The sequence below is a fragment of the Pleurodeles waltl genome, chromosome 2_2 (assembly GCF_031143425.1).
Source record: "Pleurodeles waltl isolate 20211129_DDA chromosome 2_2, aPleWal1.hap1.20221129, whole genome shotgun sequence".
Lineage (NCBI taxonomy): Eukaryota > Metazoa > Chordata > Amphibia > Caudata > Salamandridae > Pleurodeles > Pleurodeles waltl.
The window spans coordinates 843,454,326-843,742,683 of record NC_090439.1 but is presented as its reverse complement, the minus strand read 5'-3'; the positions used below and the strand labels follow the sequence as shown (position 1 = coordinate 843,742,683).

Below are 288,358 nucleotides of genomic sequence, written 5' to 3'. Positions count from 1 at the left end.
AGGATTATCACCTGCTGAAAGTCATTGCAGATAGTGTGTGGCATCTACTAAAAAAATAGTAAAGCATATACAGACTTTAAACTCACAACAGAGAACTCACCCCATGAACTTTCAAACTGTGATCCTCTGAAAGTAAAATTCCCACGATTTACTATTGTCTCAAAACATATATTACACTGATGCATCTTTTGGGAGTCTTAAATCTTTGAACACTGCACATTTGAGCAAACATGCCTTATAGAGAGAAAAGTCAGTCAAAACAGCAGATAAGTGCAAGCATGTGGAACCAAGAGAAACAAAGAGGAATTTCTAATTAATCCATCCCCGCAATCACACCTGTCACTCTGTCACTTTACTACTATTTCTAGAAAGTGGCTCATGCTCCAGTCAGATGTTGTAGCAGGCACTAGGATACACAGAAACCTGGAGGGGAGCTGATGCAATTTTTATCTTCTGATGCAATTTTCATCTTCTATTGGCATCTAGAATTAGCCACATGGTAGGTCATATACGTAAAACAAGAAACTCTTTGTTCAAAAATCCTGAGTGAGTGTTCTTGTGAGCTGGTTAGGGTATTCCCATAGTCTAGTCTGTTGGTACTGAGGGCTAGGGTGATAATTTTACTGGTGTGGTCTGGTAGCCACTTGAAGATTTTTCTCCGCATCCTTACGGTGTTGAAGCAGTACAAGACCACTATGTTGACTTGGACATCAATGTTCAGTTTCTTGTCTATGATGATTCTAAAGTTTATTACCTGTGAACACAGCATGGGTGTGGGTCCATGGTCTGTGGGACCAGGTGGAGTCTCATGGCGAGTGTTAGACCTGGCATCCTTGGATGGTCTCCCCTAACTTTTTGCTTCTACTTCCCAGGTTGTTGCTGTGTGGCGGACTCTGGTTTTGCTGTTTTTATTACTCTGTGCACTTTACCACTGCTGACCTGTGCTAAAGTGCAAGTGCTCCCTATGTGAAGTTGTATGCGTAATTTGCATATTTGATTTGCTAGTAAGTCCCTAGTAAAGTGCACTAGAAGTGACTATGGGCCGGTAAAGCAAATGCTACTATTGGGTCTACAGCACTGATTGTGTCACCCACTTACGTAGCCATGTAAACATGGCTCAGACCTGCCACTTCAGTGCCTGTGTGTGCAGTTCTAAACTGCCAATTCGACCTGGCAAGTGTCCCCACTTGCCAGGCCCAAACCTTATGCTTTTCTACATGTAAGGCACCCCTAAGGTAGGTCCTACATATCTCCTTGGGCAGGGTACAGTGTATGTTAAAGGTGTGACATGTACTGATGTGTTTTACATGTCCTAACAGTGAAATACTGCCAAATTTAGTTTTCAATGTTGCAAGGCCTATCTCTCTCATAGGTTAACATTGGGCCTGCCAATAAATATTCTTAAAGTGCAGTTTCCCTTTGAGAGCTTTGAGAGCAGATTGAAATCTGAAGTTTGGGGTCTCTGAACTCACAATTTAAAAATACATCTTTCGGTGAAATTGGTTTTTAGATTGTTAGTTTGAAAATGTCAGTTTTAGAAAGTAGACATTTTCTTGCTTAAACCATTCTGTGACTCTGCCTGTTTGTGGATTCCCTGTCTGGGTCAAACTGACAGTTGGGCTGTTTGTGAATCTCCTCTAGAGAGTGAAACAAAGGGAGCTGGGGTGTAGGAAGGAGGGGTCACTTACACCGGAATGATCTGTGCCTGCCCTCACTCAATGCAGTCTCCAACCCCCTGGGGTGTGTCTGGGGCTTGGCCTCGGCAAGGCAGGATTCTGTAAACAACAGACTTTCCTTTAAAGTTTGCCTTCTTTAAAGGCAGAAAGGGTTATAAGTATTGGACCCAAAACCTCAGATTTTTAGACCACGTCTGGATTCAAGAGGAACCTCTGCCAAGGAGAAGAGCTGAGGAGAAGTGCTGCCCTGCCTGTGACTGTGCTTTGTTCAGCTATTCTGCAGTTGCTGCTTCTGCCTGTGAAAGGGGACAAAGACTGAACTTTGTTGTGCATTCCTGCTTGAGAAAAATCTCCAAGGGCTTGGACTGAGCTTGCCTCCTATTTTCAAGTCTCAGTGCCATCAAATACTTCTCTTCCAGACTCTCTGCTGAGATTCCTGACCTGCCAAGTGTTGCCCCATCCAGTCCCTGAGTCCTTGAAAGGTGAAGTTGGCAGAACAAGGACTGAAATCCATGCACAGAACACCGTGCAGGAATTTTTCAAGACACCACTTGCAATGTGGCTGAAAAATGACGCGCCTCCCACTTCACGGCTAGAATCGACACTCTGCATCGCAGCCGGGATATATACGCATCGCGGCTGGAGAAACGATGCAACACCCACTTGCGGCTGCTGATAATGATGCAAACCCCACGTAGCGCGGTTTTCTAACACCGTGCAACCAGACTTCTCACGCATCGTCTCTGGGCGGCAAAGTCAACGTGAACCTGCGTGGATCAGAGTTGCTCTGTCTGGAAATTGAAGCATCGCTCTCTTGTGAGGGAGAAAAACAATGCAACGCCTAGCCGACAGGATAAGAAACAACGCACTGCCTCACTTGCGAGTAAGGAATCGATGTATCGCTGATTTTTCCGACACGCTCGCCTATGCAGCTTTATTTTCTGATGCAAACCAGGTACTTTGTGTAAAATCAACATCTCTATTGTTTTAAATGGAGTAAGGCTCTTTTTACTTTGAAAATTCATAACTATGTTGGATTTTTGTCGTTTTGGTCTTGTTTGATTTAGATAAATATTATCTATCTAAACTGGTGTGGTGTCCATTTTGTAGTGGTTTCACTGTATTACTGTGTGTGTTGGTACAAATACTTTACACATTGCCTTTGAGATAAGCCTGACTGCTTGTGCCAAGCTTCCAAGGGGGTAAGCAGGGGTTATCTAAGTGTGTATCTCCATTGCCCTGTCTAGAGCCCCTGCTTGGACAGATTGCAAACTGACTGCCAACCAGAGAACCCATTTCTAACAGAGAGGTACCTTTCAGCTTGAGGCAGTTGGATTTCATCCAGGTGGCCACTTTGATAATGCATGTGGTGAACTTGTTCCTGGTGTTTGGTGTTTTATACGACTGATGCAGACTGAGTTGAGTGTCATTGGCATATATGAGGCTGTTTATATTGTGAGCCCATATGACGTTGACTAGAGGACTCATACAGATATTGAAGACCGCCAGGCTGAGGAAGGAGACCTGTGAAACTCCTCAGATTATTTCTCATGCTTCTGAGGAGAGAGTAAGGGGACACATTGATTAGTTGGAATCTTTCAGTGTGAAGGAGCATTCACATTTCAGGGCGTTTCCCTGGATGCCTGCTTCGTGAAGTCGTCGGATTAGAATGGGATGAGAGATGGTGTCAAAGGGTGCTGATATAATTTGTTGCTGTTTGAGGGTGGTTTATGTGCTGTGGTGGGATCTAAATCCTGACTGTGTGGCATTAAGAAGCTGGGGTTTGGCGAGGTGGCCAGAGAGGCAATTGTTGATGTCCTTTTTTCAAAGGCATTTGCTTGGCAGGGAAGGAGGGCTATCGGTCATTAGTTGGCAAGTTCGGTCAGGTCGGTCAAGTGTTTCTTTAGGAGGGTGTGGATGGCTGTGTGTTTCCATGGTTCCAGTATAATGGTTGTACTAATGGAGGTGCTGAAGATGGGGCAAGGGCCACGCTGATAGGGATCGCTCCTTTGTCAAATACGTGATGGGAGCAGGGGTCCATCGGGGCCAGGGTCTATGGTCTTCTTGATTGTTGTGGTTTTCTTCTGAACTAATGGTGTCATATTGGTGGTTGTTTTGTCTTCGTTCGTAACTGAGAGACTGCTGGAGTGAATCAGGGGGTCCGGTTGTGGGGCAAAGTTTCTGCATATGTTTATGATCTTGCAGCAAAATAATTTTTAAATGTTGTTACACAGACCTCTTGATGGGTTGATGTACCCAGTGGCAGCTGTTTGTGTAGTGAAGTCCTTGACAATTGTGAAGATTTCTTTGCTGTTGTTGCAGCTGGTGCTTATTCGTTCAACTAAGGCCTTCCTCTTAGTTCCTCGGATTAGCTGCTGGTATCTTCTCTACATGCCTTTGACAGCATTTTTTCCACTTCCCCTTTGCTGGTTCTCCATTTCCGTTCCTGTAGTATGCAGTATCACTTGGCCATACTGTGGTCTGCTATGTACTAGCTGGCTTGTGTTCTAGTTTTTGCTGTGTGACTTTGTCTCTTTCGGGGCAAGAGAGTAGCACAGTTGGTGATCCACTGGTTGAAGTTTTCAATGTTGCATGCCAGGACGACTGTAGGTTCTGGTTTGCTCTTGTAGAGGGCTGTAGTCCAATCAACCTCTGTTAGGTCGTTTCAAGATAGCCAGCCCACCCCTCTTGTCATGGGCAGGCCATGACAGACTGAGTGAACAGGCTCAGTACCAATTTGAATGCCCTCCCAACATCCAGTCAATATACTGTAACCAGAGCAGCCTATTCTGATTGGTTACAGAATGTGAAACATAGTTGCTGAAAAAACCTACTGGCGTTCAAAACATACATTACATGGGCACGATGACAGGTATGGGACAGACAGCTATACAAGTCTGGTATAATTTTAAGGATTTGGGCCAACAAGTAAATTGGCATGCTTGTTTTAGTTCTTTTTTTTTTTTAATCGTTTTATGGCAGGTATATAAAGCAAAGAAAAACGAACTTGCGTAGCATCGCAACTCTACCACAAAGCATGCTTCCCACTCTTCCCTCTCATGCCTCCCCCACACCAACACCTCATGATGTTTCTGACAATGGTAAAGGTTTGTGGAACCAGGAAGTCCCACTGGTGCTCTTCAGATGGGCACAGATACCCCCTGATAGGCATTCCATCTACTCTATATTTTACCCCACTTTCTGGGACATCCTCTAACCTCATAAACCACCCTCTCCGCCACCAAACGCCAGTCAATATCTTTTTTCGAATCACTCAATTGTGGTGTTCGTTCAGCCATCCAAAGATGTGCTATGTTACGTTTAGCAACTGTTAGTCCCAGAGTTACCCAGATCTGGATTCTGCGGGAAAGGTCAGTCGCACCCCAACTATTCAAGAAGCACCACTTGGTCGAGGCCTGCCTGGTATCTCCACTTATTGTGTTGTGGCAAGTCACTACTGCCTCCCAATATTGCTGGATGAAAGGGCAACTCCAGAGTATGTGAAAGAAGGTTCCCATCTAATGACAGATTCTATGACACAGCGCAGTCTGCATCTTCCCCATCTTTTCCAATGTGGTGCATGCGTAGTAGCTCCTATTCAAGAGTTTTAGTTTTATTAATCTGAATATCTATATCTTATGGCTACTTCTTGTGGGAAGCCAATGCCGACTGGCACTCCTCGTCCTCCAGATGCCCAAGGTCCTGCTCCCATCGAAGTCTCAGCACTGTTAAGGGATAGGGTAAGTTATTTTGCAGTTTACGGTATGTAAGGGAGATTGCCTTTTTCGGCATTGGTTCATTGAGGAGTCTGTCCGCCAGTGGGGAGGCCTCGGGAAGAACTACACCCCTTGGTACAGCTTGCTGCAATGCATGACGTATTTGCAAATATCTGTATGTCTCAGTAGGTGCTAACTGATATTCCTGTTGCAAGTCCCTAAACAGGATCCCCACACTCTCTCTCCAGAGGTCCCCAAATCTGGAAATGCCGATGAGGTCCCACTTATCAAAACCCTTCTGGTCCCCCAGGGTACCGATGCTTGTTGAGTCCCTGAGGGGAGTAGTCTCTATGATTTTACCTCTCCAACCCAACGCTCTTGATGCGTCCTGTCATATCGCTAGTATGACTGCTGTGGGGTGTGGAAAAAGTCTAATGTGAGTAGTGCCTAATAGAGCCCTAAGATATCTCCAGGGTCGCATAACATATCTGTCCATCCAATAGACTGGCTCCTCCACATATGCATGTGCCCACTGGAAAAAGACCACCAGTTACACTGCCCAGTAATATTTCTGCCCGTCACGGAGGGATTTCTGGTTAGCAGAGCCTCAGTGAGACAGTTAGGCATCACACAGGGAACACATACATATAGGTCACAAACTTATGAGCACTGGGGTCCTGGCTAGCAGGATCCCAGTGAGACAGTGAAAACACCCTGACATATACTCACAAACAGGCCAAAAGTGGGGGTAACAAGGCTAGAAAGAGGCTACTTTCTCACACCTAGTACAACAGACCATGGGACAGCTGTGACAAAAGGCCTCAATACCAATTTTGTGTCAGTTTTGTGAGGGACATTCTAGGTGTCTCCCTATCTCACAGTAAGGTACAAAGTTCGCTGTCAATGGTCTTGAAGTAGGACGTCGGGACAGGGTACATTGTATTCTGGAGACCATATACAAAGTGGGGTAAGCCCCGTCATCTTGAATAGGGCGGCTTTCCCAAGGAGTGACAGTGGGAGAGACCTCTAGTAGTAGACGTCTCTTCCCAGACGTGTGATCGGAGGCTCTATGTTCTTTGTGTAGAAGGTCCCCGGGTCCGTTGTGACGTAGATGCCCAAGTAGCAAAACCCTGCTGCTTTACAGTCTCGAGGGAGCCTAGGTTTCTGAACACTTACCAGGTAGATTACGGATTTGTTCCACTTAATTGTATATCCTGAATGTTGCCTGTAGAGTGTAAAGATATGCATTATTCTATTTAATGTGGTGTTTGGGTCAGCAACATACAGTAGGATTTCATCCACATATATGGATATTCTATCCTCTCATTCTGCTGTCCATCTGGGTCCACTAATCAACAGATCACCTCTGGTCCATGCCGCAAGTGGCTCTAGTGCCATTGCAAATAGCATGGGGAATGCGGACAGCCCTGTTTCATGCCCCTGTGCAGGCGTAAAGTGGAGGATACACCACCATTAACTACCACTTGTGCTAGCGGTTCCGCATAGAGGAGCCTTATCTATTTCGAAAAGTTTGGGCCAAAGCCTAATTTAGTCAACACCGTGAATACGAATGGCCATTCGATCATGTAGAAAGCATACGGGCATCAAGTGACATAATACGGATGCCCGCCGCCCTTCCTAGTACTCCATGCAGGCAACGCAGATTAAGTGCAGTATTAGGTCCTGGCATAAAGCCAGACTGGTCCGAATGGACCAATGATATTATCACCTGGGTCAGGTGTATTGCTCATAATTTAGCTAGAATCTTACATTCCACATTTAATAGGGATATCGGTCTATACGAAGTACATTCATCTGCCAGCTTTCCCTTCTTGTGTATGACCTCTACACTGGCCAATTGCTGATCGTATGGTAGGGATCCCTTCTCACAGCTCTCATTGAACATGTCAAGTATGTGTGGGGCAATTTTAGTCACCATGAGTTTGTGGAGCTGGGTATGGGTAATCCCTTTAGCTTCACTGCCTTCCCCGAGTTAAAACTATGGATAGCTTGTATGATTTCAGTCTCTGTTAGTTCCTGTTCAAAGAGTGCTCTGTCTGATGTATACAATCCAGGGAGTTGAATATTTGCCAAAAAAGCCAATGCCTCCTCCGACGTTGTCATTCCAGCCGGGGAGCAGATGCGTGCAAAGTAAGTTGTGAAAGCCTCTGCAATATCCTGACAACTTTTTACACAGTTCCCCACCTCAGTTCGTAAGGTCACTACCCGCCGATCAGCTCCATACCTCTTATCAAGCCAGGCCAGAAGTTTCCCAGCCTTTTCGCCCACCTCAAAGGGCAGTGCTGTGTTGCTTGCTGGTGAGCTCTAGATTCATCTCTCCCTATGTCAGTATATTATTTTTGTTTAAGTGTCAGGTGATGCTGTGTGTGTCGGGGTTGTCTGTCTCTATGAGGTTGGACTCAAGGTCCAGAACCTCTGCTTCACGTTTATCTGGCCAGAATCTTTTTTCTTTTTTTTGTCCTACCATCAAGGATAGGCCTTGGACCCTTACAACTCAACTTATATGCCTCCCACATGCTCTGTGCTGAGGCAACCCACCCTTCATTCTCTGCAAAGTACCTGTCTGTCGTTTTGTATAGATTAGTCTTGATCTGTGGGTGTTGTAGATACCAGAGGCTCAAAACTACGTGCCTGTGCTTGTGACTTCTATATATAGCCCTTACCAGGAAATGGTCCGATATACCCCTTTCCAAGTGGAGAAGGTCTTGGAAGCAGGGAAGTTGGTGTCTAGGTGCGACAGACTACCATGCATGCCAGAGAAGAAGGTAAACTGCTGCATCATGGGGTTCAGTGCCTTCCAGGTAACCACCAGCCCCAGTGCCGACATAGATTCTGCCAAAGGACTACATGTGGAGTAAGCCTGTCTGGATGGCCAGCGGTCACCTTTGTCATAAAGGGTGGCATTAAAATCTCCCCCCATTATCTGCCCTCCCACTGGGAGTTTAAGTAGCAACATGCTCAAATCTGCAAACATTTTGTCATGTAGTCTTGGGGGAATATATACTGAAACAACATTCAAAGAGTTTCCCTTCCATGTTCCTGAAACAGCTGCATATCTTCCAGGCTCATTGTATTTAATGCATGTGATGGTATAGGATAAGATACGCCCCACCAGGATACCAACCCCTCTAGAGCCTGAAGTATAGCCTGCATGGGTGTTTTGCTTTCACTTATCTTATGACCGAGCTAACAAAAGTTCTCTGGAATGCACTTCTTAGTTTAAAGAAGACATTTATTATTACTTCACCACGAGGTTCCTGAGAGACGAGATTAGTAGGTTGGAAGCACACGTTTAAAAGTAGTCACAGCAATGAAAGGAAAATATATCAAAGTACTTCTCAATTGCAATGTACACAGCAAATATATGTGATTATATTATAGCATAACTTCAAAGCAAAGAATAAAAGTCAAAATTCATCACTGTAGGGCCTATCACTCCTCTTCATCTTTCTTATGCCTGCAAGTTGATGACTCCTGTTCAACTGCGAGAAAAAGATTTTCCACCCATACGGGAGGTCAGCAGCTGACATCCGCTCCTGACTGAAGTCTTGGAAAATTCCCCCTTGCTGCTGCCCAGGGACACCGTTTATAGCAAAAATGCTGGCTTGTTTAGGTAAACCTTTACAGGAATGTGTCAAAAGTTGGCCACCGTTTTGAGACACACCCCTCAAGGTCAGACTGTTTTCTGCACTAAAGAAAAACACCAAAATATGCGGTCTCTTATCACGCTAGGGCTCGATGAGAACAGAATACAAAAAACACAGCTTGGTCTACCATGTGGAAAAACACAGCTCATCTGCAATGTCTCAACTGCAATGTCGAACTCCACGATAAAGCCCATAGGCAGCTAAACTGAATACAAAATGTAATGTCTAATGCCACGTGAAAGCCAATACGCAGCTAAACTGAATACAACATGTAATGTGCTACTGGTGAACATTGAACAATTAATATGTGCAGTGGTGAAACACAAAGTCAGTGGTCAAACACAATTAATGGCATAACAATGGGCCACCATTCTGCAGCCCCACATATCTAAAGCCCGGTATGTGTAAGCCCTGAGATGCGTCTCTTAGAGGAGCACAAAATCAGTTGAATGTTGCTTAATGATTTGGAGCACCACTCCTCTTTTAATCCTATCTCCCAGACCTTTGAGGCTCTAGGAGAGAACCTTAAAGTGTATTTCTGCAGATCTTGTGGCCAAGATCATTTTAGGTCAAGTAATACCCTCAGGTGCCCGAGTTTAGATGTGGGGGAGAGTTGCTCGATGCCGGGCCCAGAAGAAGGAGAACACACATCTTGTGCAGTGCCACACATACAAACTTTCAAAAAATACATGCAGAAAACAATGTTTAAACCTGTGAATGGCCCCTTCCGTGCCTGCCTCCCTGCATCACAGACTAGAACTCATCATCTTCCCCAACCATGCAGAGCGTCTGTCGCCCTTACTAAGCATTAATCAACTATGCGTAGTAAGGAAACTCGCCGATCATCATACCACAGTGTCCCGCTCCCCCCAACAAATCCTAAATGTTACCAATGTTGTTCAACATTTCTTACTATCAAACGCCAGCGATCTCTACCAAATCCCCACATTCTGCTCATGGTAAAATCGGAGTGAGGGAGGTCCGGGTCTGGTGCAATTCTCTTTTTATGTTGTGTCCACTGGTATTCACTTGGAAAGGATATGTCCCCAGTTGTTCCTGGAGTACACTTCATGACTGTCTTTTATCCCGGGGATCATTGTTTCTTCGCAGGTCGTCCGCCACCCCCTGAGTTTTGGGTGTGTTGTGTACATGTCCCCCTTTCTCAGTGTTCGAGTTTTAGAACCCGACACCTGCCTTTATCCATCTACCCAGGTCCATGCTTCTTCAGGCGTAGTAAAGTGCCAGGTTTTTCCCTCAGCTGCCACTCGTGACTTTGCATAGAAGAACATTGCATATTTGGTCTCCCACTCCCTCTAAGCCCTTTTAACATCCAGGAAGGTATGTCGCTGTCTTTGGATCTTTAGTGTAAAATCAGGAAAAAACATAATGGTAGCATTTTCATAAACAAGGGGCGGACAGCACATGCCATTTGCAGTATGAGATCTCGATCCTTGAAATTGAAAATACGAGCGATAATAGGGCGAGGTGGTGCTCCCGGTCTTGGTGGATTGCCAGGCACCCTGTGTGCTTATTCCACTGAGAAATATTTAGATAGGCCACATGGTTGCATCAGGTCAGATATTAGATTCTCAATGAATAAGTCTACTGCTGGGTCTTCTGAGCGCTCTGGCACTACGATTATTCAACTATTACTTCTTCTGGAACTGCTTTCATAGTCCTCAAGTCGCAACTCCATATTTTTGGTTGTGGCCTGTAAGTCCCGGATCTGGGCCTGCATCTCCTTCATGTTGGTCTTAAGTGCTGTCATAGCCTCTTCTACCTCCTTCATCCTTGTGCCTGACCTGGGTGACCTCTACTGAAATCGAGTCCATTTTAGTCTCCAAGGCAGTTTTTACACCCTGTATTGCCGCCATAATGTTGCTGAGTGTGAGAGAAGGGCCCTTTGTACATGCATTTGTGGTCTCTGTCTGAGAGAGTGCAGCATCGTCTCCCGAAAGAGGGTCTCTTGCAAGGACATATTTCTCCAGTTTAGTTTGGTGTGTACCTTTCGCGCCTTTCATTCCTGTTGTTTTGCTGGTGGCCATATTTCCTACCGGCCCCCCTAGAAGACTGACACTGTTGCGTATCCTGAGGGGGAGTGTGACCCCACAATACTCACCGCTGCCTATCCAGGGTCACTGAGCACTCCCCCAGTAGCCTTTCCGGTTTCTTGTTAGACTCCTCCCCAACCCCTGTCATTGCAAGTGTCTCACAGGCTCTTAATGTTCCTCTTTGGGGTATCTCAGCTGTTGCTGTCGGGTGTCACCAATAGGTCATATTACGGGGCAGAGCTGATGCTGTGTTGTGGTAACCCCTCCTGTGAACCCAATGCAATTGCCTCCTTTTTTACATAGGCTACAAACAGTAGTATCTGTAGGGCCAGAGTTAGTGATCTCTCATTTGTGATTCAGCCGGTTCATTTGCACACAACCGCCCAGCCCCATCAAGGGTTCCTCCTGAAGGAGAAGTGGGTGCCCCTTTGCCGGCCCAATGTGGTATTCCTTTGTCTTTCCTTCCACTCTTTCTCCCACAGTTTACTCTCAATCCAGTCAGAGGGAAACACTAAGGATTTGTAGTAGATAATGGAGGTAAGTCTCATCAACCTTGCGTGGCAATGTGTGAGGCAGCATCAATCAGAGTTTGCGATCAGTGCCCCAGGCAAAAGTTATATCAATGTTTAATTCTCAGTGTATGTCAATGATGTGGCGGGCAAGCCAGTCAAGCTACACATGTGCTTTAGAGTCAGCGGGGGCCTTTTGGAGGCGCCCGAGCACAGGAACAGTAAAAATGGCTGCCACTATGGCCCCAGGGCGAATCTCCAAGTGCCTCACCGGGTCAGGAGGCCACTCTTCCCTCAATGCCACCGCAGTACTTAAAGGTTTTGCATAGGCTCTATTCCTTTGTCACCTGCCATGGCCTCTGCTCTGCGTCTCTCCAATGTGCATGCATCGAGGCTCGCAGCTTCTTAGACCTGTGCGCTGCTTTTCAGATTGCCAGTCACCAATTCTGGGGGGGTTCTTATGTGTCCGTTTGTGGCTCCTCCCACTTGTACATCATCGGAACCCACCAGTTCATTAGGTCGGTCCAGCGCCCACACTGCTTCTGCTGCCATCCTGGATGCTCCGGCTACGCAAGGCTGGTGTCATGTCACGTTGTATAGGCTGAACCACGCACATCGCGGTTGTTCCATCAGGACACTGATTTTTCAGTGCAGTGGCATTCCTTCAGCCAACAAAGCACCTAACTATCCTCATCAGCTCAAAGGACGGATATTAGGGAGATTGCACTGTTGGACTGTCAAAGCCCCTCTAACAAGTGGCCATCTTGTCAGGCGGTTGGACACTTCCCCGTTTTAGATCTTTTCTTGAGCTGGTTGAGGGAAAAAGACTGAATGTCAAGAATGCGACTTCCAAAATCAGGAAGGATTCCTCATGAGTGCTCACTTCGCACATATCACCCAAAGGCACCTCTGTGTGAGACTGTCCCAACTTCATGCACTCAGGGGAGAGAAAGCGGTAGCACAGTAAATACAAGGTGGAAGCTCTAACATGCGACACATATGCAGCAAGAATTTTTTTAACAGTGCAACACCAGTATGCAATAATAAATTGGGGTTTTCTCAATATTGATTACATTTGCCATGGAGATGAGGCCAGGATTTCCTCATACAACTTGCAATAACAAAGTCTTTGGGAGTCCTTTGGAGATGACATTTAGACTGGCAATTGTTTTTTACTTTCTGGAGTTCCCTTTAGCCAGTAATTATTTCCTTGGTGTATTCGAGAGTGCTGGGTTTTATTTTATGTTTTTTTCTTAAAAGGTCTATATAGATCGGAGGGCAGATATTTGGCTCTGATTGATAGAATTTGTAGATTAAATATTGTGCAGATACAATTGCACAGCTCATTGCCACGAGACTTTGTTATTTTGTTTTGGAGGACTAATAAAGCTAAGATACTCCAACAAACAAACTTAGTTTGCACAACCTTATGAAAAGGTAAATCACTGGATTTACTAAATCATGAACTAACTTTCTCATGGCAATAGATAGGGTAGTTGATTGGTGCATTATACAGTTTACTTTGCCTTTATGCCTATATTACCCACCAATTGTTCCATTGTTATTCCTAAATAGTTATAGGAAGGAACAGATTCAAGTATCTCTATACCCAGAAACCATTCAAAATTATTCATTGTAATCTTCAACTTTTTAGAAACATAAAACCTTGACTTTGGTGGTATTTATTGTTACATAATTTGTATACTTATAAAATGCCAAAGTCTTTACGATGCACTGAAGCAGTAAAGGGATTTTTAAATAATGGTGGCTGGCTCTCCCTGACCTCAGGTCTGCTACCGGGTCACCGTTGTGGCAGATATTGAAAGTAACTGGCCTTGAGGATACTGACTGGCCCCTGCATTATTTTTACACTGGAAGCATGGACACTTGTGGCATTGTTTGATTCTCCACAATTATTCCAAGAACGTTTTCTCGTAGTTTGACTCTTGCTCTAGGCAAGACTGCTGGTTTAAAGATGACAGTACTTATGTTTGTAGGCGACTATGCCAGTCCTACAAGTTGCAGCTGTCGTCCCAACAGTCCCGGCTCACAAGCAGCACCTCACCAAAAACCCAGACAGTAAAAGGTGATTTGTGGCAGCCTTTACACATGGACTCAAGAGTGTGACATCTCATGGAGTGTCGTGGTTAAACGGAGATTACCCCTTTCTCACATAAACACCATGTCTCAATCAAACACAGGCAATGAAGAAGATGCAGTAAAGTTTCAATAGGTTTTATTTAGCAAAACTGCTATCTGCGATACGTTTTATGGGCTGCAATGATTAGGATAATGTACAATGCAAGAAACAGAATGGTAAAGGCAAGAGTCATTAATACAAAGACCCCCCACCATCTTGCAATAACATGTAATGACATAAAGTATGAGATATGTCCTAATATCCTAGCATAATGAGCCTAACCTCTAACCTAAAAGAGAACTAGGTATGTTAAACCTAATCTGCCAATGCCATGTCCATGAGAAGAGCCCCCAACCCTTGTTGCCTTGGAATGAGGTCTCTAGCTCAGACTCCGTAGGGACACGAAGACTCTAGGCGTCAAGGCGACGTGCAGCATTGATAGCAGCGGTGACATATGGTCGGAATCCCTCTATCTGTTTAAGTCAGGAGTATTTATACAGATCTGCTTGGACCCCAGTCTGTTCCCAAACAATAAATAACAAGACATGCTTGGGATGGTAATTTATATAAACAATTCCCTCGAAAGCGTGAAGAGGGACAGTACCTAATGTGAACACCTAAAGTTTGTCTATCTTTGTCGCTTGATATTGACGCCCTAGCGCCGTGGCACTGATAACGCAAAACTAAAACATGGGCCTAACTAAAAACAAGGCAGCCATCTTAAGAGATTTAATTAAATAAATGTGCTAAAACAGTGCATGCTAAGTAGGGTAAAAATCACTAGGTGACGGGGGCACAAGTCTGGAAGCCAAAGGCAAAGCTAACTCCTGTATCCCATTAAAACAAACTAGGATTCACTACAGTTTGGTTCAAGATGTTGAATATGTTTCCTTGCACATGGAAACAATGACTAAAGTATTTCAGTATCCCCACATTCACCAGGCCTATATTTGTCAGACCCTGTTGGAGGAGTACTGGTTGGGGGGGGGGGAGAGTGAGAAGCACAGAGTAGCAGGAGCGACTAGGCCTAACCCTGGTGGTTGAAGTTGTTTGCCATGGATATGCTGAGGTCTGACCTGGTAAGGCTCTACAAACTGGCCCAGGTGTACCCTTCCAACACCTGACTCTCAGGATTGCAAGAGCAAGCAGTTAAAGGCTTCAAAGGGAGGTAGTGTGATGGATAAGAGTTCAGAACTCAACAGTCAGCCTACAAAGAGAATAATGTATTGCCCAGCACAGTGCTTATCTTTTTTAATAAAATAAAACACTTTAATTACAAAGGAAAATGAAATACTGTACAATTCAACAGAAATGACAATTTCACCGCTTCTCTTCGTTCCAGGAGATCTCTAATCTATGCTGTCATCCCAGCATAATGCGAGCATACAAATTAATCAGGCACAGCTGCAGATTACCTGTACTTACGCTACTTCTTAGATGCACAACAAGTTCAACAGTTTTCTCCTCAGATATGCACTTGCACAAAAAAGTATTATGTTATTATGGAAGATTCTGCTTTGTTCTTTTACTCCTTTGTTCTACTGCTTTATCTGGTCAGTGGTTGTTGCTGATTTTGTGAAACTGCGAATGCAGCTCACATCCCCACTCTTCACAGAGGCAGCTTCTCACAGCAGGGCCTTAAGAAGTGCTGGTGCATGTTCGCCCTTCGCAAAAATCAATGTTCTTCAAAGTGGAAAAATCTTTGGACCCTGTGACAGGGTGTGGTAGAACCATTAACAAAATTTCAATAAAAACCTAATTATGTTAGACACCATGACCAATGTGGCCACGGAAGAAAAACTCCAGTCAGGAATAGAGTTAAGGCATTTATTACAAACTCAATGTCATGTAGATAATTCACAAGACCAGATTATAAACATACACAATCACCAAGGGTTGCCCAAGGTGACAAAATACGGTCAGGTGAACTAACATAAACAAAACTAAGCATACAAGAAGAATAATACATATCATTAAAAGAAATATCTGCGATACAGAAATTAAGGGGGTCATTCCGAGATTGGCGGGCGGCGGGCGCCGCCCGCCAAGCAGAAACCGCCAATTGGCCGCTCCGCGGTCAAAAGACCGCGGAGGCCATTCTGGCTTTCCCGCTGGGCCAGCGGGCGCCCGCCAAGGGACCGCCCGCCGGCCCAGCGGGAAAGGCCCTGTAGCCCAGAAGCCGGCTCCGAATGGAGCCTGCGGTGTTGCAGGGGTGCGACGGGTGCAGTTGCACCCGTCGCGATTTTCACTGTCTGCTAAGCAGACAGTGAAAATCATGTTGGGGCCCTGTTAAGGTGCCCCTGCACTGCCCATGCCAGTGGCATGGGCAGTGCAGGGGCCCCCAGGGGCCCCACGACACCCGTTCCCGCCATCCTGTTCCTGGCGGTAAAAACCGCCAGAAACAGGGTGGCGGGAAGGGGGTCGGAATCGCCATGGAGATTCACCCCAGACAGGGGAAATCCGGCGGGAAACCGCCGGATCCCCTTTTCTGACCGCGGCTTTACCGCCGCGGTCAGAATGGGCAGGGAAGCACCGCCAGCCTGTTGGCGGTGCTTCCGTGGTCATCCACCCTGGCGGTCGATGACCGCCAGGGTTGGAATGACCCCCTAAGTGTTGTTCAGGTTTACCAATCATCAATCAATTCAATTTAGCAGAGTCATAATTTAGCTATTTAGCTTGACACAGGGAAAACCCTACAGTTGGCTAAATCAGGGAAATACATGTGTGGGGCATGTGGGCAAAGGACCAAAAGTACAAAAAGGATAATAATTTGACAAAAAGATAATCTTGGACTGCAAGCTACTTGCTAAGGTGGACAAAAGATGAGTGAAAAGGGAAAGCCTCAGCGTATCAGAAGCTCAATCAAGAGTCTTATGAAGGGGTTAAGCAAGATTCTCTAAGTCTCAGTGGGCCATGTCAAAGGGGCAAACAGAGAGGAAGATACCTCTCCAAGGGGCTTAGCATACGGGGTTCTTCTTCAGCAAGGGTTCTGGTCGAAAGGCATCTGGAAACCTTACCAAAGTCCAACTGGTCATCAGTATTTTAAAGTTCATAAACCAATTTGATTTACCAAAGGTATCAGTCCATGTTACATTGAAGGGGCATCATCCAATAGTAATCCATCACACTACTTCAAACTGAAACAGCCATGTCTTTTCCCAAGTCTGTCATGAAAACATCTTCCATCTATCTTTGTGGCTCCATGTGAGTGTGAAACAACTGCATACCATGGCAGCCCACGTTCCGCGATTTTCTGTGCCAAAGGACACTATGACACATTCTCTATATGTCTAAACAATAGGGGCCTTATACCAAAAGCTAGTCTTCTCATGGGAACGAAATTTGAAATAAATCTCACGTTAAGGAATAAATCAGCTTTTCAAAAGGCAAGCTTAACAGGACTCACTTAGGCTAATGCGAGAGAATTACAGCAATACATTCAAATAATATGTTTTAATAAACCATTTTATATGCAAACTTATAAACTCGACATTAATAATACTTCATTAAAATGTGTGTTACATTCACTTTAAATGAGCAAAACTTTGTTAATGCATTTCATTCTATATAATGGGGAAGTACATGCCATCCATTTTTGTACACATATTTAAATCATTAATAATTAGAAATGCAATATTGTTTCAATACATTCTATTAATCTAAAGTTTAATTCAGTTTAATTCATATAACATTTGAGTTATTTCAAATATTACCTATTTCGAACTCTACAGTGTAAATGAATGCACATTAACAAAGACGTGACCGTGCAGCTTCTACATTCAAACCATTAGTGCTATGATTAACTTAATGCATAAACTGTCACATATTGATGATTTTTGTGTCTACTATAAGTGAGACTACATCATTCTTCCCTTTGATGGTGAATTAAGCCAACACAAAGTACTCCAACTCCCATTTTCAATGAGGCAGCTCAAAATGTCAGAGGTTTCAAAGGTTTATTTCAAATAAGGTCTTCTGCAATCCTCTAACTGCATGATGTTACTATAATATAGAGTTTGAGTTAATTTTTTTATAAAGTACAAATAAATGCCTGAAGGCATCTCAGCACTGCAACATAGCAAAAGCTGAGAATGGAAAAAACGTCAGAGGAAGAAATATACGGTGACCAGTAAACTGCACGAAAAAAGGGAAAAAAGGAAACGCCTAGCATGAATCCTAAGGAAGCAACTAAGGCGACTAAACAGCCAGGTTTTTAGCATTTTTCTGAAAGTTGTGAAATTAGGCTGACTTCTAAGGTGACCAGGCATGGAGTTCCACAAATGAGCAGTAAAATCTGTGAAACGTCTCCCAACTCATTAGGTTTTGAAGATTATGAGGGTAGCTAGCAAATGCACCATGAAAGATCTAAGAGACCACATAGGAACAAAAGCAACAGTTTTATTTTTCAAAGGAATTGGACTAACTGAATAAAGAAGTTTGTGAGCGATACAAACTTCTCCTAGTCTGCATTTCAATCTCTTCTCTTCTGTCTACTCTATGCTCTTTTCTCTTTCAGTTTCTTATATAACTTGTAAAATCCAAGGCAATTAGGGCACACAGAACCACAAGCAATAGAGTTCTCAAAATGGTTTCCACAATACCTCTTCCTAGATTTCCAAACCATCTTCCTATGGCTGAAAAACCACTACCTATTGCTTCACAGGCACCTGTTGCCATCTATTCTTTCTAATCGTTTTCAGGTCAGTCATGTTTGAAATGTACTTACGTAGCCCCTTACTACTGTCAGGTATGTAAGTGCAACATTGTTGAGCATGTAACATTTTGCAAAGTCCACCTTTTTTTGCAAGGGTAATGTCTAATGCAAGGCAATTTTGCAAAACCATTGATCTCATAGCAACCATTTCAGTGTCCATTAACAGTATGGCACTTGCAGTAGAAAATGTATCTACTATTGTTGACAGCTTTCTAATCTTGATATCTTTCTAGATAATGCCTACTGATGGAATTACGGCACAAAACAAATCTCCTACAATCTCTGAAGTACTAGTTCCTCTTTTGCTGACTCTGAAGTTTGATTTCTCACTCCATACTGGATCATTAAAATGTTCCATATGATAAATCTTTGGAAAAACTACTCCCAGGTAACATGCCCCATACCAGTTTTTCAACAGCTTGCAATAGGCATTTTTCCCACATATGAAATAAACAATTGGTATGGCGGGATCTCGGCCATTTCACTGAAAAGGTCTAACACTCTTAAACAAAAATGCATGTCTACATTCACTAGTTCCTACAAATTGTGTGTCAGTCTTTGATCTACGTATATATGTATATATATATATATATATATACACACATAAACTACATGTTGACAGTCTACAGCCAGGAATCCTTGATTTCCAGCTGCCGAACGTTTTGCATCTTTTTCCCAATTCTGTAAAACTACTCAATTTTCTATCTTTACTTTCATTGCTTTTCTCCGGTACTCAACTTGTCCAAAGAAATATTTTTCTACTGGGCTGAGAATGCAGGTCAAAAATATATACTGTAACAAATGTCAATGTAGACTCAAAGAATCCTCCCACAGTGCCAATGCTCTTTGTGTTTTGTAATGTTACTCAAATGTTTCATGTTGGGGACAATTGATAACACCAGCTCATAATTAGGATAAAAGCATTAATAATACTACTGTTGATAAAACAGTGTTAATAACAAGCTACAGGAAATTCCATACATTAGGGGCAAACTATGATATGTGATTCCCACACTTACTGATGAAGGCAACTTTGTGCACACGTAACAGTCTCTAGCATCCATGATGTCACCATATTTGTAAAGCAACTTGTAATCACTTGTGCTGATAAATCACTTCTAGAAAAATCAGTGCACAAATATTTCTCATCATTGTAAAGTGGATTTTGATTTGCAATGGGACTTGCTAAATTTGGGACAAGTGTGGGTGTAATCTTTCTGAATCATTTGCTATAGGCAAACACATTCCAAAGACAATTATAAACATAATAACTATCACCACTGCTAAACCTATGCATATATATCTACACAAACTACTTTGATTTCGATTTGACCTCATGTGTGCCCTAAGTCCAAACCAAAAGTCTAAATTCAAAAACAAAAATCTACATCAGAAATACAAAACTGCTTTAAACATATCACTGTCTCTTTTAAGTCCTTTTTATTTGTGAGCAAAGCAAAAATAAATAAAAAAATCTCTTTAGTTTGCAGTTATTCACAAAGTTCTGTCATCTTCTAGAAAGTTCATCAAGAGTTTTTCTTTACTTGCGAATGTTCAAAAAGCTTTTACAAAAAGTTAAAATGTAGCTAATAAAGGCACTGTTCGTATTAACTAATAACGTCTGGAAATGTCTTCGTTCATCAAGTGGCAACATGATTTCAAAGTTCAGCTCCAATGCAATTTCAATTTCAAGAATACTGAACTGAATTTGAATTGTTAGCACAAAAGGTAACAAACTCCTGCTCCCAGTCACTGGCAGCAAAATATGTCCATTCAGGTGTTGAGTACTTTCAGCTTGGCATTCTTTTTCTCTTTTATCTTCTGTTTACTCCACTCTCAGCATCACTGTCACTTTGACTCAACTCTTCAGTTTTTTTTAGCAATAGTCGAAGGCACTTGTACAGCTGGCACAGTTTGCTCTTTACACTAATTGTCTCCTGGTACAGCTCAATCACTAACAGCAATTTGTCCTTTATCAGCATTCGACCTAGCATGAGTCAACTGATTCTGTCTCAACATGTCTGCACCATTCACTGTTGTTGAGTCACTCAGAACCCCATCAAACCTTACTGAAGCAGCCACTTGTCTAGCACCGACAGCTGGACTAACCTGATCCCTCTCACTCACTGTAACTGACCCTTCTGGAATAGGTGCTGTTTCATCTAGGAGACCAGGATCTTTGCAAGTGTGGCTCATGTGTAGGCAGTTCAGGAGACCAGCATGCTTCACAGCTTTTGTGGTTACCAGGACCACTTGATGAGGATCTTTCCAACGCAGTTCAAAGCACGTTTTCCTTATGTGCTTCTTGATCATGACCCAGTTGCCAGGGCAGAAGTCATGACACAGTTCCTGCTGCAGCTGTACAGTAGCCCCTCCAATCTGATGATGCAAAGAACACATCACATCAGCCAGTCCTTTACAATAATCCAGCACCAAGTCATCCGTAATGTTCACAAGCTCATTTGCAGACACTGTTGGCAATCTCATGGCTCTCCCAACAATAATCTCATGAGGGGATAACTCTGTCTTTCTGTTGGGTGTACTGCTCATACTCATCAAGACAAGAGGCAATGCATCTGGCCATTTCAGCATTGTGGATGCACATACTTTTGCCAATCTGGACTTCAACGTTCCATTAATCTGTTCTACAGGTCCTGAAGCCTCAGGTCTGTAGCTGCACTGCAATCTATGCTCAACTTGTAATGTTACACATAACATTTTTAGGACCTCACTGTTAAAATGAGTTCCTCGGTCAGATTCTAGAGAAGTTGGAAATCCGAAACAAAGTATCGATTCCCTAAGTAACAGTTTTGCTACTGTAAGACTATCATTTCTCCTATTGGGGCAGACTTTTATGTAGTGCGAGAAAATGCATACAATGACTAAGACATATCTCAGTCCATTGCATGCTGGCGGCTCGATAAAATCCAGCTGCATTCTGTTGAATGGTCCTCCTGATCTACCAATATGATTCAGTGTGACAACTGTGTGTTTTCCTACATTCATCTGTTGACATGTGATACATCTGTGGCCTGTGGCGTTTGCATTTACTATGAATCTAGGGTTAAACCATGTTTGTCTGAATGTTCTGATCTTTGCATCTCTACCTATGTGCACTTGTCCATGGTAATGTCTTGCTATAGGGGACAGTAAGCTATTTGGAAAAACTACTTTTTCATCACTTGAAACCCAAACTTCATCTTCATTTCTTGTAATAAATCCTGCTCTAACCAACTTTGCTGCGCTTTCTCTAACACTTCTTCCTACAATCTATTCACTTCTTTCCATGTATCAACAGTAGGACATTTAGACTTGTCTCATCTTGTGTATCACTGATCCACTCTCCATTTAAGGAGATACATCTAAGGACACAATATATGAAAACTTCATCAGCATAAGTATTCCCTAAGGTTACATAATCAATAGATGTCCAATGAGTCGTACATTTCACAACAACAATTTTTGAAGGAAACTGTAATGCATTCAACAGATTGCAAATCTTGTCACTGTTTTGCAAGGGGATCCAAAAGAGGTCATAAAACCTCTCTGGGACCACAACTGTCTGAAATCATGACCAACACCAAAAACATACTGACTTGCAGTGAAAATTGTCACTTTAAGCTGTTCAGAAACACAGCATGCTCTGGCAAGAGTGACCAATTTGGCTACTTCGGCTAAAAAGACTCCTTGAAGCCAGGAGGTTTCTATCACACCTGAGACTGTGCAAACTGCTTAACCTGCTCTCAGGGTACCATCTTCATCTTCATCTTTAAAACAGGAGCTATCAACAAACATGACATAGTAATTTCCATCTAAAGGGACATCTTGAACGTCAGGTCTTGGTTTGGTGCGCAATTCAGTTACATCAAGACAGTCATGCTCAATCTTATCCTTGCGGCCACTTGCATTTTCAACAGGGTTAGGCATCAGTGTAGCAGGGTTCAGGACAGTACAATGTCTGATATTCACATTTGAGGTGCAAAGATAGGCTGCTCATAATCGGTTAAACATGCACTTGTAAGATGTGGTGTCTTTGTACGGGTCAACAAAATTTCCATTGAGGGGGGGACAAAATTGCTCAGTGGGTGGCCAATAACAATGCTGTTGCGCTGTTCGATGCTGATGCTGAGTGCAGCTACGACCTATAAGCAACCAGGCAGCGCTGATGCTACAGGATCAAGCATAGCAGAAAATTAAGCCACAGGCTCGTTCACATTTCCATGCAGCTGTGTCAAAACTGAGAGAGCACATCCATGCCTCTCCCAACAAAACAAAGCATTATAATTAGGCATTCCCAGAGCTGGGGCTCGGACATAGACTTTCTCTCAGCTCTCTGAAGGCATGCATGTAGGTATCATCCAATGGTACTGTATCAGACACATCCTTCTGTGTCAACCTCTGTAAAGGCTTGGCCAAAAGAGAAAAGTTTAGAATCCACTGACAGTAGCCAACGATTCCCAGAAACATTCAGACTTCTTTTTGCGAGGCAGGGGGATTAATTTTCCAATTTTCTCTTGTAACACTTTCCTCACATCTTTCTCAATGTGGTGACCTCAATACAGAACTTCTTTCTTGCAAAACTGTAATTTTGCAGGGGAAACTTTATAATAATTTTCTGCTACATGGCTCAAGAGACCAATTGTATCCCTTGTGCATGCTTCTCTGGTGTTTGACGCAACAAGCAGATCTTCTATATATTGCACTAAGACTGAATGATAGAGCATTTTAAGGTACTCCAGATTCTTTTTCAGTACTTGGTCTGGTTGAAAATGGATGGTGACTCAGTGTACCCTTGTGGCGTTCAGCACCATGCCAAAACAGAACTGCTGAATTTGAACTCAAAGAAGAGTTGCCTTTCCTTGTAAAGGGGAATAAAAAGAAGGTTTGGTAAAGATCAAACACAGTAAACTATTCTGCTTCACAGGGGAATTTGGAATACAATCACTGCTGGATTCAGTAGCACAGGACAACATGGAACAATAATCTTGTTCACTTTTCTCAGGTCCTGAACCATGCAGTACTTTCCACTGGGCTTCCACAATCCTATAATGGGTGAGTTACATGGACTTCTCTATATCTCCTTCAGGATATTGCTCCATCAGACAGTGAATCAAAGGGGCAATTCCACCAATTGTCTCTGGTGACATTTTATAAAGGGGTGTTTTGGGATACACTGCATTTGGGTTCACTGTTATTTAAATAGGCTCAACTTCTTTGATGAGTCCTATTTCTTTTCCTGAAAAATCATAAACCTCAGGTTTCACTTTTTGTTTTAATTTTAGGGCAATTCATTACATGTCATTATTGGGTACAATGTGACACTCGGTATTCCTCTACAATTTTACAGAGCACATCTTCCTCATTTGTTTGAATTGTAATTCCTCATTGTGTGCAGCTAATGGAACAGTTTAGTTTACATAGTAGATCACGTCCTGGTAAGCTTACGGGCCTTGAGTCACAGACCACAAATTGGTGCTCATCTTCAAATGAACTTATTTTTTACAGAGACATCCTCTGATACAGGGTTGGTCAATTGCTCATTTGCAACTCCTACAAACTGATTTTTTTTTTCCTGAAAGGGGCAAATTTGGCACCTCAGCTGTTCTGACTGTGGAACATGTGGCTCCTGTATCAATAAAGAATGGCGCATCCTGACTAAAATCTTTGGCATTTACATAGGGACTACATTGATCTACTTCTAAAGATGCACCTAACATGCAATCCTCATCATTAGAGCTATCATCTTGGAGAATTTCTGAAAGGTCCTAATCAATCAGGTCTATTAGGTGAAACTGTGATGCTACTTGATTAAACATTTGCAATTTGATTCATATTCTGTTGAGGAACGATCGTTTGCTGTGTGTCATCAGGTTTTATGGAACCTGCATCTGCTCTCCTGGGAACTCATTCACATTCAGTACTCCGGGTCTTTGTACTTGAATATTGCCTTGCACTTGGGCAACTCCAGCATTTTGCACTGATTATTCACATTATTATATGATACTCGAATTGCCAATTACCACAATTTCTGCAGACGTGACACAGATTAGTTTTCTTCAAAGCCTGGCCATCAAGAACACCTCCACTTTGATCTACCTGAACACCACACCCTCTACCTCTAGGCTGAACAACATCTGTCATCATACTAGTGTTCACCATCATCTGCAGACTCTGATTAGCTTTTTTGTGCGGCTTTCAATTGCATAACCATTACCCTTTCCTTCAATTTCTTCTGCTTCAAATACAATTCATCACTGCAGTACTTTGCATAATGCAGGATTTCATAAATCGGTTTATTCTGCCAACAAATTAGGTCCTGCTGAATCATTTCAATTGTATGGCTTAAATCCCACAAATATGTCCCATATCTTTAGTTTCTATAGTCTCCGCACCACTGTCCTGTCATAATAAGCATGAATCAACTCTGTGGACTCCTGGGCCGTCCTGTCAATCTTCTGCCAATCAATATATTTCAGGGACACTTTCTTTTTCAGGAATTCAATCATCTTGTAATACTTTTCCATCACCTCTTCAGATGGTGCACCCATCACCAGATCTCTTCAAGGATGATCACCTTGAGACCCCACAGGTGATTTGCCAAGCTACAGAAATATAGATCGATTGATTGATTGGTTCACTATCAGGCAATCAATATGCACTTTGCATGCATTACATAAATCAGTTGGAACCACAATGTCAAACAACCTATTTACATTTTCCCACAGGCATTTTGAAAGTTTCACAAATCTGCCTGTTTACTTATAGCATTTCAATCTCTGGTAATGATTTGTAATTGACAATATATCACTCCTACTCCAGGGTACACGGACATAACCTTCACCTGATGACCGCATAGCCTACCGAAACGTAGTTATCACACACCACCAGAACATCAGAGCAGCCAAAAAAACACCATTCAAGCATGCATCAGCACCAGTGCTCACAACAGCAAGGAGCTCTTCGCCATAGTCAAAGAGTTTACAAACCATGGGACAGATACCTTATCCATACCTCCCTCTCAAAACCTCTGTGACAACCTCGCCACCATCTTCCACCAGAAAATCCAGGACATACAGGAAGGCTTCAAGAACCAAAACCTGCCTGCACTGACCACAAACACCACAGACCCGCACCACACCAAATCCTGAACTCTTGGACCTCCATCACCACAGAGGACACCCAAAACTCATGAACTCCATCCACTCGGGAGCATGCTCTGATCGGGCCCTCATCAAATCTTGAACCTAGCCAGCACCACAATAGCATCTGAGCTCTGCTGGACCATCAACCGATCCTTCCAGACTGCCACCTTCCCATCAGACTGGAAGCACACTGAGATCAACCCCTTACTCAAGAAACCCACTGCTGAACCAAAAATACTACAGACCCATCTCTCTGCTCCCATTCCCAGCCACAGTAACAGAAAAGGCCGTAACCAGCAACTCACCAAATTCCTTGGGATACACCAGATCCTAGACCCATCCCAATCCGGATTGAGGAGCAACCACAGCACCAAAACAGCACTCCTAGCAGCCAACAATGACATATGCACCATTCTAAACCATGGAGACACGGCTGCACTCATCCTCCTCGACCTTTACACTGCATTTGACACTGTCTTCCACTCCACCCACTGCGCCAGACTCCACCACATCGGCAGCCGCAATGAAGCACTATAATGGATCAGATCCTTCCTCACCAGAAGAACACAGAGGCCCTTATTATGACATTGGCAGTAAATCCTGCTTAACGCCGTGGTGACGGCCGCAAACATACTACCACGGAGTCGAACATCCTTTCGCCAAATTATGACACACACACACACCAATATGACAGATTACTGCCACATACACAAATCCGCCAGCCCAAAGGTCAGTACTAAAGTGGCAGTATGAACACCCATACCGTTACGCTAACAAAACAACGCCCACCACATCATGACCCACGAATCACTAAAGCGGACATTCAATGTCGGTAAACCATTGGCGGTACACACCAGCGTGCTCAGAATGGATGCCAAAATATTAAACTACACAACATTGGCCAATACCAAAAACACACACCTGACACTAATACACACACCACACCCACAGCACTATAAAACACACATCCACATTACCCACAACCCCTTACGAATACAAATTATTGCCACAAGACTGACACCAAGACCACTGCAACAACTAGACACACACACCACATATACCCATACATCCCTCACGCACCCCACTTCACACACCCAACCACACTATCCAACACCCACACACCTACACACAACACCCATGCCCCCACAAAGGCACCCCTGTTTCACAGATGAGGAGTTGCGGGTCATGGTGGAGGAAATAGTCAGGTAGAGCCATAGCTGTTTGGAGCACAGGTACAGCAGATATCCATTGAAAGGAAGATGGATCTATGGCAGAGAATCATAGACAGGTTGAATGCTGTAGGACAGCATTCAAGAACAAGGGACGACATCAGGAAGAGGTGGAACAACCTACGGGAGAAGGTACGTTCCGTGGCATCAGGGCACCAGCTCGCCATTCAGAGGACTGGAGGTAGACCCCCACCTCCTCCCCTACAGCTCACAGCATGGGAGGAGCAAGTCTTTGCAATACTGCATCCTGAGGGACTCACTGGAGTAGCCGGAGGACTGGACACTGGTGTGTCAATATCTACTTCTTATCACACCCATACTTGCATCCCATCTCACCCCTTTACCCTCACTCGTATCACTCAACTCCATCCCACACACTGCACCTACACATATGACTAACCCCAATGCCAAGCCCTGCACGCTATACCAATGCATGGACATCCATCACAAAAGCATGCACAGCATAGGGGAACTGACAATCCCACAATACATCACCATACACAAACAAAGGTGGTAGGGCAACGATAGAGAGAAAGCTATGGATGTACAATATGTCACAGACATGAAGCATAATACATCACTTACATCCCCACAGGTGCCCCAGCCAATGTCATCGGAGAGGAGGTGCCACGACAAACCAGTCCCCCAACAGAAGATGCCCCCAGTGATGACAGTAACTCTGGACTTCTGGATCAGGATGAACTACCTGGCCCATCAGGGACCACTGGTCAGTCGGTCACCCCAGGCCACTCCCAGTCAACCACAGCCTCCCCCATTAGTATCCAACACCACAGCACCCACCCAGCGCGCCCCCACCTCTGTCCCCAGGACACTTCAATCAGCAGTGTGCCCACCTGTACAGGGACCCCTGTGCACACCTCACCCCCAAGACAATCAGGTACCTGGGGTCAGTGGACACACAGGCACAGGGCAACAAGGTCACTGGGACGACCACTGTGCGCCAGGGGGAGGAAATGCCCAGGGAACGACTCTCCAAGAGGCACTCACCAAGATCCTGGGGGCATACCAACAATCCCAGGACATGATGGGCCAGATCCTTACCAACATGCAGGAGAACAAGCGGCTGCAGGAGGAACATCATCAGGAGATCAGGGACGACTTGCAGGCTCTCAACACCACCATGATCTCCACAGCAGGGGTGCTGGCAGAAATGGCCAATATCATGAGAGAATGGACAGCACACCAGCGGGCCCCTACCACTAGCCAGTCTATTGACCGGCCCTCTACTTCTGCTGCAGCTAGTGGGCAGGAGGCCCCACCACAAGACCAACAGGCCCCCAGCACCCCTCCCCCTGTAGAAGGTAAACCACCTTGCAAATGTTTCCTTCGACCCAGACAGAAGCCATAGACACTTGACAAGACAAAGACCACTGCCAGGAAATGAGACTCTCCTGATTGTCCCCCTGGTGTCCCACCCTGTCACCCCTTCCTATGGCCCCTTGGACACTGGACCTGTGCTACAAACAGACTGGAACAATACCCTGGACTTTCCTTTACCATCACCCCATTCCATTGCACTTTTCCGCCAATTATTTGCACTACAATAAACATCCTTGAACACAACTTGAGTGACACTGTTTTATGTGTTGAAAATGTGCATTTATGGGAACAGTCACATCTAGTGCACATGATCTGAACTGTGTAACAGCATACACATAATGACCTGTAGCTGTGTGTGGTAAACACATCAGGACCCTGTTGTCATATCACCAACATCAGTAAAATGACAAGCCACAGGTGAAAGTAAGTTGAGATGCAAAGGAAGTGAATGCCTTCATGATACAGCCACACAGATAAATCAATAGTCAGAGTAATGGTCATTCCCACTGTCTCACCTGTGTGTCATTGGAAGTATTGATGTATAACTGATGTTCTGTTGTCCACATCCACATCCTCTGCCTCCTCATTCTCACTGTCCACAGGGTCTACTGCTGCCACAGGGTCATCTGCAGTCTCCTCCTCCTGCAGAAAAGGCACATGTTGTCTGAGGGCCAGGTTATGCAACATGCAGCATGCCACTACTATCTGGCAGACCTTCTCGGGTGAGTAGCACAGGGATCCACCTGTAAGATGCAGTCATCTGAACCTGGCCTTCGGGAGGCCGAAGGTCCGTTAGATTATTCTCCTGGTTCGCCCATGTGCATCATTATAACAGTTCTCAGACCCTGTCCTGGCATTCCTCACAGGGGTCAGGTGCCACAATAGGTTTGGGTAGCCAGAGTCACCTGCAAGTATTGAGGGACAAACATTAGCCTTACACAATGCTATGGGGATAACACCTGAAGGCATACACTGACATATAGTGGGTGGGGACTCTGGCTCACTTATTAGCCACACCCTGTGCCTCTGTAGTTGGGCCATCACATTTGGGATACTGCTAATACTCAGAACGAAGGCGTCATGCACCGACCCAAGATACTTGGCAGTGACGTAGGAGATGTACTGGTCCACCAGGCACACTGTTGGCACAATATGTGTACCGTCAATCGCCCCAATAATATCAGAATCCTGCCTTCACAGTGGCCAAATCTTCCACCTGGGGGAAAGCAAAGTATCTGCACATGTGTTTCACCAAGGCAGACAATACCCTTGCCAGCACGATTGAGAACATTGGCTGTGACATTCCTGCTGCCAAGCCCACTGTCATTTGGAAAGAACCAGTTGCCAGGAAATAGAGCATTGTTAGAATCTGCAAAAGAGGGGGGAATTCCAGTGGGATGACAGATAGCTGATATCAGGACAGGCTCCATTTGGGCACACAGCTCTGTGATCGTGGCCCTGTCCAGTCTATAGGTGAGTATTAAGTGCCTGGCCTCGAGTGTAGATAGTCCACAAGGGGTCTGTACATGGGGATTTGTCTCATCTTCCTATTCATCCGCAATGGTAGGTATGTAAGGGACACAAGAGTGAGTAGGCTGTCACAATTTGAACAATGGAACCACCACCTCAGTGTGCATACAGCATTAATGCGATAAGACAGTGGAAATGGCAATGTATGTGCAATTTTCTGCAATGACGCAGACATGGAAGATCTGAATGTAGTCCACCACCATGAAATGGCGACCGCCTGTCCTGTATCAAGGGACAGGTGGAAGTGAGGTAACTCCGCCGACGTTGGGTGTCGTGGCGGAAGGCGGTCTTGCACTGCCATGCAATTCCTCATTGGCTAATATGGGGCTCTATGGAGTACAGTGGCCAATGGGGATCAGCGGTGGCGGTGTCGGTGTACACCGCCGCGGACATGACCGGTATTTTCTGGCTATGACCTCACTTGATTCCTGACTTTACACAGGACACCTACACTGTGTGTGCTGCTGTGACCTGTGTCTGGAACCTACCATGGCCAGTGTGACCTGGGAAAGGGCCCCTGCGTTCACTTCGATGGAGTTTGAGCGCTTGGTGGATTGGGTCCTACCCCATTATGGACAACTGTAGTGTCCTCCAGACCAACAGGTGAGTACACCTTAGGCAAGATTCATGTGGGAAGGTTGCATGAAGATGTGTGTGCAGGCATTGTGTCATTTGTAGGGGGGATGTCTGGTGGTAGTGTACATGGTGTGCGCCGGGTGATGTTTATGCCAATGGAGTTGGAAATGGGATTTGTGGGCCATATGTGTGACAGGCTGGATTGTATGTGTAATGCTGTCCTCCTGTCGGGGGCGTGGCCAAGCTGCCAAACATGGCGGACGCGAGCTTTTAGAGCTCCGCACCGCGTCCGGATAATCCGACTCAAATTGGGGTGAGCGGGGAGGCATCCCACTCCCCCGAGACTCGAAACGAAGCAGGTGAGGCTTGATGAACCGAAAGTGCCGTGAACGGACCCTCGGCGCCCCACAGAGGTGAATCGGCGCTGCGGCCATGAAGGCCGCACTGGAAACTGGAGCCCTGGGCCATGGGTCTCGGCGCTAGAGGAGCTAGGAACTCCTTAAATATGTACAGAAGTGGCCTTGCGACTCTGCGAGTCACACCCAGCCCCTGAGCCACGAATTGGAGCGGCTGCGAGAAGGAGGTGACGCGTGCCACGGGACTCCTCTGGCTGCACAGACTCCGTCCGGAGCCTGGGAGTAAGATCGGGCACTGGGGACCTGGGGTGCTGGACTTGCCGGCGGTGGATTCCCTGGCGCTCTACAGCAAGTGGGTAGCGCTACGCCCTCGCGGGTCAGAAGAATAAGAAGAAACCGAAGCAGCCCTTTACCTACGCGGGCCGCGTCCGGACTCAAGCCGCAAGTCGAAGCGGCCCCCGATCGCGAGGACAACGCTCGAGGGCCCGAGATCGGAGCGGAGCGACAAGGTGATAAAGAACGGAAACCTGAGGGCCTGCAGCAGGGCAACGACATCCCGTCCCCGAGGACCGCACTGGAGGCGAGTGATTCGAATGCTTGAGGAACCGGTGGCCCCCTGGGATAAAGAGGCACCCAGGCAACTTTGCGACCGCGTGGGCCATGACCGGTCCACGAGACACAGTGGTTTCCAGGTGAGAAGCGGCTCGCGCCGAGTGAATGAACGTGTCCGCACGGGCTGCGGTCTGATGTTGGGAGTCGGAACGGGGCACTCGGGGAAGAGGGGACACTTGAGGCGGCCTAGACGTCCTGGGGGATGTGCTTGGGCTGAGGACCCCCCCGAACTGCGTATGAGAGGCAGATACAAGTTTGGACAACCCGTGGAGACCACCACAAAACCACCATATAAAAGGACCAGACCGTGAAGCAAGCCAAGCCAAAAGGCGAAAACAAGCAATGCAGTCTTAGGCCAAAATATGGGCCTAAACCTCACCGGGAAACCCCCCATGGAGACCAGTGAAATTGACCTAGAGGAGAGAGGCAACACCCACCTGGCAATCAAGTAAGAAAAAGAACAAGCGGCCTACCTGTGTCCTATGCTGCCAACACCTCGCACAAAAGAAGACCCCACCCGGGCACCCAAACACCTCAAAGTGATAAACAAGCAAAACCTCCTGCGAACTCAAGGGAGTCATTCAACCTCAACCCGCATTAACACTAAAACGCAGCCGCCTTATTCAGACCACGCAACCACATAAAACACCAACTGCAAACAACCGGGTCCCAGGTGATCGTACAGAGTGAACCACCTAACCGGGCTGCTCGGGCTGTCGCAGGGGGGCTGTCGCCCCCTAGACAAGTGGGCCCGTCCATGCCCTTCCAGCATCCGGTGAACAGAAACTCCATCAAAGATCACAGTGCAAACTAATGAACATGGACGCGCAAACCTTTACGCTGGAAATGTCACAAACTGCGACTCCTTACTAGGTAAGCCACCAGGGGAGAATATTATCACGGATCGGTGGTGAGCACGGGAGGCGTGACTTGGAACAGAACTGTGTGAACCCGTTGGTAAACTACTTACCTAACCCCCCCTTGCCAGCCCAGATGAAACTAAACTAGAGCGCAAAGCGTATACGGTATCCGACAAAACGGTCATCAACGACCTGAGACTAAGCAGAACCTCCCTCCTCAAATAAACGGGACCATGGCCGGAACGGGCCGACTGCGCTCGGGAGCAGGAACTGGGAAAATACAAGACTCACCAAACCAAGACAGCCAAAAACTTGGCGCAGTCCTGGCAGCAGTGGAACGCATCGGAGACTCACTGGAACGCGCCGGCACGTCACTGGAAGCCAAAATTGATAAAGTAGCGGGCGACCTTGTCCTTCTCCACACGGACCATCGCAATCTCACAGATAAAACCAAAGAGATTGAGGCCACAGTAAACGAACTAATGCCCACGACTGCCCAATTGTAGCAGGACTGGAAGACATGCAGGCCAGGGTCACAGCACTAGAACGCCGAGTCGAAGACGCAGAAGGCTGCTCTAGAAGAAACAACATCCGGGTAGTGAATCTATCAGAAGGCATTGAAGACCGTGACCCTGTGACCTACTCGGAGAGCTGGCTGCGGGGATTGGTACCGGAGGGCGAACTAACTCCTTTCTTCTCTGGGGAACGCGCACATCGCATCCCGGCCCGGCCAAGACCACCGGGCAACACTCCACGCCCATTCATCATTCGCCTACTCCACTACGCAGATAGGGACATTATACTAAGAGCGGTGAGAGCCGGCCCACCCCCCCAAATAGACAACGTGCAGATTTTGCTATTTCCTGATTACACCTTGGCGGTACAAAGAGATAGAGCCTCCTACTTGCCCTTGAAGCGCAAGCTGCGCTCCCTAGACCTGACTTACTCTCTGTTATTTCCCGCCAAGCTACGTGTTGTGACAGGAGGAAAAACACACTTCTTCTCCACCCCGGAGGCAGCATGGGAATGGCTTGAGACATCTGGGCTGTCACCTGGTGAAGCGTCAGAACGAGCAGGACCACCACCTAGACCCAGGCGCAGCCGCATCAGGAGGGATCGGAGGAGAAACTCGATCCGCACTGACTTAACGAAATGTGCTCCAGACTTAGAACAACTAATTCAGGAGAGAAGAGAAGCGATTCACACAGCAGCAACGATAAGTGCATCACCCCTACCTTCGGGATCCGACACAGAACTTTCTCAACCAAACAGTGACCGCCCCCTCACGCCGGATCAGCTATTGGAGCCAAATCATGCGGGAGGCCCCTCCGTGACACCGGCAACTGCTGACGAAGTTTAAAAAAAAAAAACAGAAACTTAGAACAATGCTTAGAAATTATGCACAGCAGGAGTCAACAAGCCAATGATATTCGTACTGGCCTAATCTAAGAGATGGGAGACATTTGGCCTACTCCCTGAGCACACACAATAGCCAACAACCAGTAATATTAGCATCGGGTCCCTGGCCTCCAACCCCTGGACACTAGACCCGGGGGATGGGGAGCCCCCCCTTACACACCCCCTATCTTCCCACTTTTTTATCTGCCACATCCAGACCAGATAAGGTGCACGTCTGAGACACTCCCCCCTCTCCTCTTTTTGGTCTAATATTGACCTACCCCCAAGCTCCTACCAGTGGAGTCAAATAATGTTCAGGTGTGTGTTGACACGTTGTCGTTTCTGTTGGTTAGTTTGGGCGGTGACCTGTTGTCTATCTGCTCCAGTGGCATTAGTTATGTTTTGGTCTTGCCGGCCGACACTTACTGAATCCTTTACACCTAGCGGAAAAAGGGAAAATAATGACGAGTTCCGACTCGAAAGGACACGGCAGTGAGTTATATCAGACAGTCCAGAGTTTCCAGTATGGCCACATACACAACAATCACCTGGAACGTGAGAGGTATTCACACCCCCAAACGGCAATACGCTATTTACTCCTATCTCAAACGTCACTCTGTTCACATAGCTCTCCTACAGGAGACACATATAACGAGCCTCGAGGTCCCCCGACTGCGCCGGCGCTGGAGAGGACAATTATATGCGACAGGACACTCAGCATACGCTAAAGGTGCGCTAATTTGGATTAGAGCCGGTACCCCCTTTAAGGTAGAGGAGCAGGTCGTAGTCCCACAGGGCAGATTTGTGCTAGTTAGAGGAAAACTTGCAGGTCATATGGTTGTACTGGGATCAATATACGCCCCAAACACAGACCAAACCGCTTTCCTTCACGGGCTTTCCCACCAATTGGCGGGTTGGAGTGGCCTTCCATGGCTTCTCGGGGGGGACTACAATAGTGTAATTGATGTGACAATGGACCGCTCCTACCCCCCGCTGCCTACATCGCCAGTGGTGGAGGCCTCAAAGGGCCTGGTGAACTGGACCCAACAATGGCAACTGGTAGATGTGTGGAGAGAGCAACATAAGATGGACAGGGTTTACTCCTTTTACTCTGCAACACACTCCCTGCACGTACGCCTAGACAGAATACTTTGCACCATGAATCTCGCCATGGTAGTGATAGATTTGGAATACCTAGGGCGCACGCACTCTGATCACAATCCCCTAATTGCACGTTTGTGCTGGGGTTCCCCCCACGCGGCTATTCCTACATGGAGGTTGAGGCTGGAGTTGCTGGAAGATTCCGCTTTCCGAGCATCGTTAAGCGTTGAAATCCCAGAATTTTTCGAACAAAATGACGCCACGGGCTCATCGGGTTTGATAGAATGGGAAGCATTTAAGGTCTTCATACGAGGACACTGTCTGGGCACTCAATGCAGCCTGCGCCGCTCTGTTGAACGGGAACTGACCAAAATAGAGCGGGATCTAATACAACCAGAGAGGGAAGCAACCAACAACCAGCCTTATCACTTGAGACTGCCAGCAACACGCGCTGAGCATCTATCACTACTAGAGCGTCTGCGTTGCTTGAATTACTCCGCACACTCTGCAAGAACTCACACATCTGCTGATAAGGCAGGCAAGCTCCTGGCCTGGCTGATTCGACAGGACTACGAGAGGAAACCAATATTGGAAATCCTCTCACAAACAGGGGAACTACTATACACGCCACAGGAGATACAAACTGAATTCGCAAGGCACTATGAGGCACTTTATGCCTCGAGGCCAACCCCTGACAACAACTCCAGCTTAGAATTCCTCACCGGAGTAGTACTACCACACATAGATTATGAACAAGCCGAAGCCCTTGAGGTGCCCCTAGACCTCGAAGAAATTCGATTTAGTATCCGCGAGCTCGCATCTGGCAAAACACCAGGCCCAGACGGACTCCCGGTTGACTTTTATAAAGCCTTCGCAGTGCATCTGGCGCCCAAACTACTCGAACTCTACAAGACAGCTGAGCGAGAAGGCCATCTTTCAGCCACTCAGAGAGAGGCAATGCTGGTCTCCCTTCCTAAACCTGGAGGTAACCCGGTAGACATGGGTTCATATAGACCATTGGCAATGTTGAATACCGATTATAAAATATTAGCCAAATTACTGGCGACGCGCCTTGCACCGGCTGTACCAGGCCTGATATACTCGGACCAGAATGGATTCGTCCCAGCCAGAGATACCTCCCATAACATTAGAAGGTTATTCCGAGTTATGCAATATGCGAAACGGGACTGGCCACGTGCGGGCTGTCTCGTTTTAGACCTGGAAAAGGCCTTTGACTCTTTGGAATGGTCCTATCTGTTCGGAGTCCTTCGGCAATTCGGTGCGGGACCATTCTTCACTCGCCTGACTAAGTTACTATATACCAGACCATTAATCCGAGTGAAACTGGGGTCTGAAATATCGGAACCAATTCGAGTGGGCAGGGGTACGAGACAGGGTTTCCCCCTTTCACCACTGCTGTTCTCACTCGCTATGGAGCCCCTGGCAATAGCCATGTGCAGAGCGGGGATGGCTGGGGTATTCCGTTAGGAGATGATACTCACATAATCTCACTATATGCTGATGACCTTTTTTTATACTTCCGAGACATTACGCAAATCCCTCCTGAGGCTGGTTTACTTCTACAACAATTCGCCCTTTCAGCTGGCCTGAGAGTCAACTGGTCTAAATCCTGCCTCTTCCCATTCGACCCGGGACTCCCTGACCCGGGGCTTATTATTGCCGGAAATCCCGTCCCATGGCAACCCCATACATTCATATACTTGGGTATTCGAATATACCACCGTGAGGAAGACATATTTGAGGGCAACCTTGTAAGAGCCGTGTCCTCGGTTAAATCCCAAATGGTCTTCTGGAAAACACTACCGCTGTCAGTAGCAGGCAGGATAGCACTCCTGAAAATGGTGGTCCTGCCCCGACTTCTATACTTCTTCACTAATCTTCCGAACTATGTTCCTCCTGGTTTCTTCAGGGCTCTGGAGACAGGACTGAGGGAATTCATTTGGAACGATGGCCGCTGTAGGGTTGCCTTAAAGAAACTGTACCTGCCACCAGATAAGGGCGGACTAGCAGTTCCTAACCTGGAACAATACTACCTAGCGGCTCAACTTCAATGGATAGCCAGATGGTTGGCAGATCTTCAGCGTGTAGACACGGCATCAGAGAGCAGACCCTGGACACTCCCACAGATACAACATTTATTTCACCCACTCAGGCAGACACAAACACCCCGGCAACTCTTTCTTAGGGTGGCTCACAAATGCTTTCGTCGCTCACTTCGCCTTACAAATACGCAGCTTCCCTTTGCACCGGCCTTAGCTTTATTAGGCACACCAAGAGGTTCCCGAATCACGTCAGAATCCGAACTGCACGCATGGCACGAAATAGAAATAGACACACTGGGAGACCTGTACGAAGAGTCCCAACTGCTCTCCTTTGCCAGGCTTCAAGAGATGGGGCTACCACCAGGCCAATTTTTATTGCACCGCTCCCTGATAGAGGCACTGAGATCCAAATGGGGCGACATCTCTGTGGCTCCTCCCACTCACTTACTGATTCAATACTTACAGGTGGTGGGCCGAGGGCATCATTTAATTAGCTGGCTAGCAGATGCTTTGAGATCCCAAACCGCTCTTGACAACGAAGCGCTACGTATGGCATGGGAAACAGACTCAGGCGTGTCAATCACAATACCACGATGGAAAGCTGCCCTTTCAGGCTACCTTAACGTGCCTCGCAATTCCCGATTCCGCTTAATCCAATACTACATAGTGAATAGAGCATACCTCACACCGGCTCGAGTGAATAGACACTTTGCTCGCACAGAGGCAGCCTGCCCCAGATGCCATGAGATCGGAGCAGACCTGCTACACATGCTCTGGTCTTGTCCTACCTTGAGCTCCTACTGGAGAGCAGTAAAGGAAAGCCTATCCGACTGTAAAGCACTACAAATACCCTTTACATGGGAAGCGTGTATATTAGGTTTATTTCCCAGAAGCAAGCAACATAGAGCAGAAGTACGCTTCGCAGACCTGGGACTCATAGTAGCAAAACGATTAGTGACCCACAGATGGAAATCACCTGACCCGCCACCGACACAGGCCTGGAAACGATCTCTCGAGGTGTGGGCGGGAGCTGAAGGCACGGCACTGGCACGGGAGGAGGTTTTGGGGTTGAGACAGTTTCCATTGTCTGCTAGCTGGGAGGGAATGTTACTGCGGCTGCGTGATGAGGGAATGCACCCATCAGAAGAGGGAGTGGAGTAATGTAGGTGGACGCCCCCTGACAAGAAAACACAATGCATGGGGGAACTGAATAAGAAAAGTTAGCCAGATATACCCTGATACTGGAATTAAAAATGACAATGCCTGCTTAACCTGATACCTGACCCAAGCCTCCTATTAATAAACTGTTCTGCAACAATGTAATCCCATTCCGACTGGAAATAATCACATAAGTGTATTCTACATAAGTGTCCATTGCCGGCAACTGTTGAATGTTAATCTTTTTCTCCCTTATTGTTCTGCCCCTTCCCCCTTACACTCAAATTAGCATATATACAAAGCTCATGATCGCTTTCCTTTTCTCCTCTTTTTACCTAATCAGACTACTCCAATTGAACACACATACTAGAAATAACTTTAAACCAGCATACACTGTTGTACGAGCATGCTGATAAACATCAGCAACCCTATGGGGCTCTCACTCCTGCAAATCTATAAAGGGTTGACAAAGTTAAAGCACAACAAGTAGCAGGCACAACATGGTACGATAACTTTGGATGTTATAACAATGGAAATGTATAACTGAATAACTGCAAATGTATATCAAGTGATATGTTGAAGCAATGCATAATATATACAATTCCAGCTATGTAACGATATAAGAACACATACCATAATGTATGAAACGTAAACAAATGTAGAAACATGAAGCAAAGTAAAGATGAAAATACCAATAAACAAATTTGTGGAAAAAAAAATGCTGTCCTCCTGTCTGTATTACCTCTGCAGGTCAGCGCCCATCAAAAGAAGGGACTGTGGCATGCCATTGCCAAGGACGTGCGGACCCTGGGGGTCTACAGTAGGCAGAGCAACCACTGCAGGAAACAGTGGGAGGACCTGAGATGCTGGGCATGGAAGACCGGGGAGGCCCAGCTGGAGATGGCCTCCCAATGAGGAAGGGGTGCAAGTCAGAACCTGAACCCTGATGGCTCGCATACTGGCGATGGCCTACCCAGAGCTGGATGGGCACTTGAGGGCATCACAGCAGCCACAAGGGGGTGAGTACAATGGGCATTACTATAATAATTGGTAGGTGGCATGGGATCCGGGTGGTGGGTGTGAGTTAGTGGGTGCTCCTTAACGCCAGGACAGACAATGCAGCGTGATCCAGCTCAAAGGTAATGGGTGTATGGCAAATGCAAGTAACCTAGCAAGGTTGCATTCCATGTCAGTCAGGGCTTTGTGGGTCCCAGGAGGGGTGCAATTGGTGGTGTTTGGCCCTCATCTTGCTGTGGCATATAGCCAATTGAATGCCAGTGCAATGCATAGTGCTGACGTCTGATCCCTGTGTGTGACGGTGCTGTGTATGCCAACTGTGGTCTTGGTGCTGTAAGTGACCCAGTGCTCCCTTTCTCTCCCTCCCTCCTTTCTCCTTCTGTCATCCTGTTCATGTGTGCATTAGCATCATCTGGTGGAGGAGCAGGGGCACCAGCGACAGAGGGAGCTGCATCCCACAGGACCCAGAAGGCAGAGTCCACCGGAGCCGAAGGAACCAGTGGGACGGAGGGCGAGGCGAGCACCACGGCAGAGACAGGAGGTGACAACACAGACTCTGATTCCTCCTCCGATGGAAGCTCCCTGATGGTGACGGACATCTCTGTGACCACCCCAGCTGCAGGTACAGCCGCCACCCCAATACCAGCACTGCCCTCCCAGCAGCCCCTCAGCGAGTTGCCTGTGCCCACTCACCTAGGAGGATGGGCATCTCCCGCGCCCTAGGCACCTCAGGCCCTGCCCCAGTGAGCCCTGCTGCCCTGAGTGACCTCCTGAGATCCACCTCTGTAGGGCAGTCACCCATTGTGAATGCCATCCAGGGGCTGGCATTCCAGATGCAGCAATGCAATGCAATGCATTCCTGGAGGGCATCCACAGTGGAATAGCGGCCCAACAGAGATCAAGTCAGGCTCTGGCCTCCTCTCTGATGGCAGCCATTGACCCTGTTCCTACCTTTCCCCATCCAACTACCACTTCCCAGTCCCAGTCTCCTCAACCCCAACCCATCCCATGCACACATACAGACGTGCATGCACACAAGACATCACACAAGAGTGGCACAGGAAAACATAGGCACCACACTTCAGTCCACAAACACTCATGCAAACAACAGACAGTTGCAGTCACATCCTCAGTCTCCCCCTTTTCCTCCTCCTCCCTCACAGTCATGTCCTCACTCACACCTGCATGCAATGCTTCAACAGCCACCACCAGTATCACCACACCAAGCAGCACACACACCTCACTAGCAGACACCTCCACAATATCCATCTACGCATCCCCTGTGTCCTCTCCCACCCTGTCTGTCCCCCCTCCTAAAGGACACAGGCACTCAGACACCCAACAGCCATCCACCTCACATCAGCCCACTGCCCATGCACCTGCATCCAAGTCCAGAAGGTGTACTCCTCCAACAACCACTCCCTCAACCTCCACTCCCATTCCACCCAACCGTCCCTAAGAAGTTTTTCCTTGCCCAACTTGACCTCTTCCCTCCCCTTCCCCTCCGTCCTGCCCGTAAGAATAGGGTCCCAACGACCCCACCTAGCACCTCAGCCAAACAGTCCATGGGGACAGCGGAGGCACCTCCTAGTCGTGGAGGCAAGACAGTGAAGGATCCCACTCCACCAGCCAGGAGGGTTAAGGTTGCCACTCAACCACCAATGACAGCAATGGTTACCACTCAACCACCAATGAAAGGCAAGAAGCCCTCACCTCCAGCAGAGACTGCCCAGGAGACACCTCCCCCAGCAGAGACAATGCAGCCCTCACCTCCAGCAGAGGTTGCCCAGGAGACACCTCCCCCAGCAGAGACAATACAGCCCTCACCTCCAGGGGAGGCTGCCTAAGCGACACCTCCCCCAGCAGAGACAATACAACCCTCACCTCCAGGAGAGGCTGCCCATGGGACACCTTCCCCAGTAGAGACAATGCAGCCCTCACCTCAAGCAGAGGCTGCCCAGGCGGCACCTCCCCCAGCAGAGGCAATGCAGCCCTCACCTCCAGCAGAGGGCATGGAGGCCACCCTCCAGGGACTGTTGTACTAGAAGCCCCCTCCAGACGCAGAGGGAAAGTTCCCCACCTCAGATACTTCGACCTTGCACTCCCCAGCAACTTGAAATGGGCATGGAGCCCCATCCAGAACCAGTGGGCAAGTTCCCGACTTCAGCTGAGGTGCCCCCCACCCACCTTCCCCCTCCGGTGCCTGTCCACTTCTGTGATGTTGCCCCTGCACAGTTTTGTGCGGAGTTAGTCAGGATCAAGTTGGGGCTTGGACTGTGCCCTGTGGCCATGTGGGCCTTAAGTACTTTGGACTGGGCATTGGCCCTTTCTGGACAATGGCTCATATATCTTTGTTCTCCAATTGGTTCATATAGTGGCTGTTGCCATGCAATTACAATCTCAGTACTGCCGACCTGTAGTCCTTGTATTATTACGCTGTGTGTCCTGTGCCATTGGTTTTCCTCTGCAGCTGGTTGTGTGTATGGTGTGTGTTACTGTCCTTTTCCTCCCTCTCTCCTTTGTGTGGTAGGCGGCTGTACTCACCGTCGTCGTCTTCGTCGGCGCTGGTGTTCCAGTTGGAGCATGGCGTAGAAGAGCATCAGAAACAAACATGCAGTTCGGGCTCCATGGCGGCGTCGTTCTACCCTGTTTCTCCAAAGGTGAGTCCTTTGACTTTTGAGCTCAGTTTCTGCCAGGATTTTGATGTTGCTGGTACCGCCCCAGAAAAGGTGGTGGATTGTGTTGTCATGATATGGTGGGAGGAACTTTGACATCCACCTGGGTGTAGGCGGCTACCGCCGTGGTGCCTGTTTCCGCTCGTGCACTGTGTGGCTGAGGTGCTTGGCTGGGTTCGTGATCCCCTGGCCATATGTGCAGGATGGGCGGAGGGGTAGGAAAGAGGTCAATGGTGGATAGGAACAGTTTTTAAGGGACACTGGGGCAGGAAGAGGGAGAAGGAATGGGAATGGAGGATGAGGGAGTGGTTGTTGGCGGTGTCTGCCTGCTGGATTTGAATGTAGGTGCATGGGCTGTATGCTGTTGTGAGGTGGATGGCTGTTGGGTGTCTGAGTGCTTGCATTTGTGTACTTTAGGAGGGGGGAACAGACACAGTGGGAGAGGACACAGGGGATGTGTGTATGGATGTTGTGGAGGTGTCTGCCAGTGAGGTGTGTGTTCTGCTTGGTGTGGTGATGATGCTGGTAGTGGATGATGAAATAGTGCATGCAGGTGTGAGTGTTGACGTAACTAGGTGGGAGGTGGAGGAGGAAGAAGAGGGGGAGATGGAAATAGTGGATGCTGTTGTGTCTGCAACTGGATGGTGTTTGTGTGAGTGCCTGTGGGATGAAGTGTGGTGCTTGTGTTTGCCTGTAACACTCTTGGGTGTTTTCTTGTGTGCATGCTTGTCTGTTTTGTGCTTGGGATCGGTTGGGGCTGAGGAGAATGGGACTGGGAAGTGGAAGTTGGAGGGGGGATAGTAGTAACAAGGACAATAGCTGCCATCAGAGAGGAGGCCAGAGCCTGGATCGATCTGTTGGGCCACCAATCCAGTGTGAATGCCCTCCAGGAATGCATTAGATTGTTGCATCTGGGCTGCCAGACCATGGATGACATTCACAATGGTTGACTGCCCTACAGAGATGAATCCCAGGAGGTCAATATCCTCCTGACTCAGGGCAGCAGGGCTTACTGGGGCAGGGCCTGAGGTGCCTGGGCCAAAGGAGATGCCCCCCCTCCTGGGTGACCGGGCACGGGCATCTCGATTAGGGGCTGCTGGGAGGGCGGTGCTGGTACGGGTGGTGGCGGCTGTACCTATAGCTGGGGTGGTCACAGAAGTGTCTGCCACCACCAGGGAGCTTCCATCGGAGGAGGTATCTGTGTCTGAAGTGTCCCCTCCACTCTCAGCCGTGGTGCTATCTTCGCCCTCCGTCCCACTGGTGCCCTCACCATTGGTGGACTCTGCCTCCTGGGTCCTGTGGGATGCAGCTCCCTCCATCGCCGGTGCCTCTGCTCCTCTGCCAGATGATGCTAATGCACATAAGGACAGGATGACAAAACAAGAAAGGGGGGGAGAGAGACAAAGGATACACTGGGCCAATAGCTGCACAACACCACTATTGGTGCACACAGCACCCTCACACACAGGGAACAGGCCTATGCACTATGCATTGCACCACCACTGATATTGCTGGCCACCAAGGCATAAGGAGGGGCACACACCGCCAACGGCAGCACACCAGGGACCCAAGCAGTCCTGGCCAGTAGTGGATGCCTAGGAGCTAGGTAGCAGGATTATCCCTTCAGAACCCTAGCCACCAGGGAACCTATGCTGCAATGTCAGGCCTGGCCTAGGGGCACCCACTGACACACATCCACCACCTGTATACCACCCTACCATGCGTAAGTTGTAATGATGGGCACTGTACTCACGCCCTTGTGGCTGCTGTGATGCCCTCAAGCGCTCACCCAGCTCTGGATAGGCCACTGCCAGTATGCGGGCCATCAGGGGGGGTCAGGGTTCACCGGGCACCCCTTCCTCATTGGGAGGCCATCCCCAGCTGGGCCTCCGGCATCTTCCGTGCCCAGCGTCTCAGGTCCTTCCACCGTTTGTGGCAGTGGGTGCCCTGCCTGCCATAGACCCACAGGGTCCGCACCTTCTTGGCGATGGCACGCCATATACCCTTCTTTTGATGGGCGCTGACCTGCAGAGGCAATACACACAGGGAAATACCATTAGACAACGAGTCCAGCCTGTTACACATATGGCCCACCATACCCGTTTCCATCACCATTGGCACACACATAGCCCATCACACAACCTGTACGCCGCCAAGAGGACTTCCACCCACCCACCCCCCTTATATGAGGCCCTCACGCACACAACTCCATGCATTCATGCCACATGCATCATGCCCACAGTGTACTCACCATTTGGTCTGGAGGCCCATACAGCAGTCCGTACTGGGATAGGACCCCATCCACCAGTCTCTCCAACTCCTCCGAAGTGAAGGCTGGGGCCCTTTCCCCGGTCACATGGGCCATGGTAGGTTCCAGACACTGGTCACAGCATCACATGCAGTGTAGGTCCTCTCATATGGAAGGTCAAGTAGCAAGTGAAGAACCAGATAGAAAATGGCAGTCACGTCCGCGGTGGTGCATACCGTCACCTCCGGCGTAGATCACCATTGGCCACTGTACCCCATAGGGCCCAATGTTAACCAATGAGGAGTTGCACGGTGGTTCCCGACATTCTCCCGCAATGGCGCACGTCAGCAGAAATACCTCACTTGCACCTATCCCTTCACATAGGACAGGTGGACGCCATTTCAGGTGGGGTGGGCAGGCCTCTGGAATAATGTTGTGTCACAAGAGGTATTGGCACATACTGGACCAATCACACTGACCCATTACATGTTTACAGAATGCAAACTACTGTTGTAGCTCCATTGTTCAGGTTGTGACCGGCTCCTCACTCTTGCGTCCCTTAGATTCCTACTGCTGCAGATGAATAGTAGATGGAGACATACCCCCATGTACAGACCCCTGGTGGATTTGGCAACACTGGAGGACAGTCACATTATCCTCACCTATAGACTTGACAGGGCCACAATCACAGAGTTGTGTGCCCAACTGGAGCCTGACCTGATATCTGCTATCCGTCACTCCACTGGGATCCCCCCTCTTGTGCAAGTGCTATTAGTACTCCATTTCATGGCAAGTGGTTCTTTCCAAGTGGCAGTGTGCTTGGCAGCAGGAATGTCACAGCCAATGTTCTCAAACGTGCTGACAAGAGTGTTGTCTGCCCTGATAAAACACGTGCAGCTACATTGTTTTCCCCCAGGTTGAGGATTTGGCCACAGTCAAGGCTGAGTTTTATGCAATGGGACATATCCCCAACATAATTGGGGCGATTGATGGAACACATTGCATTTGATCCCCTCTCCCCCTGGCAGAATGAACAGGTGTTCATGAATCGTAAGAGTTTTCACTCCATGAATGTTTAGATGCTGTGCTTGGCAGACCAGTACATCTCCCCCGGCAATGCTAAGTATCCTGGGTCGGTGCATGATGCCTTAGTCCTGAGGAATAGCAGCATCCCAAATGTGGTGGCCCAACTACAGGGGCACAGGGTATGGCTAATAGGTGAGCCCTGGTTCCCACCCAGTATATGTTGGTGTATGGGTATGGTGTGGGCCATATAGGATAGTGTGTGGCTAAATGTTGTCCCTCAGTATTTGCAGGTGACTCTGGTTACCCAAACCTATCATGGCTGCTGACCTCTGTGAGGAATGCCAGTACAAGGGCAGAAGAATATTATAATGAGGCACATTGGCGAACCAGAAGGATAATTGAAAGGACCTTTGGGCTCCTGAAGGCCAGGTTTCGGTGCCTCCATCTAACAGGTAGATCCCTGTGCTACTCACCCAAGAAGGTTCGCCAGACAGTAGTGGCATGCTGCATGTTGCATAACCTGGCCCTCAGATGCCATGTCCCTTTTCTGCACGAGGAGGAGACTGGAGATGCCCGTGTGCCAATTTGATCCAAAGGTGTTTATTGAAGTGCTAACATATAGGGGGAACGTGCAGTGGGATAGGGTGATGATGGAGGAAAGTCCATGGTATTGTTTCAGTCTGTTTGTAGCACAGGTGCAGTGTCCATGGGACATAGGAAGGGGAGCAATGGCAGTTCAAGGTGGACAGAGTGACAGAGTGGGACACAAGGGGGACAATCAGGAGAGTCTCATTTCCTGGCCGGGGTCTTGGCAAGTGTCTCTGGCTTCTGTCTGGATCACAGGGACGTTTGTGGGGTGGTTCACCTTCTACTGCGGGAGGGGTGCTGGTGGCCTGTAAGTCTTGTGGCGGGGTCTCCTGGCCACTAGCGGCCGCAGAGGTGGAAGGCTGTTCAGATGTCTGGCTAGTGGCAGGGGCCCGCTGGTGTAAGACTGCCTCCCTCATAATGTTGGTCATGTCTGCCAGCACCCCTGCTATGGAGATCAGGGTGTTGTTGATGGCCTGCAAGTCCTCCCTGATCCCCTGCTACTGTCCCTCCTGGAGCCGCCTGTTCTCCTGCATGTTGTCCAGGATCTGGCCCATTGTATCCTGGGAATGTTGGTAGGCTCCCAGGATCTCGGAGAGTGCCTCCTGGATAGTCAGTTCCCTGGGCCTGTCCTCCCAATGGCGCACAGCAGTCCTCCCAGTGTCCCTGTTAGACTTTACCTCTGTCCCCGAACCGTGTGCCCACTGCCACTGACCCCAGGTCCCTGATTGTCTTGGGGGCAAGGTGTGGCCTGGGGTCCCTGTAGAGGTGGACACACTGCTGATTGACATGTCCTGGGGGCAGAGGTGTGGGTATTCTGGGTGGGTGGTGAGGTGGTGTTTCCTAATGGGGAAGGCTCTGTGGTGGTGTGTGACTGGGCCTTGGTAACCGGCTGTCCAGTGGTCACTGATGGGCCAGGTAGGTCATCCAGATCCTGAAGACCAGAGTTGCTGTCATCACTGTGGGCCTCTTCAGTTGGGGAACTGGATAGTGCTGGCACCTCCTCTCCGGTGACATTGGCTGGGATACCTGTGGGGATGTAAATGATGTGTTATGGTTTCTGTGTCTGACATATTGTACATCTGTGGCTTCCCCTCTGTGGTTGGATTTGTCCTGCCAGCTTTCACTTGTGTATGTTAGCATATGGTGGGATTGTTAGTTCTCTCTGCTATGCATGCTTTAGTGATGATTGTCCATGCAGGGCTGTAAGGGGTGTCCATGCATTGGTACAGCATGCAGGGCTTGGCATTGGAATGAGTGAGATGTGATGGTGGGGTTTGTGGGATGGAGTAGAGGGATGGGAGTGAGGGTGAGGGTATGTGTTGGCATGCAGGTAGGGGGGTGAAAATAGTAGAGAGATGACTTACCAGAGTCCAGTCCTCCTCCGACTCCGGCCAGGCCCTCAGGATGCAGTATTGCAAAGACTTGCTCCTCCCATGCTGTGAGTTGTGGGGGAGGAGGTGGGGATCCACCGTCAGTCCTCTGTATAGCGAGCTGGTGTCTTGCTGCTATGGAACACCTCTTCCTGATGTCATCCCTAGTTCTTGGGTGCTGTCCCACGGCATTGAACCTGTCCACGATTCTCCGCCATAGGTCCATCTTCCTAGCTATAGATATCTGCTGCACCTGTGCTCCAAATAGCTGTGGCTCTACCCTGACAATGTCCTCCACTGTGACCCATAGCTCCTCCTCTGTGAGGCGGGGCGGTCTTTCTAGTGCCATGGGTGTTCTATGAGGGGTGTTGGTGAGGGTGTGTTGGATAATGTGTTGGGGTGTGTGATGTGGAGTGCGTGAGTGGTGTATAGGTGTGAGTAGTGTGTGGCTCTAGTTGTGTTAGTGGTCTTGGTGTCTCTCTGGTGGCAATGGTTTGTAGTCGTAAAGGGTTGTGGGTACAGTGGGGGTGTGTTTTATAGTGGTGTTGGTGTGGTGTGTGTATGGGTGTCAGATGTGTGTTGTTTGAATTGTCCAATGTGGTGTTGTTTTGTTTGAGGGTGTCCATAATAAGGCGCAGGGTATGTAATGCCAATGGTTTATCCGCCGTTGAATGTCCACTGTGGTTATTCGCGGGTCATAATGTGGTGGGCGTTGTTCTGTTGGCGTAACGGTGTGGGTTTTGATATTGCCACTTTATCACTGACCTTTGGGCTGGCGGATTTGTGTGTGTGGCTGAATTCTGTCGGATTGGTGTGTGTGTGTCATAAATTGGTGAATGGATTTCCGCCGCAGCGGCGGTACGTTTGCAGCCGTCAGTGTGGCAGTAACTGGGATTTACCGCCAATGTCATAATGAGGGCCTTAATATGAAAACCTATGAACTCGACATTAATAGTACTTCATTAATATGTGTGTTACATTCACTTTAAAATGGGCAAACCTTTGTTAAATGCACTTCATTCAGTATGATGAGGAAGTACATTTCTTCCATTTGTGCACGCATATTTAAATCATTAATCATTACAAATTTGATATTGTTTCAATACATTCTATTAGTATAGAGAGTCTAAATTACACTATAATATTAGTTTAATCCATCTAACATTTGATTTAATTCAAATACCATCTCTGTCGAACTGTACAGTGTAAACAAATGCACATTATTAAATACATGTCAGTGCAGCTTCCACATTCAAACCATTAGTGCTATGATTAACTTGAGGCATGTACTGTCACATATTTATGATTTTTGTGACACGAGGGACACTACTAAAAGTTAGATTGCATCAGCAGTGTACCTCCTATTGGAACAGAACACACTGCACGGAGTCAACGCAGCAGGTTTTGCACAGCAGCATCTTTGGCAAATGCAGCACTCCTGGACAGAGTTCAGACAAGTACCCAGGCATGGCACTAGCAGCCTCTAAGTCTGCTTATTAGCGGTGATGTTTCTTCAGCTATTGAGGTCTTCCAGGCTGATGAAGCTCATGCTTCAGTAGTGACCCAGCTCCTTTTATTCAGCATCAGCGCCAGTTCTCGACCTATGGTGGGCTAGCAGATGATAAGTTGGTGCATGTACTTGCAGCGTATTGGTGCAGTTCACACAGGAACCACTCAGACAGACCAGGGGGCACCCTTGGTGCACAGGTCCCTCCTAGATTTGATCTCCAGCGGAGTCAGCTTTCTCTGTGTGTTCCTTATGTCGAGAACATGCTGAGTTTCTCCTCCTGGATAGTCTTTCTCCTGTAGGTCCAAGTGCTCTACTACACTCTCAGCAAGCCGGCAGGCTTCTGGACACTAGGCAGGCCTCAGTACCACTAGTAAGAAGTGCAGACTTCAGGTGATGTTCCCATGTCTTAAGAGAGACTAGCTATCATGCACACACCATCCCTGGCCACACTGTTGTCCTTCTAGTACTCCTGTCCTTAGTGTTGAGGAACATGACACTGGAATGGACTGCTTTGGATCACACTTTTATACACATTTTCAAGACAAGGGATGTGAACCCGCTGTCTAAGATTTCAGAACTGGCCCTCTTTCAAATGTCATTTGCTTTCTGTTCCTAAGCTACCGCCTTTGTGCAAGAAGATAGCCCACGCAGCAGGAAGGAATGGAACTGGCTCCAAGCAGGAGTATACAAAACAAGCGCACAGTGACTTGTGAGATCTCTGCATCTATCTGTCAGCCTTGCTCAAGCAGTAGTCACCAACAGACAAAAGGGCAGGCCCTGCTTGGAAAGTCCTCACCTTAAACAACAGAAAATAAAATCCCACCCTTGAGACCCCACCATCTTCCAAATGACAGTTCTCAGAAAGAACTAATCAGCTATCCATTGCTAACGGTGTCCTCAATAAGTTTATAATGGTGCCCCCGTCTCTATCCGCCTCACTTCTGAGTGTAGCTCTCCACCATCCAGCCACAGAAATGCATAAGAAATTCCACTGTTGTGGGAAATAACGCCCATCTTCCATCCTGTGCCATGCTGAACAAGAGACATACAAAATGGATTGAACTGTCCTTCTTACTTTCACAACACAGAGCCCTACTACATCACATGTGCTACACACTCATTGCAAATAGAAGCACTTGACAAGCACACAGAATGTCAGCATCAGGTTCTGTGTGTCACTTAACAATAAGCTTAACATGAGATGAATCAGTAGGCTTGCCTCTCCTTGACACATGACATGGGTAGTAGTCCAAAGCCCACTAAGAGGGCACATTTGGTGCATCCCTCCATATCACAGGGCAGGTCTTGGACCTTGCATTACCTAAAGACAGGCCTAGCCTTCTGCATACACTAGATAAGGCAAACAAAAAGCTGAGACTGATGCAGGTTTTGCAAGCAGCCAGGCATTCAGAGCAGGGCTACATGCACATTTACCATACATGGGGCATTCCCAACTAAATAATACTAGTCTGGGAAGATGATGTCACCCTTCCATAGATTTTTAGGGATTCTTTTTTTTCTTTTTAATCTGTTTATTAAATTGATCAAATTGCTTACAGTAATCTGGATATATGGCCGAATTATTATACCAAATTGCCTTACATTTAGAACATCCCGTCATACATCGCAGTTCAACAACAGATCTCTTGATCAACACTTGAAAGGAAAGAGGAAACAATGAAACGCCATTTGACAGAAAGAGAGGATTGCTCGCCAAAGGCCCAAGCACATGTCTGGGCGATTGTGGGAAGAGAGGGGGGAGAGGGGAAGACATGCCATGGGTGCAACAGGGAAGGAAGAGGGGGTGCGTCGCCGCGCAAAAAGAGGGTGTGAACAGCAGGTAATGGGGACCGCTCCAACGGGGACGCCCAGCAGTGCCCTCAAATACGTGTGGGGATCCAGTAGCTGCCACCGCTGGAATTGTGTGTGTGGGGTCTGACAGTGGGGCCCCCCTACAGAGCGGTCCCGGTGCCCAGAGCACACAACCTCAACTACACCCCGTGCCTCTGGCACCATGCATCAGGACAGGTTTAGGCAGCATTTAATCAAGTGAGCAAGCATTCCAGCCCAATGCTTGGGGCCCCCGGTCATCCCCCACCTGCGCCAGCTCGCGCTGATGCAGCAACCTCGAATCAGGGAGGACGGGTGTAATCTTTTTTTTTCCAGCTCATCCATGAAGGAATCCCATATGTCCGCCCCCGACCACCATCCCGGAGTCACGAAGTGTGTGTAGTACCTGCGCCTCTGCTCTGGCCCAGTGCAACAGTTCAGATGACCAGCGGTGTATGTCTGGAGCACTGGGTGACTTCCACTGGATCGCTATGAGGCGTTTAAATAGGACAAACGCGAGGTCCGCGCATCGGTGCCTCTGCTTCTCCTTCCTGCGTCACTGGCGCACCCCTTGCAGACAGGATTCAGGAGTAGGGGATAAGGGTAATCCCGACCAGACAGCCGTCTGCGCCATGACATCATGCCATGTACGGAGTACCGATGGGCAGCTCCACATCATGTGGAGAAAGTCAGCTTCTGATTTCCCACATCTTGGGCAATCTGGGTTAGATTGTGGGAACATGCGCTTTATCCTGGCTGGGGTTAGATATGTCTGGTGTAAGTAATTAAACTGAGTACACCGGAAACAAGCATTTTGCGATACCTCTCATGTAGATGTGAGTGCTGTAGTCCATGCTCGTGTATTTAAGGGTGAGAGCAAGGCCGCCTTCCACCTAGTCTTTGCCTGTGTCTGCACCTCCTCAGGACAAGCCTGTAAACTTTTGTATATCCAGGATATATCGGATTGTGTGCCCGATCCTAACAACAGCTCATGTAGAACCGATGATGTTTGTGGTTCATTGTTGCTGTTCCCCCATGTGTTGCGCCCCAGCCGCTGCAATGCCCCATGCGCAATAAATCCACAATGTCCTAGATTATGTGCACTCGCTAATGCCTCGTACAGTAAAAGGCATCCCTCCCCGAAAATGTCTCCAATAGTATGTATACCCTTTGCGGTCCAGGCGGCCAGTCTGTGCTGTCCGCTTATTCTGTATATTCTGGGAATGGCTAGTAGGGGGATCTTAGGTGAGTACGGCGGGGACCGCCCTCTCGCCATTACGTACCAGTGCCAGACCCGGTCAGCTACTCTCATCAGGGTATTACTGTGGTGCGGCAAGCCTTCTCAACCAATGAGCCATCTCAATACATCTGAGTGTCCCAATGAGGCACCCACCGCACAGCCCTCCGGGCCGAGGGGGTCACACAGCCAGCCCATAATCCAATGTATCTGTGCCGCTGCATAGTATAGTTCAATCTGCAGCGCACCCATCCCCCCCTCCAACGGCAAATAAGTCTTGGCTAGGGCCACTTGACGGCGTCCCCCGCCCCATATCAGTTCGGTCAACAGGCTAGTTAAGGGTTCAAAGAAATTCTTTGGAATCATTAGCGGCAAAGCTGAGAAATAATACAGTACGCGGGGAGGACAATCATTGTAGCGATTGCTGCTCTCCCTAAGGATGAAAGTGGAAGTGAGCACCAGAAGGGCAACTTATTGACCTAATCGTCCGGTCCAGATTCCCTTCCCTGAGATCCAAGTCATTGTGATATATGTGCACCCCTAAGTATATGAAAGTGGTATAACACCACTGCAGGTCGTGCGTGGAGATCGCATCTCTCTGCGGTCCCGGGATCGGCCGCATCGGGAACAAACATGATTTCAACCAATTTACCAGTAGGCCGGACTGGTCGCCAAAGGAGTCCAGCAATCATAATAAATCCGGCAGGGATTCGGAGCAGTTACGAAGATATATTGGTGCATCGTCCGAAATTATTCGATGTTCGCTTCCATCTAGGATGCCCCAGTGTGAAGCCGCATTACGCAGCTGTGCTGCTAGTGGCTCAATTGCCAGTGCAAACAGGAGTGGTGACAGGGGACAACCCTGTCTCGTGCCTCTACCTATTGCAAACTCCTCGGATATGATTCCGCCAGTCTTAACCCTTGCTTTCGGGTCTGCATATAGTTGATACCCAGAGCATGGATGTGTTGCCGGATCCCATGTGTTTCAGTACCTCCATCAGGAATGGCCAACCTAGTGTGTCGAATGCCTTTTGTACATCCAGAGAGACCGCTATGCGTGCATGCAACCAGACTGATCCGGGTGAACCAGGATTGGCATCAGTGGTAGGAGGCGATTCGCCAGCACCTTTCCCAGCAATTTGCAGTCTGAGTTCAGCAGTGAGAGGAGTCGGTAGGACCGAACGTCCAGGGGATCACAGCCTTTTTTGTGAAGGACCACTATTTTTGCTTCTCGCTGTGACTCTGGAAGGCGACCCAGTTCATACGCCTCCGTTAGCATTTCTAAGTAAGGTGTAAGCGTCTGCGCTGAGAAAGTTTGATAGTACTCAGCTGGCAGTCCGTCCCCCCAGGAGCTTTATTATGGCCAATTGTCGGAAAGCTTTATTATGGGCCAGTTGTTGGAAAGCTTGCTGGATCTCGTCCATTTCTATGGGTTTCTCCAATTCGACTAACTGTGACTCTGTCAGGCGAGTTAGCTGAGATGCCTGGAAAAATTCCTTCATCTGCTCCAAGGGTGGAGGGGGTCCAGCCGTGTACAGAGTGCTATAGTATTGTCCAAAAGCCTTGTTTATCTCTAACTGTATATTAACTATGGCTTCTGTGTCTAGGCGGATGGCACTTATGGGGGGTATGTTGTTGTTCGCCTTTCACTAGCCAGGCCAGTAGCCTGCTGGAGCGGTCCCCCTCGGCATGCAACGAGCTATGTGATGTCGATGGTCAAATTTTCTTAATCGCGCTTCAGTCTCGGCCCATTGTTTTTTTAGCCCAGCCATACCGCCATGGTCTCCCTCGCCCGACGCCACCCTACGCTCCGCCCGCCCCGCGCAGCTCCTCCTCAATATTGTGTAGCTCTAGAGTTAATGTGCGACGAACCTCCCCGGCCACCGACATGCTCATGCCCCTTACCACCACCTTATGTCCATCCCACTCAACCGCCCACAATGATGCTGACTGGGTATTTATTTTAAAGTATGAGTCTATGCTGTCCGCCAACACCTCTCGGAAGGGGGATCATGCAACAGGGAAAGTTGCAAGCGCCAGGTGGAAATGCTGTGATCGCCTTGCCCCATCGTACCGCGGCAACCAGGGGACAATGATCCGATAAAGTCTTAGCTAGATACGATGCACTATACAGGAGATGAGTAAGCTCACCTGAGCACAGCAATAAGTCTATCCGAGTGTGAAGGCGATGTACCGGGGAGAAAAAGGAGTATTCCCTGTCCATGGGATGTACGCCCCTCCAAACATCATGAATTCTCCTCTCTAGCTTCCAGGTCCGCAGCGCCTGAGAGAGTCTCCTGCTATGAGCGCCCTTGAGCGGAGGGTGGGATCTATCCATGGCTACGTCTGGCACACAATTGAAGTCCTCTCCCCAGATGTTGGGCATTGACGGGTCCTGTGACAGTAGCACAGAAGTGGACAACAGAAAATCTCCCTGCTTGGTGTTGGGTGCATATATACCCGTTATAGCCAGCTGTTTACCATCCAGTTCCCCTGTTAAGTGGACATATCTGCCGTCCACATCTATTTGTGTGTGCTTAACCGGGTAGGGGACTCCGGGGGCGATCCATACCATCACCCCTCTCGCATATGCAGATGTTTTAGTGCCATATATCGATCCCAACCACTTCTTGCCAATATTGCTCAGTTTGTGAGCCGTAAGGTGGGTCACTTGAAGTATAGCTATATGTATTTTATGGCGTTTAAGATAAGCGTATATTCTGCAGCTTTTGGGGATATTAGCCATACCTCTCACATTCCAAGGTAAAATGTTATATGTAGCCATGGCTTTGTGATTGTGTTGTGCCGCAGCACCCCCTATCGAGCCAGGAGTCTGCTGCACCTCGGGAACCATCCTCCCATTCCCTCCCCACCCCGCGAGCGTGAAAGAAATGGCGTACAGAAAAGAGAAAGAGAGATGTAGTAAAACTTACAGTAATCAGAGCAACATTAAACTGTGTGGCACAACCAGTGCCAACAGAGGCACTAGTCCAATCAAGTTCCATTCAGTAACCCATATGGGTGCAGGGGTGCAGAGGAGCTAGGGTACGGCTCGGCTCGTGCCCTTGGCCCATACGGATGTTCTTACTTCCCTTGCGGTCTCGGACGCTCCACCCCTCGGCCGCATTCCTCCCAGTAAAGCAAGAGCTGACGCGGCAGCCAGTTCCAACCTCATCTCAGCCAGGGGGGTACGTGCATGCTTGGGTCGTGGACTCTGGCTAGCCATGGCAGGAGGGACTCCGAGCGGGCCACAAGTGTCTTATAATGTACCTTTGTGTTAAAGAGGGCTCAGATCTCCGGCTCGCCTAAGCTTATGTGCATTGTCTCAGATATCATCGGCCGTGCGTGGTGTAAGATCAGGGCCAAATATTAGTGGCGATGAAGGGGGACTAAGTTGGCTCTGTGATGAGCCCGAGTCTGTGTTTCTGATCTCGCTTCTGAGCAGTGTTTGCGCGGTTGCAAACATGTTGGCCTCTTTTAAGGCTTGTGTCTGTTCATCCGCCGCCTGTGACTTGGACGGGTGCGCCTTAACCCCAGTGCCCGTTTTTTTTCCTTCCTCCGAGGGAGCTGGGTGACCCAGTCCCCATGCCCATCATTCTCCCCTTCTGGGTCCTCCAGGCCCTTAGCATGTAGCCACGTCCATGCATCTTCCGATGTCGGGAAAATGAGGGTTCTGTCGCCATCCACCACTCGCAATCGGGCCGGAAACATGAAGGAGTAAGTAATATGCTTATGTCGTAGCACTTGCTTCACTTTGGCGAAATTGGCGCGCCTGCGCTGGACTTCCGATGTGTAATCTGGGTAGGCCGTGACCACTGTGTTCTCCATACGGACAGGGCCCAGAGTCTAAAAAGCCTTGTAGGACCTGGTCCCTATCACGGTATTTTAGGAATCTTGCAATCAACGGTTGGGGAGGAGCACCGGGGCGAGGCGGCCCACCTGGGATCCGGTGGGCGCGTTCCACCACTAGCTGAGGCGATACATTCTGTAGCAGCACAGTATCCTGCAGCCAGTGCTCCAAGAAGAGTTCCGCGTTGGGGAGCTCCGTACGTTCCGGGATACCCAAGAACCTGACATTGTTCCTGCGTGAGCGGCCCTCTGCGTCCTCGGCCCTTCGTTGCAGTAGTTTTATTTCAGCGTCCATGCGTCTGATTTGAGCTTTCATGTCAGAGATATCAGGCTGGGCCGTTTCGAGTGCTGATTCAGTGATGGTGACTCTGTCCACCAATTTGCGGTGGTCCGTACGGAGGAGATTAACTTCCAGCACTACCGAATCAATTTGAGGTTTTAGTGTCCAGCACCGCTTGCAGTACCTTGTCAAACTGCGCTGAATGAGTGGCCAGGGTTTCGGACATCCTGTGTAAGGTGTCAGCTTGAGTACCCATGCCCTGCTCTGAGGGTGAGGCTCCAGCCTCTGCGCTGGGGTGTGCCTTCGAGGGGTTCGATTTGACCATAGTGGCTCGAGGTGCAGCCGTGTTGTCCACTGATTATTGTACTGGATTACCAACCCCGCTGTGTGGCGCGGTCCTCTCAAATTCCACAACAGGGCTCAATTCCGACCCCAGACACTCTCAGCCATGCCCGCCACGGAGGAGCCAGGCCCCCCCACCGCCTCCGCCTCAGAGGATCACTTCACGTACAGACCACCGTATGCAGCAACCCCAGGGGAGATCACAGGGGCAGCTTTTCCAGAGTTTTCAGGCGGCAGGACCCGGAAAAGCTACAAGTCGTGCCGTAATGTAAGTATGGTGTCACCTTGGCCGACCCGCAATGGGCCTGCTATCCTCCACCATCACCACGGGGCCCGAAGCAAGACGCACAGTCCGGAACCAGCGCCATCGGTCCCCCAGCCAAGGCAGCAGGAGAGAGGAGGAGGTAGATGGGGGGCGGGAGCAGGCAATCCCCAGGCGGGGCCGCAGCGCCGCCTGGGCCGCCGGGTCAGAAGGGGGGGAGATCACGACCACCCCGCGCCACCGGGGAGGGTTTCATTCTCAGGGAACATATCGGCGCTCCTCACGCCCCACAACGAATCCAGCCGGCTCCGCCGAGCCCTCCCGGGACGGGCCCAAGGCCCCGCGACCCCCGCAGCCACGACTCACCCGCAAGGCCGCGCCCCTGCTCCTCCTCGAGGTCGGGTGGTCCAGCCTCGAGCGTTCTCGAAGGCTCCGCCGCACCGATGCGCGGTAGCCGTCTCTGTCGGGCCCTTCCCGGCTCAAGCTGCGTTCCGGCAGCGATCCGTCATCTCCTTTTTCTTTCTTGTGCTGCTGCGTCCGGGCACCTCAGTTTCTATAGCAGCGGGATTCTGCGGCCACGGACGGAAGGCCGCGCCACCGCTCTCCACGCATGGCCCTGGCGAGGGCCCAGCACCCTCCGCCGAAGCCGATCGTCCGTCTTGAATTATATACTGGCAGCAAGGAAGGACGCCGAGAAGCTCTGCGATGCCGAGGCAGATGCTGGGAGACCTCAGGGACTGAGAATTTCACAAATTATTGGTGGCCCGCGAGCTGAGCTCTAACTAAGTGTCCGCTCCGGCCGCCATCTTGCCCACGTCCCCTCAATTTTTAGGGATTCGAATACACTAGTTTGGTAGCAAATAGAGCTGCTGAATAGGGCAGCTTGATAAGGCAAATTCCCATCTTTTCTGGTGATTCAAATTGACTGTGAGATCACTTGAACTGGATTTTACAAGTTTTTGTAACATTACTTTCTGGCGAGGTTAGCATTGGGCAATATGTGTAAATCTATCTTTTAACTTCAAGCGTTATCTATTACACATAAGCAGGACTTGTCTAGAGGTTTGTATATGTAGTTTACCACCAAGCAAGAGGGTACTCTGCTGCATTTGGCTGACAGGCGGATGGAGAAAATTGTGGAGGGGTCTCCATTGAAGAGCTGGTTGATAATATAACTTGTGTCTATAGGTTAGTCAACACTAGCTACTTATGACTCAACATTTCAAAACAATTCACAACCTGTACTATATCACCAAGAAGAAGAATCAACCAGGCTGTAAAAAGGACTCTTACTGTTTTTGATCTGAAGATGATGATGGCAGATCTTGTCCACTTATTGGTTCTTTGTAGCAAGGTACAGAAGTATTGAGGCCATATCTTTAATGAAATTAGCACATGTATGGGTAGGGTGGCACCCAAACATAAAGGGGTGTTTTTTACTTCTATACTAATTGACAGATTAGGTATTGCTAATTAATGCCTTGAAAGTGAATACCCATAATGATATTACTGGTGGTTTTAGTTCCTTTGTTATTGTGTGTTGAAACTGGCTATCTTGGACACTGGACAAAACAGGAGTCAATTACCCGTCATATTACGGATGGACCTACTGTGAATTACCTGTCTAGCGAATGGAAACAATGAACAATTTCAGCAGATGTTCCCTGTTCAGGATAACTTGTGGTCCTTGAGATAACTATTTAGGGGAAAGGAGGGTAATTGTTTCATCATTCTCAAAACAATTCAAATATGCTCTGATGGAGGAGTCAGTGGTACTGGTGGAGGAATACTATAGCTGTCCCATAGATTTGTAACCCAAGTTATAATGCAATAATACCACTGGGTATGGATTTTATGACCTCTGGAAATTGGACTTCTTTTTAGGGGTGGGTCATCTACTGTGCCCTTGGACCTCACTATGCTGGAAGCAGAGTTTTGTGAATTTGTCAGGCAAAACCTTCTTTTCTTGTTCTCTTCCACCATTCCCATGTTCTGTCTCTCCCTCTCGCTTCTCACCATTAGTTCTCTCTGCATTTCACATCTTTGTCTTACTTGCTTACTTTGTCTTCGTTGCCTCACACACTCTTTCTGGGCCCTTCCACCACTTTTGTTCAGTTTTCTCTCTGTATTAGGATGCTCTCGACCCACCCAGTCACAGGTGTTAGGAGCAGTAGACATAGCTGCTGGTGATGGTAAAATGCCCTCAGAACCCTTGTGTCCTTCAGCTCTTCATCTCTCACTAACCTCTTCACACATCCAACTTTGGATCTACCAACAATTCATCCATTTAATCGAGGCACTCATTTCTGTAAATACTGAATTTCGGCCTTCTACATCAGCAGGCTGGATGTAAGTAAGATTAAGTGTGTTCCTAAGTTGCACTTGCAAGGGCTCTAAGGGCCTCATTTAAACCCTGGCAGATGGCCCATGGATCCACCAGGGCAATGGACTACATTACTTTGTTTGCCTGGTGGAAGGACCACTCTCAAGATTTATAAATGACCGCCTAGCTGGCGGTCATTAATAAAGGCATTTGAAGGAACCTGTCAATGCATTTTACTGTTTACTGCTGTAGCAAACAGTATTTTGTTTTCTAAAACGAAAATTCCAGAACGGGATTTTCTTTTTGAAAAAATATATAATGTTTCCCTTGCCATGGAAGTCTTCTCTGCGCCCAAACTTCAGGTCCACCTGCAATTAAATTTGGTGGACGGACCACTATATTGGTGGGGAGGAAACTCTGTCACTAATTCTTTGGAGTACCCTCTCGGCCACTATATAAATAGGGCCCTAAGTCTCCAAGCACTCTTGCAGAGTACACACTCAAACCTGAACTCTTACACCCAAAATGCTCTCACAGGTAGTGGTGGTGAAAGACAATCTGGTTATTAAAGCTGTAAATGTTGGCTCTTGAAATGATCAATCTCAAACCCAACACTGTCACACTCAGTGCTCTCTTACTACTAGTGAACTTACAACAAAAGCATTCTCAGACATCCTTTAATTTCACAGCATTAGCGTAAACAGGCACTCAACACTGTCATCACACCATCACTCTCCAACACCTGCACTCTCTCACATCAACAAGCTCACAACCATACTACGTCACACCAACACTCTCACAATACTTACCCTCTATGACACCCAACACTTTCTCACAAAACCTGTATTTTGTGGTGCCTAATAGTCTTATTACACTTGTACTCTCTGGCACCCAGCATTTTCTCAAAAAGCCTATACCATGTTGCACCCACTGTTCTTACACCACCACCACTCTGGCACCCAGCACTTTTACAACAACTGCACTCTCTGGCACCCGATACTTTTGCAGTACCTGCCCTCACTGCCACCCAATACTTCACAATGTCTGGAATCTTTGGCACCCAATACTCTCACAATACCAGCACTCCCAGGAGCCCAATAGTCTCACATCACTTGCTCACTTCCAACACCCTCACCACCAGACCTATCTCTCTCTCTCTGTCTCCACAACATGTCTCAGTGTTCAAGTGTTCACTTTCCACTTTAGCTCTAGCGTTCTCATGAATAGTGTCACGAGGTGACATTAGGAAACAAGGCAGGCACAGGTGAAGGGAGAGGCATGAGAGAAATGAGGGTACATAGAGGTAGCAGATATGCATGCTCATGTTAGCTCTCATACATGCCACATGGAACAGAATACATATAGTTATCTGAGGCTCTGGGTCAGTATTAGAGTTTCAACCCTTTCACCCACCCACTCCATCCCCCTAAGGATGCTTCACAGAATTTGTATTGCACTGTCCCTAGCATCTATAACCCCTTGTAGAAAGCAAGGTAACTCAGTGGGTTAAAGCATCTTCCGCATAACTGTAGCTGATTTCCTGCCCATTTGCCATTGAATAGAGCAATATGCCTCTAATGTGCCTAGAGACATTACAGTTTGTGTAGCTCGCTATGGTAAAACAACTCAGTTGCCTAATTACTCTCTGTCAAGATCCCTGTATAAATTGCAAGTCATTGCCTGGAAATACTTGAATTGTCGACTTAGCCTGCAATCCTGGTAGGACTGCCTCTGCCTGACACCCTTTCAAATTGAAGATAAAGTTAGTTAATAGCTGTTGTGATGTTTTATTGGAAGAGGTGTCATGTTATAAAATATTTAACGTAACATGATTTTATGTTATGATATCATGGAATTTTATCAAAGTACATATTCACCAGTTACTTGGTTTCTTAGCGCTCTCTTGCTGTCTGTCTGAGGTTGTGGGTGTGCTCACAAGGCGAGGGCAATGTGCCCTGATCCAGTGAGCAAATATGATGTTGAGTGTAGGGATTTTCCTGTGAATGGGATCCAGACAATGGTGGTTGTGGAGATTGGGTTGGGGACCTTGAGACCTGCCTTTTAAAGCATGTAAAATAGATACATGTTTGTTATCTCGGCGGATTATGCAATAATGTAACTATGGTTTACTGTTTCCAGTCTTTATTTACTGTGAATGGAGATGCTGTTTTTCCAGTGTTTTCCTAACCTTTGCAAATCATTTTTTACATTGCATGTATTCTTTCAGTTACTGTACAACACCAAACATACAAGAAAGGAGAAACAAAAAGGTGCTGGGTTTGCGAAGAGGTGTTCTTGTGAGGGTACTAGTTTGGGGCTCTCATGAGTGTCTGTGTCAAGGTGGACTGTAAAGCTAAAATATATTCTTAAAATCCTTCAAATCTATTGCACTGTGGAGGACTCTTCGGGCCAGATGTATGAAACTTGTTTGCACTCGCAAACGGTGCGAATCGCAAAATTCGGCCGTTTGCGAGTGCAAAAACGTGGTCTGCGATGCATGAAAGGCATTCGCAGACCAAAAATAAGAAATCGCAAAAATTTTGATTTTTTGCTTTGCGACCTGGTTTTGCGAGTCGCATTTTGCGATTCGGTATTTCCAGTAGGAAATTGCGAGTCGCAAAATTGCGAGTCGCAAAGAGATGCATAAAAAAATCGCAAATTGCGATTTTTCGCAGAATGGCATTTTGTACATGCACAATACCACGAAGTGAAACCAGGTGGTAACCAGGTGCAACCTATATAAAGAGGCCCAGAATGCCTCAGACTCTTTTCCACAATGGCTGCACTCTACGTCATGGCGAGGAGGATGAGGATCTTGGCAGGTTTGAGGAGAGGGAGGAGGAGACAGGAACGCATTTTCAGAGTGCGCATTACACTTTTTAACCTGACAGAGAAGGAAATAAATGAGAGGTATAGGTTGAACTCAGCCATGATACTTGATCTGATAGCTGAGCTACAACCCATACTGCAGCGCAGAACACTAAGGACTCACAGCATTCACACCCATGTGCAGGTATTATGCTCCCTCCACCTACTCGCCTCAGGAAGCTATAAAGGGGTCATAGCAGCAGCTGGAGGGGGTATCACAGAGTACCCTCTCCAGATTTTTCAATGCATTTATCAACGCCATGCTGAGCAAACTACACCAGTACATCAGATTCCCCCACACCCCACAGGAAATACAGCAGACAAAATTTGAATTTTACCAGATAGCACAGTTCCCCCACGTCCTAGGTGCCATAGATGGGACACATGTGGCAATCTGTCCACCAGCAGCCACAGAGTATGTGTACCGCAACCGGAAATACCAACATTCAAGAAATATATAGGTGATTTGCAATGCTTCCTACATCATAACTGATCTCTTGGCCAGGTACCCAGGGAGCACACATGATTCGTACATCTTTCGCCACAGCGGCATACACACAAGACTGCGAGCTGGGGAGTTTGGAGAAGGATATCTACTAGGTATTGTCCCTCTATACAATGGCACATTGATGGCGTGCTGATGTCAGATGGCTCACTTACTCATCATACCCTCTGTCCCTTCCAGGAGACAGTGCCTACACAGTGCGCACCTACATGATGACGCCCTACCTCAATCCTGCAACACCTGCTGAACGGAGATACAATCCAGCACACAGGGCAACCCGCAACGTAGTGGAGCGCACATCTGGACTGCTGAAGAGCAGCTTCCGGTGCCTCCACAAAAGTGGAGGGGCACTACAGTACAGTCCAGACACCACATGCAGAATAGTGGCTACTTGTGCTATCTTGCACAATATAGCTACCACCAGGGGCATACCTGTAGAAATATGTGATACTGAATCTGATGAGGATGATGATCCCATACCACCCCTACAGCCAGCAGACAGGACCAGTGCAGCAGAGGGAAGGCAAAGGCGTGCTGACATCACACACAACCGTTTCAGACGTAAGTATGAATGACACAAATCCACTGACAACTGTACCTGTAGTGAAAGAAATGTATTACCTTAAGTCAGGTAATATGCGTTTGACGAATTGCAAAAAAAGATTAAGTGAAAAACTAGAAACAATGAAGGAACTGAGTAATGCACTATTACGTCATAGTGCTAACAAAACTCCACTGGCAGCCACAGTCATTTTTTGCAGCCACGCACACCACTCGGGTGCCCAGTTACCTCACTAGCACCTCTATTGTCCGCCTCAGTGGCAGTGCTGTGCCTGGCACTGCGCCGTCTGGTGTCCAATGCTGGTACAGCGACACTGCTGAGGCTAGAACTGTCCTCTGTGTCCCCCAGTGCAAGCTCACTAGGTGTGGCTGACCTCTGTCCCATTATGTTGTTGATCACATTGGTGATCTGTACCAGTCCGTTCGCAACATCCCTGCTGCTGTGTGCTGCCTCCACTTGTGCAGCCACTGCACGACGGGCAATCAGTGACGTTGCATTTGCCACCCTGTTCACAGAACGACAGAAGCCGCCAAACATGCTCATAAATCTGCGCTCCTGTCTGCTGTGGCTCACCCTCTCATGGCTCAGCTCCTGGTATAGTTCACGGACAGCACTTGTGAGCTCTCTGGTGTCCTGTGATCCCTGCACCTGTCCCTCATGCAGCAGTTTTATGTTAGAATTGAGGGACTCAAGCTGGCGATGCAGGCCCCCCATGTTGGTGTTATGTTGGCGCAAATTCTTTTGTAATCCCAGGATCCTTTTATTTTGTAGGCGCTGCTGCTGCAACATAGCAGCTTCCAGCCCACCAAAGAAGGAGGGACCCTCACCTGCCTCATGCTGCTGTGCCCCGGAATTTGTCGCCGTCCTGCGGGGTGCTGTGGTCTGCTGACAACTGCCCTCCTACATATGGCTGCGCCTGCCTGTTGGTGATGGGGAAATTGGCCCTTCCTGCTGCTCATCTGAGTCTTGGCTGAGCTCTGGCAGTGGCAGTGCCCTGGGCCTGCGTCGGACATGCGCAATGGTGATAGACCCACTGGTGTTGGAATCAGAGGCCGGATGGGTGTCAGTCTCGCCTACGCTTGCTGATGCTGTGGCTGCTGGGGCTGGCCCACCTGCAATGACAATATGCAGCATGTCAGTTATGTTTGTAACAATTACGGTCTCACAATGGTTATAAAGGTACAGGTAATTCTCTACACTGTGTTGTGTTCCTCTGGGTGTCGCTCTACTTAAATACATTGTATGTGCTACTTTCACCTCTGGGTTGTGGACTGCCACTCCCATAATGCATTGTTGTGCTACTTCTAAGATGTGGACTGGACTACTCACAATGTTTAACATTACTTGCTAATTCCTAAGAGGATTTTGTGCATACACATATGGGGTTACAAATCAATATTGCACTTACCTTGGCTGGTACTTGGTGTGCCGGAGGTGTCTATCTCTGTGACCCCTGTCACAGCTTCAGGGAGGAGTGTCGACTCGACTAGGTCCTCTAATGGGGTGGATGGTGCCTCTGTGGGTGGACCGCCTCCTGTGCCCCTGGCCTCCTGCAGTCTCCTTGCCACCCTCTCCTTCGCAAGGGACCGCAGGTCATACCACCTCTTCTTAATTTCTTCTACGGAGCGCTGTGCCACTCCAATTGCGCAGATTTTTGATTGGATATCTGCCCATAGTCTCCTTTTCTCACTCTCAGGCACCTGGAGTGAGCTTTTGCCAAAAAGGCGGTCATGGCTCCTGACCACCTCCTCTGTCAGTACCTGAAGCTCTTGCTCGCTGAATTTGAGCTTCCTCTTTCTCTCTCCCTTCTCCTGTCTTTGGGCTGAGGTGTCCACCCTTGCTCAGGTGTGCTGCCTCCTTCAGAGTGCTGCTCTGTGTGGCTGGGCTGCTCTCTCTCTGGATGCTGGTTTGGGTGTGGCACCTGAAACTGCCTGGGCTGACTCACTTCCTGCTTGTGATGTCATCAAGCTCCTCCAGGTGTGCTTTCTCGGAACTTCTCGCAATTTGCGATTTTTTACCGAATCAGTAAAAAATTGCAATTTGCGAAAATGCAAATTGCGATTCGGTAAATGGGCCTCGCAAACCACAAATAGCGATTTTTAAGAAATCGCTAATTCCGAATCGCAATTTTGTTACATGGCCAATTGCGACTCGGAAATAGCGATTTCTTAAAAATCGCTATTTGTGGTTTGCGAGGCCCATTTACCGAATCGCAGTTTGCATTTTCGTAAATTGCAATTTTTTTACCGATTTTCATCCTTCTACATCAGCAGGCTGGATGTAAGTAAGATTGAGTGTGTTTCTATGTGCACTTGCAAGGGGTCTAAGGGCCTCATTTAAACCCTGGCAGATGGCCCATGGATCCATCAGGGCAACTGACTACATTACTTTGTTTGCCTGGTAGAAGGACCACTCTCCAGATTTATAAATGACCGCCTAGCTGGCAGTCATTAATAGAGGCATTTGAAGGAAGCTGTCAATGCATTTTACTGTTTGCTGCTGTAGCAAACAGTATTTTGTTTTCTAAAACGAAAATTCCAAAACGGGATTTTCTTTTTGAAAAAATACATAATGTTTCCCTTGCCATGGGAGACTTCTCTGCGCCCAAACTTCAGGTCCACCTGCAATTAAATTTGGTGGACGGACCACTATATTGGTGGGGAGGAAACTCTGTCACTAATTCTTTGGAGTACCCTCTCGGCCACTATATAAATAGGGGCCCTAATTCTCCAAGCACTCTTGCAGAGTACACACAAACCTGCACTCTAGCCCCCCCAAAATGCTCTCACAGGTAGTGGTGGTGAAAGACAATCTGGTTGTTAAAGCTGTAAATGTTGGCTCTTGAAATGATCAATCTCAAACCCAACACTGTCACACTTAGTGCTCTCTTACTACTAGTGAACTTACAACAAAAGCATTTTCAGACATCCTTTAATTTCACAGCATTAGGGTAAACTGGCACTCAACACTGTCATCACACCATCACTCTCCAACACCTGCACTCTCTCACATCAACAAGCTCACAACCATACTATGTCACAGCAACACTCTCACAATACTTACACTCTATGACACGCAACACTTTCTCACAAAACCTGTATTTTGTGGGGCCTAATAGTCTCATTACACTTGTACTCTCTGGCACCCAGCATTTTCTCAAAAAGCCTATACCATGTTGCACCCACTATTCTTACACCACCACCACTCTGGCACCCAGCACTTTTACAACAACTGCACTCTCTGGCACCCGATACTTTTGCAGCACCTGCCCTCACTGCCACCCAATACTTCACAACGTCTAGAATCTTTGGCACCCAATACTCTCACAATACCAGCACTCCCAGGAGCCCAATAGTCTCACATCACTTGCTCACTTCCAACACCCTCACCACCAGACCTATCTCTCTCTGTCTCCACAACATGTATCAGTGTTCAAGTGTTCACTTTCCACTTTAGCTCTAGCGTTCTCATGAATAGTGTCACGAGGTGACATTAGGAAACAAGGCAGGCACAGGTGAAGGGAGAGGCATGAGAGAAATGAGGGTACATAGAGGTAGCAGATATGCATGCTCATGTTAGCTCTCATACATGCCGAATGGAACAGAATACATATAGTTCTCTGAGGCACTGGGTCAGTATTAGAGTTTCAACCCTTTCACCCACCCACTTCATCCCCCTAAGGATGCTTCACAGAATTTGTATTGCACTGTCCCTAGCATCTATAACCCCTTGTAGAAAGCAAGGTAACTCAGTGGGTTAAAGCATCTTCCGCATAACTGTCGCTGATTTCCTGCCCATTTGCCATTGAATAGAGCAATATGCCTCTAATGTGCCTAGAGACATTACAGTTTGTGTAGCTCGCTATGGTAAAACAACTCAGTTGCCTAATTACTCTCTGTCAAGATCCCTGTATAAATTGCAAGTCATTGCCTGGAAATACTTGAATTGTCGACTTAGCCGGCAATCCTGGTAGGACTGCCTCAGCCTGACACCCTTTCAAATTGGAGATAAAGTTAGTTAATAGCTGTTGTGATGTTTCATTGGAAGAGGTGTCATGTTACAAAATATTTAATGTAATATGATTTTATGTTATGATATTATGGAATTTTATCAAAGTACATATTCACCAGTTACTTGGTTTCTTAGCACTTTCTTGCTGTCTGTTTGAGGTTGTGGGTGTGCTCACAAGGCGAGGGCAATGTGCCCTGATCCAGTGAGCAAATATGATGTTGAGTGTAGGGATTTTCCTGTGAATGGGATCCAGGCAATGGTGGTTGTGGAGATTGGGTTGGGGAACTTGAGACCTGCCTTTTAAAGAATGTAAAATAGATACATGTTTGTTATCTCGGCGGTTTATGCAATAATGTAACTATGGTTTACTGTTTCCAGTCTTTATTTACTGTGAATGGAGATGCTGTTTTTCCAGTGTTTTTCTAACCTTTGCAAATCAGTTTTTACATTGCATGTATTCTTTCAGTTACTGTACAACACCAAACATAGAAGAAGGGAGAAACAAAAAGGTGTTGGGTTTGCGAAGAGGTGTTCTTGTGAGGGTACTAGTTTGGGGCTCTCATGAGTGATTGTGTCAAGGTGGACTGTAAAGCTAAAATATATTCTTAAAATCCTTCAAATCTATTGCACTGTGGAGGACTCTTCGTGTTTTATAAACGAGCCTCAGAAATGTTGTTAATAAACAGAAAGGTTAGTTGAGCGTTCCAAAGAGATTGTTACCAACAAGATACCCATCCCAATGCCACTGAAAGAGGTCAAGAAGTTAAGTGCCTGCTCTAGTGGCCTTTAGGTAACATGCAGATAATCTGCTCCAAAGTCAATGAGAAAGCTTGGGTGGTGCTGAATAGGTGTGTGTGTGTTGGGGAAACATTACTAAACTGCACATGTTATTTTTAAAGGTTTCAAAAGGCTGAAAGTGAAAAGAGCACTTAACCACAGGGCTGAACACATAGACCTAAATGCTGAAAGAGACAGGCAACGAACAGACGCCCTGCGTGCAAGAAATGGGTATACAACTTCAGCAACTCTGCAAAGCTGCTAATGTGGTTAAGCTTATTTTTCATCGGCAACTCAAATGCTTTAAATGCTCCTTGTTAGAAATGGGGTCTCTGGTTGGCAGTCAGTTTGCACTCTGTTCAAGCAGGGACTGTTAGGAAACTATTTTTCAACCCTCCTCAGAGTGACACAAAGTAAACACAAACACCAGGCAAGGCTCCGGAACAGATGAAATGCTTTCATGAGGTACCAAGGTTTATTGGCAGGCCAAGGCAGAAGGCAGACGCGCATCCCAGTGTAACGTCTTACAAGCTGGCATCTTCTGCCCTGAAGCATATAAGTCAGGCACTTATATATGTTAATAAGTGCTGTCACAGCACAACCCCAAAAGGGGACACAGTCCAAACATGGGCACGCACATACAAAAGAAATGCTGCACATACAAAACTAGAAGTCCATAGTGTAAAAATATACATAATGCAGTGTGAGTATGAGCACGTGAACAGACAACAGGTGGTCCCTAAAGAAATGGGGGCTGGGTTGCTGGCTGAACTTAAAGTGTGAGACAGAGCTAAACTTACCAACGTGGCTTGGAGAGGTTTGTTTGTACAACTGGCATAGGTGTCAGAGAGGTCAGTAGGGAAGTCTTATTGGGATTCAGATAAGGGAGGAGAGAATTGGAACTAAAGTATCATATCTATAGGTACATACATGTGAATATATATTTTTCCCAACAGGGACCATCACTCTAGTCAGGGTAATGGAGATACACACTAAGGGTAACCCCTTTTCACTCCCTTGGTAGTTTGGCACAAGCAGTCAGGCTTATCTGATAGGCAATGTGTAACCTATTTGTAACAACACACACAGTAGTACAGTGAAAACCACTACAAATGGACACCACACCAGTTTAGAAAAATAGCCAATATTTATCGACATCAAACAAGACCAAAATGACAAAAATCCAACATACACAAGTAAAGTTATGGATTTTTGAAATAATAGATTCTTACTCCATAGAAAACAATGAAAACGTTGTTGTTACACAAAGTACCTGGTTTGCGTCAAAAATAAAACCGCCCAGGGGAGCGATGCATCATTTTCTCACTCACAAGTGAGGCCATGCGTCATTTTCCAGACGGGTCACCTCGGGTCCGCAAAGGTTCATGATGAGTTTGACGCCTAACGATGATGTGCACAGTGATGAAAAAACACGCTATGTGGAGTTTGAGTCGTCTTCAGCAGCCGCAAGCGGGTGTTGCATTGTTTCTCCAGCCCCGATGCAGGTGATGCATCGATTTCCCAGCCGCGATGCAGGTGGTGCGCCGATTTCAGCCGTGAGGAGGGTGGCACGCTGTTTTTACAGCTGCGGTGCTGGTGGTGTATGGAAATTTTCCCCGCACTGCGTCCTGTGCGTGGATTTCAGTCCTTGTTCTACCAGCTTCACCTCTCAAGGGCCTAGGGACTGGAGAGGGCACCACTTGGCAGGGTAAGAGTCTCAGCACAGAGTCCAAGTGCTGGCAGAGGAAGTCTTTGATGGGCCTGAGACTTCAAAACAGGAGGCAAGCTCAGTCCAAGCCCTTGGAGATTCTTCACAAGCAGGAATAGACCACAAAGTCTAGTCTTTGTCCTCTTTCAGGCAGAAGCAGCAACTTTAGGACAACTCAGACAAGCACAGTCACAGGCAAAGGAGCAGTACTCCACCTCCAACTCTTCAGCTCATCTCCTTGGCAGAGGTTCCTCTTGAATCGCAAAGTGATATGAAAATCTGGGGTTTTGGGTCCACTACGTATACTCCTTTCTGCCTTTGAAGTTGGCAAACTGCCCAGGCCTGGCTCTAGACTCACACCAGGGGGTTGGAGACTGCATTGTGTGAGGTCAGGCACAGCCCATTCAGGTGTACGTGACCACTCCTCCCTCCACTCTAGCCCAGATGGCCCATCAGGATATGCAGGCTATACCCCAGCTCCCTTTGTGTCACTGTCTAGAGGGGATTCACAAAAAGCCCAACTGTCAGTCTGACCCAGACATGGAATACACAAGCAGGCAGAGTCAGAGAATAGTTTAAGCAAGGAAATGCTCATTTACTAAAAGTGGCATTTTCAAACTGACAATTTAAAAACCAACTTTACTAAAAGATGTATTTTTAAATTGTGAGTTTAGAGACTCCAAACTCCACATCTCTACCTGCTCCCAAAGGGAAACTGCACTTAAAAGTTATTTAAAGGCAGCCCCCATGTTAACCTATGAGAGAGATAGGCCTTGCAACAGTGAAAACTGTGTTAGGTGGTATTTCACTGTTAGGACAGGTAAAACACATCAGTGCGTGTCCCACCTTTAACATACATTGGACTCTGCCCATGGGGCTACCTAGGGCCAATCTTATAGGTACCTTACATGTACAAAAAGGGAAAGTTTGGGCCTGGCAAGTGGATACACTTGCCAGGTCAAATTGGCAGTTTCAAACTACAGACACTGCAGTGGCAGATCTGGGCCATGTTTATAGGGCTACTCATGTGGGTGGCACAACCAGTGCTGCAGACCCACTAGTAGCATTTGATTTACAGGCCCTGGGCACCTGTAATGCACTTTACTAGGAACTTACTAGTAAATAAAATATGCCAACCAGGGATAAGCCAATTACACATACAATTTACACAGGAAGCACTTGCACTTTAGCACTGGTCAGCAGTGGTAAAGTGCCCAAAGTACCAGAAACAGCAAAAACAGAGCCCAGCACACAGTCAAGACATGGGAAGCAGAGGCATAAAAGACAGGGAAGACCACACCAAGGTCTAACAGTCCTGCTTTGTGAGCCGTCACAGGCAACAATCAATCCTATGAGCAGAAATTGCTAACTGCTTGTTTTTCAAAGTTGCTTGGTTAAGTTCCCAATGTAAAAAAAACTGGTGTCATTAAAACTGCTCATGCCTGGCAACAATGCAGCAACTGAAAGGATGTTTTCTCAAATGAAATTCACCTTGACTAACAACCAAAATAGGTTTGATATAGAGCTTGTTGAAAAAGAACCTCAGATCCAGACAAATTTGAAATGTCCCTGCACAGATTTCTAGTTATTTTCTTTTGGGAGCAAGGAGCTTCGTAAATCTACCAGCTAACATAAAAAGTACATCTGCAAAAAGAGAAGGACACCAGTAGTTCTACTGCGGATGAACTCTTAAGTCTACTTTCAGTAACACAATTAGGGTTATGACACTATCAGTTATGGTAAGGCGGTAGAATTGTTACTACTGACCCTGATGTTGACTGTCAAATTCTGCTTGTAGGGTATATGTTTGCTAGTTTTTGCATCTTTATGAGATAAATTTGTCTAGTATCAAATAATTTGTCAAATTAGCGGATTCAATACTGCAGCACACTGCTAATTGATGCAAAAACTATATATTTACCACTATATTGCATTTAGGTGTAAACACCAGGTGAATGGAAACTTCTCCCCTCTCTCAAGTAGTTTACTATGTATTGTTTAACCACATGCTTACTAGCAGTTTTTACACTGAATTTACATACTCCTGGTCTTGCCAAAAAGAGAGCAGAGGAATACATTCAGAAAAGGGAATGCCCAATAGCAAACAACCTGGTGAAGTGGAGGCTGGGATGAAGACATGTCTCCTGGGTCCACATTTTAAACTAGTCTACTAGACGTCCCCTGGGCTTCGCAGAGCTGGATCATAGTGTGGGACCCAGAGGAAAACCCTTACTTCCTTGGGCCTTCCACTGGTCAAGAGCTGCAAGGCTTGAGGGAAGGCCATATTCTGGACACACAGGGCTGGACAATGGGTGTAAGCAAATGGGCGATATTCCCAGGTCCCAAACCACCTGTGTGCAAAATCCATTTAACAGTTTGTTGCCTAGTGACTTTTTAGACTGCACATAGCCCTGCCCATAAAACTAAATTCTGTTTTGTTTCTTTGAAAAAAGTAAGAAATCTTTTATGTTATGCTTAAAGACAATCCACATACTTTTCAAGAAATGACAGATTGAAGTTGTGCAATATATAACTAATTTACCAAGCAACTGACCTGGGTTTTAGTAAATGGTGTACACTGAACAGTGTAATATCCAGTCTTCCAGTTTCCCACATTCTTGATATACTTAGTGTACATAGTTTTCAGTTGTACCCTTGCTTTCTTACATTTGATGCACACTGACCTGGAGATACAGCAGATGCTACACGGGTGGAACATTTATTTGTAAAGCACAGTTACACTAAGGTGCTTAGCAATCAAGTAGTAACAACTAGTCTAAAAAGTTAGAAATAGAGGTTGTTGGTGAAAAATGCACGTTTTCATTGCTTTCCTGAATTTAATTACAATAGGTTCTTATTGAATGGCAACTGGGAGAGAGTTATACAGTTTGATAGCTACAGTGGAGAAGCATCTGTCCCCATATGTAATCATTCTCGTGGCACAGTTAATAAGAACATATTGCTTGAGCCTACATTTTTTCGCTGAAAAATTAAAAATTAGGGTAATAGAAAAGCAGAACAGTGGGGATGTACGATCTTATAAACAATCAAAAGAGATCTGAAGGCAACTCTAGATCCATTGGTAGCTAATGCAAGTTTTTTTTAGGCATGGTGATATCCTGTCATATCTTAAGGAGCTGAGTATAAGGCAGGCACTGAATTTTGCCTGAGTTGAAGTTTCTAGATGGGTTTTTGCAGGAATGGATAAATAAGTGGTCATAGTGAAATTCAACCTAGAATGAAGACATTGACTACTGTTATGTGAGAGTTGCTGTGGATGTAAGGTAAACGTTTCTGCAAGATAGTGAGTTGGCCAAAGCACATACCGGATACTTTTAACACTTGTGTTTTGAGTGATAGGTTGCTGTTGAGATGGGTGCTTAAATTGTGTATGTTCTTAGAAGGGGATATAGGAGATTGCATAAACTGGCTAGCAGGCCAAGAGCCAGGAATAAGATGCTCTGGGGTGTCAGCAGCACCTCGGTATGATTTATCTGCAGGAAGTCAGAAAACATCCATTAAGGTGTTAAATTGAGGCAGTTGGTCAAAGTTTTCACATCTTGAGCGAGGTTCATATTTGCACTCAAAATAAGGAAGCTACAAATGATGTGTTATCCACATATATATCGAAACAGATCTCTAAGTGTCATAGGAAAGTGGATTAAAAAGCAGTGGATAAAGGACTGAGCACTGCGGGACACCACAGTTCGATTGCTTAGGTGTGGATTGAAAAAGTGGTAACTTAGCAAATTGCTGATGGTCAAATAGAATTGATGTCATTTGTTTGATGACTTGGCAGCCCAGCCTCAACCCCAACCCCAATCCATCTAGGGAGAATGACTTATGATATTGAAGGCTGTGGCATGTCTAAATATATCAGTGTCCCAATGCCCCAAAGTAGACAAGGCATCAAAGATCGTCCAAAACTATTAGGATACCAGTTCTGTACTATGGTCTGTCCAAACACCATCTTGAAAGGCATCCAAAAGAATTCTGTATTCGACAGACTGTTGTAGTTTTTTGAAAAACAGTTTTGCAAATGTGGGACAAGATTGGATAGAAAAAAAATTGATCAAAGGTTTTCGAGATGTTGTGAGTGAATGTGCGTGTTTTTTTTTATGTATATCACAATGGCATTTTTCCACCCGAGTGGGAAAATACGTTGTCATAACGAATAGTTAAACAAGTCCAGAAGTTGAGTTTTGAGCAAAAGGAATACAGCTGGGCATATATTGCCCTGACCGCAGCATGTAACAGCAGCATCAAAATTAGCCCCACTAATTGCTGTAAAAGAGTTTAAAGTAATCACAGTTTGGATGTTGTGAGTTGCCAGAGAAAGGTTATCTGGTGCAGGATTTCTTTTCTACCTCGATGTGGTCACGTATCAGTTTAATCTTGTTGAAGAAAAATTTTGAAAGATTACATTGGTGAAAGGAAGAATGCTTGAAATAATTTCAGGTCCTGGTAATAAGCATTCAAGGATATTGCTGTTTTACCTAGTGTGCTACAGAGGATGTTTAACGATACGCAAATCAGCCATTTTCCTCTAACAGAAAGCATGGAAAAATATCAACTTTTGTTCCTTTATACATTTTTTCTTCCAGTTTACACATGAAAATATTGGCCGTCCTGGTTAAATACTGGCCAGGTACTACCCTGGGCCTTACAGCTGTAGTCCAGCACCGTGAGGCTCAAGGAAATGGTTTGGTTACTGACACAGGCTTACAACATAATTTAATTGCATTTGGACGGGTGTGTTGCAGGTGTGCTGCAAAATTGGGCAAAATTATCGCATGCAGGTGAAAGAAGATATAGCTCACAAATATTAACTGAATCTGCGTTTTACTAATTTACAAAATGAAATGCACTCTGAAATCACCTAAAGTTATAGTAATAATTAGTCATGTATCTTTTAAAGGTCGCAGGGGGAGTTAATAAGGGTCTTTTAGCCATAGCTCAGGGAATATGCCATTAAATCTTTTTAGCCTACATATCATTGCACTATGGTAGTTTTTTATATTTTTAGTGACTTGACAGATGCCATTAAAAGAAGACAAACTATTTCCAACTGTCTTGTTTGGTTTCATATCTTTCTTGCTCAAATATATTCAGTGCCACACATTATCTTGCAATAAGTATGTGGGTAATCAATCAATCAATCAAACAAATTTGTAGAGCGCGCTACTCACCCGTGAGGGTCTCAAGGCGCTGGGTGGATGGGGGGTGCGAGTCAGGGGGGGCAGGGAGGGTCACTGATCGAACAACCATGTCTTGAGGTTCTTTCTGAAGACCAGGAGGTCTTTGGTTTTGCGAAGGTCGGTGGGGAGGGAGTTCCAGGTTTTTGGGGCGAGGTAGGAGAAAGACCTGCCTCCTGTGGTGGTGCGTTGGATGCGGGGGACTGTGGCTAGGGCGAGGTCGGCTGATCGGAGGTTGCGTGTGGGAGTGTGGAAGTTAACTCTTTCGTTGAGGTAGGTTGGGCCGGGTGTTGTGGAGGGATTTGCGTGCGTGGATGAGGATCTTGAATGTGATTCTCTTTTCTATGGGGAGCCAGTGAAGGGATTTGAGGTGTGGTGAGATTCGTTCGTGGCGGGGGAGGCCAAGGACGAGGCGTGCGGCTGTGTTCTGGATTCTCTGGAGTTTGTGTTTGAGTTTGAGTGTGGCGCCGGCGTAGAGGGCATTACCGTAGTCCAGTCTGCTGCTGATGAGTGCGTGGGTGACTGTCTTTCTGGTTTCTGGGGGAATCGATTTGAAGGATTTTTTTAGAGAGCGGAGTGTGTGGAAGCAGGAGGAGGTTAGAGCATTGATTTGCTGTGTCATGGAGAGGGAGGGGTCAAGGATGATGCTGAGGTTGCGTGCGTGGTTTGCGGGGGTGGGTGCGGGGCCTAGGGCGGTGGGCCACCAGGAGTCGTCCCATGTGGTTTTGTTGGGACCGAAGATGATGATCTCGGTTTTCTTTGAGTTGAGCTTGAGGTGGTTAGTGGTCATCCAGTTGGCGGTGTCGAGGAGAGCGGCATGTAGGTTGGTTTTGGCGGTGGTGGGGTTGCGGGTAAGGGAGAGGATGAGTTGGGTGTCACCTGCATAGGAGAGGATAGTGATCCCGTGTGCTCGGAGGATGTTGGCTAGGGGGATCATGTAGATGTTGAAGAGTGTGGGGCTGAGGGAGGACCCTTGGGGGACTCCGCAGGTGATCTTGGTAGTGTTGGAGTGGAAGGGTGGAAGGCGGACTCTCTGGGTCCGGTCAGTGAGGAAGGAGGTGAGCCAGTCTAAGTCTTTGTGGCGAAATTCCTATGTTGTGGAGGCGTGTGTGGAGTGTGTGGTGGCAGACGGTGTCAAAGGCTGCGGAGAGGTCTAGGAGGATGAGTGCGACAGTCTCGCCTTTGTCGACTTTGGTCCTGATGTCGTCAGTAAATGCGATGAGGGCGGTTTCCGTGCTGTGGTTTTTGCGGAACCCGGATTGTGAGGGGTCAAGAGCGTTGTTTGCTTCAAGGCAGTGGGACAGGCGGGCGATGACTAATTTCTCTGCAACCTTGGCGGGGAAAGGGAGGAGGGAGATGGGGCGGTAGTTGGACAGGATCTCCGGGTCGGCTTGTTTTTTTTTTAGGAGAGCAGTGATTTCTGCATGCTTCTAGGGGTCTGGGTAGGTGGCGGAGTCGAAAGAGGCGTTGATTATGTTGTAGAGTATGGGGGCGATGGTTGGGCTAGCTTTGTTGTAGATGCGGTGTGGGCAGGGGTCGGAGGTTTTTTTTTCGGTTTCTTCGCATGTGGTGGGGGTCCATGTGGAGAGTGTGGTGGGGGTTGGGTTGGCTGGGTGAGGGTTGTGTGTGGTGTGAAGTTGTTGTGGATGTCCAGGATTTTGTGGAGGAAGTGGTTGGAAAGGGCATCACATAGGGGCTGTGTATGTGTAGGGTCTATGTTGCTGGCTTTGGGTTTTGCAAGTTCATTGATGATGGTGAAGAGTTCATTGCTGTTTTGAGAGTTGTTGTCAAGGCGTGTCTTGTAGTGATCTCTTTTGGCGGTGCGTATGAGTTGGTGATGGGTGCGAATGGTGGTTTTGAGGGTGGAGAAGTTGGTTGTGGAAGGTTCTAGTCGCCATATTTTTTCAGCTTGGCGGCATTTACGCTTGGAGTTCAGGGGTGAACCATGGAGCGTTTTTGATGTTGCGGGTGGCGATGTGTTTTTTGAGGGGGGCTAGTGTGTCTGCGCAGGTAGTGATCCATTTGGAGAGGTTGTGTGCTCCTGTGTTGGGGTCATTGGTGTGGGGTGGGGGGTTATGGGCCAGTTGGGAGCTTAGTCGTTCTGTGGGGATCTTGTCCCACATGCGGTAGGGTGTGGTGTGTTGATGGTAGTGTGTGGGGGGTTTGGTGAAGGAGAAGTGGACGCAGTGGTGGTCAGTCCAAAGGAGTTCGGTGGTGTGGGTGTAGGCTATGTGTTGGCTTGCGGTGAAAATTGCGTCAAGCGTGTGTCCTGTTGAGTGGGTGGGTGCGGTGACCAGTTGTTTGAGTCCGAGGTTGGTGAGGTTGTCTATGAGGGAGGTAGTGTTGTGGTCTTGTAGGTTTTCTAAGTGAAAGTTGAAATCACCGAGGATGATTTAGTCTGTGGAGGTGAGGGCGAGCGAGCTGATGCTGTCGGCGATGGTGTCGCAGAAGGCGGGGCGTGGTCCGGGTGGTCTGTAGATTAGTGTACCTCTGAGGGTGGAGTTGTTGTTAATGTGGATGAGGAAGTGCATGTGCTCAGTGTTGTCGATAGTGTCTTGGGAGCTGGTGGTGACTTTGACGGTGTCTCTGTGTAGGATGGCGATGCCACCGCCTGGCCTGTTGAGGCGGTCTTTGTGTTGGAGTTTGTATCCCTTGGGGGTGGCTATGGCTATGTCGGGTTCTGAGGAGGGGTTGGTCCAGGTTTCTGTGAGGAAGGCGATGTCAGGTGAGCGTGATGTGATGAGGTCCCAGAGTTCTATGGCATGTTTGTGAAGGGAGCGGATGTTGAGGAGCAGGCAGTTGAGGTGGTTGTGGTGGGTGGCGTTGGTGTGGTGCGTGAGGGTGTTGTTGCGGGGTGTGTGCTGGTTGTGGGCTGGTGTGCTGCGGGGTTGGTTGGTAGGGGCAGGGTGGTTGAGACTTGTGTTGGGGGTGTTGTGTTTGTTGAGGGTGGGGTCGCTATGGTTGGTGTGTGGTGTGAGGGATGAGGAACAGGAGAAGTGACAGGTGTGGCAGGTGAAGGGGCCATGAGTGTGTGTGGGGCTAGAAGGGGTGCATGTGGGGTGGGGGCCTGGGTTGAGAGAGTGGAGGGTGAGGGGGTAGTAGGTGTGTCTGAGAGGGCCAGGGGGACTGGCGCTGTTTTGGCGCGGACGGGCGCAGACGGGCTTGCCTTTGGCGCGCCCGCATCACGGCTGCCATAAGAGGAGGGAAGGGTGGGAGTGGTAGCTGGGAGGAGGGAGGAGGGAGGGCTTGACGAATGAGAGGGCTGGGGGGGTGGTACCGCAGGGGACGCAGCAGCGGGAAACTGGCAAAAAAGGACAGTGAGGAGGAAGGGAGAGGCGGGAGGGGCTGCAGGGGGCGCAGCGGTGGGAAACTGGCAAAAAAGGACGGTGAGGAGGAAGGGGGAGGCGGGAGGGGCCGCAGCGGCGGGAAATTGGCAAAAAAGGACGGTGAGGAGGAAGGGGGAGGCGGGAGGGGCCGCAGGTGGCGCAGCAGCGGGGATAAAAGGAGAGAAAAAAGGGTGTGGAGGTGGCACGGATGGCTAAGTGGGGAGCGACCATCTGAGACTTTTTCCACACTAGGGCCAGAAGAAATATGTCAACATCACTCCATCATGATGGAATTACACATGCTTCCCTTGCCAGTCGCCTCACCTTCAAAACCAGCTGCATCATAAACAATGCCATCAAGAATGGCCATCACAATGTATTAACAGTTCACAAACCAGCTACCTCTCCTATTGCTCACTGACTTTCTGCTTGTCTTTGACCCTGTAGAGTGATCCACTGACATTTGTCTAGGTTTGCACTATAGAAATACAATGCACATATGACTGCCACCGCTGCCTACTTGGGAGACAAACTCACTAGCTCAGTGGCTCTCTGCACACTAGCAGCAAGGACATCTTCAGACAGAAGATAAAAAAGTGCAAAAAATAGAAAAAACAAGGCAAAAGACAGTTCACATCTATGCACCAAAGATCTGTAACAATATCCTCATATCCATATGGACAGGCCCAACCCAGATCACAAAAAAGATAGGAAACAAATAGGTACTTAATTCTCTAAAGAACACTATCTGTGATGTAGTAACAGTGGACAAACCAGTTGTGCCTTTTGCGTTAACCCTGTACAGCTCTCTTCTACATTTCAAATAGGTTGTGCTCTATAAATACCACATACATACATAATAATGCACTAATTTCTAAACAAATTGTTGACATTTGATTAAATATATACTTTTGGAGAGCCCAAAGCCAAACCTTTCCACCCAGTGTGACTAATATTAAGTATTTATGCTAGGTAGAACTTTAAAATGAATCCATTTATTTTAATGAGATTACTGCTTACGTTTTTAATGTTTTATTGATATCCACACCATGAGAGTTGATCGTGCAAAACAGCTTCAACGAGACCAGAGAATTAATAGTCAAATGAAGAGGATACGTTGTATGCTAATCAGAGGGGCATCACACATTCCCTTTCATCCACGGCTCCACAAATCCTAGAAACATCTCCAGATACTTCATTCCAAATGAGCCCCATTCATAACTAAAAGAAACAAACCATGAATCCAAGACAATAGAAGCATGTCTCAAAACCCTAAAAACCTTACCTCAAAAACATTCAGCATGCCAATAAATATATCTGGTTACCAAGGTCACAAATGAATGAACCCAGATGCATGTTACACAACTGTAGATCAGCAGTGGGCATGGCTTCTTCCATCACAACAGTCGCAGCAGACCAAAACCTGACATTCACAGTTCTCAGCTCCTCTAACTATCCAAGTACCTCCTTATTGCAACATGCTCCAAAGTGACCAGTGACAAAGAAAATAAGAGAACCAGAGCAATGAAAACCGTCACTCCCACATTTAAATGCATACACATCAGTATCCTTCTCTACTCTTCAAATATCTTAACTCTCTAACAGATTTAGCACTCAACAAATAACTGTGCATTAATTAAACATTCGATCTTGTACATGACACTCTGCTTCTAACATCAAAAGAATGCATGGTATTAGGTGACAAACCTACACCAGAATGACAGCTTTCACCAGGAGGTTATGCCGCGTGGCTCCTTCCTTCTTGAGAACTTACGTCAATCGTGCTATAAATCTGAACTTAATTGAAAGGCCGTATTTCATCTATTCAACGGCACCCCTTAATTCAGCAAATGGAGTGCGACTTTCAAACCCACTTCCTCTTAACATCTTCCAATACCAGGCACAAGACTCCACATCTCTACCACGAACACCACTCTCCCTTTGGTGCTCTTGGTGACCACTTTCCCTCCCTTCTCTGATCCTGGCCTGCTTTTCCACGTTGTCTTGGGTGGCATTTCACCCTGGCTACCCCTTTGTCTCCTTATGTTCCTTCCACCCTCCTTCCTCGTGGTGAAGCTGGCAGTGAGAAAGGAACAAAGAGGAGCAGGTGCAAAAACTAGAAGAGAGACACAATGGATGAAAGGGTCAAGTCTCACTTAAGGTAATGCTTTCACTCTGCAATCGCAGGAGTCAGACAATTCAGTCCAACACTAAGGCCCTCATTACAACATTGGCGGTAAAAGCCGCTTACCGCCGTGCAGAAGACCGCCAACACACCGCCGCGGAAAACCGCCACAGCTATTATGACCCACATTTCGGAATCCGCCAAAATTCAGACACCCACACAAGTCCGCCACACCAAAGGACTGTGATCAACTGGCAAAAATAAAACCGACACCGTCACGCCAACAGAAACACGCCCACACTATCACAACACACGAATCCACGTGGCGGTCTTTCAACCGCGGTATTCCATTGGCGGTACACACCGCCGTGCTCAAAATACACACACTCTTACAAAACACAGCCACATTGGACAATTCAAAATACACACACCTGATACACATACACACACCACTCCCACACACCCATTACAATATAAAACACACACCCACATCACCCACAAACCCCTATGACAACAAATCTTGAAAGAAGGCCAGAGAGAGACACCACCAGCAAGAACAACAGCATCCACAGGCACACAACACCATCACCCACAGAACTTCCACGCACCTCACACAACACACCACTACATATCAGCGCACTTATCACCACACAATCCACCCCACACATCACCTACACCACCCCATGGCACGGCAAAGACACCCAGGTTCTCAGAGGAGGAGCTGAGGGTCATGGTGGAGGAAATCGTCCGGGTAGAGCCACAGCTATTCGGATCACAGGTGCAGCACACCTCAATAGCAAAGAAGATGGAGCTATGGCGAAGAATAGTGGACAGGGTCAACGCAGTGGGACAGCACCCAAGAAATCGGGAGGACACCAAGAAGAGGTGGAACGACCTACGGGGGAAGGTGCGTTCCGTGGTCTCAAGACACCACCAGGTGGTTCAGCGGACTGGCGGCGGACCCCCACCTCCTCACCCACAACTAACAACATGGGAGGAGCAGGTCTTGGTGATTCTGCATCCTGAGGGCCTCGCAGAAGTAGGCGGAGGAATGGACTCTGGTAAGTCAAATCTTAACTATTACATCCCCCACCCTACCTGCATGCTATCACATACCCCCACCCTCACCCCCAGCACCCCAACTCCTCACATATGTCCCAACATCACAAACCACCCATCCCAACACCAAGCCCTGCATGCAACAACAGGGCATGGACACCCATCACTAAAGCATGCACACTGCACATACCCATACAACCCCCTAAACCACCATCACACAAGCTCTCACACAGGAATGCAAGCACTGGGGTACACGCTCACCCACCCATTTCACACCATGACACATACAGATGTAATAACCATCCTTTTACACCCCTACAGGACCCCTACCCAACGTCACCGGACAGGAGGGTCCACACATGTCCACACCACCAACAGAAGAGGCCCACAGTGATGACAGCACCTCTGTCCAACTGGATCTAGATGACCAGCCCGGCCCGTCGGGGACCTCTGGACAGTCGGTTCCCCTCACACTGGCACAGGCCATCACAGACCTTCCCCCCTCTGGAAACACCAGCACAGCACCCACCTAGCGGGCCCATACCTCCGTCCCCAGGACACGTCAATCAGCTGTGTGTCCACCACTACAGGGAACCCAGGCTAACCCACAACCCCAACAACAACAGGGACCTGGTGGCAGTGGTAGTGGGCACACGGTCCAGGGGACGGAGGCCCAGGAACACAGGGGAACTGGGAGGGCTGCTGTGCGACAGGGGGCAGACAGGCCAAGGGAACCCACTCTCCACAAGGCCCTCTCCTCCATCATGGGAGCCTACCACCACTCCCAGGAGACGATGGCAACGGTACTGGCCAAGTTTCAGGAGACCCAGCGCCTGCAGGAGGGACAGTATATGAGCTTCAGAGAGGAACTCAGAACCATCAGCTCCACCCTGGGCACCATAGTAGGGGTGCTGAAGGAACTCGTCAACACCAGGAGGGACACTGTAGCACTACAAGGGGCCCCTGACACTAGAATGGACGATGAACTGCCCACCACCTCCGCCGGCGCTAGTGAACAGGACACCCCGCCACAGGACCACCACACCAGCACCCCACCCCCCTGCAGAGGGAGAACCACCCCGCAAACGGTCCATGAGATCCAGGACAAAGACAGAGTACGATGCCAAGACCCCCGCCAAGAAATGAGACCACCCTGATTGTCATCCTACTGTCCCACTTTGTCACCCTGTCCATACTTAAACTGCCCAAACTCCACTTCCTATGCCCATTTGGGCAATGCACCTGTGAGACTAATAGCTTGGACTCTGCCATGGACATTCCTCCGCCATCACCCCTCACCATTTCACTACCCCCTCCAATATGGAGCACTTAAATAAATACACTTAAAACACAAAACAATCTGCAGTCTGTCTGTTATTTCGAAATAGTGTATTAGCAATTACAGTGACAAAATGCTCTTTCAATTGTAATGTCAACATACCTATGTCACACAGCTCAAGTCCATGAGAAATCAAAGCAGATGTCACACAGTGGGACCCACATCTGTGAAATCGTAGGGGAAAGTGACAACTCAGTGACCATACACTGGGGGAAAACGACAGACAGTAGAGAGGTAGTAGTGTTTAAGTACATGTAGTAGGCAGGTCTGTACTCTCACTGGAAATATTGCTGGATCACTGAGTCCTTGTTGTTCATGTCTTCTTCCTCTGCTTCCTCGTCTTCACTATCCACAGGCTCCACAGCTGCCACAACACCGCCATCTGGACCATCCTCCTGCAGAAAAGGCACCTGTAGTCGCAATGCCAAGTTATGAAGCATACAGCAGGCCACGATGATTTGGCACACCTTCTTTGGTGAGTAGAATAGGGATCCACCTGTCATATGGAGGCACCGGAACCTGGCCTTCAGGAGGCCGAAGGTCCGCTCGATCACCCTCCTAGTTCGCCCATGGGCCTCATTGTAGCGTTCCTCTGCCCTTGTCCTGGGATTCCGCACTGGGGTCAGTAGCCATGACAGGTTGGGGTAACCAGAGTCACCTGCAAATGGCGAGGGACAAGTATTAGACACACACTAACCTGTATGGTAACCCCAGACCCAGACAACCATTCCCACTGTCTTGCTTCCAGGTGCTCACCTAATAGCCACACACGATGCCTCTGGAGTTGACCCATCACATAAGGGATGCTGCTATTCCGCAGGATGTAGGCGTCATGCACTGAGCCAGGGAACTTGGCATTCACATGGGAGATGTACTGGTCTGCCAAACATACCATCTGTACATTCATAGAATGATAACTCTTCCGATTTCTGTACACCTGTTCACTCCTGTGGGGGGGGGGACCAAAGCCACATGGGTCCCATCAATGGCACCTATAATGTTGGGGATATGTCCCAGGGCATAGAAATCACCTTTCATTGTAGGCAAATCTGAGGAAACACGATGTAGCTCCGCATGTGTTTCAGAAGGGCAGACAACACTCTGGACAATACATTGGAAAACATAGGCTGGGACATCCCTGATGCTATGGCCACTGTTGTTTGAAATGACCCACTTGCTAGGAAATGGAGCACTGACAGCACCTGCACTTGAAGGGGGATTCCTGTGGGATGGCGGATTGCTGACATCAGGTCAGGCTCCAACTGGGTACACAGTTCCTGGATTGTGGCACGGTCAAGCCTGTATGTGATTATGACATGTCGCTCCTCCATTGTCGACAGGTCCACCAACGGTCGGTACACCGGAGGATGCCGCCATCTCCTCACATGTCCCAGCGGACGGTGCCTATGAAGGACAACAGCGAGCACAGAGTCGAACAACTCAGAGGTACGTAAACACAGTTTACACAGAACACCAATCATACACAAAAGGTGGCCTGTGTGTGTGTTGAGTCTAAGCCTAGGTAGGTGTGACGCAGTTGGAAATGAAGCCATGTGGGCCCCTGAAATGGCGGCTGCCTGACCTATAAAGTGGGACAATGGGATGTGAGGTAACTGCGCTGGCGTTGTACACCGTTGCAGTAGGCGGTCGAAGACCGTGGGGCAATGCTGCATTGGTTAACATTAACATTAACATTAACATTAACGTGACTGCCATTTTCCATCTGTTCAATCACTCGATACCTGATCTTCGACAGGAGAGGACCTACACTGCAAGTGCTGCTGTGACCTCGGTCTGGAAGAGACAATGGCTCGAGTGTCTGGGGAAAGGGCCCCTGCCTTCACATCGGAGGAGTTGGAGAAGCTTGTGAATGGGGTCCTCCCCCAGTATACGCTACTCTACGGACCTCCAGACAAACAGGTAAATACACTGTGAGCATGCTGTATGGGCTATGACTGTGTGGAGTGGGGTGGATGAAAGATGGGGGGGGGGAAGATTGAGGCATGCATGAAACGACGGTGAGTGCATGTGCATCATGGCAAGGGTAGGGATGGGGGCCAATCACTTTGACGGTGCAGTAGGTAATAACTACTCTTTTTCCCCTGTAAATTTCATGTAGGTCAGCGCCCACCAGAAAAAAGATATTTGGCGTGCCATTGCCAAGGACGAACGGACCCTGGGGGTCTACCACAGACGGAGCACCCACTGCCGTAAAAGATGGGAGGACATTCGCCGCTGGAGCAAGAAGACGGCGAAGGCTCAGCTGGGGATGGCCAACGTGGGAGGGGTGCCCGTCGCACCATGACCCCCCTGATGTTCCGGATCCTGGCTGTGGCGTACCCGGAGTTGGATGGGCGCTTGAGGGCATCACAGCAGACACAAGGGGGTGAATACACTCTCATTCTGCTGACTTTGCGCGCAGTGGAGTTGTCTGGGTGGGGGAGGTGGGCTGTGGGTTTCCCTAGGCCAGGTTGAGTTCCGTAGGCAAGGCCCCTCCGTAAAGCAGGCCATGTGGCACCCCAGCCCACCTCTGTAGAGTGCCAAGTACACCTAGTCATGCCCCTGTGTCATCTATGTGTGCAGATGTCGTCCATAGCCTTGTAGGCCACTTCCCAGCAATTGAACAGTGGAGCCCAAGAGCGCGGCGTAGTGCAGGGGGCTTCTGTGTCTGTCGTGTCCGCCAACGGTAGCGGTAATGCATGCACTCAACATGTCTCTCTTCTGTCTTCCCCCCCTTTTTGTGGTCTCCCTGTTCTTGCGTGCATTAGCATCATCAGGCGGAGGAGCAGTGGCACCGGAGCAGGAGGGAGCTGCATCCCACATGGCCCTGGAGGGCGACACTACGGAGTCTGAATTCACCAGTGGGACGGAGGGCGAGGGGAGCTCCACGGCGGGGACAGGAGCTGAGACCAGCGACACGGACTCGTCCTCTGATGGGAGCTCCCTTGTGGTGGTGGCAACATCTGTGCCCCCCGCATCTACAGGTACAGCCGCCACCCCCCTACCAGCACCGCCCTCCCAGCAGCCCCTCAGGCTTTGCACCGTGCCCGCTCACCCAGGAGGGTGGGCATCACCTTCGCCCCAGGCACCTCAGGCCCTGCCCCAGTCACCCCTGCTGTCCTCAGTGAGGAGGCCATTGACCTCCTCAGGTCCCTCACTGTTGGGCAGTCTACCATTTTGAATGCCATCCAGGGTGTAGAAAGGCAGTTGCAACAAACTAATGCATTCCTGGAGGGCATTCATTCTGGTTAGGTGGCCCTTCACCGAGCTTTTCAGACTGTGGCCTCAGCACTGATGGCAGTCATTGTCCCTGTCTCTAGCCTCCCCCCTCCAACTTCCTCCACCCAGACCCAATCCCCTCTACCTCAGCCCATCCCAAGCACACCTACAGACCAACATGCACACACGTCAACACCCAAGGGTAGTTCAGGCAAACATAAGCACCACACATCCCACAGGCATTCATGCAAGCATCACACACATGCAGACACACCAACATCCACTGCCTCCACTGTGTCCCTCTCCTGCTCGTCTCCCTCCTCCCTCCCAGTGACGTCTACACTCACACCTGCATGCACTACCTCTACAGCCACTACGTCCCTCTCCAGCACACCCACCACCACACCCCGCTCACGTGCAGTCACCACCCCTACTACCATTCACACGTCCCCTGTGTCCTCTCCCAGTGTGTCTGTGACGCCCCCTCCCAAGATACACAAACGCAGGCACACACCCACCCAACAGCCATCCACCTCACAACAGCCTCCAGCGCATGCACCTTCACCCAAAGTCACCAAACGTACACCTCCTACAACCACCACCTCTTCCTCCACTCCCAACCCCCCTCCAGCTACCCGTCCCAGTGTGTCCAAAAAACTTTTCCTGTCCACCCTTGAACGCTTTCCCACACCTCCCCCACCCCGTCCATCTCATAGGTCCAGAACTAGCACCTCAGCCACAACATCTCCAGCCACCAAAGCCGCTCCCAGGGGTCCCGGTGGGAGTGTGGAGTCAGCTGTGACACCTTCCAAGGTGGGGAAGGGACACAAGAAACCTGGCAAGTCTGGGAAGAGCAGCACGGCGGACAAGACCGCCATCATCCCCGCTGCCCAGGAGGCCACCGCCAGCACCAGCCCAGCTGCCCAGGAGGCCACCGCCAGCACCAGCCCAGCTGCCCAGGAGGCCACTGCCAGCACCAGCCCTGCTGCCGAGGAGGCCACCGCCAGCACCAGCCCAGCTGCCCAGGAGGCCACCGCCAGCACCAGCCCTGCTGCACAGGAGGCCACCGCCAGCAAAAGCCCCGTTGGGCCATGAAGGACCGCCAGCAAAAGCCCTGTTGGGCCATGAAGGACCGCCAGCAAAAGCCCCATTGGGCCATGAAGGACCGCCAGCAAAAGCCACGTTGGGCCATGAAGGACCGCCAGCAAAAGCCCTGTTGGGCCATGAAGGACCGCCAGCAAAAGCTCAGTTGGGCCATGAAGGACCGCCAGCAGCTGAGACCCTGTAATGGAGACCGCCATCTCAAACACCGCTGAACAGGGCACCGCTGTCTCAAGCACCGCTGCACAGGGCACCGCTGTCTCATGCACCGCTGCACAGGGCACCGCCATCTCAAGCACCGCTGAACAGGGCACCGCCGTCTCAAGCACCGCTGCACAGGGCACCTGGTCTTACCGCCGCTTTAACACCGACCGCCAGGGTTGTAATGACCACCTAAGATTCTTAATGACTGACCACTGTCTTTCCTCTCTAACACTGCAGCTTTCCTAATATGCTCCCTAGTGATCCTGCTCATTGCCTCATGTTAGAAACACACTGTTGATTGCCTCATGCTAGGCCCTGAACCCTTTTGCCTACATTCACTAGCCCATGTAGCAGTACCAAAACTGTCCATGTAGACCTGACCTTGCAGTTCCCCTGCCCTCACTACCCTTGTGGTGAACTGACTTAGGTGGTGTTTGAGTGGTTGCATACTTCATCCCCATTCCTCTGAAACAATATGAGCTTCACCATTAGGATGAGGCAGGATTAGTGTGTGAGGGCCATGATCACCACTTCATAAATTGGAGCAGCATCACTCCCTTTCCCTCAACGCTGAATTAAGATGTAGCTTGGAGGAGGTTCTCCTGCTTCTTCCCTCGCATCTGAAACATGGAAGCAACACTGCACATATGCAGTCGGGCATGGTGCACAGCGAGTTCTGCATGCCCATGTGGGGAGGCGAATTCAGGGCTGTAGGAAATACAATGGCAAAAGTCAGATGAGCCATGCTGGGTGGGCAGACAGCAGTCGATGTGCATTAAAAAATATAGAAGCTTTGATCTAGAGTATGGGAGCAGGGTCAATGTGTGTGGGTGATGTCAGACATGTGGGCCTCAAAAAAGAAAAGTCTAAATTTAGTTGCCCCTTTACCTAGATTTAACTGCATTTAAAATAACATCCACACACCTAAAAAGAAACATATATGCAAGGTTATCTAATCTGGGAAAAATGTATTATTCTGGTAGGAAAGTTCACTTTGTTGACATGATCTTTTCGGATATCTGTATGTGCAACCGGAGGGTCATTGATTTGTATCTTGGCTTGTTGACATATATTTATAGTGATATGAGGTCCCAGCCTAAACGCCCTACGAATATGTAAATTATCAGATTAAAAACATTATTGCGCCCAGTGTAAAATAGGCTGTCGAAATTTAAAAATACATATTTTATGCACAGTTTTAGAAGGCTGCCACAAAATTTGCAAAATATTCAAGATTTTTATGGTAAAGTTTTTGGAACCACTCTGCTGAAATGGCTCTGAAGTTCGGGCTGTTAGTCTTCATTAAGGTGGATTATAATGAGAATTATTCTTAAATTGTTTCCTGAAGGCTATTTTTTGTGTTTTTTTGAGAGTTGTAACTCTTGGCTGAAACTGGGATGGTATTGGTATGTGCTGGGCTGAATTTGGGCTTGTACTTGAATAGCTTGAGCTTGGGATGGGTATCAAAATCTGGCAAAACTGGGTACACAGGTCAAAAAGGAAGATCATCCTGGAGTCATTCTGAAGTAATTGATGACTTCAGCTGGACTGTTCACGTAAGGAAGCCATCCTGAAATATGAGTATAGGACAAAATATCTGAATGAGATGACTCAAGAGTCATCAAAGAAACTACTCTAAGATAGGTTCCTGATTACTTCAATGAAAACATGTGATAATAATTTAGTACCACAGGATGATCTCATGATGATTTCAGGGTTAAACTGTACTACTCCAGGATGATACTAGGTGTATTTCAGGATGGGCTGTGCTATTACAGAATGATCTTGCAATTACTTCAGAATGATGCTGTGAGACGATCCCAGAATAACTTTCGTATGGGCTGTACAAGACAATGATGATGTTATGATGGGGACGTTTTACCCCAAGATGGCATCTGGCTGTATCACTGCATGATGACTTCAAGATAAACATGTATTACTCTAAGATGATCTTGAGTAGTAATGGGTAAATCTTGTTTGTCATACTGTGAAAGTTAAGAATTTCACCTTGTTAAAGTTTGTCTGCAGAGCAGATCTCGGCTACGGAAAACACACAAATAACTGCTTCATGGGCTGTCTCCAAAAAAAGTGGATTCCTTGTGTGAACAGAAGAACGCCACTCACAAACTGTTCTATGGAAGCATGAGTACCCAGCATATAATCAGTAGGGTCTCAGGAAGCTATTATAATTGTCTGAAAGGAACAATTCCTAATTTAAGAGAAGGCTGTGCTTAGATGCTTCTGAATGGCTTGTAAGAAGTCATTAACCCTAGCACTGTCATTGCTCGACCTGTCATAGATTGTGGTTAGTGGGATGGGCTGGTATTCCCTTAGAAGTTCATGGATCACCATAGGATACGTTTAGCTGTTCACTATTTTAAGTGTGCACATAATACAGAAAAGTAAACCTGAAAAGGCAGACTTGGCTTTGAATTCAATTCAGCTTACCACAAAAAATGTACCCAGCCTTACCTGTGAGGACTTTGGAATATACTTAAGTTACTCAAGGGAACTAAACTTTACCACATTACTACTTTACAGGTTTCCTATGATCATCACTTCTGCTATTACAACTTAATAGCATAGGTTTGTTAAGTTATTACACAAAGCAGAGAACCATTAATAACATTATTGCACTCGTTTTAATTCTAACTCAGCTCTATTCTTTCATTTGATCTGTTTCACTCCAATCAAGAACTTTTGATGACAGCATAAGTAAGTGTGGGGGTTAACACCATCAGTGCAGAATTGGTGTTGACTGAGTTACTATGCAAGCACGAGACAGGCTCAAGATGTTGTGGTTGAGTGTAAGTAAGCCTCCAAGTGGTTTTCTGAGTGGTCAGGTGGGTGCTGCAGTTCAGTGGTGATGTGAATGAGGCATGATAGCTACAGAAAGTGGCAGTGGTGGATGACTGATCTTGTGATTGTGAGCTGTATACGTAGCTGATTGAGTATGGTTTGATCAAATGATGTGAGCAGCCACGGATTTTGTGAGAGATGAAAGAAAGAGTTTTTTGTGGCTCAGGAGCATTTTGAGAGGTTTTAGTATGTAGTGCCAGAGAGGTCTGAAACCTGGGGAGGTTCTGGATGTATGTGAATGATAGCTGTGACTCAAATAGGCTGAGAATGACTATATGATATATATAGGCGAAGTTACGGCTTTTTTCGTGGTCAATTATGTTCTGAGTGGATGTTGTGAATGACTTCAGGTGCCTAGTGCAACTTGGTTACATTATAAAATTGGATGAATAGTGAAGTGAGTGTGGTGTAGAGGGTTTGGAGTGTCTTGTGAACGTTTGCAAAAATGTAAAAAGGAAAATGGCAACTGACAGTGAAGAACATTGCTGGGGTGGTGTGAGAGGATATGGGACGGACCAGTGTTGCTGGGGGATCAGTTTTGAGTCGTGTTCTGAAGGACTTTGGTAAGTAATTAGTGGTGTGGGCTGCGACTGATGTGAAGTAGTGAATGAGTGTTGCAAGTTGTAGAGTTGTGAGTGATTGCAGGTTGGGATGTGAGATGTGAAAGAAACGTTGTGAGTGGCTCAGTCAGGCTCTGTGGGTGAGTAAATGGCTCATGTGAATGAGTGGTGTTTAATATAGCTGAGGAGGGTGATTAACCTGAGAGTGTTGGACAGTGTGTGAGTGGATGAAGCTCATTGCTGGAGTGAGTGAAGGATGTCACTGTGCTGATGTTTCTGGGCGGAGGTGTAGATGGCTGGTATTGCTCAATAGCTGAAAATCAATGATGCGTGTACCTGAAGGGGAGTGATTTGATTAAAAGGTGTTAACAGCTGTTCCAATTGAGGTTGCAATCAAGTGATAACAAGAGTTTTTCTGAGGAGTAGTGTAGTTGCAGAGTTGTAAAATGACAAAGTAAGAGGCTATTTCAGATCGGTCTAGTGAAAGTGATTTTGTGATTGATCAGGGATACAAATGAGATTGTAATGTGGCATAGGGTAAAGCTAATGGCTGAGTTGAGAAATATCTATGTGGCAAGTTAGCCTGTGTTTGTGTAACATTGTAAGTGATTGGTGCCGAAAGTAAGGGCTTTTGCAACAGCCAGAAGGCGAGTGAACGGAGTAAGTGACTGATGCAGTAAGTGGTGCTGTCAGCATGTATCATAGTGGTGTTCTGAAGGTAAGACTGGTGTGTGCGACTGATTGTGTGCTGTGAGGTATCAGTGAAAGGGCGAGGAAGGCAAATGATATTGCGTCTTTTATGTGGTTAGTGTGTCGACTTTTACGTATGGAAAATGTGCTGCATTTAGAGGTTACTTAATTGAAAGGTGGTCAAAGACAATGTAGCCTTCTGACCCCAGGAGGCCACCATCCAAGTAACGGCCACCAATCGAAGTGAGTCACAATTTATGACTTAGCTTATGAATAGTAATGCTGTAGATTGGATTGTGACCCTCTCTGAATTTTCTGAATCAATTTATTTCTACATAGGTCCAATCAAACAAATTATTTATTAGTCGGAAGCATATTGGTTGCAATTTGTGACCATTGTTCTGTGAGCAGTACATAATACATGTTGCACCTACTAATTTAAGTGGTAGGCTACTGCTTTTCATTTTTCTCTACTGCATAAAGAATTTACCCTTCAACCCTAAAGCTTTTCGTGAGAACAGAGCAGGCCTTGCCAATCCCGGCTCTCTGGTAGTTAAAAAATGGAAACTAGGTCTATCACAGCCCAAATATAAAGGCTACTTAAGACTGATAACAGTTTTAGTAGCTAATCAGCTACCAAATCAGTGTGTCAAGCAAAGTTGGCATCTAAACCCGCCTTCTCCTGAGCCCTGTGACCAGGTGCAATAGTCAACAAATCTAGCTACTGCCACTGGTGACTATACCCAGGCAATAGCTAATTTGGTGGGGAGCTGCTTGATATGACTTGGAAAAAGCATACAGAACTTATCATATAAAAAGTCAACAACTGTGCATGTCTTAAGGCTGCAGAATAAGGTATGGTAGCACTTGTTCACAGAAAAGGCCCAGGCGAGTGGCATGCACGCTGTACCATACTAATGACAAGACACAGGACATGTCATGTAGCCACATGGTAACTCGTTTGCTCCCACATGAAGCAGCCCCGGGACTCTTCATTTACACACCTCAGCTCTCCATCTTTGAATGTTCCAATGGAAGGCTTCACTTATTTTGAAATACTGCTTCAACTTTGTATTAAAATGTATGGGTGGTGGATTTTTTTTTCATCACAGATGGCAATTAGATTATTTTCAACAAATGAGCATAAGAACCCTCCAGAAGTTGTCAAGGCTTCACTAAACTCCAAGGAGCTGATGACAGGCCAAAGACCTGGTGCAAAACACTGCTCCATCTGAATTGTAAGTATTTCTGAGAATCTACTTCCATAGGGACTGTGAGGTAGGTATCCTTCAGATATAACTTGACTAACCAGACTTTTTCCTGTAAGACATCCTGTAAAAGATGTATTCCTTCCATCTTGAAATGCCTGTAAACTAAAAATGTGTTTAGTTCCTTCAAGTTTATTACTGGTCGCCAAACTTTGTCTTTTTTCTTGACCAAGAAGACAGTACTTACAAATCCCTTTTCTGAATCCATAACTTCTGAAATTGTCACTTTGTCTATCATTTGAGTAACCTCCAAGTCCACCAACTCCATCTGATCATGGTCTAAAGCTAACTCCGTTGGCTGACTGTCTTTGTAAAGAATTTCCAAAAAGTCTATGTTGAAACCTTTCACAGTTTGAATAACCTATGGATTTTTTGTTATCATTAACTAATTTTTTTTTTGGGGGGGGGGGGCTTAACATTTCTCCTAACTTTGTATGGGAAGAACCAAGCAGAGGGCTGAGACTTACCTTGATCTCCTGGACCTTAAAATCTATCCCTGTTTCTATGGGAACAGGAAGTACACCCTCTGTGCTGGAAGAAACCCAGGTTAAAACAGTAGTTCTGCTCGTAGCCTCAGGGGTTTTATAGAAGAACTGGGACCTTGGTGATCCCTGGCTGACAGCCAGTCCCCTCCTGTTAGCCCTCCCAAAAACTCTTGGGTTAAAAACATGATGCCTAGTGGTTTGAGCTTTGCTAAAAGCAGTAAATGTGGACAAGTACTTGCCCAGGGTTTCATGAATCCTTTGCCAAAAAGCAAGCCATGTGGATCAACTGGAGCCTCCCTGTTAGCTAGATCTGCCAATTTAGGATTCATCCTCATGAGGATGGCCTTCCTCCTCTCTGCTATTAAACCAACATTGGCATTACCTAGCAGGCAAAAGACCTGTTTGCTCTACCAACTGAGTAAATCCACGTCCACAGGCATATCTTTATAGATTGCCTCTTAAGCCATGCCAAGAATTCTGGCTAATGGACCTAGCATATCCAATAACTTGCCTTGACACTGCTTAAGGCAGCGCTCAAGATCATTTCTAGGGTCCTTCCCTGATTAAAAAAGGAAAGTTATTAATTTGGGGGTCCAGATTAGGTGTAACTCCTGGTTTGTTATCAAGAAACGGTCTTGGACATTTGGCCCTCATCAGATTTTGAGTTTTCTTGTGAGGAGATTTGTGTATTTAGTACTTAATAAAAGGTAGCCAAGTGATCCATAGGCCACCAATGTGAGCCTCTTCAATGTGTAGTGATATCAGGGTTAAACATATCTCCCTCTTTAATAGCCTTCGAAGTTGACGGTTTTTCAAGGTCTTCATCTAAACCACTGGTACTCAAAGTACAGCCCGGGGGCCGCATGCGGCCCTCCTGACCTTTACATGCGGCCCCTGGTCAAAAGCAGCAATGGGCTGCTATTTACCCAACTCAGCACTAGCATACAAAGATGTTACATAAACAGGCAATCATTTATTTAAAGGTTAATGAAGTAAAAGAAAGGAACACCTTCATTTTAAAGACATCATGCAGCAAAAATCACTTAAAAATTCAAAACGTGTTCTTTTATTTACAAGCAGAACCGTTTCACCTTAGTACATCGGATTATATATGTGCATTCAGAAGTATTTCTTTTTTAAAGTGATAGTTTCAAAAATGGATTTAGGAGCATTCACCCCCCACAATGAGACCAGTGAACTAAGACGCAAGCCAGTTGTTATGTGCATTCTTTGGGTGGCATGGGTTCTTATTATACGTGAACACCATTATAATTTATTAAACCAAACACAGGACAACGTTCTGTATGGTGCACATCCTGAAGTCGTGTATTTTTTTTTTATAAAGACAATTTTCATTGATTTTGCAAAATAAAACAGTGATACATACATGTAACTAGGCGCCAACGGGCACCGAACAAGGTCAATCCTGAGTCCTGGACACCACCCTGAGTGAAAAGATTATGCACCTCCCTGCAAAATTGTCTCGTGAAAATTTTCACCCAATAGAAGGGGGAGAAGGAAGGGCTTGTTCAGGCTCTTCCGGTGTTAAGCCGGTCGATAGTGCCGGGAGGTTGATTGTTGTGGCCTCCCATTTCCCCCATAACTTATTATATTTATTCGGGCACCCTCTAGCCTCGTAGACAAGTTTTTCACGTTGAGCACACCAATCCACACCTCGCCTCCATTTAGTCAAAGTTGGTGCGCTTTTGGTTTTCCAGTCTGCCATTATATCTCTTTTAGCCACTAAGCATGCTACCCCGAGAAAGGTCCGTTCCGCCCTCCCCAGTCCAGTATCACCCATTATCCCCAGTAGGAGCGGCTTTGGTGTCAACCCCATGTCCGTCTGTAAGGCCGTTGAGATCTCCCTTGTAACAGCCTTCCAGTAAGCTTTAATGATTGGGCAGGACCATACCATGTGGAAAAGGTCTGCGTCTGGGTCCTTACAACGTGGACAGTCGGCTGCAGTACGGAGACCTGCCCTGTACAACCTGACGGGTGTTAAGTAGGCCGCATGGAGATAGTAAGACTGTATTAGTCGGAGACGAGTCGTCATCGTTAGGGTGTGTGGAGCTGCTAATGCTTCATTCCAGTCTATCTCTTCCATAGGACCCACCCACCCCTCCCATCTCTGACAGAGTCCCACTAGGGAGTCGGTAGTGGTGGCGATTAACGAGCGATATATCTGAGAGACACCTCCCCTACCCAGGTTCCCCATCAGAGCTTTCGCCTCCATAGGGCTGTGTTCTGGTATGTCATCCCCTATTTGGATTTCTGTCAGTAAGGCGTGACGGATCTGGAGGTACCTATGGAATTGTGTCTTGTTTAGTGAAAACATTTTCTGGAGGTCTTCAAAGGAGCGCATGTGTGAGCCTTCCCATACGTCACCCAGTGTAGAAATACCTATTGTGTCCCACTTCTGAAATCCTTCCAGACCTGCTACCTCCCTTAAATGTGTTCCCCTCCATAATGGGGTTTGATGGGTGTGGCGCCCCCACCACCCTGTCACCTTTTGGGCCGTCCGCCAACCCCGCAGCACCACCCCGGTCACCTCCGGTGTCCCACGTGAGATCGGGCCTCCGTACAGGGCATCAAAGATCTTTGGGTAACTCATGGTCTGGAGTTCTAGCCGATACGCCGGATCTGTCCATCCACCCCCCACCCAATCATTGATCACTAGTAGTTGCATTGCTAGGTGGTAGTAATGGATGTTGGACATTCCCAGTCCCCCCTCATAAACATCTCTCTGACAGATTTTAAGCGCCAATCGAGGACGGGCGCCGTTCCATAAAAATTGGCGTGCCTGTGAGTCCCTCTCTCTGAACCATCTCATGGGGATAGGATGAGGGAAATTCTGGAGGAGATAAAGAAGTCTGGGGAGAACCATCATCTTGTAGAGAGCGATTCTCCCATGTAGATTGAGGGGGAGGTCTCTCCATCGTTGGAGGTCGGTCTGTATTCTCTTGGTTAATGGTGTGATGTTAAGCTCCCATGCTAGCTCAGGGAGCAAGGAGACGTGCACACCCAGGTATTTAAAGCTATTTCTTCGTATTGGAATGTTTTGCTGCCAGTCTATACAGTCTCGGGATTGATGGAGTGGAATCAGCAAGGATTTACTCGGGTTTAGGGTCAATCCTGAGGCTTCCGAGAAGAGACCTAAAATTTGTAGAATGCGGGGGCCACTCTTAGCCGGGTTTGAGATGTACAACAGGACATCATCCGCATACAATGCCACGCGATCCTCTTGGCAGACGGGCCAGCGCCAGCCCTCAATCAGCGGGTCTTCCCGTAACAACTTCGCCAGAGGCTCTATTATTAGTGCGAAAAGCAGGGGGGATAGTGGGCAACCCTGCCGGGTGCCACGGCCGATAGGGAATGGGTCCGAGATTACTCCATTCACTTGGACATGGGCCGTTGGATTAGAATAAAGTAGTCTCACTAGACCCCGGAATCTAGGCCCAAGTCCGTTTCTTTGTAGGACTTTTTCGAGATAGGACCAGTCTACTGTGTCAAAGACTTTCTCGAAATCGAGTAAAAGCAAAGCCAGGGGGGTATGAGACAAGGTCCTTTGATGCGCCAAGGCTAGGTGCAACCGCCTAATACAATGCCTAGTGCTACGGGCAGGCATGAAGCCACATTGGTCAGGATGCACCAACGTGGGCATTACATCTCTTAGCCTTGAGGCCAGGATTGAGGCTAGTACTTTAACTTCAGTGTTGAGGAGTGAGATGGGTCGATATGCCGAACAGTACTGCGACGGGGGTTGGGTCTTGGGGATCACTACTATTGTCGCTAGGTCAATCCCAGGAGGGAAGTGGCCCTTCCGTTCAGCCTCTTCATACATATTGAGTAGGTGTGGAGCCAGAATATCACTACATTTCTTGTATATCTCTGGCGGGAATCCATCGGGACCTGGGGTCCTTCCTGATGCCAGGCTGGCAATCGCACTAGTTATTTCTGGGAGGCTAATTTCCTCATCCATCCTACTCCTGGCCGTCTGAGAGACTCTAGAAAGAGTTATGTCGTTCAGGAGGGGGGATTCCCTTTCAATGGTGGGTCGAGGGTGTTCTGTGTACAGGCGTGCATAGTAAGAGGCAAAGCTCCGTGCAATCTCAATGGGCACTTTAGAGAGTACCCGAGTCATCTCTGATCTCAGGTATGATTCTATTGGCCAAGGGGCGGGTGGCCAGCCAATGCAAAAGTTTCCCATTCTTGTCCCCCCAGCCATATACTCGTGCAGCCGAGGCTCTCCATAAGTGTTTTGCCGACTCAAGCACTAAGTGCTTGATTTCCTCTCGGACCCTAGTGAGTTGCCTCAGAGTGGAAGCCGATGATAAGGTTGTTTGTTGGCGCTCCAAGTTTAGCACCTCAGCCTCCAACTCAGACACTCGTGAAGAAGACACTTGGCATGCCCTCTTAGCGTGACTTTGCAAGCGGCCCATATTATACCTGGGGACTGGACCGTTCCCAAGTTCTGATCAAAATACTGGGCGAGGCGGTCTCTTATTTCAAGGGCATATTCGTTGTCTTGCAAATACCATGTGTTCAGTCTCCATACCGGGCGGCTGGTGGGGTCTGTTCCACCCAATCGAACCCGCACGGGTGCGTGGTCTGAGACCCCTCGTGGCAATATATCAGCTCCCTTGGCACCGGTAATGTCTATAGCAGGCATAAATATTAAGTCAATTCTGGAATGTGTCCTGTGGGCGGCTGATGTGTGTGTGTATTGACGTTCTTTAGGGTGCCAGGTTCGCCACACCTCGCAGAGACCAAGGCTCTCCATCCATCCGGTCAGACTCGTAGCCCAGAAGGACCTACCAGTGGTGATGCCACCAGACACATCCAGTCTGGGGTCCAGAACAGCATTAAAATCCCCTCCTATCAACGTGGTTCCCTGGGGGAGTCCCGCCACCACCCGGTGGAGTGAGATTAGGAAGGCATCGAATCCCGCTGGAGGGGCGTATGCACATACAAGGTTAAGCGGTGAGCCGTGCAGCACCCCTGAGGCTACCACGAACCTGCCCTGTGGGTCAGACAGTGTCGATGTAATCACCATAGGTAATGAGCGACTAAGTAAGATGGCCACTCCCCTGGATCCCCTGGAGAAACCTGCATGATAAACCCTGTCAAATCCTCCCCGTGAGAGCATAGGGCATTTAGTTCCCAGGAGATGGGTTTCCTGCAGTAGGACCACTGAGGGGGAGTATCTGCGGAGGGTGTTGAAAACTGCGGATCTTTTGATCTTATCTAGGAGCCCGTTTACATTCCAGGAGATGATTTGTGTCAGTGAGGACCTGTCGTGGGCTGCGTGGGTGCCGTATCTTGTCGGGTGTCCGTCAGTGGAAACAAGGATGACCTCTTAAAACTTAACATTGAAATACTAAACCTATAGTGATTAAGTGACTGAGTGTTACTATTTAAACCCAACTCAAACTTCTCACCCCCCAACTGCCCCCCACCCCATACTCCCATCCCGGAAGCATCTGTCGCCCATGTGCCCAACCAGAACAAAACAGCCAGTGAGACTGTCGTGGGAGTAGAGTGATGGACCCCTCCATTCAGTCGGATCATTCTGCAATCATCTATGAAAAGTCGTTAAGTCGTATTTGGCGAACCCCAGGGAGCCGCCAGGTTATCCGAAGGCACGTCCCGGAGGGCCCCATGAGGGCGATCCGGTCCCCTCAGTATCCTCCATGGAAGTCGTGTATTTTAAGGCCCTCTTATATGTGAAAATGAAGAAAAAGGTGGGCTATAGAAATAAAACAATTGACTAGAATCACACAATCTGGTTAAGTGGGGAAGCTGGGATTAATCCTAAGTTTTCTGGTTACACATTGTGCAGTTCAGCCACTAAATGTTTATGCTTTGCTTCCCCTACACCCTCCTCATCGACAACCCCCCTCTTCCTCCCACGCCGCCCCCAAGCCGCTCACTGCTGGCGTTAATGCGGCACTCGGTCACATCGAAGACCAAAGATTTTGGCCCCTGGGAATATGTATGTGAGTACCAATGATCTAAACAAATCAGTCTCTAAGGTCCCTTGGGGATCGAATTTATATGCAGCCAAGTGATCCATATCATCATCATCAAACATAGCATCCTTACCATAAGTATTGTGGGAGTTAACATTGCCTTGTGGACCATGAAGGTCACTCATTCTACTTGTGCTGCGATGGACACCTATCCCTTTTGCGCCAAAATGGTCACTACTGCTAGTTGTGGCACTATGAACACCACTGTCTGTTGTAGTGCCCCTTGTCTTAAGTCTCTATCGACTCCTTCCTTGTAATATGTTTCAATTTTTTGAGACCTAACCTCCCTTTTTTGATAATGACTGAAGAATCCTCCTCAGATAGAGAAAAAACCTATTTCAGAGGGAGAAGTCCTCTACCTTTTGGCAAAAACAGCTTCCACTGCCTCTTTTAGGAAAGACCTAAACTCCCTATCAAAGTATTTTTTAAACATATCCTCATTAAGATATGAGGAAGGGGGACCCTGTGAAACAGAGTCATTTATCATAGTAACAGGTAAACAATGATCCTCTTTAAAAAGAATAACTAAATTATTAAACAGAGTAATGATTCTAGTAGAATTAAACAACCTCCTGTTCTTTTTCAAATAATAGCCCAGAAAGCAAGAGAAACCTGGTAAAAAAATGCCAACAACTTCAATGGTAACAGTTGCAGGCACGTGTTGTCATAGCAAGTCAGTGCATGCAGAAACGTGCTGAAGTTACCAATGAAAACAAAAGAAGGCAAAACACAGCCCAATTTAAAATGGCGCCCAAATGCTTAGTCCTCTTTCTATCACAAACTAGGACTCAGCGGATGAGGACGACTGAAGGCTTCCGCAGAAGCAGGTTACTAACGGGAGCTAGATTCCTCCTAGCTCTAAGTTTAATTGGAAGAGTGCACCGTTCATTCCCCTGATGATTCAGCAGGAGAAAACAGCCTTTGAGCGCAGCTTCTGCCCATGTTAAAAAAGGGCTGATTATTGCACAAAGAATGTACTCACAACTCGTGAGTTGGTGGAGAATCACACTGACACTTTAAACAAATAATCACATAACAAAATCAGGCTTTGAGACACAAATTCTCACTATCACCTCTTTCGAAATGAAGTCCGACATTTAACTGCACTCAGATAGGCTCCCACACACACTTTTACATTTATAAAGCATGAAATTCAATGGAACCTGCCGCACTGGTGTTGAGAGGCGAGCTCATACACTGGCCTTAATTGTGGTGGGTGAACCACTGACTGCTGAAGGCAAGGCCCTCTTTAAACCCTGAGCCTGAAACAAGCCGAACTTTCATACGAGGAGGTGTTGTCTTGTGGTTAGAAATGCCAACTCTGGCACATGGGGAACCAGCAGCGGTATAGCCAACATGTCATGGGGTGTTGTGTAAAGAAGGAAGTGCCCCCCTCCACCACCACCATAGTTGCTGTTTGAATTGTAAAATGCAGAAATAATTAGGGTTCAGTGGGACACACTTGGGTCTTTGTGACCTAGTGCCCCTTCTCCTACTACATCAATAGAAGCTACGACCCTGGAAACCAGGTTTGAATTCCAGCCTTGGCTCAAGACCCTATGATTCTGGCCAAATGTACATGTGCTGACAAAAAAGGTGCAATATAGTCTTTGTGTTTTTGAAGCGGCTCTATGTCCTTGGGTCTCGTTTGTTTTGTCCTATATAAAACTACCAAAAAGCGGTTTCTGACTGCCATCTATGTTCTAATCACATATGGCAACAATTAAAGATTGGGCATTACTTTTGATGGTAAAAAGAGATTACCATCTCGTGGCTGAATGGCTCTGTGAAATCAGGAAACCAGGATCAATCTTGGCTTCCCAGCGTGGCCAAATTGAGGGAGCCTAGGCAAATACTTTATTTCTCCTTTCTGTTCAGCATCTCATATGAGAAAGAGGGACCACCTTCAATGTGCACTGTACAAAAAAACACTTGTGTTTGATTTAAATAGCAATGATGTTACCCTATGTAGAATAAAAACCAAGGTCACATATATAGTCTACATGACAATGTAGTTGCTTCTTAGTTCACTAACAGCATTGTTGACATGGAGAAGGCAGGAATGTTTTTCAGATCATGTCACTTGCAATATATACTTATCAATGCAGTGATGCCATCTGATGTTCTAATATGAAACACTTTTGCAAGTTAAAGAGATACAGTTGTTTATTTTGAAGACACCTTATATTCTACCACAATATTTGTTGCATGATTTACATACACAATATTTTCAAAGCTTGAATCGTACATGGGTTTTGAGAGCCAGACCACCTCTCAGCTCGGATCCTCCTTTTAAAGTGTTGGCAAGTCCCACAGTTTTGCAAACCCAGACGCTTTGGGGTCTTATTTCCTTGGGGTCTTTATAAAGAAAGCCACAATTGGTAAAGATAACAACAGAGTGACGGACTCCTGCATCCACCTCTCCTAAACAAAAAAATACAATTGAGGGCTGCATTTGAAGACCAGGCGCCTGCCTTTCAAACAACGCATGGCACTTGCAAAGAACTCCAAAGGACTAGGAGAGGCAGAAAATCACACCATCCACTCTCCGTCTGACCCGTCTCCAACCCCACAACACTACCAAAAATATAGAACAACATCCAATAATGATTTCTCCTTCTTTCTATCAAACTCAACACCGAGTCCAAGCGCTGCCCAGCACTTTCTTTTTCCCCTCGGTCTGCCATACTGCAACTGTACTTCCACTTCCATTCCGATGCAAAGGCCATATATTTGCATTAAATAAACAAAGGACTGCAGCAAATGCACAGTGCCATACTTAACTTGGGGGTCATAAAGAAGTGACAATAACATACCAGTGTCCTAATTTATAAAACATGCTACAGACACTGCAGACATTTTAAGGCATTTGAAAGTGAAACATTTCAGTGCGGTTTTATATAGCGTGAACGTGGCCCAATTGGCATCAGAACGCTTAAAAATGGGAACAAGATATGTTTACGCTTAACAGGTAGACGCTGCACTGTTTTTTTTGGCACAGGGAGTTTTAGTTATTTACTCAATCACAGAATGAAGAGCAGAGGTGAGGACTCGAAATCTCAAAGTTGTTTCAAAGCTTCACTTGGTGTTATACGTTTTATTACTATAACAGCCACATATATTAGTTATTATTAGAGCCACTAGAATGATGCAACAATGGAAAACTTACCTTTAGCAACGATGACTAAATTAAGTGGCAAGAAAAGATAAAATTATACTGCATTATATGGTACATTCTGTGACATTAATATTTTATTAGTTTTTTTTTATTTTACCACACTTTCTTAGAGAAGACATCTGAACACATAAAAAATACAAAGGCTTCTCAGGGGAAAATACATACATCTTCTTCAGCAGGCCCCATTCAAAATGCAATATACACATAATGCTTTTGTTGAGCATCAAAGTGGTAGTTGGGGTTTTTGCCTGTGGTGTCCTAGGGAGCGTCCATCTGAAAACTGAGCAAAGTACACCCTGATTCTGGAGGTCTTGACGTAGACAAAGACACCTCATATGTGTAAATTATTATTTTTTATTCTATTATTTTATATTACTGTTATATTACAAAAGGCATAAATATATATATATATATATTCGTTAGGCGTTTCTCTCTCTGCACCTGAACGCCAATGGTGCTGGAATTGGACGTGCGCCACCGCGTCTAAACATCGAACACAACCCCTTAAAAAATCATTAAGGCTTCCAGCACTCCACGATGGTTAAACCTTTGGTTTAATCATCGTGGAGTGCTGGAAGCCTTAATGATTTTTTAAGGTGTTATGTTTGATATATATATATATATATATATATATTTATTAACGTCCTTTTCTCCCATCCAGGAGCCTCTCTTTTCTCGAGGCTAGTTGAAAGACCCAATCCAAAAACAAAGAATGAGGCGGCACCACCAGGATGAGATTCAAAATCCTTATTTCTTCATTTATTTTAAAGTGCTAGGTGCATGTAAAAATGGCAACGTGTTTCAGCCTTAGCCTTCAACAGGCCTTAGAGTTCACTGTGCTAGAGTGCCCTTTTATATCCCAAGAAAAAAACACTCCCTCTTCACACATATGCTTCACAACAAATATGGCATTATCCATCCAGTCCTGGCTTTCCAATGTTCTTTTTGATAATTTTGTTGTTGTTTGTAATACCCTAGTGTGAGTACTGATTGAATCTATGCTAGGTAGTGTGTGAAACATAATACATTATCCTGTAATGTGCTTAGGAGTATTTTTAATTATATGATTGAACCTGGTAAAGTACCATTTTAATATTCATATATGTTGTCACCCCTTAATAATTACGTTATCATGACCATATGCTAATGATTCATTCTTTCATCTATGTGCAACTCCCATATTTGCTCCAAAGTATCAAAGATTGGCATGTCCTATCAGTCATTAATATACCGCTAATCAATTAATAAGATTTGCCTTTTTGTCATCTAGGGAATATTTGGGATAAAATACATTGTTGTCATTATAAATGTCTTTATATTAAAAAATAATCAGATACTCACAAGTATCAAAAATGTTACACACATTACATATTGAATGATGTGCACTGTTAGTTATCTCTATAATCACACTTTTGTGATCAAATACCTCTCAAAAGTGCAAATGCGTTGTAGTATAAAAGATCTTCAAAATTAATTTGATAAAACATGGTACTCCAATAACTCAAAGTAAATACAATATGTTTAAACCCATTAGTTTCTAAAATATATTGAATAGTTTCTTCCCTTTGATGTTAAAAAATATTCCACAAATTGTTTTAATTCTAATTTAATAATGACTAAAGCAATTTCAATGGCTGAGGAAATATATTTTGGGGGAGAATACCCTATGCAGTGCCCGTGCCATACCCTAAAAAAATTATTCTTTACATTATTATTACAATGAAATCCCCTATAAAGTGCACATGCCTTTCATTCAAAGAATTTCTATGTATTACTGATAATTGTCAAAAAGTAAGTTCCTCTTATTTTTACTATCTCATCTCTATATATATATATGTTCCAGGATTGATTTTTTGAGGGGGGAGAGATTTTTGTAGTGTTCAGGAAGAGCTTGGTAGTGTTTTTTGGGTAAGAGGCTTTTAGGGTTCAGGGCAGTGCGTTGTATGTGTGAATATACTTCTATTTGCTACGTAGCAGATGGAATTAATACAAAAAATAACATTTTACTTTCTATTTAATATAGAAATTAGTTTTTTTTTTTATTTAACTTTAGGGATATGAAGTAAAGGCACTCCCATTGTAAAAAATTGCGATGTAAAGGAACTCCGATGTACTTATCTCGTTGTAAGGACTCCCAATGTAGTGTAGTAGGAAGTAGCTAATGATATTGTTATTTGCATACATTAGCAAACTTGTGTAATCGAGTATACATTCTCAAATCATCAGGAACAACCTTGTTTTGTGAGGTAATCAGAAAGTCGTTTTCAAATGAACATCAATCATCACACCTAGTTCCTAAAGGTTGCAGATGACTTCAGGAGCTAGATGATGTGTGATGACATGAAAATGACTTAGTAAGTACTTAGATCACCATCCAATGACTATAGGACAGCTTCTGCTGTTTGGTCTGGGAATTTATGATCAACCCAAAACCCCCAAGTCCTTTTAGAACTCTGCTAACTATTCATAACCTCCTTCCCCAAATTGCACTCAATACCTGCTTAAAAATAGGTCACAAGCTGTTACGGGTCCTTTTTGACTCTCAATACAGCTATCTTGTATAACAAACGAATGCAATCCGTCCGATGGCTTACACTAGTTGGTGTCTGCCTCCTCACATCTCCACTTGCTAGAGAAACTGGACGTTACAAGCCAGAAGTTATTCCAAAATTTCGGTTTTATGTAGCGCGAACTCAAGCCAACGTTATTGGATCGCTTTACAGGAGCATCAGTTTCATTACACAAGCCCACATTTATTTTGAGGCATGGAGAGTTTACGTGATTTGCCCAAAATCACAGGATGTTGATCGGATGTCGAGACTCGAAACTGGTTCTCCAGTTACAAAGACAACCCAGGTAGAAAATCATTCTAACGCCCTCGCTTAACCGTACACAGTTGGAGTAAAAGTTCACGATTCCACAGACCTGTTGTCCTTCTCACTCACGTTGGCGTAAACTTTTGACAAATACTGCATACAAAGCCAACCAGTAAACAGACGTGTTTCCAAGCAATCACAAAGGTTTAAGTGGTGGGAAAGAGGAGGGGAGAAGGCGGGACCCACTGGCCACGTCGGCCTTCCCGGGTGGGAGGAGAAACGGGATAAACAGGAAGTTGGTCGCCCTCGAGTAGCAGATGCGTGCAGTGTTGGGATCTCATCTCAGATACGGTAAGCTATCGTACTGTAGTGCATTTTTGAATTGTGCAACGGGGTTGTTCGCGCAAAGCCTTGGCTAGTAAATATTTCTCTGTTTTGCGGCGCTGTCAGTGCATGGGTTGCGTACAACTTGTCACAGCGGAGCGCCGCCCCTGCCCGCCCTAATGTGCCAAGAATAGGCGAGAGAGCGTGCTGCCATTGGTCATGTGGTACGTCAATCTCTTTCGTTCTCCCTCTGAGTGAATCTTACTTCCGTGTGCGCGGCTCGTTGCTTTGCGTGCGTTCTTGCCGAACGTGCGAAAAGGGAGCTCTTTCCTCAGTTCAGAGTGCGATGGTTTAGTTCAAGGCTTCTGCCCATTTTCAACTCTTGCATTTAGTGAATTCCTCGTTTACTTTAATGCTGCCCAAAAACGTTGGTATATGTGTTATGGCCTTCGCAGGGCAGCACCCAATTAAAGCAGGACGCGCCCAGGCATAAGCCCTGCATAATAGGAGGGCGCTACTAACCAAGGTATCCGCGATTGACATCGCACGTGGCATCACAACCAGTGTCCACACGGGAAGTGGCATCACAAGATATTACATCAGAGCTTAGGACCTCGCACATATGTTAAGCAGGTGTGTCACAAGAACAAGTGAGTGCGATACAATTAACAAAAGAGACTTTGTGTCAGGGTTGTGCCAAAAAAGTGGCCCAAGCCTGGCACAATATCTGCCCCCCCAACCATTACATTTAGGCACATGGTTCAGCAAGTCACCTTGCTGCGCTGCCCTTCATGAAAGGAAAAGGGCAGGAATGCGTCTTATCTTTGGCATAAGGCACATTTCTGTCCTTTCCTACTACGCTGGTATCTTTTTGGCAGCCTAGAGCCAACTTAGGCTTGCAAGGATGTCTGCGTTTTAGGCAGGATTGTTTTTGTGCAGAAAGGGACATCTTCCTGCACAAACAATCCCAGGAGGCGTTTTCCTCTTTCTGTGTGTGCTGCAAAATGCAGAACACATAGAGGAAAAAAAACAGAGAGGAAATAAATATATTTCTCCTTGTTGTACCTCCCCTTTGGAGGCAGAAAACTTTTTGCGCATCCACAGGTTTACAAGGTTTTGTAAATCTGGGGATGTGTCAAAATCCATGGGTGTTGCATTGGGACATCTACCGCAACGCCTCCCTGACGCAGAGTAAGGCAATGCAGTGATTTGTGCTGCCTTGCATTACTCCATAGCTGGAAGGTCAATCAGAGCAACGCAAAGTGGCTTTGCGTGGCCTCATTGATATGATTTGGTGGTTTTCACCACCATTGCATCACAAAAAGTGACACCACAGCGGCGCAAGGGGCTCATAAATATCACTCCCTTATTTTATAAAACTCAACCAAAAGGAAATTGGCAACAAGAGAAACCTGTCGGTAATCGGTTCTGCTTAATTGGTAGCCCTTCTTTTGGGCCCAGCTGGAATTTAAAATAACAAAGCCTCCTAGGTGCCGGCACACTGCTGGACGGAAAGCAGACAAGTGCAGGCGTTGCTGAATGTGCCTACAAAGTCAGCATATTTCTGTGGGGCCCAACTTCTTGGCAGTGTAGACAGTGTCTACCCTGTGAAAAGAGTGGGTTCATGCCATTTACCCTTGTGTACCCTTGACTTGTGCTCTGGGTGTATCGCACTGGTGTTGCAGGCACGGGCCCTTTTCTTAAATGGTACCAACCACTAAGTCGAGAATAGGCTCAGAAAAAGTGCACTTGCACATTGTTTTTTTTTTTTCTTCTTTTCAGTCAAGCTGCTGTTACTCGCCTTGCTCTGGTAAATCACACTTTTTAGCATGTCGATTTATTTTACCAAGGAATGTTGACGTTGGCCCATAAGCTGGGCCCATGGAATTTTGTGGCAGGGTTGATTAAATTATGCAGTAAGAAACTCAAATTATGTGGCATTATGCAGCACATTTTGTGGTTGTATTACTGCATTGTTTTTATTATTTTTTTACATGTTAACACTGTCTCAGTAAAGGATATACCTCAGAAGTAACAGTTTAGCACTCAAATACAAACAGGCAATTGAAATTGGACCATTCACCTTTTTTTGCTTTGGGCATTCCACTGCATGCCAAAACTCTGGAGCTAAAACCGTTTTTTGTTCTTGGTAAAATCTACAAATTATGTGGCAGATGATGGATTAAGTGGCAAATCCATAATTATGTGGAAAACTGCTGTAGAATTGCGTAGTTTTAGTGGCCCTTCCCATAAGTGGGAAGCTGCACGCATCTGCATTTGAAAAGCTATGCCCGCCTTCCTGCGAACAGGGCTGTTTAACCCTTGACTGCCTACAAGAAAAAGAGACAGAAGGCCAGATACTAAGTTTTAGTTTGCGTTTCACAAGTTTGTCAAGTGCCACTAGGATTTATAGTAGCATCAGCCATTCCTGGCTTTTCAGCAAAGAGCATGTTGCACTGTGGGGCTTATAGTTTTGCTTTTAACACTTATGGGCTCAATATACCAGAATGCAGAGTGCTGTTTTAAAAAAATGCCGGGATTGTCTGAAAGTGTTGTACGTGATATGGAGCCACTTGCCAACTACGTCCTAAAATTTCACAAAGTTGTCTGATTCATTTCAATGATTGCTTGTTTCACGTGTAAAACCAAAAGTAATTTCTACTCTCATATTTTGTGAGGGTTTAGTTTGTTATGCTCATCATGCATTAAAGCAAGCATTATCAATGTGAATCATTTTGTATTTTGCATTTTGCACAGTGGAAAGTTTTATGACATATTTTCCAAAAAAGGTGCAACTTGGGCAGCAGCAGGGCAGTCGTTCTACAAAGAATATGTAAATGACAGATGCCAGCAGCAGGCCGGATATCTCCCAATTTTCTCACACACACACAAAACTGGCTCAGCACAGGTAGCTAACACACTAGGGGCCATATGTACGAACACATTTTCCCATAGACAAAAAATGGGTAAAACCCTTTGCTACATCTGGCCCTAGGTGCTCATTACGGGAGCCTCAAGTCTAATAAGGCCAGTAACAACAGTTACCAGCCCATTGGAATTTTGAGATCTGCGGAAATACTGTGGATTAATTTATTTTTAGACCGATTTCGGCTGCTGAAATTGCCGAGTGAAGGTTCAGAGAAAAAAAAAAAATCCAGATGAACTGGGCACAAAATTACCAATTCTAATGGTAACTCCGCATTTCTTAGTGTACTGTCAGGATCCAACTTGTTATAGACTGTACTTCTACCCTCCCAGTACCTCATTTCCTGGGGCACTCTCAAAGAAGGTGTACAGAGGGTGTGAGAGTAGTTACATGACTGTTGTTTGCACCCTGTAGATATAAATATACAGAAACACCCAAACCTTGCAAAGAACTACGATACATTCATGTACTCGTATAGAATGAAGGACACTTATCTACGTAGTGTGGTATGCTTCCACAGTAGGTTCCACATATAGCATAGTGAGTCATTTTACAATACCACTTTCTTAGTCTCCTTGTTATAGGTTTTCAAGTTTGTGTGGAGATATGTCCTTTATTTCGACATTTATGTTTTCCCTTTGTTAAACATTCAGATCTATATTAAAATTGTGTGTGGATGAGTTAATATGTTGTTATTGGTGTCTTCCTACTGTGTTTTGGTTTTCATTTATTGCCCCAAAGTAGTCGGGCACCTACCTCGGGACTATTGATTTGGTATCTTGCATCACATATTTAGAAACAGTCCATAATTCAAATGGCATGTTATGCAAATGCATTCAATATATCATTTGTATTTTCATGAGATGGGACAACAGCAGTAGAAAGACAGTTTCTCGTAGAACAGGTACACCTTGGGCAGAAACAGTAGAAGATTTTCTCTTGCAGAGGGCCGTTACGGCAGCAGCATCACAAGCTTTCCTCATCACAGGGCAAGCAGAAAGCGGTTAACGGAAGGGCAAGCTTTGCTTAGTCACAGAACAGTTACAGCATGGCAGTAGCAAAGTAAGCCTTCCTCTTTCTCGGAAGGCAGCAAGTGCGATCTTCCATTCCTCGCATAACTTATTCTGCTTTCAGCACTCGCAGAATGTATAGGGACTTTAGTAACATGTAAAATACAGACAGATCTCTGCAATGTGTGTTTAACTCGCTGAGAGAAATGCATAGGTGGATAAGTGAGTGAATATCTTCTGGAGGGGCCTCCCATTCCCATTGTTGTCTGGGGGCACCCAACCCTTCAACTTGGGTACCACCAGAATTTAGGAAGTCAAAATGGATTCCTTTGTGGATTAGCCACTTGAAACAGACACACAGTTGACACACAACATTCACACAGAAGTAATAGATAGACAGGTATGTCCCACATGGATGGAGCTAAGAACATGGTTGCAGGGGGCTGGTAGACAATAAAAAAAAAAGGAACAGACAGCCACGGGCAATTAATTAGCACTCATGAATGATTTTCATGTGTGCTGAGCCGGGAAAAAAACCCATCAGAACTTGCAATGATGAATTCTGGTCAGAAGTATATGCTCTCCAGAGCCAAGTAGGGGAATTTTGCTGTCCAGTCAGGTGTCACGCCATAAAAACTAAGGGCCATATGTACAAAAGCTTTTTCCCATAGACACAGAATGGGTAAAATCCTTTGGTACATCTGGCCCTAAATCTACTAGCAAAGTTCCAGGAGAACTCAAGACTGGACTTCGTGAATTAGCATTTTTCCTGCACAGCTAAAGTCTCTTCTGTACTGCCCTGTGGCATATGTGATTCTACCTTTCTGAGGAAACATTGATATAAATGTTGATAACATTGATATAAATGTTGATGGCATTGATTGCCCCGGGCACCTTGTAACTACTCATCCCAATTGCATTTTGAAACAATTGTGAGCTTACTTTATACCAATGTCAAGTTTAGAAAAACAAGTTTCACTGAGGTTATCCATGTCATCAGTAGTCTGCATTATGTGGCACTATCAGTTGAGGGATTTGCTATGGAGCCTTATGCCAACATGTACTGTCACTACCGTAGTAGCTTTTTGATTAATACACATCCTGAAGGCCACTGGTCTTTTCAGTGATATCCCCCAAATCACAGTGTTTCCAATTCTTTTTCCACTCTCGTTCACATCTGAAATATAATTCAGAAGTTTCCCAGAGCCAATCACTGCAAAGCTTTTCTGTTCGTATTCTTTCAAGGCAACTTGTAGCCATAAGGGACTAATTTTACTCTTCCACATAGCCGTTGAGCTTGCATATTGTGAAATGGGAGGAGTAGGTGGTGCTGCATCTAATGAATGGACGGGCTCCATTTCTTTTGAAAAATATTTTGATGTTGACTTGCAACTCCCCAAGATGCATGCAAACCTTTAAATTGCTTCAGGTACAGCTGCTGAGTTCTTCCAAATGTAAAATCAGTGTCACGCTGGTCCTCATTAATAGTGTTGGTTTCATCTTGAGAAACTGATGAGCTGACAAGTGATATTAACTGATGCTTATGATGAACTTCAACTTCCCTAGTGTTAAGCTTACACTTGAAGTGCGATTGATGCATCATCAGCGACAATGAGTTTGCCAGAATGCTGGCAGTCTGTTACCGCAGCAGAACTCTGCCACATGCTTCAATGAGTACCAGCCGCTGCTTTCACTTCTGACCCATCTTCTGCTCTCCAGACATTTGGTGCAGTGGTTCAGCTCGCTGAATGCTGAGCATATTCTCCTTTTTGATGGTCAGTCACAATCTTGAGGTAGCAGCTCAGTTTGGTCATTGAAAATGCCATGAACCTGTCATTCGTGTTGGGAGGTTTCACATTGATGGTAATTTGTTTGAAATCTCTCTCCATGTACAAGGGCATATATTAATTATTGATATATCCCCCCATACCTGATGTAAGGAGGGCACTGGATGTATCACAGATAAGACACTGCACCCCTGAATCATCTGCGACTTCATCTCATCCTCTGAAGCAAGCAAATGCTTGGCAACCTCTCAGTCATGCACCGGAAGAAGGCAATGGGCTTCCCTTATGCTTCTATCATATAGTGCAGTATGGATCTTTTAAATTAAGGAATCACTTTGGTCTCAAAGTTGGAGTTTCTGGCAGCACAGCAGCATCTTTTTCCTCCACGACGATGTTGGACAACATTTGAAATCGGCTGTACACTTCCTCAGAAGTATTAATAGGGAAGAGGGATATGATCAGAATTGCATCTCTCTTTTCTATGCAGTTTTATATAATGCTTACTCAGCCCAGAGGTATTAGACCTCTTTACATTAGCGCTAGCTTACAGTAGGCCAAGTCAGATTCACTATTTTTAAGGCACTGGAGATTGTGATTTACCCATAATCATAGGATGTTGAACTAAAGCCATGCCTTGAACCTGGTTCCCCAGTTCAACCAATCAATCAATCAATCAGGAATTTGTAAAGCTCCCTACTCATTTGTGAGGGTCTCAAGGCACGGAGGTGGGAAATTGGGGGGGGGTGGGAGTGCTGCTACTGCTCGAACAGCCAGGTCTTGAGAAGTTTCCTGAAGGTAAGGAGGTCTTTGATCTGACTCAGGTGGGTGGGAAGAGTGTTCCACGTCTTGGCGGTGAGGTGCGAGAATGATCTGTTGCCGGTTGTAATTCTGCAGACGCGTGGGACGGTTGCGAGGGTGAGGTCGGTGGAGGGGAGATGCCTGGTCAAGGTGTAGAAGGAGATCTGTCTGTTGAGGTATTCTGGTCAGGTGTTGTGCAGTGAGCGTGGGTGAGGAGTTTGAAGGTGATTCTCTTGTTGACTGGGAGCCAGTGCAGGTTTCTCAGATGGCCTGTGATGTGGCAGTGGTGGGGGATGTCCAGGATGAGACGTGTGGAGGCGTTCTGGATGCGTTGCAGCATCTTCTGGAGTTTGGCTGTAGTTCCTGCAATGAGGGCTTGCCGTAGTCCAGTTTGCTGCTTACGATGGCTTGGGTGACTGTTCTTCTGGTTTCGGTGGGGCTTCATTTGTAGATGGCGTTGACTTGCTGGGTCATGGATAATGAGGAATCCTAGGTTGAGTGAGTGGTCGGTGGGAGTCGGAGCGGTTTCGAGAGTGACAGGCCACCAACAGTCGTCCCATGCGGAGTGGGTGGAGCCGAAGACGAGGACTTCCGTCTTGTCGAATTGGGTTTGAGGCAGCTGTTCTTCATCCATTCGGCGATGGCCTTCATTCCTTTGTGGAGGTTGGTCTTGGCGGAGTCCTTGGTGAGGGAGAGGATCAGCTGGGTGTCGTCGGCGTATGAGATGATGTTGATGTTGTGGGATCGGGCGGTGTTAGCAAGTGGGGCCATGTAGACGTTTTAGAGGGTCGGGCTGAGGGACGAACCCTGGGGTACGCCGCAGATGATTTTGGTGGCCTCCGAGCGGAATGGGGGGAGGCGGACTCTCTTGGTTCTGCCAGTGAGAAAGGAGGTGACCCAGTCCGGGGCTCTGTCGCAGATGCCTGATTTGCTGAGGCATGAGTGTAGGGTGTGGTGGCAGACGGTGTCGAACGCGGCCGAGAGGTGCAGGAGGAGGGCTGCGGTTTCGCCGTTGTCTAATATGGTTCTGATGTCGTCGGTGGCGGTGATGCAGACAGTTTCGGTACTGTGGTTGCTGCGGAATCTAGATTGGGAAGTGTCCAGGGTGCAGTTCTCCTCAAGGAAGCAGGTTAGTTGTCTGTTGACAGCCTTCTCGATGACTTTTGCCTGGAAGGGGAGCAGGGAGATAGGCCGGAAGTTCTTTAGGTCCTTTGGGTCCACCTTGTTTTTTTTTTAGGACAGCATTGATATCAGCATGTTTCCAGCTCTCCGGGAAGGTGGCAGACTCGAAGGAGCTGTTGATGATCTTCCGTAGTTGGGGTGCGATGACGCAGCTTGCTTTGTTGAGGATGTGGTGTGGGCAGGGGTCAGATGGAGAGTTGGAGTAGATGGTGTTCATGATTTCGATGTTGTCGTTGACAGGGGATCCAGGAGAGCAGGAGGTTGGTCGGAGGGGAATCTGTGGTGTTGGTGGTTGCCAGGGGGGTCTGGGTGCTGAAGCTGTTGTGGTTGTCTGCAATCTTGCAGTGGAAGTAGGAGGCTAGGGAGTTGCAGAGGTCTTGAGATGGCGGGATGTCGTTGGCGTTGGAGTTTGGGTTGGAGAGTTCCTTCATGATGTTGAAGAGCTCCTTTTGGCTATGTGCGTGTTGTTACTGATTTGGTCTTTGAAGGCGGTTCTCTTGGCGGTTCAGATGAGCTGGTACATCTCCTCTCTTTTTTCTTTCCCCAGTCCATGGAACAGCCTGCCCCTTGAACTTAGGAGCATTGAGAATTAATTGTTTTTCTTTTTTTAAAAAGTTAAAATATTTGTGTCCCACTAATCTGGTTTTTTTTCATCAGCAGGTTGTTGATTCACTTAATTTATCTTAGCGTCATGCAACCTTATCAGTATGTGTGTGCTTTAGAAACCTATATCAATAATAGCATTGTAGTTTGAAGTGTGGAGGCATTAAGATAACTGCTGTCCATTGGTGTTTGGACTGGTTCTCTTTTGTGTCTGCCACATGCATGGTGCGTTGTGTGGGTTACTTCTGTGCCCACAGTGGGGCAGTATAATGTACCAAGTTATGGGAGGCATACAAAGAAATATAGCTGACACAGGAGCCAGCATACACAGGTGTCAGACTGAAGGGCTTACATGACTGCATGAACCTTATTTAACCTACTTTCCTTTCTTGGCTCTGCAGGTGCCTAATTTTCATGTGCATGAATTTTGAGTTGCTTAAAGGGACAGACGTTAGTGACATGTTCAAGCTAGATACACACGTTAATGTTAGAACTCCCTGTTAATGACTATGATAGAATGAGAACAACATAATTGCATTATTACATATCTATAAGTGTGTTAATCTCCACATGGTTGTAAATACAGTGCACTGATTTTGTCATATTAAAGGATTTCGTTTGCCCAGAGCTACACTTTTCAGATCAGAGAATGATGCTGGGTAACCAGATTTTATAAGGGGAAAACTAGCATCAGAAAAAATCCTCTATGGATAATAGGCAAAATGAGAAGCAGAAGAGGCAGACTGAGGAAGGTAAATTCTTAGACTGGAAAGGAGAAATATAAACCACCCAGAGAGATCATCTGACTGCAATAAAGTTTGTTGTGATGCACCAAGCACACCCTCTGCTCTCCTGTTATGGGATTGCAAGTAAAATAACCTCCATGGAGAAAACAAATATCAGGAAGTAGTAATACTTCATCTTACCCTGGGTTAATCTGCACAAGGAATCTGTAAAAGGAATTTTCTCAGAGAAACTCTTTTCCAAAGTAAATCCAGCCATGTAATAGATAGCCTATAATTTCCAGGAATCTGGATTTGGTACAGCAGGTCCCATATCTACCAAGAGGCATTGAACGCCTCTTTCCAGAGACAACACAAGGCACAGGCTCGGTACAACCTAATGGGAGGTAGCGTAGGGAGCCCTAAAGGAGGACACCTCCATTGACATTTGTATTTTTCCTAACAGTGGATTAGAGAACTCCAAGGAACACCCAACTTGCTCGAGAAGAGGCTGAAGGAACCATACACTTTATATAGTTTAATTCACTGCTGATGTGATTCTGACACACATCCCACTTGCCTCGCTCTCCCCCCTTGTTTATGCGTAACAAGACCTGATTTATCTCAGGCCAGAGTTCATTACCCTCTTCATCTGTCTTCCCCATCCTAGCACCATCTCATGCACAGACTTCACTCATATTAGAAAAAACGACATATTTGCTACTCCCAACATGGTCTGACACAGGAAGTTGGCACTGTGTGAACCATATGTGTGTATACATCCATGTTGGAAATGGGTCTTTCTGCAGAGTCACTCCAAACTTCGCCTTCCTCCTCCATTTTTCTGACCTTGTTTTTGCTGGCTTTAAGACTCTGTGCACTTTAGCACTGCTAACCAGTGCTAAAGTTCTTGTGCTTGCTTTCTCCTCTAAAACATGGCAACACTGGCTTACCCCAATTGGCATATTTAATTTACTTATAAGTCCCTAGTACAGTGCACTACCTGTGCCCAGGGTCTCTAAATTAAATGCTACTTCTGGGCCTGCACCACTGTTGTGCCACCTATTGCAGAACCTAGGTGTGCAGTTTGACACTGCCATGTCAACCTTGCAAAGTAATCCTTTTACCAGGCTCAATCCTTCCCTTTTTATACATATAAGTTAACCCTAGGGGGGGACAACCCATAGGACAGGGTGCAATCTATTTAAAAAGTAGGACATGTACTTTCAAGATTTACCTGTCTTGGCAGTGAAAAATGTCCAAATTCGTCTTTCACTACAGCAAGGCCTATCTCTCCGATAGGATAACATTGGAATTTCCTTATCCCCCCCAAGTGTAGTTCACAATCTGAAAGAGATACTTTTTAATGTTGGTGTCTCGGGACTCACAATTAAAATCACATTTTAGAGGGAAATCTGATTTGAAATTGCAGTTCTGAAACAGTCAACAGGTGAGAAAGTTGGCATTTTCTTGCTGTAGCCATTTGGTGCCTGCTGCCTGCCTCGGATCACTTCTTTGGGGTGGGTGACAACCTGGCTTGTGCATTCCCCTTAGATAGCCACACACAAAGGGAGTTTAGGTGTGATTACTGGGCCACTCACAGACTGATGGGTCACCCTGGGCAGGATGGGAGAGAGGCACTGTCACACCTGAATAGGCAGTGTCCTGTCCCCCCCCAAAAAAGGCTTCATACCCCCCTGTAGTGACTCTGGTGGCCTGTTTGCACAAGAACCGTGCTGCTTGCTCGAAGAATCAGCGAAAGCCAGCGCAAGTTTGTCTCTTCGCACAGCAAAGATCGTCACTCACAACTGCAAAGCTTCAGCTTACCTGTCCATGATGCCTGACCGACTATCTGTGCATGCAGACCACCGCCAGGCTAACTTGTTCCCCGCGAATGGGACTCTTGGCCCAATTCTTGAGAAGGTAAAACTTCAGCAGGACTTATCTGGGACAGTATTGGACCCATGTTCCATCGCGGACAGCTTGAACTTTTGGATTCAACCCATCTAGTGTAACAAGATGTTCTCACTTTGCGCTTTATGTTTTTAAGTACTATTTTGCATTTTAATCTTTAAAAATGCATAACTCTGGTTGTACTTATTGGATTTTTGTCATTTGGGTCTTGTTTTGGTCGTTAAATTAAGCTCTATTGTTCTAACAATGTGATAACTTTTGTGTGGTTTTTTACTGTTTGAAGTGTTTACTTTACATATTGCCTCTTAAGTTAAGCCGGCTTGCTCTGTGTCAAGCTACCAGAGGGTGAGCACGGGTTAACCTAAGGTGAGTTTGTGACTTATCCTGATTAGGACTGTGGTTTCTGCTCGGATGGGGTGCAACAGAAGCCCAATTTCTAACAATACTGTTAATAGTTCTGTGTCGGTTTATTGCTTCACACTTTAAACAATAGGACATAATGCCAAAGAAACTCAGCACTCTTGTTACGAAGTAATGTATTTATCAGGCACTTCCCAAACATTAAATATAAGACATGAATATGCAGAAATAAGCATATAAATCAAGTGATCACGACTTAAGATATCCCAGCAGAAGAAATGTGTAATACATCAACAGAACATATTTACATGAACCAAATTATCAAGACTTAGAATACATCACCTATTGAGTTGCAGACAATATCCTTGCCAGCAACTGGGGAGCTTTGATCGGGACCATCAAAAGACCCCAGGGCGACGCGTCCGTTCCACAGGCGAGCTCCTTGCCTATCACCAAGTCTCCCAGTCTTTTGAACCATATACAACTCAAGGAGAGAGTTCTAGAAACCCCCTCCCTTCTGTTATGACATTAATGCTTGCTGTACTCATCTGTGTCAAAATCACTCGTAGGGGCTGGCCAGGCTCCCATGTTTGCTCTGAGTCAGAGCGGTACATTCCTCTGGCAAAAACAACCTCAACCTTGTGAACTTTATCAAATTTGCATCCCACATACCATGTTCCAGAAATTGTCCTGCTCTGTAATTGTGAAGAGAAAAATGGAGTCATTCACAAAATGGAGTCGATGGTCACCTGCTTGGTCCACATAGCGTCATACTTGGTCAATAGACTTCGCCCTCAGCAGAAAGTTAATTATATATACTCCTTTTTTAATGTAATTATTTATGTGTGTATGTTTAGGAAGATGCTTTGTTCCGTTCTTGGTTTACACTTCCTAGGCATGCTCCAGCGCCTTCAATAAGATTGTTTTTTACCCTATGAATCTGTTTTGTTTGTCGTGTTGCACACATATAATACTTCTGGATGATCTTTATAGCCTTCAGTAAGTTTGTTTTTAGGTCAAACCTAGACAGCACACCTGCGCTGCGCTGTCTATCGACATGCTGGTATCTACATCTGTGGGCTTGCGCCACGCCCATCACTTTCATTAAGTCCGTGGCCTGCCTTTCAAAATTGCTTTGGTTTCTTAGGTAAATGCTTTACTTTTGTCCCTCCTTTTGGCTGTTTTGTTATCTCCCTGGAAACTGACCCTTTTACATGGATTATGGCACGATCGTTCATATATGTTTGTGTGGGCACACTACTTTTTTCTTTGCATTCGCAATAGTTTGTTTTGGGGCACTCGGCTTGTGTCCACGAAATGTGCTCAGAATGTAATCATGTGTGAACAAACTTTAATTCCTGATTCGCTTTTGGAGCCCATGTGGCTCAGCCTCATGCTTAATATTGAATATTATTGTTATTTTTCAATTACCTGCTCCTTGGATTGAAATGTAAGTTTTTTTTTTTTTTACAGTTTTTTTTTTTTTTTTTTTTAACTGCCGATGCCGAGACTCGAACTGGGCTTCCCGGTTTCAAAGTTGGCAGCTCTAAATGTTATGGCACATCCTTTCTCCAAGACAATTGGCATCTTTTTAGGGTTGTGTGTGTAGCAATTATATAGTTCTCCAATCCCTGGCAGCACAGTGCCCAGGATAATGTGCTGCATGGTTAAACACTTATAACGGCCCAAAGGCGAGACCTACTGGCTGTGCAAATGCTTGTTTGGACTTGGAAGCAGTGTCCTCTCTCAGTTGCCCTCATCCAAGGGCTATGCCCAGTCGATCAGCCTTCAGAAAGGGACTGAAAATGGCTAGGTGAAGTAGGAATTCAACTCAAAGCTAGGACCAGACAGGGCCACTATTCTTTTTTAGGAGGTTGCCTGATCACCCTGTTACGGGACGTCTCACGACCCGATCCCACCCACCAGTGACTAAGACGGGAACACTGAACCCATGCCCCGCAGGCCATCCTCTCAGCACTTGAGCCATGTATTAACTATCGCAATCAGTGCCACGTAGTGAAACCTTGGTGTTTTATAAAACAAAAATACTTTTGTTCTCACTCCCCAGGTGTCCCTATGAGGGAGTGAAAGCATGCATGGCATCATGGGGTTATTTCCATACAGAGCTCACATGCAGGACTTCTTAAGGTTGGACACCGCTTTATGGTATTGACAGATCTTAGTCCCAACTCCACCTTGGCATTCTTTACACGACAATTATATGTGAGGGTGAAAGGCTGTCTGATGGGGTGAATGGCTGTCTCAAGACTCCTCGATGTCAGGGAAAAGGTGGTCAGAGACTGAGAGCCGTGAGTGGGGCAGTTGGGCACGGCCCGGAATAAGAGGACGTCGGGTTAGCAGTAGCTCGGTTTGCCAGCCTTTTATGTTCCTGCTGCAAAAAAGTCTGTCTTGTTCTGCGTTTGTTAATATGAATGTGTGGCACCGGTTTATTGTATATTAATATGAATTGTGAGTTTTTTGTTTTGTTACAATGACAAAGCTCATACCTGCCTGCTACTGTTCAAGCCTTCTGCATAGTACTCTCACATATCTTTTAAAACACTCAGAGAACCACCACAATCTGATTCCATTTCTGTTAGGTAAAAGTCCAAGGGCCGTGTTGGGTAAATATTTTGTACTGGCTTTACTTGGCACGTGATGTAAACTGGTTTGAATCCGCAATATAACTGTGCTGGCTTTTGGCTGTATTTTAATTTGTTGTGCAAATGCTACATACCGCTGGCAAAATTAAAGCAATGTTAATGGTGTATTATTGTGTAACATCAACCGCTGCACAATTTACAACTGACAAATTAAAGCACCAAATTATTTAATCACCTATAACGAAAACAGCAATGTTTACACGTTAGATGGCCTTTGCAGTTACGAAATTCAAGAGTTGCCAAAACTCTGTATGATATGGCAACGCCAGTGTAAGCGCGCTTATGTGCCCATTGGTAAAATGCATTTGAGATACGATCCCTCATTTCTGATTCACTGTGTTTTGAACTAGGGATCAGTTATGCAGCTCTGTGCTGTCTGTGGAGCTGAAAATTGTTGGGATGAAATCCTTATTTTAAGTGAACTGTTCACCCCTTAGTTATTTGTTCTTGCATTGTTTGTTTGCTCAATGGTTTTCCATCCCATCAATGCACAAGTAAAACATTTCAATTACGTTACTGTTTAGAAATTCTGAAAGGCCGGAACATGTAAGAACTAATTAAAAAATTAATGATATTTGAAGACACGTAACCCAGTAGAACAAGTGGGCAATGTTAATTTCCGGCAAAAAAAAAACAAAAAAAAAAAAACGCTGTATCCCTTTCACTTGAAAGAGTTTGGGAATATTTAGTTAGCGACGAACAAAATCTTACACCCGATATCTCCCCACAAACAGCTAATTTGTGTTTATGTATATATATGGAAAACATGACGTGCAGGGTGATCACGCACTGAAACATTCCCATATATGCTAAACAGTACAGCGATGTGAAAGAGTCCGCTGCAAGTGGTGTGTGCACGGGAAGCCTCCCGTATTGACGGCCGGGTAAACCATTGGCTCGTGACCGTGTCTTCCATGTGCGTTTTCAGCCCGAGCAGGAGCATACCTGGTATGCCCATTTTAAAACCGCTTATTTTAAATTAAATATTCCGCTGCGGTGAATTAACCTTGTCCTTTTCTCAGCACAGTCTGAAAGAGTGAGACCGCAATGAAGGGGTTTTAATGTATTTTAATATTGCAAGGGTGCGATGGAACAATTCTGTAGGACTTAAACACGCCAGATTAGCATTTCTTGTCATTTTAGTGGAGGTGCCTCAAACTTGATTCCTGGCGTGGAAGGGATAGGGATATATATCCCTTGAAGAACTGCTGACAGCCTGCCATCCATAATATGATATTTCTATTGTTTGGTCTGTTTAAGAAAGTTGTGCTGCATTACAAAACGCTACCTGTCCGGGTAGTGTTACTGGTGCTTAACACTGTTACAACACTGGCACATTTTAATGAAAGTTATACAGTGCTACACAATTTACAGAAAAACATGCTGTCATTTACATCCGTAATACGAATTTACACTTCTGTTAGTCTGTGGCAGATTAACTTTCATGAGTAGCAAAATATCAGTGTAAAATTGCTTATTTCGTTAACTGCATAAATAGAGAATGTTGCCATGCCACAATTTGAATAGGAAGCATCTAAGAAGCCTTATGTCATAGAAAGGATGCAGGAGTACCCCAGGGGGTGAGAATCCTTGTTTGCCATCTCCTTCCACTATGAGGTTCTCCGTTTGAAGCCAATTTATTTAACATTTTCTGACACTGAACATGCCACCCACACTTTTAAAACACAGACATAGTCAATATTGCTGCTTCAAAAAAAGAGAATGGAATATAAAATTATGAGTAGTGCAGGAGTGCATGAAGAAAAAATCAGAAATTGTAATATTGTTTTGCTTGACATAATTAAAATTTGAAATTTAAAGCACCGGAGTACCACTAGATAAAGCAAATAGCTTTATTGAGTGATTTTTCTACTGTGGAACTCTTTGCTTTTAGGATAAGTCCTAGAAATACTGAATTCCACCCTTATTCAGCAAATTCTTGCACTATGTGTTTATCCAATATCTATTGTAGGTTTCTTTGGCTCTGTCCTTATCCCCAGGAATGCGGAATGTTAGACTTTCTTTCATGTTTTTAGTTGGCTACTTGCTATAATCTGTGTCATATCCATGAGAATGTGAAGTGTTAAACTTAAGGTCGGGTGGGAGACTGAAAACCCCATAACAGAACTCTGCTATCAGCACATGGAATATTGACACTTGAGTTGATTCAGCAAGTTTACCATCCATGTAGGTATAGATATATATTTTGAAGGTTTTTCTTTAGGAAATGGTCAGTGTACACAGACAAGGACTCGGAGATTGAGTTCATGGAGCGTCTGGATTGATTCCCAAGGTCTTTGTGTATGTTAGACAGCCTGTAACTCACTGGGATGACTGGGCCTTCTATGGCACAGTGGTGGTAATGCTCTTTGGTGCCGAGCAGCATGCTCCCATTGTGGCGGAAGGGCTTCCATGTGTACATAGTGTGTGAGGGTAGGTGAAGTCAGTATTTATTCGAGTCACATGAAAGTTATTGTGTTCCCTGTTAATCTATTTTAGGCAGTGGTGTGTGTGGAACAGTTAATTCAAAATATTTTTCAAAACTTTTTCACTCCTGATTAATGTCAGATTTGGTTATAGAATAGGGTGAGGTGACATTCCACCATAAGAAGTATTTTTTTATTATATGGTTTTAATTTGAAATATTTACCTTCTGCTGTGAGGTGGAGGAGCACATTAGTGACTTAGAAACAATTTTTTTGTTAAAATCTGCAAATTATGCAGCAGATGATGTATTATGTGGCAAATACAGCAGATCCATAATTATGCCGAAAAATGATACAGCCATACAATTGCATCATTCCAGTGGCCCCGATAATAATATTTAGTTATCTATGAAATTGTAATCATTTGTGTGTGTTAACAAGGCAAGCCAAGTTGAGAATCAGATATGCGAACCTCGGTTCAGGTCATTTAAATGTAATGCACTAGATTCTGTCCTTTGGGGCAGATATTTAGGATTCGTTCATCCGTTTAACATTGCAGATCCTCCTTCATACATAGAAATGTATTTTTAGTTGACTCTCACAGTGTTAGCATGAGCATTGAAAAAGCCAGTAGGTTTATTTTTGTATAGTGCACGGGGAGCATGACACACATCACAGATTCACACATGAACACACACGGATCACAGTCTTTCAGAACGCTAGTCTGTTAATTACTTTTCTTTCTCCGTTTGTCTTTTTGTTCTCCTGAGCAATTTGTCCTCTTTTCTCTGAGTTTATAAATATTCTCTCGTCCGCGGTATGTCTAAATTGTCCTATTGACCTAAAAAATTCTAAAAGTTCAATTGAGTACTAAAACAATTTTGAATTACAGCTTCCATTCATCTGTTATAAAAGATTTCAGCGTCTAAATCGGCTCTGTTTGTTCTCGATTTGCTTTTGCTGTGGCATCTCTAGTCTTTGCTTTACGTTTAGTGCTGTTTTGATTCAACGCATATAATGCTCACTAGATCCTACCTCATTTCCCTACCTCACGGCCTGTAACGCTGTCCTCGTTTGTTTGGATCATGTCTCATACACTGGAGCTCCCTCTGTATGGAGTCTGTATTCCTATCAGCGATGTTTTGCTATGCTAGGTGAGTAGGTATCAACCACTGATTGGTTTTCTGGGAATGGGCTCTAAATCGATGTAGACACTCAGGTGCAAGTTTGACTTATCTGCAGTGTAACTTTGAGCTCAGAAAACAACTTATGGTTGATATCTACCCATCTACAATTTTCCCTTGGTCACCACTACAACTCGTCATAAACCGATGCCATAGACCAGCTTTGCAGGACTTACGAGGGACCAATACAAAATGCGTCCTTGCCACAAAATATTAGGTCTTTGTTCCGCTTTCCCAGCACCCACCTGTTCCCCTCTACTCCAATTTGCTTACTGTTGCCTTCACTTCTTCACTTACAATTCAATTAAAAGAATACCTGGGGCCCTGCCTTCCTCCCGCCTCCTTCCAGTGTACCCCTCTTCTCAGTGCCATTTCTTTAAATACCTGGGGGGTGATTCTAACCCTGGCGGTCGGTGATAAAGCGGCGGCCAACCCGCCAACAGGCCGGCGGTCGAAAAAATGGAATTCTGACCCTGGCGGGAACCGCCAACACAGCCCGCCACATTAACACTCCTCCCGCCGCGGCGGTACAGACAAACAGCGCGGCGGTCACCACCAACAGGCAGGCGGCAGACAATGTACCGCCCACAGTATTACAACTCACCAATCCGCCACCTTTTCCGGGGTGGGAGCCCCGCCGATAAAAACACGGCGGAAACAGACTACGAACGGGAAAACGCGCACCAAAACTCACTCCACGAGGAAGGAGGACAGCATGGAACCCGAATTAAACATCCTACCTGCTCTCTTCTACCTTCTCATCTACCACGAGTACGAACGCCGGCGCAGACGACAACGGTGAGTACTGCACCTACGACACACGGGAGGGGGGAGGAGGGAAGCTTACGGCACACACATATGCGACCCCCACTCCCCCAAACTATGTACACACTAATGCAGAGCAACAATGCACAGTGACACCACCCAAACCCCCCTGAAAAATGCAAAGACATAATTAAATTGGGAAGAAAATTTTATATAAAAAATAGACTCTGATATGTATCGGTCAACTATGCAAAATATCCATAACAAAATGATACTATATACACTGCCATGGAGAACCGAGGCAATTAGTCCTCTACATCAAAGTTAAATAGAACAGTCCGTGGGCTACAGTGTAGCGACACAAGGGCAAAGCCCACACAGGAGACCTGAGTCCTTTGGAGAGAACACTGCAGGGGCATCTGATGAAAAAACTACAGGCACCTCAGGGGGAAGGGAAGGGGGAGGCACCACAGCCACGTGAGTCCACGACGCCAGATCCACGAAGGGGCCACCATGCCCATTGATGTATCCTGGGGAGTGCAAAGCCACAGTCTCTCAAGTCTCTACAGTGGGTGGGTTGCCCACTTTACCATCCTGGGGAGTGCAAAGCCACAGTCTCTCAAGTCTCTACAGTGGGTGGCTTGCCCACTGTGCCATCCTGGGGAGTGCAAAGCCACAGTCTCTCAAGTCTCACAAGTGGGTGGGTTGCCCACTGTGCCATTCTGGGGAGTGCAAAGCCACAGTCTCTCAAGTCTCTACAGTGGGTGGCTTGCCCACTGTGCCATCCTGGGGAGTGCAAAGCCACAGTCTCTCAAGTCTCTACAGTGGGTGGCTTGCCCACTTTACCATCCTGGGAGTGCAAAGCCACAGTCCATCAGGTGGATGTCAGTCTCCACTGGTCAAGGAGGAGGCATGGTGGGCACAGTGAACCATAAACAGTGCTTGACAGGAAGGGCCCAGCGGAGCGGTGCTTGAGATGAAGGGCCCAGCGGAGCGGTGCTTGACAGGAAGGGCCCAGCGGAGCAGTGCTTGAGACGGCGGTGCCCAGCGGAGCGGTGCTTGAGATGAAGGGCCCAGCGGAGCGGTGCTTGAGACGGTGGGGCCCAGCGGAGCGGTGCTTGACAGGAAGGGCCCAGCGGAGCGGTGCTTGACAGGAAGGGCCCAGCGGAGCAGTGCTTGAGACGGCGGGGCCCAGCGGAGCGGTGCTTGAGATGAAGGGCCCAGCTGAGCGGTGCTTGACAGGAAGGGCCCAGCTGAGCGGTGCTTGACAGGAAGGGCCCAGCTGAGCGGTGCTTGACAGGAAGGGCCCAGCGGAGCGGTGCTTGAGACGGCGGGGCCCAGCGGAGCGGTGCTTGACAGGAAGGGCCCAGCGGAGCGGTGCTTGAGACGGCGGTGCCCAGCGGAGCGGTGCTTGAGATGAAGGGCCCAGCGGAGCGGTGCTTGAGACGGCGGGGCCCAGCAGAGCAGTGCTTGAGACGGCGGGGCCCAGCGGAGCGGTGCTTGAGACGGCGGGGCCCAGCGGAGCGGTGCTTGAGACGGCGGGGCCCAGCGGAGCGGTGCTTGAGATGAAGGGCCCAGCGGAGCGTTGCTTGAGACGGCGGGGCCCAGCGGAGCGTTGCTTGAGATGAAGGGCCCAGCGGAGCGGTGCTTGAGATGAAGGGCCCAGCGGAGCGGTGCTTGAGACGGCGGGGCCCAGCGGAGCGGTGCTTGAGATGAAGGGCCCAGCGGAGCAGTGCTTGAGACGGCGGGGCCCAGCGGAGCGGTGCTTGAGACGGCGGGGCCCAGCGAAGCGGTGCTTGAGATGAAGGGCCCAGCGGAGCGGTGCTTGAGACGGCGGTGCCCAGCGGAGCGGTGCTTGTCAGGAAGGGCCCAGCGGAGCGGTGCTTGAGACGGCGGTGCCCTGTTCAGCGGTGCTCTTCTGCACGGCGGGCCCTGTTCAGCGGTGCTCTTCTGCACGGCGGGCCCTGTTCAGCGGTGCCTATCTTCACGGCGGGGCCCTGTTCAGCGGTGCTCTTCTGCACGGCGGGCCCTGTTCAGCGGTGCTCTTCTGCACGGCGGGTCCTGTTCAGCGGTGCTCTTCTGCACGATGGGCCCTGTTCAGCGGTGCCTATCTTCACGGCGGGCCCTGTTCAGTGGTGCACATCCAGTAGGCCAAGGGAGCCAGACCTGGCCTGGACTCCCTTCTCAGTCGCCCTCCGACCGTGATGTTTCTGGACCCTTCGGGGACGGAGTCCTGGGCCCTTTGGTGTCCTCCTTTACAGCTGGGATGTGGCATGTGGGGCCCACCTGCTCCGCGCTCCTGCTGCCTGACTTCTCCGCCCTGCTGCCCTTACGCTCCTTAGATGGGGCTCTCGGGCCCTTGCCTCCCCTAGATGTTGTGGCTGGTAAAGTGGGCGAACTTTGCTCCTTGGGGGCAGCCGTGTCAGTCCTCGCACGGCGGCCCTTGTGTTTCCTGGTCCTCTTGCCGGGGGGGGGCTGGATGTGTCCTTGCTGCTGATTGAGGTGTCACTGCTGGCAAAGGGTGGACTCCAGAACCCATGCACAACAGTGACACCCGAAGCTGGGCTGGTGGTGGCTGTGGTGCTCTTGGGACTCTTTGCAGATGGAGGGGGTAGGTCATCGGAGGGAAAGAGGTCAAGATTAGCCAGGAAAAGTTTTTTAGGGCCAAGGTAAAGGGTAGGAGAAGTGGTGATGGGAGCGGAGGAAGAGGATGTGGTTGTAGGAGGGTCAGGTGTGCTGTCATTGGGTGAAGGTGCTGGTGCTGTAGGCTGTCGGGAGGTGGATGTCTGTTGGGTGGGTGGCTGCCTGCGTTTGTGTGTCTTGGAAGAGGGGGTGACAGACACAGTGGGAGAGGACACAGGGGACGTGTAAATGGCAGTGGGGGTGGTGACTGCACGCGTGCGGACTGTACAGGAGGGTGTGGTGGTGATGGAAGCACTGGCTGATGTTGGTGTGCATGCAGGTGTGAGTGTAGACGTCACAGGGAGGGAGGAGGGAGACGAGGAGGAGGGGGACACAGGGGTGGTAGTGACTGTTGGAATGTCTGCATCTGGGTGTTGCTTGGGTGAGTGTTTGTGGGATCTGTGGTGCTTGTGTCTGGATGAGCTGCCCTTGGGTGTTGAGGTGTGTGCAGGCTGGTCAGATGGTGTGGATGGGATAGGCTGAGGAACAGGAGACAGAGACAGGGTGGAGGCAGTCAGAAGAGGGAGGCTGGAAACAGGGACAATGGCTGCCGTCAGTGCTGAGGCCAGAGCAGTGAACGATCGTTGATGGGCAGCCTGACCCAAATGAATGCCCTCCAGGTAGGCATTGCTCCGATGCACCTCCCTTTCTACCCCCTGGATGGCATTCAAAAGGGTAGTCTGCCCAACGATGAGCGTCCTCACAAGGTCAATGAGCTCCGCACTGAGGGCAGCAGGGGTGACAGGGGCAGGGGCTGAGGTGCCTGGGGCGAAGGAGACGCCCGCCTTCCTGGGCGAGCGGGCACGGAGCGTAGGCTGAGGGGCTGCAGGGAGGGCGGGGCTGGTGCGCTGGGTGGCGGGTGTACCTGTAGAGGCGGGGGGCCCGGATGTTGCCGCCACCGCTAGGGAGCACCCATCCGAGGACGTGTCTGTGTCGCTGCTCTCACCACCGGTCCCCGTTGTGGTGCTCCCCTCGCCCTCCGGATCACTGGTGCCCTCGGTGTCTGTTCCTGGGCCCACCGGGGCCTTGTGACTTGCAGCTCCCTCGTGCTCCAATGCCAAATCTCCTCCGCCTGATGATGCTAATGCACACATGCACAAGAAGATGAAGAAGAAGGGTGGGGGGAGAAAAAAGAAGACCAGGTTGAGTGCATGCAATGTCAACACCGTTGGCGGAGAGGACAGACACAGGAGCCTCATGCACTAAGCCGCGCATTCGGGGTACACTACTCAGTACTTCTGACTAAGACAACAGGTCAAGAGACGACAAACGCGCACATGTGTGAGGCTGGACCATCAATAGCTGTACTTGTCACCCTACAGAGGTGGGGGCCGGGAGCACAGGGCCATGCCTAAGGGAGAGGACTACACTACAGAAAGCGCCCTGGCCTAATGTCACCCACAACCCTCCTCCCCCACCCAGACGCCTCCACTGCGCAGAAAGATAGCAGAATGTGCTGATACTCACCCCCTTGTGTCTGCTGTGATGCTCTCAATCGCCCATCCAAATCAGGGTAGGCCACCGCCAGGATCCGGGACATCAGGGGGGTCAGGGTACGACTGGCACCCCTCCTAGGTTGGGAGGCCATCCCCAGCAGTGACTCGGCGGTCTTCCTGGTTCCGCGGCGGATGTCCTCCCACCTCTTGCGGCAGTGGGTGCCCCGTCTGACGTGGACCCCCCAGGGCCCGGACTTCCTTGGCGATGGCACGCCAAATCTCGACTTTCTGATGGGCGCTGACCTATGTGACATGTACAGGGTGGGAAGGAAACATTCATCAACTTACTGCATGTTAGATGTGATTGGCCCCCCCTCCCCAACCTTGCCATATGGCACATGCTCTCATCTGTCGTGCGTTGCACTCCTCATTCGCCCCCCACCCCACCAACTTACATCCACCCCACTCCACACAGGCATCGCCCATTCCATGTGCACCCGGTGTACTTACCTGTTGGTCTGGAGGACCGTAGAGTAACGCATACTGGGGGAGGACCCCATCCACGAGCTTCTCCAACTCTTCAGACGTGAAGGCAGGGGCCCTTTCCCCAGTCGCAGCAGCCATTGTCACTTCCAGACCGAGGTCACAGCAGCACTTGCAGTATAGGTCCTCTCCTGTGGATGATCAGGTCTCGAGTGATTAAGCAGATAGAAAATGGCAGTCACGCCCGCGGCGGTGCGTACCGCTACCGCCGGCGCACATCGTCATTGGCTCCTGAAACCCATAGGCTTCAATGTTAACCAATGCGGCTTCGTATAGCGGTCTTCGACCGCCTACCGCCACGGTGTGCTCCGCCAGCGCATTGACCTCACATCCCATTGTCCCACTTCACAGGTCAGGCAGCCGCCATTTCAAGGGCCCACATGGCATAATTTCTACTGCAACACACAGGCCTAGGCCTTGCATTGCCACACATACACGCCTTTCAATACATAGATAACCGTGTGCTATGCAAGCTGTGGTGAACGTACCAGTGATTAGCTTGACTCTGTGCTCCATGTTGTCATTCCTAGGCACCGTCCGCTGGGACTTGCGAGGAGAAGGATGAATCCTTGCGTGTACCGACCGCTGGTGGACCTGTCGACAATGGAAGAACGCCACATCATACTACGATACCGACTTGACCGTGCCACTATCCATGAACTGTCTGCCCAGCTGGAGCCAGCCCTGATGTCCCCCATCCGCCAACCCACAGGAATTCCCCCTCTGGTGCAGGTGCTGTCAGTCCTCCATTTTCTTGCAAGTGGCTCATTCCAGACAACAGTGGCCATGTCATCTGGAATGTATCAGCCTATGTTTTCAAAAGTTTTGTCTAGAGTGTTGTCTGCCCTGACGAAACACATGCAGAGTTACATTATATTCCCTGAGGAGGTTGATTTGGCCACTGTGAAGGGTGATTTTTATGCCCTTGGACATATTCCCAACATCATTGGTGCCATTGATGGGACCCATGTAGCCTTAGTCCCCCCAAAAGACGATGAGCAGGTGTACAGAAACAGGAAAAGTTACCATTCTATGAACGTCCAGGTGGTCTGTTTGGCTGACCAGTACATCTCCCATGTGAATGCCATGTTCCCTGGTTCAGTGCATGACGCGTATGTGATGCGTAATAGCAGCATCCCTTATGTGATGGAACAGCTACAGAGACAACGTGTGTGGCTAATAGGTGACTCTGGTTACCCCAACCTGCCTTGGCTATTGACCCCAGTGAGGAATCCCCGGACCAGGGCTGAGGAACGGTACAATGAGGCCCATGGGCGAACTAGGAGGATCATAGAAAGGACCTTTGGCCTCCTGAAGGCCAGGTTTAGGTGCCTGCATATGACAGGGGGATCCCTGATGTACTCACCAAAGAAGGTGTGCCAGATCATCGTGGCCTGCTGTATGCTTCACAATCTGGCATTGCGACGTCAGGTGCCTTTCCTGCAGGAGGATGGTCCAGATGGTGGTGTTGAAGCAGCTGTGGAGCCTGCGGAGAGTGAAGAGGAGGAAGACTCAGAGGACGACACAGACAACAGGGACAGAGTTATCCAACAGTATTTTCAGTAGCACACAGGTAAGAATCACCCACGCCATTTTACTTTTCCTGAAAGCCTCCTGCTTCTCAACTTTGTCTATGACCCCCCAGTTCTTTTAAACTGATGTTGGATTTTCCCTTCCCTTTTCAGTGCTGTATGACCCACTGCGTGACTTCTGCTTGGTTAGCCCATGGACTAATGCTTATTGATCTCGGTATGTGTTCAGCACAAAGTTAACAGAACATAATTGATCGGTAATGTGTTATACATTTGTAAATAATACAGCCTGACTCCTGATTGAATTCAGTGCATTGAGTGATTTATTTTTTGTGCTAGATAATGGTACATGATATTAACACGGTGATGGGTGGGGGTGGAGTAATGTCCATGGCAGAGTCCAGTTCTCAGTCTCACAGGTGCATTGTCCATATGCCTGTGGAAGGATGGAGCAGGGGCAGTTCAAGGTTGGACAGGGTGGCAATGTGGGACAGTGGGATGACTTCAGGGGGTATCTCATGCTGGCGGGGGTCTTGACATCCTACTCTGTCTATTTTTTGGATCTCAGGCTCCTCATGCGGGGTGGTTGTTCTTCAGCAGGAGGTGGGGTTCTGGTGGCCTGTCGTTGTGGTGGGGCCTCCTGTCCACTAGCGCCGGCGGAGGTGGTAGGCTGTTCCTGGTCCGGGCTAGTGACAGGGGCCCTGTGTGGTGCCACATGGTCCCGCAACGTGTCTTCTATCCGGTTGAGGGCCTGGACTATGCTCCCCATAGCGGTAGAGATGTTGGTGAGTTGATTGGTGAACCCCATGTAGCGTTCCTCCTGCTGTGCCTGGATCTCCTGGAACCTGGCCAGTACCGTCGCCATCGTCTCTTGGGAGTGGTGGTAGGCTGCCATGATGGTGGTGAGGGCCTCTTGGAGAGCGGGTTCCCTGGGCCTCTCCTCCCCCCCCTGTCGCACAGCAGCCCTCCGAGTTGCCCTGTTTCCCCCGGCCTCTGTCCCCTGGACGGTGTGCCCACTACCACTGCCCCCAGGTCCCTGTTGTTGTTGTGGTGGTGGGTTAGCCTGGGTGCCCTGTAGTGGCAGACACACCGCTGATTGACCTGTCCTAGAGACAGAGGCATGGGCCCGCTGGGTGGGAGCTGTGCTGTTGGTCCCAGAGGGGGTTGGGTCTGCTGTGGCCTGTGTGTGGGGAACCGACTGTCCAGAGGTCCCCGATGGTCCGGGCTGGTCATCAGGTTCCAGGTCGACAGAGCTGCTGTCATCACTGGGGGCCTCTTCCGGGGGGGGGGGATGGACATTTCTGGACCCTCCTGGCCGGTGTGTTGGCGTTCGGGTCCTGCATGGGGTAAGAGAGTATGGTTATTGTTTCTGTGTGTGCTATTGCGTGCAATTTATGGGTGCCCTTGTCCCCCAGTGCTGTCATTCCCTTGGGGGAGGTGTTGTGGGGGTGTTTTGTGGGGGGGGGGGGGGGGGTATGTGCAGTGGTCATGCTTAGGTGATGGGTGTCCATAGTTTGTGGTGGCATGCAGGGGTTGGTGTTGGGTGGGTTGTGCTGGAGAGACATTCTCAGGGAGGATGTGTGATGGGGGGTTGGGGGTGAGGGTGGTGGTGGGGGTTAGCATGCTGGGGGGGGGTGAAGTAGTTGAGATTGTACTTACCAGAGTCCATTCCTCCGTTTACTCCAGCGAGGCCATCAGGATGCAGGATGTTTAGTACCTCTTGCTCCCATGCTGTGAATTCGGGTGGAGTGGGTGGGGGTCCCCCGCCAGTCTTCTGCACTGCGATGTTGTGTCGCGAGACCATCGAGCGCACCTTTCCCCGTAAGTCGTTCCAGCGTTTGCGGATGTCGTCTCGATTTCTGGGATGCTGTCCCACCGCGTTGACCCTGTCCACGATCCGCTGCCATAGCTCCGCCTTCCTGGCTATAGTGGTGTGCTGCACCTGTGAGCCGAAGAGCTGGGGTTCAACTCTTATGATTTCCTCCACCATGACCCGGAGTTCTTGGTCCGAAAAGCGTGGGTGCCTTTGGGGTGCCATGGGGTGGTGTGGATGAGGTGTGGGGTGGTGTATATGGTGATGAGTGTGTTGGTGTGTGGTGCTTTGTGCTTCTATGTGGTGTGTGTGATGGTGTAGTGTGCCTCTGTGTGATGTAGCTCTCTATTCTGTGATGTGTCTCTCTCTCCTTCGTCTCTGATCTTCGGTCGTAGGGGTTTGTGGGTGATCTGGGTGTGTGTTTTATAGTTGATTGGATGTGTGGGAGTGTTGTTTGTATGTGTGTCAGGTGTGTGTATTTCAAATTGTCCAATGTGGCAGTGTTTTGGAGCTGTGTGTGTATTTTGACCGCGGCGGTGTGTACCGCCAATGGAATACCGCGGTTGAAAGACCGCCGCGTGGATTCGTGGGTCAGAATGGCATGGGCGTGTTTGTGTTGGCGTGGCGGTGGAGGTTTGGTCATCTCCAGTTTTCCGCGGCCCGCTGATGAGGCGGCCTTCCTTGGATGTCGGGTTTTTGGCGGATTCACAGTTGGTGGTCAGAATGACCGTGGCGGTTTACCGCGGCCGCGGCGGTAGTATGGCAGAGTTCTGACCGGCGGTATAGGCCTTTTACCGCCAAGGTCAGAATGACCCCCCCTTGTGTCCTGCGAACCTCCTAGGCCTCCCACTGGCCTTCTCTCCTCGTCCTCCCCCAAGTGCAGTGCTCTCTCTCTGTTGATCATGAGGGAGAAACTCAAACTTGCTCAGAAGCTGACCTGCCATACAGAACCAATGCTGAGCAAAGGAGAGATCTGCTGCTTTCTGCGGGTCTTTACAGATACTCTGAAGGAAGGGAAGCATGCGAGTGGGAAGAGGTCCCCAGCATATAATCTTTTATCCAACTACTTTCCTTGGGTGGCAGCAGCTTAACATCTAACATCTTCCATCACTTCCCTTGGGTATATGGAGCCCAAGGTTAATGGAGAAAACCAGGGAGGCAGCCACTGTGAAGTGTTTCTAGCCTCCCTTATGGGAGTGAAAAAAACAGTGTGTTTTTTCACTATTGTGAATAACAATGATTACTTTGCATGACCTCCCAAGATGTGACGAATCACTACCAGTATACTTCAAATAGTTATGCTTAGTGTGTTTCTCTCATTTTATGCCTTGTAGACGTACTTTGGATAACGTCCTTAATACGTGGTCTCTAAATGGTAATCTGCTTTAGTGTACCTGTCCTCCAGCCATTTAAAATATCACATGGTTTGGCCGATCAGAGAAGGTGTGCTATGTTTCCCCAAAAAGTGTAGTGTGCTGAATGAATTTAAAGAAAGGTGCTGAAGAAGTTATGTGAAGAATGACTGTCTGAGGGTCTCAAAAGCTAGACTGTACTTGGATAAAAGTATCAGTCTCAAGGTAGGCTTTATAAAATGTTTTCTAAAGATCGTGCTAAGGTATTGAACTTTTGAGGCAGGGTTGAGGTTCTAGTGTTAAATTTAAAACAATGTTTTTTTAGCAATAACCATATGATTCATTTTGTTGTGCCTTCCCGCTTGGCTCGTGTCCCTCTGGATGGTTTCTAAGCCTCTTCTCACTCCATGAGTAGTCTTTGATGCTAGCGTTCTGATGTCAAGACGCCAGCTCCATAATCCGTTTCAGGCATTTCACATTGGGTGGTTAAGGAATTTGTCAGGAAATTGAATTTTCTTTGCCAGCTAGAGTGCGATTGTAAGCCATGTCTTGTAAAAATATTTTTTGCTATTATTCTTGAAAAATCAAGATGTTTTCCTGAATTGTTTGCTTTGCTTGAGAATTCTAGTCATGCGCATATGTATGAGTTCTGCATCTGAAAAAGACAGAAGCTTTTATATCTGCTGTCAGTGAGATCCGAGGTGATTCCAGGCAGGTGCAGGCTACCAAGAATATATTGTCTGGGACAAAGGGGGCCGGCAAATTATAGCATTCTGAATGGGGGGATTTTTCATTAAGTCTGTTCAATACTGTCTCCTGCAGAGATTCCTTAATTACTTTTCCTTCACCTGACATCTAATTGTCTTAAAATGTAATTGGTATTTCAGAATAGACGTGGTTCAGAAACACAGACCATTTAGTCAAAAAACATTGCTCAGAACAACACTGGGTGTTTTTGTATCATCCAACTGTCCCTTTGCAGAAGAGGCAGCTCCACAATTTTGCACTCAATGTTAATGATTCCTGATGTATAATCAGGCGTTTAATATGCTGTACATGTTTACCCATTGTACCTTTGAGTTTATGGTGGTGTGTATGAGTTTACATTTAGACTGCCAGGTGTGCAGTAAATGCAAGGACTGTACTTAGCTTTCGATGCAGCAACTAAACTGTACATGGCTATGATTTATTTTGTAATATTACCAAATGCACTCTTAAAGACAGAATAAATGGGTAAGGAGGGGTATGATTATAAGCCAAACCATGATTCCGTTACCTTCATCTAACATGTATAAATGTCAGTCTTCGCCTTCACATACTATTTTACATAGGTACATATTAAGCCTACTTTTAAACTACTAAATGTTGTTTTGTTTTCCTTTTCTGTTTTAACAATAAAACCTCATTTAAAAAAAAAAAATTAAATAAATTTTTCTTATTTCAACTGATCATATAAAACAACAAAACTATGAAGCAGTAAAACAAGGCACGTCCCCAAACATCTGCACGTTTGGTTCACATAAGGTGTTACATTGTAACAAGCAAGAGTTGTAGTCATGAGATGCGTTCCATAGACTTTTCCCTCCATCATACATAGCCAGCGTGTGCACAGCATCAGATTGGCTCCTCTGTACTCAGACAAGTTTGTGATATCAGAAACGTAATCCCCGCACTTTATCACATTTTTTGACAACCATGGCTAATGTATATAATTCGTTTTGTGACCACGCACCAGTCCATGCTTGTGCACCATCAGTTTACGTCTGGGTTTACCTAGCTGACCCACTCTTGTGCGCTGATGATGGTGTGCTACCACAAAACCTAGGTCAGCAAAGGTTGTGGTACTTCAGTATTGTTTGTTCCTCCCCAATTCCAAGCACTTTTAGTTTGGTTAATAAATCAGTAGGATCCCATATTACTTAAAATTTGAACTTTTGAGCGTTCCCAGAGTATACGGTAAAAGCTTCACTCCTGCCTGCACTCCTTAAAGCAGATAGCCATGGTGATTTTCCCAAACATTAGCAAAAACCTTGTGTAATATATTCTATGGAGGATCATTAACTTGAATAACATAAATCCATCACAAATTGCCACTTCCATGGGATAGATCTGAGCCTCTTCTCATTATGAGTCTTATAGAGGACCAACGTTGTGCTGGTAACTCAGCTTCAAATGGGCCAATAGTTCTCACCTTTTGGACCTATTGACTTTGATATTGCTGTTTGCCGATGCTGTATCAGCTGAAAGAAAAGAAAAAAAAGCTGCAATGATGCTGCCTCGGTTGGTGGTAGCATCATTTCATATGTGTGCATATGTCACCATGCATGCATGCCTACAAAAGGACGCAGGCACCATTTATATAAAATGTACGTATCCACGATGAATCAGTAATAAAGAATTGCAATTTGACTAGCGCAAAAGTGCTTACTCCAAGGCTGAGCAGAGCAACGCAGTAGCAATTTGCTGCTGAGCCCACTAAAAAAAAAAAATTGGAAAAAAAAGACTGCGGTCATCAGAAGAGTGGGAGATCACAAGGAGTGTGCGGGACAACAAAGATGCTCGAGGCTGGGGAAAAGAATATTAGAAAGACAGAAAGGGGTGGGAAAGCAATGTATAAACCTGAAGGGCAGGAGCGGATGAGGGAGCACTGCATAGTGCATGAGTATGGTGGGTATTTGGGGCAGTGATGCAGCACACCAGGGAAAGAGCTAGAAATAACATGCACTCTCATGGATTCTGATGGAAAAAGTAGCAATGCGTTCTCTAAAGGGGAGCAGTGTAAAGATACAGGTCATCCAATCAAAAGAATGGTAAAGAGGAAATACTTCAGGTGAGGGACAAACAGATGTCTGGGAGGGACACACAAGATGTGCAAGAAAAGCCATCAGGTAGAAAGCAAGCAAATAGAAGTAACGGCAGAGGCAATCAATAGTAAGCTGTGGGTTGGACTAAAGCCCACTGTAAATTTATGTTGTAGTCCACAGTAGCCTTTTGCCTGCCAGATACCTAAATGCTGTCTAGTGAGTGAGACCTAAAATCTTTGATTCTGTATTTCAGTGACACTGTTTTTATATCAGGGATTTCAGTTAAGTCCATATACTCTAGCGGGGAAAAGCCTGGTAGATTGCGGCTAATATTTCCATACTTTTGGAAGGTTACCTGCAGTTGTACGTATTGGTAAAATTCTGATGGTTCTGTTGTGTAGCCATTTTAGTTATAGCTCCATGCACGTTATTTTAGTAAACTAGGCCTACCGCTGTGTACTTTAACCTAGATATATTTTATTCAGCTTTGTTTATTATTTTAGCAATAGCCACATTTGCGATCTTGTTTTATTTCTCTCTGTCTAGCTGTTCTTTGCCTAGGCCAGCACTGCGTTCTTAAACACAACATTTCTTTCACTCTGTGTTTTTCTCAAGGCTGTACTAAGACAGGTTGCCGGTAAACGTGGTAATGCTTTGTCTCTGGTATTCATAGAAACATACACATCCTTACATAGGGACATTTTCTAAGAATACCAGCTATTTTTTTATTAAAACACCTCTCTGTCCCATACACGTTAGAGGGAGTTTCCAGTCAGATGACCCCGACTGTATGGTGATTGCTGAACATTTTGCTACAACTGCTTATGCAGACTTCAGGCCTCTTGCTCAGGTATGAGGGATGATGTCTTCTCAGGGTAACCTGAAGGACAGAACTAGAGCTTAATATGCTGTGCTCTAACATAGCCTAGGTAGGAATTACTTTACTGATTCTGGTGACAACATGGTAGCTTTATTTTTATGCTTCACTCTCCTCGTCACAATTTTAATCCTGTCATGCTTCATCGTCCTGGTTATTGCAGTACATGCTTTATTATCTAAGATGCAGTTGCTTCATTAAAACCTTATTGAAACATATACTGCCTCTAACTGACCTTGCATATGTGAGACTAATGTAAATGAGAGAAACGGATGCGACCTGAGTGACCACGATTTCCCTGAGGATTCAATTGTGTCATGCGTTCGGCTGCCCAATCATCCCTGCACTTGGGTAGAGATGAGGCACTGATAGTTAGCTGGAGCAAAACCGGGATTAGGCCGACAGGTTGTCACCTGTAGTGGGTTAGACTTAGTCCCCCACACCGTAGGCGGTTTTGCCGCTCAAATCCAGTAGTCTCATTAGAATAATGAGAGCCTACGTGACAGTTCTATTTTATGTTCTAGCTTCAATCAAGTGAATGTTTTCATTTCTCTTGCGTCCCAAGTATGATTCAGTTTTGGAAATCCCAGTTATTATTAGTACTATTTATTAACTCTTAAATCCATATAAAGTGATGGTTCTACAATTTCTTTAGTTGTTTTTAAAAAAAATCTCTTAATTAAGTTTTATAACATATTCAAATATAGAGACAAAGAAAACCATACAGTTACATCTGCAGCACTGTTACAACAATTTTGAGTAAGGAGGAAATGTGGAGGTAGGAGTGCAATATATTGGGGGTTGATAGGAGCGCGAGAGGAGGGGCACACAGAGCAGGTATTCAGCTGCCATACAATTGATGACACAAGTGCATCAGTGAGTATAAGACAACGTAGTGTGCCTATTTGACAGAGACTTATAGGCAGTCTGTTCAGCCAGCGTGTGTCAACAAAGAGACACATGCTTGTCATGCCCCGTCTTTGTGGTAGGCTGTGTGTGAGTCAGTGTGAGGACATATATATGCCAGTTGTGGCGGGGGTCTGAAAGGTGGAATAGGCAATAGCGCGAAGGGTGCTACTGTGGGGATAGTGCTGGTTAAGATAGTGCAGCAGTCGATGATGTCCGGCCCCAAAGGAATGCAAGGGAACTCAGATTGTATATTTATATAAGGGCATCGGGGAGCCCATTACCTACATACGAGGCTGTGTTGTTATGTCTTATTCATGGAGGACAAGTGTCCTTTTTGCTTCTGTTTTGATAATGAATGCATCCCACATGTCACTGCCACCCTGTGCTAGGCCCTTTCACATCAGCTCTTTAGTTGTTTTATTAACTCATCCTGTCATAGCTCAGGATACCTTCCAGCTGTGATTTTATGAGTTCAGGTAATGTGCTTACAATCTGTTAACCATGAAGTGCATAAGGTAATTCTTTGTCGATCCATTTTAAGTGCGGGTTCCTGTTCAATACAGATGTACAGTCATTAAGTACTGCTTATGGAATGGTCGACTAGTATATATTCATGTGACACAGTGTGATATGTCTTCATATATGCTCCTACAGAGTGAATTGAGAAAGATTCTGATTGAGCCCTGTTGGACTTGGCCTCTTTCTGCAGGCTCACTCCAAACATTTTACCTTCACTCCTTCTGTTTTGCTGAATTTATTTTTGTTGGCTTTAGAATTCTACACAGTTCACTACTGCTAACCAGTGCTAAAGTATTTGTGCTCACTCCTGTAAATATGGTAAAATTGACTTGCACCCAATTGGCCTATTTAATTTACTTGTAAGTCTCTAGGGAAATAGTATACAATGTAGCCAGGGCTTGTAAATTAAATGCTACTTATGGGCCTGCTGCACTTATTGTGCCACCCACTTAAGTAGCCCTTTAAAGCAGGTCTCAGGCCTTTAATTGCAGCCTGTGTATGCAGTTTTAAACTGCCATTTGACCTAAACCTTCCTTTTTAATACATATAAGTCACTCCTTTGGTAGGTCCTAAGCATCCCACAGGGGCAGGGATGTGTTGTATTTAAAAAGTTGGACATGTACTTTTACGTTTTACACGTGCTGGTACTGAAAAACTCTAAAATGTGTTTTTCAATATTCCAATGCGTACCTCTCCCAGAAGATAGCATTGGGTACGTGATTACATCTAATAATTGGTAGTTTTTTGTTTTGAAGCAGGTAGCAATCTCATGTTTGGCGTCTTTAATGGATTTTAGGTCACAATTTTGAAAATAGTACTTTTAGAAGTTTGGTATTTTCTTGGCCTAACTACTTGGTGCCTTCAGCCTGTTTCCTGGGTCTCATGTCTAGGGACAGTTGGCTGTTGTGTAGTTCTCACAACAGCCATACAGTAGAGAGTATGTTTGTTGGCCGGATTGGATGAGTCATCATGACTTAATGAGAGAGGCAGAACTTTCACCTACCACACTTGCACTTCAAAGGCACTACCCAAGCACACTCACAAATTACTTCACATTAGCTTATCTCCATAGCTCTATTAGCTTAGACCATTATCCTAGATAGACTAGGACCAGGGCACAGAGGCATGAAATTCCAAATACTTCTGTGGGGGAGCTCCAGAAGTTTCTCCCACTTCAAAGAGACACCAGCTATAAAAATAAGTCCCTCACACCCACTCTTCAATAAACTTCTGGACCACTGGATACTACAGAAGAAGGACTGCCCTGTTCCCTGAGGACTGCCTTGCTTCTTGACACCTGCCCTGCTGTCTGAGAAAGAAGACTGGACCTTCAACCTTCATCCCAGGCTGACTCCAAGGGACTGCTGACTGACCTCCTGTTCTGAGCTACAGAGACACAACTAGTTCTGGAGGCCTTCTGCAACTGTCCAGCTAACCTGCTGAATTAAATCTGCCACTGGACTTGACTGAGCCCTGCTGGCCTCTGCTGGGGTGATTTCCTGATCCACTAGAGGTGCCTCCTAGGTTCTGGTGTAGCATCGCTGTGCTCCTCCTAGAAGAAAAGGAGACATCCTGAAGCTTTGGGTTCTTCACGACTTCAAACAGGGCAGTTTCCACCAAGATCTTGCCACCCGTGCTGACTGCCAGTGCATAGCTTCACTGGACCTGACTCTTGGCAATGCAACTGCCAGCGACAACTGGCAATGTGAAATATGCACTTTGTGCTTCACCATCGACAGCCTGTGGTTGCGCCAACGTGAAGCTCCAGCATCAACTGTCTCTTACGCTATGCAGGATCTTTGCATTAGTCCACAATACCAGGCCTGCTCTTCAACCTACGACGATGACCATTCACAACGCTCTTTCTGCTCCTTGACACCTCCTACACTGCAAGTGAAACTTTTCAAGCTGGACTTTAAAAAATGTAACTTTTTCAACAGGACTAACCTGATCCCTGTATCCGACTTGCATTGCATTGCATTGCAGTCAGCCTGAACTTATGATTTTCTCCAAGTATCCCATGATCAGATAACCGTGAGAGGCGCTATTTGTTTTTAGACAGTATACTCACCTTAAATCTTTAAAATTGCATATCTCCAGTTCTACTGATTGAATTTCTGTTGTGTTGGTGTCAGATAATTTATTAAATTCTATTCTGTTTTCCTAAATTGGGTGCGATTTTGCTTATGTTGTGTTTACCTCATTACTGTGTAAGTACTGCATAAATACTTTATACATCACCTCTAAGTTAAGCCTGACTGCTTTTGTGCCAAGCTACCACAGGGTTAATTACAGGTTAATTTAGTGAGTGTGGTTCGCCTGACTAGGATTATGGCTGGTGCTTGAGAAGGGCTCACATCCCCCTCAACCAACAGCCCAGTTTCTCACAAGCCCCATACCCGAATAAGATGTGGGAAGTCCTGACCCATTCATGGAAGACGTCCCCATGAACCCTTAATAGTATGCTGTAAAGCATATATATAGAAATCACAGGAGATCAGTCAGTTTTAAACAGTGGAACTTTTTTTTAGAAGGGGTTGAGGGATTTTCCACTAATAGAGTGTGTTTTCCTTAAAAGGTACCTCTGTTGAAATAATAATGCCCAAATATCGAAATCTCAGGCTTGCAATCTGAAAGGCAGAGTGATTCTGTGGCGTCGGCTTTTATGCATTCCAAGGTTACTGTCTCGATTTTGTTGTCTTATGCTAAAGCCAGAGAATTCACTGTACACGTTTAACGTGTAGAGCAATTTAGTAATTAGTGTAGGGCCAGCTACTTAGAGGAGTATGTCATCGACATACGGTGACATCCTACTCTCTCATATTTATCTCCAGTGAAATCCCAGTATAACGGTCTCTCTCTTGATCTACTATGCCAACGTCTCAATCCTAAGGCAAACAGTCACAGGGACAGGGGCATCCCTGCCTCTCTATAAACAAAGAGATTTTGATAGAACCCCGTTGGATTTAATTCTAGGCAGCAGATTTGTGCATAGTATCTACAATGGGTAAACACCATTTTAAACACAGAAAGGCCATTAGACTGAATTAAAGGCCTTTTTGTTCCTAATGATCTGATTACCATAGGTTCCTTTACATGCTGGTCATTGTCTAAACTACAGCGAACCCGTTGGAAATTAGTTCTGTTGACTATGAGCATAAAACCAGGTTGGTCTGAATGTATGAATTGTTTAATAATCCTAATTAAACAATTAGAGATGATTTTTGCAATCACTTTCGTCTTTATGTTTAATAATCACATGAGAAATATAAATTACATTTAATTCCTGTGTTTCTCTACTTTATAGATGTGTTATTTTGCGTGTACCTTAAGAGAACAGTAATATACCCTCTTGTATTTTTATTATGCAAGAGTAATCTACCCTCTTATAAGCACAGTTAACATGTTTGACATTTGGTAGGTAGTCTCCTAAACATCTCAGCAAGAACCTGTTACAAATGTACCCCGTTTGAGCTGGGGTAGTGCAATAGAGACTTCATTGCTTGTTCATTTTGTTTTTAATAGTCTGTCACTGGTGCAGAAAGGCTCCATACTGCAACACATTTTTCTTTTGTAACACTTCTATTGACAATTGAGAACCTGAAAGTGCTCACCAAGTGTTTGAACTGTATCTAATTCCCATGACGGTGCTTGATTTTGACCAGCGCTGCTTTTATCACCCTCTTTATATTATCTGCTGGGCCAGGTTGTCAGCTTACCTACCCTGTTGCTAGTGTCATTCAGTCTCATTTGACAGCCTAAGTAGTGTGCTCTAGCCACCTTCTTGACAATAGCACAATATTTTTCCTTTTTCACTGTGAGGCCCACCCGACTAACAAATCTGGATGGACGTTTTAAATAGTCCCCATCCAAAGATATCCATTCCCCTTTTAGTGACCCAGCCTTCTGTGCACCATAGACTTGGTTTGTCCTCTTAGACCTGTCTTGCATACTTACTATAATACCACCTCTTGATTGTACTGTTGCATAAGTGCTTCTCTGTGTCTGCTGAGTACTCTTCTGCAGCGGCGGCCACTGCAAATCTCTAGGGGAGAAGGGGGGTTGTGAAATAAAAAATAATAATAAAAAAAAAAAGTACCTTTCCAATTCCAGTCACCTCGCTCCTGTTCCCTCTCAAGGGTGTTGGTGTCCCATTAGTCCCTGGGACACCAGCACAGGCTCCCCATGCAATTCTGGCACTGTTCTCACACTAAACCTAGCATGAGAGAAGCACCTGGATTGGTCTGAGCGACGTAGACTGCGGCTCAGACATTGCATGGGAGTCTGTGCAGTTCCTCTAGCATGGCTGTGTAACACAGCCGGGTTGGAGAAATCTATGTGCGCGTGTATGTTTGACCAGCCTAAGACAGCCGGCCAAATACACATGCGCACTTAAGTGCACTCCACTCCCTCTCTCCTATGCCCCTTCCCATGGCCCAGCCCCACCCCTCACTGCTCATGCTGCTGGCTGAGCCAGCAGCTGAAAAATAAAACTATAGTAAACTATTGTTTTATTTTTCAGCTACTGGCTTAGCCATGGGGCTAAGCTCCTTCCCCATTGTGAAGGAACCAGCCCTGCTCTTCTGTTTACTGGACTTGTAGTTCCCACGCATCTCTTTTCAGTCCTCAGTATGCCTTCCCTTTCCTGTGCCAACACTATCCTGACAAGGGAACTGAGCAAATCCAATATGTCCTATGAGACATAAGTATTTTTCTTAAACTTGGGTAGAGCAACCTGCAGCACAAAAACATATTCTGATGTGCAAGTTAATTATTAGCAGTGGAAACCAAAGAGTGACCGATTCACATATTCATGTGCATTTCTGCACACATCAAGCAGTTCTGGGCAGATGGGAAGTTAGCAGTTCACATCTATATTTATGAACTATCTTTTGTGTCCAAGACGATCATAAATGCACTTGTACCATTGCAAACTGTGAGCTGAGCTGCTATATGCATTTTAACATTTGTTAGGAAGGTGGATTCTTACATTCAGCAATTGCTCTTTAACAAGAGTTGGCCTGCTTTTCAGAGCTCCTCATTCATCTTAGAACACAGGTAATTGATTCTTAGCCCACCAAAATGGGAGGGATGTGTCCAAGGCAGGGAAATCCTGGTTGCTATTCTTAATTCCTATAACTTCAAATTTGTCAGGGTTTACTTTAAACCTTCAGGAATATTTACAACACAGGTATCACGTTATGGGCTGACTTCTCTGGGCTGATTAGAGTCAGAAGTATCTCATCTGCAAATGAAAGCATCGTATATGATGTGTTCCCATTTTGCATTCCCTTTATGTCCAGTCATTGTCTAATTAATTCTACACTGATAAGGCGAAAGTAGTGGGATAGTGAACACTCCAACCTAGTTCCTTGTGTGAGTGAATAGCATGTTGTTCTCTCTGCTTTTATGAGCAGTCTAGCAATTGGGGCTGCATAACGTGCTCATATGTATTTTTGTATCATCGGGCAAAATCCCATTTCAGACAATATCCTCAGTTGGAAGAGCCAATCCACCCAGTCGTAAGCCTTCTCTGCATATGTGGCAAGAATTGCCTCCGAGTATTTCTTCTATTGGAATAATATTATCAAAAGTCTGGTGGTTCTTTAGGAATCTACCACGATCCGGCTCTCCTGAACAGGGCATACAGTTTCCCAGTCTGTCGACCAGTACCTTTGTTAAAATGTATTTTTGGTCTGTGTTTAGGAACCATATAGGCTGTAGGAGGTTCATTTGTTTTTCTGCTTGCCGGATTTATATCTCAGAGTTATGCAAACCTCCTCCATTGTATCAGTCGTTCTGCCAGAGTTATTACTAGTATTATATAGTTTAAAAAGTTGACGGGCTAATAATAATCTAAATTTATTGTAAAATATATTAGTTCTGCTAGCTGTACCTGGTGACACGTTCACTGGAAAATATTAAATTGCTCTTTTCACTCCCTCAGTTGTGATTTCTCTCTGTAGCTCATCCCTATCCTATTGAGATAGGGATGGTAGTGTTATATTTTCAGGAATTGTGTATACAAGGTGGATTGGAGCTTCAGTCCTATACAGGTATCTCCAATAGCTCTTTCTCTTTCCTTCCTCTGTTTTAGTCATTGTACCACCAATGCATCTGATATTGATGATTCTAGTATGCTGTTTGGCCTGTCAGAAAGTGTTCACCAGCAATCTGTCACCCTTTTGGCTTTCTTGTAGAGGTGTAGTTTGAACTGCAAGAGGGATTTGTCTGAGTGTTCTAAGATGAGTTTGATCTGACCTCTTAATTTTATTTCCCTCAAAAAGGACATGTCAAACCCAATTCAAGAGGCCACAGGGCAGGCAGGGGCTACTGGATCACAACCATGAGTGTTGAGGCCTTTTGTCACAGCTGTCCCATGGTCTGTTGTACTAGGACTCTGCAAATTGGGCCAAGTGCATCTCTTTCTCCACTCATCTCACAGCAGAAGTGAGGACGAGCAATCACAGACTTCTCAGGATAGTTATTATGGGGGTACTCAGACTCTGGAGCAATACATCTCCACCCCCAGCAGTGCAATAAGACCAACACCCAGTCCAGTTCTTCTCCACCCCCCAGCAGGGGGATACGACCAATATCCAGCCCAGTTCTGTTCTTTGTAGAAAAGACAAGTTCTTTATTACACAAAAACATACAGTTCCACTACATAATGCATGGATTCCAAAATCACAGGTGCAAGTCCTTGTGCTTTGTATGACTAATTCAATCACCCCTCCAACTGTCCCTTAGTGTGTTCCTCCCTTCTCTGGCCCCATCCTAGGTTCTGAGATCGAGGCAAGGTCTATAAGTGCTCTGCCCACTCCCCCGGCACGCCCCCCTAACCCTCACCAGTCACTCTCAGTCTCTACGGCGCAGGCCCTTTCAGTCACTCACCCAGTTTGTAGGAGCAGCCCCAGGCCTTGTTTAGTCCTCTGGCCCTCATGCGACTGCGCAATCTCTCAGGTAGCAGGAAGCTTCTATTTGGCACACAGCAGTCTGACAGAGAGCTGCACCGGAGCAGGCCATGCAGCAAGTCACTTAGAGAATTGCAATAGGAGCGAAGGCATATATTGTTGACCATCCACTGAGCGACTGGCTAGAAATTGTAGCTCAATCTAGCACTCTGGTAGGTCCTTGACTCATGGACCGGCTCAGACCAACACTCCGGTGAGTAATTGGCGCTTCTCCTTGAACGTGACTGCTACACGACCGCAGGTGATGATTCAACGCAGTGGAAGGCAGTTGCTACCTTTGCAGTGTCTCGAAGCTACAATCTTGAATTGTCATGAGGCACCCCAGGTATACCTCTCTGGCCACTTGGTGTTCCTGACTGGTCCTGATCCAGAGGCACACTTGAGCAGTGCTGCAGTTATGCTGCGCAGCTGTGGGGCACACAGACAGCAGGCAATTAATCCGACTTCTTTCGGGCCTATCACTCAGGCACACAGCTCCATGTGACTTATAAGCTACTACTGGCATGAGTGACAAAGATCGCACTGCCTGGTCCTCTAGTACAGCAATATTTTGAGCACCCCTGTTTGGTTAGTCTCTGTCGGATGGACCCTACGTCAAGTTCAATTACGACAATCCCTTCCATGATCATCTGCTTTGTCAGGATTAGTGTTTCCGTCCCTTGCTCGCCGGCAGGATGACTTAGCACCCCGAAAAAATCCTCCATTGTATCCGACTCCATGCAATGTTCCGTCATTGCTGGGGTGTTGGCTGTCAGTGCAATACCAACTCTTGGCTGTGTAGTAGTCTCTCAGTACTATAGAGTACCCATTCCACAGTGGATGAGACCGCAACAATGAACACTGATGGGACTTGGGCTCCCATCTTTATACTAATTTTGCAGGTATTGTGTATTCCAGGTCTGCTTCTAGGGAACCAGTTTTGATAGGTTCCTATTTCATGTGTCTTGGCCAGGCCACCTTCCAGTCCTGGCATTTGTCTGCCATGCTGCTGTGCCAAGCAGGACAGTGCTCTTGTAGAGTGTCCAGCACATACGCATAAAGAATTATGATCCGGCGCACCCAACTATTTATGACTCCGCTTCACAGAGATCATGAAGAGAGATGAGAATCTGTGCCCCTACAAAGTATGCCATTCCCTAACAACAAATACTGCAAATCATGCCCTAGACCCCTGCCATCTACCTAAAGGCAGCTTCACTCAGTCATTTACAACCCTATGTATCAGGAAGGACTCTGGTACACATAAAGAACGCCTGTCTCCTCTTTCCTCAATACAGCATCTGGCGTTGTACTCCCCCACACCCAACTCTGGGAGACATCAGCAATATATATGCTTTCTGGGGAAAGCAACTTCTCCTTTGTCTTTTACTCTGGTCCATTCTGTTTTTTTCCTCCAAAATAGAATTCACCGTCCTGTAACATTTGTGCATGGCACACTACCAGTCCTAGCACATGTGCACATGTACAATGCACGGGATGTTGGCTTTCAGGATCCCGGGTTCATTGTGAACAGCAAAACATTTTTGATGAATAAGGCTTGTAGGTGTACATTCATGCCTCGCAGGTAAAAAGGCCTGTTAGTATAATTCACTTAACATGGTATGCTGCCACCTGTGTGCTCCATGCATGAAAGCCATGCCCGGGATGGTAGTCCTTTGTCACTATGAGGGTGCGCTTGGTGAGCCCATCCTGGCTCAGAATAAGGTTCAGAACTGATCATTGTCAAAGACCAGGCCTAGGTGAATGTGTGCATATGGGATTAATGTGTTATGTGGTAATGACCAAAAATTAAAAACCAAGAACACAAGTACAAGCAGTTCGGACATGCAAGGCTGTGATCACATCTATACATCATGCAGAAGACATTCCTGATCCAACAGGATAGTGTTTTCTTTTCTTGGTATTGTTGTTTTAAGTTTGCAAATTCTGCATTTATTGTGTTTTTTTGTTAACACCAAGTTACGGCATTGATGGCTGTAGAGTTCCCCACTACCGTTTTAAAAGTGTCCCATGTAGTTTGGATCTAGGTTTGTTGTGGCTGGGTAAGAATGAAGTATTCCTTTATTAGGGTCCTCTCTTCTCCTCTGTATACTGTAACTTTGAGTATTGACAGCTCAGGTCTCCAGGATTATTCTTTTTTATGTATGTTCCCCCACGTAGTACATTTCATACTACTGGGGCATAGCTACCAGGCCTATATCAGTTTTCTCTTTTGCATGTGTAAGGAAATCGGGATCTATACTGGAATATGACCTGTGGCTATATGAGAGAAAAGCAAATTCTTTGTAAATTGGATGTTCTTTTCTCCAAATGTCCCTGAGGCCCATCACTGAGAATTTTTGCTTGTGGTTTGACATGCCCCTTCTAGGTGTCTATCCTGTGGGTGTTTTTCTAGTATCTGTGTTTGCACTAAATTATAATCCCCCAACTTCATTAATTCCTGTAGGAAAGTGCCCTTTTTTATGGTCACCACCACACCTTTTGCCCCAGTGCTGTTAGTTATGACTCAGAAAGTGCACTGGAGCCTGCTAATCCAACCCCAGTGCTAGTGCTCTCTCCCTAGATTTGATATGTGTAAATTGGTGTCCTCAATTGACAACAACTTTAACCCCCATATAAGTACCTGGCAAATGGTACCTGTGGTACCCAGGGCGTGAGTGATAAATAGGTCACCAGGGCCTGATGCACTGATTGTGCCACCATGAGTGACCCAAGCAAACAGAGGGCAGCAGGCCTGTCATTGTAGACTGCAGACCCAGTGTAAACTGCTTGAACTCAACCTTGCCCACACCAAGTGTGGCAAGGTCAAGCAACTACTTTTAATATATGCCAGTCACCACTAAGATAGGCCTCCTGGGCCCAGGGGGCAGGGTACATTAAATTAAAATTGTGGACATTTAAGTGGAAGCATATATGTCCCTATAGTAGCCTTTTTAATTTAAGACTACTGTATGTGGTCTACAGGATAACATGGGTCGGCCCCCGGGAACTTCTGAGAATTCCAACTCTGTTATTATCCAGCTGAAGTATGTCTTGTTTGGTATTAAACAACTTGTCCCATTAAACCTGACTCAAATCCGCAGCAAGATTTAATGTTGCATGCACCCAGGTGGGTACCTTAGAGGTTGCCTACCTGGTTGCCCCAGCATTTCCTATGCCCCGACTGATAACCTGCAGCTGCTGCCACCAAGACAGGATTCTGACTCCCTGCAAGGAAGTGTGTACTCAGTGGGAGGTGTCACCTCCATTCCTGGCTGGAAGGCTAGTTAAGTGGCACATCAAGATGGTGAGCTTGAGAGAGCACAACACCTCTAATATGCAAGTAGATTGTCCCCCAGAGGAGTACAAGCCCCCAGACACATTTGTACCAGGACAGGAGGGAAACTTAGGTAGTCAGGAGGGGTACACCCCCAGAAGGCTAGCCACACCCTTAGGGTGGGCTACCTGGTCTGTACAGCCAAGGATGAGTTTTGCGATCTTGAAAAGTGGCAAAATAGAGGGTTTTGGGTAGGGAAGGTGACTCCCCCACCTCCAATTTGGTCACCTCAGGGGGAGATTAGCCACAGGAACTAGTAGCCCATTGGCCACTTGTCCCACAACCATAACACCCTAGAATCTAGGATTTAAGAAGCACTCCGACACAGAACCTCATATCTGCTTTGAAATGTGACCAAGGACAAAGAAGAGACTTGTGTCTGGGCCACCAGGACTGAACAAAGAAAAGGACGCAAAACTCTGCACCTGTGGCAGCCACCCTGCACGACTATGACTTGTCCCAGACCACAGACTGGTTTTAAAGGAAGGAGAACCCCTCTTCAACTGAAAGGCATCACCAGTACTCCCCTTGGCTAGAGATACTAGTCCCCTGCAGCCCGCAGGTTGAAACTGCATTCCTGGAACCAAGAAGTAATTGATCCTAGGGAATACCAAAGGATTAACTCAAAGTAAATGGTCTAATTGCTTCTGGGAAATGTATTCCTGATCTCCAGCAAGTTTCAGTCGACAAACTATTTCCCCTTGTCTGCAGGACGTTGAAGTATCAAAGTGCGGTGTTTCCCACTGCCAAGGTTTGTTGATGGCTTATCCAGCTATTGACGGCTTTGTTCGACACAGCACAACAAGGGAACATCACTGCAACTTGAGTCATCCGCTACAGTGGATCCGTTGTCAAACATTTGCAACCATTTTCTCCCCAGCACTGTCTCTGCGGTAAAAACAGCACCAGCAGCTCCCATTCAGCACAAAGGATAGCCAAGCACACCTCTGCATCCAAGAAGCCCGAGCTAGGTGGAGTTGTTCTGCCTGGTAAATCCTGGTCCAGGGGCCCACACATACTTAATCCCCAGTAGTCTCCCCCAAACTCGACCTGCAAGTGACAGTGTCACTAGTGTGAACTTTCAGCCCTCGTAGCTCCCGTGTTCAGCACCAAGGACAGCCAGGACACCTCTGAACCCAGGCCCCACAAGCCAGGTAAAATTGGTCTGACTGTCGCAGCTTGGTCTTGGGACCTGCATCACCCTAACTTCCTGCGGGCTCACTTGCAAAACCCAATGAGTTCTGCAAGTGACCCATTGTGACTAGTGATTTTCTCCAATTAGACAGTTCAGGATTGCGTGATTTACAAAAAAAATCATGAAAATGCCAGTGTCGTAAAAAGACCACACTTTTTACAAACGTGCCCACAGAATTTGAAGGAACGCAACCCTCTTTGTATTGATCCAGAGGCTCGCACCACTGGACAAATAGAAGGAGGGTCTCACAGCAGCCAGGCGAGGTGGTGTAGATCTACTCGTCACCTGCCCTGCTTGCCTGTCATTCCATTTGTGCCAAACACGATGACAGATAAGTGGGAGCAGACAAGGACGGAGAGCGGAGACCAGGCACCACAGTGAGGGTACCTTAATCCCATGTGTTTTGTACATTTCCTCGCTTGGTGCCCCGGGTGGGGAAATGTTACTGTGTTTTTGGCACGCCGCACACAGGACATGGGCGGATGGCCCGTGAGTTTTTCTAAATTTTTTAAAAAGTATACAGCCAGCCGCCCACTGCATGGATGGTGGGCCCCCAGGCCCGCCATCCATGTCCTGTTATTGAGAGCCAGCTGCGCAGGACACGGACGGCCCAAGGCATTTCTGTCATTTCTTAAATGTATACAACCAGCTGCTCACATAGGCGGGCGGCTGTATATATTGGAAAAAAAAGAAATGCCCGCTGCCCGTGTCCTGTGAACGGCGGGCCTGTAAATAAATAAGTGTCCCTCCGGTGGACCTGGGGGGGCATCTCTTGTCTATTTGGGGCCCACCATGCACAGGACAGAGGCTGCAGGCCTGGGGCCATTTCTGTCATTTATTAAAAGTATAAAGCCAGCTGCCCAGATGGGTGACTGGCTGTATACATTAAAAAAAAAAAAATAATGTCCCCAGGCTGGATCCCTGTGTCTTGTGTGCGCGGTGGGCCCTAGAATAAATTAATGCCACCACCCTCCTGTGGGCCAGGAGGGATAACTCTTGTTTATTTAGTGCCTGTCATTCTTTAAATGCATAAAGTGGCCGCCCACATGGGAGACCGGGTGTATAAATAAAAATAAAAAAATAAAAATGTTCCCGGGCCTACCACCTGTGTCCTTTGCACAGCAGGCACTAGGCTAAACAAATGCTATCTTCTCCCGTGGGCCAGAGGGGACATCTCTTGTTTATTGGAGCCTGCCGCGCACAGGACATGAGCGGCTGATTGTACACATAAAAAAAAATGACAGAAATGGCCCTGGGCCCACTGCCTTTGTCCTGTGCATGGTGGGCACTAAATAAACAAGAGATTCCCCCCCCCAGTCCACGGGGCGGGGGCCCTATTTATTTATTCTTGGCCCGGCCATGCACAGGACACTGGCGTCAGGCCCGTGGAAATTTCTGTCATTTTTTAAATGTATACAGCCAGTCGCCACGTGGGTGGCTGGCTTTATACTGTTAAAAAGAAATAAAAAATGGCCCCAGGCCCACCTCCGTGTCCCGTGCGTGGCAGGCCCTAGAATAAATAAATGCCCCCGTGGTCCAGGTGGAGGCATTTCTTGTTTATTTAAGCCACGCTGCACCCAGGGCACAGGGACGGACCCGGGGCCATTTCTGTCATTTTTTTTAAAATGTATATAGCCAGCCGTCCACATGGGCGGCCGCCTATATACAATAAAAAAAAAATGCCCTGGGCCCACCACCTGTGTCCTGTGCATGGTGGGCCTTAAAACAGTCAATCTTCCCTGTGGGAAGGGGGGCATCTCTTGTTTATATAGGGTCCTTTTCATATTTTTTATTTTTTTTTAAAGTGTTCGGGCCTGCCGCCCTCTGGTCAAGGGTAGCAGGGCCTTGAGGGGGGCATATATATATATATTTTTAATGTTTTGGTCCACAGGGCATGGGTGGTGAGGCCCGGGGGGGGGCGGATTTTTTCCTTCTCATGTTTAGGGCCTGCCACCCACTCTGTACGGGTATCAGGGCCCTGGGGCGCATGTATTTTTTTTTTTTATGTTAGGGCCCGCCGCCCAATGGGCAAGGGTGGCGGGACCCAGAGGGGCATGTTTAGGGCCTGCTGCCCACTGGGCAAAGCTACCACGCCCCGGTGGGACTTATATGTATGTGTATATATAATAATTATATTTAATGTTAGGACCTGCCGCCCACTGGGCATGGGTGGCCAGGTCCTGAGGGGCATGTATTTAAAAAAAAAATGTTTAGGGCCTGTCGCCCACTGGGTAAGGGTAGCATGGCCATGGGGGGACATATCTTTTTTTGTTTTGTTTTTTAATGTTAGGGCCCAGCACCAGCTGGACATGTGTGGCAGGTTTACTGTTTCTGGCTTGCCTCCCACTGATGAAGGTCAACAGGACCCTAGGGGACGTGTATTTTTGTTGTTGTTGTTGTTATGTTTGAGCCCGCCTCCCACTTGCCATGGGTGGCGGGGCCCTAAGGAGCATGTATTTTATTTTTCAGTGTTTAGGGCCTAACTCTTTTGTGTTTCTTTGTAGAGTCTTGCAGGAACGACTCTCCTGGTTCTAGAGACATTGGGTGGTCTGGCAACTACAATATACGCTTACTGCTGCACAGCACGGGCAAGTCTTGCCTGCATAGTGCATTTGTTAAAGTGCAGAACCTTGAGGTCTCCATCCAGATTTGTGACTTGCAGTGGGTGGGAGGAATGTGTGGGACCCGACACAGTTTTCATCATGTCTATACTAGACAATCTTGCAAGTGCCGAGATGGAGCGCTTTTCGCAGGAGTAGCCCAATTTCAACAAATGGTTTGGCAAGGAACTCTGTGTTCCTGTTTTTTTTTTAGTTTGTATGTATGTGTTTATGAATGTTTTATAAATTAATACACTCCTTGGGGATTTTGGGTACACAGAAGGTATAACATTTAGCCAAAAGGCATCCCATTTTTTTATTTCTTTGTTTGGATCGGGTCGAGGGAGTTGGTTGGGACGGTTTGGAACAACTTTTGGATTTCCTTACACATCCTTTGTACTGTTGGCTGCTCTTATTCTTTTTTTCCCCTCTGAGGCCAAAAGCCACGCTTTTGAGAGCCTATTTTCAAAGTATGCATGTACAAATTTATTTTGAACGATTTTAGGTTTCCCTTTCTTTGCAGGTGGCTCATCATGCACTTTGTTTCCTTTGTCAGCATCCATTCAACCTCATTTGTAAAAATTTGAAGTTTCCCATTGTGGTTCAGTTTTCTTTGTCGTCTAATTTGATAGTTGCTTCCTGTATGTAATTAAACTCCACGTATGCAACTTTGCTTCAAAACGGTGCATGTTTTCCTTCCTTTGCAAGTGGCCATGCTGTTTTATCAGTATGTTTGCTCAACTCCATTTGAGGGCTGCTGATTTCCAATGTGACTTTTTTCCCCCAAGTTTACTTGTTTTCCCTTTTAATTAAATCAAAGTTTAGTGCATTTTTTAATGACTGCTTCCCTACACATATGTAGATATTTCGGATTCCTAGGGACCGACGAGCCACCACACCAAAAGTGGGATGGAGACGTTTATGCAGCCTGTGAAGCCCGCAAAGCATCAATAACATCTAGCTATCAAGATAACATCAGTAGATCAGGCCAGAGAGTACAGTGACGTGATGCATGCTGATGGTGGGGTGCTGTTTTGCTGGTGTGCAATGTGGCGGCCAACCACATCTGAAAATACACAGTGGATATGCATGTGTGGTCCCACAAACACTTGGAGCGCTGTCCAGATACTGCAGACCCTCACTAATCACCGAAATCTGATGACTGTGAACTCGCTTTTCACAGAGTAAAGCTGCCAGTACCTCAAACCAGAAAATAATGATTTGGTCAATGTCTGCACAGCACTGAATATTCCATTGAGCAAAACTGACCACCCTGTGTTACACAAGTTTCTCCATGAGCGAGTACGGAATGGATGAGCAATATAGGGAAATCATCAGCTTCAAGAACGTTATCTACCTAAGAAAAGTGTAGGAGCTAAGGATGATCTGAGAAAAATATTGCAAGATCAGTGTTAAATTTGACGAAACACCTGATGTCAAAGGACGATGGGAATTTCATGTTTTATTTGCAGTGGTCTCTTCACAGGGTAGCTGTCAAATCCACGCCCACCTAACAGACACAGGCCCTCATTACAACCCTGGCGGTTGGTGTTAAAGTGGCGGTAATACCGCCAACAGGCTGGTGGTAACTACCGCCAAATTATGACCATGGTGGAAAGATCTCCGAAAGACAGCCACTGTACCACACTGACCGCCAGGATGGATGAACAGCCACCACGGCGGTAGCCGCCTCCAGCCAGACAGAAGGCAATGTTCCTCCCACCATATTAAGACACAGGAAACTGCCCCCTTTTCCGGGGCGGTACCAACAACATCAAAAGCCTGGTGGAAACTGATCTCAGAAGGGAAAGGACCCACCACTGGGGACACAGGGAACAACCACGCCGCCATGGAACCTGAACTGCATCTCTTCCCCATGATCTTCTATGTTCTGCTCCACCACGAACACCAACGCCGGCGAAGACGACGACGGTGAGTACGGCCGCCTAGCACACAAGGGGGGGGAGTGAGTGACACACACATACACACGCACAACACACACACACACACACCCCAACACCATACACACAACCAGCTGCATTACAAAAACAATGTTACCCTGTATCTCGGATGAGTAATGCAAGGACAAAGCTATTTCGCAAAAGTGAATGCAATGAGATCAACACAGCATGAAAAATAAGTTAGGGAAGATAATAGATATATACATATGTACAGAAAAAGGGACACAGCCCAGTCCACTATTTGCATAGTCCACATGGCCACAGTCCAAATTCCTAGGCCACACGTGTCACCTGCTTCAACACGGAGAGAAAACTGCAAGGGCATCAGTTGGTAAATAGGCAGGGACCTCAGGGGGACAGGGGACGGGGGGTACTTCTGCAGGGAGATGGAACAAGACCACTGGTTCTTGAGGGGGAAACCTGCCCTGTGCTTGATCCTGGGGAGTGTTGGGCATGTGGGTGTCTTACCCACTGGTTATGAAGGGGGCATTGTGCCCTGTGCTTGAACCTGGGGAGTGTTGGGCTTGTGGGTGTCTTTCCCACTGGTTCTGGAGGAGGAAACCTGCCCTGTGGTCTTTGTCCTGGGGAGTGATGGGCCACAGTCTCTCGAGTGGGTGTCTTGCCCACTGGTTCTGGAGGGGGCATTGTGCCCTGTGCTTGATCCTGGGGAGTTCAAAGTCACAGTCTCTCAGGTGGGTGTCCCACCCACTGGCTTTGCAGAGGGCAAGCTTGCCAGCAGCCCATGGAGGCAGGATTATATACCGTGACGGCTACACAGTGGTGGTGGTGCTGCAGGTGGGTGGCAGCTCCTCCCCTTCCCCTGCAACCTCGAACGGCTGCACAGTAATGGTGGTGCTGCTGGTGGGGGGAGGCTCCTGCCCATCCCCTGCAACCTCGAATTGGTCCACGGTGGTGGGGGTGCTGGTGGTGAGGGAGGCTCCTGCCCATCCCCTGCAATCTCTGATGGCTGCACAGTGGTGGTGGTGCTGCTGGTGGGGGGAGGCTCCTGCCCATCCCCTGCAACCTCGGATGGCTGCACAACCATGGTTGGTGGCGGGGGCTCCGTCACAGTTCCTGCCCCAGACCCCTTGGTTTTCCTACCTGCTGGTGCAGGCTCCTTGCTCTTCCTGGCAGCTGGGGCAGGCTCCTTTCCCTTCTTGCCTGCTGGGGCAGGATCCTTTGTCTTCCTGGCAGCTGGGGCAGGCTCCTTTCCCTTCTTGCCTGCTGGGGCAGGCTCCTTGGTCTTCCTGGCAGCTGGGGCAGGATCCATTCCCTTCTTGCTTGCTGGTGCAGGCTCCTTGGTCTTCCTGGCAGCTTGGGAAGGCTCCTTTCCCTTGAGGCTGCCTGGTGCAGGCTCCTTTACCTTCAGGACATGTGGCCTGGATCCTTTTCTACCACAAGTGGGTGTGGTGACGACTGGGTCCATGGACTGTGTGGCTGAGGTGCTTGGCTGGGTTCTTCCTACCCTGCCCATACATGCAGGACGGAGGGGAGGAGTAGGGAAGAGGTCAGTGGTAGATAGGAACAGTTTTTTAGGGACATTGGTGAGGGAAGAGAGAAGGAATGAGAGTGGAGGAAGAGGGAATGGTTGTTGAAGGTGTCTCTCTGCTGCTTTTAGGTGCAGGTGCATGGGCTGTATGCTGTTGTGAGGTGGATGGCTGTTGGATGTCTGAGTGCTTACGTTTGTGTACTTTAGGAGTGGGGGACAGACACAGTGGGAGAGGACACAGGGGATGTGTGCATGGCTGTTGTGGAGGTGTCTGCCAGTAAGGTGTGTGTTCTGCTTGGTGTGGTGATGCTGGTAGTGGATGATGATGTAGTGCATGCAGGTGTGAGTGTGGACGGAACTGGGTGGGAGGGTGCTGGAGGAGGAGGAGGAGGAGGAGGAGGAGGAGGAGAAGGAGGAGGGTGAGACAGTGGAAATAGTGGATGTTGGTGTGTCTGCAACTGGATGGTGTTTGTGTGAGTGAGTACCTCTGGGATGAAGTGTGGTGCTTGTGTTTGCCTGTGACACTCTTGGGAGGAAAATGGGGCTGGGCAGTGGAAGTTGGAGGGGGAGGGTAGAAACAGGGACAATGGCTGCCATCAGAGAGGAGGCCAGAGCCTTAGTCGATCTATGTTGGGTCACCAATCCAGTGTGAATGCCCTCCAGGAATGCATTAGATTAATGCATCTGGGCTGCCAGCCCCTGGATGGTATTCACAATGGTTGACTGCCCTACAGAGATGAATCTCAGGAGGTCAGTAGCCTCCTAACTCAGGGCAGCAGGGCTTACTGGGGCAGGGCCTGAGGTGCCTGGGCTGAAGGAGATGCCCAGCCTCCTTTGTGAGCGGGCACGGGCAACTCAATGAGGGGCTGTTGAGAGTGTGGTGCTGATACTGGTGGTGGCGGGTGTACCTGTAGCTGGGGTGGTCACAGAAGTGTCCGCCACCACCAGGGAGCTTCCATCGGAGGATGTATCTGTGTCAGAACTGTCCCCTCCAGTCTCCGCCATGCTGTTACCCCCGCCCTCCGTCCCACTGGTGCCCTCAGCATTGGTGGACTCTGCCTCCTAGGTCCTGTGGGATGCAGCTCAATCTGTCGCCGGTGCCTCTGCTCCTCCACCAGATGATGCTAATGCACATAAGGAAAGGATGACAAAACAAAAGGTGGGGGGAGACAAAGGATACACTTGGTCAGTGGTTGCACCAACACCACCGTTGGCGTACACAGAACCCTCACACTCAGGGAACAGGCCTACGCAATATGCCCTAGCACTACCAGAGAAATATTTAGCAGCCAAGGCATGGGGAGGGGCACACGCTGCAATGTCAGGGATGGCCTAGGGGCACCAGCTGACTCATATCCCCTCCCGGATACCACCCTACGATGCGTAAGTTGTAATGATGGGCACCGTACTCACCCCCTTGTGGCTGCTGTGATGCCCTCAAGTGCCCATCCAGCTCAGGATAGGCCACCGCCAGTATGCGGGCCATCAGGGGGGTCAGGGTTCGACGGGAACCCCTTCCTCGTTGGGAGGCCATCCCCAGCTGGGCCTCTGCCGTCTTCCGTGCCCAGCTTCTCCGGTCCTCCCACCGTTTGCGACAGTGGGTGCTCCACCTGCCATGGACCACCAGGGTCCGCACCTCCTTGGCGATGGCATGCCGTATACCCTTCTTTTGATGGGTGCTGAGCTGCAGAGGCAATACACACAGGAAAATTAAATTACACAACCAGTCCTGCCTGTTAAACATATGGCCCAACATACCCGTTTCCATCACCATTGGCACACACATGGCCCAGTACACATCCACCCACCCCCCCCTTACATGAGGCCTACACACACAGCCTTCCATGCATTCATGCCACATGCATCGTGCTCACAGTGTATTCACCTGTTGGTCTGGAGGCCCATACAGCAGTCCATACTGGGGTAGGGCCCCATCCACCAGTCTCTCCACCTCCTCTGAAGTGAGGGCTGGGGCCCTTTCCCCAGTCACACGGGCCATGGTAGGTTCCAGACACGGGTCACAGCAGTACATACAGTGTAGGTCCTCTCCTGTGGAAGATCAGGTAGCAAGTGAGGAATCAGATGGAAAATGACGGCCACTTCCGCGACGGTGCATACCGTCACCGCCGGCGTAGATCACCATTGGCCACTGTAACCCATGGGGCCCAATAATAACCAATGAGGAGTTGCCCGGCGGTTCCTGACCGCCTCCCGGAACGGCACCCAACGTCAGCAAAATTACCTCACTTCCACCGTCCCTCCACACAGGACAGGCGGACGCCATTTCAGCGGAGGGGGCAGGCCCTGGAAAATTGCTGCGTCACTGGTAAAATTAGGACATACTGGACAAGTCACACTGACCCATTACAAGTTAACAGCATACAAAGTTCTGTTGTAGCTCCATTGTTCAGTTTGTGACCGGCTCCTCACTCTTTTGCCCCATAGATTCCTACTGCTGCGGATGAATAAGAGATGGAGACATACCCCTGTGTACAGACCCCTGATGGACTTAGCTACACTGGAGGACAGGCACATAATACTCACCTATAGACTGGACAGGGCCACAATCACAGATCTGTTTGCCAAATTGGAGTCTGACCTGATATCTGCTATCCGTCACCCCTCTGGGTTCCCCCCTCTTGTGCAAGTTCTATCAGTGCTCCATTTTCTGTCAACTGGTTCTTTCCAAATGACAGTGGGCTTGGCAGCAGGAATGCCACAGCCAATGTTCTCAATGGTGCTGACAAAAGTGTTGTTTGCCCTGATTAAACACATGTGCATCTACATTGTTTTCCCCCAATTTGAAGATTTGGCCACAGTGAAGGCAGAGTTCTATGAAATGGGATACATCCCCAACATAATTGGGGCGATTGATGGAACACATATTGCATTTGTCCCCCACTCTGCCAGAACGAACAGGTGTTCAGAAACCGGAAGAGTTTCCAATCTATGAATGTACAGATGGTGTGCTTGGCGGACCAGTACATCTCCCACGTCAATGCTAAGTATCCTGGGTCAGTGCATAATGCTTTTGTCCTGATGAATAGTAGCATCCCAAATGTGATGGGCCAACTACAGCGGCACAGGATGTGGCTAATAGGTGAGCCCTATTTCACACCCAGTAGATGTTGGTGTATGGGTACGGTGTGGGCCATATGAGATAGTGTGTGGCTAAATGTTGTCACTCAATATTTCAGGTGACTCTGGTTACCCCAACCTCTCATGGCTGCTGACCCCTGTGAGAATGCCAGGACAAGGGCAGAAGAATGTTATAATGAGGCCCATGGGTGAACCAAAAGGATAATTGAAAGGACCTTTGGCCTCCTGAAGGCCAGGTTCTGGTGCCTCTATCTGACAGGTGGATCCCTGTGCTACTCACCGAAGAAGGTCTGCTAGATAGTGGTGGCATGCTGCATGTTGCATAACCTGGCCCTCAGACGCCATGTCCCATTCCTGCAGGAGGAGGAGGCTGGAGATACCTGTGTGCCAGCAGTGGACCCTGTGGACATTGAGGATGAGGAGGCAGAGTATGAGGATGAGGACAATAGAACATCAGTGATCAGACACTACTTTCAATGACACACAGGTAGGACAGTGTTACTTCACATTTCAATGACATTTGTTTGAATTTATGTAGCACTGGCATGCTGATATGTCCCACCTCTATGCCCACTTACTGTTCCTTCTGGGAATTCATTTTGCAGATGTTGGTGACCTCATATATACTCCAGGTGTGATCACTGCAGCCAGCTACAGGTCATTAATCTATGCTCATTTTCTGTACAGTTGATTTGTAATGTCTGTACCTGTTTCAATGAATACATAATTGATATACATGACATACTCCAAACTTCTTTTTTTTCCCCTGGGTGTTTATTGAAGTGTTAAAATATAGAGGGGCAAGTGCAATGGGATGAGGTCATGATGGAGGAAGGTCTAGGGTATTGTTCCAGTCTGTTTGTAGCGCAGGTGCATTGTCCTAGGGGACATAGGAAGTGGAGCAATGGAAATTCAAGGTGGACAGAGTGACAGAGTGGGACACAAAGGTGACAATCAGGAGAGTCTCATTTCCTGGCGGGGTCTTGGCAAGTGTCTCTGGCTTCTGTCTGGATCGCAGGGGATGTTTGCGGGGCGGTTCTCCTTCTGCAGGGGGAGGGGTGCTGGTGGCCTGTGAGTCCTGTGGCGGGCCTCCTGTCCACTAGCGGTAGTGGAGGTTGAAGGCTGTTCGGATGTCTGGCTTGTGTTGTGTTGTGTGACTGCCTCCCTCATAAAATTGGCTATGTCTGCCAGCACCCCTGCTATGGAGATCAGGGTGTTGTTGATGGCCTGCAAGTCCTCCCTTATCCCCTGGTACTGTCCCTCCTGCAGCCACCTGTTATCCTGCACATTGTTCAGGATCTGGCCCATCGTGTCTGGCCCAATGTTGATAGGCTCCCAGGATCTCTGCAACTGCCTCCTGGAGAGACGGTTCCCTGGGCCTGTCCTCCCCATGGCGCACAGCACTCATCCCAGTTTCCCTGTTGCCTGTGCCTCTGTCCCCTGAACCATGTGCCCACTACCACTGACCCCAGGTCCCTGATTGTCTTGGGTATGAGGTGTGGCCTGGGGTCCCTGTAGAGGTGGACACACTGCTGAATGACGTGGCCTGGGGACAGAGGTGTGGGTACGCTGGGTGGGTGCTGTGGTGGTGTTTCCTGATGGGGGAGGCTCTGTGGTGGTGTGTGACTGGGCCTGGGTAACCGGCTGTCCAGAGGTCCCTGATGGGCCAGGTAGGTCATCCAGATCCTGAAGACTGAAGTTGCTGTTATCACTGTGGGCCTATTCTCTTGGGGGGGAGTGGATATTGCTGGCACCTCCTCTCTGCTGACACTGGCTGGGGTACCTGTGGGGATGTAAATGGTGGCTTGCCCCCTTTGGTTGTATTTGCCCTGGCAACTTTCACTTGTGTACGTTGGTGTATGGTGGGATGATTAGTTCTCTGTGGTGTGCGTGCTTTAGTGCTGATTGTCCATCCAGGGCTGTGAGGGGTGTCCATGCATTGGTAGAGCATGCAGGGCTTGGCATTGGGATGAGTGAGATGTGATGGTGGGGTGTGTGGGAAGTGGTGGAGTGATGGGAGTGAGGGTGAGGGTGGGGATATGTGATGGCATGCATGTAGGGTGGTGATAGTAGTAGAGATGACTTACCAGAGTCCAGTCCTCCTCCTACTCCGGCCAGGCCCTCAGGGTGCAGCATTGCCAAGACTTGCTCCTCCCATGCTGTTAGTTGTGGGGGGGAGGTAGGGGGCATCCACCGCCAGCCCTCTGTACAGCGAGCTGGTATCTTGCTGCAGTGGAATGTACCTTCCCCCATAGGTTGTTCCACCTCTTCCCGAGGTCATCCTTAGTTCTTGGGTGCTGTCCCATGCGTTGACCCTGTCCACGATTCTCCGCCATAGCTCCAGCTTCCTAGCTAGCAATAACTTCTACACCTGTGCTCCATACAGCTGTGGCTCTACCCTGATGATTTCCTCCACCATGACCCTTAGCTCCTCCTCTGTGAAATGGGGTTGTCTTTGTGGTGCCAAGGGTGTTGTGTGTAGGTGAGGGTGTGTTGGGTAATGTGTTGGGGTGTGTGATGTGGGGTGCATGAGTGGTGTATAGGTTTGTATAGTGTGTGGCTCTGGTTGTGTCTGTGGTTTTGATGTCTCTCTGCTGGCAATGGTTTGGAATGGTAAAGGGTTGTGGGTAATGTGGGTGTTTGTTTTATAGTGATGTGGGTGTGTGGGTGTGGTATGTGTATGGGTGTCAGGTGTGTGTGTTGTTTGAATTGTCCAATGTAGTGTTGTTTTGTCTGTGGGTGTCCATTTTGAGCATGGCGGTATGTACTGCCAATGGTTTACCACCGTTGAATGTCCGCCGTGGTGATTCGTGGTCATAATGTGGTGGGCGTAGCTCTATTGGCTTAACGGTGTGGGTTTGGATACCACCAGTTTATCACTGACGTTTGATGTGGTGGATTTGTGTCTGTGGCTGAATACTATTGGATTGGTGTATGTGTGTCATAATATGGTGAACGGATATCCGCAGCGGTAAATTGGCGGCAATCAACATGGCGGTAAGTGGGATTTACCGCCAATGTCATAATGAGGGGCCACAGTGTTCTTCTCACAGTGCTACCATGGAACTGTAGCGCAAGCAGTTGTGAGGGTGCTCACAGAGTAACACATAGCCTTTCATGGCATAATTTCCTCTAATACAGATAATGCAGCATACATGTGCAAGGTATACAACACTGTGTTGAACAATCTTTATACAAACTCCATGCTTATCACCTGCTTGGCACACATAATGATCCTTGTTGGCTAGTCATTCTGGAAGCCTTTTGTGGAGCTAAATGCTTTCCTTCTGTACTTCTCACATATCTTTTACATGGCCAGTAGCAGAAAGCGAAGGTCCCTGCAACACCTTGCTGAGAACCATGAGATGAAACCACAGATGGCACCTGACCTTTTCAGTACCCACTGGAATTTTTGGTTTGCTGCTGTCCAGTACAACTGCAAGCACTTTGATGCCAATGCTGGGTTTGTTGAGTCCGAGGTGCAATTCTGAAACTCTCCCCCAGATTCCCTTAAAAAACTACAGAGGAAGAACAGTGACCATAAAAACTATTGTTAGACCTAGCATCCTTCGTGTGGTTTCCCCTGTCTTTTTGCCTCTGCTTCCTGTATTTTTGACTGTGTGCTGGATTTTGTTTTTGCTGTTTTTGGTACCTCTGCACTTTACCACTGCTGACCAGTGCTCTCTATCTAAATTGTGATTATGATTAGATATCCCTGACTGGCATAGTTGATTTACTAGTAAGTCCCTAGTAATGTGCACTAGAGGTGCCCCGAGCCCGTAAATCAAATGCTACTAGTGGGCTTGCAGCACTGATTGTGCCACCCACATGAGTAGCCCCATAAACATCTCTCAGAGCAGCCACTGCAGTGTCTGTGTGGGCAGTTTGGAACTGCCAGTTCAGCCTGGCAAGTGCACCCACTTGCCTGGTCTAACCCTTCCCTTTTACTACATATAAGTCACCCCAAGGCAGTCCCATGGCAGGGTGCAGTGTATTTGAAAGGTAGGACATGTGCTGGTGTCTTTTGCATGTCCTGGTTATGAAATACTAATTCGGTTTTCACTATAGCAAGGCCTTTTGCGGCAGAAAAATAGACACAGCACCCACATAGTGGCTGTAAAATCGACACAGCACCCGCCTCATGGCTGTAAAATAATTGCAGCACCTGCCTCACAGTTGCAGAAATTTACGGATGGCCAGCTCCGCACAGCTTCATGGTTACTGCTCGTCTGGACTTTTCATGCATCTTCCCTGGGCACCACAACATCACTGCACAGACCCAAGACTGCCTGTCTGGTTATCAACGCATCCCTTCCCTGCGAGGAAAGAATCGATGCACCGCTCACCCAGCAGGGAAAGAATCGACACACTGCCTCGCTTGCGAGTAAGGAATAGGCGAATTGCTTGCTTTTCTGACTTGTTCCCGCCTCTGCAGCTTTATTTTTTGACAGATACCAGTGCTAAAACAACTGATGCTACTTTGTGCTAAAACAACGAATACCTTGATTCTTACTGATTAAGACCTTTTCAATACTTTAAAACATGATATATTTTCTACATAAACCTCACTAACAATTCTGTCCTCACTTTGGAGTCCCTGTGACCATTCCTGGAGACTTTGGCAGAGGCTAAATTGACTCTGTCGCAGAAAAAAAAGACAACAGCCCAGCCTAATGAAGCGTTTGAAAATTCCCTTGGAAAAGTGGGCAAGTATATGTGGGAGGCCCAAACAGACATTGGATTCCTGAAACAAGTATGCCTTTTCAATCCTGCACGACTCTGCATCCTGCCCAAAGACACGACTGCATATTCGGTCATCCCTGGTTTGAGTGAGGTGACTGGACAGGAGCTTCCCCTCTGCTTTGAACATGTAGGCCCAGAAACAGTACAGCCATCAGTTTCATGAGTGATTGACACTGACCTCTTTTGACGTGGACTGGCTGACCGAATTCCAATCCTTTCACAGCTTGCAGCTGTGTATAAGGCCTGTGTGACCACTTTTCCAGATGCTGAGAGGAGCAACAGCATCTACAAAATTATTTTGTAAGCCAGACGTCGGTCCCTCTCAGAACAATCAATCGGAACATTATTGTTTTTACATTCTAATCAGCAGCATGATCTCTGGCTAGGTTTGGGCTGCTCAGAAGAATTGCATATAAATGGACAAGATTAAAACCTAAGGAGACAAGCATAAAGGTTCCTTAACAGGTTTTATGTCATATGTGTAGACCTTGACCAAAAATTGTCTCAAATGTAAATAAACATAAAAATGAGATCCCTGTGTTTGGTGCTAAAAGAATTGCAAAAAAAAGTGCCGCAAAACTGCTGCACACTTCTCATATTTGTGCCCCAAAATGTGCTTATTTGTGCTGCAAAATTTGCTAATCCATGCCACAATATCCTGGGGGTTGAATGACAACAATGGGAAAATATGACAGCTTGTAAAGTACTGATTTATTTTTCACTCTAAAATCCATAGCTCCAGTTATATGTATCTGATTGATTTCGTTTTGGTGTCTAAATTAATATACAAATCTGCTCTCTTTTTATAAATTGTTGTCATATTTATTTTGCGTTGTGTCATTTACTTATCGTCCATGTTGGTACTCTGAAATGTTTAACACATGCTTCTCAAGTAAAGCCTGACTGCTCTTTGCCATAGTACTAGGACTGAGTTAGGGATTTATTAGCGTGAATCCAAAGGACCCAATTTGGGATATTGTGATAGTATTGCATAGTGAGACTTACCTAGCCTCACTACATAATACTCTACTTTCTTACAATTCCCCTGTTGTTTTTTCTGTTATTGTGTTAAGTACATGTTATGTGCATTTCTTAAGTTGTTTTAGGCACTTTGGAGGACATTTTGGTCACTTCTCTCCCATGCACTTTCTCCAGTAGGATTATGTAGTTTCAGAGGTAGTGCTTTGTATAATGCTATAATCACCCCACTATGTTTCTTTTTGTATCTGTGGCCTGGTGTTGTTTTAGATATAGTTTGTGTGACATTAACCTAGTGACTTTTGCTATAAGATGAGTTTCTTGCATGTGCACAATATGCAGTTACTCCCCCTTTAGAAACGTCTCTATATTATGGCTTTTAATCAGGGAGTTTCCCCAAACACTCCATGTTATGTAAACTATAAGCTGTAATTAGCAGTTCTAACTGTAGGCCATTATATCTTTAGTGGGGTATTTTGCCTTTTTTATGCCCTTTCTTGTGATGTTGTTGTGGTCAGAGATCCTTACCTGCTCCACACTCGTATCTTTATGTGCATTGGAACTGTATAAGACCTTCTCACAAAATTAACATCACTATTTTCTTCTGGGAAGAAAAAATACTTTTTTGTGTGACGGTGGGTTCACTCCTGTGGTGAGTTCTCACCGACCGTACCCTGTTTACTGTGATCTTATACATTACTCATCTTAAAGTACTTTCAGTTTATATGACCAATGATGATATCTCCACTGGGAAGTCTATTGTAGATTTACATTCTATTTTATCGTTAAGTCTATCCCACCCATATTTCTAGTCCTCCCATTCTCCTATCCTGTTACTGTGAATACATTTTTCTCTTTTTTTCAATTTGTCATTCACCTTGTCTTGTGCATCCTTTTCTGAATTTCCTACTAGGCCACGGTCATCCTTCACACCTTTCTGTGACTTGATTATTTTTGGATTTTCTTTCCAGATTGAACAGCAAGGCAACTAGGAAAGCCTATCTATATTTATTCTGTTTTGTAGTTCTTGGGTTATGTAGGGCTGTTCTTCAGTTGGTGGCTGTTTGGTACAGGTCCTGATAAAGCTGCACTGTGCAGTCATTGAAAACAGTTGACTGCACATAATATTTTATCCTTGACACCAGATGATGCAGGTTTCATCATTATGTCTCTCATGCGAGTGCCCGGTTCTGGGCACTCCAGGCCACATCTGTGGGTCTGCACTATCACAATGTTCTTCTGGCTTTTGTCTCCCAGTATGTGTTTGAACAGCTGTGGGCAGAGTGATATTATATCTTGCACTTCCATTGTTTACCTGGTGTTTCGGATCCAAATAACATTTCTTTTGGATCTGTCTTCAAAGTCTTTGCATTTTCATCTCGTTCAAACCCTCAGCGAGCGCTGCGTATTTGCATGTGACCCTTCCCCAGTATTCTGCAGCGCAGTTATGTTATCTTTATTTGTGCTCACTTTTTCTCCAGTTATCTTGATAACGTCCACTATTTCTTCCATTGTGCATTTAATTTATTTTTGGGCCATCATAGGTTGGTCTGTAAGCTGTTTGCTGATTTTATCATGAATCTCTGTTAGCCTTGCCATCAAGCCCTCCTTGATGAGTGGAAGTGGGTCAGTTCTGGTTTGGGCTGCCATCATAGACTCTGCCCCTATCAGTCGTACCTTCTGTGTGGTTAGGTAGTATTTTGTGTTAGGTTTTTGCTTCCTCCGTCACACCATTACACAGAATTGAAGGTATTGCTGTGATCTGCCACTCCTTGCTCTTTTCATAGGCTAGCCTGATGTACCACATTGTTTTGGGGTAATTTTTTCCTGCCAGGCATAGGTGGTTACCCCTATATAGTGGACTTCTGTTAGCATTTATTCTGATTTCTCAGTTCCTTCAGAGGATGCAGTTATAATAATTCTACCTTGTTGGTTGCTCTCTTTCCAATATTTCAGATATAGTCTCTTCTGCTTTAGCCTAGATAATTGCATGACATTCTCTGAATCCCCAAAGTCTGTGTATGCTTGAGTAAGTTCTATTGGCGTAATGTGGGGTGCTTCAGTCACCACTTTGAGGGTCATACAAACATTGATACAACACCCGCACATGACACAACCACATCTACACAAACACACTCACACATCACAGCTACATACATCACGACAACAGCCACACAACAACACTCACCTGAATGTTGCACGCAGCAACAAAACACAACATACACAACAACATCAATGGCACATGCAGGTGACATATGCCGTCACAGCCAAATCACCCACACCAGCTCCCTCCACCTCACCCAGCCAGTTGCATTGCACACACATACACATACTGAGTCGCACACAACTGGAAGCACAACATGACCGGAACAGGGCTCCTTGCAGCGTGCACACATGGACACAGTTGCCTTTGTGAATGTACAGTCTTTGTGGTGCTAGCATTCATTTGGCAATGAGTACTGACATTAAAACGACAATTGTGTATGTGTGCGACATGTGTTGTGTACCACTTTGTCCCTATCCATTTCTGTCCCACGCGTATCCCTGACATATACATGTCACAATACTTTTTAGAACTTCCTGTGACGTGTATATGTCTGCAGTGGTCCTGAGCTCATGTGACTTGACCACGCAACGTACACATTCAATGCGGGTTCCCTACCTTCATGTCCAACAATGAGGGGTTTGTTTTCTCCGTGGTCCAGTGGCAGCAGTGGGCTGAGGGTGTTGTCTGGCCCTGTCCAGACGGAAACAGAAGAGGAATTGGGGGGAAAAAGGTGAGTTTTCACCTTCCCCCAACCACCCACCTCAGAAGTGGAGTTCAGACTATAATATTTTGCTTGGTATTAAGACTCATCCAAATCTGCACGGTAGGAAGTGTGGTTGGAGTCCCGCCCCCAGCCACAATTTCCTATGGCACCATCTCGGCAAATGGGAATCCTTGGCGGAGTCAGTGGGACTCGGGCGGGTTACGGTCTATGGTACAGACAATATCTAAATAGGGTGGGTGACCGTCATGGCTGCGGAGGGGTTTTCATACGAAAAAACGATGGCGGGACCATTGCCGCCAAGATCTAAATCAGGCCCTTTGTTTCCTAAATCTTATGGTATTTTTCCTCCCTATGTGCTTGTTGCACCCACATGGGCCAAGACTTTTTCATAATGAGGTTTAGACCTTGACAATGGCTGCTGGAGCAAAAATCAACTCCTCTCAGGCAGGCAATGATATTTTAAGGGTTCCCTGCCAAGTTATCATGGTTACATTTAAAAACGTGTTACCCACAACTATTAGAAAACTACAAAAACATTTTAGGCTCGGCCTAAACCTTTTTTCCTGTCATGTTTGGTGCTAGTCTGTCCGGTAATCTTGGCTGTGCGTTTAAACAAATATTCCCAACAGGATTTTGGAATGGAAACATTGTTTTTTTAGACTCCTCTCGATACATTTCCTCTCCTTTGACTAATCTGCAAGAACAGTTTTCAAAACAAATCAATTCAAGTCAGTCAAACATAGCTAAATGTATGATCCAGTAATTGAGCTTAACCTTAACTAGTAATGGTCCACTGAAGTGATTTATAAATGTAGAGGTTTTTTTCAAGGAGAGAGAGAGAGAGGAAGAGAGGGAGAGAGAGAGAGAGAGAGAAAAAAAACAGAGGTCTATTTACTTTTGTAGATTAGAAAAATCTGTAAGACATCATCGTGCCATTGATTTGAAAGGGCCCAGCTGCGTATAAACGTGAAGTGCTGCTCAGCTGGTTTCGATGGTTTTCCAAAGAGGAATCTGGACCCTTTAGCACTGTGACCTGGTTTAAATTGCTCCTTTACTCTGAAAGTAAATGAAGGCTAGAGGTGTGTGAACGTCTTGAGATCAGACAGAGGGATAATGAAATTCTCAATTTTCAACCTGAGTCCCAACTGCTCTGTGTATTTGGATTCCCCGAGGTACAGCGAATCGATGATTCCTGCAATTTCAATTGGGTTATTAAGGTTTTAGCAGACATTCTAAAACCCCACTGCTCGCCTTTCTTTCCTTTATTATTCACAACAGTGGATCATTTTACTCGTGGGGTAAAATTTTGAAAGAGGGTTAATTATGTGGTTGCATGAAATGTACTTGTTGGTGTTTTGTTAAAAGCTGCTTTCTTAATATCCTAGCTGCCATTTAAAATCGTGTGCATAAAACTTATACTGCGGGTTTGTGTACTTTCTTTTTTAATACTTAAGAGAAGAAATGAAAGCTCTGTTGTCTGACTAACGGATGACTCAACAGCCGTGATGCCGGAGGCATATTGGAGTTCTGATAAGCCCTTCCTTCCTTTGAAAGGCCTGCTAATCATTTGACGTGTGTCTGTGTGTGTGTGTGTGTGTGCGTGTGTGTATATGTGTATGTATATATATATGTGTGTGTGTGTATATATATATATATATATATACATATATATATATATATATATACACACACACACACACACACACACAGATACAAGTGAAGGGCAGAATTTTAAACAGGGAGCTGACGTGCCATTCTTACCTCTGCAACAAGTCTGGGGTTGCTTAAGTTCCTGGTAGGGGAGGCACGGCCTAACAGTTTGGACTGGATTGCTTCAGTTACAGATGGAGCACGTCTGGTTTGCTTATGGTTGTTCCCAGACTGACGTGACAATGTGGGCAAAATAATAATGAATGAGAATGTAGACCCAAATAATTACCGGAGACAATCCAACATCACTCTTTCCTATTGTTCTCCTCTGTACCCACTGCAGCGCATGGCTACAATAAACTGAGGACCTGATTTAGAGTTTGGCGGAAGAATACTCTTATCGCAAGCCTCTTACTACACGTGCATTAGGATACTATGAACTTGTAACAAGATCGCCAGGTTACCTGTCCACTGAACTCCAACTCAAGCCCAGAGATGGGCAGGTGGTGAGTGGCAGTGCCATGTTGCCAAGAGCAGATGGGGGAAAGGCCTCTGCATTGGACGATACCGTTCCTTTTGGTGCCTTCCATATGGTACTGAAAAGGCATATATCATTAAACCTCCTTGGGATCTAACCTATAGAAAACCAATAAAGCAAAATGCACTAGGTAATTAAATGTGAGTTTTGTATTCCAAAATGAAAGAACAAGAATGTAGCAGGCCATATCTATTTTCTTGCAAATTAACATAGAAAGTACCTAAGTCATACTGTTAAACAGTTATTATAATTTAATAATCGTTTTTTTCCTTCACAGTTGTCAGTATGGGTAGAAAGGATACGTCCACAGCAAGGGCTCCTGTTGAGCAATACCGGAAGCAGATCGGTAAGTAACCTTTTGTCATCAATGATTACTCTGAAAAGTTACTGTGGTAAGCTAAGCTTTCCAGAAAAGCACCACTCCTCACTTAGGCACTTTATAGGTATTGCCACAGACCGGTGTAGATCTTGGGAGACCAAATACTATCAGTACTTTAAAAATTACGTGTAAGAAGTAGTACAGAGAGAGTGTGCTTTTTGGCCTTCACCCTTTGGTGTTCACATCATTTTTAGAGGCGAGCGCAAAGCACTCCGTTCCCTACTGTAATCACTCTTTGGGCTTCTAACCACACCCATGTCACGTCAGCCACTTTCATTAGTTCGTTGGCTTACCTTTTAAAATCTGCTTGCTTTCATTTGTGAAAAGCATACATATAACGTCATGCCTTTTCCAGTGTTTAGCCCACCTACACAATACTGAGAAACTACTGAAAAAATATGAGGCTCAATGTTTCCAGCATGGGTTCCGGACTACTTTATCTTTTTATTTTTCACGCAGCGTGATTGCGCTGGGGTTTTACATAGCATGATCGCGCTCGTTTTTTTTTTTTTAATTTGCAGCGTGATCGCGCTGCATTTTACATAGCGCAATCGCGCTGCATTTTTTTTCTTTTACTTTGTGTGGAAAGAAAAGTCCGGTTAGGAGTTTACAACGCTAATAGCTCTAACTCAAGCAAATGCGAGACCCATTGCATTGCAAATGCTTGTAAAGGCTTGCTATTGACTGAATGGCCTGTCCTTCAAGCTCAAAGTATTTCGTGAAAAAATACATTCTTTCTATTGCTGTTTCCATTAGTTTTTGTTGATGTGGATTCAAGTAGTCCTTGAAGTTGTTTGTTGTCTCACAAAACCATGACATTTGTGGAAAGTTCCATTGTTCCATTACTGTTCGTATTAGGTTTTGGTGCTGTTGATATAGTTGGTCCTAGTAGTTGTTTGTTTTTGTATTCCGCCACTCCCTTTCATACTTTACCCGTCCTCCCCACTCACTCCCTGTCATCTCACCTCTCTTTCTCCCCGCCTGCTACCTCTGTTTTGGCTCTTCACTTCCTGCAACCCCCATTTTCACCCTTCCTTTGGTGCTCACTACGTTATGGTACCAGGTATTGCAGCACTTGGCCCCCATCCTGCCTCCTCTCCAATCCGGCAACACTTTTCTGCCAGTGGCGCCCTGTTATCCCACCCTCTGCTGCTTCCCCTGGCAGAACTTTTGCCGCTGTTCACCATTTGTCAGTGTTAGTGCCTAAGACTTCCATGTGTCCAGTGTTTTACAGCATGACTGATGTTTTTATATCAAAGCCAGTAAAAGAAAATTGGAAAATTATCAAAATCCCTTATTTTTTCCCTATTGGAGAGATGTGATGAGGATTGCCGCTTTGACAATGTTAGCATCTCTTTGAAGAGTCTTGATTTCCAGCTGCCTGACATCAGCGCCTCTTGCTGCTCAACATCACTCAGTCAGTCGCTGCCACCCTTCCTTTCATCTAGGAAAGCGACATTAGACAACATGAACAAAAGGGTTCAATAGTCAAGGATGGAAAACGTCCATTTATCACCTGATTAAATAATGTTGCTGTGTCTCCTGCTGATTAGTATCTGCAACAGAATGTAATTATGATAACTACATTCTGCGGCTGATTATAATCAGCAGAAAGCATGACCACAGTATTCTGGAGGTTTCAATTAGAAATTTGGATTTTACACGAGGAATATGTATTTTTTCGAAATAAAACTACGCCATTTTTTTCAGTCTTGCTGCCCTGGCTTAGCCACTGCATGCAAGGAAACCTTAAACTCTACATTACATTACAAAGTCGGTAATTGAGCACATCTAAATCTCAATTTTGATGCTTGTATGGAATAATGCGACATCGGGCTACTAGATGTGTTCATGGATGAGGGAAATAATGTACTCCTATTTTATTTACCTACCATGAAGCTTTACTGGAGATGTGTGTTACATGACGTCATATAATGTGCTAAATGCTACATTAAACAGAACATTATTTCGAGAAAGGATGTTTTGTTTGGTAATCTCTACAACCATTTCTTACCATGTTAGGAAAGCTATGCATGGCCCTGTAATTTTTTCACTATCCATTTTTTATTAATGTTAGGTTGAAGACATTAGTATTGCTATACTAAAATACCACACTAAGGGCCATATGTTCGAAAGCTTTTTCCCATAGACACATAATGGGTAAAATTATTTCGTACATCTGGCCCTTAATTACTTTACCCTATCATGAGGGGCACGGGTGTGTGTGTATATATATATATGTGTGTGTGTGTGTATATATATATATATATATATATATATATATATATTATCGTGCTTGAAAGTGATCCGTTATAATATGTTAATACCAGTCTTGATGTCCTACGAAGCTAATAATAACAACTTGTTTTGTGTAGTGCTTCACTCCAGCCTTTTGCCATTTCTAAGTGCTGCAAGTCGTCACTTTTTCAAAATTTACTTCTAGATTATTTTACAGATCTCAGAAGGAGGGGAGGCTTAGTTGGACCTGATGGGACTCAGGCTTGTGACTTGCAGGCCATTGCATATCTCAGCAGCAAGATTTAACTCGCGATGCTGTTGGCATGAAACAAGGCATCTCTCCAGTCCCAAGTTAGAAGGGGGTTTACAAAATACCTTTTATCAGTGACAACAGAGTAGCATTGGTCAGTGCTGGGTAATTAGCTAAAAAGGTGCCCTGTGTAGTGGGGGTGATATGTGCGCCCAGCTCCGTTACTGTGAGTCTAGCATGCTTAAAGGGAAAGGATGAACTATGTATTCCAATGAACGTTTGTGCAAGGAAGAGATTCACTGCTTTAGGCGCGCTCATAATAGTTTTAAACCCAACACGTTTCTGCTGTCTAATTTATTATTCAGTCAGCGACATTTATGGGTTAGTAAATGTCACCAGGATATCATCGTCCTCAGTAGTAGCAGTTTAAAACTTGTTCTGTCTAATTCGGAATTATTTTGCTCTGTTTGCCCTCGTCTGTTAAGCCAAGAGCTGCAAGTGCAAATCAGCTCTTACTCTCTACATATTAGCCCTGTTGGTGAGAACCTGCCAAAGAGCAAGGTGCAAAGAAGATGTATTTGTAGCATTAACTCCAGGAAGGATCAAATGTATTGGGTACTACATCAGTGAGTAGCTATATGTGGACTCTGCTAAGAATGGGGAGGCGGTACAAAGGTGAACCTGTCCAGGTCCTGGCCACGGAGCAGCCCCGGAATGCCTATGGGCTCATTCAACCAAAATCAAGGCTTCTTTGAAGGCCTTGGCAAGGGGTGTTCTGGTGCTGGACATTGCCATTCTGCGCTAATGGCCTCCATGCATATGCTCACTAAGCACTACTGCCATGACAGTCAAGTCTTCAGAGAGGACCGTTTTGCTCACTCAGTCCACTTTTTCTGTGAGATGGCTCCTCAGACTTTTGGGTGTTACTGCATGGGGATCAGTTCAAAAGGTGATCAGTATATGATTAGAAGTATCCATCAGAACAAATTACTTACCTTTGTTAGAGCTTTTCTGGTAAATACTTTGTCTAATTGCAGATTTACTCATGACTACCTATCTTGAAAGTGTTTTTTCTATACTGTTAAGCTGGCCATCATGTTGCGTGATACAATGCTGTGTAATGCAATATGGTGGCCATCTTCAAAGTATAAAAAATACTTCTTCCGTGGTTACAAGCTGGCCACCATGTTGTGTCACGCAATATTTCTTCATGCTACATAACAACGAGTTTGAAAGTGTAGAAAATAGACTATGTAGATCGGCAGTTACCACTGTTGGGTTTGTGAATGCCTGCACAGTTGGTGTTGGAGAGAAGAAAAGAGACCGCAAGATCGAGGGAGCAAGGGAAATAGTGCAAGTGTGCACTCCCAGAGCGAGAGGAAGGAATAGGACATACACTCCCATGTACTGCTAAGTTACAAATAAAAGAACATTTAAAAAAATGAGATGAGTGACACCAGCAGTGGAAGGGTTCAAGTTATCCCTTCAAAGTGATAATGAGGCAGAAGTGCTTTAGTGGTTGGATAGACACAAGAATATGAGGACCTCTACTGAACTGGCTCACGGAATTGGAATAAGTAAACAAATATATAGTCATGTTCTGGGGGCTGCCCAGAGCCCACTCTATGGAGATAATAAAAGATTTTGTATTATCAGTTTATAATGTAACTTACATTTTCATTCTTGTATGATGGTCAGCAAATGAACTAATACTTACTCCTCTCTTAGATCTTTAGACTAAATCTAATGGTGAGAAGGCAACTTCCCGTGCAGCTACAGAACACCATTAAATTCCACTATAAGAGCTTTTCTTTTGTACAGGAGATTTGTGCTCCCCATAATGAACTTGTTCCTTTCCAGTAATCTTCTTTACACCGATTAGGGGTCCTCATCATCCCAGTCCTCACAAACTGAGGGTATAACCCTCCTGCGACAGCCATAGCACCCAAGTCCTTTCTTTATTTATTTTTATAACTCAAACCCTTTTTTATTTATATTCCTACCCCCCTCACCTCCTCTTGTTATGTTGCTAAGCTGTAGTTTCAAGGTGCAACCAGGGAGGGAGGAGTACTGGGCCAGAGAGAACCCCTAGTCAGGGAAATGAAGATTTATCACACCTCGGAGGGTCCTCCTTGTCCCAGTCCTCACAAATTGAGGACATACCAAGCTCAGAAAAGACAATGTTGCACCCACAACACAAATGGAGAAGAATCTTTATTTAAAACATAAAATCCACATAATTTTGCAGCAGTAGCCAAAACTTGCACCCCAAAACTGCCCTCCACATCATTGCAAACTGAAAGACGATAATGATGGAGAAAAGTGTGTGGGGAGGACCGAGTTGCCACCCGGCATATCTCAAAGAGGAACACACCCTACTCTCTGCCCATCAAGTAGATACTGCCCTAGTGGACTTACCCTCGAAATCAAAAGGAAGAGACTCTCCTACAACCTCAGGCACGAGTAATGGCATGACAGACCTAGCGACTAAGATTTTGAGTGGAGACCTTCCTGCCCTTTGCCACCAACCCATAAGCAATTAACAAAGAGTTTGACAACTGAAAAGGTTTTGTGCACTCTGGATAAGTCAGAAAGACCCTCCTGACATCTAGAGTAGGAGGGAGCATTGAGAAAGAAAAGAACAAAAATAAGCAAAATTACCTCTTGAGCTGAGTGAAAAGAAGAAGACACTTTAGGAATGAACATAGGATCTAGGCCAAGAACCACGCGGTCAGGTAAAAATTACAGATAGGGAAAAACTGCCATGAGCGCCCCGATCTCACCAAGACGCCTAGTAGAGGTATTGGCCACCACGAAGACTACCTTAGGTGACAACCATACCAACTCTGCCTTTTGCAGCCTTTCAAAAGGGGCACCTTGCAACCCCCTAAGAACAACGGCTAGGGCCCAAGAAGGATTTTCCTTTCTGACAGAGGGGCACTACAGCCTGAAAATCTTAAGCAACCTGAAAACCAAAGGAGAAATGGTAGAAAACTCATCTGAAAAGGACCTGAATGTCGTTATCTCAGCCCACTGATCAGAAAGAGTACTAGGAGTCAGGCCCTTGATGAACCCATCATGCAAAAAGTCAAGAATTTTCAAGGAGTCAATGATTGTAGGAATCTCAGAGTGAGCCAAACACCACATGGGAAAAGAAGCCCAGTGTTTCCTGTTTGATCTGAGGGTAGACTGCCTACAAGATTGTTGAATTTCCAGAGCCACCTTGGAGGAACAACCCATAGTCTCCAACCCTATGCGCTCAACCATCAAGCCGTCCGATTCAAGCTGAGACCCATCTGAAAAGACAGTCTTGGAAACTGAAGAGGAGAGGGCATGCACAGGAGATGAAAGCCCCCAACCCTTTGACAGAGCCAGAAGAATAGGAAACCAATGATGCCTGGGCCAGTAAGGTGCAATGAAGATCACCCAAACCTTCTCCCTCTTGACCTTCTGGAGGACCTTTGGCAGGATGGGAATCAGAGGAAAAATACAGCAACCCCTGATGCCATGGGACTGACAGGGCATCCACCACCAAAGCCAGGGAAGATGGAATTTCTGTACAAAACACTGGGAACTGAGCATTCTCTGGGGAGGCGAAAAAGTTGAGCCATGGTTCACTGAACTCCTGGCAGACAAGGTGGAATAGGGGAAGGGACACACGGTATATCACTGAGGATGGAATTTTCCTGCTGAGACTGTCCATCCAAAAATTCAACTCCCCCCCCCCCCCCCCCCCCGAATATAAACTGCAGTCCGACCTAGAACATACTTCCCGGCCCAGAGAAAATCAAGGATGCAATCTGATTGAGGGACCCACATTTTGTACCCACTGCACGTTCAAGTACAACCTTGCAACTTGATTGTCTGTCCTGACCACCACCTTTTTGCCTTGTAAAAATGCCTTGAAAGGCCATTGAGGCCCTCCTGACAGCCATCACCCATGGAGACCAGGGGGCACTCATCTCTTTGTGATCCAACACAGCCCCCCAGCCCAACATGATGGCATCTGTTGTCACTAGAACAGGAGTTGGCAATTGGAAAGGAACCCCTTTTTATAGATTGGGCTTAACCAGCCACCATGACAGGCTTTGCACAATATGATTTGAAATGGGAATCAAGAGATTGAAGTTCTGTGAGCTGGGATTCCAATGGTGAAAGGTCTGTTTCGCAAGTGGCTTTAAATGAAAATGTGCCTACGGAAACGCTGTTGTTGAGGTTGCCAAGAGACCCTGCACCCATAACCAGCATCTTGCAGAACTGTGTGAACATGTCAACAAACCCCTCACACCTGACTGGAGAGAAAGCAGTCTCTCCTTCAGGAGAAAAGCTGCACCATCCCGATTGTCCAGACAAGCACTGATGAAAGTCTTTTTCTGAGAAGATGTGAGATACAACTTGCCCATATTCACCAGAAGACTGAAATCCTGCAGGGTGGCCAGGACAAGATCCACATCCTGGCATGCCTTGGAAAAAGGAGCAGACAACAATCAATTGTGAAGATAAGATTACAAAATGACACTTTGCAAATGCAGACAAGCAACCAGTGGCACCAATACCTGTGTGAATACATGAGGCGAAGTGGCCAGACCAAACAGTAGGGCTTGAAATTGATAACGAGGACCTCCGACTGCAAACCTCAGGAATTACTCAATCTCTACATGAATTGGAACATGAAAATATGCATCCTGTAGATCCAGAGTCACCAAGAACTCCCCTTCCAAAAACCAGAGTGGAGTGAAGCCCTAAACCCTCCTGGCCTGCTGGAACAAACACCTCCTTCGGAAATACCAACTGTACCCTCAAACTGAGTCACTGAAGCTTGGAGAAGGAGTACGTCAGAAACGGGGATATGGAACGAGCACTTTGAATGGAATCTGATAACCATGTTCCCCTATCGAAAGGTCCCAGGAATCTGTCAAATCCTTCTTCCACTGAGTCAGAAACTGTCTGAGATGACCTTCAACTATCATAGTCATTTCTGCTGCTGCTGGACCTCTGCTCTACAGAAGGATATATGTCGGGATTTGCTACAAAAAGCGGCCTCCTAACCACAGTCCCATCCTCAAAAGGAACGGCTCTCTGCTGACTGAAAACCCAGCCTCTTGTACACAAATTGTTTGTTATACTGCATTTGTTTAAAGGTCCTCAGGATCTTCTTCTCCTCTGCTGCCTTATCTACCATATCATTCAGTTCAGGCCCAAACAACGTTGGACCTAAACTTATGAATCATGGACCTCTGAGAAGCCTCCAACTTCCATGATTTCAACCACAAGGACCTACATCCAGAAATGGAAGCTTCTGCAGCTGTCATGGAGGCCCAAAAACTGTTGAAACAGAATCAGACAAAAACTGTGACATCTCCATATTGGACAGGAGAGCAGTAGGATCCTCCTGTCCTTGAATACAGTGAAAGAGAGCGTGGAAATCCTTAAGGTGTGTTTGCATAGCATAAGCAGCATACGTATTTGCCTGAATACCAAAATTAGATGCAGCATTTGCTCTTTTCAAAGCAGACTAAACCCTTTCATCCACTGGATCAGAGAGGACAGCATCCTCTGATGCCAAGTATGAGAAAGAAAGGCTCCTCTGCATCCTGCTCTAACCCAGGCGATTAGCAGAGATTTCCTTCTCCTTAATGGCGGTATCAACAGCCTCTTTAATGAGGGCTTGTAAACTCCGTAGAAATTTTGAGGAGCTCCTCAGCTTTGCTCAGATCCTCAGCTACCGCCTCTACCTGAGGATTACTGATCTTATTCAAACATTTTGCCATTGTGATAGACACCAAGAAGCAGCAATGCGCTAGAGCCGTGTCCTGCGTCCTCTTTTATACCGTTACCAAACAACCAAATTGTAAGACCTGGCAATTTAGAAACTTTGCAGCGAACCCTTGCACACCCATGTATAATCAATACACTGGCAGGGGTTCAGAAAGCCTCTCAAGTCAGCTCCTGAACAGCCCGGCCGTGGATGCTGGAAACTGTCACCTGTCCCAGCCTCCTACCTTTAAACTGCCTCCAACATACCCGACACTTCGGGCCCTCAGGATACCTAGAATTGTTTTTGCATGTTGACAGTTCGTATACCTGATACATGAAATGATTAAAGAAACACTGCTTTTTCATTTATTTTGTGTTTTCACTACTGTTTTGTCTATAATCACCTAATGGGTGTTTCAGGATAACAGATCTGTTTGTTCATAAACGTTTTTGTCTCTTTTGTGAAAGGATTTATAAAAATATGCATAACACAGACACTTAAGGCCTGTTATTGTGATAGTTTTTATGTATTTAATTAGGAGACATTGGAAGCTCCAAGAACCCAAGCCCTCGCTTCTGCCCTTGAGCCACCCTCTTGAGGTTAACCACTCCTGCAGGCTCATGCCACTCCGCTTTTCCATGATCCCAGCCCCTACCCTTTCAACCCTCCCTTTGTCCACAAGCCCAACACTTTCCAGAAGCCCAGCCCCTCCCTGGAAGCTTGTTTCCCCATTGAAAGATGTTTCTGAACCATAGACAGCGTGACAGCGGCAATGAGTCTACCAAGGCCAATGCTGCACACAGTCTTGACAACGTAGAGCTGGTCCTGTAAAGACTAGCTGGAGAGCTTGGTAAAGGTGCTGGCAATGAAGGAGGTGGTTGTGGAGCAAGTGTGGAGGCAGGTGGTGCTTTTAGAAAAACACAAGCTGCCCAAGAGGAAAGGTAATACAACGGGAAGGAAAGCTGCCTCTTGAAGAAACATCACCAAGAAGAGGTAGAACATCACAAGGAAGAGATTGTATAGCAGTAGAAACAACCTGATCGCCACAAGTACAAGACCAAGAATCTGGATGATTGTGTCTAAAGTAGCAATACACCTACTTGTTTTGATTGTATGCGGATAGATGCCAGGCTGGCCTTCTGCGCATAATAAAACAGACACAGACTTAATATTTGTCTGGCTCAAGGCATCAAAAGGCACACTGTCCACTTGTCTAATCCAAGACTTGGAATTGTTCCTCAGAGTTCATCGGCCTTGTGTGCCCAGGTGACTGTGGCTCTTAGTTCCAGAGGTCTACATAAAGGAAGACAAAAGGGGCCATTGCAGAGCAGAAAATCCTTTCAGGGGAATAGGCCAAAGAAACAGCTACAAACATGGAAATAGTACTGTTATATTTTTTTTGTAGAGAATATGTAATCTAATGGAAAAAATGCATTACTGATAAACTAGAAGGACACATCAACACTTTCAGTAGTTGTAAGCCTGAGCACGATTTTATTTCTTTTTAGTTCGTAAATATCGGCATAATCTCACGATACACCTTCTATTTAAACTTCAAGCACTCTTGCAGCATAAAAGAAACTTGTTCACCTTAATGCATCCTCCTCGTGCTTGGCTGGCGGCTGACTTGTGCTTGTTTGAAAAGCTAATTTGCCTCCCTTGAGTGACTGGGTGGATTATCTTTCTAGTATTAAATGTAATGATATGTCAACTCTCAGCTTAGAACTCGTTCTGTCTCTTAGAAAAAAAACATTTGTTCCCGAGCACTTAATGTTGTTAAATGATGATGTGTCCTTTGCAAATGTGTTATTAGTGTCAAGCTGATCCGTCTCTTGCGATTGAAAAATGCCCAGTGATTTCAAGCGCTATTATACGTGAATAAAAAAACGAGGCCGTTTTCCCTCTTTGAAAGTCTGCAGTACGTGTTTCAGTGCATTTCACAAGTCCAAAAAACATATTTAATCATAGCCCTTTGGCAGATTTTCAATTTACTAAAGACAATATTTGTTCGGGTCTCTTCTCTGGATATAGTGCAGCTTGGAATTCGCGAGTGCTCCACTTATACGGTGATAAATATATCAATTTCTCTGAGAGAATCTGCATTTGTACATTATCCTGTAAAGGTGCCAAGTAAGTAGCTTTGCTAAAATAGTCTTCGGAGTTTTCATTCACTAGTAGCATTTTACTTTAATTATTGTAATAGGGTTCTCCTTACTTTTCAGGTGTTTCATGTGGTCAGTGGTCCGTGGGAGGGTGAGATGCTTTTGTTCGTGAGATGGATTTCAGATGCCTGCTTTTATTAAGGAATATTTCGCCTCAATTAAGATAGTTTAGCCTGTTTATTTTTACACTGAAGGACATTTGATTTATGTGTTTACTACCGTAGAACGCTGTTCTCATCTAAGGTTTTGTGGACTAAATTTAGTTCATGGAGTGAAAATTTATATATGATTATTTGGGGAATTATTCTGGTATAATGCTTTTTCACAAATGTTTTCTTTTTTCTTTTTAAAGCTTGGTAGGGGGTGATAAGAATTATACTCGTCAGATTTTCGTGAACAGTAGTCACCGGCCTTCCTTTTTTTAATTATCAAATGTGAACATTTTTGTTAACTTCCCAACACAAAATGCATGTTTTGCATGTTTATCTTTTTGTTAGGGTTTTCTCGGGCCTGTTGGAGTGATGATTTGGCTTATAATTATTCGGCAGTGGTTAATATCATATTTTTATTATGGCGAGTGTTTTTCCAAGATAAAAAGCTCAAAATAGAAATCGGTTTACAATAGAAGATCATTAAAGAATGGCATGTAAGGGACCCACATTCTGAGTAGATGGAAGGAGTAAATCCGTTCGCAGTTAGCACCGTGGCTTTGAAAGAAACCCAGCTGTACCGCCATTGAAACCGTGGGCGGGCAGGAAGCGCCCCGCACGCGCCTCCTCGATAGCACTCATGGCGCAATGAGAAGCTCACGCGCCTGTCAGAGCCTAGCAGCGCCTTCGTTTTTAAGCAAGAGATGCAGAACAGGGTCAGACAGCACTGCCACGTGATGATGATAATGAGGGGCGCCCTGTCAATTTGGCGGGTAGAGGAAAGCGGGGAGCTTCATGAATATGAAGAGACCTAAAAAAAAAAAAAACAGAGAGCCGGTGCATTCTGAGGGGGGAGAGCGGCCGCAGCGAAAGGTAAATATATGTTACCCTGACTGACAACGAACTGCACAGACGAATCCCTCACTTCTCCTGGTGCACGAGTTAAGTAAAAAAAACAACAACAAAAAACATTGATTTCGTGCCCACGATATCGTTATTGTGGCGCTTCTTTCAATAGGAAGGCTTTGTGACATAAGGTACAAGGATATATAACCTGAAAAGAGAGAGTTTTGCTTTTCTTGAAAGCTTTAAATATGAAATGGCTGTGGAAAATAACAGTTTCCAAGTGTTTTCCATAATCCGCTTTATAGCATTTTTTCTTTTTTACCTGAACAGCAGTATTTTTTTTAAATATCGATTCTGGATTTGTAAGTAGGTCGTACTGTGAAAGTGCCAAGGAAGCAGCTTTGGTAAAATAATTTTTGGAGTGTTGTGTCATTGATAACATTTTATCTTAAGTAATTTAATGGTGATATCCCCTGCCCTACCCCCCCCGAAAAAAAATTATATATATATATATATATATATATATATATATATATTATATTGCGTTTCTGGAGTTTTCACACTGAAAGTGGAGTAATAAGAGCCCGAATTCCAACATATCTGCTAATACATATGCATTTAGAGGGGATTAGAATTTTATTTAGTGGATCAATAGAGGCATTTTCTGGAAACAGTAGATAGTTAGTCGCAGGTAGGGAATGTTTGAAAAATCGGGCTTTTGAATTTACCAGAACATTGATTTCTGAATAATGCATCTGCATTATTTTTAGTCTTTTTACAGCACTCTACCCAGTCGTTACCTTAGCTAAAATGCAGGAATATTTGCAGATGTTATTTTAAAAGGTAGTGCAGTTCTGTAAAATGACTATAGAAACGTGAGATGCTGTGTCTTGGTGGTGAGGTGGAGCGGTCCTTGTGGATGTTGACACCAACATTCTGTCATGTAGTTTAAATCTAAAGTAAAAAGCTCACCTGTTGGAGTGGCCTACAGTTTAGCACTCACTGCCCTTGAGTGCTAGGGATGCCAGAGACCTATTTTATATTTTTATATGTATTTATTTATACAACTAGCATGGCGCGCACTCCGTAACTGAATTGCTTCTTTCTGCTGAGAAGAAGGCAGAACGTGAGGAGATCTACAAATGAAACTGGGAGATTCAAAAGATATATGTTTTGGTTGTTTTCTGAATGCAGAGATGAGGCCTAAATGTTGAGAGGTTGTTCCACAGATGAGCAACTGAGAATCAGGTCAGCACAGGGCTTGCAGTTCTTTTTAGAGACAGAGATGAGGTTGTGATTGAGGCTGTTAGATGAGCTTAGAGTTTAGGAGCCTGGAATGGGTAAATTTCTTCACGTGGTTCTGTAGTTATTTAAGGACGGAACATTTAAAACATTTAAACACGAGGTACAGAGTTTTGAAAGATACTCCGCTTTTCGATGTCAGCAGGTAGCGATTTCTGCGATGCTGCATGATATCTTGGGTTCTACCCAGGCCATACATAAAGTGTATGGTGTCAATTTATGCTTTTTGCAGTTTGATGATTTGATAGGGGAGCCAGTCAGTAGAGTGAGTTGAAGTAGTCTAAGTGATTGGTCACTATGGTCTCTTTTTTCCATTAACTTTAGTTGGCGGAAGGAAGAAGATTTCACTATAACTGCAATTTGGGAGTGAAGGCCGAGATCATCATCTCTCACTGTGCCTGCGTTTTAGGCCTTTGTTTTGATGGGCACAGTTTCACCAAAATATACTATGTATGAACTCTGATACCCAATAGCAAATCGCTATATCACAACACGTGTAATCACAATGCAGCATATTTGTCAATTTAATTAAAATTTATCACCGTCATAAAGCCTTAAGAGCATGAACCGCAAAACTTAACATTCCTGAAGTTGTACAACGAAGCAAAGTGTTGCATTTTGCTATGATAATATTTTAATACTTGAGCTGCTTATAAATGTTCAACAGTATAGGTGTTCAAATGGAAACTGGCATTTCTTGTTTGCTGTTTTGAGTTCTAGATTATGCCATAGTCGAACAGCACTACTACCACTGCCTTCATTTCAGATAACATGTCCTTAACCCCACAACTTTATGGGAACGCATGCCCAACATTGCCTCTACTATGAAGCATAATTGCCTTAAACTTACTGGACACAAGACTGAGGTCCTCCTATTCTGCTCCAGCTCAGTAAAAAGCGTAAAACATGACTGTTCCAGAGAAACTAGCCTCGTCTACATGTTCATCCTCCTCTTAGCACCATAATGCCCTTATGAGTAACTGTCAGGAGCTACACATTCTAATAATATGGTAATAAGAAGTGCAACACCTCAACACATTAGAGAGTATTTTTTTTAATGAAGTAGAATGCAAAAAACTCGAAATTAAATACTACGGTGGGGTTGTTAATTGAAGTTCCCTGACTAATGACAGTATAAATCAGCAGCATTAATCCTATGCCCAGTGAAGTGTCCTGGTGGTGCACTGGGCATGTGTGCCTGTTATCTCTGTCCCAGAGCACTTTGCTATTACAGAAAGGGCCGCAGAGGCAAATGCCGCCCTTTCTATAATACAGGTAGCGCGGCACATATATGACGCTGGGGTTATTTTAAATGTTCATTCCCTCATTCACATGGCGCATGAGCGAGGCAAAATTTCCTATGCGTAACCCAAATAAGTATTTTTAATGAATTAGCAGAATCTTTGACAAGGTTAAAATATGGGATGGACCCCTAGACCTTGTCAGTGAGTCCATTATGTGGTCATTATGTTTCATGCCTTCTTTGCCCAGGAGGGGTCAGCAGGAGGGGGTTGTTGAAAAAACCCTAATCTAATCTATATGGACAGTGTCTTGCGTGAGTATTATAGATTATATGTCCCAACAGATCAGTAATATAGCCACCTGTATTCAAAGTGGGGATATGATTTGTCCATAGATCAGGAACTTATGATTTTACAACTTAGTTGGCTGCGACACGTGGGATGCAGGGACTTGACATCTTTTGGTTCACTGATTTGTGAGAAGAATAGTGTGCCTTCTTTTCGCCTGCGCCAGTCCTCCACTCCTGAAAGTCAAGTGTCGCTATATACATACAGTCTATGATTTTAGTCTATTTTGAGCATGGGCACTTTCCTCCCTGCTCTAGCAGTGTGTCCATGCTGAACCTTCAGGGGCATAGTGAGGGTAGTAAAAAGGAGTGTGAGGTATATGGAAACCATAATGGCGCACATCAGGGAATCGCCTCCTGTCTTGCAGAGCTCACTCTGTGGCTTGAGGAATCTGATGTGATAGTGGGAGAGCACACCTCCGCACTAACAGGAAATATTATTTCTCCACATGTGCTTGTTAAAGACGGGAAAACATCGACATATGCGACTATAATGTTGAGTGCGTCGCTTACAGCCTGGAAAAATGCCAGCATATAATTTGCAGGCAACACTTCTTTATTGCACCAACTTGAAACATTCTGAGCAGTTAAAAACCATGACAAATTTGCTCTAATGCTTACCTTCAAACAGTAGAGAGCATAGCTAAATCAAGGCGGGATATATATATAGTTTAGACTTTGTTTTGATTTTTTATATATATATATATATATATATATATAATCTATATTTGGGCAGTCACAACGGAATGTATTAATACGCCTAGAAATGTATTTTTTTTAAAAGAATCGATGCCGTGGAGTAAACTTAGTTTTGTGAATTAGAAACAAATCATAAATGCTACATGTTATTAATATGCTGTTAAAGGTTAACATAACGTACTTCAACAATTTCCAGCTCTGCCCCTTATGTTTATGTCTCAGAAAGTATCCCAAACAACTACCCAAAGAGTACCAGATCAATCTTTCACCCTGGTGGCATACGCCAATGTGCTCGTCTAGAAAGCATCTCTATCAGTGTGCCAGCCACACGAGTTTAAAACGCTAATAAAATGTTTATAAACCCAACTATGATTTTGTTCCAGAAAGTCTTTGTTGATGAATACACAGGCATTGAAACTGAGAGTGTTACTGGCCAGGCAGGTTAACACCGATGATAGCTGCGACGTCTCCATGCTCCCACAAAGTTCCCCATCTGTGTGGTCACTGGGCAGGGCCGTGCTACCGGGCCAGCAAAAGTGCAATTTGTTACGTGGTGGAAATGATGCAATGTCTTTTTGAGCTGCAGGATAAATACAGCTCTGAGGTGGCCTTCTTGCTGTGAGAAGATGTGTTCCTTATCCCTGCACCCACTGATCCTGGATTATGGGGAGAGCCCACTTGTACACTGCAGCTGTCGAAGTCAGCGGCGGCTAAACTACTAACCCGCTAGCTTCAGGTAGTGCTGACCACGCCTTTACCTTGGGGGGAGCAGAGCAGTGCATCAGTACTGTGCTATTGCGACTATTAAGGCAAAACCACTGACGCTCTTGGGTGGTCTCCACAACATGCAGAGAGAGGGGATCTGACTGGCGAGTTCCAAACTGTCCAGGCCAGCCTCACAGGATTTGCGCATGTAATAAGACTGGGGTTGTGTCACCAAGATATAATTGAAGCCAAAAAGCTTCAGCGAGAGATTCCATGGATGAGAAAATATGCCACTTGCGGGCAGTGTGGAATGCTTACCTGCTGCTGGTATTCTGATTGAGAGAGAGGGCTGATTCGGCTGGCAGGGTCATACAGTGGAATGCAAGTAGCAAGACTCAAGAGAGTATTTGAATGCATTACATACATTTATGAGTGTTGCTGCTGCAAAAATTCTGAAACGCAAAAAAGAGAAATACATGTCTAATCTGTGACAGAGCACACATTAGAGTCCTTAGTTGTATCCCTTTCTCAGTTTCTGTAGGGTTCCTCGTAGGTCCACCACAGGTGTGGTGGACAGAATTATATCTGACTAACTAGCTATCCAATGGGAGATGTACAATAGGTGATACATTTGATACAGTTTTACATTTACCTTTAGGTAGCAGACATAAGGCTTTGTCTGATACATTTGTTAGAACAGTGATGTCAATGACGTTCTTAGCAGATGATGGCCATCTCATTTGCGAAAGAAGTGGTATTGCTCAAAGCAGTTCTAAAATGTGATCACTCAAGTTATCATCCATAGAACATTAGAGTTTCAGACCTGTAGAGTTTTCTCAGCCTGAAAAGAAAAACAAAAATATTTTTGTCCTTGGATAAACAGTTGTGTGGTGGTCATGGAGAATAAAATAATAGTACCCAAAAGGCACTGTCTATAAACAAATAATACCTTTTTTTCTCACTTATTTCTTGTCACCCTTTGGTGGCGACTGTGAAGCGTTGCAGGAGAAGTAGCTTCCCAGTTGAATGAAGGAATTCTTCATGTCTATAAAGATGACCACCAGCTCGTTGTGAAAGATTTCTGTGGCTCCAGTGAGCCCAAAAGAATGGCTGAAGTCTCAGAGAGCTGAATAGGATTCTCTTTCAACTAGGTCTGAGAGATCACCCTTCTCTGGCTGGGACAAATCACTCATTTTGTTGTACAGCTGATTTCTACGTTTTGTCTCTCCCTTTATAGCAAACTTGTTCTAAAACTTCGAATGGGACACTTAATTAATATAGGTTTTAATCAGAATTGTTCAACAGTGTGCTTTTAGATTTAAATCTAGATTGACCCCTACCATGTCCCATCATCATCATTGTTCCTACCATATACAGTGATGCAGCCCATTACTGTTCGAGGTAATGGGTCTGATGCATCTACTGCAAGGAAGCACACCTTCAGCCATGACTGCAGACAAAAACTTAGGCATGAGTGGAATACCATGAAAGCAAATGTAAGGGGCACCGAGGAAGTACTTCTGGCTCCTACATTCAACGTTAAAGTTGATGAGAGACATAATTGATATAATTGTCGCCACTCACAAATTACATTTATGTGCACTATTTCTCGAAGCTCTGCTTTTAGAGTGTTGCTTATAGACAGACATTCAGTGATTTTCTATAGTTCCTTTGCTGGCATTGGTCATGGAAGAACTTACCTTAACACAGTATTCACTGACAGACGATTAGTCCATACTATGCCCATTTGTCATTATGTCCATCATCCGTTGAACTTTTGTCTCCTCTGGTGCACTCATGTACCCGGATAACACTACTTTTGCAGCTTTGGCACTGCAGTATGGAAGAAATATGATTAGCTGTTGACCCCCCATTGAGTTAGTGCTCTAATTAACATAATATAATCTGCTGACATCATTTTCCTCTGCTGACATACTTTGAAACAGGACTCTCCTCTCATACATCTATATATGGTTCATTGATGCTTCACTTGGCTCTCCAAAGATTTCTTTAATGTTGGCTGATGCAATGAACAGCCAGACTCCTTGCTCTAGCAGCTACCATGGCTGTCACAACGAGAACCATCTTTTCCAAACTGCATCACGGCCAAGTCAGTGTACTATCACTCCTGCGTGGCAATGTGGTCTTCTAAACCACCGGCACATCAAGTGTCTTCTCCTAATTCTATGCTACTGCCATCATACCGGCAACCCTGCCTCGTCAGTTCAAAATCGGAATTCACCATGTGCTCCTGCCTGGTATCTGGCCACTCTGTATTGTTGTAATTTTCATGTGTGATTTTAGGCGGAATGTGCTCACATTTAAGTTTTTCTTGCACCTCCTATAATGGTTCTTACACCCAGTACAGAAGAATATTTTCAATTCCTGGAGGGCGACTACACAACTTCTTCACACTATCAGGGAAGGTTTTGCAGAGTTGATGGCTGTGAAGGATAATGTGTTTGATTTACGTATGTGTAGGTATGTATGTGACTAATAAAGCGCAGACCTTGCTGCAACACAACATGCTTTCCCAGGAAGGGGTTCACAATAAGTATGTCCGTGCAGTTAGGATAAGGTGAAGGGCAATCTCGGGAAGAGGGAGTTGGAAACAAAAAACAAAGGAACCGAGGGAAGGGAATCTGCATAAGGGCGGAGGGATTCACGCTGTAGCAAGGATGGAGTGGTTAGCAGGGTTCACTGTGGACACAGCCGAAAGTGAGAATAGTGAGGTAGAGGAGGCACTGAAGTATTGTTGGAGGGCATGTGAAGGGAGAGGAGGAGAGTAGAATGTCTTTACTTGTGTCCTGCATCAGGGTGATTGCAATGTGATGTTGGTTAAACAGATGAAACAGATTGGGTCCTGGCGGATAAGTATGGGATAGAATTACTCACCATTTTAGAGCAGCATGAGAACGCTTGGCCTTTTGTATTCACCTTCCTTCACTTCCCGAATCTGGTCTGGCTCTGGTGCATATGTGTGTCTTTCATGTTCCAAGGGAGATCTTGATCTTTGTCAGGAATGCTTCCTTTGCAGTGTAAAATGGTAGTTATTCTAATCTGAGATTATTTTTCCAATGTATAACTCGCTTGGGGATCTTCATGGGCTTCACCTCCTTCTCCTTGCCATTGACTTTCAACAGAAGCATCCCACTGAGATTGATTCCTCATGCGGCTCTTACATGTCCTCTCTACTCTGCACCTCTTGGAGAAGAATGTCACATGGATGTGTTATTTTTCTGATCAGTGGCGTTCAATGAAGAAATTAAACATTTCTCTTCTGTAGGGGGCAGTGACACACGTTTGCCTGCAACATGGTCAACCGCAGGGCAGCATGTTTTTCAGAAAGATGCATCTGTGTGAGGGAATAGGAATTATTTTGTGTTTAAAAGTGTTCACTCTTCTACCACTCTGTAAGAGCCCCATTCTATTTCACAATGCCTAATTCACAAAGACATCCATCAACAGCCACCTCACATGCTGCAGCCCCAGCTTGCAATGCCAGCTCCCCCTACAGCTTTTCTGGCTCATAGATCACATTTTGGCTTTCAGTGCCACCTTGGAGATGCCACTCTTGGTGCAGGTTGTGCCTACATTTTCATGGCTGCAATATCTTTGTTGCTCCCACGCACGCCAGAAGGTGGCCGATGGTCCCAGGCCTGCTGTCGGGCCATGCTCATCTTGCATCAGCCAACAGTTGCAGAACACACCCCGTGGCTGGGAATAGCCCTGCACTTGATAATAAAAGGCATCTGCTTTGCTTGGACGGCAGAGCAGATTCTGAACCCGAGTTAGTGGGTCATTTAATGTCTTGCTTTGTGCATTTGCAGGCAGAGATTATGGGGCTTTGGCCCATAGCAGCAGGACAGTCTGCAACATAAGCAGACAGGCTAGTAATAGTGAATTCAGTTTCAGCAGTGTATGCATCCAACTATTCAGCTTGTTGAAAAGAACCCCCCCCCCCCGAGAGCCACTGCAGTGATGAAAGGCTCTTCCACATCAAAGTGCCGTTCTTCTACCAGGAGCACCTTCTCATGATCTGCTCCCGCTCCCCTTCTGAGTGCCTGGCAAGTGCTACTGACACATTGTGCGACATCCTGCTGACATGTTTTGCCAACGTGCCCAAATCTAAGCCCGTACTTGTCTCTCACTATCTTCATTACTGCCAACTTTCTTTCTCACAAAGAACCCCACACTATAAGCCCATCACATTTGCTTTAATCAAAAATACTGCAGTGTCTGAAGAATGGTTCGCGCCCCAAAGCGGGTAATGAAATACTAGCCCACTGCTAGAGAAAAGCAGAGGAAGGCTAGGCGCTCAATGGTGATCTGTGCCTTTAATCATTATCCATAACTTTGATATTACATTTTTTGTTGTGTATGAGTAAGTGCATATATTTTTTTCAGCCAACAGATTTTAATGTCAGTTCATCCGTAGTTTCACTAAGTATGCGCATGTATGTGGGTGTAAAATGTTGCTTAATTCAGAGACCTGCTGAAGCAATTCTCCTATTCCCAAGAAAAAAAATACTGCATCCTACGTGTCCCTTGAATTTGCCATTCTTGTTTGTTTTACACTTCCAGGAAAACAAGATTACAAGAAAAGCAAGCCTGTGTTAAGAGCGACACGGTTAAAAGCAGAAGCCAAGAAAAGTGCGATTGGAATAAAGGTAGCAAGCTATTTAGATTGTAGCTTACATTGACTTTCTATTCATGTTTACCTTATTTTCCCTTAAGAACTCTCTGTGGATATTGATTTATGAGCGATATTGCATATGACACTTCAAAATCTAAGTGGAGCACCAGAATATAAAATATTCATCACGGATTGCTTTTATTTAAAACCTCCATTAACCCTTACGTGACCGCAGACCTAATACAAAGGCTTGTAAATGTTTCTTATATTTATTTAATACAGTGTGCTTTCATATCGCCTCAAGAAGCCTTTTGTTTTCTAATATAGCAACATTGTATTACACATTCCTTTGGCGAATTGAATAAAACGAATTGATTTAATAAACATATTCCTCATAATAAGACTAGCAAATTTGCTTTTCCTTTTTTTCGCTTAAACTCTGTCATTTTATTCCTACTTTTATTTTTCTGTTCCTCTTTATCTTTTTAATTTCTTTTCTGTGTCTGCTATTAATTGTCTGTATGCAGCATTTTCATTTGTTAAGTCCTAGTATTAGCACATAAAGAGGTATCATCCATCTGATCCATCTGAATACTACAACAGCCTCTATTGGCCCAGTTGGTTAGAGGTATGTGTATGTGAGATAGATTTAGCACAAACATATCTGTAAAGGAATTCAGTGCTATGTAGTTTGGGAGTTGTGTCCTCGTTCCTCCAACCTTTGCGGTGTGGAAGAAGGGGGCTGGGGCTGCTGAACAAGGGGATGCTGCCAATGGAATTGTGGTTGTACTAAGGGGTTCTGTGTTTAGCAGGTCCTGGCTTGGAGGGCGTGACCACAGAGGCAGAAACAAGACAGTTGGATAGGTAGCGCTGCAAAATAGGGCTGTGGACGTGACAAGGAAAATAACTGAAGGCGAGACACCGGAGGTGTGAGAGGGATAGTATCTTTTGAAAGAGTTGATAGACTGCAATGAAGCGCTTAACGGTGCGTTGCGCTTTCAGCAAGCTACATTTAAAAGTGCATTTGCACGCAGTATCTGGTGTGTGAATGTGGGCAGTTATAACTTTTCTGGGAAAAAATTAGAAATAGCAGCAAAAAGGTTGTTTTTACAACATTTTGTTCTTACAGTACTACCACATACGTTTGCCCACAGACTTTCTTCCAGGTGGGGCCTGGATGATAGTATCTGCACAAAACTGAAGAGTTAGTGATATGTCTTGTCATCTTTAAGGTGGGGGTGCGTGTGTGTGGGTGTTTGTGAGTGTGTGTGTGGGGTATCGATCCATGGTTGTAAGTCTTTTACCTCTTTTTACCTCAGTGTCTAGATTCTCTTCGATTAATACGTACCACAAGTTGTAAAATACTAGATCTTTGAAAATACTACATTTTTGTGCCTTCATCTATTTGTCTCAGTGATATACATCCACCGCTGTTTTTAAATTACTATTTCGTTTGCAAATCAAGTGTGAAAAACAACAGAACCGTTTGTGAGTGAATGACGTTCTTTTTTGTTAAAAATCTACCTCCTTCCAAATGGTCACCTATCTGGAATGCTTAAGCACACTTGTTCCCACCACTAACCCTAAATCTGGTATTGCTGAAAATTATACACACTCACATATCCCCAAAGGATGTAAAGGTAATTTACATTCATAAATGTGCCTGTGTTGGATTTAAAGGGACAAAAGGTTTGTTAAACCGACGCTTTGAAATTTTTTCCCAAATTTACTGTAGATCAAAAGGTTTAGTTGACAATGATGTATACATTTTCATGTCAGCAAAGTGTGTGCAAACTGTGTGTGGACAACACCCTAACATCCCCATATGCACCAATGATACAGAGGAAGGGGTGTAACCACCCAGAAAACATGTTTTTTTTTTTTTTAGTTGGAGGAATAAAGGAGAACTATATGGCCCATTGCACCTTACTCACAAAGATAATCTGCAGAATTTCCACTGGAAGCTTACATATAAATCCACAGTTCATGTACATTTAGTTATGTTCGTATAGGGTTTTGTGAATCGTTAAAATGAGTGCCTCTCTAGGGCACCCTAAAGCTGTAGAAATTGCTATTTTATTTGTGGTTCTAAATTGCCCGCGTGGCGTGTGATTGTAGGTATGTCCTCTTTGAGTTAAGGCACACCGGTATGTCTTTCTTTACGTGTTCTTGTAGCAGCTGCGTTATTTATGATAACATAATCCATCAGCAGAAACATTAAGAGGTTTATTATCTCCAGGTGTATTTCACAGGCTTCTCCAAACAGAGACTCTAGACTCGATTGTCATTTAAAAACGATTCAATTTGTAGGTAGAAAGAATCCTTATTTTTTTCTAAAGGACAAGAAATTAGTTTCTACAGGCCAAACCTTTCAGCAAAGGCCGACATGTTTCTGTCGAGGCTGACATCTGTTCAACTACAGGTTTTGTCTATTTGTCTTTTGAAAGTTTCTGTCTCTGTCTTGCGGCAGTGACCTTAAACCCTATTTGCTGATCGTGGTCGGGTATTGATTTCCTAAAGCAATCCTTATTACCATGTTGTTTTTGAATTGATTTGTAATGATAGGTATTACTTTGCACGTGCTTCTAAAACATGGCCGTGAAATACTCAATAGAATTATTGAAAGGCAAGTGCATTTATTGTGGCGCGTTTAAGTGAGGTAATACGGTGATACTGTCCCCGCTAAAAGGCAGATTGTAAAATAACCGAAGTGCCCGATATGCGCTTCATTTGGAAGTCCAAAGAGTCTATATTTACCAAATACATTGAATATGATAGTTATTTGTCTAGGCGCGATGCGTTTCGACTTTGTACATTGTCTTTCCATTTCAGTTCTCTTTCCCCCAGTGTGTTACACCTTGGGAAGATGGTAGGTGTGCTCCTAAAATGTGATGCAGCACGACTGTTATCTTGAGACGCGTAGCACTAACAACTTTTATATTTATACTGTATTTTAATTAGATCAGGCACTACGAAGAGTGGCCGAATTTTATTTCATAACAGCATTTAAGATGAAGTTGCTTTCGGGTTTGCTATTTAAAACTTTTATTTTAATTTCCCTAGCGAGTGATTTTATCCACCTTGATAATGTCAGGAAACAACCGAGGGCTAATAAAGTACAGACGAACACGCGCTGCAGCAGTTCCTGCTATTTCATAGTGTATTCTTTTTGGTTGTTAGTACTGAACATGTGTATATATACATATTTTTCATTAGTTTGAAAAATTAAAGCATTATTTCTTTAAATGGCCACCTACTGTAATATCTGCAGCTCGACTGAATAGTAATTAACCTCCTGACATCAGCACAAGGCACTCTTGACAAAGAATGTACCGGTGACCCCCTAGGGTAATAAACTGGAAATTGCAATCACGGTGCCTTTGCCCATAATTATAAATTATTGCCAGGCACTGCCGCTGAGATTGTCACTGTAGAGAGTACTTGATGTTAAAGGGACAACACAACACATTGAAATGCACGTGGACAAAGAATGCCGAGTAGAACGTCTGAATGTAAGTTCGATAAACGGTTTCCTTATTTGTAAGATCTAAGAGTGGCCCCGAAATGATATATTTTTGCTTAACAATAGATACATTTCGGAAGGAAGGTATATATCCATTTGTAAACATCTGCTTCAAACCACAATAATGGCGGCTTGATTGCATGAGATCATTAAGTAATGACGATTTTTTTTTACCCAAGCGGAGCGAGTGTGCTTAGATACCGCGCCAGCATGCAGTTATGTCAGACTTCATATACATACCAGGGCGCCATTCTGTGGAAACTTCAAAATATGTTTCTTAAATTTTTGAACTCTTGATTTCATCTGGGTGATGAGCCTAAAGTAATCCGAAGTGCGCGTTGAAGACAGGTTCCTGGGTGTTCTGAAGGCGTAAGTGGGTTTATGAATCGCAACCCACAGCAGGTCTTGGCTGGTAAGGGCCGCGACCCAAGGCCGCGGTTCAACAATAAAAGTGCATTGACTAATATGCTTATTTCACGTCATCACTTGCTCAAACACACGTGACATTAGATTCATAGATACATTTTTTCTGAATACAGTCCTTGTTCTTTTATTTAAGTCCTGAAGTATAATTTGTGACTATTGTTTGTGTACATCACGGAGTGATTGTCAAGATAGTTGTGTTTTTTTTATGGGTTCATGTTTTTTGAACAATATAGTTATATGTGCAGGGCGTATAGATCTGTTGGGAGCCTTCTCCACTGCATGTTGCATTTGTTGACTTCAGAATTGTCTCTTGCAGACAAACAATTAACATAACTTAACATTATGATATAAGATGTATTTGTGAAACGTACGTTGAGCAGAGTTTCTTGGTGCTGATGTTTATTCTTACTTGTTAGAAATTGGGTTTGTGGTTGACAGAGGTAAGCACACCGATCAAGCAGGAACTACAATCTTAGTCGGGCTAAATGTTAGGCAAACCCTAACTTAACCTGTGCTCACCCTCTGGTAGTTTGGCGCAGAGCAGTCAAGCTTAACTTCGAGGCAGTGTGTAAAGTATTTGTGCAACACTTCGAACAGTAAAACAGTGAAAACATCACACAAAAGGATGCCAAACCTGGTTATAAAAATATAACATAATTTAATCAGTAAAACAATACCAAAATGACAAAAATTCTACTAGTAGAAATTAAGTTATGAATTTTTAAGGATTAAACTGTAAAATAGTGCATAGAAGCAATAAGTGCCAATCAGGGACATCTGGCTGTGCAAGACTGGGACAAAATCAAAAGTTCAGGTTAACCACGATGGCAGAGTCCAGGTACAGAAGTAGGTGGGTTGTAAGTCTTTTATTTCCCTGATACTTCGGATCTGGAGAGCAGTCGACTGCCCTTGGGGTCACTCTGGGTTCCAGTGATGCAGATCCAGGCCTTCTCACCCAGGCAGGAAGCATAGCAGCACAGCAAGGCAGCAGTCCAGCAAACCACCATTCCAGGACAGTGGCAGTCCTTCAGCAGCACAGCAGCCCTTCTTCCTGGCGAAGTAGTCACAGGTCCAGAAGTGTACTGAGTTTGTGGTGTCAGAGGTCCAGGGTTCATATCCAGTTGAGCGTTTGAAGTCTGGGAGACTTCATAGGCAGGCCTTTGAAGTGCACAGAGGTCCTGACCTTTCTGCCTTGGCTCCAGACACACTACGGAGGATTATGCAGCCCTTTGTGTGGGGATAGGACACAGCTGTACAGATGTAAATGAGGCTGCAGCAAGCTCCTCCCTCCCATCCTGCCTGGATGGCCCATCAAGGCCCATCTAGTCACACCTAAGCTCCTATTTTGTGTGGCTGTCTAGGGGGAATACACAAAGCCCTGCTGTCACCCACCCCAGACAAGTGATCTGAGACCGATACCTGGCACCAAATGGCTAAAATCCAACCACAATAAGAGGATGCTGCTACACTCCCCATCCCCTAGAGGGCAGAAATTGGAAGACACTAGAAATTGCTTAGATTATTTTATAGGATCCTCACCCACAGGTACCACCAGTAAAATGCTTCATCATCGGATCCTTACCCATTGCACCTAGTGTGAGTGAGCGGGCTCACGCGGTTTGTTATGTTCTAATGAATTCTATGTAAAGTGATTAAAATTGTCTGCTGGTTCCTCTCCACTGTTTTTTAATTCTGAGTACCTTTGGCAAGAATAAAAGCAAAGTAAAAAAAGGAGGAGGACAGGCTCTGTAGTCACACACTAGAAAAATAATAGCAGCAGTAACACTGAACTTACATTTGTTTCCTGCGTACATTTAGTGCTCTAAATGTACGCAGGAAACAAATGTAAACTGATTATTACATTCAACTTACATTTGTTCCTGTGTACATTTAGAACTCTGAATGTACACAGGAAACAAATGTAAGCTGATTATTACTAGGCGATAGAGGGGGTAGCAGCACACTCTTATTGTGGTTGGAATAGTCATAGGGAAGCTGAGGACAGGCTAAGGAAGGTGCTTCTCTCTCCCGTTGAGTGTATAGGTAAACTAAGAAAATGTCAACTTTCTAAAAGTGGCATTACAATTTAAAATCCAATTTCACCATAAGTTGTGATTTTACATTGTGATTCCAGAGACTTCGAACTCGAAAAGTTCATGTCTTCCAAATTGCGAACAACACTTATAAGATGTAATAAGGTAATGCCAATTTTATCCTATTGGAGAGATAGGCTTTGCTGTAGTGAAAAAAGATTTTGAGAGTTTTTTTTTTACTACCGGGACATGTAAAACTTTAAAGTGCACGTCCTGCCTTTTAAATACATTGCACCCTGCCCTCTGGGTTGTCCAGGGCCTACCTTAAGGGTGACTTATATGTTTAAAAAAAGGAAAGGTTTGGGACTGTCAAAAAGGGTTACTTGGCCAGATTGAGATGGCAGTGTAAACTGCACATACAGGCTCTGGAGTGGCAGGCATGAGACATAGTTAAATGACTTCTTAAGTGGGTGGCACAATCAGTGCTGCAGACCCACAAGTAGCATTCAATTTACATGGCCCGGGTACATGTAGCGCACTTCACTAGGGTCTAACAAGTAAATTAGATATGCTATTTGGGGATAAGCCAATGTTACCATGCTTAGGGGAGAAAGCAAAGCCTTTAGCACTGGTTAGCAGTGGTAAAGTGCACAGAGTCCTAAAGCCAGCAAAACAAGGTCATTCAAGTGGAGGAGGTAGTCAGCAAAAAGTTGGGGGGAAGACCACCCTAAGGCTGTGAGATCTAAAATTAGCCATCTTAGTGCTCTTTGTGGTTGAGTCTTGTGTATGTCATTGTATTTGTGACAATGTTCCAACATTTGTACTTTCCATAGCTTTCTGAAATCCTTGCCCATTTAGATCTTCTGAGTAGCCTTGGAGTTATGGCACTAGCCTAGAAACAGCTGGGCCTGTTGAGTACAATTTACATGATCTTTGCATTAATACATTAGTAACTTAGCCACTGTATGAGGACAATGTCCACACTGACTGTATATATCTTATACTACCCGATATATGACATAGGGCAGTAAAGCATGTCATCCCAGCAATTCAGAATATAGAAGATGTGAGGAAATTTGAAGCTTGCAAGAAGTATGTGATGCTTGTAGCATAGTTCACCAGGTGGCCCTTCGTACAAAGAAGATTGTGATGTCTTATGAACACTGCCTTTTGGCTAGGTTTCTGCCATTGAAAAACCAAGTACATGCATACTATGGATTTTCCCATCTGTATAGAGCTTCTATATCCAGTTCCTTTATTTTATTTTAGGTACTTGACTGTTGATAAGGGGTAAACCTTGCTCTAAGGTGCAATAGAATGGTATATTTGTTGTAATCACATTGGTCAGTTTCCCTGTAGTTCAGGATAAAATACCTATGGGCTGTGAAATTGGAAACATTGCATTTGCAGTTTTCCCTTCCCTTTCACCGATCTGTGCAGAATTTAAAAAGAAAAATCTCAGCTTCTGGGTGAAGCATCTGCTAAATCATGTGCATATCCCTCTGACTGCACCTAAGCTATTAGCAGTAACAAAAAGTGCCTTTCCTAATTAAAGTGTAACCTCAGAGATGCTGGTTCTATAACAGCACACTGGGAAAACTTAAATTAAGGGATGTTATGGTTGAGATACACAGGGTAAAAACCTCAAACATTGGTTAATTATGATTTAATTATGCCTTTTTTTTTAAGCTAGAAAGGCCTTTGATAGTAATGGGTAGCCAGCTTGTTTCCACAAAGACTGTTCAGTTTTTGGGGCGATCAGTTCCATCACAGTTAATGGTGAGAATTGGTGAGGGCAATAATTAGCGCAGGTGGGACAGTCACCAGCAATAGTGTGGGTACCAAAGAAGCACTAATAGCAATCCAGCTTGTTATAAATTAGAAACCAACAGAGATGTAATATTCTTTGTAGAATCAATGAGATCCATTGACAAACTTTATTTTGTAGTATTTAAAATAGTATAAAAGCAGTATTGTTGACATACTACAAAATGTTATTCACAAACCTAAAGTTGAAGACATCCTCCTCTCCGATCTTTTCTTTACACAGATTTCCTCCACAGTGGTCGAGTACTCCACACATGTAAATTTGTGTTTCAGTAGTAAATATGGGATGGACAAGAGGGAGTTGTTGGAAAATGGGGAATACATACTCCTAAATAGTAAAGGTAAGTATTCCTCATTTTCCTCATAAGGAAATTGAAGGGATGGCGGTTTGGGAGAGAGATGACACACAAACACACTCACAAAAGAAAAAGAACATTTCTGTTCACAAACTACACTTCTATTTCAGACCCAAAGGTATCAAAATAGTTGTTAGTTTACTCCAGCCAGCTTTGGAGTAAGTCGAGCACCACACACTGCTGCTGATAGGTACTGCAACATACCCCCATAGAAAACAATGTAGACAGGGAAATAAAACGATACCCCATAGGAACTAATGTTAAAATAATTAAAATATTTCGACATTTAAAATTTATATATGTATATATTTATTTAAATGTTAAAACATTATGAGCCTGATTACGACCTTGGCGGATGAGATACTACATCACAAATGTGACGGATATCCCGCTCGCCGTTTTGCAAGTTCCATAGGATTTAATGGAATTTGTAATACGGCGGGCGGGATATCTGTCACGTTTGTGACAGAGTAGCCCATCCACCAAGTTCGTAATTAGGCACTATGTCTATTAAATACGTTATTGTTCTAAATGTCAATAAACATAATTATAATTGTGTTTTATAATTTAAACATTATTTATAAATTAAATTGATATTTTTAAATGAAACACTTATTAAATGCACATTTAATTTGATGAGCTAACATACGGTAAACATTTATCTTATTAGTTCTAGGTAGAACGTAAATATTTAAAGCTACTTTTTATGTATATTTTCCATTAAAATATATTTTTATTGACTAATAAATATTAATCATTTTTGCCGTACTTACCCATATGGAGCTCTCTGACCCTGTGGCGAAGATTTCCTCCTACATGTGAAAAGTCACTAGCCATAATTTTACACTCTTAATTCCTGCTTTAGGAGGCTTCACACCCCTTGTTTGAGGGCGTGGAGACATGCAAGTCTTCATTTAGATATAAGCATACACTTGGCAAACGGTGAGTAGAAAATAAACTGTAGGGTTACATCTGCATGCAGTAGTATATACAGACATGAGTAAGTATCAAAAATTATAGCGTTAACATCTAGGTTATACATCTATGCGTGGAAATGGTGAGTAGCAAGGATATAGAGTTATATCTAGGTGTATAAATGTATGTACACAAGAGTACATTTTCACATGTATGCTTACCTTTGTGAGTAGGCCCCTCTGCGAGTATCACTTGCAGGAGAAAGAGACTAGACTGTTAATAAATTGGCTGTGGGTTGGAATTAGTGCCTGCCTAGTCATTAATTCACATTTACTGCTGTTGATTGCACTGCAGTCTGCCTTGATAAAGTCCTATGAAGTAGCTTAATAGGTATTTTTGTTTTTGTTAGACGAGTATAACTGGTCAGTTTCAGATTTATACACTTTTTATTTCTGAGCTACATCATACCCAACATAAGTTTCTTCAGTGACTTGTTTTTTAGCTGTATAGTTTTAAACTTTGCAGATTGTTGGAAAGGCATAGTATAGTGAAAACCATCAGCACAATTATTTGTAGGAGCTGGTGTAGTCTGGTGGTCAAGATACAGGCTTAGAAACATGGGAACCTGAGTCTTAATCCTAACTCTGTACTCAAGTGATTAAAGCATTAAAAAAACAAAAAGAATTTACTGAAAAAAAAAAAACTTTTTTGAAACTTACAATATGGTTCTTTATTAGAAAATAGTATCTGTTTATTAAAAAAATGAAAATTCTCCAGAAAACAACTCCCTTCACCAGTTGTTAGTGTAGCCCATGTATAAGTATATCTCACAGTGTTCCAGTTCCCAGCAGTGAAGCGCATGTGTGAATGTGCACCAAGTACTTGCCATCCCTGTGCTCTCATAAGTAGTAGGAGAATAGGGAGCATACTACTTGTGGCTAAAGAATGGGCTGAATTGGATGAAGCGGTGAAAAAAAAGCAGAACAGGCCTTGTTAATTTTCAATTCCACAGATGATTTTCCGGCTGCAACAAGATCTGATTGGAAGCCTGGAACCTTTGGTTTCCAGAGATCTGAAATTAATTCAGACAAAGAAGGTTAAGGTGCGGCTACAGTCATCTGAAGCCTGCTTGTGTGGAAGAAAGAGGACGTGAAACTTCACTGGATATTAAATGTAATCAAGTTCCATATGAAGTAAGAACGTGTAGGCTTTATCATACAAAAACTCGATTAGAAGAAAAACATACCTCAATGATAATTACTAGAACATTTTGGTTGTTGCCATGAAAGATGAAGGCTAATTAATGTACACTCCTTGGTATCCAAAAACACAGATTTTGGCATAAGAAAATTAATATCAATATCACACATGGTCTGTGTGTCACTCAGGGCAACAGGGCTGGAACAATATCGAGACAGTTGGCGCTGTAAGTCGTCTGTTTGGTAGCAGGCGCACCTGTGCTAGGTGATCCTGGAAATGTTTGGCCTAAGTAGGTCTGTGAGCCCATTAATGACGCGCTTGAGTTGTGTAATAAATAACCAGGTACCTCAAGAGGCGTGCAAACTTGAGTAAACAAGGGCATGCCTGATAATGAAAAGACTAGACAGCAACTTTGGGCAGGTGCGAACTTACTTGAACCTAAGACAGTGAGCAATGTGTAATGCAGCAAATTTGAGCAGCCCAGATAACCCGCAAGTAACACCACCACCTGAGGTATTTAACAAATAGTAAACCTTTATCACTGAATCTACAGGGGGCAATTGCGGGCATAATATGTACAAGGTACACTTTACTTAATTCTCTACAACATCTGTGTACTTGTAACTATATACATTCCTGCTTATCAGTGCATGGAGCCAGGTGGAAATGAGTTGCAGTTGCTTATCATTTCAGTTTCCAAGCCTGCATGCACACTGGAAGTTAAATGAATGGTGGAGCCCATTAATGCACTACTAAAAGGTGATGGAGTATGCTGAGTAAGTATTTAGAGTCCTTAGTAGTAGTGCCAATGATTCAGGATAGGGTGCAACAAAGATATACACCTACACCCCTCCAGGACCGAATAACTTTGATGCTGATTCACTGTTTGTTGACTGCATTGAAAGCTTCATCAAAGCCATTGATGTAAAACACCACAGAAGCAAAAAAACAAGACTTGAGCTCACTACTCAGACCCTATTGAGTGATGGTGACTAGGAAGGTAGGGTCAGAAAACACAACTCTCTAATTTGAGAGACAGATTACACCGTGTAAGTAACCAGGAATCCCAGTTTAGAAATGAAACCTGAAACGGTTCATGAAGTAAATGGCTCCAACAAATTGTCAAATAGCTTTTGAGGCAAGTTCCTCCATTCTCAGCTCTCCTAGTCCTACTTCTCTGTTCTAAAGGCCAGTCTTCCATATAGCTCTTCACCCCTTGGATATTTCCTCACAGTCCACAGGACCTTTGAGACCATGTGGTGGTATCTTTCTGAAATTAGGGAGTACTAGCACTGCTGATACTGGCTGGAATGTAAATGCAGACCTATCAATGGCCTCCCGGGTTGGAAAATGGGAGCAATGGCAAGAGCCATACTGCAGCCGAGGGATGAGAAAATCCTTCCTCAGCACACCTCCATCACAGTGATGGTAAAGCCTTGAGAAGATTCAATCAAGCAGTAGGTCTTATTGTCAGTAAGGTCCACTCAGAAGAGCCCAAAAACCTGCCAGCACGCTCATAAAAGGCCACATCCTTCTCATATTGACTGAAAGGTCTGTCCAGCAAATTCACGAGGAGTAAGCAGCCCACCATCTAGTGGGTACTATGCCCCTCTCAGAAACAGCACATTCTCTGTATGTACTCTCATGACGATCTTTCATATGTCAACTGACTCACTGGATTAATGGAATAGACCCTATACTCTTTACCTACTAACTGGGCCTAATTGTACAACTAAAATCTACACAAGCCCACCTCCTGCTATCCATCACATACAATAAGTATATATAAGTACATATTCTTTTAAAAAACATGAGTCCAATCTGACTGGGGTTAAACACCGGTCCTGGCCAACTGCTAGGTTATATGCCCAAGCTCGGGTTAGTTGCAATAGAGAGGTATGCAGAATATTATTATCAAACACATTAACCCAAAAATGTTAAGAGCGAGCTGTAGTTTCTTCTACTTTTGAAATATTAATGTATGGTTAAAATATCTCTCAAAAATTAATTTAAAGCATAGTTTAAGGATAGGTTTGTTCACAAATTAAAATGGAAACACCCCTGAAAATGTCTGCTTGTGGATAACTTTGAAAATCACGGCTTGCGCCTTTTCTGATGAACAAAGGCTTTTAGGAATTCGCAAATTGCGATTTTTACCCCGTAGAAATCGCAATTTGCAATCCCCAGAATAGGAAATCGCAAATAGGGATTACCTACTTGCAATTCCTATTCTGATGTACAAAGCATTACCTAAATGCAATTTGGGCATTCAGGAAATACAATTACCATGAAATTTTTTTTTAAAAGCACCCAAAAATGCTCTTTTTTTATTTTTTTATTGTAATAAAGCACAAACATGCCCTTTGGGTATATGTGTGCTCTACATGTGCACTGTTATTTTTGGGGTGCCCCAAGAGGGGCCTTTTGCCCATTGCCATCCTTGGTCTTGCAATTCCAAAAATAGCGTTTTCCTAATAAGAAATCACTATTTCAGAAGTGCAAAAACTGGCCCATTTACACAAATGCAATGGGATTCCTTATTTGCGACTTCCTAATAGCGATTCCTACTTTGCAAGAATCGCTATTCGGAAATCGGTACCTCTGTACTAAGCATTTCACATTTCCTAAATAGCTATTTCTGTGAAGTCACTGTTTAGGAAATGCAGAATTGAATTTAAGTACATCTGGCCCCTACTCTTCCTAAGGAGATGTATATTTGATTTTTCAGTTATGAGCCCGGAAGGTGAAACTGTGTTTTGTCTGCCTGTGAGGGGATGGAGATGCCTACACCCAGCACCTTGTCAAGTAAGACTTCATATAAACACTAAACGATGAAAGGGTCAAGAACTGGACACTAAGAAGGGCTGCCGAGTCCCCTTCTTGATTGCCTGAGGAAATAGCAACTCCTCCCAGTTGCCACAGTGTTGATGTCAAGTGTATCCTTAAAAGAGTCCTAGTTAGAAGTAAAAAATCCAGAAAGGAGAAACAACTCTTGTCAAACCTCTAGCCTTTAGCTGGAGATGAAGAATAATACTTAAGAAATCAGCCAGTCACCAAACTCCCCCTTATATCAGAAAGGAGAAAAGAGCAGGCAAGAGAACGCGTATTAAATTACAGAAGAATATAAAGCTGTTAAAAGCAAATATTTTTGGGGAAAAGAGTAGCCAGTGGACACAAAAATGCTCTGTAACATAAAGGAACTAATGCATTGCGACACACCTTCACATGATTACCTGTAGTATCTGTAGTATGTATGATTTAAACAGGGTAGGACCCCACAGGAAAAGGCTGTACTTCATCTTAAATTACAAATCTCGAACAACATCCTATAGAGAGACCTCCTTTAATCCAGGCCCCTGCATATACCTCCATAAAAAAAATAGTTGTCCAGAGATTTTCATTTTTGATTTGTGTTATTGGATCATTAGAGAAGTAATTTAGCTTGGGTAAACATTGCTGATCCGGGCCGAATTTTTCTGGACAACATTTTAAAAGATGGCAGACGTGTTGCAGTGATGATGTAATATTTCAGGAACCATGAGACCTATATGCTTCATTTTGGTGTCAAAACATAGGTTTTGGGCGTCAAGTAGTCTTAAAGAGACAGAAAATAACTCCTCGAGCAACCCTTCCGCTATGGCGGCTATAATAGAGGAGGAAAAGACATATCTAGAAATGAAACAAATAATAATGCTTTTTAATCCTTTTATGTATAGACCAAACAATTTTTATGATATGAATATGAAAAAAAAAAATTCTCACTCCTGTTTTAGATACCTTTTCATAGTTCACTTTATTTTCATGGTACATTTGCAGAATGTTGAACATCTGAGATGAGCATATTGACAGAGACATCTTTTTGAAGCACAGGTTTTGCAAGTGCATGTATGTGTAAATTCTGTGGGTAGAGGCCTTCGAAACATGTAGGTTTTAGCACCCCATCAATATCTTTCCAACCAAATTCACACAGTTCTTTCTGTACATATACCTGATCCAAAACATTTACACATCTTCTGATCAAGTAGAACGCTCTGTTAATGTGTCCATGCACATAATCCGACGTCGGTGGAAGGTCACTTAGCGGGACTGATCTCTTGAACTCACTGCACCAAAGACTTTCAAATGTGTGACAGTCAGAACTCGTTTTCCACACACGCACAAGGTATTTTTCTATGTCTTTAAAGTCACATTCTTCTTCTTTCTCAGCAAATCGTTTTACAAACTTCACAGGTTCAGCACTTAAAGCTCTAAGCTTTGTTCCAGGTTTGCTCATAGTGTTATGCCTTGATAAGAACACCGGGCATCTCTGGGTCAGGTTTCTTATACAGAATATGAAGTGGGATTAAGGGCCTTACTACGACCCTGGCGGTCTAATGATCACCAGCATTGCAGTGGCGGTCGAACTACCTCCAATGTGGCGGTCCAACCGCCACATTACGACCACTGCAGTAGCGCCGTGGTCGGACTGCCAATTTTCTTCCACAGGACGGTCTGGCAGTGCTGGCAGTCCTAATCTGCCAGGACAACACTGCAAGCAGCGCTGCCCTGGGGATTATGACCCCCCTCTCCGCCAGCTGTTTCATGGCAGCAACCCAGCCTGAAAAGGCTGGTGGAGACTGGGTGCAGGGTGCCCCGGGGGGCCCATGCACTTGGTATGGGCAATGCAGGGGCCCCCCTGGCCAGCCCCGTCGCAAAGTTCACTGTCTGCTTGCTGGTGCACCCTATGCACTACATCATTGACGCCGGCTCTATTACGAGCCAGAGATAATGCTGTAGGCAGTTTCCCGCTAACCCAGCGGAAACTCATAATGGGGCCGACGGGGAGGCGGCTGCATAGGCGGCAACCTACCTTTTGGGACTTTGGCGGATGGGCTTTTCTGTCCTCCAAAGTCGTACTGACTCCCTAAGTGTCTTTTCTCACCTGTTACATAATATATCCATAACTCTGACAATCCTTGATTTATGAACATGGCAACAAATCTAAGTAGCACAATAATATCTGTGTCATTTGACAGTACAGTGACTCAATGCAAACCATTTCGAACAACCCACTCAACATGTGGCACAACACAAAGGTCAGCTTTCTCCAATTTGCTGTTAAGTTCTTGAACAATATGGCCCGTACCCTTTGAATACATCTCTGAAGGCACCAACTCCTCTTTACAATCATTCCACTTGCAATAATTGGAAATTCAGTGTTGACTGAAACATCAACAATGTCTTGACAGGTTAACATCTCTAAGTTCATCTTGATAGTGATTATCAGAATTTATCAAGCTGCACAGGTATAGGTGTCAAATTTCTGATGCAGGCAAGGACATCTGTTCCACTTGTAAACATTTGTCTGATTCTCTTACATTCTTTGACAGATAGGTTAAAACACATCATTACAGAGCCACCATTTTGGAAAATGGCAAAAGGCTTGCTCTGAGGAGCTATTTTCTGTCTCTATCAGACGACTTGAACCCCAAAACCTATGTTTTGAAATCAAAATGAAGTATAGAGGTCTTATGGTTACTGAAATATTGCATCATCACTGCAACATATCTGCCATTTATAAAAATGTCATCCAGAAAAAATCAGCCAGAATTAGCAATGTCTACTTAAGCTAAATTACTTCTCTGATGATCTAAAAACACAAATCAAAAATGAAAATCTCTGGACAACAATTTCTTTACTGTGGTATATTGGGGGCCAGGACTACTTGAGAAGGACTTTTGTTTAAGACGTTCCACAAAGTAATAGTATTCAGTTGGTAAACTAAAAAGTCCAAGTTTGACATGCTTCATTCCTCGCTCAGTTTCAAAATCCAGGTGCTGCCCTTTAGGACTCCAGGCATTGCGGGGAACATTCCTCTGGGTGATTTCGAGCACGGAGACATCAGATTGTTTAGTGGCCCACTTACTTATCCATGCACTGGGAACAGCATCTTGGAACACACTGCCTGGCTGTGTGTAGCACTTCTCTTCTTGAATGCACATGGTTTTCGCTAGGATCTTTATAGTGTTCTCAGCACAAATGTCACAGAAAGTGAGAAAATCAACCCCGAAGGCACCACACATTGCATGGGGAGAGGGGTAATCTAGTTGTTTAATCGAAATGATCTGAGAATGGCTAGGCAGTAATGAAAGTGCTGCCCTTCATGACCATGTGAAAAGATAAAATCTAACAAACATTGGCATAGCCAATAGGTCTCACTTTTTGGATGTGAATGCAGGTTTACTATTTTTGTTTTGTTATTGTTATGCATTAATATGAAAAAGTAATGGTGAATGTTGAAAGGCTGTGCTCAGATGTCAATTCTGGCTTTTATTGACATATTTTTTATCCAAACTCCTAAGTGTGACCCGAAGTTTCTTCTGTGTGCTTCCAGTCTGGAATGCAACCTACCCCTGCATCAGTTCCTGCAATAATGCACATTTTTAAAACGTTATTATAAGGGGCATCCCTTTATTTCGGTTCTTTATAATTGCATAGAGGGAGAGGTTATTGTGCCTGGTTGTGTTAAAAAGAGGAATAAAAAAGCAGCACGTGTTAATCTAATTACAAGAATATAATATTTTGTTTAACTCCCTTGCTTGTTTGTGAACACTTGGAGTGTGGTTCCCTGACGGAAACAGAGCAGCAGTGCAAGAAACATTGTGGCTTCCAAGTGCAACCGTGTGTTCAATGTAAGTGATAGGGTGACAGATCTTGAGAAACAAAAACCGTGACATTTTGCAAAAATAGAAGAAGGACTGCAATTTTACACCTAGAGAGCAGCACAGAATGACAGCTCTTATCAACATCGTAACACAGAAGAGGGGTTAGGAAAATAAATTAAATGTACTTTTTAAAACCAGCAACTTATTAATTAATTAAATTTTTTTACTTATTACAGCAGCTAACTAGCACAGCTTTAGAACACCTAAAAAAAATGCCTTTTTCTGTTTTCTACTCAACCCCCTTAAAAAACCGGGATATGAGCCACATTTGCCGAAATCTACTGGGACAGATGGTGAAAAAACGGGACAGTTCTGGCAAATCCGGGACGCCTGGTCACCCTATGTATTTATTTTTCATGTATTTTACAAAAGTTAGTACGCAAATGAAGAGGATTTTGGAATAAAGCAAAGTAACCATCAGAACTGACCCTATACTAACCACAGTGTCCCCACGCTGCTTGAGTTAGCATTTATGAAACGTACCTAAAAACAAGGGCAGTAGGGGGTCAATAGTGGCTGAGTGATTTTCGAGGTGCCCGACTTCTTAAAGAACTTGAAGAGACATTTTATAGTCTCTGCTGACGAGTGGACTTATAATCAAAGACAATAAGTGAGGCAAGCCCATCATTGTTGTTTGGGAAAGCATTTTTGTCGGAACTGGAGAAGTTCTGAACTCACTGGCTTGTTTTGTTCTGGAACAGAAGCAGCCGGCTATGCTTGGTCCTGTGCTGCTTTAGACGCCATTACAGCCCTGTTTATATCAAAGCACTGATGGGGAGGTAAAATCAACAAGCTTACTGCGAGTGTTTGCTTTTAAGCCAGAAAGCAATTTGGGATTCAGAAAAAAAGAACACACACTCCCATGGAGTCCCAACCAAATAAAAACATTCTAGAAGGGAAGTGCTTGTGGAGCGCCGTATCATATTACTCTGTGAAAGGCTGCAATGCCTCATGCGCTCATTCCACAGAAACCTGGCTGAACAGTACAGCACTCCAAAGAAAGTAAAAAAATAATGCTCCCAGAGTAACCTAAATGGACAAAAGAGAAAGAGTACATGTAATGCAGTCAATCTCCATGCAAGGGAACAAAATAACAAATGGAGGCACAATTAACACCAGTTGCCCACACAAAAGTAAGTACTTTTGAAAGGAACAGATTCTAACCAATAAAAGCCGTGGGCGTGCTCAAACTCCACAAAGTAGAAACCAGCATGTCTCGAACAGACTGCGCATGCGCTGCCTAGGCAAGACCTAAAAAGAGTGCCCAGTGGGCCTTCTTATCCTTTTTTCTCTCTTTGTGTCGCTCAGTATTCTTTACGTTCTCCCACATTTATGACCCCTCACACTTCTCAGTGTTATAAATTTGCAAAAAAAAGTCTGTTTGATTAAGAGGAAAATGAACATATTGTCCTCTTTATGAATAAATTATAAATATTAAAAGTGACCAATTCCAGGGAAACGTTTGAGTTCAAACCCCTTCTTTTTTCTTATTTTATTCTTACCATGTCTTCTCTCTGTCATTGCTCTCTCTCCTAGTCTAACCAAATCAGTCACCCCAGTTCTCTTTTTCCTGAGCTCCCCTCTGCCTCTCTTTCTATCTGGCAGTTATGCTTTGTTTCTCACTTCCTTCACTCTCACCCATCAACTGCTGCATACCGTTATAAGAATATGAAGTTACAGCCTATATCTACCTGTATCCATGTATCCTAGGTACCTTTTCAGTTTTTCAAGGTTTTGGCATTCATCAGCACAGTAAATGGAAAAGCAGAAAAAGAGGACGTGGCCAGATCAAGTCTGAATTTTCATTTCCATGCCAAGTCATGCATACATTCATCACCGTCACCAGAGAGAACAGAATATAAGAAAAACAATTATTAGCAAAGCCAGTGGTACTGGCTTTCATTTTGAGCCCTCAACAAGCATAATAAAAGCTTGCTGCAAGGAAAAAAACAAATAAAAAATGTTGTTTTTTGTATACACTGCATCAGTGGGAAAAATAATGTAATGAATGATTTAGTATATTTTTGAAAGGACCCTCATGCATTGCAGTGCAAGCACTATTTAGGAGGTGGAATGATACACCAAAAAGCCAGTAGCATTAAGTGAGAGAGAAGTACTCCACTGGGTGGAGCCACTCTATATAAATAATTAAGGTCTTCCATGCAAATATCTTTATCTGTGTTTTGTCGAAGACCTGTTTTGAACAATGCAAAACTCATTGTTTGCTTTAGCTACTCATTACTTATGATAGAATGGCTTTCTTGTCTATTTACTTTTCCTGCTCCAAATTATTTGACTTTCCTTGCTATTCTTGCATTTGTCCCACCTAAGGAACGTTTCAGTCTCAATATGATTTGATTGAATGGGGTGTTTCATTCTGCTGGTCATGTAAGACCTTACATTGAATGCATATGATGAACTGGTTTTTCCCCTCTCGCTTTCTCTCTAGCACCCCATTCTCCACCCACTTCTCTCTCTATATTAAAAACTACCCACCCCACCACCTACATGCCAGAACTAGCCATCTTACACTGGGAGCACTGCAGGCCACTGTTTCGGTGAATGGCCATTTTACATTTATTATTTTTACCACTCCAAGATAGTCTCCCACATGTGTGCATCTTTGAATTAAATTTCTTCTGTTTTAAAAAAAATCAGTTTAAAGATGAACACTGCCTAAGCACGCCCCTTCACAGTGGCAATCTTTAAAAGGATTTTCTTAAAGAATAAGAAAATGTTTTTAAAGATGGCTACCACAAGTTTGCATGCATGTCAAACATCTAGGAAAAATACAACCATTGACAAATGCAATAGGTTTTGCTGGCTCTATCTGTTGGCTTTGTCATTGCTTGCTTAAAGAATCACCAACAATGGGTCTCAAAAGATAACTGCTGTCAAACCAGAAAAAGGAGAAAGAAATTAAATAACAGTTAATAAAAAAGATCAAAAGGTAAAAATAAATGGATGTAAATATTTCTATAAAATATATTAATATTCATATTTGAAAGGGGGCCATATACCTTCACCTCTATCTTCAAATGATATTCCCTTCTTGCCCCAAACCAATCATGTGTTTCCAAATAATTCCATATTTTCCTCTTTGCAACAGATTTGCCTCTGGACCGCACTTCTCTCACAGGTACGGAGAGATGTACTTTCTTGACACCAAAACCATAGAATGGATGCTTTGTTGTGTTTACAATAGGTTGAAGTTGGCAGTTTCCCAAAGCTAAGGAGAGACAATATAAATGGTTGACTTCTACCCCTTTTACATTTTGTCTCCTTCTTTTTTCATATTCTCCTTATTCTTGGTTAAACTCTTCACCCCCTCCTTCGACCCCTTTTCCGACTATCTCCAGCTTTGCACCTAAACCTATCTGTCTCACTCTACCTATCCACCCTCCTCTCTCATATTCTTGTTCCCTTCCACGGTTCTTACCCACTTTATCATACCATCTCTTATTTCTCCTCATATTGCCTCCTCCTCTCCTAGGCTACCTGATCTTCTCCAACCCTTTCACTCGCTTCGTATGCTCTCCTTCTTAGACGCCATCTTTCTCAATGAGCTTAATGCACTTCCTCCCACCACTTCTGTCTCACTGAGGACTCCTTTTTATCCAGGCATTGGTGTGCCAACACATGGTAAGGTATGCATTTGTTGTCCACCCTGAGAAAGTCTAAGTTATGAGACATCAGGAAGAGTTATCGAACAGTGGTAGAAAATCCGTCCGCGGATAAAAAAACTACTCTTCATTTCACCTCATCGCAAAAGCTGAATACAGTGTGCTAGCCCTCAATTTGCTCTTTTGTCCTGATACAGCTTACGGGGCACAAATAATGCAAGTTGTGGCATCAAGACACAAACTGGCTCCTGTCAAGTAAAGAGGACCTACTGCGTTTGCATACACTAATTGCCCAATTTCAGATAAGCATCCATAAATGTATTTTTCCTGCCCAAGCTGCTTATGGGTTATGGAATCTTCCCACTGTCGTACGATTAAGGTCGATTATCAGAAGCTAATCACAGTCCCATCCCAGGTGTTCGTGTCTGCAGATTTGCCTTTGATGCAGCCTCCAGAATACAATTGCACAGGTGGACCAGTTGCATGATGTGATCATTTATGACAGGTGTGTTCTCAGATTGCCAATGTGCAATTGCTGGCTTCTGCAGCTCAGGTTACATTAGGTTTTTGTGCTCCACACTGCAGTGAAATCAAATATTTTGTAAACACTACGAAAACATAGTCTTGTATAGATTTCTTTCCAAACAATGATCACTGCTTTCCCAAAGTTAGGAAAACAAAGAAATAGCTCATTTGGAATCTATTAACAAAACTGAAAACAAGGAAGCACATTATTGTTTAGGAAACAAAACATTTAGTTACCGCACCACAGTCCCCATTATAATTGACTGTTTTTAGAAGGATATTTATATGCCTGATAAAATCCAGTCACTCGGGCATCGATAGTAATCTAGCATGACAAACAGCACCCATTGCAACTTTTAGCCCTATAATCATTAATACCATGCTGATTTTAGTGTTCAATGCCCTAAAATCCGCATGTCCTGGTATTTACTAAGCATTCCCCTGAAATCCTGAAATTTATATATGGAAAATTGCGGAGCTTCAGTGTTGCATAAATTGGAATTCCGGTATGCATGATAACAAGACTTATCATTCCTACCGGTATCTGACTGGCCGCTCGGAAAGATATGGGATAAGGCACTAGTAAAAGCACCCTGGGAGGCTATTGCATGTCACATAGAGGTTCTGTAAAGATTTAGAGGCAAGGTGCCTTTATGAGGCAATGGAACACAGGGGACAGTGAAGTGAAATATATAGTTGCTCCACGCTTTTTCTGTGTGGCCACAGGGCAGCAAAACATTTTTACTAAGCGTACCTGCCCTTCAATTTCATTGAAGACTTACCTGTGTGACTTGTGCTGTCAGGTAAGTAGAAGATTGACAGGATTTCCTCAGACCCACATTCAAGGTTGATCCAGCTGTGAAATAAAGGTGGGTGCTAGTGTGGCCTGGTTTGCATTCAGCTTCTCTACCAGTCTGAAAGGAGCCTCTGCAGCTGTATGCAGTATGCAGTTGGTTGGAGGGATTGTTTGACTTTGTACCCGGTTTAATTTACCAGCTGCTAAATTGCATGTGGATTAATTGAACAGTGGCAAAGTTATTATTGAAAGAAACTTAAATTGCCTATTTATCTTTGCCTCCCTGACAGATCTGTCCAAAACGTGACCTAATCAACAATAAGCTAAATCCATTCATCTCTGCCAGATTTTGTGTTCATTCACCATTGTTTCATTTAAAAAGATTTTTTTATAAGCAATGAAATTTTTACCTACCCCGCCTATGGATGTCATTTAGATGACGTCAGTGGTTGCTGCTGCGACCCCTGGCTTACCCCTTGCCACTGGCACTGTCTTTGCGACTCCTGACCTCAGAGGGGCCAAAATCAGTGCCAGGAACACAGTGGCTGTTTGTCCATTGGTTAGGCCTCCACTCTCTTTGCTTTGTTAGTGAATAAAAAAAAAATGAGAGAAAGCAAAGAGAGTGGAGCCCTAAGCGACGCCCATTTTTTATTATACTAATAGTAAATAATGTTTAATTTGTCACTATTAGTGTAATTAAAAAATGGAGTACAATTGGCAGGGATATGACCTTCCCTGGCAGCCGAGCTGAGCAAAAAAATGGTTTTAATTATATGTTGTGTGTTTGCTTCGGTGTGAGTGTGTGTTTATAGGGGAGAGAGAGAGAGAGTGTGTGAGTGAGAGAGAGTGAAACTGAAGGTCAAAGGGCAAATGATGTCACTTCCATTACCCCAGGCATTTTGGTGAATCGACGTTCATGACCCGCCTCCTTTCAGTAAATCATCATTGTGGACGTCCTGTCTCTAGATTTCAGAAATGTCTAGGGTTGGTAGGTTCCCATGGGTGATGGCTGACCCTGGACTGTGAAAAGCTGCAGCCATCCTCCTCAAATCTCTCCCCACCAACATATGTGGTGTATAGTATGTTGATACCTGCTAGGACCTATCTAACAACCACATGTGTGATAGTGATACACCTACATTCAGAAGACCTAGTGGAGCACAGATTCAGTTTAAGTCTTAGGAGAGATATGTTCCTGTGTGAGAAAAATTTAAGAAATCTACTGTGCTTTGGGGAAAAATGCAAAAAGTCAGACAAACTTCATCTGTGCAATCTTCATCCAGTCAGTATGAGGGAAGTCTGGCACATAACAAGAGAAACCTTACAAAATGTGAATGTTAAAAATATGTCGTTTCTAAACAGGCCATGGGTGATATCTGTAACCAAATAACAATCACTCTAAACTGTTTTTTCATGTAAAGCTGCTTTCCATATGTGCTACACCCACTTTATTTTCTGTGGGCACCCTCTATTCATAGAAAACTCGTGCAGATCTGTTACCCCTTTTCTCAGGAAACACAGGGGAACAAAGGTCGGTCACGTATGTTTACAGGAAAAAATGTTTAAATCTGACAAACGTCATGTTCAGCGCAATCTCCTAGCCAGAAAATCGGTGAGAGGGAAGTCGAGAAGTCCGGCTCCCAGCAACAGAAGCCTTAGGATGTGTAGATGATAAAACGATGGTTTTGGTATGTTGGCATACAGCCCAGGGTAATATTTGTGGCCAAACATCAAATAGTCCCTAACCTGACATTTCACTTGTGCTTGCTTTCCACATTTCTGTTTTACCATTTTTGGTACCCCTCTCATGCTCAGGAGACTCGTAGGGACAAAGTTGGGGTTCACACTTGTCAGGGAAATGTTCTTCTATGATGGACTGGAGAGAATTACCATGTTTGGGCAAAAACTTGCTACGAATTTAACAAACATAGAGTTCAGAGTGTCCTATTGGCTAGCCAGTCAGGCAAAGGAGATCCGGCTTGCACTAATACAGTGGTTCCCTATCTGTGGTCCGGGGACCCCTGGGGGTGTGCGAAGCCTTCTATGGGGGTCCGCGACTGCCTAAAAAATTAAAGAATATTAACAGATTAGGTCCCCACCTTTCAGTAATGATTCAGTGGGGGGGGTCCCCGGATTGCAATTATGGTTCAGTGGGGGTCCCCGGTTTTCAGTGATGATAAAGTGGGGGTCCACAGCAGTTAAAAGGCTGGGAACAACTGCAATAATAGATTCCTTAGGTTGTTTTTATATTATCCTGAGTTTGATACATGTTATCAAATTAATGGTAATTCTGCCCCAAATTTGTGATCTGCGCTACAATTTTATAGTTGATTTTGCAAACAGCATTCCTTAGGAAAACCCACACATATTTGTTTTTACCAGATTTCAGCAACATTTCCGTAGTAAGCGTTCTAGGATTTATGTTTTTGCGTTTGAGAAATGCAGCTGAACATTGAGCAAATTTGTTAATAAGTGAAAACATCTCCACATTTTTCATTCCATCTTTAGGCTGCAACAAGGTATTGACATGAGATTTGCACAAATACATAGCCCTGTTCATGCCAAAAAACAAAGTTTGCATGGGTGCACAAATAAACCAAAGGGGTACGTACATGTGTCTGAACTACCAAAAGCTGATTTTTCTGGAAACAAATCTATGACACAGAGGAAGTGCAATGCTTAAGGCGCTTTAAGTTGCATAAAAGTTGTCGTTGATCCCAACTAAGTGTTAGTTGTGCTTTGTGAGCATTATCCAACTTTAAAATAAGTTCCAGGCGTAAAGTAACCATAACACAGCTAGTTATTATGTTAGTGATGATGTTAGTGGTGCTGTTAAACTACACATCCCTTCAGCTAAGAGATGTGCAAAACTACACATCTCTTCAGCCATCAGCGTTATCGGATATGTTAGCATATCCTTCATAGTGCACACCCATACATGAATGAATTCTCTGTTTACTATACAGCTAGTAGGTTTTTTTTTAACACAGTACTACACTCTGTTTTTTTTCATGTTTAGCATCCTTACAAAAATGGCTGCGCTTTATGTTAGAAGTATGAAATAAGCTTATTTGATTTAGCTTCTGAAAAGCTGCAAAGCAATTTTCCCAATGGTGGCCCACAGAAAGCCTCTGCGGTACCTGTCATAGTCCAATTGCCCCGCTCAATGCTTCTTGACATTGAGAGCTCACGTCGCCATTTTACTTCCAAATGAGTTTGTAGTAAATGAACGCTTTTGTGAAAGATTTTGCATGAAAGAGTTATCACGTGCCCCTGTTTAAAGTGGAACACATTGTCATTCGTTAGCCAGAGCTCCTGACTTTACCTCTTACTAAGTGTCACATGTCAAATGGTGTGACAAGCCTGTAAAAATGAGTGCAATTGTTAGGGGATCGGGCAATGATCTTTTTCTACGTGCCTAACATTCCGTGCAGTATTGTTTTGAGACTTGTAAATATTCTGTCTGACATGGAAGGGTGAATGTGCAGTAATGTAAATAGATTCATATGACCAGTAATGTTATGATTTACATAGATATGGATTGGTAAGTAGAGTTTTCAGCCTGAGTGCAGGCTGTGATGTTAACTTATCTCACCATGCTGCATAAATGTAACTGGAAGTGCTGCTGTGTGCCAAACAGTTTCTTCACTCATTCAAGCCAACCAGTGAAGAGCCACCAACACATGGTGGGCTGGAAGCCCTTGCACTTTATAGGTTTTCAGCTCCGGTCTGAACTTTCTGCCCAGCTGTGGTTCAATTAAAACCTCCCACTGGACATGGGAGGTGACTCCAGATGAGCTCCTTCTTGCTGTGGGAGAATATTAGTGTGGCTATTGGTGCAGCACAGGTGGTTCACAGCCTTATTCTCCATTGCCACACTCCCTTCTCTAAATCTCGCCCCCTACTTCCTGTACAATCACACCGTGAACATTTTCCTAATGTTGGCAGGTATTTAATCTGTACTGTAGTGCCGATGGAGAACGTGTGCACCTTTAACCCTTGTTGTTTGTTTATGTTGCTGTTGAACAGCACTTGTCCATCACACACTTTACAGAAGAGAGTGAGATTGGTTGCAGTAGTGAGTACTGATAGTACCCGCTTTAAGTGCTTATCATTGGTGATCTCTGTAGGAGAACAAAAGGGGGAGGAAAAAAAAACGCATAGTTTTATTCCCTACTTTTCACTTCTAAATTTCCAAACTCTAATCTCTTGCAGTAAGCACTGGTTGTCTGAGCACCAGAACAACAACATCTGACCATTTCAGAATAATGGATAAACATACTTTCACCAGTTTGTTCTAAATCACTCTGTTCCATCTCTCCACTAGACCTGAGCTTTGAGGATGATAGGCACAGTGTAGTTTCTGAGGGTTGCCCACAGCCTCACAAATCAATTTCATGATGTCTTTTTTAAAATGTCCGACCTGATCGCTTTCTTCCTACATCAGACTAGATGTTGTGGGAAATGTTCTTTCAGCAGCAGCTTTCCCACAGTCATTGCATCACATCTGCATGTTGGACAGGCCTCCATCCATTTTGAAATATTCACACCACCATCAGAACACAGCGATATCCTTGACAGGGAGGTACTTCGATAAGCTTGAGTTGCAGTTTTAAGAAAGGTCCATACACTAGAGGAAAAATGACAGTAGACCATAGTTTGTTTCCAAACCTTGTAAGTGTCAGGGGGAGGGGTACGTAGAGGACTTACCTGACATGTCACCTGGACCCTGCTTCGCTGAGGAACAGGAAAACGTCTCCAAAGCTGCCACTTTTTCTTTTCAACTCACTGACCATGCAACAGGAAGAAAAGAAGGAAAAGGTCAGGCAAGCCGCTTCCTGGCAGAAGGAAATCTAGAGGCGGATGAGCCACCAATTGAGAAAAATGAGGAGCCGGACTATAATACGACATGCAGGGGGAAGAGAGCCCGACAGAGGCTGCTGGAGGAAATCTGTCCAGCGAGATGAGATAGGATTTGTTAGAACTCCGTGGGACTCGCAAGCTACAAAAGCCAAGAAGACCTGTCCTGATTCCCTGAAGGGCCGCTGGTCGGATGCTGTATCCTGTCACGCTCCTGGAGGAGCATGGTTTTAACAGTGTGTAGTCACTTGCTCCTTCTAACAGGGAGGCGGGAGAGAGTTATAAGTGGGAAGGAATAAAAAAATCACTAGAGACAGACTTTGAATTCCTCTATTTTTCTTTTGAATTCTCTATTTTTTTGTATTTGGCACTTGGGAATTATCCTATTATTAGAAGTGTTTATTGGACAATGCAGATGTATTCAGGCATTTGTCTTGTGGTGTTTTTTGTTGGTTCATGTCTTAAACCACCGCCATCCTCATTTTCAGGTTGAGTGCGCAATCGCTTTTCGACCTGTTGTTATCTGTCTGTGGGCTTTAAACCACGCCCACCTTGTTAGTGGGCTTGCCTTTCAAAAATCTGATTGATGTATTCATAAATGCTTTACGTTTGTCCCGCCTTTGAGCGATTTTGGTACCGCCTTGCAGACTGACCCTGTTAGATGGATTATCACACGATCGGCCATATACCTTAGTGTGGGCAAACTACTTTATTTCTTTTGTGTCTCTCCAGCGCCGCAAGGTAATACGAATGGCAATAGTGCTATGCAAATATCATCACTCCATTTCATAGAAAAAATACAACTTTTAAAACCAAGAACTCTAACTTTCATAAATGTGAGACTAATTGCATTGAAAATGCTTGTCCTATATCTATCACCTTCACTCCAATTACCCACACAAAAACTTTGCTTAAGTTCCCAAGGGGCTGACCAGCACTCACTAATCCACAAGTAGAAAGAAAGAGAACCTATATCCAGAAACGTTTCCTGAGAAACTTACTTGATTCTTCTCCTTTATGCCGAGGGTACTGGCAGTCCAGAACTAAGTGCAAACCTAAAAGGAAGAAGAAAAAGAAGTTGAGGACCAATCCAGCTTTAGACTTACACATTATCAGTTTATTAAAAAGTATTTACCAATACTACAAGTGCGGTCTACGAGTCATACTCCTCATGCTAAGTGACAGAGAGTAATAATCTTCATCATCTTTCTGGAAATTTTCCTTTGACTGCATTCTCTGAAATTTATCTGTTATTGTATCCCTTACTAAATGGGTGGCTCATTAACAACTAAGTCATTTGTGTCAACAAAGCATTTAAGAATAACACTTCGTATTGTGTCCCCCCACATTCTCACTTCATTGCGTCTGCAACCCTTCTTCATCCATTCGCTCTTCTCTTCCTGCTCTACATTCTCCTCAATGTCCTTGATTGCCCCAAAATTGCTTTCAGATGTTAGACCTATCAGCCTTAGGATGGTCTTCCCTGAAACCTTTTTGCCTTTTCCCCTCTTGTCCTAACAATTTCGTTCCTGCAGCCTGTATCTTGGATCACATGACTAGGTTTAGTTTGCAGTTGGCCTTTGTGTATTCCTCCTAAACAGTGATACAGAGGGAGACTCCTGTTGGCAGAACGGACCATCCTAACAGGATGGGAGGGGCAGAGGTGTGCACAGCCCTACTTACATTTCAAAGGATCAACTTCAGCCCATACACACAGAAATTTACACTGGCCCTTTGTCATACTCAGACATCCTGTTACCAGGGCAGGGAAGAAGGAAATTTCAGTACAATCTGTTTAGGGGGGGAGACCCAGAAGTTTTTTCCACTTCAAAGCTCGCATCAGTCATAAAAACAGGACCATCAGGCCTATTCTTCAGTTCACTTCTGGGCCTGCAGGGGACTCTCAGGCGGCTGCCCGGCTGCTTGAGGCCTGCTGTGTACTTCAGAGGACTGCCTTGCTTCTCCAAGAGGACTGCCCTGCTGCCTGAAGCAGCCACTCTTGTGCCCTGCCTTGCTGCTGTAGACCTGCAGTTCTGCCGGAAACCCAGGACCAACAGACTGACTCCAAGGGCTAGTTTCTTGGTCCTTGTTCAGAGCTACAAGGACACCAAAAGCTATAGCAACTTTCAAAGTTCACCTGGATCCATCTGAGGAGAAGTGTCCCCATCACTGAACCCTTTAAAGTGGTGCTAAAAGTGCCCAACCAGCCACAATTCAAAACTTGGGACTTCAGTCATTTTCTGCCAGAAAGTGTTCTGAGACAGAGAGGAGAAAGGGACCGTCCTGCTTGCCGATTCACCCAGGGTACATCACTAGTCAGCCTCTCTGCATGATTGCTCCTGTTACGTTAACCCCAAAGCAGCAAATCCTGATCAGTGGCTCCTCCCTGGATGCTATCTGATCTCTTGGAGCCCACACCAGATGCAGCCTGCAACTTTGTCCCACTGGAGAGCTTCAACTTCCAAAAAAGAGACTACATCCAAACAAAGAAATCTTCAAATTGATATTGTCAGGCAGCTCCCAGACAACGACGACGCCTCCTCCTCGGACATCGCTGGCTGCTTTGCCCCCCTGAACTTCGCATTCTCAAACATTTTTTTGAAATTTATTCTAAGTCTGAAGGTAGGCAGAAACCAGGCCTAACCACTTTTTATCCAAGCCTGGCCCCATCACGGTCAGCCATAACTTTAGACTTGGCCCTAGTGTTGCACAACTTGATGTCTGTGGTTGGCAATTTATCTTTTAGGTCCTAGATTGCACTAAAAACTTTAGAACCTCATAACTCTGGTTCCACTGATTGGATTTTTGTTGTTATGGTGTCAAATAATTTATCACATTTTACTTTGTATTTCTAAATTGGAGTGGAATTTTTCTTGTATTGTGTTTTCACTTTATTATTGTTTAACTGCTCCATAAATACTTTACACATTGCTCTAGGTTAAGCCTGACTGCCTTTGCGCCAGGCTACCAGAGGGTTAAGCACAGGTTAACTTGTGCTTCACCCTGACAAGAATTGTAGCTGTGCTTGAGAAGAGCTCACACCACGTCAACCAACAACCCAATTACTCGCTAGACACTTCGGAGACTGTCACTGTCAAAATTATTGCCTCTTGAATCTCATCCAACTCTTTCCCTATGTGCTGCACACTTTACAACGGCTATTTGGGCTGACAGTTGCAGAGCAACAAATGAAACACTCTGGGGCCATTGTGTATTGGTGTTCCAGAAGAAGTTAGAAATTCTCTCTGCATCTATAACTAGCAGGAATCATGGACTGCTCCAAAAACCTCATGTGAGTCTGTAAAAACTGATTGAATCATACATTTGCTGAGGAAGAAGCTTCAATAACCTTAATCTGTACAGACAGCATAAGTGGCTCTTAACATTTCAATATTGTCTCTCAAACAGGAGCCACCTATAAATACACATCTACATTTTTTGTGGGAGTTCACACTTAGGGGCTCATTACGACTTTGGTGGGCGGCAGAGGCCTCCCGCCAAAGTCCCGCATCAGGATGACTGCTTATGCGGCCATTCCTCTGCGGGCCCTATTAAGGGTTTCGTGCTGGCCCAGCGGGCAGAAACAGCATTTTCGCCCGCCAGCCCAGCGGGAAACTCACCACAACTGGCGGCAATGTTGCAGTGCGTCAGGTGCGACAGCACCCGTCAAGCTTTTCACGGACCATAATTCAGGCAGTGAAATGCTCGACGGGGCTGTCCATGGAGGCCCCTGCACTGCCCATGCTAAGTGCATGGGCTGTGCAGAAACACCTATAGGGCCCCCGGCACCTTCTTTCAGCCAGCCTTTGCATGGTGGTCGACCGGCATGCAAAGGCTGGTGGAAAGGGGACTCATAATCCGGAGCAGCGCTACCATGGCGGATTACGACCGCCGAGACCACCAGGCTCTCGACTTGTGGCAACCTCGTGGTCAGACCATGGTGGCTCCGCCACAGTCGTAATGTGGCGGTCAGACCGCCACTATGGCAGTGGTCCGACCACTAGTGTGGAGGTCTTAAGACCGCCACACTCGTAATGAGGGCCTTAATGTCTGCTCGAGGCATGGTAGACAGCTCCATTACTTGAATACAGTTGTGGTCTTCTTCTTTCACCATCTACGGGGAGGGCAATGGTAGTAGCCTGGAAGCATTCAAAGCAATACATTGTCTGATATGTATATAGTAGCTATGGGAAACTATATTAGTTCATAACGAGTAAGCTGGCATCAATCAAATGCTGGGTTTTACATCTCTTGAGCAAATTGTCAACTAACTGAGGCAAATACAGTGTTGGGGTGTACCAACAAAATATTATCAGACTGTTCAAATCGCTACTGCTGGAGCCGCAATGACTTGTAAACACCCCTGAAAGGCCTGCCTCAACTGGGTGAGAAATACCCAACTATGCTTTGTTGATCCTCATAATGCTGTGTTGCTACAGATAATGAGTGCCTTCCTTTTCTTTTCAGTATAGGGGAAATGCCTTATTATAATCAGGATTCCTACATCTGGTGAAGAACACAGGGCATATTTTACTTACAAGAATGCTTATTGGCATTCATCTGATTGGGGCAAGGGATAGAGTACATCTTTGCAGGTCTGTCACTAAAAGCCTGGGCCATTTAAGAAAAATTAGTATCTACTTCCTACAGTTACCTACTATTTCAGGAAACCCCCCCATATTGTTCTTTGGATATGGGGTGGTGCCATCTGTAGAACACCATCTGCATTCCTTTCCTTCCCTGGTATGGGAGGCGACCAGCAAATCAACAATGTACAGACCCATGTGCAAATTCCAGGGATTCCAACTCCTTATGAAGACTCTGAGAGAGGATAGAGGGTGTCAGAATAGCCTTGAGGAAACCCAGAACACTATTGTTTTAAATCTGAAAGTGATTACATATTGCCTGTCCTCTTGTAATGGTATAGAAAAGAATGCCGAGCACAAATCAAAAACCCTAAACCACTCTTCAGTGACAAGGACTTGGGACAGGATCACAGCTGGTTTCGACACAAAGGTAAAAGTGGAATTCCAATATCATCAATAGCTCTTGAATCCTGGACCATTCTCCAAGAAACACTATCCTTTTTTAAAAAGGCAGACAAACTGTGTTATAAGGGCCTGCCTCCATCCGTTTCATAATGCCCTGATGCTGTAGGTCTTGTGTAAGAGACTGAATCTCTTTCTCTGCTTCTTGAGACATATACTTGAGAATACAGGGCAACCTTGCTCCCTCTTTCAGTTTCACTGTTACAGGCTGGGCACTCTGCATCCTTCCTCCTATCACTATGCAAAGCTCGACTAGTACAGTACTTTGCAAACCATCAAGGACCTCATATCACTCAAAAGAGAGATTTCTCACTTCCATAAGAGATATCACTTTAAAATTTGCATCTGGTTATCCTGCCCTTGTGAGGGCAATTAATAGATCCTCAGACACCTCTATAATTCACAATTTCTTCAATCCTTTATTATCCTGTATAGTGTCCCACTTCCTTCCAGTTATTAATAGTCTTTCAGGGGGATTTCGATTTGTCTCTTGGTTCTGCATGTTTTGAGTTCTTGTTTCTGCTTCCTAATGCCCAGTTTGTTATGAAAGCCACAAACCTTGACCTTTCAACATGTGACTTCGATGAGTTGGACTTTTAGAGTCCTTGGCTCATTGTGAAAGATGGCGTAGGGTGGGATATGTCCGTTGTAGTTTCCTCCATCTACTACAGAAACATTTCTAAATCGTCTGATTCATCACATCCACTAGTCTTTCCATTCATTATAATGAGCATTGCGGCTGATTCCTACAATCCATAGAGTATTTTACACTTCTTCAGATTCTCACAGAGGGCCAAGAATTTTTGTTTCTTGAAACCAGTTTCTTGTAAGTAATCATGAAAATTGATATTTTATACTCTCACTATTGAAAAAGGCCTTGTTTTCTTATGGTCACGATACGTTGGCAGTCCTAGTGGTAACAGAGGAATCAGGCTACCACTTGTCTTGGATCTGCTTTTTCATTCAGTGTGTGAGGTCTTATTCTGCGCACTGTCTGCAAATACAACAGTTGGTAAAACTTTATATTCAATATTTCTGGTAGGAAGTACACCACAAAGCCAATTGTAGATGGCTTGTTCCATTGTCGCCCTAATTCCTGAGAAACATACATTGTCCCTCCTATTTCCGTCTTCCAGTGTAACTATTTTTTGTGCATGTTACAGTGATCCTGCTCTCAGTCCAGGGATTCAGCAATCTTGAATTTGATAGATGTTGCCTTATCTTCTGTCACCACAAGATAAATATTGAAAGATGGATTGTCAGTCTTGATAGAACATCATTCAATATCTTTGTTGGGTTTACTTCCACTCTGCTAATGCTAATTTCTGTGGCTGACAATTCTCGCAGGATAATTCCCAGTGTATCATCTGAAGCCATGGTTAATGAACCTTATTGCTTTTGGACATATTAGCAGGATTCCGGAAATAGCAGTGTGACATTGGAGCCTGAATCATTGGCTAGGGGGAGAGTGGGTGAGGTGTAAACCAACCTTTTGCCATTACAATTCAGAGTATTATTACTCTTGCTTCAAAACTGTGTGGTTTCATTGAAACACTAGCCACTGAGTAATGAGTGTCCATTGCCCCATTCCTGTAATTCCAGTAACAGCATTGTAATAGTCCCTCTTAACTTGTGTCTAATTTCTTCTTCCTAGTGCTATATCACTTGGAGCCACTATACAGTTTTGTGGTCAGCATCCATCTTACCTTTCTGGTTAATGTAAAACGTGTGTATTCAGCTATGGGTAACCATCTTAGTAGGTGTATCATTCAGTGTAACCAGCTACCCACTCACATACATTCCAAGGTTATCGATTAGTATTGTTGTTGAAATCCATATAATGACCACATATAATAACTTTCATTAAATCAAAAATAACAACAAAAGATTCCTGTTACCAGAGGGCACTGAACTTGATTTATTTGAGGGACAAGTGAGCATAATCACTGGGCAAAGCTTTTGGACCTCTAATCTGTACTTATTCTTCTACAGCTGTAGTGTAAAGCATGGAGTTAAGAGTGTGCCCATTTCTCATCATGGAGAGAGGAGACCAGGTTAGGGTCTTTCTTGTCCCTCTGTTTACCACCAGTGTCATGGTGGAGCACCATATTTGAAGTTGTGGTTTTGGTCTCTTAAACTAGAAACCCTTCAAACTTAGTCAAAAAATAAAAATACTAGGATTCATTTATGGGGACTTAGAATGAACAGGTTAGCTTTAGGCCTAGCTGGGGTCTTCAATAGTCTATTGTAAAAATAGTCCTGTGTCTTTTTATTATGCAACGCTGTGTACACATTGTATTGCCAAAACTAAAGTTTGGCTTGCATTAGTGCTGTTCATTAATACTAAAGATACAGCTTGATTTAATTGCCTAATTTATGTTGACGTTTGCACCTTTTTAAACATCCCGGGTGGGTGATGTTTTTGTTCTGTATTTTCCTAAAGAGTCAAATTAATTGAAAGCAGATTGAAGTTCTTGGTCATTTGTTAGGGCCCACCTAGAGACAGTTTTAGCTTTCTGGTGTTGAAAGTCCTATTGCACACAATTCCAGTACTTACGGTGGGCTTTGGATCAGCCCTTTGTTTATCTTTGGTTGGCTTTCTTGTCAATCTAAACTGCTTGCTTCTTATTTGATAGCTTTACTTTCCCTTCAAGGAGCTTTTTTCTTTTGCTTTTATAACACCGTTAGGGGTCATTCATGTGTTTTCTTGCTCTCATGTGTGCTGGTTTCTGCCTTCACAACCTTGCTCTCCTGTGTTGGCGATGTTGCTCTCTCACCCAGGCTTAGCCATTGCTTCGGTCTCCCCACTTCATCTCACTTGTCTTTTTTAAAACCCCTCTTCCGTTGCTGCCCTGATCCTCCTTGTTCACCCTTGCTGTTCGTCGGAAGCATTTACTTGCTTCCCCCAACCTTCTGTTCCTCTGTTGCTCCCTTGTCCCTCTCCATCTTGTCATCTCTTTTCTTTCCTTTTTTTAAAACTTTTTAAGAGGACATGGCACCTGTAATTGCTGAATTAGGCAAGGTTCAAAGATGAGATCTGTTGACTTAACCAATGCTTGTTGCATTTTGAAGGTGACATCACAGTTTTTACTCTAAAAAGAATAGGAAATAATGTAATTTCTGTGATCAATTGCTACTCCCATTGTTAACAGTACAAGTGATAGGTGCTGTATTTGTCACGTAACCATGCATAACTAAAATGGAGTCATATTGACTCCCACTTTGCAAGCCAATCACTAGTAATCTCCTGAATTGTTTACGGGAACGCAACTCTCATCACAGCCCCAAAATATCCTCTTTTGCCCTTCTCAAAGTTGTCCACAATTCGATACCATGAACCAGTATAACTTTTAAAGCCATCCACGCTCCTCACCCAAACTATTACTATCTGCCATAGAAAGCCTTGGAGGCAACAAGCATATAAGAAGCATATACATCCTGAAGCTTGAATCCAAAAATCTGAAAACTTCCTTTACTTCCCATCTCTAACTTGTTACCCCTGATACTTAAATTGCAGCGCTTACTCTGAAATAACGCCAGTGAGTCTGACAGTTGTATTTCTACCCTGAGATCCATGGGATTGAGGTGTAGCGTTCATAGTACGACACTGCTGCCACTTTCTACTTGAGAGGAGGCTTTCATACTCTCAATTACACGAGGCGTTTCATGGCCATCCTGCTCTTTGTAATACATCTACTCTGAAACTAAGTTATTTAAATTTCCTAACATTTTACTCCTTGTATTCAGCCTTGAAAAAGTCCATGGGACGAAACACGTGTCAGCTGCTGCTTGGCGAGGACATTGACAATACCTATCTACATTCTTCTGGAAAATAAACCAGCACTTCAGGATGAGATACATGCTTTTGTGATTTGTGGACTTATTGCACACTATTTTCAGTGTGCTTCAGCACCCCTCAAAGATTAGTCTTTCCATCTTAGTTTCCAGGCTAGGCTGGCATCACCCACGGTAGCAGGGGGACTTGTACCCAGATAGCACCTGATTTATTATGATGATGCAACATTACAGAAGCCCTTTGTAAAAAAACACTTAACCCCATTACCTATAGCTAAATTTGGGATGTGCGTGCTCACCAGCATTGTCACAGATTTTTTGTATGGTAAATAGGTATGATAGGCAATAATAACGTGTTGCCAAATATTGAAAGGTTTGCAGTATTAAACCATTTTCTAGACGTCTTTCTTAAGCATAGACATATAATTTTATTGATGAAATATTTTTTGCTTATAGGCAAATGTTTCAGTATTGTTGGTGCAATAAGTTGTTTACGCTTATTTGCTTAGATTTCACAGCATGAAATAATAAAACAAAAGTCCAGCAATATAGGTGAAGAAAAAAAAGTTAATTATAACAGCTGTTCGTAGGTGACTTTACTTATTTATATATTTTAAAAATGATAATTAAAAAATTCTCTCAACCCCAAAGTAGAGTGCTGTGGTATTCAGACAGAAGATGACATTTCTATTTAACGAGGTCAAGTTGAAAAACATACACAGCAAAATATTCCATAGTACATCCTTCTGACACAGGGACAATATATTTGCTGTGTTCGTAAGAAAGCCAGCTCACGATGTATTTTTTTATTTTGTGAACAAAATAGCTGTAACTCCAAGAGCATGTTATCATGAAAGCAAGGTAAAACCAATGAACACTCAAGGGAAGTAGTGAATAACACAGTGTTTTTGTTTTATGAGAGGCTTATCCTTAAATGGGCAGTTAAAAAATTGTTCTACCAGCAAAGTAAAATTCCAGGCTACATTTCATGTTGCATCTACAGTTGAACAAAATGACTAGGTGATCCCATCTCCAAACTCTAATGGAAAAACCAATAGGATAATCTAACCACCCTCAAAATGCCATGGCCTTCTCAAACAGCCCACCAAAACAATCGCAAACCTTTCAAGCCTTGGCAAATCCAGTTGGTCTGGTGCTGGCTACAAGCCTTTTGGCTTTGCTAACGCTTATTATGTTATGCTTTTTAATCTTCATTTTTGGGGGAGGGGGCTGCCTTGGTATAAAAATATAAAACGTTGGGAAAACAAAAAAAAAAACATTTTTTGTTCAAAAACACACATCATCATATTGTCCTTGCCATTAAAGGAAATTAATGTGGGTGTGTATTTGCTCCTTGTGAAAGGGATTTATGCAGTAACTCACAGTGAAGTTAGCAAATGACTAAAGTAAATTCAAAATCTATTGGTGAACACCAGACATAAAAAAACAAATGCATGGAAGCCAGTGGCTGGAAAGGGCTGACCTAAGCGCACCTTCTGTATACGTCCTGTTGATGTATGACAAGAGCTTTCGGAAGCTGTCTGTAGTGGGACCTAAAATACATAACTAGATGGGATTAAGCATTGGAAAGCATACAGTGCAGTCAAATGTGGTCAAAGTGTAAGTGATGCCCTTAGTAGTAACAACAAACATTCAAAAGGTGATGGGAGGAAAGTTTGCGATTTATCTATCCACTGGCAATCTCTTTGGGGTCGATATCTACCAACCCATCCTTTTTTGGGTGTAAGTACGGAGAAATGTTGAGCTTTGTAGATAATGAAGGGTTCTTCTATTCCAATACAAAGTTGGGCACTCCAAAATGAGGACGCACACTACAGAATTGAGAAATAAAATGCTTCATAAATGTCTTTCTTTCTGTCGAGTCATTTGCAGTGACTGAACGTTTAGTATTTCACAAATTAGATATTGTAGGTCTGATTCGCAAAGCCATTTGCACACATACATTCAGCTTAGGTGTATATATGGGTGAAAATTTCCTTTTTCGGTTCGCCAACTGCGATTTTCCTTATGTAAATCAATCCACCTCCACATAATATTACATGAGTGTGGGCGTAACATGATGGGGATGCAGAGGAAATTTGATGTAAACCCGCAGACGCTCGAATATGATCAGCGATTTTCAGCTGTCAGAATCCTGTGTGGAATGGGGGAGAAACATCCCCAAATTTGTAAGGGTGTAGGCAAATGAGTGTCTGCCCAGAAATACATTATTTCCTAGTGGGGTACTCCTGGAAACCCGAATTCCAAGACATCCATACATATATGTAAACTTGTGGTTGAAGATTTACATTTTTTACAACATCCTAGCAGTGAGGGACTTTATAGCAGTCCTAATTTAAAAAAGTAACAATTACCTCGTTTTGGAGTGTTTAGCACCTCTTTCTGAAAATCGTGTACAGTCATACCTTTAAAAAATAAATGTTAGTGTCACTCAGACGACTTTGACCACCATCTATCTGAAGGCTGTGAAAAAATTCCACTGTCATCACAGGAGGAGGGATAGAGGGCATTAGCTGCACCGTCAGCACACATAGCTACTGTACAATTTTTTTGTCCACTTCCCTGAACAGATGGGGCTTGCAGTTGTGTGTCAGTTGTTTATTACATGCTCATAAGATTAGTAGCTGTACTGCCAGATGGGTCTGAGAGCACAGCTGCGGATTCAAGGAAATAAATGAAACCTGTCTGATGGTGCTATGCCCTTTTGAGATGCCAAAGTGCACACAACAAAGAAAAATTAAATGCACCTTCATTTCAAACGCTGGGAAAGGTGATCATTTTTTTTAGTTTAATGCTCATGATTACAGTGTACTTAGTGGTAGAATAGTATTTCTGGTGCATAAGAGCCCATTAATTGCATCTATTGAAATGTAGCCTTTGGCTAAATGACCATGGCGGCAAAATCAATACATCACCGTTTAAGCTGCCGCGGTTTCAATATCCTCTCTAGGAGGAGTGACTGAACGGCGGGTAATTTGCAGAAACAAAGCCAAACAACATTGAACCTATTGATCCAAATATTCATTTTTAACGAAATACATTATTATAAAACCCACACAACCCTCGTTCTTTTAATATTTGTAATATTTCATAATAAAACAACTTAATTGGAATTAAGTGTACATATTTATTATCAATTTAGTGTGTTTTGTGCCAAGGGTATTACGCAATGAAGTCCGTTTCAAAACTTGAAAAAGGAAGACATTGGATTGTATCTCAAACTTTCTATGGATTGTCTTTTTTAGTGAAAATATAGTCTGAACTGTTGGAGGAAAAATAACATTTAGTTGTAAGTGATCTACTGTTTGACGGTAATTGTCGTAGTTTGAGCGATATGTAATGTATGGTGTTGTGTTCATTTGCTGAAAATCACCATTTCCATTGTGTGTGTGATTCAAAGTAAGTTATTATTACTGTCAGAAAATTTACAACTTGAGACTCTTCCAAGTCAAAGAACCCCGGCCTTCAAGTTTATAATGACAGAATCTAGATAAATGCAATTTGGGGAGGTATTACCCAGTATTACGTGTGCCTTTTCAGAATAAGTTTTAGGGAACGTGGTGGCCGCATAACTCAAATCGTACATTATAACCAAAGTTTACCTGACACAAATTGGGCTTAACTCTCAAGCCTACACTTCATAACCAAAATTCTGCTGACCCAGATTTACTTCACCTCCATCAGCTTGGCTTCTGCTCATTCACCCTCAAAAGTTCAGAGTTAGCAGTTCTAGGTCATGCCTGCAACACCTCATGCGCTGCATTTGCTCTCCCTTGCTAGATGTATTGTTTACAATAAAGGGCTCGAAGCCCACCCATTGCTTATCGTTTATTGCAGTCCTGCCAAATATCACGTATCAGGAGTTAGACTAACGCATTTTAATGCTGGTGTCCGCATCACTCCACTAAAATGCATTAGTCACGCATCTTTAGTGCCCGGGTCGCCCCCTAGGTGCTTTACAAGGAGCTGCAGTGAGTCCGTCGGCATTAAGCGTGCTATTCAGCGTTTGGGCGTCACAGGAGTTGGTTGGAAATCATTAATATCAAACCCACAGTGCCACATTAATGAAGCAGAGCGCCCAATGCTAGTGTGTACCATGTCATCTCAAGTTTTGGTTTCCTTCTTGGTGCCTGCCACGGCAACACCTTTTTCCTCAGGTGTCTACCCAGCTGACACCAATGACACCACCAGCGCTGCAGCAGACAGCAGCAGTGAATGAACTTTTTCCTGGATTGCTTGGGCCGGGTCAAGTGAAGAGAGGAGCTGGTCTGCTGCAGCCTAGCACCAGAGATCACAGAAGAAGCACAGAGTGAAAACTCTGATGACTTCATGTCTGCAGCCAGCAGACTCTCATGCTGGTGGACTTGCAGCAGCTAATCAAGCTGGGCTGCTCTGTGAGTTCGTACACCGCCATGCCCGCAGAGCAGCATAACAAGCACCACTTGGACCTCTCTGCCGGGCAGGCACACTCCCCAACTCACTTGTGAACTGGGAACCAAGGTGAGCCACGCACTATGCCATTCTGACTCTGCACTGGCGTTCACTCTGACCTCTGCAGGTGAATGCTTTCACAATAGCAGGCCATAATTCCAATTAGTTTACGCCCGCAGCAGAGACATATGTTTCTTAATTTATTTTTCAGACAGCGAAACGCACAAAAATGTTATGGGTTAAGGTTAACTTGTTAATTTGTTCCATTCACAAAAAAATGTATCTTATGAAATAATAATTAGCGATGAATGGTGTGTCAATTTCCAACTCCTTTCAGCTGTAAAACCAACGCTGTCACTATCTCACGATATATGGTGCTGCTCTAATGCCCTGCACTAAAGTCAGCCTGCAAATAAATATCTGGTGCAGTTTGCAGAGGTCATAAGGCAATAAATGGGCTTTAGCTCTGACAGGTTGAGCAGCCAATGCAGTCTAGGTCTCACAACAGAAGAGAAATAAGGAATAATAGGAAAAATGCTCTCATTTACATTACAAAATCTCAATTGTTTTATGCAATCGCTGCAAATGTGTAGTGTGTTATTAGAAAGAACTATAATTGAGTCCTAAAACGGGGGAATAGTGACTTTTGTACATGCTAGAGTCAGATGGGGCTGGGGGGGGAACCACAGAGAACTTTCCCATAGGGCATGGTGTACGGCAAGGGTATGTCCTTCCTCCCACACTATTTTTTATTATTTATCAATAAAAGCATACCCTTTTGTAATGATATTTGTGTTTTGACCACTGACTCCACGTTGCACTTAGCCTAGCAGCACGCCGTCAAATTAGTAACCACCAGCTTCATTTTGCCTATTGACTTTATTTTAGCATTAGCCACCGCCACATTAAAAGCTGCAAGTATTTTTACATGCCCATGTTATGCAATGTTCTTTTTGCTCATGTTTTTGCTCTACATGTCTGCGGGTTCTTGCTCACCAAGGGCTTAGGCTGATTAGAGTGTGCTAGGATGATGTTTATGGTATGGCAGGGAACGGTTTCGTTTTGAGAGAGGGCACCTTGGGATCTTGGCAAATTCCAGTGTGTTCCTTTCAAAGCTGACCTGAAGTAGCCAGAACTTTTGAACAACAAATTGCGAAGCGAAGGGGGGTAGTAATCTCATCTCTAGCTTGTTTAAGGTATATTAGAGACCAAAGGTTGACGGTGAAGGGATTCAGAGACCTCGGTTCAGGGTCAGGACGCTGACACCTGTCATCCTTCCTGTTAGGGTAGATTAGATCTCTCCTCCTCTTGTCTGTCCATCTGGGGTCTATGACTTAAAGTTGATGAGAGAAAGATAAAGGAGCATCTGTGCCCCATGGTGATTAATTTTTTTGCATTATGTATGTTTATATATGTATATATGTGTGTCTTTGCATATATATTTGCTGTTTATAGATTGAAGATTCCTTGTACATGTTTGCATTTCATTGTTGCGCACATTTTAAACATGCACTTTCAGTTGTACTGACTTTCCATTACGAGCCTCTCAGAGTGATTTATAAAATGTATTTCCTAGACTAAGAGGCACACATGCCAGAGATTCTTTTCAGTGTGTGTGTGTGTGTGTGTGTGTATTTCAGCTCAGTCAGCAGTGAAGTAAAACACCTATTTAATGAAGTGTGTGAGCAATGCTCCCAAAAGTGCTGGCTCCAAAACACCATGGGGGTCATTACATCCCCGGCGGTCGGCAGTAACATGGCGGTAAGTACTGCCAACAGGCTGGCAGCACTTACTGCCATATTTGGACATTGACGATGTACCACTCCGACCGCCACAGCGATATCAGCTGCCGGGCTGGAGGTATCCATCTCCTGCCCGGCGGCCGTCACTGTTCCGCCTGCGGGAATATGACCTTGCCTACCGCCATGGTTTTCTTGGCTTCCTTACCTCCACGAAAACCATGGCGGTAGGCACTATCAGTGACAGGAAATTCCTTCCCTGTCACTGATAGGGGTCTTCCCCTCCACCCTCGCCTCTCCAAACCTCTCCACCTCCTCCTTCATTCACGCCCCCCTTGACACACACACACATACACACACTCTTTTCCCACAAACATCCACGCATGCATACATCCACACACACCTGCACACACTTTCAAACATACACGCACACATGCAGTCCCAAAACACAACATACATGCATTCACACCTCCATACATGCACACTCGCATCCAACACGCAACACACACCCGCATCCACGCACATACATTCACACACACACACACACACAACATCCCCCTCCCCTGTCGGCGACCTGACTTACCTGTGTTTAGGGGGGGTCATAATACGGCTGGCGGCAGTCTACTGGCGTGGTGGTGCTGGTGGCAGCAGCGCCACCTTACTGCCATCCGCCAGCATGGTCACTGCCAGATTTCCACCATCCTTCTGGCGGGAATCCATCTGTGGTCATAATACGGCGGACGGTTGGTAGCTGCGGCAACAGCTCCCGTCGCTGCTGCGGTAGGCAGTTTTTACCGCCATTGTCAAAATGAAGGCCCATGTCTGCTATTCATAGATGACACACTTCTTTTATTCAAAAGTGCATTGGTCGTCAACAGCCTTTTGGGAAAGTTCAACCAATTCTGTAAAGATCATGGCCTTGAAATAAACACGACTAAACAAAATAAATCATATTTACTCACTGTAAGAAGGTTAAAAGAAATGGGGCTTTAGCTGGAACCAAACTAGATAGGGTGCTAAAATCTGAATATCTAGGGGTGAGATTGTCAGATTCCACAAATTGGCCAGCACAGACAGGAAAAAGTTATTTGTGCCTTAATCATAAAGCTGAGTCCATTGTTAGATTTGCAAATAAAACTTCTTCTTACCTAATCTCACTGACATTGGAAATATATAGGGGCCCAAGAATGGCTAGACAAAATTGTGAATTCCTTTTCAAGATCTCTTTTGAAGTTACCAAAATGCACAACACTTTTTTCCTCTAAAATTTGACTTAAATTTAAGGCAAATCTCAGGTATAACACATCTCAAGCCTATTTTATTTTGGGCAAGGATATGGTCATCCGAGCAACTTGCGCCTTATAGGGAGTGCCTTACCGAAGTCTTAGTTCACCAGCTGACCCTTAGGATCCCATGGATAGCCTATGTCAAATCTTGGCTGGTTAAGCTAGGATCCGAATTCTAGATTCATCCAACTTCACTGGCTTTTAAATGTTGATCTTTAGTCAAAGATTTCATGGATTATCTGAATAATTCGGAGTCCAGATCTCTTTATATTAAATTTAGACTGTGAATCCTACAAACCACTTTTTTCTGCTTCTTTGAGGAGCAATGTTAACTCCTCTAACCTCTGCCCCATGGGTTGTCGGTCAGTGGAGAACAGTGAACACCTTTTGTTCTTCTGTAGTGTATACACTAAACAGAGTGCCTGTTTGATCATCTCCCTGTGTCACCTCCTAGGGCTTGACGATAGGCATAACGCTTTGAGAATATGCAGGGCTGACTATAGGAGTCTAATGCACCACACACTTTAAGTCTAATTGGGATTATGGCTTTTAAGTGATTTTTAAGTGATTTTTAGCGATTGTTAGTTGTTGCTCATGAATAGATGTTAGATATTAGGGTTTTGTCTAAAGGCCCCGTTAAGTTTCTTGTTCTTTTAGAAACAGAATCTTTTTTTCAGCATTTTATTGAATTTGTTTTTATTATTTCATGTTGCCATTTATGTTTTTATGTGTACTTTTATGTTTTTTTAATAAGTGAAATAAAGTTGATGATGATAACTTGTGTATTGCAGTGCTATGATGTCCCAGCCTGTAACTGAAAGCCCTTTGAACATGCAGGTCCTTGCTTTAAAATTATATTACACACAGTATAAGAGAGATTACACTGTACCGTCATTTTAGTGACCTTTCATTTCAGGGGTTTTTGCAGTAGTTGCAAGATATTTTTAGGGCTTCTCATTGCTCAAAAGTGTGTATTTTCTGATGTTTATCTCTTTCCATGCACTTCTTTGCTTTGTTTTACTCGCAAGAAAGTGTCACTCAAAGTGTCACACATTTGACAGTTGAATGTCACGCAGAAGTGTATGGAAACCATGGAAATGTCACACATAACCAATCTGAATACTTGGCAGCTATATTGTTGGCTTCAGTGTCGCTCTTCTTTGCTGCCTCCAAATTGGCCAGTGCAGGCCAAGGGTCACTTCTGTTCCTTTCTGTGGAGCATAGACCAATCACAGATTGATTGAACATAAATAGAGCCTGTCCACTGCTTGCGCTGTGATTGAGGTACTATTTCTTCTTTTCCCTCCCACCCACTCCTTTGTGTTGCTGCACCCATCTGGTGCTTCTTCCCCACCCCCCAGGCCACGCTCATGTTGCTTGTCCTTTCCTCTGTTTTTGTTGCTACCACCCTCCTCCCCTGTGCCTCCCTTTTGCCTGGAGTCTTGGCTGAGTATGGTCACTCCCCAATTAATTCATAAGTCACAGTTAGGGTTTGTGCAAGGCTGCTGTTCCTGTAGCCATTTTCAAACTTTTAGTCATATTCTCTGAAAAGAAAAAGATGACTCTGGAAAAACCTGCCCTATCTTTGGACACCGAGAAGGCATTCAATGATGTAGAGTGGTCCTTTTCCGAGAGATATAAAAATGTGCTTGGATGATGAATTCATTGGTAAAGTCTGTCTTTTATATGACTCCCCCCATGGCAGATGTCAACCACAGGGGCTTTTTATCTTACACATTCAAGACTGAGGTATCCAGCAGGGCTGTCCCTTCTCGCCGCTTCTGTTCCTTCTGGCTCTAAGCCTTTATCCACAACAATCAGTCAGTCATCATGGGATTCAGATAGGTGATGGTGAAATAAAATCCCTACTACATGCGGATGACATGCAGCTTCTCTTGTCCCACCCTGACTCCTCGATAGAAGCACTGTTGTCCATCATTGATGATTTTTCTTGCCTCTCCTGCTGTAAGATTAACTGGGCCAAATGCAAACTGTTCCTTCTTTCCAGAGCAACAACAAACGCTTCTATTGGACATGAAATGAGTATCCGGGCTTCAATATCTCGGCTTTCACATCCATAGAGGATTAGTTCTTATGGTGCAAGATAATCTTATTATTATTAAAGAGTGATCTACGCAAGATTTCCCTAAATGACAACACATTCATCTCTCGCTCTTTGGGAAAGTACAGATGGTTAAAATGACTATCACTGCAGGGATAATTACATTCTTAGTATTTTGCAATTACAACCACGCACCAGCCACACACCAAATTATAGCCAGGATCCTGATTAGCATTGCAACTGCCACAGCATGGTGATCCTCACACAAGTTCCCAGGCATCAGTCCCCTTCTCCAAGACAGGGCCCCATTGTGGTACAATGAGCCATTATGTGTAGCCAATTAACATTTTTAATAGGATTCTTGTAATGCAAAGGGTGTGTAATATGTAGATCAGATGTTATATATTTGATGAGTACACGCTCAAAATGTTTGCAGAACTCAGAGAAGAGTTTGGCATTTTTCCAACTCCCTGTTGGAAATACCATCAGTTGGCTCATTGCCTTTGAGCAGCACATGCCCCCCTCCACCAGTGGAGTTATCGGTATCACCCATTTCACAGTATTTACGGCAATGGAACCATTTCAGGGTGTTGGTTGCTGGCCTTTACTGAGTCCTCATTAAAATTATACCCTCCGACCCCACTCTGAATCTAACCAGATTCACATTGCACACAACCAGGAAATACTCCCACTGATTATTGAGTGTCACTATTTCTAGACCATGACAAAGTCCTTATTGAATCCCATGGAAATGTTATTATTTCTCCACGATTGGCAATGGACCCCAATGAAACTGAATCGATTGCAACTATTATCCCATGACCATTGCTGGAAATATACAACAAGCAACTGCAGTTTATGCCATATCCTCTTGTCCTGCCTGACCTTACAATCGCATTGAACGTCAGTGCAGTTCTTCTTATGATGATGCACTACCCCCTCTGTCTTCCCATCTATCCACCTAGCACTTCTCCATGACATATCTAATATATCTGACCTGGATACCCATACACATAGCTGGCTGGCTATGTCATTAGTGGTGGCTAAAGTATGTATCCTACATCATTGGTGGCAACCCAGGAGACCCACACCCAATGAGTGGCTCATTGAGTGCCACAGAGTGGCACTTCGTGAGCGGATCACCTACAAATTGAAATTGAAAGATAAAACTGAAGTGTTTGAGAGAGTTTAGGAAGCCTTCCTCATAGTGGAAGAGTTGACCACTTAAGTCATACTATCACCAGGTCACCAAATTCACAAACCAGGGGTCGCCTCCTTTCTCGTGAAATGCTATTTTTATGGCCTATCGAACACCATCCTGCTGGGACTTCACTGGCATCAGCATCACTACTGTTGCCACCCGCTGTTCGAACGCGGAGACACTACACAGGCTGTTATACCTGAAGAGGAGAATACGATTTCATACCCTCCCCTTCTCTTTCAAGAGCTGATGCCCTTGTGATAGTCTAAGCTGGTCTCTTTACACCGCCCCTCTCCTGCATTGTACCTTTTTAGATTCTGCACAGAGATATCCTGTGCTTAGTTTTGATTGAGGCCCTCCTCCCGCAAACTAGACTTACCTGCATGAGACGGTTGAACCACCCAGTGAGATGGCATATTCCTCTGGTAGTAGGGGTGTCTCGATAGGCCATGTATTCCTATCACTAAACAGGGACACTTGCCCCTAACCTCCGCGACCCCTGTTGATTATCATTGGGGTGGAGAAGTGCTTCAGCCCAGAACAGCGAGGGTCCCACCACAGAATGTCGTCTGCAAGGATACCATGTGGTTATTGTTATGATACTCATGTTATTTTGTTGAGAGGATGTCAATGGGAATTTGCCAGATGAAGGTTAATACTCCATTCTTCCGTTGTTCCATCCTCCCCCCGTTGCCCTGTTTACCCATCACTCTCTACCACCTTCTTCCCACTTCTATTACCATTATATTTGAAGCAAATGACTTTTAGGTACTCTGTCTACTTGCTAGTATACCGTAGCTGTGGGGATCTGGTCTCAGATCCTCGTTGACTAGGAAAGGTTGTCATCCTGTCGACCTTGTATATGGCTGTGTGATGTTCAGCGGAGCTATCTGCCCTCCTAATTATGACTATATATCTGCACATTGTTTACATGTTACAATCCCTAACAAGCAAAAGTTGCATAAAAAAGAAAACTAATAACACTTCTTGTATAATTAATTATTGATCTCCTTTGAGATAGGTCTAGTGAATCATTTGTATCCATTTATTAGGAGGTTATTTTTCTACTTCTCGTTTGAATTACCACAACAATGAAAGGCAATTTTCAGAAGACATCAGCAGACCAAAAGGTGTACATACTCCAAAGCGCTGCAATCACTCAACTCTTTTAACTGAGTAAAGAAGCTGTTGGTCGCAAGTATTAATACATTTCACATGGAGAGCTTTCAAAACTAAGATTATCTGTGGCCAGTTTAGTTTGGCGGATGCATGACATCTGCTGAAAAGAGGCGGATGTCCCATCAGTCCTATTTTGGGGTGTGTAGACATCAGTACACACTACATTTGCTGTACAGGACATCTGCTGCTTCTGGCGGATGCTCGAAGTACAGCCCTCTCTCTCTTTTGCGTTAATGAGATGTGGAAAATAAGGCCACGTCCGGTCCTCTCTGTCGGAGTTGTTTTAATAAGTTTAATAAAATATTGTATATCGAAAGAGAACTATGGACATCTCGGCTTGCAGTGCCAAGCTTAGCTTTTTAGAAGTGGAAATGTGAGATTACTTTTAGTAGTCCACTTCTCTTGAGAGGCAATCATTTAGTTTTCAGGACTGAGACATACTAACAGTAAGGACAGACGCCTATGTAATCACACTTCACTTTGCCTCTAACAGGATTGTACTGCTGCAGCTGATTTGTACTTCTCTAGGTGATACGAGTGCCCAAAGGTCGTGAACATTTTCATTGAGTGAATGTGTTGTATTGCGTTAATTTATTTGTGCTTGTACTTCCATTTCAGTGACTATAAAAAGAACGTTTAAAGCTATTATTGAGTTTGGTTAGACTTTAAGTGTGGAAAGTGCAACAAAAAGACCTAGTTGGTATTTAATTGCAGAGTTTTTTTAGAATTCCTGGCAGTTCCCATTTCATTGTCTGGGAGTGATGGCGGCAGTGGTAGAGAGGAATTAGGCCTTCTTTACATAAACCATTCAAAACATGTTGCCCACTTACTGTTCACTAATATTGTAATTATTGGCAAAGGAAAGGCACTTTTGAGACATTCGAAACAGCATTAACATACACACAATGGGCTCGATTAACGAAGTTTTATTTTTATTTTCATGAAACATATTTATAAATCACATTAACGAAAACAAAATCCACACGATGGAGAATTTTTACATACACAAATACAGGCGTATGAGGGACAAATGTGGCCATAGCCGTGAGAGCGCACTGGGCATTGCTCTAGAGCAGTGGTTCCCAACCTGTGGTCCGGGGACTGCTGGGGGTCCGCGACTGCTTAGAAAATGTAATAATTTTAACAGATTAGGTCCCCAGCTTTCAGTAATAACTCAGTGGGGGGGGTCCCCGGATTCCAATTTATGATTCAGTGGGGGTCCTGGAATACAGTATTGATAAAGTGGGGGTCCACAGAAGTCAAAAGGTTGGGAACCACTGCTCTAGAGCATACCTAGCAAGTTAAATCTGAGCTAACGTTTCCAAGATAGCATGTAGTTACCTTAGACTTATTTTGCGCATTATATCAGCCAGGAGGTCCAGTCGTGGTCAGGCTACAAATACTTTTTGTGTGTGTTGATGTAGTTCTTTCCTAAAATTGAATATAGTATACTGTACAATAGTATAGTATGACCGTCACACTAGTTCAACAAAGAAGATTTGAAAAAAAATCAAATCTGTGTGGCCAATACCATAGAACTCCTTTCAGTCATTTTGAATTTCACATAAGGCCTTTGATCTGTTTACTCAAAAACAAGCCCAAAAAATTCTAGAATCTTATTCTAAAAAAAAATTATTGAGGCCATTTGGGGTCAAGGAGAACAGATAGAATCCAGTACGGCATGGATGGGTCTGGCAGAAAAGCACAGACCCTAAACCGGATGTCTGACAAATTCCACTAACCAGTAAAAAGTAAAAACAAAAAAGAAGTGATGTGCAAGAGTCAGACTAAGCTAGTTTCTGAGAGCCCTGCGTCCACAGCCAATTGGACTCTGGGGAGACGGTTTGGTTCCTTACCACGTTGTTGCTTCGCTGACTTGATAACCTTCTGCTGCTCACTTTTAGGATTTTTTTTTTCTTTTTTGGATAAGCAGTGCACGAGTGTGTGTGTGGTTTCCCGCTTACGTGCCTACCTCCCATCTCCATGCTATACTCTCCGTTCAAGTTCTTCCCTCTGCAAACTCCCCTGTGCTCCATGTTGCTCTCTTTCGCATGTGCTTCTTCCCCTTGAAAGCCCCCCACACTCTCAGTTGCTTTCTCCCTTCTGTATTTTCCCACAGGCAACTACCACTCTGCTCCCTAAACAGCACTGGCGAACCAAGTAGGACCAAAAAACGTAACTTATTTACTTTGCCAATGCTCGTTACTTATTGCATCTGTCTTGAATATTTTGGGATGATTATCAGCGAATTTTGTTTCTGAAATTAATACAATTTTGCAAAATATACAGATCCTATGTGCTTCGAAGTATCAAAGATTACAGAAAATTGTATGCATATAATTTTAACATTGCTCCATTTGCTTGTTTTCCTTTACACAGGAAGTTGCTCTTGCTCTGCTGGCAATATTGTTGATTTTGGTGGTTGTCTATGCTGCCTTTTATCTCCACATGACCAGTGAAGTTGAAGCTGACCTTGAGCTTGATCCAAATGAGAAGTAAGATACATAATTCACCATTCCTGAAAATGAACAGCCTTGGACAACCATTGCACCTACTACCCCCTATGAAAGATGAAGAAGCGCAATTAGTCAGAAATTGTATGTTCAACTGCAGTATACATTCCAGAATACACAGAGCAAGTACTCCCGACATATATACATAGATTGTTCCTGAATCACAGTAAAAATAAGAAGCAGCCTTTTTTGCAATGATTTTCACAGGAAAATAGAAGGAATTTACATGATTATGATTTTTTGTTAACAAAACATGACGGGATGTTCTTGATTAATTGATATATTGCTTTAGAAATAATGCAGTGGACACAGATGCCATTCCCTGTGTGTTTATATAAACTCTTGTTCTTGTTTACAATGATTTTAGTTTTTTATATTTAACCTATGCAATAAAAGTGCACCTTAATCAAAACGTGAGTGTTTCAAAGTGTTTCTTCTATAGTTTGGTTTTTCAAAGACCCAGTTGAAACAATTTGAGTTGGACGTTTTTACTCTCAGCTGAGTTTTGTAAACAAGATGTAAACAGGCATTTGCAACGCAATAGGTCTCGCACTTTCTTGAGTTAGAGTATAGCATTGTAAATGCATAACTGGACTTTTCTTGCCACATAAATTGGTCAACCCTGCCTCATAATGTTGTCTTTTCCTGCCATATAATTCTAGTGGTCCTATATTTAACTAAAGCACTTCCATTTACCTTCTTCCTCTATCTTAAAACATATACAATTATCAAATGAACCTTTATCAGAAATAAACTTTCGGCATTAGAGTGAAATGCTCAAAACACCATAACAAAAATATCATTTTGGAGGGTGAAAGGAAAGAGGGAATCGGGAGTAAAAATGGAAAGGACAAGTGGCATAGTAACTGTAACATGGGCCCTGGAGTAAGAAAGGAAAATGGTTGTCTGAAATTTTGGTAGGAAAATAGAGCAATAATTAGAATTGAGTGAGGTCCTTGGGTCACTGGGCCCCGTGCTACTGCACCTGTTGCTTCATTGATAAATAGACCTCAGGAGGGAGAGCGGATGGGGCAGAAAAAGAGAAGTGAAAGGAATACAAAGACAAAAGGAAGAAAGGAGAAGGTGTCGCAAAGAAATGAAAGAAGGAATAAGAAAATGAAAACAACTAAGAGAAGAAACAGAGCAAACGTGTGAGATAAAAGAAAAAGGGAAGGAAACTAGTGAACGAAAGATAAAGAGGAAAAAGTAAAGAAATAAGTGTCAAAAGAAAGAGAAAATGAACATTAGAAAAAAAAGAGAGAAGGCGAGAGATACAAGCAGCGAAAAAATCAGGGCATGTGTGCACTGACACATTTCCCACAGACACAGAATGGGAAAACCACTTTGACACTTCGGGTCCGGACAAGTAACTTGTGGCTTCCACATACAGATGGGAAAAAGATGGATTTATAGTAAAACGTGAATTGACAAATAAAGATATGAAAAACACCAGAGAAAGGAAGGAAGATCTATAAAAAAAAAAACAGTGAAAGGACACATACCGAGTCAAAGGAAAGAGCAAATAAAAAAGACAAAGAAGGAATGAAGGGAAGAGACAAAGATTAGTAAAAGAATGAACGCCTGATGAAGAAGAGAGAGCAATGAAACAAAGAAAAAAGTAGCCAAGTTTTTGCGAGTTTGAATGAGGAGGTAGGAAGAGGGAAAAAATAAAATAAAAAAAGAGAGGGGATTAGAAATAAACAGTTGAAAGAAAGAGTTAAACTGTTAACGTGTAGATTTTAAGAGCTGAAAGAGAAAAGTGGGGCATAAAGAAAACATTGAAAGTAAACAGATTACAGGAAAGAACGGAGTGAGATAGGTGAAACAGACCCTCCCAAATACAGATGGCAGCTAAGAATAGATTTACTTGACCTCAAACAGAATCAGAGTGTGGAACAGCAGGGGGCACTGCAGAACAGCAGGAGGGGTGTTAGCAGAGTTGTATGCGAACCCAGTACAGCAATATTGTGGTTCTTCAGATCAGGATTGGGGGTATAGGCAGAGCTGTGTCCCGGCCCAGTGCTGGAATAACAGAAAAGCAGCAGGTGAGTAATGAGAAATGGAGTGCCGTGTTATTCCTAGTATTGGAATAATGTGGCGCTGCAGGATAGGGTTGAGGTGCACTGACAGAGTTGTATGTGGGCTGCAGTACTGGAATAGTAACAGGCACACAAGGTCAGAAGTGAGGTATGTTCATGAAGCTATGTGGGGAACCTAGTATTGGCGTGCCAGTGTTGCGAGTGTTAGCCTGGAGGTGCCCTGCTGAAGCTGCTAGTGGGGCCCAGCACGGGAGTGGCTTTGCCTGTGAGCCACAGAAGCGACGAGGAGTGTGTTTGTGAGCCTTAGTACTAAGAAAAAAACGTGCACTGAATGTTAGATGGATGGACGTGGTGGTTTCCATCAACAGTGGCATTAGATGTTAGACTTGAGGTGCACTGTCTGAGCTGTGTTTTGCTCTTTGGGCTCAAGTATTGGCTTGGCAGTAGGACTGAATATTAGAATTGAGCTGCTGTAACAGAACTGTATGTGAGTGGGGCCCCAGTATAGGAGAGGATGTGACCTTGCCAGTGTAGAGCTGAGTTACACTGATGGAGCTGCACCCGAGGTCCCAGTACTAGAAGAGCAATGTGTACTGACTGTAAGAACTGAGGTACTCTGGCAGACAGCGTATGTGGGGCTCTGAAACGGGCATGTCTGAGAGGCTTGGAGTGTGTGAACTGAAGTGCACTGATGGAGCTGCGTCCACGGTACCAGTACTGGAACAGCAGTGTGTACTGACTGTAAGAACTGAGGTGCTCTGGCAGACCGTGTGTGGGGTTCTGGCACATGCACGGCTGAGGGTCTTGGAGTGTGTGACCTTAGGTGCACTGATGGGGCTGCGCCAGAGGTCTCCGTACTGGAACAGCAGAGTGTACTGACTGTTAAAATTGTGGAGCTCTGGCAGACATCGTGTGTGGGGTTCTGGCACGGCTGAGGGGCTTGGAGTGTGTGAACTGAGGTGCACTGATGGAGTTGCAAGTGGGATCCCTGTATGGAACAGAAGTGGACACTGTCTCTAAGGATTGCAGAGCCGTGGTAGAGCTGGATGCCTAGGATATAAACAATTACAAGCAATCCTCCACGCTACACAGCCAGGCATGCTTGGTAAAGAATATCCAAGCCATGGAAGGACGGGAGCCAGGTAGCTGAGAAAGGGTACAGAGAGCCCACAAAGACCAAAGTGACCAAGATAACAGCCTGATTTATAGCCTTGTTTATGGCTAAGCTCAGAGCAAGAATGCTCTACAAACGAAAAGGGAAGATTCCCTGGACAAGAGCAGGAAACAAAGTTAAAAAAAAAAGTCCCCTACAGACCAGATAAAAAGGACAAAGTGTAATTATAGAGTAGTTGGTCCCTGCTCCCACACAGAAGAAGGAGGGACAAAGAGGCATGCATGATTGACCACTAGCAAGCAAGAATTTTTAAATGACACTGAATCTAACACATGAAATAGCTGGAAGCCCACAGGAGAAGTATACTTAAAAGTATACAAGAGGTCCTACGCTTATGCTCAACCTAAAAAAAGGCAATTCATTTCCATTTGAAAGTTAAAAGAATGCTATTTTTATGGAATGCGATGGAGAAATCTATTTTGACCTTTCCAATTATATAAAGCCAACAAAGGGAATTTGTAGTGAATGGTTGAAAACACACCTTTTAACTGAATCATCAGTCTCTGGGCACTGCTCACTCCAGCTCTCGCTTGAGGTTGCAAATCAAGGATCACTTTGAATTTCTGTTGGGGGGGGGGGGTGGCGTTGACTGTAAAAGCATGCCGATTAGAAGCTCAATGCAATAATCTCTGTTCTAGGAGGGGTGAGGATTTTATCTTTTTGATGCGTCGCAGTACATAGGTGAAGTGTGCGTTGCATTGTGATGTTTAGCTGTACATGTATCAAGGCATAACTACCTAGTCGTTGTGCTCATATTTGTTGCTTCCCGCCCAATGCCTGTCTGTGATTGTCACTGTTTTCTATGGAAAGTTGTCACTGGTTCTTGGCTGGTCTCTGTGATCAGCGGTAATCTCATTGCAGCTGATGAACAGCATTTCGAGGGAGGCTGTTTTTTGCTGGCATCTGAATCTGCACCATCCTAAATATGGTGTCAAATTAGGGCTCACACCACAGTAGTCTGCTGTATTTAATAATTCCCTTTGTCACCCACTGGCTTGCAGAAAAGTCAATGTCCTTAAACAGGGATTGGTGACTAATCTTTCTCTATGAAAAGGAAAGGAGAAAAACATTATTTTTATTGTTTTGGTGTTTGTAAAGAGCTGTTCTCAGACTTGAATTGGTGCAGCAGAACATTCTGTTAACAATCCTATACCTCACTGACTACTCTGAACATTAAAACGCCTTTCATAAATCAAGGCAACTCTGAATCAGTAATCAGTGTTGAGCCTTTCTCCTATTGAGGCTATTGGTCTGTCTCAAATAGGTCCCCATCCTCAATCAATGTCCTTGCCTGAGAAGTTTGTCCTATTAGGGGTAATTTGATATCAACTGCAGATGAGTGAAAAACCCCTCAGGGTCATACAACATTGCACATGGAAAAAAATCTTAACAATCAGCTCTCCTGCATGGCTTCATACTTATGTTATAAGAAAGTTGTGCATTTTGACTGTGAAGTCTTTAACAGACCTGGATAGGTATCTTATACGTCTCGAATATTAGAGACCTGAACCCCAAGAATTCTACTGCCTGTGGCTCAGATCCTCAACCTGGTTGTAGTTTTGTGATCGAAGGCTGGCATAATGATGGAAACAGTTGTTAATAAAAATGTTCTGAATAATCTGGTAAAAATGGCTCCAAAGTCAATGTGCTTATGAAACTAATTATTGAGATAGTTACACACATTGCTCAAGTAATGGCAAAGCCAAGAGGCTTCACCTTTTAGCTTTGCTATTGCTTTTTGCTGATGCTGTTGAACATTGATAAAAAGAAAAAAAAATATAACCAATGCTTAACAGCATTGATGGGTGGCAATGAAAATAAATTGATAATTATGTTGCCAGGGGGTTCAATCCTTAAATTGATGCATGTTAATCATCTTGCATGATAAAAATCTCATTAACCAATCATAGAATGAACCTAGGAGGATCCAGGTAAACATATTATATTATTGAACCAGGGACTTAAAAAGTTACTTTACGCTAATAACATCGAAGTGCAAGGCATTTTCCTTTCTATAAGATCCGATAACTTTAAGACTAAGGATCATAAAAATGCACTTGTAACAGTGTCGTGAACCTCTGAGATCACATGAAAAAGTCATGAACCTACAATATTCTGTGCTTCTTAAAGTCAAGTGAAATAACAAACCATCCATCTTGTGCTCCAACTGAGGAGTTCCTTTAGGCATATGTTTTTTTGGTGTCATGGCGAGAGCGATGTGGTACAGGAGCATTTGTGTTCTACAGCTAAAGTCTTTTTAGAGAGCACAAGGCAGTAGAGGGTCTATTGTCTATGTTGCCACAAGCGGTTGGATATATTGTAGACATGGAATCAGCTGGCTCTCAATAAGGAAAACGGAGAGTGTTTTGGATTCTAATATATAACAAATCCATCACTATTTACAGATTTAATGATCACTACTTATTCAAAATTCTGTGAAAAAATGTAGAATGACTGCAGTAATAATTATTGTTGTATGTCTTCATTTGATTGAATTTCACTAATTCTGCTAATTGATATCCTAATACCACTCAGAAAAACTCAACACAACAAAAGAAAACCAACACCTTGGAGAAACACAGAACTTAAAAAGATAAAGCAACAAACCAGAAAGTTGCAGCGGACCTGTCTCAAAACAAACAACAGTCAAGACAAACTGCAGCTGCACAAGCTTAACAGGATATACAAATCATCAATCAAAAAAGCTAAAAAAAGGTACTACTCAGACAGAATTCAAAATGCTCAATCTACAACCAAGGAATTTTATAAAATTCTCAATGAATTTTGAAAACCTACATGCATGGAAGGAAGTCATCCCACTACTCAAGATTTCACAAACAAATTGGCAACTCACTACACAACCAAGGCAGACACATTGGACTCCTATTTACAACAGAAGAAAAACATCAGCACCAACCCCTTTCCTAAAATACCCTCTAAGAATAAACCAACCCAACCTCTACAGTCCTTCAAACAAATATCCCAGGGTGAATTTATGGATTTGGTCAAAGCAAACATACCTTCTGGTTGCCCTTCTGACCCTTGCCCACCACAAATCCTCAAGAACATTCTTCTATCTACTTCTTCTGCCACACCTGTAAGAAGAATCATCAACAACTCTTTAACTTCAGGAACTTTTCCTGTAGACCTGAAAAAGGCATACATACGACCTTTATTAAAGAAAACAAACCTAGACCCGCAAGACCCCAACAACTACAGACCAATCACAAATGGACCTTTCCTGTGCAAATTGATAGAAAGAGCAGCATTCGCCCAGATGTCACAATTCATTGAAGACAATTCTATACTTTCAGACTTCCAAACTGGATTCCGCCCAGGAAGAAGCACTGAAGCTGCACTCATAGCAATCTGGGATGATCTTAAAAACACAGTCGACCAAAATGGAGTTGCTGCACTTCTTCACTTGGACCTCTCAGCTGCCTTTGATACGGTTGACCATGACACCCTAATTCAAAGACTCCACGAAGCCGGCATACAAGGGATTGCTCTCAACTGGATTAGTTCATATCTTAAAAAAAGATCGATTATCATCCACTCGCCCCCCTTCTCGTCCGAACCCTACCTCACAAAAGCAGGGGTCCCCCAAGGGTCAATCATCTTGCCTTTGCTTTTCAACATCTACATGATATCTTTACCAGAACTGATCAATGATTTCCATCTCACATGCTACAACTATGCAGATGACCCACAAATACTACTTAAATTAGAATGCCCCAAAAACATTGAAAACTCACAAATCTTCAGTTGCCTCAGAGCCGTTTATCAGTGGATGACCTGGAGCCATCTCAAACTAAATACCTCCAAAACAGAAATACTCATATGTGGTGACTAGAAAATTTATGACCCTCTGTGCGTCTAGCCTGATGATCTCGGATCACCTCCTCAATTATCCAAGGAAGTTAAAAACCTAGGAATCACCATGGATTCCAAGTTAACTATGAATGCCCAAGTGGATAAATTAGCACAAACAAGCTTCATCACCTTGAAGACTTTACAACGCATCTTCTCCCACCTCGGATTTCCACACACAAGGTGCAAGCTACTTTCTCGCTTGTACTATCCAAACTGGATTATGTCAATGGCCTCTACCATGGATCATCTCTATCTGTTATGAAGAAACTACAACGTATCCAGAATTCCGCAGCCAGGCTACTATTACATGTAAAGCCGCAAGCCCACATCTCCCCTGCCTTGAGAGCACTACACTGGTTACCCGTTGCCAGAGAATGCACTTTCAAGCCGCTTTTTATCAGAAACAAAATAACCAAATACATCCAACAAAGAAATCTCCGCTCAAGATTGGCACCCGCCTTAGAACCACCATACAAGAAAAAGACTATAGGTGGTACATCCTTCTCCGTTCAAGCAGCCAAACTATGGAATTCATTACCCCCAACTATAAGAGCCACAGATAACTTTCTTGTCTTCAGAAAACTACTCAAGAGTTGGCTCTTTCCTTCATAACCACCATATTCAAACAACTATGAACTGTATTTGCCTATGTTGATAAATATGTTTTTTAGAGTATGTGTATATTTCTAATTGTGTATAGTTTCTTTAGAAAATATGTATCGCTACTATGTCATAACAATAAAATACACACACACTCTTTAAACCTGTTTGACTAAGTATATTTTACCCATGGTTCTAATTATGTATTGTATGTGCATATGTGTGTGTATTCATGTGTGTGTGTATGTTTGTATATATGTTGTTTCTGTGCTTGGCATGTTTGTGGATCATTGCATGGCTCCTGGGTGGGTTTTTATAGTAGATATCTATGAATTCCTGCTCTCATCTTATCACACTTATCTACCCATCATCATATGTCATGTCTCTATCAAACTATCCTCCATTCTCACTCTGACTCATCCCAAATCCTTTCTACTACTTTCATCTCCTAAATAACTCTGCCTAAGCTCTTCCCTCCGCTTCCACATCTAACTCACCAAACCTCACTCTACTACCGTGACCTCCCACACAACCCTACTAAATTCTCCCGCTTTTATCTCACCCTGCTACTATGATCTCCCTAACCCTTCCACATACTGTTCCCTCCTCCATCCCCCTTTACTCATCCCAAGCCTTTGGGTTGAGTAAATTAAGGATATACTCTCAATTAACACTTCTGGATTTCTTTCCTCCTCCACCCCACAATTACTCCAGTCAATCTAACTAACAAACTCTCATATCCGCGGCTCAAATTAACTCATAATAATACTAAAACTGTACTGATTATTTCCCGATACTAATCCATCATTAATTCTTGTTGGGTTCCAGAGTAGCGTGCTACTCACCGAAAAGTGCTTCGACGCCTCGTCAGGGGTAGTAAGCGCTATATAAATATGATTACAATACAATACAATACAATTGGTGTGCTTTTGTGGCAGTATACTGCTCACTCTTCTGTTCTCAAGCCAATTCAGTATGCCAGGCAAAAAAGTTGGAGAAACGTCTTTGCAGCAATTCCTTAAAGTCACTCATCTAGTAAAATTTAAGCATAAAATGTCTGTTGGTCACTATTGGTATGGTAGGTCCCAGAATTAGTGTAGCACTGTTTAGAGTTACGTTTGTACCCATCATATAAGACACATTTACCTATCTGCCCCATTGAACCCACATTACTGGGCACTCAGAATCCACCCTACACCTGGCACACTGCCCATCTGTTTTCCATTTTCATATTTTCTCAGGATGATGGTAGTGATCAAAAATATACTTTTTAATGCAGCAATTGAAATTTGGTTCCAGCTGGCTAGAGTACTGTTTCCACTAAAGTTACATTTGAGTGGTGGTCAATCGGGACCATTTCTGAGCTCATTCATTTAGGTCACTTTGTACCTTTTCAATAAGGAATGAGCTTCAGACGGAAATAGTTATAACATAGCCAGAACAGCTCATGGATTTCAAGGAGTGTCACGTTGCGAGAGAAATACAATTTGGCTACATTGTAGATCTAGGATAACCAGCTGTCAGTAATCACACTTCAGTGTTTAAATGGGTAAAGAGGAGAGTTGATGATTTGTAAAATCAACTGATTCAGAAACTAGAACAAACTGCAAAATGCTGGGCATTGGAATCCTGACTAAGTTAAAGGCGAAGGATAAGCGACTGAAAGATGAAAGGGACAGGCAAAAACAGGAACAAAAGAAAGCATGAGTCAAACAGATGTAGGATAAAACAGAAACTTGAAGAAACTAAGGCATTGGAAAGAAAGCAAGGCACAGGCACTGAAGATGGGTGCTTCTTACTAGAAATGAGCCAGAATAGTATGAAGCAAATTAAAATGTGGTCACCTCCCATTTATTGTCACGAGGAGCTTGCTCATGCACAGTGGTAATTTGGTAACCACAGCACCCTTCAGCACATGTCTGCTGAGAAGTGTTTGCCTTGAGACTGCTTAGGGTCGAGACACTGATCCAATGCACTTGCACTCTGACTAGCATTTTAGCTGGTGGTGTAGAAGGCATCCTATGATCGAGAATGATCCTGCACGTCATAGTGACCTTGACTCTACCCCTTTCAAGGCAGAGGATGTGGCTACTTGCCCAAGTATTATCGACATTTTACCCCTACCAAAATCACTGATAAGTCCTGGTACCAATGCCATTCCGATTTCTGGGAATACCTCCTTCTCGGAAGTGTATAGCATGGCTCGGTTTCATAAGATAGCGTCAATGAAAGAGGCAGAAGGCGAGGAGTGTTAATGCCAAATTCTGGTTCCCAAGAACGATACTCAGGCCCACAACTTTTTCAATGTACTGATGCAATCTGACTCTGATCAAACAAGAATCAAGTCCTAAAGACTTCAGACTCCTACACGGTGGAGGATGTTGCTGCAAATTCCCAGTAAGAGAATGGACAGGTTTTATTCAGGCACTATTAATGACTCTATCAATCTTTTGGTGTGGTGGCAAAGCCAATTCCAGGGCTACTACATTAATGATGCTTGTAACCTTTAAAGGTCCAGTGTAAGTAGAGCCAACTTTGCCTTGGCATTTTAAGAAACACAGGTTTCAACCTCCTAACCAAATTTGATTGCCCACTTTATATGAACATATCTCTCGGTTTATTTGCTGTTTGGCATTATTTTGTTGTGTTCAAGGGTGTACTTGTTTTAGGCGCTGACATCTTTACTGCTTGCAATGTATTGTGGCAGCAAGCTTCTCAGATATTCAGCATAGGAGGAATGAAGGACCTGCTCCAGAGGAAGAATGGTCTGCATTATTTCATGCAAATTCTGCCATAGAAAGGAATTCATATCAGATATCTTGCTAGCCAAGCGTATATCAGCGTATGTATTGCTTAACAGGCTGATTGATCCATCCCATCTCACTTTCCATCTCGGGATAAAATGCAAAAGAGCTGGTCAAAACTAAAGTAGACTTTCCATAGTTTGGATGTGAATTGTGTATCTCAGTCCGATAAAACCTCAGTAGATTAGCCATGGAGTGAATAGACTTAAGTGAGGAAAAGAACTGCAAATTTCTTAGCTGAACATAAGGGGGGTCGGCGGCGGAGGCCGCCCGCCAGACTTCCCCCCTCCAAAATACCGCTCCGCGGTCGAAAGACCGCTGAGGGTATTTTGGCTTTTGCACTGGGCTGGCGGGCGACCGCCAAAAGGCCGCCCGCCAGCCCAGTGCAAAAGACCCTTCCCACGAGGACGCCGGCTCAGAATTGAGCCGGCGGAGTGGGAAGGTGCGACGGGTGCAGTGGCACCCGTCGCGTATTTCAGTGTCTGCAATGCAGACACTGAAATACAAAGTGGGGCCCTCTTACGGGGGCCCCTGCAGTGCCCATGCCATTGGCATGGGCACTGCAGGGGCCCCCAGGGGCCCCACAACAACCCATACCACCATCCTGTTCCTGGCGGGAGAACCGCCAGGAACAGGATGGCGGTATGGGCTGTCAGAATCCCCCATGGCAAGTGGAAAACCGGCGGGAGACCGCCGGTTTTCCACTTCTGACCGCGGCAAAACCGCTGCGGTCAGAATGCCCTGCGGGGCACCGCCAGCCTGTTGGCGGTGCTCCCGCCGACCCTGGCCCCGGCGGTAAGGAACCGCCGGGGTCAGAATCAGGCCCAAGGTCTTATTTTACTATATAAATTGGGCTAATTTGGTGATATAGTCGTCTACCATGCTAATTGCTATCATCTTCGATGAGGGGGTAAATTGCCAGATTTTCCACTAATCTTATGCAGACGATCCAGTGGCAGCAACTATTTTCCCGTCTTTGTCCCCACCAATCAGTGTTCGACCTTGCATCCGTAGGGTGGTCTTACCCCAGACTTTTTGCCTTTCACCTCCTGTTTTGTTGCTGTATCTTTCCGCTGGCCTTAGGACTCTGAGCACTTTACCACTGCTAACCAGTGCTAACATGAATGTGCTTCTCCGCTAGACATTGTTGTCTCTACCATTGGCTTATTTAATTTACTTGTAAGTACCTTGTACAGTGGCATCCAGGGCCTGTAAATTAAATGCTACTGATGGGCCTGCAGCACCCACTTCAGTAGCCCTTTAAAATATCTCATGCCTGCCATTGCAGAGCCTGTGTATGCACTTTCACTGCCACTTCTCCTTGGAATTAAAACCTCTTTCCAAGTCTCAAACTCCACTTTTCTTACATATAAGTTACCCCTAAGGTACCCCCAGGGCAGGGTGTCATGTAAGTAAAAGGCAGGACGTTTGATCTGAAGTTTTACATGTCCTGGTAATGAAATACTCCCAAAGTAATTTTTAATTACTGTGAGGCCGTCTCTTCTCATAGGCCAGCATTGAAGGTTCCTTGATATGCTTTTAATCTAATTCCTGATCAGGAAGGAGTAGCTGCATCATGTTTCATATATTTGGAATGGTAATGATAAATCATCTTAGCTGGTAAAGTCGGATTTATTATTACTGTTTTAGAAATGCCACTTTTAGAACGTGGTGATTTCTCTTCGTTCACTGCTCTATGTGTTTGACAGCCTGTCTCCAATACACGTCTGGTCTGGTCTGGATGACATCTACATTTGTGCATTCCTTTTCAGACACCCACAACACAGGACACTAACCTGCATTCATCTGCATATTGATGAGTTTTCCTGGACTGGAAAGGTGGAGGGGAGCCCACACCTACACTTCAAGAGGGAAGTGTCTGTCCCCAAAAAGGGCTGATTACCCCTACAGCCAGGGCTGGGTAGACAAGGGAGACCTATATACTTCAGAGAGATCCTTTGAAGTCATCCCCCACATTAAATGCACTTTGGGGTATAGGTACTGGGGTCTTACCCCCTGAAAGCACTACACTTCTTGATCTGAGAGAAAGTGCTGGAGTAAAGGCTGCTGTGCTAAAATGATTGCTACCTTGCTGTGCCTAACTGTTCACAGAAACTGCTACCCTGCTTTGCTGAGATGCCCTGATGCCTGCCGATCTCTCTCCTGCCAAAAGGAACTAAGAACTACCCTCAGAATGGACTCCAGGGGCTCATTGGATTGCACCACTAGCACTGCCACGCCAAACACATTCCGTACTCCAGATTACAACCCACAAATCAGCACAGCAGTCATTGCACAGTGGAAAACCTTTGGCAGTGCAAACTGCTGCGGCCAAAAAAATCACCTCCACCAGAACACAGCACCACATTGGAAAGTACAAATTCCCCATACCTGAGACACATTCCACACAAACCTGCTCACTGCACTATAAAATACACCCTCACACACTCCCACAATCCTTTGCAACCACAACTACCAACACAGACAACGAGGAGCACACCAATGGAGGACATTGCATGTCGATACCATAGACACCATCACATATCACACGCATCACACACCCCACAACTGCACCAGCAACACAATACATCGCCACTGCACACAAACACCAGATACCTCCAGCCCACCAACCCCCCTACACTGCATCCTAGCACACAACACACACCACCACCCACAACACAACCACCATGTCACGTCAAAAGCACCCACACTTTACAGATGATGAGCTGAGGGTCATGGTCGATGAAATAGTCAGGGTAGAGCCGACACTGTTTGGAGCACAGATCCAGCAGACATCCAAAGCCAGGAAAACGGAGTTATGATAGAGAATTGTCGACAGGGTAAACTCAGTGGGCAACAATCCACGCACAAGGGAGGACATCTGGAAGAAGTGGAACAACCTACGGGGGAAGGTGCGTTCCATGGCATCACAACATCAAATTTCCAAAAAGAAGACTGGCGTGGGTCCCCACCTTCCCCCCCCCGAGTTTGCAGCATGGAAGGAAAAGGTCTTGGCAATACTGCATCCTGAGGGCCTGACTGGAATACCCGGAGGACTGGAGTCTAGTAAGTAACCAACACTCCCCTGGCATCAGGTACTACTCCCCAGCATGCTTCCTCACCACCCTATCACTCCCTAAGTCACCCTATCTACAACTCCACCTCACACCCAATCACCGCTCACCCCTCCCCTGCATGCCACACCACCACCCAGCCACAATGCCCACACAGTCCCTCCCAAGTGCACGGATAGAACTGCCTACAAAATCACTACAAATCCCACAATGCACCAGCCCATCTACAAATAAATCTGCTATGTTCACCCAACAGTGCAACTCCTGCTTGTATAACTATTGCACCTGCCACACCAACTGAATGCCTCGACTGAGGATCAAAACATGGCAATGACAGAAATGCAATCCCCATTCCTCAAACCCCAATGGAACAAGGGACCTACCCCACAATCCACTATCCACAAACAATGCCTGCAGTGCTGCATCTGTAATTGTCCTAACTGGAAATCAAGTCAAGCCACTGTATGGATCAGACAAAGAGACAACCAATCACACCTCCACCAGGTAACACTCTTCCACTCCATCCACAGGTACCTCTTCCACTGCCACCATGGAGACGGTGCTAGAGAATGCCAGCCCTCCTCAGGATGAAGGCCTCAGTGATGACTACACCTCAGGATGTCTGGACAGTGACAACTTAGCTGGCCCATCGGGGATGCCTGATCAGTCCACCACTGCCAGCCTCACCCTGCCCTCATCCACCCCCCCACCTTGTGGCAAAAACAGCACAGCCAACCCCTCATCCCCAAACCTGTGTCACAAGGCCTGGTCAATCAGTAGTGTGCCCCACTGTACAGGGACCAGAGTCAACCCCTCACACCCAAGACAATGAAGGTCTTGGTGACACTAGGATTGGGCACACCGTGCCAGTAGCACAAGCACTGGGGGCAGGGTGCGTGGGAGGGCACCTGTGGGCCAGAGGATGGGGCAGCCAAGGGAGCCAACTGACCAGGACTCCATCTCCCAAGTCCTGGGAGCATACAAGCAATCCCAGGACAAGATGGGCCAAATACTCACCATTTTGAGGGGAAACCAAAGGCTTCAGAGGGAATACCACCAGGAGGCCATGCAGCACTGGCAGGCACTCAATGCCTCCATGACCACCATTGCAGGGGTGCTCAGTGACTGGCGGCTCAAGTGCAACAGAGCAATGCGTACCTGGAAGGCATTCACGGTGCCATGGCTGCCCTGCAGAGATCCTTTCAGGCTCTGGCCACCTCCCTGACAGCAGCCAGTGTTCCCTTGTCTATGTCCCCCCTCCACCTTCCTCTTCCCAATCCCCAACATCCTGCATCCCATCTCCACCCAGCAGCAGGCCCCTTCCAGTGGCAACCCCTTATCTGAGCCATCTACATCAGCGGCAACCAGTGGAATGGAGGCCCTGCCAGGGAAGCCACAGGCCACTGACACCCCTCCCTCCGCAAACGTGGTCATCCATCCAGGCATCTGGCTGGAGCACATGCCAAGACCAAACACACTGCCAGGAAGTGACCCTTTCCTGAACATCCTCCCTTGGGTGCCACTGACACACCCTGTTGACTTTTCAATGTAATTTCTCCATTTTACCTATGGCTCTTGGACACTGGGCCTGTACTACCTACAGCTAGGCCATCCACTCCGATGATTTTATCCACCATGACCCCACTCATCAACTATTGGACAAAATATGCGCAATAAACACTGTAGATCACAGCAAATGCATTTGTGTCTTTATTGTGTGATGTTCAAATGTGTGTTCAGCGTCATGTGTAGTAATACCCCTCAACCAACAGCCAGTGCAAACTACAGTAGAGGGAGGCATCCTCTGTAGAGGACCTAGTACATCAGAGATGTCACAATAGTCAGTTGAACGAGAGACAGAAGTCTAGCCACAAACCAGAGTAGATCCAGTAGTTAAATCTAAAAAAAGCACAACACGGACACAAATCAGGATGTGAGTCATGGTAGCACTCTAAGCACATATGCAGTCCATTATTGTGGTGGCCATTGTGGATTGGCAAGGCAACATGGCACAATTGATTACACCTCTACATCAACAAACAGAATAAGTACACGACTAAATAGCTGTAGCTGACAGCTGTAATGGACTCAACAACTTCAACTGTTAGTTAAGGCAACTTGACATGAATGGCTCAGGCAACTCCTAGAAGAGGAAAGGATACACTGTACACAGTCCATAGCTGGACTCACATTGGGACATGAGATGACAGGATACATAGCACACTACTTGGCTCTCCTCAGAAGATGTTTACCTAGCATCCTGCATAGGTGACATATGACTGAGTTGAGACCAATTACACTGCTCCTGACATACAATCAGTTGTCTTATCACCTCCCACATATAGGAATGGGTAAATGGTCAGGATGGGCATTGTCATTAATCCAAGTGCAAATATATCACCTGCTACAACACACACAACATACCTGTATGTCACTGTAAGTACTGATTGATGCTCCGTCCTAGAGTGTGCTGCACCATCCTCCTCTTCCTCCTCATCACTTTCCATGTCACTATCATCACCCACTGGGCCAGCAGCCACATCCTCATCTGCCATTAATGGGATGTGACATCGTAGGGCCAGAGTGTGGAGCATAGAGCAGGCTACTATGATCTGTCACACCTTTTGGAGACTGTAGATTAGGGCACCTCCAGAGACGTGGAGACACTGGAATCGTGCCTTAACTAGGCCAAAAGTCCTTTCAATCACACGGCTTGTCCTACCACGGGCCTCATTGTAATGTGTCTCAACATCCATGGCAGGGAACCACAATGGTGTTAATAGACAGGGCAGGGTAGGATAGCCTAAGTCACCTGTACAAATAAAGGCAGTGCATGTTACAAACCAGGGATAACCACAGAGAAGAATATGTTGACAGATGCTACAACAGAGACACACATCCATACTAATACCTACCAATGAGCGAAGCTCTCTCTCTCTCTCTGTAGATGTGCCATCATGTGTGGGACATTGCTGTTCCTCATTATGTAGGTATCATGCACAGATCCCAGAAACTTGGCAATCACTTGGGAGATCTACTGGTCCTCCAAACACACCACCTGCACGTTAATAGAGTGAAAGTTTTTCTAGTTCCTATATACTTGCTCGTTTACAGTGGGAGAAACCAAAGCAATATGGGTACCATCAATTGCTCCTATGATGTGAGGAATATGTCCAACGTCATAGAAGTCTGCGTTTACAGAGGCCAAATCCGTAGTTTGGGGGAACCCGGCGTAGCTGTCCATGTGTTTTAGAAAAGCAGACAATACATCCTTCAAAACGAAACTGAACATGTGCTGTGACATCCCTGCAGCCAAGCCCGCTGTGACATGAAAGGACCTTGTGGCAAGGAAGTGTAGTACCGTCAAGACTTGTACTGTGTGAGGGATGGCATAGGGATTGCAGATGGCAGGCAGTAGATATGGCTCCAACTGTGTACAGAACTCCATGATGGTGACACGATTCAGACAATAGGTCTGGACGATGTGTCTTTCTTCCAAGGTAGCAATGTCGACTAGCAGACGGTACACCGGTGCATTTCTCATTCTCCTCATTACATAGTATCTAGAATGGAGAGGAGAGAATGTAGAATGCGATTAGCACTCACACTACATTGTGTATGCAGGAAGGCCATTTCTACCATCCATGCTGGCCATTGTTGGCCCTCTACATTGTTTGTGCCACACAACACATGTGATGTCCCATGTAGTGTGCCCATATCGGTCCCTTGTGCACCATGCATGTAGATATTACAGTGATCTAGGGTGCAACACCGCCTACGAGGAAGCTAGTAGGTGAGCATGCAGTTCATGTGACCTCCGCCCATATTACAGCACTGTGCATTGAATGTGACATGTATGTGCCAATACATGATGATACAACATGGGCCTGTGCAGTATTCTAGACATTAAAGTACAATGACACACTTATTTTTCAACAACAAGCCATTTACTGTACATAAAAGGGAAGGTACCAGTCCTGCAGCACAGGACAGATGGAAGTGATGCAAGGATATTAGGAGTGGGACCCATTACGATGGATGTGGATGGCGATGTGGTGTGTCTGATTTGTGTAGACCATTGCTGTCTACTTTGTGTCAGTCGTAATCACTTTTTCCTTCTGTCTGTGTTACCCATCCAGGTCAGCGGCCATCAGAAAAAAGAGATTTGGCGTGCCAGCGCCAAGCAAGTGCGGACCCTGGGAGTCCCTAGCTGGCAGAGCACCCATTGTCAGAATCGGTGGGAGGACCAGAGACGCTCACCCAGAAGACCACGGAGGCCCAACTGGGGATGTTCTCCCAACGAGTGAGAGGTGCCCGTCGGACCCTGACCCCCTAATGTCCTGCATTTTAATGGTGGCCTAATCTGAGGTGGATGGGCACTTGAGGGCAGCACAGCAGCCACAAGGGGGCTCGTACTGACTGTTACCTTGCCCTTGTCGGGCCTTGATTGGGATTGCGTGGTCTACTACTGGAATACTGTGATTGTGCACAATGGTAGGTGCACAACAACAGCGGGTATCAGTGACCCAGCCAGGGTAAATCTGATTTATGTTTGACAAGACAATGCTGTCTCTGAATTGAAATGTCACATTTCCCGTGGTTGGGGTGGTTTTGTCAACCTAAGCATTGTGTCTGACCAGCTCCAACCATCGGCATCAGTGCATCAGAGGTGTAAGTGCAATCCCATCTGTGTTAGTCTATTATATGAACTGAAAATGTCTTGGTGTTGTACAGTTGCTGCCATGGACTGATAGTGGGTCTAGCTTCACAGTTCCACCACAAGAAGGGCCTCAATGGGGCAGGGGTATTGCCCTGATAGGTGACTATGCAAACATATGTCACCTTCAGAGTGTAGGGATGTGTAGGGAAACAAGAATAGGATTCTGCTACATGAGATTACATGAGGGCAGAATGTACAGAAATTGTTGCTATTGTACATATCATTGTGTGGACTTGACCGTACAACTATGAGATGGTACTTGATATGGTAAGTACCCTGGGAGGTCCCTGAAGTACCGACATTGTGTATTCATGTCATTTTTAAAATGCCCCTGCCAATTCTTCTGCTGCAATGGTGAGTCACTGCCTTCTTCATGTACATATCTATATTTGTGTGCACATCAGATGTTAAATGTCCATTACAGCTTTCCATGGGCAATATGTATTATCAGACTTGGAGTGCCATTGCAATGAAATGCCCTGGCCATGAGATGTTATGTGAGATATGCACATGTTCATTTGTGTTTATGGAAGTTAGGCGTTGACCCTTTTCCACTCTATCTTCTCCCTCTCTCTCTTTCTTTCCCTTTGTGTGCATCAGCATCATCTGACAAAGGAGAAGGGGCACAGGCGATTGGAGAAGCAGCATCATCCTCTGAATCCTCCTCTAGTGGACACTCCCTGGCGGACCGATCTGGGACCACCCCAGCACTATCATTGTCCGCCACCCACCTTTACTAACAACAACCTCTCTTTAGCTCTCAACCCAGTTGCCTCTGCCCGCTCACCCAAGAGGGTGGGCGTCTCCTTTGCTGCAAGTATCTCCGTCCCAGCTACAGTCAGCCCTGCTGCCCTCAGTGAAGAGGCTATTGACCTTCTGAAGCCCATCTCTGTGGGTCAGACCACCATTGTGAAAGCCATCCAGGGACTGGCGGCTGAATTGCAACAGAGCAATGCATACCTGGAAGGCATTCACAGTGCCATGGTTGCCCTGCAGAGATCCTTTGAGGCTCTGGCCTTCTCCCTGATGGCAGTTTCCTTTGTCTACCATCCCCATCCACCTACCTCTTTCCCAATCGCCTTACAGACAGCACCCACCTGCAGACACAACAACATTCACTACCTGCACAGACACCCCCATGGCCCCCTCCATAACGCACACTTCACCAGTCACACCTGCTGGCATGACATCAACACTCTCTGATCCAGCCGCAACTCCCATATTACCCACAGTCACCACAATAGCTGACCTGCAGATATCCACCCCAGTCACCTTACCTGCACTGATCACAACCACCGACACCACCACATGCAGCACATCCACTGTTCCTGCAGCCACCACCCCAACAGATAGTCACCCATTCAGCATGGCAATTCCCACCACCTCCTCCCAAGACACTTAAACAACCGCACTCACCCACCCAACAGACACCCAGCACACACAAAAATTCCACTCATGTACCTGCACCCATGACACACACAAAGACACATCTGACAACCACTCCCACTCCTACTCCCAAACGCTTTTCCCATGACCTCTCTTGTGTCCCTAAGAAACATTTCCTTTATAGGTTTACCCAGCTCCCCTACCCTCTCGCACCCTGGTTTACCCAGCTCCCTCACCCCCTCCCACCCTGTCAGTCCCCAAAGCACCCTGTGTCCCTGCCCAAGCCCATCCCCCTCTGCCACCTATGGCCCTCCGGCGTTGCTCATGCTCCTCCCCCTGCCAAGAAGTCCATCCCCTCAAAATCAACATCCCCCCTCCCATGCCCAAACCTAAGGACCCCCCTCCCAAGTCCAAACCCCCCCTCGACCACCAGCCCCTCACTCCTGAGGTGCCACCCTGCCCCCTTCATGCCCCAGCCATGTGGAGGTGATTTTGCAGTCAGGAGTCAAGCTGAGCACTGAGACGTGCCATTTGTGTCATGGCACGGAGACACATGGACTGGCCAATGGCCTTTTGCCTGTACATAGTTCTTTATTTATATTTGAGTTTGAATATATCAAGGCCAACCTGACATTGGTGTCGATGATGACTTACTTGTCCTGCCTTTCATTCAACATGTCTGATTTGTGTATGTGGGCTTTGGTTTGTGGGTGTGTGAGTTGTGTGTGTTGGTAATGCTGGCTGTTGTGCCTGGAATGCATGCATGTGTGTGTGTGTGTGTGTGTGTGTGGGCCTGCCATTGGCCCAGCTGCTACTGATGTGTTTTGTGTGTGTAATATGATTGTGTAGTTCCATGCATGTGTGTAGTTGAGTTGACTATTGTATGTGGTGTGATGTATTGTGATGGTGTTGTGTGGTTGTTGTGTGCGCACCAGTGTGTGTGGTGATGGCTAGGCCATCTGTGTTGTGTGCTGTGTGGACGTGGTATGACATTTGGTACTTTGGGTGTGCCCTGTTGTTGATTGGTTATGTGGCGGTGATGTGTGTATGGGGTGCTGTGTGTATGGCACGTGTGTGTTGTGTGTGTATTGTTTGTGTGTGTGTGTTTTGTGTGTGTGTAGGTCTGTGTGGGTGTGTGGTTGCGTGTGTGTGTCCTTCGCTAGCCATCCCGGATGTATTTGTTGTGTGTGCATGTGTTATAATACCTTTCCTCCAGTGTGTGCTAGGTGTGTGTACTTACGGTTGTTGTGCTCTTTGTCGTTGCTGGTTCCGAAGACGCAGGGTGAGCAGGAGCTTTGGTAAGACTTCAAGTTCTGGTTCCATGGCGGCTCCGAAAGTGTCTGTGTTCCTGAAGGTGAGTGCCTCCTTTTATATCCTTCATTTCTGCCAGGGTTTTGGTGGCAGTGCCACCGCGGTGGAAATCCTGGCGGTGTGCAACCTCGTAATACGCTCGGCGGGAACATGGTCCCCGCCGTCCTGGAGATGCCTACCGCCATCTGCTGCAGTCCGTCCGCACTGGCGGTGGATTGTCTGTGTTTGGTTCAGAAGACCACTATGGTCATAATATGGTGGTCTTCTCTGCCGCCCGGTGGCAGTGCGACCGCCATCGCCACCATGGCGATCCTCACACCACCAAACTCGTAATGAGGGCCTAAGACATGAGAGACAGTGGAAGAAGCAGTCAAAGGGCAATTAGATAAGAGAGAAAACAGAGACACAGAACTCCACACTGTGCCTCATCACTTGTAGGATGAGGAAAGGCTGCAGTTTGTAGTGTAACTCTGTAAGGCAAAGAGATACATTAAATAACATGTTATTGGATCACTAACCATAAGTGCATTTCTAAAATGTTATACTTCAGTAATATCTTAGTATAACAACTATCTGTGCTTTGACAGGATACTGCATATTTCTAAAATGTAAACATGGAGTAATATGTATCATGATAGATACCTATATACTTACATCTCTCCCTTTGTTAGAATAACTATCTCAACCTGTGTCATTATACGCTCCTTTGTGGAAGATAAATCCAGTTTCTATAAGACATGTTGAATGTTAGAAATTGGTTTATTAGTTTAGCACCTCAGGTAATATTCACAATCCTTGTCAGGGTGAGCCCTCAAAGTCACTAAATTAACCTGAGCTCAATACCCTGGTATCTATGGTACACACCGGACAGGTGTAATTTAGAGTTAATGAATTAAGTATTTATGCAGTATTGAGAACATAAAAAAGTCAAAATACAAATCAATACAATTCCCAAACTAAACTAGAAAAATAGAGTATACTTTTAATAAACCGAATGACAGAAATCTAATAAGGGAAACCTGAGATATGAGTTTTTTAAAGTTGCAATTAGAAATTGCAACTTGATGCACAAAGCTAGTCAGTGGTTGTGGTAGATTAAGACCTAGGCTCAATTTTCCGCTGACTACCATGGAGCGTGCCTCAGATACACTAACCAGGTTTGCCCTCATCAAAGATTTTACCTTCTGACTTTCGTCCTTTAAGTCCCAATCCACCACAGGATCACACTTCTAAAGCCCCTCAAGGGAAACACTTAGAGACTCACAGGGTGGCAGGCAGACGCCAACAATAGGGTCCAGCCCAAGTCCAATTGCCACTAAGCATTTCAGTAGTTGCAGGAAAAGGCCTCCGGTAACTTGCTGTGTCCCTGTAGCTGTAACAGGAAGTCAGCCTTATGACCCCCTGAAGTTCACACCTTTGCCCTGGGTACAAGAGAGAGAGCTGGTCCAGTCTTGTAGGCTCTTCTCAGATCTCAGACAGCAAGTGCAGTCCTCTTCTGATCTTCCACAGGTCCAGATGCATTCTAAAGTAGATGCATGGAGATGCCACCTTTAGACCTGCCATATGACCGAAGTGTCATGAAAAAGCCCAGCAGACCTGTCAAACAGATATGACAATCAAACAGTGCTTGACATTGTAATGTCAAAAAGGATGCTCCCAGCCCACCTTGTATGTTCTGTCAGGTTCAGATGTTAATATCTGCCCGTTCAAGTCAGCCTATTGTTTGATTCTGGGAGCATGTTCACACCACATTCACACCAGTTTGAATGCTAATTACTGGCTGGCTGAAGTGGGAGAGCAAAATGCAGATTTAACTTCCAGGGATCTCAGGTAGGGCACGAATAACATTCTAAAAGTTACTTTTCATTAATATCTAGAAAAGTCAGTCATCCCGATTAAATTGGATAATAACTTAAAAATGGGTGTTAAATTATTTTTCCTGAGAGAAGTATTAGTATTTAATATTGCATCCCACTGCTTTCCTACAGAACAGCTAATCCTCCTACTGTGAAAATAGCTTTTAGGGTTTCTTCATTGTAAGTACATATTTAACATTAAAATTTTACATTTCATACTTTTAAATACTATGCACTCTGCCTTATGGGAAATAAGGCCCACTTAGGGCTCATGTATAAATATTTAAAAGGAGATTTAAGCCTATAAAAGACAGTTCAAATTTGCAAAAAAAAACCTGCACAGCCACGCTGTTGGTGACAGGCCTGCAGTCATGTGTACATTGGTACTGTAATGTTTGGCATAATGGGTGCTACAGTCCAGATATTAAACTTACTGGTCCTGGGTACACTTTGCTACAGATAATTTAAATATGCAAACCATGACTATGCCAGTTTTATCATGTTGAAAGGAGGAGCACATGCATTTTACCCCTTTTTAGCAAGAGAAAAGTTATTCATATAATTGTCTAACTGAATCAGTTGGAAAAACCAATCTATGATTAGCAAGACTGCTCAACTGAGAAGCGTCAGATGGAAACAACATTTGACTACAATCAAAACAACTCAAACTAGATAAAAGTATAATATGTGAGCATAGGTTTATTATTAACCACATATATGGAAAAGAGACATGGGGAAACTACACTTTTGAACTGGAGCATGTGGAAAATATTCATCAAAGATATCCATCAAAAAATGAGCTGTAAGGTAATGATGTAGTGTAAATTTAAGTACAGCCCCTCATGTCATAAAAATCATCAAAATGTGACCGTTTATGTTTTAAACTAATCAAAGTATTAACAACTAAACGCAAAAGCTACACTGACACAATTTAAATGTGCTTTTGTTTGTATTGCAGAGTTCGACTTAGATGGTATTTGAATTAAACTACATGTAACAAGAATAAAGCTGATGTTATAATGTAATTTAGACTCTAGACTAACACTGCATATTGAAATGATATTGAATTTCTAATGACTAATGAATTAAAAATGCGTGCAAAAATGGGAGAAATGTACTTCCCTACTACATCTAATGAAATGAGTTAACAAATATTTATTGTTTAAAATGAAATGTATTATTCATATTAATGAACTATTATAAATGCTGAATTGATAATTTTGCATATTCATTGTATTTTATTAAATTGTATTAAATGTATGGCTGTAATTCTTTTGCATAAGCATGACTGAAGCCTGTTGAGGCTTGTATTTCATGTCTGCGCAAGAAATACTGATTTAATTTCATGAGGTGAGTTTTCTTTCAGACTGTTTTTTTATGAAAATACTAGAAGTTGGTAATAGACCCTATTGTTTAGACCTAGAGATAATTTATCATAGTGTCCTTGAAAGCAGGACACTGTTGAACATGAACTAACAACTATTGTTTCAAGCTTGCGTGGAGTCACACTGATGAAAGATGTTCTCATGGAAAGCTTGGGCAACAGAGTATGTTTCAACTTGGAGTCAGGGATCGATTATTAGTGGATGATGCCCCTTCAACGTGACATGGACTGATCTCAAATGTGGAGAGTCATTTGCGGGGGATAACTGTCCTGAACCCCATTTTACATGAGTGGGAACAGAAGGGATTTAAGAAATTTGATACAATGTTAATTATTTGGGATCAAGTAATTCAGTGCTTCTGGCGTAGTACCAAAAAGTTACAGCTTAGTTTCAGGCACATAATATGTTTTTTGAAGACTAATTATAGGGAATTGAAGACTGAAACCTGCACATTGGTCCACTTGCTTTATGAGAACAAACTTTTTGGATCGGGTAATTGGCGTAGATTTCTTTGAAGAGATACAAGTCAAGCAGTGGTTCCAGCGTTTTTAGAGAAAGTTGATAAAGAAATGGGACACCAGCTAACACCAGGAAAATGGTAGTATATTAGCGAGATGGGGTATAAATCTCTTAGAGCAGCTAATTATAAAAGAATGGCATTCTTTGCAAGATGTTTGGTGCATTATACTCCATTGAGGCTTCATATGATGTACCCACCACATCCCAATCAGTGTTTTCATTCATTCATTAGCTTTATTTCGGTAAATATAAATACCATAAAAGCGCATCACACAAAAAAGGAACGGCATGCTACATGATAAACAATTTAAGTCATAAAAGATTGAAAAAGAGAAAAAAAAAGAGAAGAGAAATATTTACACATAAGCAGTTCCCTCATGGAAAATCGCACCTTATAGTTATGTAAAAACGCATTATAGGTAAAAGAATAAGATACAAGCCTGGCAAACCATATCAGATAAAAAGGACATTTCAATTAAAAAAATATCTAAGAAAAATAAAAACAGCAGGTAGGGAATGCATCTGAACCAATAAAAGTGATATGTGCATGCAATGATAAATCCATCAATTGTTATTTACCACATTCATTGTTAAATTTCCCTCTGCTTTTTTAAGCGTGTTCAGTCTGATACGCCAGATTGAGTCTAAATATTTTGACAAACAACAAACCACTAAAACCGATGAATCAGATTTAAAAATTCTCAAAGCTAGCAAGCAGTTTTTAAAACCCTTACTTCTGCACAGAGGAATAATCCAACGGGCTCTTTGTTTGGAGTATGCGGGGCATTGGAAGAGAATATGAGTTACTGATTCTTCTCTGGCACAGCCCATCGGACACATCTTAGAAGAACAACTAAAATTAGACCATTTATAAGTGAGGGAACGCAAAGGAAGAGAGCCCACCCTGAATCTAATGTATAATGAACGAGCAAACGGGGAAGATACTATATCCATATATTGTGCAAATTCATAATGACATTTAAAATATAAAAAGTTTCCCGTCATGGATGATGACGAGACAGCGGACAGTTGGGAAAGTTGAACGTGGAGCCAGAAAGCATCCTTTAGAGTCTGGGTTGCGTTCTTAGGGATAGATAATGGTTCCTTCCAATAGGACCCCAAACCAAGAAGCGAGAGGGTCCTTTCTACATATGCACACCACTTGATTTTGGAGCTAGTGTTGTTGGCCATCAAGTTAGCTAGCGCACATCTATAATGGACAAGAGAATCTGATGACCATAGGCGAATCCAGTACAACAAGGGCTTGAGTGCAACGATCTGGCTGATAGAAGGGAGATTTAGGTCCATGCGTATTGGGAGCATTGGGGTACTGGAAGGAACTCTTAGCAATGACCTCAAGAAAGAGTTCTCCACTTTTATCAAATCATCCAGGCAACAGTGGCCCCACAGTTCAGCTCCATAGATTGCTCCCCCTCTTGCTTGTAGTTTATAAATTTCTACTGCGGGCGTCATGGCAAAGCTAGGAGATCTAGCTGCAAATCTTGCAATGCCACTCGCTCGCTGTTGCAATCGTAAAGTTGCCTTCTGGATGTGGCGCTGCCACTTGTGCGAGTCTTCTAGTTTCAGGCCTAAATAATCAAAATCGCTGACTCTTTCCAGCGCGGCACCCTCTAAATAGATAGGTCGTCTCATTCTGCCTTTCCTATCGCCAAACACCATGCACTTGGTTTTTAATCGGTTGATTTCGAGCCCATAATCATTGCAATAGTCAATGAATCTTGAAAGCAGGGTTGAAAGGCCTGTGGCTGTTTGAGAAACCAGCAGGGTGTCATCGGCAAAAAGAAGGCAGGGGATCTTCTGCCCTCCTATTTTAGGCGAGTCGTTAGAACACTCCATAAGATAAGGGATGCATGCGTTTATGAAGAGAAGGAATAAGGTAGGGGCAAGAACACAACCTTGTCTTACACCTCGGGCAGTAAGGAATTTTTCTGTTAATTCACCTTGTGGGCCCCATCTAATTCTACCATAGTTGCCAGTGTAAAGATCCCTGATAATATTTAAAATAGAGCACGGGACTCCTATTTTAGACAGAACTTCCCACAGTTTGTGGCGGGGTACTAGATCAAAGGCCGATTTTAGATCTACAAATGCTACATATAGGTGGCCTAAGTCAACATCGACAACTTTCCATTTAATAGAAGTAAAACGAAATATCTGATCTAATGTGCTAGTTTTTTCTCTGAAGCCCGCTTGTAGATGATTTAAGATTTGATTTTCAACTAGCCACTTGTTCAGCCTGCTCAACAACTGATAACAGAAAATTTTTTGAAGGTTGTCGAGGAGGCTGATGGGTCTATAATTACCCGGGTTGTTCCTCTCTCCTTTCTTATGGATGGGCACTATAATCGCCTCTTTCCATGAGTCAGGATAAATTCTGCTAGTCAAGATGGCATTAGAAAGTCTGTTAATATATGGGCCCCAGATGTTCTGGTCCACTTTAAACATATCAGAGGGGATCCCGTCCATCCCAGGGGCTTTTGCTGCTTTCTGGGCTGCAATGGCCGACACAGTTTCGTTCAGTGTAAAAGGGGGCAAGAAAGCCATAGACTCGTCAAAAATTGTTGGCTCCTCCGAAATTATGTCAGAAATATGACTTGCCGACAATGGTCCATACAATTCCTTAAAGTAGGAGAGCCAGATGTCAGGAGAAATATAAGACTCCAGGTGAGATGCGCGGTTCTGATCACCACAGGAAACTAGGAGCCAGAACCGTTTTGAATCATGGACGGTAGCTGCCTCAAGTAAATTGCTCCATAGCCCCTCTTCGTACTCGAATTTACTTTTGTTGCAAGTGGAAGCATAATGACGTCTAGCAGTGATGATGCCTGATCTGTCTTTGGTCTTTAGCGCGATGGCCAAAGTATTTTTGGCCTCCCTACACCTCTTGTTGAACCATTTAGTATGTGGTCGAATACAGGAAATAGTCAGTGGCCTTGGACGTTTAGTAAACAGCTCTTTCAGAGTAGAAAAAAGGTCCAAATGAAGAGGCAATATTTCTAATGGAGCCAGAATAAAGTTGGTATCAAATAACTGGTGAGAAGAGGTTAGGGCACGCAATTTTCCTTGAAGCTTATTTGATTGCACAAAGGAGTCCCACCTTACTGTACGCTTATTACTGGACAGCTCCATAGCAGTAGAGGAGACAGGGGGAAGTGCGACCCCTACTAGGAGAGAACTCTTGTATGTGATCTGGAGGGGAGCATGATCACTAGTATGGGGAAGACCCACCTCTAAGTCTAGAATATGGTGCCATAGTCTTAAGTCAAAGAGGATATAATCCAATTTGTTACTATATGAGCCCCTGAAGAAGGTTGGTCTGGCCGGAATGTCCGCTGGAAAGCGGCCATTACCCAAACGAAGGCCATGGGATATCATGAGGTCCACTATCTGTGAGGCCCTAACGCTTGGTTTATATGAATTTTGCTGGGTAGAATGAAAAGTCACAGGAGGAGGGATATTCCATACACTATCTTCAGACTGCATGACCTCTGTGTGATCTGCATTAAGTTCAAGTAGAACGTTAAAGTCACCAGCTATTATGATATGATATTTGAGGCGAAGGTCTGGGATTAAGATATTCAGTAGCTCGACAATGGGAGATCGGTGATTTGAGGGTCCCGGTCTGCTATAAATATTTAGACAAAGGACAGGAGTGCCTGAGGCTGGGTAGATAGCAACGGCCAAAATATCATGAGAATCCACATATATCTCCTTTGTACCACTCCCCTCTATAGATTTTACCCATGTGATTAAACCCCCTGCCGCCCTGCCAGCTAAAGATGGCTTAGCAGGCTTGAAAAAGGAACTATACCCTTGTTTGTATGTACAATGCGTTGCCCATGTTTCCTGGAACATGCAGACGTTAAAATTTCCAACGAGTGCCCCCCACTCAGTGTTAACAAGTTTGCTGTTAATGCCAGCCACATTCCAGGATAAAAGTTTTGCTGTGTGCTGGACACAAGAAATGTTTGAGTTCGTGGTAGTATCAACTTGGACGTAACTGGCAACGGGATTCGCCTTGAATAAACTTGTGGTGTTATTAATATTTCCAGGTTGTGAGTCCGATAAAAGAAGAGAGGCTGGGCAGGGTGAATTAGATGGAAAGTTCATGGCTGCTGTGGCTGTGCAAAGATTGGTGAAACATAGTCAGTCAATATCCGAGGTAGCCCCAGGATCGTGGGTTAGTTGGGCCCTTGAAGCAGGGCCAAAACAGAACTTAGGGGCCAAATCAGGGAGTGGATCTCTCTGGACCTGATGGCCTGTTGGTCTTATGTCTTGAGTAGTTGTAAAATGGTTCGGGGCCAAATTGGCTGATCTAGTGGAAGGATTCGCACGCATATAGCTAGCAATAGGACAGCTAGCTGAAAGAGTAATTGCTGAGGACTTTCTGCGTATAGACCGTGCTTCCATTTCCATGAGGCCTACTGCCAAATGTGGGCTTTTAAGACTAAGTGTTATAAAGTCACTAGGACCAGAGAGACCAGGGGAACCATTAGATCGCTTGACAGAAACAATGTCATCATGGATGATTGAGCCACAACCCCTGGTATGTCTCACCCAGTGCAAGACCTTGTTTGTTAGTGAGGCTTTGTCTTCTCTCACGTTTGGGGGCAAAGGTGGAACATTGCACATGTATATGTAGTTGTTACTAATTAATTTATGATTGTGGTATAAAGCTAACAACTATTGTTTCAAGCTTGCGTGGAGTCACACTGATGAAAGATGTTCTCATGGAAAGCTAATTATAAAAGAATGGCATTCTTTGCAAGATGTTTGGTGCATTATACTCCATTGAGGCTTCATATGATGTACCCACCACATCCCAATCAGTGTTTTCACTGCAAGGCAATGGACAGAGGTGATTGGGTCATATATTTTTTTCATGTCCGAAGCTGCAGTTTTTTTGGTCAGAGATATTTGCCGAGATTAGTAAGGCAATTCAGGTTTATGTATCACCTGAACTTACTTTGGCTTCATTTGGTGCTTTGCTTGCATTAGGTAAGGTTAATAAGCTCTCCCAATGGTTTATTTCAATTGTGATTGCGGTTGCACATCCGTTAATTTTGCAACATTGGAAAGCAATGAATGTTCCTACTATTAATTTATGGATAGAAAAGATGAGACAGACTGAAATCCTTGAAGAGGCATATGCTAAGAGAGCAGGTGCGATCTTAAGGTTTTCAAGTATTTGGGGGAGTGGATGTCCTTAGATTTTAGTTGATAAACAATTTGCATTCCAGTGCTTTAATATTATGGGTTGCAGTGCTGGTATGCTTTGAAGTGGTACTGTAAATTCTTTTTTGGTACTTTATTCGATCTAAGTCATTTTAAGGCGTTAGTAATGCATGTAGGCACTTTAGCAATCTGTATTACTTTCAGAAATATTGGTGAATTTCAGTGTTAAAAGTAGATGAATGCATAATAAGTAGGGCATATTTATGCACTTTTAATGTCTGTAGGTCTTTTTATTATTGACATATACACTTTAAATGTTGTAGTTGTAGGGATTAAGAGCTAAGTGATGATTTTTAAGTGCTATGATTGCTTTTCTTTTTTATTTATCAAACCTAATTGAATTAAACTTTTCCCTTAAATCTTTTCCCTTTTTACCCTGTTTAATTTACAAACAGAAGACATATACTGATATCTTTGGCGAATCAGAATGCTTTTTGACTTTTGAAATGTCAGTGCTCAGTTGGACTTTGAGCAGTCCCCAGAAGTCCTCTGATGCTTGCAGTTGCCTTGTTAATCCCGGATGCTCTGCTGATGAAGAGTCTCTGAATGTAGCACCCCTTGCAGAGGTATCTTTCTCACTGCTCTAGCCCCTTGAGATGTTTCTTTGAGACTTAAAAGATTGTACCTACTTCCCTTTAGAAGACTGTTGATCGAGCTTCTGATATGCTAACGCTTTCCCTTTTTACCTGTGTTTTTCCTTCCTCAGTCAGCAGCGCACTGTCTGAGATTATTTTTTCAATGTTAATTTTTAACTTTTTATGCTTTTTGTATTTTGCCTGCATATGTTTTTCCCCACACATGATGACTGCTGAATTTGAATAGACTAATGATAGCTAACCTTAAACAATGTTTGATTTCTTTATCTCAGATATTTCTTCTCATATTATGCAATGTTCTTTTCTGAATGCTTAGTTTTGTTAATATTAGTTTGTTTTAACTTATTTCAGCCCCTTGGGCAACCCTTGGCGATTATGTATCTTCATAATTTGTTATTGCAAATAGTCTACATGACGGTGAGCTTCTGCATGCAATAAATCCCTTAACTTTATTTCTGACTGGAGTTTTCCTTCCGTGGCCATATTAGTCAAGGTGTTTAAATTATTTGGGTTGGATTTAAATTGTGTTAGTGGATTTGGGTCCAAAGATTCATCAACTTCGAAGAGCATTGATTCCAGCAAATGATAAAAAATGCTACAACAGTTCTGGGTGCAGAGTATGGTTACCCCATAAGGGGGGAGAACCATTTTGTCTAGTGTTAGAGAGATAGGATTGACCTTCTGTGATTGCCCAGTCTAAAAATTGTTTGCCCTGAATTCTGTCCCATGCTTCATTCCGAACATTGATGAAGTTCTGGCATTGTGTCTACAAGTGACGAATGTGTGAGTATTAATAGGTTTATGCGCTTACATTACTTTTGGCTTGAAGATTACAGTGAAGTGTGATGTGGTGAAGTGTGAAGTTGTGAAGTGTTTTGCGGAGTCCTCATATTCAAAGTGATTGTGATGCTTTTTGCTAAAAAATGTCCAAGGTTGTTGTTGACTTGTCCGCTGTGGCCTGAGATATCAGGATAATGCACAAGTGTAGAAGACTTATTGTCTGCAGTGAGGTGCTTGTCATGAAATGTCGTTGACAGTACCAATAGTTTTCCTTGAGTGAATGTGAGTTATTGGTTGGTATCTTGTGAATCCTTAGTGCACATGGAGGATCTGTATCAACCAACGTGAGAATTGCTGGTCAAGTTTCACTCGTGCAATTGTGGAAGCTACAGTAGGAAATGCATAAGCCCGTACAGCTTTCAAGTGTTTGAGTTCCTACACTTAGACCCTCATTATGAGTCTGGCGGTCTCTTGACTGCCAGACTCGTGATTGTGAAGTTCAGGAATCACTCAAATGGACACCGTCATGTCAATATTAAACGTAGGTTTATTCCTAACATACGCCTCAACCATCGTCTCATTTTCCGCCCTTCAGCCGTCTCTCTCGTGCTCACCAATGGTGTTGCCATGGTAGACGATTCCATTCGCGAATTGAATCATCTACCGAGCACACCAAACATCTCCCTTCTACATTTATCAAATGCAAACACAAATATTGAGTCACAAATACAACAGTTACAATAGCACAATGTCAAAATAACAATTGCTCAACATTACGTAAGAAATACATCAATGAGTTCTGCAAGAAATGGAAAACAACCTCTCCCACATTACCCCAAACAGAACTTTCATTTGATCACCATCAATTCAATATATAGGGGGTCATTTTGACCTCGGCGATCTTTTTCCAAGCCCGCCGAGGGACCGCCGTGCGGAAGACCGCCAGTGGTGGCGGTTTGCCGCTCGGCGTATTATGACCGTTGTCAGCTCTCCGTCCTTTATCGGACTGAGAGCCGCCAACAGCCATACTGGCGGGCGGAGGGGAAGTGGAGGTTGCTCCACCTCCACCTCCACGGCAACAGAACACCGCCCACCGAATCACGTCTTGTGATTCGGCGTGGCGGTGTTCTGTTGACGGTGTGGTGTCGGCGGAGCAGACCCCATGGCTCCTGTCCCCTCCCGGAGGATCGACGGAACAGGTAAGTCGATCGTCCGTTAGGGGAGGGGGGTGGGGGGTGTTGTGTGCGTGCATGGGGGTGTGCTTGTTTGGGAATGAGTGCTTGTATGTCTGTGGGTATGTCTGTATGGATGTGTGCGTGTATGTTTGAATGTGGGTGTGCGTGTCTGACTGTGTGTGTGGATGTTGGCATGTATGTCGGTGTGTGTGTGTGTATGTGTGTTGGTGGTGCCTGCGTGCATGTCGTGTGTGAGTGAGTGATGCGATGTTTGGGGTCGGGGTGGGGAGGGGGGCCCTGCCACCTTTGGGGGGTGGCAGGGGTGGTGGGGGGTGTAGGGGAGGGAGTCGGGTGGGGGTGGGTGAGACCCGATCAGTGCCAGTGAAGCAATTCCCTGGCACTGATAGTGCTTACCGCCATGGATTTTATGGCGGTTTCAAACCGCATGAAATCCATGGCGGTCCGCCGGGTCCAAATACCGCCGGCGTTATAGTGACGGCCACCGGGCTGTAGACCCAGGTCTCCAGCCCGGCGGGCGGAACGGAGAACCAGCGGATGACCATGGCGGTAACCGCCATGGTCATATTTCCAAAAAAAAGACCGCCAGCCTGTTGGCGGTCTTACCGCCGCTTCTCCGCCTTCCGCCATAATGACCCCCTTAGTCTTTAAAATATCCGGGAGCACATTTCCTTCTATTACTTTTTCTTCCTTCACACACTGCATTCTTCATAGAACCGCCCTCAGATTGTACTGATAGTTCATCTTCTCCATTGTCCTTGTCTGCAGATGCGGTCAGCTTTTCCTCTCTCAACACATTCAGAGGAACCACTCCGTTCAAATTCCATATTTTCCCATCAGATGTCTTTACCGCATTCCTTAAACATTTAAGTACCTTCAAAGGTCTAGTGTACTTTGACCAATTCGCCTACCAACCGGTGCTCTGATCTTTACCACATCACCCACTTCAACTTCCACATCACAAACCTTCTTCCTCAAGTCAAAATCCTGTTTTCTTTTTATCATTGCATTTTCCTCTCTTCTCCTCCAGTTCATATTATCCATGTTAAGACTATTCTTTACCAAATCCATCCATTCTGGACACAACTTTGTATTGGGCACTTTTCTTCTGAATAGTTCAAACGGTGATTTCCCAGTTGACGTGTGGAGAAAAACGATAACCTGTAATTCTTTTTGAGAGCTCTTTTTTCCAATCCATACAATTCACCCTCGCCAACTGTATGCTTTCCTTTATATAGCTGTTGAACCTTGTTTCTGGATGATAAATGGCATTTTTTTGTGTATTATACCTCAACTTTTCAAATAATTTTCAAATTAGAACAAAATTGAGGACCATTATCAGATAAGATGGATTTTGGAAAACCCTCTTTTCTAAACACATCTTCAAAAAATGTTTTCATACTTGAAGTCGAAATATCGCGCACATTTTTAACCTCAACCCATCTTGAATACAAATCCATCAACACAATCAGATACGGAGTAAGTTGGTCACATTGCAAAGGCCCCAAAATATCAATTCACACGGTTTGCTAGGTAATTTCCTACATACCATAAATATATTACGATTTTTCAAAATTTTGTCGCTGCACAAACATTGTGCACACTCCCAAACCACCCGTTCAATTTCCAGATCCATTCCTGGCCACGAAAAACATGCCCTTAAATTTTCTTTTGTTTTTACTATACCCAGATGACCCTCATGAGCTTGATCCATTACCTTCTTCCTTAGAGAAAATGGCGGAATTAATCTTGTTCCCCTCAATAACATTGACCTATCTACTGCCAATTATTTTTTTTATCAAATTCCAATTTTTACTTAACCCAGAAAAATTCCCATCTCTGATTGCCTCCATAACCTTGATCAATTCCTCATCATCCTCCAAAGCATCTTTCCATTCTTGTTTCCCGTGATGGCCCCAAACGTAATTTCACTCACATCCTCGTAAATGTCACACACATCCTCTTCTACCATGGGCATATCAACACTTCCTCCAGTCTTATTTACCTCAACCAATTTTGATAAACAATCTGCACTCACATTCATTGCACCAGGGACATACATAACTCTGAAATTGAATTCTTGTAAACCAATAATCCATCTTCTAATTCTAGCAGAAATGCAATTCAAACCTTTTCTTTCAAAAACCTCAACTAAAGGCTTATGATCCGACAGAACCACAAAGTCTGTTCCCCAAATAAAATGTTTACATTTTCTTAGCGCCCAGAATATGGCTAAAGACTCTCTTTCAATGACAGAGTAATTTTTTTCAACCTCACACAATGATTTCAACGCACAGGCAATCAACACTTTCTTCCCATTGTCTTCTTCTAATAGTAAAGCTCCCAAACCTTTCGCACTGGCATCCGTGACCACAAACGTCTGTCTACCAGGTTTAAATGCCTGTAAACATGGTACTTCTTCCAATTCTTCCCTTATTCCCACAAATTCTTTCTCACACAGAACATCCCAGCTAAACTCTCTTCCTTTTTTAATCAAACTTCTCATGTTTACTGACTTTTCCGCCAAATTCTATATGTATCTTCCATAGTACTCAACCATCCCAAGAAAGGAACTCACCTCTTCCTTGGTCTGGGGAGATACCAACTTCTTAATAGTGTTAACTAGTTCTGGTTTGGGTCTAACCCCTTCACCTGAAATCAGATGCCCCAAATACTCAACTTCAGTCACACCAAAACGACATTTCTTCCTCTTAAGTGTGAGACCAGCCTGACTTAAACATTCCATCACCTTATTAACTCGATCCATATGTTCTTCTGCTGTGTCACCAAAAATCAATACATCATCATGATAGATGAGCCACCATTGGAAGAAGTTATTATGGCTGCAAAAAGGGTTGAACATATGTTGAAATGTGTCATGGAATTGAATGCTGTAAAAAATAAAGAGTTAAGTGAGAACAAGAAAATTGAAGAGGTAGTATGTGAGGTGAAAACCAAGAAAGCAGTGAGTGGGAAGAAAAAAGAAGAGCAGGGTAAATTCAGGTGTGGAAATAGTGGACATAAAGCGAATGCAAGTAATTGTCCGGCGTTAAGTGCATTTTGCAATGGATGTGGAAAGAAAGGTCATTTTTACAAGTGTTGTCGCAATAAAAGGAAGAGTAATCATAGTATTATGATGAGATGAGGGAAGTGTCACAGGGAATTGTTTTTCAGGTAGACATGCAAAATCACAGTAGTGATCATCCCAGTGAAATTGTATTAGTGGATGGGGTCAAATTGTTGATGCATTTTGATTTGTGTTCACATTTGACAATTATTACGAAACGCAGTTTTGATGTTATTCGTACATTGAGGAGAACATTTTTAAAAAATTACGTTTGTTCAGGTGGGTATGGTGGTCAACCTATTAAGATGTTAGGTTTTTTTGAAGGACATTTGGAGTTGAAAGGAAGACATATCGTTGGGAAAATATATGTCTCAAGTAAAGGTGATGATTTGTTGGGGTGGACACATCAGAAATTGTTGGGGGTGGTACTTAATCCAAATGCACAGCCACAAGTACAGGTACAGGAGGTAGGAGTTTGGGAGTGTGATCTTGTAGAGAAATTTCCAGAGGTTTTTTCAGATGTTTTGAGTTGTCTCAAAGGTTACAAACACAAGATTAGACTAAAAAAGAATGCATTGCCGGTGGTGGCAAAAGTGAGGAGGATTCCCTTGGCGTTGCAGGAGTCGGTGGAGTTGGAAATGAAGAGACTTGAATTGTCAGGGGTGATTGAGGAGGTGGAGGCTACAGAATGGTTGGCTTCCATTGTAGTTGCGAGGAAGGGTGATGGTGACATCAGGTTGTGTGTGGATCTGAGAGCGTTGAATAAGGAGACTGTAGTAGATAAGTTTCCTCTCCCCAACATAGAGGAGATAGTCTCTGTGATAGGTGGAGCAAAATATTTCTCCACTCTGGATTTAGCATCTGCCTACCATCAGGTGGAATTGGAAGAAAGTTCACAAGAACTTACTGCCTTTATAATGCCATTTGGGGCATTTAAGTTTAAAGAATGCCTTTTGCTGAACTTGAGTATTTGGGGCATCTGATTTCAGGTGAAGGGGTTAGACCCAAACCAGAACTAGTTAACACTATTAAGAAGTTGGTATCCCCCCAGACCAAGAAAGAGGTGAGTTCCTTTCTTCACAAATCTGGTAAATTCTCCAACACCTCCTGTCCTTCTCCACCAAGACAATGCATTAATAAAGCATGCTTTCTCTCCACACTCAACGTAGGTCCACACACTCTTGCATAGTGCATAAACATTTTCTTCCATTTAGCCCAGCGAAACACTGGCTCTCCTGGACTACTCAGGAAAAATGGTGGGGGGAGTCACATTCTGCATTTTAACCAATATTGCACACCCCTATTTCATATGTTACAAATACGGTTGGTACCCACACAGATACAAAAAAAAACTCACTGAACCTAAGAATCGAAAATAACCTAAAAAAGAATACACTTGTATCAAAACACAATAAAAAACAACACAATGAAGTTGACCCTAAAAGTCCACCAACAAATACTTATAATTTCTAGTCTCTACACAACAACAGGCAAGAGTATGCCTGTCACCGTGTTCTTCAGTCTTAAAACTTCACATTTTCACACAACAACAGGCAGTGGTGTGCCTATCACTGTGTTCTTCTGTAATCCTCATAAAAACTTCATGAAGAACAAAAAAAAAAAACATTATATATATATATATACATAACTCCTTTACTTCTGAGTTCTCCACTCCTTTAAGAGCAATCCTTCTCCTCTATACAGATTAAGAAAATCTGCCCCTTTAAGGCTGCCTGCCCCTTTAAGGCTGCCTTTTCCTTAAAGTTTCTCAATCGAAAACAGAAATGCCAGGAAAAGGTCTCAGCACATTTAGAATATGAAAATGTACTCAGCCATCTTCAGTCACGTATTTTAATCATGCACGTCGTCATAAAAAAAACACTCTCCAAATCACTGCGTGTCCGCTCTACTCTTCCGCTACAACGAAGATCACCCACTGAGACTGCACAGCGGGAAGCTCAAGAACCACAGACAAAGAACTTCTCTCATAAAAGCGGTAAGAGCTTCTCACCAGGGCGCCGTGCCATGTTGATGCGCAATATATATCTTTACACACCCTCGTCGCCAATGTGAATTTCAGGAATCACTAAAATGGACACCGTCGTGTCAATATTAAACGTAGGTTTATTCCTAACAAACGCCTCAACCATTGGCTCATTTTCCGCCCTTCAACTGTCTCTCTCGGGCTCACCAATGGTGTTGCCATGGTAGACGATTCCATTCGTGAATCGAATCATCTATCGAGCACACCACAGCGGTGGCACACGGACTGCTGCCAAATGTGGTAGTCCGAACGTCACATTATAACCGTGGCAGATGTGCAGCCCTGGATTAGTTGTACTGGCGGTGTGGCAGTCCTAATCAACCAGGGCATTGCTGCCCTGGGGATTACAACTTTGTTCTCCACCACCGATTTCATGTCAGTTTCACCGCCATGAAAAGGCTGGCGGAGAATGGCAAGGTCAGCGCAGGGGTCCCCCTGGCCAGCACCCTCGCAATGCTCACTGTCTGCTTTGCAGGTAGTGAACATTGCGAGGGTGCTGGTGCACCCTGTGCACTACAGCATTGCCGCCGGCTCTTTTACAAGCTGGATATAGTGCTGTAGACCTATTCCCTCTGGGCCAGCAGGCAGAAACCGAGGTTTCTGCCTGTTGACCCAGCAGGAAACTCGTAATTGGGCCGGCGGGGAGGCTGCCGCTATGGCGGAAACCTCCCTGTTGGAATTTCGGCGGACGGGCTTTTCGATCTGCTGAAATCGTAAAGAGGCACTTAGTGTGCAGATAGGTTGTCACTTTTTGCTCGTAATATTTTGCATTAGGTGTGTGAGCGATTTTGTGAGAGACATTTGTGAAGCAATTGCACTGTTGAAAGAAGTGGGTGTGATGTCATATTGTGCCACATTTGTATAGGTCAGTTGGTGTGAAGCCACACTGGTATTGGTGGACAGTGCTACGTTGCTATTGGTTGAGAACAGTGAGAGCACACATTTTGGGATTGAAGTTACTTCTTGATTTGATTGAAAAGTTGTTGTAATTATTTACATTTGACTGAAAATGAAGTTCTATAAAGCATTTAAAAGTGCATTAAAAGGAGAGAGATGTGTTTATTCCAGTGAGAGAGGGTATAGAAACACCACCAGAAGAAACTTTAGATAATACTGTTTCATCTACTAAAGGTTTTCATGCATGCACATTGCTTGAACAATGGTGCAAGATTACTGAGAAAGAAGGTGCTTTAGCTGTTCCCCCATATGGAACATTTATTTTGAGAATTGTAGACAATTTGAGGGGAATAACGCATAAAATTAAACCGCCTCCAAGACGCTTACAATATGAAACCCTTATTATTTTTTAACTTATTGCCTGTGAAAGAATGTCAAAGAAATATGAGATTAGAAAGCATTTACGGCAGTTTCAGAGGCTAGATGGGAAGCAGAGCAAAAATATGGAGAGCACATATATTAGGTGGAGTTAGAATGTTTCCAGCTATTTTAGAGAAAGGTGAAAGTACAAAACCAAAGACTTAAAAGAAATCTAAAAAAGCAGGAAGGACAGCAGAGGCTGAGATTAAAAAGACAGTAAAATATGACAGTGATTAACATGATAAGTTTATAAATCAGTTATTGATGAATCGTCCACCACTGTATCATTCAGTTGATGTAGAAGTGATGAGTCAAGCAGGACAGAATGTAGTCCCGAATGTGCCAACTGCTCTAGTTGCACAGGCCCCGAATCAGGTTGGTCCAGGTACACCTGCAAATTCAGTGACACAAGTGTCCATGGTTTATCCACAAGTTCTGACTGTTAACATAGTTTGGTCTGTTCCAAGTCCAGTTGTAAGTCAACTCGTTCCTGATCCCATTGTGAGTCAAATGGTGACGACACCGTTTGTAAATCTACCCGTTGTAATTTTGCCCTACATCAGCCTGTGCCAATGTTTAGTCCAGTTCAATCAGTGCCGAATGTTGCCCCGGGTCTAACAGGTCAGAGTGCAGGAATGACAATTCCTCAAAATTAGACAAATCTTATAGGTCCCGATGCATTAAACATTCCTGTGACTTTGTATGCTTCAGGCAGTTCTGGAAGTAATGCTCATTCAATAAATGTCCAGACTGTTCCTGAAACACCAGTTACATCTGCTAGGATATCACCAATTGATATGCAGGGATCAGTGTATTCAAACAATGGACAGGTGGAGAGAACAGCATCTCTTGTTCCACCTTTGACCCCTACACAAAAAGCAGAACCTAACCCAGGGTTCTGCAAAGTCGGTCCTGGAGAGCTGGGTCCATGTCAGGTTTTTAGCATATCCACATTTAGAATAAAGATGTTTCAGAAATCTACATTTTTCTAAATGTGGATATGCTAAAAATCTGGCATGGACCCGGCTCTCCAAGACCGACTTTGCAGAACCCTGACCTAACGCAATGTTAAATCAAGCAGGATTTACTCTAGATGCAAGGTTTCCTCAGGGAACCTCATCTCATCCCATACTAAGACCAGATCAGATCCAGTAAATGTACATTCCAGTACCCCAGAGAAATAATATCAGTTTGCCAGGTTTTACCGCAATTGACAGATTGGTTAAATAGTTTGAGTCCACAAGGTGCAACAGGATTGACAAATTGCAATGCCAGAACAGAAGAAACACCAGAGAGAGACAGATCAGTGTATATGCCCAGATTGAAATGAAAATGAAGTGAAATTATTTTTGGAATGATACACATAGATCAGTTGGAAACTTATGCAGAAGATGAACTATGGTTCATGTGTAAGGATGTTATTGAACATGCAGGACAGGCTTATGAGGGATTAGCGGAGGTGGCAGAGAGATATAGGGGGTGATTTTGCCCGCCGCCCGCCAAGCGGGAACCGCCAGAAGACCGTACCGCGGTCGAAAGACCGCGGCGGTCATTCTGGGTTTCCCACTGGGCTGGCGGGCGACCGCAAAAAGGCCGCCCGCCAGCCCAGTGGGAAACAGCCTTCCCACAAGGACGCCGGCTCAGGATTGAGCCGGCGGAGTGGGAAGGCGCGACGGGTGCAGTGGCACCCGTCGCGTATTTCAGTGTCTGCAAAGCAGACACTGAAATACAAGGTGGGGCCCTCTTACGGGGGCCCCGCGGCACCCCCTACCGCCATCCTGTTCCTGGCGGGAGACCCGCCAGGAACAGGATGGCGGTAGGGGGTGTCAGAATCCCCATGGCGGCGGAGCGCGCTCCGCCGCCATGGAGGATTCTCAAGGGCAGCGGAAAGTCGGCGGTACACCGCCGACTTTCCGTTTTTGGCCGCGGCTGAACCGCCGCGGTCAGAATGCCCAGCGGTGCACCGCCAGCCTGTTGGCGGTGCTACCGCGGTCATTCGCTCTGGCGGTTTTTACCGCCAGGGTTAGAATGACCACCATAATGTGGAATTAGAATAAACAACACCTTTGAAGAGAAGTTCACGATCAGTTTTCAGTTCAAAGGATATAGTTAACATGAGATCTCCCGGAATGAGTTTGCTTATTAAGGAATTGATTACATACATACAGACAGGGGGAGCTTTAGATAAGTGAAAGGTAGATGGGTGATAAAAAGACATCAGAAGAAATCAAAGCCAAATGTGCCTCCGGCTGGGCCAAAGCAAGCCAAGGACAATGTGAAAATGATGACCATGAGAGAAATACCGGTTGGATGTTATGTCCATGTACTTTGGACTAGGAGTGAAATATTGTCATTCACAAACAATTACCCGAGATTGAGAGAAAAGCCTGTGGAATGGTACAAGCAGACACGAAGATTTGTGAAACTTTCAAAATGCCTGTGAGAAGATTTGAATAAGTTGTTTGACATTGTGGTTCTGACTGATTTATGACTGCGTGTAAAGTGCATGTTGATTGGCCTGAAAGCAAACCTCAGAGAGATCCAGTTATAAGTGCACCTTCTGAGGCGCTTATGAAAAAGTATTACAAGGTGATTGAGTTTCTGAAAAATTAATTATCGCTGAAAGATATTGATTAGCAGAAAATGGACAGAACAGCTCAGGAGACAAAAGAGTCAATCCACACTTAATATGAGAGATTATTGCAAGCCTTCAAGCATCACAATGGTACTGGGACAATAGAAGCTGAAGATATGGGTCTCTGTGTTTTCAGATTTGTACAGGGGTTGAAGCCAGACATAAGTGAAATGATTCAGCAGCACCTGATTTGTTGGCATAATAAACCTATTGATGAGATTTTGTGTTAATCAAAATACTGTAGTGACAAAACAGAGTTGAAACAGAAGAAGTTAAAAGAAAAAGCTGTGGTTTCTCAATTGAAAGCTGCATAGAAAGGAAATCAGAATCTGCAGATGATGGTGAACACTAGTGCATTGCAAGGAGTACCACAGCAGGTAACAAATGTCTTCCAGTCTAGAGGTAGAGGGTGTGGTGTTCAAATAGATGATAGTGGAGGTGTTCTTGATGTCCAGGCTTTGAAGAAAACTAATGCGTGTCATGCGTGTGGAAGTTTTGGTCATTAGCTATGGGAATGTCCATATAACAATGTGAATGTTCAAGTGCAGAATGTTGGAATTGCTCAGATTCAAAGCAATAATCAGGTTCAAATTCAAAGTGTTCAAAGACCCCGCATTCAAAATGTAAATGTATCCCCAGGACAGCAGATGCAGGTACCAAAAGCCCTGATGATACAGCATCAAATGACCGTTCCTTAGAAAAACACTAATCAAATGGCAAATGCAAATGTGAATCAGATAGCATCATAATTTCCCTTAATTGACCTGAGGGATGAGAAATTCAGATGGAAGGAGTTACAAATAAGGAATTGATAAATCCTGTATCAGAGCACGTCCCTGTTAAAATAGGTTAATTTGAAGATGAACACCAATTTGTGGCCTGTGTCTCAAGTCCCGTAAGTTTGTTCATGATCTGTTGTGTGAGCTGAATTGTTCCATTAGCAATTAGCAGCACACCCAGAGGAATAGCGATTCAGACGAATGAGGAAGATAGCAGTGTAAAATGGTAGAGCAGTACCCAAGTGCCACATTATAACGATTTACCTGAAGATTTAAAAGAAACAGTGACACCTGAAGTTTGGGATTTTTCAGGAAAGGAACTAGGACTCATTGAAGGAGTTGAACATATAAAAATAACAGTGAACGAAAATGCAATGTATCCAAAAACACCAACATATATTATGTCTCCAGAGACAATTGCTAGAATAACCCTTTTGTCTAATTGAGCAGGGTATTTTAAAAGAAATCATAAGAAGTCCATGTAACTCTTCCATTTTAGGATTTCCGGAGCCCAAAGGAAAGTACTGCATAGTGTAGGATTTGAGAAAAGTGAACAAGATTGTTGTTCCATGTTGTCCCGTGGTACTGAATCCAGCAGTGATTTTATTTCAGATTCCCTGTGAAGCTGAATGGTTTACTGTGATTGATCTTTGCCAAGCATTTTTCTCTATACCAATGTACCAGGCAAGCCAGTTTTTATTTGCATTAAAATTTGGCAGTTGTGATTTGGCATGGTGCTGAACTCCTCAGGGGTATACAAAGTTACTATCCATTTTCTTGAAAAATAATTTGGAATCTCTAAAATGCCCTATCGTTCAGTCTTAGTGCAGTATATAGATGACCTGTTGGTTGTGTCTAACACCCGAGAAGCATGCAGAAGAGATACAATTGCTCTTTTGAATCATTAAGGAGAGAATGGCCATAAAGTTTTCCCTGAAAACGTCCAGTTTTGCAAGTTCTGTAATTGGGTCATCACATTGAGAAAGGTGTAAGGAAAGTGTCACAGGAGAGAAGCTCAACAATTATGCAATGAATCCTCCTGCAACACAGAAGGAAGTCTGAATGTTTTTGGAAATGGTTGGCTATGGTTGGATTCTGAACTTTTCCCCTTTGGCCAAGCCTTTGCAGAGGCTAGCACATGTGACTCATCCGGTACCATTGAATGACAACTGCATATGTGCCTTCACTGAGCTGAGAGAAAGCCTATGCCGAGCCCCAGCTCAGGGAATGCCTGATTATAATAAATGTTTTTCTTTGTTTTGTTGCAAAAGAGATGGATGTGCACTTTCAGGTCTGACACAGCTGCATGGAAATGCAAATAAGTCTGCGGCTTATTTTTCCGTGACATTTGATCCTGTAGCATCAACGCTGCCTGGTTGTTTATCCCCTTCGCTGCCAGGCCTTTTCCCCCTCAGATGCCAGGCCTTTTTTGGCTATTTGGGGTAGTTCAAGCTTAGGCCCTCATAACTTTTTGTCCACATAAGCTACCCTCGCCAAATTTGCGTTCTTTTTTTAACAACATCCTAGGCATTCTAGAGGTACCCAGAGTTTGTGGGTTCCCCTGAAGGAGACCAAGAAATTAGCCAAAATACAGCGATTTTTTTTTTTTTTTTTTTTTTTAAATGGGAAAAAAGTGCTGCAGAAGAAGGCTTGTGGTTTTTTACCTGAAAATGGCATCAACAAAGGGTTTGCGGTGCTAAAATCAGCATCTTCCCAGCTTCCAGGAACAGACAGACTTGAATCACAAAATCGCATTTTTCAACACAATTTTGGCATTTTACTGAGACATACCCCATTTTTACTATTTTTTGTGCTTTCAGCCTCCTTCCAGTTAGTGACAGAAATGGGTGTGAAACTAATGCTGGATCCCAGAAAGCTAAACATTTCAGAAAAATACACAAAATTCTTAATTGAGCATGGGGTAATTTGTGTAGATTCTACAAGGTGTGCATTTTTTAAAACTAGACACGTAAGGGAATCCAGGATGGGGTGACCTGGGGGGCTCTCACCAGGTTTTGTTACCCAGAATCCCTTGCAAACCTCCGAAGTTGGCCAAAAAAACACTTTTTCCTCACATTTCAGTGATAGAAAGTTATGGAATGTGAGAGCAGCCACAAATTTCCTTACACTTAGCGTTCCTCCAAGTCTCCCGATTAAAATGGTACCTCACTTGTGTGGGTAGGACTAGTGCCCGTGAAAGGAAATGCCTCAAAACACTATCTGGACACATCAAAATTATCAAATAAAAAACTACCTTTGTTTGTGGGGGGCACCTGTGTTTTTGGTCCTGGGCTCAGCAGCCATTTAGTTAAACCTACCAAACCCAGACATTTCTGAAAACTAGACACCTGAGGGAGTCCAGGGAGGTATGACTTGTGTGGATCCCCCAGTGTTTTCTTACTCAGAATCCTCAGCAAACCTCAAATTTAGCTAAAAATCACATTTTCCCACATTTCTGCGTGGGATCACCACACCAGGACCATTTTCCTACCACCCAACGTTCCCCTCAGTCTCCCGGTCAATCAATCAATCAATCACAATATTTATAAAGCGCGCTACGTACCCGTTAGGGTTTCAAGGCGCTGAGGGGAGGGGGGGGCTGCTATTAGTAGAAGAGCCAGGTCTTGAGGAGTCTCCTGAAGGTGAGAAGGTTCTGGTTCTGGCGCAGGGGGGTCGGGATGGAGTTCCAGGTCTTGACGGCGAGGTAGGAGAAGGATCTACCGCCAGAAGTCTTGCGTTGGAAGCGGGGAATGATGGCGAGGGAGAGGTTGGCAGAGTGGAGTTGGCGGGAGGGGGCGTAGAAGTTGAGTCTGTTGTTCAGGTAGGCGGGTCCGGTGTTGTGGAGTGCCTTGTGCGCGTGGGTGAGGAGCTTAAAGGTGATCCTCTTGTCCACGGGGAGCCAGTGGAGGTCCTTCAGGTGGTGGGAGATGTGGCATCGGCGGGGTACGTCGAGGACCAATCGGGCGGAGGCGTTTTGGATGCGTTGGAGTCGTTTGATGTCTTTTGCTGGGATGCCTTTGTAGAGTGCGTTGCCGTAGTCAAGTCTGCTACTGACGAGGGCCTGGGTCACCGTTTTTCTGGTTTCCGTCTGGATCCATTTGTAGATTCTACGGAGCATGAGGAGGGTGTTGTAGAAGGAGGAGGAAACTGCGTTGACCTGTTTGGACATGGTGAGGGCGGAGTCGAGGATGAAACCGAGGTTGCGTGCGTGGCTGGCTGGTGTTGGGGGGGGTCCCAGCGCGGTGGGCCACCAGGAGTCGTCCAAGGCCGAGGAGGTGCGTCCGAGGATGAGGACCTCCCTCTTGTCGAAGTTCAATTTCAGGCGGCTGTTTCTCATCCACTCGGCAATGGATTTCAATCCCTCATGGAGGTTGGCTTTGGCGGTGTGTGGATCTTTAGTGAGGGAGAGGATGAGCTGGGTGTCGTCGGCGTAGTAGAGAATTCTGAGATTGTGCTGATGGGCCAGTTGTGCGAGGGGTGCCATGTAGACGTTGAACAGCGTCGGGCTTAGCGAGGAGCCTTGGGGGACGCTGCAGATGAGGTTGGTGGCTTTGGAGCGGAAGGGTGAGTGTCGGACTCTCTGGTTTCTGCTGGAGAGGAATGAGGAGATCCAGTTGAGGGATTTGTCTTGTATTCCGGCTTCGTGGAGGCGTGTTAGTAGGGTGCGGTGGCAGACCGTGTCGAAGGCAGCGGAAAGGTCCAGGAGGATGAGGGCTGAAGTTTCGCCGTTGTCCATTTGCTGTCTGATGTCATCTGTGGCGGCGAGGAGCGCAGTCTCGGTGCTGTGGTTGCATCTGAAGCCGGACTGGGAGTGGTCCAGGATGGGGTTGTCCTCGAGGTAGTGGGTGAGCTGGGCGTGGACGATCTTCTCGATGACCTTTGCTGGGAATGGGAGGAGGGAGATCGGGCGGAAGTTTTTGAGGTCGTTGGGGTCAGCCTTGGGTTTCTTGAGGAGGGCTTGGATATCGGTGTGCTTCCAGCTGTCCGGGAAAGTTGCGGTTTCGAAGGATAGGTTGATGATCTTTCGAAGTTGGGGGGCGATGGTGGAGTCGGCTTTGTTGTAGACGTGGTGTGGGCAAGGGTCTGAAGGGGATCCTGAATGTATGGAGTTCATGATCTTGCGAGTTTCGGCGTCGTTTCAATGGGTCCAGGTGGTGAGGCGGTTGGCGTTGGAGGAGTTGTCGGGGTGGGGTCTGGCGGCGGTGTGGTGTTAAGGCTGTTGTGGATGACGGCGATCTTCTGATAGAAGAAGGTGGAGAGTGCGTTGCAGAGTTTCTGGGATGGTGGGACGTCGTTGACGTTGGCGCTGGGGTTGGAGAGCTCCTTCACGATGCAGAAGAGCTCCTTGCTGTCGTGTGCGTTGTTGTTTAGGCGTTCTGTGAAGTGGGAGCGTTTGGCGAGTCGGATTAGTTGGTGGTGCTTGCGGGTGGCTTCCTTGTGGGTTGTCAGGCTGTCGGGTGTGCGTTCGAGGAGCCATTTCTTCTTAAGTTTCTGGCAGGTGCGTTTGGAGGTGATGAGTTCGCCTGTGAACCAGGCTGCTTTTTTCTTTTCTTGGTTGACGGTGGGCCTCTTGAGTGGTGCGAGGGTGTTTGCGCAGTTGAGGATCCACTGTTGGAGGTTATACCTCATTTGTGCAGGTGGGCCAAGTGCCGGTGACAGGGAAGAGTCAAAAACATCTCGAAATTGAGGGGTAGCCAAAGCGGGCCCAAAAGGGCAGTTTGAAAAAAAACATTTTTAGGCTGACAAGTGGGGCAGAAATTTAATCGGTATAGATGAGACAATGCTGGGTGGTAGGAATTTTGTGGATTCCTGCAGATTCCGGAAGGTTCCATCACAAAAATGTGGAAAATATGTGTGATTTCCAGCAAAATTGGAGGTTTGGAGGGCATTGTGGGTAACAAAATGGTGAGGGGTGCATGTGAAGCACCCCACCCTGGACTCACCCAGATGTTTAGTTTTCAGATGTGTCTAGGTCTTGTGGATTTTTCTACCTGGCAGCATCCCAAAGTCCAAAAAGTGCAGCCCTCACCATTCCAGGTGGGAGTTAGTCAAGCTCTTGTGCCCCAAATGTAAAACCAAAACCCAAAATAATCAAACGTCCTCTTGCTTGCCATGGGATAAGATGTTTTAGTGTGCGAGGGGAGAGCTGAAAGACTGTTACCCTCTTCGGTTGGGGTAGAGGCATAACCATGCCCATACTAGTTGGTAGCTACCACCACACTATTTCTTTTTTTTTTTATTCCCTGGCATCTAGTAGACTTTCTGCTGTGGATCAGGGGTAATTGCCCCATTTGCCCACTGGTGGGCAGAACAACTTTGGCCCCATTTATTTGGGGTGGGGGTATGGCCATACCTCCACCCTCTTATTTAGAAAAAATAAATCTTATCTGCTCTCTGGTGGGCTTTCTGCCCCCCTGAGGGGCAGATGGGGCTTCCAAAAATAGGCCAATCTGCCCCCAAGTGGGGCAGATATGGCCAACAGTAATATGCCCCCATCGGGAGCGACCCTTGCCCAAGGGGCTCCCCCCTATACAAAACACACTAAGTGGTTTCTGCCCCCCCCTGGGGGCAGATCGGCCTAATAGAAATAGGCCGATCTGCCCTCAAGCGGAGCAGAAATGGCCTAAACTAAATTTGCCCCCCCAGGGGAGCGACCCTTGCCTAAGGGTTCGCTCCCCTTGCGTGAAATTGGCACCAAAGAAATCCCTGGTATCTAGTGGTTTCTGCCCATAAAAAATAGGCAGATCTGCCCCCAAGGCGGGCAGAAATGGCCTAAAGATAATTTTGCCCCCATGGGAGTGATTTTTGCTTAAGGGGTTGCTCCCCTCATATAAAAAAAAAAAAAAAAAAAAATCCCTGGTGCCTAGAAGTTTCTGCCCATAAAATTAGGCCGATCTGCCCCCAAGGCGGGCAGAAATGGCCTAAAGATAATTTTGCCCCCAGGGGAGCGACCCTTGCCTAAAGGGTCGCTCCCCTCAGGTGAAACTGACAACTACAAAAAATCCCTGGTGTCTAGTGGTTTCTGCCCAGCTCGGGGGCAGATTGGCCTAATAAAAATAGGCCGATCTGCCCCCAAAGGGAGCAGAAACGGCCTAGAATTAATTTTGCCTCCAGAGAAGCGACCCTTGCCTAAGGGGTCACTCCCCAAATATATATAAATAAATAAAAAAAAGAAGATCCCTGGTGTCTAGGGGTTTCTGCTCCCCCGGGGCAGATAGGCCGATCTGCACCCAGGGGGTGCAGAAACAGCCATAAAATATTTTTCCTTGCCCAAGGGGACGCTCCCCTCATGCATAAACAAAGCCAAAAAAAATCCCTGGTGTTCAATGGGCATTTCTGCTGCCGGATTGCAGCAGAAATGCTGAGAAAGACATCAAAGGAAAAGAGAGGCTTTTCCTTTCCTTTGATGCCTATCTTGGCCCCTCCACGTGATCGGAGGAGAAATGCTT

At 45.2% G+C, this 288,358-nt stretch overlaps 1 protein-coding gene across 1 annotated transcript; it reads left to right on the top strand.

Moving 5' to 3' along the window:
• The first annotated feature begins 104,495 nt into the window (after positions 1 to 104,495).
• Positions 104,496 to 239,913, top strand: TRIQK (triple QxxK/R motif containing). Its single transcript, XM_069220465.1, has 4 exons — positions 104,496 to 104,632; positions 169,004 to 169,072; positions 189,387 to 189,472; positions 239,368 to 239,913. The coding sequence occupies exons 1-4, from the start codon at positions 104,599 to 104,601 to the stop codon at positions 239,485 to 239,487; spliced, it is 309 nt and encodes a 102-aa protein (XP_069076566.1). The 5' UTR covers positions 104,496 to 104,598; the 3' UTR covers positions 239,488 to 239,913.
• Positions 239,914 to 288,358: the final 48,445 nt, after the last annotated feature.

Bases quoted from the DNA above. Each gene is read 5' to 3' on its own strand.
- TRIQK (XM_069220465.1), top strand. From the start codon at position 104,599: ATGCGTGCAGTGTTGGGATCTCATCTCAGATACG. The intron at 104,633-169,003 runs GTAAGCTATCGT...TTTCCTTCACAG, and splicing joins GGGATCTCATCTCAGATACG to TTGTCAGTATGGGTAGAAAG. The intron at 169,073-189,386 runs GTAAGTAACCTT...TTACACTTCCAG, and splicing joins GCAATACCGGAAGCAGATCG to GAAAACAAGATTACAAGAAA.